This window comes from Balaenoptera ricei, chromosome 2 (genome assembly GCF_028023285.1).
Source record: "Balaenoptera ricei isolate mBalRic1 chromosome 2, mBalRic1.hap2, whole genome shotgun sequence".
NCBI classification, from domain to species: domain Eukaryota; kingdom Metazoa; phylum Chordata; class Mammalia; order Artiodactyla; family Balaenopteridae; genus Balaenoptera; species Balaenoptera ricei.
This window is the reverse complement of record NC_082640.1, coordinates 27,697,063-27,985,420: the sequence shown is the minus strand read 5'-3', so window position 1 is coordinate 27,985,420 and position 288,358 is coordinate 27,697,063. Positions and strand designations below refer to the sequence as shown.

At 47.6% G+C, this 288,358-nt stretch overlaps 3 protein-coding genes and 1 long non-coding RNA gene across 6 annotated transcripts; 2 read left to right on the top strand and 2 right to left on the bottom strand.

The window, feature by feature from the left end:
• The first annotated feature begins 67,942 nt into the window (after positions 1–67,942).
• LOC132360056 (uncharacterized) lies at positions 67,943–70,675 on the top strand. Its single transcript, XM_059915176.1, has 4 exons — positions 67,943–67,966; positions 68,099–68,608; positions 69,802–69,877; positions 70,478–70,675. Exons 1-4 carry the CDS (start codon positions 67,943–67,945, stop codon positions 70,615–70,617), a joined length of 750 nt encoding a protein of 249 aa, XP_059771159.1. The 3' UTR covers positions 70,618–70,675.
• A 206-nt stretch (positions 70,676–70,881) lies between these two features.
• On the bottom strand, positions 70,882–77,897 carry LOC132359034 (uncharacterized). The gene is made up of 2 exons (XR_009500700.1): positions 77,664–77,897; positions 70,882–74,833 (listed from the first exon to the last, which is right to left on the bottom strand). It is a non-coding gene; the product is annotated as an uncharacterized LOC132359034 (long non-coding RNA).
• Positions 76,208–144,294, top strand: PFKP (phosphofructokinase, platelet). The gene is made up of 22 exons (XM_059912236.1): positions 76,208–76,410; positions 89,566–89,639; positions 107,291–107,368; positions 110,178–110,367; positions 111,638–111,803; positions 112,687–112,731; positions 112,917–113,025; positions 116,382–116,477; positions 117,777–117,869; positions 118,486–118,611; positions 120,918–120,982; positions 121,481–121,550; positions 121,840–121,986; positions 124,224–124,294; positions 125,848–125,935; positions 126,547–126,699; positions 137,438–137,602; positions 138,744–138,805; positions 139,130–139,241; positions 140,241–140,340; positions 143,767–143,869; positions 143,953–144,294. Exons 1-22 carry the CDS (start codon positions 76,296–76,298, stop codon positions 144,098–144,100), a joined length of 2,376 nt encoding a protein of 791 aa, XP_059768219.1. The 5' UTR covers positions 76,208–76,295; the 3' UTR covers positions 144,101–144,294.
• Positions 144,295–144,909: 615 nt separating this feature from the next.
• PITRM1 (pitrilysin metallopeptidase 1) lies at positions 144,910–176,564 on the bottom strand. 3 transcript variants are annotated; one of them, XM_059912232.1, is made up of 27 exons: positions 176,476–176,564; positions 174,194–174,299; positions 172,131–172,237; positions 171,828–171,979; positions 171,166–171,280; positions 170,991–171,087; positions 170,170–170,330; positions 167,794–167,920; positions 167,534–167,622; positions 166,704–166,832; positions 166,006–166,119; positions 165,758–165,854; positions 165,106–165,240; positions 163,741–163,879; positions 153,612–153,728; positions 152,130–152,262; positions 151,282–151,402; positions 151,094–151,170; positions 150,699–150,864; positions 150,327–150,427; positions 148,827–148,947; positions 148,482–148,538; positions 147,883–147,995; positions 146,722–146,847; positions 145,764–145,909; positions 145,451–145,553; positions 144,910–145,368 (listed from the first exon to the last, which is right to left on the bottom strand). In XM_059912232.1, exons 1-27 carry the CDS (start codon positions 176,526–176,528, stop codon positions 145,275–145,277), a joined length of 3,096 nt encoding a protein of 1,031 aa, XP_059768215.1. In that variant the 5' UTR covers positions 176,529–176,564; the 3' UTR covers positions 144,910–145,274. The 3 variants fall into 3 exon arrangements, with proteins under 3 accessions (XP_059768215.1, XP_059768217.1, XP_059768216.1); XM_059912234.1 differs by lacking the exons at positions 172,131–172,237; positions 174,194–174,299; positions 176,476–176,564 and having other exon boundaries at positions 171,166–171,236; positions 171,828–171,839; XM_059912233.1 differs by lacking the exons at positions 144,910–145,368; positions 145,451–145,553; positions 145,764–145,909; ... (1 more) ...; positions 147,883–147,995; positions 148,482–148,538 and adding an exon at positions 148,606–148,734.
• Positions 176,565–288,358: the final 111,794 nt, after the last annotated feature.

The window sequence follows — 288,358 nt, the reverse complement described above, 5'->3', positions numbered from 1 at the left end:
CAGGACCATGGGAAGTAGGGTCCCCAAGAAGAGAGAATGCCTCTCCAAGGAGCTGGGCAAGCAAGACCGACAGCCGCTACCTCCCCAGGGGCATCTGCCCCAAGTACTGGACTCTTCTCTCCACCACACTCTGTCTTACACCTCGCCCAGCCCATTCTTGTTCGTATGGGCCGTTCAGTCTCTTCTGGTTCTTCCTCACGTGTGGATCTCCCTCGGGTGGTCTCTCAATGTGTTCAAATTCCATTCATCTGTCCAGTTTTCCCCCTTCCATCATTCATTCTTCTCTCACCACCTCAACACATTGACCTTGTTTTCTGATCATATTCTATAGTGCCAGTAAGGGTTTTTTTACTAAGGCAGACATGGACACTAGAAAGAAAAAATGGAGAAAAGGTGAAAAGCACAGCTATAGTAAAAAAAATTTCAGTGTAGCTTTGCACAGGACAAAGAACCCAAACAAACCGCATCCAGGCGTTAGAGTAGCATTTCTGCATCTGATGAGGAAAAGGCTGAGATCGGGGATTTTGGAAGAGCAGATTGGTGGAGTCGGGTCAGAGGTGCTGTTTTCATGGCAGAGCTAAAGCCATGCATCCTTATTTACCAAAGAAAACTCTGGAGAAATCTTCCTGGAGGCATATGGATTTTACCCACTTGTTATCCTGAGCACGGCAGCGCAGTAGCGGCTACCCAAAGTTATTCCTATTACGAACATCTCCTCTGCTTCTTTGGGACCAGGATTAATGTCACTCAAAAGTTTCATGAGCATCTACTGTGGGCAGGCAGTGGTCCACGTGCTGGGAATGCTCCTAGCTGGATCATAAAAAACAACTACAATGAACACTATAGGAATTTTACCCCCCAAAAGTTTTTAAATAATATTTCACACTCAGAAGAAAATACCACCTATACTACCCACCCCAATTTATTCTCCCAAGAGTTGTTTTTGAGGAAGCATCAACGTAGAACATCAATGCACTGCCCAAGCCAAGCCCAAGTCCCCCAAACCGTCTCCTACTTTGGTGCCACCCACCTGGAAGGACACCATGGCAGATGGATTTTTAGGCGCTCCTGTCTTTCCTTGACCTTTTCAGATGTAAATATTCCTGGGAGAAACAATAGATTAATGTGCACTTTCTGATGGACGTCTTGTCTGTGAAGTCCAGGCACGCGACCAGGCACGTGAGGAGCCCTGGTGACCTGAATGGGAGGGAGGGAGCCCTGAAGGGGAGCAGAGCTTAAAGCAGAAGAACTCTTGTCCTTCAAGGCCACCGTGGGCCTCACACCTGCACAAACCGACCTAGTTAGGGGTGCTGGACAACTTGCAAAAGAGGTCAGTGTAGCTTCAAGAGGTGGCCGTGCACAGCATTGACCCTCACGTCCACCCCCCCCACAAAAACCGAGGTCCTTCTGGCCTTCCCCACCCCACCCTCACACTCTGTCACCAAGGTTGTGGTCTAATTCTGCACCTAGAGGCCCCTGGGGACACTGGTCAGCAAAGCTGTGTCCCTCCCCCCATCAGAAACCTCACTACGCTGTTTTCTAGGTGAGCAAAGATGCACCTGCTACAAAGATGAGGCCACATCTATTAATCTCCAATACTGGCATTCCAGAATCAGATTCCTTAGGATCAGAAGTTTGAACTTGGGCCAGCCACTGCTGTCCTAGTTGAGTAAATCTTAGGGATTTATTGTTAATGGAAAATTACTTTACAAAAATAGAAACAGTCTGAAAGATTTCGAGAGAGGTGGACTCAGCTGCCGTCTTTCCTCCCAGGGCCATTGGTCAACAACGTGTGCAGTCGTGGGGAAAGAAAGACTCCATAAAGAAAATGTCAAACAAATATTCAAGATATTTGTACACTTCTCTCAGAAATCCTGAATGCTTTGCATGATTCAGTTAATAATTCATTAACATGAATTATGTTGAGCACTTCATAACCTATTTTACCACCCTCTTGTCTGCCTAAATCCATCCCTTTGTCACGAATGTTTTATACTCGGGTCACTTTTTTCGGTTGTGTTTGGTGTCTTACACCCTCTGTAAAAATAAAATTGCATATTCACATGGATTGATGGGCATAGCTGACATGGAATCTGTTTACTTTCAGTAATGGAATTTAAGTCTTTTACTTCTTTTTCACTTCAACAAAATATTCAGCATTACTTTGAACTGGTGCTACGGGGAAAACAAAAGTGGATAAAATGCGGTTCCTGCCTTCATACAGATGACAATCTGTAGATATTAGGATAACGTGTAAAGGGTCAGCCCAACATGCAGCTTCTAAGACAGTTGGAATCCTTGTTCGGTCGCTTACTGCCTCGGAGACCCAGGGCAAATTAGTTCCAGAAACATCAGGTCCTCCTTCAAGGAAATGGAAGTAAAAATATTAACCTTGGCAGATGGTGATGAGTAGACACAATATGTGCAAATGACCTTTTAATTACCAGACCCCCATGGAACACATTATAATTTATCCCACTGAGCTGGGGTCACCCCGTCCTGTGCAATTCAAATAACGTTAGCTGGAATCCCCCATCCCTCGTGAGGAATGAACACAATATATTGCCCCATTTATTTAATTCTTGTTTAATGTCTCTCAGCAATGTTTCATAGCTTTCAGTGTACAGCTCTTGCACATCTTTGGTCAGATTTATCCTCAAGTATTTCATTTTTTGATACTGTTGTAAATGTTTTTCATTTTTAAATTTTGATTTCCAGTTACCAGTTGCAAATATATAGAAATACAATTAACTTTTGTTTATTGATCTTATATCCTGCAACCTTGCTAAACTCCCTTATTAGTGAGTTGTTATTATTATTATTAGTTGTAGTAGTTTTTAGTAGATTCCCGATAACTTTCTACATAGATCATGTCATCTGCAAACGTGCTTAGAAAATATTTGTTGAATGAATGAACAGTTCTGTAGTTCCAACCAAAGCTAGAAACCTGAATTTGAAAAGTGAAAATAGGTAACATTTCAAAATGGATCATATAGTGTGAAAAAAGAAGGGAAAGAGAACGGAGAGGGAGCCGAAGGCTGAATGTTATTACAGTAGAAACATGAGAGGGGGTTCCAGAAACACAGGACTTTCCAAAGTTTTCATTTACTTCCCAGGATTTCTTTCTTTCCTTGAGTAAGTGAGACTCCCATGAGCCCTCTGTACAGCTGCACTTCTATATACACAGAAAACAAGGCAGTGCACTTTCACACGCTATTAACCAGCAGTATTTGTATGGACTTGCAAGGAAGTGCAGAAGAAGCTAGAAATGAGTATCTCAGTAGAAAAAAATGCCCAAAAATGAAAATATACGTGGGGAAAAAAATGATGTTTGAAGACCATTTTCCAACAAGTTTATGATTCTATGTGTACAAAAAGTATAGCTATGATCTAAAAATTCATCAAGACTCTCCATATGTCCTTGTCATATCACTGTGTGTGTGCGTGCGTGTGTGTGTGTGCACGTATATGTGTGTGTGTGTGTGTTAGTTCATCAGGCGCCCACAAAATGATGGAACTCTTCTCAGAACCATGCTTTTCTCACGGCAGGTATTTTTAAAGGCATCAGAAGCAGCAACAGTGTTTTGCAGGGAAACATTGAGCAGTAGAATCAAGGGCGTGATGCAGCCCTGTGGAGTCTCTGAGCCACAAGACAGAACGAACTGCCTGTGAGTCAACGCAGATGGCCAAGCAGCCGACACTCTGGGAGGCTCCCTTCAGCAGATCCGCCTAGAAACTCAAGTTCTTTCCATCGATTCGTGTATGTTTCTCTTGTGAAGGAAAATGACCCTTTAGCTGAAATGCAGACTTCACAGTGCAGGAAAAACAACATCTGGAGCCTTAGCCGCGAGCGAAGCAGGCCAGGCGATCGGGCGTGGTCCAGTGGGAACCAACCGTGGGATCCGTGAGTTGCCCCGCCTGCCACACCGACAGCATATGTTTCCATGCTAATGAACGCTGGGCTCATTTAGAATAAATTTGCATCCATCAAAGTCAAACAGCGAGCAAATGTTCTGTGATGTGTAAACAGCCCTTGGACGCCAAGGGAGTTTGAATCACATTCCTATCCAACTTCCGGGACATCGTAGAGGGGAGATGTGGACCACAGGAAAAGCTGGGAGCCTCGGGTTCATGGGCACTCGGAGTGACCTTGTGATTGACGCAGAGATGCACCCCTGGGAGTGGTTTTGAAGGGAGGGGGAGACCGGGGTGGTGGAGGAGCTGGAGAAATGAGGGTGGAACCCTCCTCCCAAGGAGGACCAAGGTGCCTTTGCAAACACCCGGGGCAGGTCTTGTTCTGTCACAGCTTCCATGGAGCGCATAGTAGGTCACTTCCCGCCTCCAGCTAGTCTCATCTTCCGTAAATGGAAGGTTCGATTAGGTGAGCTTTCAAGCCACTTGCGGCTACAAAGCCCTCTGGTTTGTGGACACAGTGTCATGAGAGTTAACCATCTCTTTTTAAAAAGTTACAGGTAACCAGGCTGACCCCCTGTGCCAGCCGGGGTCCCCCCAGAGTGTGTTGTCACGTTCAAAGGGATTCTTTAGAGACGGGTGGGCAGGAAGCGCAGATGGCCATCAGGTATCCCATCCCCAGCGCAGGCAAGAGAAGGTGTGATTTTATCTTTTCCCAAGACTCAGCACATTCTCTGGGCTCTGTCCCGTGTTGCCCGCGTGGGCCTGCTCTCAGGGGTTGCTATAGCGTGTGGACCTCCCTGCCCGGCCCCAGGCCTTCAGACCATGCAGCCTTTGGAGGTCTCTGTGTCCCCTCCCTGGCAGCTGGCGATTTTCTGCTGCCAACGCATCATCACCTCCTCTTGCCTTCCCTCCTCTCGCCTTAAAATAACAGAGCAGCATCACAAGCAGGGAAAGGACAGACCACGAGGGCCATGTGTGCACTCACAGACCGTCCGCAGGCTTTAAGGGCTGCAGGCTTTAAGGGCTGCAGGCTTTAAGGGCTCCCGAGGAAATGGCATGAGCTGACATGGCCTGGACTGTGTGATGCCATCTGCTATGGGCTGAGTCATGTCCCCAAATATCACATGTTGAGGCCCCAACGCCCAGTACCTCAGAATGTGACTGTATTCGGAGACGGGGCCTTTAAAGAGATGATTAAGGTGAAATAAGGTCATGTGGGTGAGACCCTAGTGCAACAGGACTGGTGCCCTTATGAGAAGAGGAGGTGAGGACACAGACACACACACAGGGACAACCTTGTGAGGACACAGGGAGAAGACGCCGTCTACACGCCCAGGAGAGAGGCCTCAGGAGGAACCAGCCCTGCCCACACCTTGACAGGGCTTCCAAGTCTTGAACCTCCAGCCTCCAGGACTGAGAGACAACAAATGTCTGTTGTTTATAAGCTCCCCCATCTGTGGTGCTCTGTTACAGTGGCCCGAATGGCCTAAGAGAACAATCCATACATTTTAACATATGTGTTGTTTAATTTGTTTGTTTACTACATGTCTCCGCACTGGAATCTGACCCCCTGGAAGCAGAAGGGGTGACTCACCAGCTCACCAGTAACACCCAGCACCTCAATCCATGCCCACCACGCAGTAGACATGCAATGATTATTTATCACATGAACACATGAATAAATGAAAGCCACATCAAAAAACGAGTGGCCTGATATTCCAAATTTCTAAGTTGCACCCATCTCTTGCTAGTGCTTCTCCCCAGTAGAGAAAGAAGCCCTAAGGTTTACACATTTCCTGAGCCCACCTGCCTTCAGCAAGTCCGTCCTCCTGGTGCAGCACCCCCATCCTGAAGACGGGCTTGCTTCTGGCTTCTGCCTCGGTTTCTGAGCACGTCTGCTTTCTCCTTCTTGCACCCAACGGCTCAGAGCTCAGGCTTAATTTCACACCCACAATTAGTAAGATTCATATTCCAGAAGAAAGCTAAATTGTTCATTTGTGTTAACTCTGCACTTGGGACCCATAAGCTCACTGAGAGGAAGCAAAGCCACATTTTGTCTTTTCAAAACGGGCCCGCGGCTCTGCTACAGGAGGACCTTCCACCCTCAGAACCAAGCCCTCCCCATCTTGCTTAGAAACAGCATTTCTACAAAAGTCATCTTTCCCGACTAGACATACAGAAATATGATGCCATTTTAACATTGAAATCTTGGGAGAAAAAGGAGAGGAAAAGTGTACGTATATTTATATAACTGAATTTTCATTTGATTTAAAGACTCAAACCTATTTTAACTGAAAATATCTCACTGAATCGAACTTCAGGACACACAAGACAGGGGCTTTCTGTTTCCACGCAACTGCCTTCATGTGTCCAATAATTTGGGTCTGCATAGACCCCTGTGCATTGTTTACTTTGGACAACATCCATCTTGAAGCCTTTGAAGTGCTACATACAACAAAGGTCAATAAAGTAAAAATTCACATCACTATCTGTCTTCTCTTCCCAAATTGCTTACGATTCCTTTTACTAAAAGTCTTCGTTATTCACCCATGGTGCTTTCTCTTGATGCATTTTCCACTTTTACTGTTCCTTTCCATCGGTAAAACTTAACACAGCCCCTTCTGGGTTACCTTTTGTCTATCCAGTAGGTGGGGATATTTTCTCTGATGAAAATAATTTTCTTTTCCATACTGTTAAGCAAAACTGCTCTTTCTGAAGCAGCCAAAACTATACTCTTCTCAGAGATGAAGTCTCTCAAAGTATAATTCAAATGAATAAAAGAAAGAAAAGAAGGAAGGAAGGGAGGAAGGAAGGAAAGAGAAAGAGAAAGAGAGATGGAAATAGAGAAAGAAAACATCCCCAAAGTTCTGAAGTGCAACTGCTGGGTTTATAGCAAAAGCAGTGACACATTCCAGTAGCTGAAATGAGAGTCTGGCTCTGCTGTTGGGAATCTATGCATGACCATTTGTCCTGTGTACATTTAACAGCAAGTTATAAAGCCATTTGTGCAGCTACCAGACCAGGACTTTTCTGCCTCATCAGCAGAGACTCAGCCCAGTGGGAGGGGACATGCAGGCCGAGGGTCTGAGGATGGAGAGGAAGACAGGGAGGGGGACAGAGCAGAGGAGTGAGTGCCTGTGATCCTTCTGGGATGAGCGGCTCCTTAAGACCACGGACTAATCTCACATGTCCCAGAGCTGTGGATTAAAACTGGCTAAAACTCTCAAATCAAATCAAGGGAGCAGGCAGATGGGTAATTCTACACAGGCATCAGTGCAGGAAGGAATTTAAACTCCCTCACAAACCCACATGTGCACATGCACACGTCTCATCAGATCGCCCGTAATGACACCACGGAAGGGCCTTCGCCTAAAAGTGATTGCAACCAAACCACTGATGCAGCAGGACGGCAATCACGGCCACGAGGCATGGCTGTTATTTTCTATCAATCGGCATATGATGAGTCTTTTACATAATGTGAATCACTGTCTAATTGTGAGTCTGATTGCACCTATCGCCAGCCATCAGAGAAGCAAGGGAGTGAAAAGGAAATTACAAAGGACCGACCTTTTGTACGTCGTGAAAGGAAAAGAAAACCACCCGCAGGAAACCACACCAGCTCCGAGGATTGAAGGAGCAGAAAGTCCCCAGGGCTCAGGACACGGAGTAAGTCACAACACGACAGAGCAGAGGAGCATCTCATGCACCCAAGGATACAGACTTTAGAAACTGCCACCTGCTGTGTGGCAGGGCATGATGGAAACCCCAGGTGCCCACACCCAGCAGACCTGGGTTCCAACCCCGCTCTGTCACCTCCTATCTTGTACACCTGGGCGGGTTTCTCTTATCTCGGCTTGATGTAGAGAGAGTCAGGATTAAATGAGGTCCCGCTAAGGATCTAAAAGCATGGATGGTTGATTCTCGGCAAATGTTAATTACGATCGTCTTCCTTGGTGAAAATTAAGTCCACTTATGAACATACTAATCAGAAGGTCAAAAATAAGTTCTCAACCCATCTGTAATTGAGCAAACTCCAGTCTCCCTGACCCTCATCCTCCCCACCTCCTCTGCTGTTTAGGACACTGAAATCGAGTCTTCCTTTTGGTCTGTTGCAGAGGCAGTAACTCTGGGGCACCACAGCGTTTGTGCCGATCAGTCATTACCTTCAGGAACCACCATCAGGCAAACAGGATGCCAGAAGGAGGAGCAATGTCACGAGCTACCCACCAGCACCTCTCATCACAAGCGTACGGCCAATGGGAGGTGAGTCCTGGGCTGGGAGGAAGGTCAGTGGCCATCCCTGTCAGTCCCAATTGTGTCCTGAACCCAAGGACCCACCCAGGTGGGGAGTTGCAGTGGGTGGAGGAGACACCAGGTGCCTAGGCAACGGCACCATGTTTCCCACGTGGTTGCCATGGAGACTTGCCCCCCCAGATCCCTTTCAGGGAGGGCTCCACAGCCCGCTGGGAAGAGTGGGATGGGCAGGCAGCCTTAACGATGACCTTTCCCCACATCATGGTGTCCTGGAGGGGGACAGGTGGCAGAGCACCCCAGCCACACCCAGGAAGCCCCGGGTGAGGCCTGGTAAGTGACGTGCACTTGCTGGCCAGGCACTGTTCAAGCACCGGCCACCCACAAGAGGCGTGCCTCACCTACTACTGATGATAACAATCACACAGGTGAGGTGTAAAGACACCTCTTAACCAAGTCCACACATTCAGCACATGGTGAGAGCATCACTCAACTGGAACCCAAAGTAAATCAAGACCATTGTACTTCACAATGTCTCCTTGAGTCATTGAAAGAGAAGCTAGATTACATACAAATATCTACCTGATTACCTGGATGACTCGGGTAGGATTCTGTAAATCTTGTGAGATCAAGTATACATTATCCTATGCTTATGTTTTTACAGAAACAGACTAAAAAACAGGATGGTGTACAGTGGTGTGTATGGGATTAGGAATTAGCATATTAGCTGCATTAGTAGGTGTCTTAGTCAGCTGGGGCTGCTGTAACAAGATGCCATAGCCTGGGGCTTCAAACAACAGAAATTTGTTTTCCCTCAGTCTGAGGCTGGTGTCAGTAGGGCTGGCTTCTGGTGAGACCTCTCTTTCTGGGTGTGCCTGGCCTCCTTCCTGCTGAGTCTCCACAAGGTGGAGAGAGAAAACGAGCTCTCTGGTGTCTCCTCTTATAAGGACGCTGATCCTATTGGACCAGAGCCCCACCCTGACAACTTCATTTAACCTTAATTACTTCTTAGAGGCCCCAACTCCAAATACAGCCACACTGGGGATTACAGCTGCAACGTATGAACTGGGGGGACACGAACCTTCAGTCCTGTGACCTGTGTGATCTCCTGCAGGTGATTTAACACCTCTGGGTGTTCCTCGAAGCTGCCACAAAGTCATTTGTCTGCCTTGCAGGGTTTCTGTGAGGATCAAATAAATATACATGAAGATGCATTGCAAACTATTAGAAACCATAAACAGCCACTAAATAAGAATGAAAGGAAACAGTCAGCTAGATACACAATGTAAGGCGGGTAAGTTGTGCTGGACCAGATCATTTATTAGTCTGGATCTTTCTGTCCTTCTAAGAAAAAAAGCAAATGGCTATAGAAGAGAAATCATCTTTTTTAAAAATCCAGGGTAACAGCATGAATCCTCCCCCATCAATTTCCCACATTTCCCTCCAGACAATGAGAAATGAGGCCAGACTCTTATTAAAATTCTAACAATGACAACAAAGTTCACTAGGGTAAGAACAGCTGGAGTCCTGTCAGAAGGAGCTTCACAACCTCTGTTGAGAGAAGAGGAGCCTCTGTCTAAGGAGGACACACAGCTAATCCCGTGGGTCCAACCTCGGATGTGCTGCTGAGATTTGGTTATATTTAACACATTTGTGATGTGCAAGGTGGCCCCCTAAGTGAAGGGCAAGATTAGCAGATGGTGCTTCTGAAGCCAGCTCTGTGAGCATAACTTTTTGTGGACAGTGGCTGTTTCTCAAATGCATCCCTATCTGTCCCAAGGATTCCTCCCATTGTCCCCTTATTTGTGCATTTAGACGAGGTCAGTCCTGTTTCTCATCCACGGGGCTCCATGTTCCCTTCTGCAGAAAATGACTGATAGATCCCAGGAGCAAAAGGAAACCATCGTCCTAAACCAGATTCCAGGAACTTCGGGTCAGAGTATCTTTCAACAAGCCCAATAAAGCAGAAAGCAGGGCAGAAAGTCAGGCACGAATGCCGTGCTCTGTGTACATCTGTCCCTTAAATCTGAGCTTCCTCTGCCTGTGCCGTGTTTGTCCCCCTCAAGAAAAACTCAGAGAAACTGTGTCCTTGCTGTTTTTTCACTAACACTGAACACCAGTTTACTTTAAGAGAATGTTATTGAACTAAGATCCTGAAAGTAGCTGGGTTTCCCACTCAAATTTGTATTTTTCAAACTTAGTACTTTTCTTGAGAAAGAATTTGTAAGTTATTTTTACTTTTTCTTCCTATTCATGGTAATTTAATTGTATTAAGAAGAAACCAGCTGAGTGCCCTGTGGAAGCTCGACAACCCACACAGAATAGATTGCACCCGGGGTTTTAAAGCAGAGAGTAAATTCCCATCATCCTGAACGCTCAGAAAGGGCATCGCCTTGGGGTTCAATTTTATTCCAGGTTTCAGCTCAGGGCAAGCGAGGAAAAGCAGGAGAGCCCCCCGCAGGAGCAGGTGTTTCCTGCCCAGATGGGCCAAAACCACATTGTGATAGGATCTCCTCACCCAGGTCTTGGGGGAGAAGATGGCATTCGAGGAACTAGGAAATGCCTTCTGTAGGGGTTTCATTCCCACCTCTCCGCCACCTGCCCAGCTTGACACAGTTTATGATAAATCTGTTAACCTTAAAAACCAAGAAAGGGGGGACCTTCAAGATGGCGGAGGAGTAAGATGTGGAGATCACTTTCCTCCCCACAAATACATCAAAAAATACATCTACATGTGAAACAACTCCTACAGAACACCTACTGAACATTGGCAGAAGACCTCAGACTTCCCAAAAGGCAAGAAACTCCCCACGTACCTGGGCAGGGCAAAAGAAAAAACAGAGACAAAAGAATAGGAACAGGACCTGCACCTCTGGGAGGGAGCTGTGAAGGAGGAAAGGTTTCCATACACTGGGAAGCCCCTTCACTGGCGGAGATGAGGGGTGGGTTGGGGGGAAGCTTCAGAGCCACGGAGGACAGCACAGCAACAGGGGTGCGGAGGGCAAAGTGGACAGAGTCCTACACAGAAGATCAGTGCAGACCAGCACTCACCAGCCCGAGAGGCTTGTCTGCTCACCCGCCAGGGCGGGTGGGGGCTGGGAGCTGAAGCTCGGGCTTCGGAGGTCGGATCCCAGGGAGAGGACTGGGGTTGGCTGAGTGAACACAGCCCGTAGGGGGCCAGTGTGCCACAGCTAGCCGGGAGGGAGTCCGGGAAAATGTCTGAACCTGCCTAAGAGGCAAGAGGCCATTGTATTGGGGTGCGCGAGGAGAGGGGACTCCTTCCCTGTCAGCCCACAGAAGGCAGAGCACTGCCTAAACGAGCTCCGGAGACCGGCGCGAGCCACAGCTATCAGCTCGGACACCAGAGACGGGCATGAAACTCTAACGCTGCTGCTGCAGCCACCAAGAATCCTGCGTGCAAGCACAGGTCAGTATCCACATGCCGCCCCCCTCCGAGGATCCTGTGCAGCCCGCCACTGATAGGGTCCCATGATCAAGGGACAATTTCCCAGGGAGAACACATGGCACACCTCAGGCTGTTGCAACATCACCCTGGCCTCTGCCGCTGCAGGCTCACCCTGCATTCCAATTATAACTACTGTACCCCTCCCTCCCCCTGGCCTGAATGAGCCAGAGCCCCTTAATCAGCCACTGCTTTAACCCCGTCCTGTCTGGGCAGGAACAGATCCCTGAGGGTGCAAATGAATTGCAAACGAATCAACAGACAAAGGATTAATCTCCAAAACATATAAACAGCTCATTCAGCTCAATATTAAAGAAACAAACAACCCAATCCAAAAATGGGCAGAAGACCTAAATAGACATTTCTCCAAAGAAGACATACAGATGGCCAAGAAGCACATGAAAAGATGCTCAACGTCACTAATTATTAGAGAAATGTAAATCAAAACTACAATGAGGTATCACCTCACACCAGTTAGAATGGGCATCATCAGAAAATCTACAAACAACAAATGCTGGAGAGGGTGTGGAGAAAAGGGAACCCTCTTGCACTGTTGGTGGGAATGTAAATTGATACAGCCACTATGGAGAACAGTATGGAGGTTCCTTAAAAAACTAAAAATAGAATTACCATATGATCCAGCAATCCCACTACTGGGCATATACCCTGAGAAAACCATAATTCAAAAAGAGTCATATACCACAGTGTTCACTGAAGCACTACTTACAATAGCCAGGACATGGAAGCAACCTAAGTATCCAACAAGAGATGAATGGATAAAGAAGATGTGGTACATATATACAATGGAATATTACTCAGCCATAAAAAGAAACAAAATTGAGTTATTTGTAGTGAGGTGGATGGACCTAGAGTCTGTCATACAGAGTGAAGTAAGTCAGAAAGAGAGAAACAAATACTATATGCTAAAGCATATATATGGAATCTAAAAAAAAAAAAAAATATTTATATATATATATATATATATATATATATATATATATATGTATGGTTTTGATGAACCTAGGGGCAGGACAGGAATAAAGATGCAGACATAGAGAATGGACCTGAGGACACGGGGAGGGAGAAGGGTAAGTTGGAACGAAGTGAGAGAGTAGCATTGACATATACACTCTACCAAATGTAAAATAGATAGCTAGTGGGAAGCAGCTGCTTCGCATGGGGAGATCACCTCGGTGCTTTGTGACCACCTAGAGGGGTGGGATAGGGAGGGTGGGAGGGAGGTGCAAGAGGGAGGGGATATGGGGATATTTGTATACATATAACTGATTCACTTTGTTATACAGCAGAAACTAACACACCATTGTAAAGCAATTATAGTCCAATAAAGATGTTAAAAAAAAAAAAAAAAGGAAAGAAAGGCCCATGACCTCGTCCTGCTCTCCCCCAGGAAGGCTGTGTGTCCTTGGAACAAGGTGGGCCTGCGCTCCCCTTGCCACTTGGCCTTCCCGCTGCTGGGGGCGTCAGCCGCCCGTGAGCCTGTCCTCCTGTCACCACCCAACACGCAGGCCTTGAAGGCAGCACCCCTGAAAGTCTTGGGAGAGGGAAGGATTCATGAAGGGGAGTCATTGGGCTCCCAACAATGTGACCCCCGGCGTCCAGCCCATCATCGCATGTGGCCAAAGCTATTTAAAAAAGGGGGCTGGAAAGGGAGGAGGGAGAGGTTTAACCCATTCACATCGTTCCTGATGGACAGCATCCTAATCCCTCAAATCCTAATCTCCAAATGTTCAAAGTGTTCAAAATGGGTGTATCAGTTGATGAAGCCAGGAATGTCCCCTTCTCAGGTGTGTTTCCATCTCAGATAAACTAGACGTCTGACAATCTCGCCACACAAGGGCGCTTCCCGGCGAACACGCTGGAGACACAGCCGCTGCCCCCAGCGCTGGTTCTGCAGGGGCCCTGACGGCAGAGGGCGGCCAAGCGACCTCTCCACGGCCTCCCCTGCAGCCCCGGTCCAATGGGGTGAGGCTCCACCTGGGGCCCCAAAAACCTCGGTCATCAAGGTAAGTCACATTTTCATGCAATATTTTTAAAAATCAAAATTTATGCAAAAATGTCCATGATGAACAAAAAGTCAAAACTGTACTTCAAGACAGGAACTGACAGTGCTGTTTTGAGCCAAACTGAAGCCAGAGGCAAAAAGAAAGACGTGTGTGTGCATGTGTGTGTGTGTGTACGTGCGTGCATGTGTGTGTGTACATGTGTGTGTTGTCAGGAATTTTTTCAACGGCTAATTTTTTTCCTGAACCTTAAGGTAGTTGAAAACTGTTGAAAAATTGAAAAGTGGGTATGTTAAATCTCACAGCATTATGTTAAGTTTACATGTTTTATTTACATTGGAAAAATAATTTATTAGGATTTTACTTTCCTGACATGAATGGAAGCAAACGCTTCAATCATATTTTCAAAATCTGCTTCTTTGCTTTCTCGTTTTCAATGGGGAGAATTGCCCATTGAAATTGTTGCCAATTTCTCTCGACCAAGTAACAGTCTTAACATTTCCTTAAATTTACCACTTCTTGAGTTACCACCGTGACTCATTTTGTTAAAAAAAAATTCTCAATACCGCTTCCAAATTTAGATCAGATTTCACTGGGCAGAATTCACAAATGACTTTTAGAAGATCCAGACATGATGCTTGTTTTATATTACAAATTATTGACAAGGCAGGCTGCCAAAAACCAATGATTTCTGGTGAAATTTGTCCAGGATTTAACTTGTCAAGATTTTCAGAGGCGAGACAGTGGCTGCTTTTTGAAAATCAGATGTATTCATGTAGAACAACTTATTTTTAGTTGAAAATTCAAAATCTGAAGATAGTGTATTTAATTTTGCATTTCTCCATTTCAAATATTAAATGAGGACATTTATAATCTCCCAAATTTCAATTTGATATCCAAGTTTCCTATAATAATTGATACCCTCATCTGATGAATCATACATTTCTAATTTTTTCCTTTTCATTTATTTTCAAATGCAGGAAGAATATTCATGTCTTTTAGTAAAGTTTTTCAATTCATCAAACACACTTTCAAAGTCACTCTCTCTCATTTGGTTTTATTCACAAGTCTTATTGAAAATGAGGTCCTCAAAGAAGTCAATTTTGGAAGTATTATTGATGACTTTGCTTCCATTAAAGCCAACAAGGGAAAACTATTATAAATTCTGGTTTGTGTATAAATAAAATATTTAAATTAAAATAATGTGAGTTTTAATACTCTTAATTTTCAATGTTTTTTTGCATACTTTTTATTTTGGGAAAAAAATCAATCATTAAAAAATGCATACCTCTCACATAATGTAAGGTTCTCTCATCGATGAATACAGCCTATTCTAGTTTAACTCTCCCTGCCATGTTTCAGACAATGTATTATCCCTCCTAGATATTCATTCCTAAGGAATGAATCTCTAATGGTATAATTTCATGTCCCATGCCCCCCTAGTGGAAGAGAGTGTTTCCTGGGATGTTCCTCGAATCCCATTCTTTATTCTAAATAATGAAGGGAAAAGGTGCTCAGGGATCTGGAGAGGCCTTGCTGTGGTGAGGACTGGAAAGAGCATTAGTTTACACTGCTGTATTAGTTTCCTAGGCCTGCTGTACCAAACTACTCCAGACTTACAGTGTATAACACCAGACCCTGATCCTTTCACAGTTCTGGACACCAGAAGCCCTAAATCCAGATGTCTACAATGTTGGCTCTTTCTGGAGGCTCTTAGGGATGATCTTTCCTGCCTCTTCCAGCTTCTGGTGGCTCCAGGCATCCCTAGGCTTGTAGACACACCACTCCATTTCTGCCTCCATCTTCACATGGCTCTTCCTCGGCTTTTCCTGTGTCTGTGTGTCTCCTTTTCTGTCTCTTTTAAGAGCACCTGTCACTAGATTTAGGGTCCACACTAACCCAGCATGATATCTCAAGATCCTAACATTAGTTACATCTGCAAAGGACCTTATTCCAAATAAGGCTGTACCGTCTGCTTCCAGACAGACACGTCTTTGGTGGAATGTCCTTCATCCCACTGCAGCTGACAACCACGTTTGGGAGCCTGTAGGAGGGGCACTGACACTGCCCTGACCGTTGAGTCAACCTCACTCCCCCATCCCTGACAGCGGGCTGTGGGGAGACTCCACAAACAGGAAACAAGAGGCTCAGCTGTGGATGGGACGCCCCTGCTGGCCAGCGGTCTAGGAGACCTGACCCAGCAGGGGAAACCCTCTGATACTAAACCACCAGCTGATAGACCATGCCGGCTCCCTTCTCTCAAATTTCTCCTGGGAACTGCCAGTTTCCAGGTCTCTGGGCAGATGGGCCATCACTCCTGGGGTTGCCCTCAGTGGCATCAGGGGGACAGGGTGTGTGGTCAGGCCGACCCCCATTCCAGACATAGCACAGGGTCAGTAGGCAACATTCTGTAAGGGGGTGACCCAGAATGATGCTCAGTTCATTTTCAGGGGCGAAGTCATTTATTTTCTTGCTGTTACTTTCCAAGTGGTCCCAGGGCAGCTGCTCTCCCCACCTGGTCCACCCTGCTGCCTACTTCTCGGGGCGCCCTGGGGAGACCCAGAGAAGGCAGTTAGCGATGTCCCCATTCATGGGTGGGGGGTTTTTCTCCTGCTAAGCACAGACAGTCTGCTGCAGCAAACCAGACAGCTGAGCACATCCCAAAGGCTATGGCTTTCTCGTCCTAAATCAGCCAGCAGCAAGGCACCCTGAGGTCCCAGTGTCCAGGGAGCAGCCAAGGACAGCCCCTGCCACGCAACCCCGTGGCTCCTTCAGTTCCTCTGCATCCGCAAGGTGCTGTCAATGCAAACATGTTCTCTGTCAATAGAAACACCTGGTTCTGAATCTCATGATCACTTACCCCACTGACGGACCGTGCCTGTGGTCCAGGGAGAAGAATCGCTAAACCGCTCATTAGTCAGTTGCTAACCAGTCCCGCACAAGACAGCGAACCCTTAGGAAAGATGGGGCTGGAAAGAGTTTTAAGTTATAGTTAAAAGCCTGACTGTGCAATGTTAGCATCTATGGTCTCCTGTCTGAATTGGGAAGTAAGTAGAAATGTCCGCTCTGGGCAAAATCAGTGTGTTACTTTGGAAAATGATGAGAAGGAGAGAGAGAAAATAAGAAGCATTAAAGGCCAATTCATGCACCGCCTATGAAATACTCTTGCTAAAATGTTGAGTATGAATGTGCCCAAGCTGCTACAAAGTACTGTCCAATCGAGCTTTCTGCAATGATGGAAACTGTCCACATCTGTTCCCTCCAGTGGAGCAGCCTCTAGAATCGTGTGGCTACAAAGCTCTTGAAATGTGGCTGGTGTGACTGAAGAATGGAATTCTTAACCATATCTACCTTTAGGTCGTTTAAATTCAGATAGCTACACGTGGCTAGTGCCTACTGCATTGGACCGTGCAGCCCTCGAGTGAGCGCCTACTGATGGGAAATGTGGGGGACAGAGGAGTCATTAAAGGGCATGGCAAGGAAGCAAAAAGATACATCCAGATTGTGGATTCATGAAGGCTCTCCAGACAAACAGAACCAAAAGGATGTGCGTTAATAGGAGAAAGGTGTGTGTTAAAGAGATTGGCCCATGCAATTATGGAGGCTGGGAATTCCAAAATCTGCAGGGTGAGTTGGCAGGCTGGAGACCCAGGGAAGAGCCCATGCTGCAGCTCGAATCTGAAGGCTGCCTGCTGGCAGACTTCCCTTTCCCTGGGGAAGGCCTGTCTTTTTGTTCTGTTCAGGCCTTCAACTGATTAGATGAGGCTCACCCAGTTTAGGGATGGCAACTGTTTTACTTAAGTCCATGGATTTAAATGTCAGTCTAATCCAAAAACCACCCTCACAGACACACCCAGAATAATGTTTGACCAACTATCTGGGTACTCCATGGCCAGCCAAGTGTACACATGGAATTAATCACCACTCGGGCCTTTTTCAAGCCAGTGGCAGGGAGGAAAAGGCAGAGATTCAGAGAACCCCCATACAGATGTGGACCAGGTCAGATCTTGATCAATGATGTCCACTGCAAAAGGATACTGCTGGGACAATTGAAGAAACCGGATTGGGCATTAAATAACACCAAGAAGCATCCTTAATTGTGTTTAAGTGTGTAATGGCATCGTCAGAGAATATTCATATGGTTTAGAGATGCAGAGTGAAGAAGGTAGTGTTGTAATGATCTTTCACGAGAATTGCATTAAAATAATTCCATAAGAAAAAAAACAAATAAATGAAGCAAATGTAGCAAAACCTGGAAATGTGTTGAGATTCGGTAATGGTCTGTGAGGCTGCATGATACTCCTCTCTGCTTTGGATATACTTGCAAATTTACATAACACGGTTTCAGAAGGTGATTTGAAGTGTTATTTGGACCCTGTGGTTAGAGGATCCACACTGAGCATAAATATATTTGCTAAGTTAGCATTTTTTTATCAATATCTTCATGGATCCTCTCACTGTTCTTTTTTTCCATCTGAAATTCATGACTGAAAATAGCAAGGCTGTTTTCTATCTCTCGCCACATAAAAGCAATCAGATTTGGAATTATGTTAATACAGTTTGCCCAAGTTGGAGGGAGAGCATTTGCAAATTCCCACTGTGAGAAGATCTCTAAATATTAGTAAAACATTAGGTGGCCACAGAATGCACATGGAGGATTTTGAAGTGTGTTAATGGCGGGCTTATGCACAACTAGCTAGTTTGGCTTAAAGATATTCCAGGGATATTTTTATCTTAATTTGTGTTCTATTCAGAACTCCAAGAAAAACAGCAATACCATGTAAATCATGGAACACTTCATCCTTTCCCTGAATGCACCATTGTTTTGGCGATCTTAAAGGGTAGCAGGAGTCCTAAAATGTCACGTGGAGCCGTGAGCATGAAATCTATTTCAATGTTTCTAAATAGCATGTGCACAAATGAGGTTTGCAGTTGGGGACCCTCGTATTTTCCCCAAACCCCTCATTTTTGTATGTGGGTTTTTAAATGTTTTCTAATGCTCTAAAAGAAAAAGAAAAAAAAGACAGATTTTCTTTCTTTAAAACTAAAGGCTCTTCTCAGTAATAAATTTTCACTTAGAACTCAGTAGGGTTTCTTGTGAAAAGAAATGAAACAGTTTTGTTTTTCTGTCTTACTGAAAGGAAGATTTCCCAAGCTGTCTGCAAGTCATAATTAAAGCAGTAAAAACTCCCATGGTGAAATATATATATATATCCCTGCGCTCCACTGAAAGCCAAATTTCACCAGTTAGGTGGTTACCTAGATGTTACTTCCATGGCCTTGCTGCATTTGGAAGAAAAATGAAGACCCTAACTAGAGCCTGTCCAAGCAAAGGCAACAGCAATGTCGTTATAACTGAGGAGGTAACACCAAGAGACCCTGGGAAACAAAGCCTTTGTCCCCCTCGCTTGGCTGAGGGCTATTCTTTTATCTGTTTCCACATCTGGACCTGAACCTGCCATGCCTTTCTTTGTTTGCATGCAGAGTAGTAAATACAAATATAAACACATTGCTTGTAATATCGCTGCAATTGGTAAAGATCTCAGAGCTGAGTTTTCTCATTCCCATGCAAATCCAGGCAAACATTTCACTCAAAATGTGCTTTCCTGCAAGTCTATGACGATGAGCTGGGAGAGTGCTGCCAGCGGCCAGGCCCCAACCTCCGCCCGTGCGGCCCCATCGTCCAGGCCGTGTACCAGACTCTGACCTCATGCAGCCAACTGTGGAAAGCAGTCGTGGAGGTCACTGACACCTCGGTGAAAGCCGTGCAGGTGGCGAAGCAGCAGCAGGGCAAGGAGATCTGTTGGGGCAGCAACAATTCTGTGATGAGTCTAGCCATCAGAATGGAAGGGGTAACCTGGAAACACAAGGTCTTCAACGATGGCCTGCCCAATGGCCTGCAGTAGCCCCATGTTCCCCAGGCTGCCCTCCACATGCTCCGTGCCTTCAGCGATTTTGGGGGTGGGGGGTGGGAGGGGCGTGAGGAGGGGCCGGAGGTGGGGCGGGGCGGTGTGAGCTGGGGACAAAAGAAAGCTCAGGTTCTAAGAAGTTGCCTCCAGCCTACTTTTTTTTTTTTTTTAACATCTTTCTTGAAGTATAATTGCTTTACAATGGAAAAAAAAAAAAAAAGGGCTTTGCCCCACCAGCCAGCCGGCTACCCCTAGCTGCAGGATACGGCCTGTCCTGAGGACAGGACTCTCTCTATGCTTTGGGGGTTTTCTTTGTTAATGGAAATGAATGCCAACCCATTGAAAGGAGGGCCCTGCAGTAAAACTTCTAGCAAATTCCTAACTGTTTAAAACAATCAGAAATCCCCTCTTTCAGCAGGTTATGCAGATGCCTCAACCAAGTAGATGTTAGTTCCACGGAGTCACGGAAGAAAGTTTAACCACCAGAGTTAGAAATTGAAATTGGGAAGAATCAAGTCTTTCTCTCTTGAACGTATTCCTCCTGCATGATGGATTTTCAAAAATTCGATCATTTTTTCATCAGGTCAATTTCCACAACAGGCAAAATATATTCAATGCCCAGTGCGAATGCTGTTGAATTATCACAGAATATTTGTACACAATTTGTAACTTCACTTCCTTTCCTGGTGCCTGAGGACGGACAGAGTGAAGCAGGCAGGCCATGCCTTGATCATCATTCTTAAGACATACATGGTGGAAAGCAGAACTCTCTTCCCCGAGTAAGAAGCAGTTATCTGATGAGAGGAAGCCCGTCCACCCAGCAGACGCAGAGGTGCCAGAACCATTAAACTAACAGCGAGATGGAAAGTAACGTGGTTTTGGAAGCAAACCCGTGACGGTGCTGATCCCTTTCCAAAAACAAGACTGTCTGTCAGGCCATGAGCTGTCCTTTTGAAAACTCCGCCGTGCCAGACACGGGTCATTCAAACCTGCCTGGGACATGAAATGAAGCATGAATCACCCGGCGTGCTCAGCAGACTGCCTCTCATCACCATACAACTAGCAGGGCGGCATTCCTGTAAGTGACCAGGTGGGTCACACAGAGCTAGTTATTAAAGGTAATGACAGGACACGTTAGAAAGAAGAGCATCAGAACACGTGCAGGTTTGCGGTCATCGGAGACGTGAGGACGAATCTCCCGCTCCCCCCGCGCCCCCCGCCGGCTCTGGTTCTTCCCGAACGAGGGCTGGTCCACCTGGGATGCAAGTGGTCCAGAGCCCAGGGCAGGATGGGAGGCAGAAACGAGATGTGGGCTGCAGATCACAGGTGTGCCTCAGCTCCCAGCCATACATTTCCAGTAAATAAAAATAAAATGTAAATCCTCCTCCCACTTTTATGTACTCTTAAAGGCTTTCTTTTTATGGTTTTGCTTCCATCAGTGCGTGTGTGTGTGTGTGTGTACGTGTGTGAGACTGGAGAGTGTGAAAGACAGAGATTAATGGCTCTCCCGAAGATCAAGGCCTCGCTATTAGCTCGCCAGCGCCCGCGTTCACCACATCACTCATCTAAAATACCTTATAATAGTCTGATTGAATGGGAAGGTGATTTTTATGATGTGAGTTAAATGGAAATTAGGGTGATTTTTGAAACTCTAACATATGGCCCTTACTGATTACTTTTCCCAACAAATTCTTCTTGTAGTCATAATCTAAATTTAAATAAGAGTCTACAGGGGGAAAAGCAGGGGTATGAACACCCTGTGCCCTCAGACCTCCTAGGAGGACAATAAAAACCAAATTTCCTGAAGTCAAAGGAAAATGTGAGGCAAGTGGAAAATTAATGGTCAGGAAAAAACACCTCCAGAAAAAAACTCCCTGCAAATATCTTTCCTAACAATAGTTTTCAGCTGGAAATGACAAGAGAGAATGGAGATTTTCTGATAAGCCTGTAGCCAGATCTGCTGCAGATTTCCTGAAAGGAGCTTTGCAAGGCAATCAGCCCAAATACCAACATAAAATGGCTTCAACTGAGGCCACGGTCCCTTCTAGATCATCCCTCACAATATAACGTATGTGGTGAAAACTTCCCTAAAGGATCTGTGGTCTTTCTCAGTCTAAAAACACCTCTTTTTAAATTATAAAAGAAACACATGTCCACTCTGGAAATTTTTGAAAATGGACAAAAGAAAAGATAATAATCATTCAAAATCCCAAGACCCAGAGGTACAAGCTGTTATCAGCTATTACCATTTCGGTACTCTCTAGTTCTTTTGCATCAGGAATGCAAAAAAATGCATTTTCCTAATCTAATATATTTGAGATTGCGCTGCTCATAAATGTAGGGTACTCCTCCTTACTTAATTTCATAGGCTCCACATTTTCCACTGCCTTTAAGACTCTTCATAAAATCCTTTGTACAACCGTAAAAACGTGTGACTATCCACGGTGTATGCCATCTGCATAGGTACCACGCTTTAATGATCATTTTTAATTTCCCTTCTCCTCCACCAAATCCCTAGGCCTAATGTTACACATTTGATAAATTAACAAAATATGGGAACACATATCGATGAAAGAATTTGTATTCTTTTTCTTAAGATCAGAGACAGTTTAGGAGCTGTTGCTTAGATGCCAAAATACTGGAACGTATGGAAATTTTCAGTGGCTTTGGAGGTATTTGGGGCCGAACACGAGAAATTAAGTCTTAGTTTCAGGTGTACAGCAAAGTGATTCAGTTATACATATATACATGTATTCTTCAGATTCTTTTCCATTATAGGTTATCACAAGATATTGAATATAGTTCCCTGTGCTATACAGTAGGTCCTTGTTGGTAAATCAGCTATACTTCAATTTTAAAGAAAAAAAAAAAAAAGAAATTAAGTCTTTTCAAACTATTTGGGAAGGTTTGATCACTTTAACACAGCCCATTCCCAGGGATTTTAATGTCACTTATGACACGTGGTGTCGTATCTGCAAAAAGAAAGATGCCTTCTGTGACAAAGGCAGGAAAAATCTCCATGTGTGTTAGGATTGTGGAGGTTGCTCTGGAATGGGGGAGGGGGGTGGGTAGGGGATGGGGGGAGGGTCCAGGCAAGGTGGCCCAGAGCCAGAGGGTGCAGGGCTGGTCCCCCACATCCTCATCTGTGACTGGGGGTTTCAAAGGGCTGCTGAGAGCCATGCAAAAGCTCAGTTATCTTGCCCATCACATAAGCTGTTCAGGACACTACTGCTGCTGTAGTTAGAGTTGCCAATAACAAGCCCTAGTACCCAACACACCACTGTAGTTATTATAATAACATTGTTATTGATGATACGGATGCTGCTAAAAATATAGTTATTATAATAGTACAGTAATTAGTGATACAATGTTAATAATAATATTAATATAGTATAGCTACTAATAATATTTGGTATACTATATTATTAGCAATATTTCTTGTGAGTGGTTTTGTGCAGGAAACAAAATGGCATTCACATTCTAAAGATTTGATTATACCTGTTCATTTTCAGATATGTGTAATATATATTTGTGTATGTACATGTATTAGATACGTGTGTGCATATGAAATAGATTCCTTAAGAAAAAAACTAGTTTTTAAAGAACACTGAAGAATTCTTTAACTCAAGAGAAGCAGATGATTTGGGAAAAGTAATAATGCGTTTTGTCTAAATGTTGATGCCAAAATTGGCTATAAGTCCATGTTGGGACAGCAAATGCAGGAAACATCTCAGAGTAGATGGGACGTTTTTGATCCTCAGTGGTCTGGGAATAAAAGATGGTAAAGATGGCTTGGGAGGAGGTATAAACTAGCCTGGAAGGGAATCCAAGGAAATTTATTTTGTTGGCAGGAAACAAAGAAGCGAGGTTACTCTGGAAGGAACACGGTCTTGGCCACAGGCCACCTGGCCTGGAGTCCAGGCCTCTCCCTGAAGCTCTTCCCTCACCTCCTCAGCCTCTCTCCCTCCAGAAGGGAGAGAATTCTACCGTGTCCAAGCGTTCTCATGAATCCTTACTCAGTGAGGCTCAAACCACTGCAACGCCAGCCCCAGCACTGGGATTCAGCATGTTAACTGTTATTTGAAATCAGCTTTATACCTGGAGGAAATTACAGGAGGAATAAATGAAGTCCAAGAGAGAAGTTTTAAAAAGTGATTTGGCTAAGAAAAAGAAAGCTGATGTAAGAAGGCGGGTAAGTCACATTGACACATCACAGGGGTGGGAATGTCACACGTTGGACACAAAACCGGTCTGTGGGAAAGAGCCAATCTCAGCCCATTACCTGCAAGTGAGTGTTTAAGATGCCTGCAAAAGAAAAATAAAACACTGCTTTCACTGGGGTTTATAATAAATCTAAATGCTTTACTAATTGCCTGTCACCACTACAAATAGCTTTTTTTTTAAGGCCCTGGAAATAAATCAGAACTTTTAACTCATTTGAAGACAGATGGAAAAAAAGAGGGGGGGGGGCGCCTCTAGGATAACAGGGTGATCTGGAGCTTTACCTGAAAGGTGTTACTGTGTGATGTGAAAATGAGAATATAATCGAAAGTCATCTAGAAACCGTTTCCCAGACAGTGTCATCCATTTATCCAAACCCGGAGAACGTACGACACCAAGAATGAGCCCTAATGCCAACTATAGACTCTGGGTGATAATGACATGTCCGTGTAGGTTCATCAGCTGTAACAGATGCACCATCTGGTGGGGATTTTGATAGTGGAGGAGGCTATGGGGAGGGTGGGCAGCGTATACAGGAAATCTCTCTTCCTTCTGCTTAATTTTGCTGTGAACCTAAAATGGCTCTTAAAAATGAAGTCTATTTAAAAATCTATAGCAAGTTATTGACCAAGGCTATTAAACTTCATTCAGAATCAAACTGGGACATTCTTTTTTTCCAATGTGACTATGAGTTGACTTAAATTAGGAAGATCTTGTGTGTTTTTACCTGAGAAGGAAAAAGAATGTGCAAATCCCTGCCATCGGGAGAGAGTTTGAGGGGGAGGCCAAGGAAGCATGAGCATCTTCCCCAGGCGGCATGTCTAACCCTTGCCAGAGCGATAGGCAAACTTCCCGCCTCCTCGCACCCCCAGGGCCCCAGGGATCCCCGTCCCAGTCCTCGCCTGACCTCTCCCACCCTCTCCTCCGTCAGGTCACCCATGACCAAATCTTGACGGTTGGAGGACCTCTGGGGTCGAGGACCGCACGCGGCCACGGGGCCATCTGGACGCCCACCAGCGCAGGTATCAGAGAGGGACTTCTTCGCTGGTCCTGGGGCTTTCAGATTGTATTTTTGAAATTTGTCAAAGCAATACCTTCCTGGGAGCAGGGGAGGGAAATATTCAGGTCTATTTACCGGTCCAGGCACTTGGGCCCATCCCCTCTCATTCATTCCTGGACTAACAGTGATGCTCCTCAGCAAGGCAGACGCCTAACCAGGCTTTGGGACCTTAATTATTTGTCAGTGAAAATAATTAAAGGACGTGACGTTGCATCCTGCTGTTTCATTTACAACGTGGTTTTTCCAGGATCACTGCATAAACCCCCACAGCCATCTTGCCCCATAAGCAGTGTCATTACCCTCTTTATATACGAGGAGACGGAGGCTCAGAAAAGCTGAGTAACACCCCAGGTCATGGGACGGGGTGGCAGGGGCCTTGGGTTCAACCCCCAGGTCTTCTTTTGGTACCAGGAGCACCCCTGGGCCACTCTCTTCAGCTCTAGGAGCTCCAACTCTTTGAAAACAAGAATCATCTTGTTTTTAGATCCAACCACATCCCACAACTGAAGAACCCACGAGGTAGCACGATCATTCCAGTATTTTGGTCCTCATTGGAGCAATTGTGGGTGTTAATTATATAATAGTTAATAGTTAATAATATAATATAATTATATATAATATAATTATATATATAATTATATATATTATATAATATAATATAATAGTTAATAATATAATAGTTAATAATATAATAGCCAGCACTTAACAGGCCCCCAGGGCTAACTGACCACATTAGAGCGAGTGTAACACAGGTCCAGTCTGAAAATGTATTTGTAGGTTTTGCCTACACCAACGGCCAAAAAAAAAATCAATTCTATCTTATTGTTCATTATGGAAACATGGCAGCCATGTAAAAAACAATAGAAAGACAGGCAGAGGCAGTGAATTTGTTTAAATAGAATTGAAGTTCCACTGCCTGCTTGGAAACAAAAGCCTTCCGAGCAAAATGATCTATAAATAAAAGAGGAATAACTACCATGTGTTATAAATGATGTCTTTCCTGCCCTGTGTATCATAAAATGCTTCCTGGAATCTTACAAAATCCAGCCTGGCAGGAATATAATGAAGAGGAGAATGGCCAGAATCAGAGGGACGTGTGGAGGCCTGTGTGGCCGCTGGAAAGCAGCCAGGCTCCTGGCCTCATGTTGGTTTGTGATCCTTAATAAACAGCGTGGCAATAAACCCAGTTAGAATGTAATCGTGTGGCAGGACCAAAATTAGTATCATACCATCTATCACCGCTGATTTCATCTCACTGAGAATGAGGGGGGAAAAGACTTTCTGACATGAGAATGAATTTTTATGAACCACGCACATTTCCTGACATTTTAAGGGGAGAAAAAGATGTGCCATGCAATGCAACATATTTATTTAAGGAGTAAATGCCTGAATTTTTCAGCAAGATGGATCTGAATGAGTGAAGGCTGGAAAAAGTGGGCCATAAATATGACGAGCAGCTGGGTGTCCATAATCAGAGCACCCATCACCCAGTAATCAGAGCACCAATCCCCGCCAGTGGTGAGATCAGAAAGAGGAACCTTGCACATAGAACCCGGGACTCGCCTTTGTCCACGTTTGATGGATTTCCTGATAATTCACATTAAGACTCAGCCTGTCCAAGAAAGCAGAGAAGAAAAGGAAAAAGGCTTTACTTGTCACATTTCAATAAAGCCAAATGATTCAGAGGTCACAAAACTGGCAGAAATGGGAAATGAGAAAGGTGCTCCATGAATTACTGGGGGGACCTCTTTTAAGTACCTCTTAACTGACTGTATTCTCAATATATTCCCCCATTCACTTGTTTTACTTTTTAAAATAATATAACAAATGCAGAATTACTTAGGAGAGTGCTGTCGACTTGAAATACAAGCAAGCACATTGGGAATTTTTAATTTTCTAAAGCACTTTGAAAAATAAAAGAAACCAATGAAAGTAATTTTAATAATACATTCTATGTGACCCGATGTATCTAAAGTTGTATTTCAATAAGTCATTGACACAAAAAAATATTGATGAGGTCATTATACTCTTTTCATCATACCAAGTCATCAGATCCGGTGTGTGTTTTCTACCACCCGCTCACCTCAGGTCGGATGGGCCACATTCCAAGTGTTCCGTGGTCACACGTGGCCAGGGGCTGCCATCCTGTACAGCAGAGAATTCAAATCTCTGTCTAACCGGGTTCTAGAAATCAGATGTTCTAAATAGAATTTTATTATAAAATGTATTCTATGCTACAAAATTATTTTCTTGGCAATTAAGATGAAAAGAGAGCAATTTTGTGGGATGGGGGCATTATTTTAAGTCAAATACAAGTATATTTGACATGTATATTTAAAGAGACATTTCTTATTCCTAAATGTTTTGATTGGATGATCTCCTATAGATCAAATAAGAGTCATAGTTCTCAACATTTAGGAGTTTGGGAAGAGTTAGAGGATTATTAGTGGAATAATTCCAATCTGCTTTTAACAAAACATAGAGTTTTTTAAAAAGCTGAAATTCATAATATTAATAATAACAACAACAATCTAGTGAATATAACAAACAGAAACACACTCACAGATATAGACAACAGACTAGTGGGTACCAGTGGAGAGGGGTAAGATAGGGGTAGGGGATTAAGAGGTACAAACTACTATGTATAAAATAAATAAGCTACAAAGATCTATTTTACAGCACAGGGAAATATAGCCAATATTTCATAATAACTTGAAATGGAGTATACTCTCTAAAAATTGTGAATCACTCTGTTGTACACCTGAAACATATAATATTGTACATCAGCTATAATTCAATAAAAAAAAATAAAGTCTAAAAAATAGAAATAACCACAACAACAACAAGCGGACCCTAGACGCCAGATCCCACGGTCATATAGTCCTCAGAACTCTATGAAATAAGTACTATATTAACTTCATTTTAAAATTAAAAAAAAAAAAAAACCCTGGGACTTAGAAATAAGTACCTTGCTTAAGGTCGCGGAGCAGTAAGAGTGCTGAGCCCGCCCACCGCCCCTCCCACTCCCTCAGGGGCCCTGGACATGGGGGACCAGGTCCACCTCTCAGGAGGTGCCCAGCCCCCCTGGTGGCCACGTGGAAGTCTCCTCCCTCCGACATCCCAGAGGCTGTGCACTTGGGACGGTGTGATTCCAGGTCACCCGTGTGTCCCAAGAACATCAGAGGGAAGCATTTTCCTGGCAGAACAAAGAGTACAAGAAAAGTGGAAAGGAAACGAACCCCTAAGAATCACTTTTGACCAACTTACTAAATGTTTAGAATGGTGTTCAGGAACCAAAACCAAATGCTGCGATTTGAACCTGTTATTTGGGACCATCGTGGTGAGAGTGGGTTTGTTCCCTGAATCTCTTTGTTCCCTGGATGCACAAAGCAGGAATTGGGAACGTTTAAGAAGGTTGCTAAGAAGAGGGAAGACGATGTAGGGGAGAGAGGAAAGGGAGGAAGGGAGAGGGAAAAACGGAGAGAAAAATGGAAGGAAACACCAAAAAAGGACAGTATCACAGAGAAGCTTTGGGGTTTGTGTTTGCTTTTTCCCTTCTCGCTGGAGAGTTAAGGAAGCTTAGCTTAGTCAGGTGCTTCCCTCTCGTGTCTGAAATGCAGAATGCAGATGTCATGCTCTGAAAAAAATTAACAAAGCCATAAATTCAGAGCCTTTAGCCTGATCTGCACAGAAGTGGGTTCTTTCTCCATCCTGTGCTGTGAGCTCGGCCCCTGGAGAGCCAGGCCAGGTTCTGCTCCTTCCCTGAACCAAGGACTCCCCACTGCTTCTAAAACTGATCAAAACAAATTAGCTTTAAAGATACTTGAATGCAGAATCCATCTAGACTTTCAAAATTTCTCAGTCGTTTGTAGTCATCTCCACACCTGTGATTCAACCATGTGTGTTAGTTACTCGTTTTTAAAATATATTCAAGTAAAACTTCCTGGAAATATATTCAAGTAAACCTTCCTGAAAACACATCTCACACATTCTTTCTGATCTCATGGTTCATGGGTTTACCTACTATTTAGTGAGATGATGACATTTTCTACTATTTAGTGAAATTAGGACTTATCTAATATTTAGTAAAATTGTGAAATTATGAATTACCTAATCTTTTTTTTTAATTAATTAATTTATTTATTTATTTATTTATTTTTGGCTGTGTTAGGTCTTCGTTTCTGTGAGAAGGCTTTCTCTAGTTGTGGCAAGCGGGGGCCACTCTTCATTGTGGTGCGCAGGCCTCTCACTATCTTGGCCTCTCTTGTTGCGGAGCACAGGCTCCAGACGCGCAGGCTCAGCACTTGTGGCTCACGGGCCTAGTTGCTCCGCGGCATGTGGGATCTTCCCAGACCAGGGCTCGAACCCGTGTCCCCTGCATTAGCAGGCAGATTCTCAACCACTGCGCCACCAGGGAAGCCCCTGAATTACCTAATCTTTAGCTAAATTTTGGAAGGATATCAATACAGATGGCACCAACTTGGCAACAGTAATAATAATCATTGGCCAAGGCACCACCTGTGGGTGCTGTGCGAGCCACGGGCATCGGTCAGCGGAGGGTGGGCTCTGACTGGTGCAGCCCATGGACAGGCAGAGTCTGGGAAGAGAAGGTCCCCTGGGATGTGTCTGCACTGCTCATTCCCCTCCCTAGTCATAAGGTCTAAAGGGAACGTGGCTATTACCAACGTGTTAACCTACCATTTCCCGTGACCTTACCCGATGTGAACGTTCAGGAAATAGTCATTTGAATAATAGTGTTAATAACCCTGAACCCTCTTACTGAGTAATGGGCTACACATCAGCTGGAGACTCTCTTTTCCAAGATAGAAATAGAGGCTGGAGACAGGATTGTTAATCACTGTGTCTCGTGTCCACTGAACTTGTCAGAGTGTCAGGAGGATCTGCGAAATATTACAGTTGAACCTCCTCTTAAAAAAAAAAAAGTGATAGATTTTCTGAATTCCAGTGAGCAGGAGCTACAAAATAACTGGCTTTTGCCAGTTCTCTGTATCAGTCATTCACAGGCTCATGATTCTACGAGCTCTTGGTTGCCGCAAGGTCGTAGCTGAGAACTGTTTTTACAAGGCCCTTAGCTTAAGTGTACACCCTATGTCTACACGTTTTTATGATGAAGATTGTTTTCAAATATTTGAGAATCCAGTTGAAAAAAAGACTCCGAGAGACATTTAATGAACTTTAAGTTTTGCCCCGTCATACATAAATAACAACTCCCATTATTTTTTAAATCAACTTGGGAATAAGGATGGGAAATTTTAATCCTAGGACTTTACTATTTATTGCTGTGTCATTTCACCGCATCTCCTGATGTTGGCTGGCCCGAAGCGATGCTTGTATTGTGGGACATAGATGTGGAATGAAGGAATTTCTTTTCACTTTTTCATCAGGAGGGAGGACCTGGGCATCTGTACAGTCCTTGCCCCCAGGGAGCAGGTCACAGGCTCTCTTTCATTGGGGGTGGCCTGGGAGGCCCCTGCGGGGCAAGGAGATTGGTCTCCTGGTGACTCCTCCTCGTGCTCTGGCTGCAGGCCTCCGAGCCACACCACCCACCGCCCTTCCTGGGCCCCCAGCAGGCCAGATCAGATCTGGTCTGATCAGGGGGCCTTCTCAGCCTCCAAAACTGCCTGTGGGCTCCTCACAGTAAATCTACATCCACCTCCTATTGGTCTGTTTCTCCTGCTCCCCACCCTACCCCCCCTCCCTCATCCTCCTCCCGGGCCCCTGCCCTCCCTGCCCCAGCCCCTTCTTGGAGTAAGAGGCTCACAGGAAGCCCTAATGTTGGAAAACTGAGCCACTCTCTAAATGCCCACATTCCCTTTTCTCTCCTCCAACTGGTTTCACAACTAATATTTAATTTGCCCTGTGTTCACCTCCCTGTAAAAAAGAGTCACGTCACAATAATAAAAAATAAAACCAGTAGTAACAATTAAAAATGAAATGGGGGGCTTCCCTGGTGGCGCAGTGGTTGAGAGTCTGCCTGCCAATGCAGGGGACACGGGTTCGAGCCCTGGTCTGGGAGGATCCCACATGCCGTGGAGCAGCTGGGCCCGTGAGCCACAACTACTGAGCCTGCACGTCTGGAGCCTGTGCTCCGCAACAGGAGAGGCCGCGATAGTGAGAGGCCCGCGCACCGCGATGAAGAGCTGCCCCCGCTCGCCGCAACTAGAGAAAGCCCTCGCACAGAAACGAAGACCCAACACAGCCATAAATTAATTAATTAATTAATTTTTAAAAAAAATGAAATCTCTGCATTATCACTCATTATTGCTAGGTCTTAATGGTACCTGAAGTTGGAAAACAGAAAACACATTATTACAGGTTTTTACATCTTTGCCAAGATGAAACTTTTTTAAAAAATATTGTCGAAGAACTGGTTTCCTGTGTTTAAATACTTTGAATATTCCTTGAAAGGGAACTGAAATAGGAAAAGGGTAACAGAAGAGGAGGAAGCTCATTTGACCTTGTAAGGTAATAAATCATCCCCCCAGACACCCTCATATTTGTATTCAGCCTTCAGTCTTGAAACGGATTTTTCCTCTCTGGCTCACCTGTGGGGAATGTAAGCCATTCCTGGAAACCTCATGTTTCTGTGACTTCCTGGTCTCAATATTGCTTTTCCTCCTATTTTCTCCACAGGTTCTCACTCTCCTGTGATTTTATTTTCTCCTTAGTTGTCTGGTGTCCTCTACCCCCTCCTGTGAAGTTCATCTGCACTTTCAAGGGTAAATCCCTTTGTATCAGAAAGACATACGGTTAGTTAAATGGAGTTCAGGTTTTCTATTTGCAGGGAGACCCTGAGCACGACTAACTTCAGTTTCTACCATGACTAACTGAATGCAAAACAGGGAGAAGCTAGCCCAGGCCCCATCATTCTGTGATGTGCACATGCCAAGGACAATTGTTTCCCTTCTGGATCACAACCTTTGCTATCCCCTATCTTTCCCACCAAGTGAAGGCCACCTACGTAAGGATGAAACAGAACTATGAGACTGAGGGGGCCCAGAGCTCTGACACACGTCAGCCCCAGATCAGCCGAGCTGCATCAGGACCGCCCTGGACTTCCTGGTCATGAGAGCCAAAAAAATAAACAAACAACCACTACTACACTTTTATCGACCCAGTTCATGTTGTGTTTCTGCGATGCTCAATAAAGAGCCTTTACTAATACAGTGGCAAAGCCTCCTCATCCCTTCTAGTTTCCTTCCCAGCGTGTTTCGGATGGGGACAGGATACCTGTGTTTTACACAACCAAGAAATCAATCAATTGCACACATAACTAAGATAGTACACAACAACACTTCTCATCGTGATGCTTTAAAATAAACTACTTATGAAGATTTCAAACTATATTACAGAGGACAGCAAATACTGTCTTAAGATATTTTAAATATCTTTACATATAGAATTAGCTTGCTTACTCTAAATGCTACGTACACAACCTAAGGAATAGGCTATGTGTAATGTTTTATTTAAAAAACTATAATATGTTATTTCAAGTCATTAAGAAAATGCCTAAATTTATCATTAACATCCGGGTTTTTTTAGATAGAGTATCATTTTTTCTAGAATTCCATTGCCAAATTGGCTAACCTTAATATGCCTTGATATATATCTGGGGGGGTGTGGAGGGAAATATTGCAAGGGAGACAGAGAGAGAATGTCACAGAGAAATGCATCTTTATAAAGAGGATAAGTGTTTTAATAGTGTTTATAACAATGAACACATGTAGGACATATTTACCATAAGGAAAACATAATGTATACTGAACAATAATATCAAACATAAAAATGAGGCTCTCAATATTTTTTTAATTAGCCCATCTGTACACAGGTCACCATAACAAATCTCTGTTTGGAAGAATATCCCTCCATCACTTTCCTATGGGCTAAAAGAACGTGGTCAGATGTTCTTTCCACTGGCCTTCTGATTTCCCAGAAGAAATCAGACACATTCTAGGGAGTGTAATCTCATTCTAGAAATTACATTTAAGAAAACACTAAGGTTTGCTTGGGGCCACCAGTCTTCCAGCTGGCAGGGCGAGCCACTTCCACATAACGTGTACTCACCGTGCCTTCTGAAACCTATGGGCCTCCGAGTCAAAAGCACTGCCTTGCAGGATCACAGAGGATTATTTCATACGTCCTGCAGGTGCATTTCAGAGAGCAGAGGGGACCACTCATGAATTTCCCACCTGCGTGTGAGGCTCTCCAGGGCTCCACTGCTGCCTGGCTTGCAGATATAGAAGGCACATTGCAGTTTTGTGATTCCAGCACAGAACAGAGCTGTTTCTGCCCTGAAACAGGTTTCCATTCCTGAAGTACCTCAAAAATCACAAGAAGCTCTTTAGAGTCTGTTCTGATAGACTTGTCGTTTTATCATTTGCCCAAGAGAAGCTCCTTTGTATGTTGTGAATTTTATTTGTTAAATCTCTTGAGTGGTTCTGTCCTATCTTCTCTGTTAAAATAAAAATAGTGGTATGGGACATTCTTCTGAAAGCTTACACTTTTATATACTTATATGTTAAATATTGCCTTATTTCCTGGTTCAGCTCAGAGCTAAGTAAGCAGTTAGAACAATGTATATACTGTACTTGTTGCTGACTTATCCAGTAAATTCAATGACAAAAAGAGCTGAATTATAAATATTATAGAAAAAATTAAAAGGTGAACATTTAAGGAAATGCCAGAAAGACACAGTATTGAACCAGAACATATTACTACACATACCTCAGTCCCACTGAGTTTTTCTTTATACACATTTTTAATACACTGGTTTTCCCTGTACAAAAGCTCTTTTATTTCTCAATAGCTGATTTTCTGAAAGTCTCTCCAATGGTCAGTATGTCCATCAACCTAAAGGGATTGCTCTGCTGTTCTGTCATTCACGAGGAATGTGCAATGGTGAGTCTAAATGATGGCCGAGACTAAATGTTTCATTTTTGTCAATTTATGTTATCAGGCCTTTTTCCCCCCAAAAAAGCACTAGTGTCACCTGTTTTGAATCTGATGAATCCACCACCATCTTCCCCCCTCCCCCTGCCCCCCACCCCCATTTTAAGGTGCCTTCTGAACCATCAGCAGGTAAGGAAGAGGTATGAATGGTGTTTCCATCCACTTCAGTACTCTGATTAAAATAGTTCTACAGTGTTCCTAAATTTTTTAATCAGTTGCTAACATTTGAGAACCTACAGATTTCACATTTTTTAAATCCTAATTTCTCATGAGAACTAGAAGTGGTCAAGCTGGTACCCTGGTCATCTAGACTTGGATCTGCCCCCATTTCTCTCCCTGTATTCACAGCAAGATCCCGATAGCTCCATTTTCCCAAGCTGTAGAATTAAGGAATCCGTGGTCTCTGAGGATCCTCCAGCTCTAACTATGATTCCGTAAACCCATGTTGCTGTATCCGAAAGCAGCTTTTACCATGTGTGGTTGGAAAAATAAATATTTCATTGACTTAATTTAAAATAAACCTTTTTTTAAATAAACAAGTGAAAGCATGAAAGTAATAAAAATTTCTTGGCTCCTGTCCCCAAATCAAGGATGTGTGTGTCAGACCACACACGACCTTTTGGGTCTGGCTTCTTTCCCTCACTTTCATGTTTTCAAGGTTCATCCACACTGTAGCCTCTGTCAGTGCTTCATTGCTTTTTATGGCTGAATCATTCTCTGCTGTATGGATGGACCCGTTGTGTTTATCCATTTGTCTGTTGATGGACATTTGGGTCATTCCCACCTTGGGGCTGTCGTGAATAAAGCTGTTATGAGCACTCGTGTACAAGTTTCTGTGTGGACCTGTATCTTCACTTCTCCTGGGTATATACCTAGGGATGGAATTGCTAGGTCATGTGGTGACTCTGTTTAGCCATTTAAAGAATTGCCAGAAACCTTCCCAAAATGACTGCACCACGTTAAATGTCCACCAGTAACATATGAGGTTCAATTTCATTTACCACATCCTCCCAACTCTTGATGTTACCTGATTTTTGATTCTAGCCATTTGAGAAGGTATAAAGTTGTGTGTCACTATGGTTTTCATTTGCCTTTCCCTGAGGACTAATAATGTTGAGAATTTTTTTCTTGTGCTTATTCGCCATTTGTGTATTTTTATGGCAAAATATCTGTTCAGATCCTGTTATTTGTCTTTTTTTTATTGAGTTCTAAGTGTTCTTTATAATATATTCTAGATACAAGCCCCTTATCAGATATATATTTGAAAATATTTTCTCCCATTCTGTGGGTTGTCTTTTCACTTTCTTGGTGTTCTTAGAACAAGAGTTTTTAGATTTGCTCAAGTGTAATTTATTTATTTATTTTTCTTTTGTTGCTTATGCTTTTGGTGTCATATCTAAGAATTCTTGACCAAATCTAAGATCATGAAGTTTTACCTCTTGAGAGTCATACAGTTTTGCTCTTAGATTTAGGTCCTTGATCAATTTTGAGTTAATTTTTGTGTATAGTGTAAGGCAAGGGTGCACCTTCATTCTTTAACATGTGACAATCCAGTTGCACCGGCACCATTTGATGAAAAGACTATTCTTTCCGCATTCAGCGGTCTCATTGTGTAAGTGAAAACCTACTTATAGACCCTCAATTCTATTCCATTGATGAATCCTTGTGTCAATACTACAGTATTTTGATTACCATTGCTTTTAAGTATATTTTAAAATTTGGAAATGTGAATACCTTAAATTTTTTTTTTTTTCAGGATTGCTTTGGCTATTCTGGGTCCTTTGCAATTCCATGTGAATTTTAGAATCATCTTGTCAGTTTCTACAGGTTAGACAGCTGGGAGTCTGATAGGGATTGCATTTAATCTGTAGATCATTTGGGGGAGTATTGCCATCTTAACAACGTTAAATATTTCAATCCATGAACATGGGATCTTTTTTCCATTTACAGGCAGACCTCAGGGATATTTCGGGTTTGGTTCCAGGCCAGTGTAATAAAGCGAATATTGCAATAAAGCAAGTCATGCAAAATCTTTGGTTTCCTAGTGCATATAAAAGTCTAGTTTACACTAGATTATAGTCTATTAACAGTGCAATAGCATTATATCCAAAAAATGTATATACCTTAATTAAATAATATTTTATTGCTAAAAAATGTTAACCATCATCTGAGCCTTCAGCGAGTCGTGGTAGTAGCACTAAAGACCACTGATCACAGATACCATAACAAATATAATTATAATGAAAATGTTTGAAACATTGTGAGATTGAGCAAAATGTGACACAGAGACATGAAGTGAGCAAAAACTGCTAGACTTGCTGGATGCAGAGTGGACACAAACCTTCAAGGTGTAAAAAACACAATAAAGCAAAGCCCAATAAAATAAAATATGCCTGTATTTAGACTTTCTTTCAACAATGTTTTGTAGTTTTCAAAGCATACATTTTGCACTTCTTTTGTTAAATTTATTCCTAATATTTTATTCTTTTTGATACTATTGTGAGTGGAATTGTTTCCTTAATTTCATTTTCAGATTGTTCATTGCAAATGCATAGACACACAATTGATTTTAAATATTGACCTTCTATCCTGCAAACTAGTTGAATTCAATTATTACTTCTAACAATTTTTTAGTGAATTCTTTGGGATTTTCAATATACAGATCATTGATTTTCATTATTTTCTGTATTGAACAAACCTTTCTATTGTGTATACTGCTTGCCAGGCACTGTTTTAAGCCCTCTGTAAATATGAACTCACTTAATCCTCGGAATCAGCCTCTGACTGTTTCCATCCCCCGTGGCAGATGGGGACGCGACCTCCTATCAACCTGAGATCAGGGCACAGGACCGTGAAGGTAATTTCAGCGCACCCTGTCCTTTGTCCTGTGCTCACGGGGCAGCACAACACGCTTCATCCGCTGCAGTCACTCTGTCTGGGCTTGTCCCCCTTTGCTCCCACTCCTGTCCTCTCAGGGTTGAAATGTCGGCTCTCTGGCACTGCAATGTTCATCCTCCTCCAGGGAAACAGGCCACTCACAGCCAGAGCCGTTTTCTGGGAGTTACCTCAATGCTACATCATTTCCCTCGGGGGTCAGAAATGGGCAGCTCCTCCCGGCCAGTGCCACCAAGCACGTGGGTTTGAGTCCCCAACGTGCCATGAAGTCCCTGTGTGACTTCAGGAAAGGGTCATAGGCTTTCCAAGGGCTGGAGGGTGGGGGGGTTGGGAACCTCGGGGTCTAATTACAGCGTGGTGACTATAGTTAACAATAGTGTATTGTATACTTGAAATTTCCTGAGAAAGTAGATCTTAAGTGTTCTCACCACAAAAAGAAAAAAAAAAAAACGTAATTATGGGAGGTGATGAACATTAATGTGTGTTAATTAGCTTGATTGTGGTGATCATTTCACAACACACATGTGTATCAAACCATCACATCGTACACCTTAAATAGGCACAATTTTTATCTGACAAAAATAAATAAGTAAATTTAAAAGACAGACAGTCAAACTCAGACACAGAGAGCCCGATGGTGGTTGCAGGTGAGGGGCCGTTGGATCGATGCTGTTCAACGTAAAGTTTCTATTATAAAGACAGGTCAGGTCCAGAGCCGTGTGGCTCAGTATCCTGCCTGTGAAAAGGGGGTTTCTTTTCAACAAATAGCTAAACTGAGTCTCAGACTAAGTACAGTCAGTCCCCTACATATGAACGAGTTCCGTTTCGAGAGTGCGTTCGTAAGTTTGATTTGTTCACAAATCCACCACAGTTAGCCTAGGTACCCAACTAACACAATCGGCTATATAGTACTGTACTGTAATAGGTTTATAATACTTTTCACACAAATAATACATAAACAACAAACACAAAAAATAAAGAAAACACTTTTAATCTTACAGTACAGTACCTTGAAAAGTACAGTAGTACAGTACAACAGCTGGCATCCAGGGGCTGGCATCGAGTGAACAGGCAAGAAGAGTTACTGACTGGGGGTGGGAGATGGTAGAGCTAAAGGATAGTCAGCAATAGGAGATGGAGGGCAAGCTGCAATTTCACTTACTCCTGATGTTGATGGCACGGTTTCTGGTTCCCTGCTGGATTCAATTCTACCTACCCTCTTTATAAAACGATCCACTGATGTCTGGGTAGTAGCTCTTTTTTCCTCATCATAGATGACACGGTAGCACTGGATTGCATTCTGAAGGGCTGCTGCAGCCTTTGTGTACCGTGCTATGTTCGGGTCCTGTGGCTCAAAAACTAACAGTGCCTCCTCAAATAAAGAAAATCCCCTTGCCATTTCCTGCATCGTGAATCTCTTCGGTTCTTCAGTTACTTCTTCTTCCTCTTGTCTCTCTTCCTCCTTTCTCAGGGCACGTTCTCATCTTTGAAATTTCACAACTTGAAGGTTCGTATGTAGGGGACTTACTGTAAGAAACTGGCAAAGATGACCCAGCCAGGACTTTGGTCCCCGTGGTCGCTCTCAGCCAAGCTCAGTGCCCTGCTCCCTTTGAGGCCCAGACAGGCTACTCAGTGTCCTGGTCTGTCTGGACCTCCCCACGCGGCTTTGTGAGGTCAGGTGGGTGAGTGTGTGCAGTGGGTGGGAGGAGATCGCCTTGCCCGGCCAGCACTCAGCATGACTCACTCCACACAGCACATGTGTCATGCGTGTCACCTGGCCAGCGAGAGGGGACCCTCAGAGCCCTGAAAGACCCAACCAGCTGAGACCCAGCCGGCCCCAGCTACCTGGGCTCAGGATGCAGGGGTGCTGCCAGTCACAGAAGAGCTATCATCGCCTTGGACCAGGTTGAGGGGGTGGTGACAGGTCAGAGGATGGCCTGGTGACTCAGGGGAACTGTGCAATTTCCGGCAGTGGGCACCAGTGTCAGCTGTTCTCCACCCCAGGCAGTGCCAACTACTGCTCACAGGTGGGAAAGGTTTGCACTTCCATGACAATTTGTGGTGTTGGTCACGTTTGCTTCCTTGGAAAAAAGAACAATCTGTTGCTGGTGCCCCTGGTTTGTGCCGACCCGAGGGATGCTGTCAGGTGGCCCAGCACCATGCTCCCTCTGGTGGTCTCCGTGCACGTCTGCACATCCAAGAGATGGTCAGGGTGACACAAGGAAAACCACCCCAAGGTGTATTATTTATCCAACAGCACCAAACACCAGAAGGAATCCACCACATCATGTGATTCCTTGTGCTCCTGGAGTGACTTGGAATAAAAGGATTGAGGGCTTCGTAGTTTTTCTCCAAAGTTGCCTGCCCTCGAGGGTTAAAGGGCAAGGCTTGCATTAGTGCAAGACTTTCAAAAGTTGGTGTGGATTGTATGAACCGGTTGTAACCACCGATGCTACATGCTAAGTTTCATCCACGTCGAGTCCATGCGCTCACGGTACACAGAGCCGGTGACCCAGAGGCAGCTCAGGCATGTCCATTGCTGCACGTGGCAGGCACTGCTGGAAATCACTTCATTTAATGTGCGGGAGGCTCCCGATGACTTGGGCACTTGTGTTCTTCCCCCTTACCCACAGATTGAGGGATGCCAGGGCTGTGGAGCCGGCAGGGGGCAGTGCCTGGGTACCGTTCAGGCTGCTATAACAGAACACAGAGACTGGGAGGCCTATAAACAACAGACATGAGTTTCTCACAGCTCTGGAGGCTGGACGTCCAAGATCAAAGTGCTGGCAGATTCAGTGTCTGGTGAGGACCCACTTCCTGGTTCCTAGACGGCATCTTCTCGCTGTGTCCTCACCTGGAGGAAGGGGTGAGGGGCTCTCTAGGGTCTCTTTATAAGGGCACTGATCCCATCACGGGGGCTCTACCCTCATGACCTCATGACCTCATGTCCTCCCAAAGGCCTCACCTCCTGACACCATCACCTTGGGGGTTAGGTTTCAGTACATGGATTTTGGGGGAACTCATTTAGTCCATTGCACCTGGGTTCTCAACATCCTTGTGTGTGCTTGCATATAAACCTGCTTTTAATCTAGAAACATTGTCGATGTGCTCACGGTCCTCTCCTCAGAGGTGATGAACTAAAACAGATCAGCACTCCTCCACTCAGCTGTGGCCTCCGGGCTGCCCCATCCTACCCACCTCCCTGTGTGTCCTTGTCACATTGTGGGCCATGTATTCAGGTGGCTGGGACAGAGGTAGAAAACTTGACTTTGTCATTAACTGCTGTACACTGAATGCTTGTGTCTCCCCAAAATTCATGTTGAAACCTAACCCCGAAGGTGATGGTGTTAGGAGGTGGGGCCTTTGGGAGGTGATGAGGTCATGAGGGTGGAGCCCCCATGAATGAGGTTAGTGTCCTTATAAAAGAGACCCCAGACAGCTCCCTCGCCCCTTCCAGCTTGTCTACCTTGGCTGGGGGCCCAAGATTTGAGTGTAGGACTGTAGACAAAGTAACCATATATTTTAAAAAATAAACAACGTGTAAGACAAAACAAAACAAAAATACCGTACTAGGGCAGTGGTTCTCAAAGTGGACCCAAGGACCATGGAACAGGTTAGAGATGCAGGTTCTGGGCTGACCCAAACCCAGGGAACAGGAGTGTTGGGTGTGAGCCAGCAGTCATGTTGGAACAAGCCCCCAGCTGATGCCAGGGCTGTGAGAGCTGAGGACCCCCACCCTGGAGACAGGAGCGTGAGAAAGCAGTCAGTCCAGATCAAACCAGCTGTGATCCCGGGGGCAAGAGGGAAAGGCCCTGGCGAGAAATGAGCAGGAATTCCAGGAGCGAGTACAGAGAAAAGGTCCATGGGGACATTTTCACAGCAGAGGTGGGGGCACCTGCTTAGCCCCTGCTGCAGCAACCACGTCGCCAGCCAGTCTCCCTGAAGCTCCATGCACTGACGTGTCCCCTCCCACTTTCCTCACCAGTCATGGTGGCCTCCTCTCACTTGGTACTGGAGCATCAAGCTCAGTTTACCCTTAATATGATTCTCTACAGTTCTCATCACCTCTGTGAGGAAGATAATGGCCTCTCCCTCCAGCCTCACTCACTGAAGGCTCATCCAACTTTCTTCCCCTGCTGACACTTCCACTGTCACTCAATAAATATTTTAAGCTTTGTGGCAGTGACTGCTAGTTATTCTTAAGTATCCATTTTTCCTATCTTCCCTATAAAAAGAAGCCACAATTCGTAGCTGGGCACCTGGTTCTCCAGAGCTGTACCTTCTCAGCCTTCCTTGCAGGTTGTGTGGTTCAGACTAGGTTCAGGTCAGTGGGATCTAAGCAGAGGTGGCAGCTCCCCAGAACCTTCCTTAAGAGGTAGCTTGTGCAAACCCTTTGCCCCGTTTTCTTCAGCCATTTCTGCTTCTTGTTGAGTGGAATGCAGGTGTGATAGCTAGATCTGCAGCAATCATTTTGAGGTCGTGAGGTAACCATGGGAATGGAGGCTGAATATAGTGGAGCAGGGAGAGAGAAGGAAGCTGGCCCACTCCAGCCCTGAACTAACTACTTCAACTCTCTCTCTCTTTTTTTTTTAACATCTTTATTGGAGTATAATTGTTTTACAATGGTGTGTTAGTTTCTGCTGTATAACAAAGTGAATCAGCTATACATATACATATATCTCCATAACTCCTCCCTCTTGTGTCTCCCTCCCACCATCCTTATCCCACGCCTCTAGGTGGACACAAAGCACTGAGCTGATCTCCCTGTGCTATGTGGCTGCTTCCCATTCGCTATCTATTTTACATTTGGTAGTGTATATATGTCCATGCCACTCTCTCACTTCGTCCCAGCTTACCCTTCCCCCTCCCCCATCCTCAAGTCCATTCTCTACAGCTACGTCTTTATTCCTGTCCTGCCCCTAGGTACTTCAGAAACATTTATTTTTTTAGATTCCATATATATGTGTTAGCATACAGTATTTGTTTTTCTCTTTCTGACTGACTTCACTCTGTATGACAGACTCTAGGTCCATCCACCTCATTACAAATAACTCAATTTCGTTTCTTTTTATGGCTGAGTAATATTCTGTTGTGTATGTATATAATATATATACACATCTTCTTTATCCATTCATCTGTCGATGGACACTTAGGTTGCTTCCATATTTTGCCACTTATAAATAATGCTGCTATGAACACTAGGGTGCATGTACCTTTTTGAATCAGCGTTTTTGGGTTTTTTGGATATATACACAAGATTGGAATTGCTGGGTCATATAGTAGTTCTATTTTTAGTTTTTAAGGAACCTCCATACTGTTCTCCATAGTGGCTGTATCAATTTACATTCCCACCAACAGTGCAAAAGGGTTCCCTTTTCTCCACACCCTCTCCAGCATTTATTGTTTGTAGATCTTTTGATGATGGCCATTCTGACCTGTGTGAGGTGATACCTCATTGTAGTTTTGATTTGCATTTCTCTAATCATTAGTGATGTTGACCATCCTTTCATGTGTTTGTTGGCAATCTGTATATCTTCTTTGGAGAAATGTCTATTTAGGTCTTCTGCCCATTTTTGGATTGGGTTGTTTGTTTTTTTGATATTGAGCTGCATGAGCTGCTTGTATATTTTGGAGATTAATCCTTTGTCAGTTGCTTCTCTGGCAAATATTTTCTCCATTCTGAGGGTTCTCTTTTCGTCTTGTTTATGGTTTCCTTTGCTGTGCAAAAGCTTTTAAGTTTCATTATGTCCCATTTGTTTATTTTTGTTTTTATTTCCATTTCTTTAGGAGGTGGGTCAAAAAGGATCGTGCTGTATCAAACAGTGTTCTGCCTATGTTTTCCTCTAATAGTTTTATAGTGTCTGGCCTTACATTTAGGTCTTTAATCCATTATGAGTTTATTTTTGTGTATCATGTTAGGGAGTGTTCTAATTTCATTCTTTTACATGTAGCTGTCCAGTTTTTCCAGCACCACTTATTGAAGAGGCTATCTTTTCTCCATTGTATTTTCTTGCCTCCTTTTTCAAAGATAAGGTGACCATATGTGCATGGGTTTATCTCTGGGTTTTCTATCCTGTTCCATTGATCTATATTTCTGTTTTTGTGCCAGTACCATACTGTCTTGATTACTGTAGCTTTGTAGTATAGTCTGAAGTCTGGGAGCCTGATTCCTCCAGCTCCATTTTTCTTTCTCAAGATTGCTTTGGCTATTCGTGGTCTTTTGTGTTTCCATACCAATTGTGAAATTTTTGTTCTAGTTCTGTGGAAAATGCCATTGGTAGTTTGATAGGGATTGCATTGAATCTCTACGTTGCTTTGGGTAGTAGAGTCATTTTCACAATGTTGGTTCTTCCAATCCAAGAGCATGGTATATCTCTCCATCTGTTTGTATCATCTTTAATTTCTTTCATCAGTGTCTTATAGTTTTTTGCATACAGGTCTTTTGTCTCCTTAGGTAGGTTTATTCCTAGGTATTTTATTCTTTTGTTGCAGTGGTAAATGGGAGTGTTTTCTTAATTTCTCTTTCAGATTTTTCATCATTAGTGTATAGGAATGCAAGAGATTTCTGTGCATTAATTTTTTATCCTGCTACTTTACCAAATTCATTGATTAGCTCTAGTAGTTTTCTGGTAGTATCTTTAGGATTCTTTATGTATAATATCATGTCAGCTGCAAATAGTGACAGTTTTACTTCTTCTTTTCTGATTTGGATTCCTTTTATTTCTTTTTCATCTCTGATTGCTGTGGCTAAAACTTCCAAAACTAAGTTGAATAATAGCAGTGAGAGTGGGCAACCTTGTCTTGTTCCTGATCTTATTGGAAATGGCTTCAGTTTTTCACCATTGATAACAATGTTGGCTGTGGGTTTGTCATATATGGTCTTTATTATGTTGAGGTAAGTTCCCTCTATACCCACTTTCTGGAGAGTTTTTATCATAAATTGATGTTGAATTTTGTCGAAAGCTTTTTCTGCATCTACTGAGATGATCATATGGTTTTTATTCTTCAGTTTGTTATTATGGTTTATCACATTGGTTGATTTGCGTATATTGAAGAATCCTTGAATTCCTGGGATAAACCCCACTTGACCATGATGTATGTTCCTTTTAATGTGCTGTTGGATTCTGTTTGCTAGTATTTTGTTGAGGATTTTTGCATCTGTGTTCATCAGTGATATTGGCCTGTAGTTTTCTTTTTTTGTGACATGTTTGTCTGGTTTTGGTATGAGGGTGATGGTGGCCTCGTAGAATGAGTTTGGGAGTATTCCTCCCTCTGCTATATTTTGGAATAGTTTGAGAAGGATAGATGTTAACTCTTCTCTAAATGTTTGATAGAATTCGCCTGTGAAGCCATCTGGTCCTGGACTTTTGTTTGTTGGAAGATTTTTAATCACAGTTTCAATTTCAGTGCTTGTGATTGGTCTGTTTATATTTTCTATTTCTTCCTGGTTCAGTCTCAGAAGGTTGTACTTTTCTAAGAATTTGTCCATTTCTTCTAGGTTGTCCATTTTATTGGCATATAGTTGCTTGTAGTAATCTCTCATGATCCTTTGTATTTCTGCGGTGTCTGTTGTGACTTCTCCTTTTTCATTTCTAATTCTGTTGATTTGAGTCTTCTCCCTTTTTTTCTTGATGAGTCTGGCTAATGGTTTATCAATTTTGTTTATCTTCTCAAAGAATCAGCTTTTAGTTTTATTGATCTTTGCTATTGTTTCCTTCATTTCTTTTTCATTTATTTCTGATCTGATCTTTATGATTTCTTTCTTTCTGCTAACTTTGGGGGTTTTTTGTTCTTCTTTACCTAATTGCTTTAGTTGTAAGGTTAGGTTGTTTATTTGAGATGTTTCTTGTTTCTTGAGGTAGGATTGTATTGCTGTAAACTTCCTTCTTAGAACTGCTTTTGCTGCATCCCATAGTTTTTGGGTTGTCGTGTTTTCATTGTCGTTTGTCTCTAGGTATTTTTTGATTTCCTCTTTGATTTCTTCAGTGATCTCTTGGTTATTTAGTAGTGTATTGTTTAGCCTCCATGTGTTTGTATTTTTTACAGTATTTTTCCTGTAATTGATATCTAGTCTCATAGCATTGTGGTTGGAAAAGATACTTGATACGATTTTAATTTTCTTAAATTTACCAAGGCTTGATTTGTGACCCAAGATATGATCTATCCTGGAGAATGTTCCATGAGCACTTGAGAAGAAAGTGTATTCTGTTGTTTTTGGATGGAATGTCCTATAAATATCAATTAAGTCCATCTTGTTTAATGTATCATTTAAAACCTGTGTTTCCTTATTTATTTTCATTTTGGATGATCTGTCCATTGGTGAATCAACTCTCTCTTATTGGAGTTTCCTGTTATCTTCAGCCAAAACTCAATGTGACAATGCAAGTTTCTGTTGTATGAAAGGCACTAGTACATCACAGGAGATACTAGATGAGCAGATAGACACAAATCCCTTCTTTGTTATTCAGAGACTGCTGTGCATGCAGTGTGGGGTGGAATAAGTGAGTACAAGTCAAATTCCATATCCTGTACCTGGATGTGGATGAAAGGAAATGCAGATGAGCCAGAGAATAGGTGACATGAAACAGTACTCCTACTGAGAAACTAGGGCTTTGGAGAAGCGTCCAGTGCCAGGCCTGGGGAAACTGTGGACGGCTGAACATCCCTGATGCTGAGGAAGCTATCAGTGATTGAGGGATGAATCAAAATTACTCAAGAGCCCATGTGAAGAGGCTCCCAGTGGATAAGGACAGGACAATTGTAGCTTCAGAAAGGATGATAATTCAAATGAGGAAACCCTCAAATATGGTGAAGTTCATGAGTTCAAATGATATTAAGTCACAACCAATTGCTCATCTGTGGAGGATGATAGAGAATCAATTCATTGTCCTGAGAACTAGGAAATGTAGGAAGGAATCAAGCATTGATCCTCCCAGGTGGACCCAGTGGGTCATCAAACAGTCGATAAAAGAAGACATCTCTTTACAATGTTGGCTACTTGTGGAGGAAGGAGGGAGCCGTCCTAAGATAATTGGGCCACAGCAAATGGGCGGGGCATCTCGGGTATAACGGCCAAGGTCTCTTTCTCTATGAAAGACCTGCCTTAGGGTAATTCATTAGTCCATATATTCATTTTGTGTGTTTGTTGTACCTATGTTCTATTTTATGATGGAACAATTTTTAGAAAATATGGCAGGCTTTTGCAAACCTATGCAGATAGGTTTCTGATTTTTTTGCATCCTCTGAAAAAAATGTATAATTCACCTGTGCCTACAGTTTCAGCTGGACGTTCCTTCTCCCGGCTGCGCTATGATAATACTTTCTGTTGTTTCATCAGTCAGCAAGGTCTATCTTTTCCTTCCTTCACCCGGGAACTTTCAAATTCTCCCACAGGGAGGAAGAACTCATGGGACCTTTATTTCTTCGGGTTGATGAGAGCAGAGTCATCCCTTGACAGGCCTGGGCTTAGGCGGGCTCGTTTTACAAGACCGCCCGCAGCAAATGGCCAGCTGCCCTGTTCCCAGTCTTCACCTTGATCATTTTGTCCCTTTGCCCCCAAGTCACCCAATACCAGTCTTCAGAGTATGTGTGTTCCAACTGAATCCTCACCCTTGAGTCGTGCTATGTCTCTTGGCTGGGTGTCATTACAAAGTCATATCCCCACCTCACACCCCCAGCACAATCACGCCTCACAAAGGATGAAGGTCAGCCCCACAGCCCGGACTCCGAGCATGAGGGCGTGATGATTAAAAAGAAGATATTCTTGGGCTTCCCTGGTGGCACAGTGGTTGAGAATCTGCCTGCCAATGCAGGGGACACGGGTTCGAGCCCTGGTCTGGGAAGATCCCACATGCCGCGGAGCAGCTGGGCCCGTGAGCCACAATTACTGAGCCTGCGCGTCTGGAGCCTGTGCTCCGCAACAAGAGAGGCCGCGATAGTGAGAGGCCCGCGCACCGCGATGAAGAGTGGCCCCCGCTTGCCGCAACTAGAGAAAGCCCTCGCACAGAAACGAAGACCCAACACAGCCAAAAATAAATAAATAAATAAATAAATAAATAAATAAATGTAAACATAAACAAAAATGACATGGAATCGGCAGAAAATTATAAAAAAAAAAAAAAAAGAAGATATTCTCGTTGGAAGATTTTAAAAGAGGGACCATTGTCTCTCTAACAGAATGGCACCAGAATGGTACCAGCCTCACGTTGGAGGATAATGCCATGGCACCTATTATCCATGAAGGAAAATTGAAAAGTGACCACTTGGCCAGTGTTTTTGACCATGAGATCATTCGAGGTCATACCTGAGAACCTTCTAAAACCTCGTGTGTCTAACCGCGGGGCCCAGAGTGATTATGAGCAGCAATAGAGTCAGACTAACTCCTTGCCAAGTTAGATCGCAACTGCGGACGCTGTGTTTACTGCACAAAAAGTATAGCCATCTGCTCGAGAGGCCTGAGAACCTGCTAACAGCGTTGAGGGAAATCGGAGGAAGCTGGCCTTGGGGGCGTTTAGGGCGAGGAGAGAAATGGAGGGACAGAGCGGCTCCAGCGACTTCCCGGAGGCCACGCAGCTCTCGCCTTACAAATAGAACCTCCGCGTGCGGGCGCGGAGCACATTAGGATAAAGTGAGGTTGTATTTGCCGGCCTCTCCTGATGCTGCCTGTTACTGCCACCTCCAAGGGACAGAAGGCATCCGCCAGTCAGGTTATGACCTGTGATGCTGAGATTTGTCTCCTTCCTTTGCTTCCAGGATTTCATTTCCAATCTCCTGGTTCTAGGAGAACGGAGTCGTTTGTTTTTCCTGACTTTCCCTCCTTAAGTATAATGTTTCGTTTCCTTAATGACAATTTGCAGCTTTCTTACACATTTTGCCCAAACAGTTTTGTCTTATAATCCACATTTTCCTCCCTTCCGGGCAGAACGTTTTTCATACCCATGAACACAAAACCTCACCTACGTGAGCACTCTCTGTAAGTACAAATCTGGGGTGCTGCCCTAACAAATCATAAACTTAGACTTAAGAGAATTCTGTATTAAGCCACTTCTTTTTAATTGAAGTATAGTTGCTATACAATATTATGTAAGTCACATGTGTACAATATAGTGATTCACAATTTTTAAAGATCATACTCCAATTAGAGTTATTATAAAATATTAGCTATATTCCCCATGCTGTACAATACATCCCTGTAGCCTATCTTACACCCAATAGTTTGTGCCTCCCACTCCCCCACCCCTATGTTATCCCTCCCCCTTTCCCTCTCCCCACTTGTAACCACTAGTTTGTTCTCTATATCTGTGAGGCTGCTTCTGTTTTGTTACATTCGCTAGTTTGTTGTATTTCTTATATTCCACATATAAGTGATATCATGCAATATTTGTCTTCCTCTGCCTGACTTATTTCACTTAGCATAATGCCCTCCAAGTTCATCCACATTATTGCAAATGGCAAAATTTCATTCTTGTTTATGGCTAATATTCCATTGTGTATGTATATAATATATATATTACATCTTCTTTATCCAGTCATCTGTTGATGGACACTTAGGCTGCTTCCATATCTTGGCAATTGTAAATAATGCTGCTATGAACACTAGGGTGCATGTATCTTTTTGAATTAGTGTTTTGGGGTTTTTTGGATATATACGCAAGATTGGAATTCCTGGGTCATATGGTAGTTCTATTTTTAGCTTTTTGAGGAACCTCCATCCTGTTTCCACAGTGGCTACACCAGTTTACATTCCCACCAACAGTGCACGAGTAAACTGTTACTTTAATGTGTGATCTAGAAGAAAAGGAAGAAACATGATCCAAGAATGCGTGACAAGGAAATCTGGGGAGAGGCGGGTGGGTGGACTTCACTGAAGGGGCAAAAATGTAAAGATGTTTGTGTCCCACGTGAACACCCACCAAAGGGTGACCTCAGCAGAGGAGGATTTTAATTCTCAAGTGGGTAGGATTCCTTGGTCTGTGGGTACCAGCCAGCCTCTTTCAAAGCCACCCTCGTCTTTGGCCAGTGGGCTCCTGAGCACAGTGGCTGAGGTGGCAGGGATGGACTTCCCTCCCCAAGGCTGGCCTGGCTACGGCCACTGCCGAGCACCCAATCAGCCAGCAGCGGAGACCAACACTGAGTCCCCGATATGGCACCACTGCCCGGGGGAGGCTGGTTACATTGGACCACTTCCCTCCTGGGAGAGACAGCCCTGTGTTCTTGCTGGAACAGACACTCAGCGGGGATATGGACTAAGCAAGCCTTCCCTGCATGCAAAGCTTCTGCCGAAACTACCGTCTTCGGGCTCCCAGGATGTGTCGTCCATATCGTGATGCTCCAGAGCGTTGCGTCTGATCAAGGAGCTCACAGCACATCCAGGGCAGTGTGGTGACAGGCCCTGCCCCGTGGACCTCACGAGTCTGACCGTGGGTCTCCCTGCCCTGGGCGTTCCAGGCAGCATCACACTGTCCACCTCACTGATGACAGCACGGCCAGCAGGGCCTGTAAGCGGCTGACGGCAGGGTCTCTGGACACCCTGATAAGTCGCAGGCCTGGCAGAGGATGGATGATAAGCCTCACAGACATCCCTGCACTTGCAACGTGATGAGGTTTCTGGAGCTCTAGAACCCGGGGTTTACCCAATTACAGCCTCCAGGACAAAGGACTGTAAAGGTGCATCGTGCAATTCCCACCAGTGGGACAGAGACAGGCCCTCGGAGGCCTCTTCCTGTTGTGAAGACAGCACACACAGCATTTGCTAAGTCGGGGGCGGGGACGGCGTCCAGCCCTGGGTGGCGTCCACAGCGAGTGCCTCGGGCATTTTCCCAGGGACCCAGGGGCGGGCGCTGTCAGAGCAAACACACGGACCCCTAGGTTCTCATACAGGTCACGTGGTGTCACATGGGACCGCTTGGTGTTTGAGAGCAGCCCCTGCAGGTGAGGGGGCCCTGGAGCCTGGAGGGCGGAGCTGCCAGAGGACCTGTCGCCAGGTCCCAATGTGCAGAACTTAGCTTCACGTGGATTCAGTATGAATCTGAAAGAATGACTTTAATGTGTCTTCAAGACTCATCCACCCAGAATTGACCTCCAAAGGACATTCAATAGTTTATTCACCAAGAACTGATTTTACACTACCAAGGGCCACATCCGGGGCACACAGGAGTGAATTACAGAGCCTCTGCCCTCAGGTCTAGGATCACATGAGCAACGTAGCACCTGAGGCTCATGGTTTGAATCCCTAAGGTCATGTAGGGCTAAATGCTCAATGGCTCCTCCTTGAAACTTTGACCAAGGCAATTATTTTTCAGTGACCATGAAAATGCAACTTCAATCTAGGATTTTTAGACTTCCTGGAAAGTGTACCCAACGATAGTTGTATTATTAGCAGAGATGATTATCTAACAAATTGGGAAATCATCTTGTGTAGTTAATTTATGAAGAAATTGCTTTCAGGAACTGAAAGTATGATGTTGGCATAGTCTAAAAAAAATACAACATCAGGACAAGAATGCTAACATTGAAAGAAATAATGGTAATCTCTGTTTATTATTTGGTAAAATATACATAACATAAAAGTTACCATTTTAATCATTTTTAAGTGTACATTCAGTGGCATTAAGTACATTCACACTGTTGTACAAACATCACCACCATCCATCTCCAGAACTTTCTCATCTTCCCAAATTGAAAATCTGTCTGCATTAATTATCAACTCCCTGTTCCCCCCTCCCCCAGACCCTGGCCCCCACCATCCTACTTTCTGTCTCTATTACTTGACTCCTCTAAAGACCTCATGTAAGTGGAATCATACAGTATTTGTCTTTGTGACTGGCTTATTTCTCTTAACATAATGTCTTTAAGGTTCATCTATGTTGTAACATGTGTCAGAATTTCCTTCTTTTTTAAGACTGAATAATATTCCATTGTGTGTTTATACCCAATTTTGCTGGTATATTCATCTATTAATGGACACTTGGGTTGCTTCCATGTTTTAGCTATTGTGAGTAATGTGGCTATGAACATGAGTGTGCAAATATCTGTTTGCATCTCTGCACTCCATTGTTTTGGGTAAATATCCAGAAGTGGGATTCCTGGATCATATAGTAATTCTATATTTAATTTTTTGAGAAGCTGTCGTTCTGTTTTTCACAGGGGCTGTACCATTTTACATTCCCACCAGCAGAGCATGATGGTTCCAATCTCCACAACCTCACAACACTTGTTATCTTCTGTTTTTTGTTTTTGTTTTTTGTAGTAGCCATTCTAATGTGTGTAAATGGTATCTTATTGTGGTTTTGATTTGCATTCCCCTAAGGATTAGTGATGTTGAGCATCTCTTCATGGCCTCATTGGCCATTTGTATATCTTCTTTGGAGAAATGTCTATTTAGGTGCTTTTCTCATTTTTTATTTGGTTTTACTTTTTGTGTTGAGTTAATAATGTTAATCTCTTAACATACATCAAGACCCTATGATGACTATCCAAATATTCACTCATGAAAGATTTTTATTTAAAAACTTCTCCCAGGGAATTCCCTGGCATTCCAGTGGTTAGGGATCCATGCTTCCACTGCAGGGAGCATGGGTTCAAACCCTGGTCAGGGAAATAAGATCCCTCATGCTGTGCAGTGCAGCCAAAAAATAAATAAATAAAATTTATAAAAACTTCTCCAGAGTCAGCTCTACCCACCACCAGAGCCTCCCATCAAGCCTCTTAGATAGCCTCAACCACCAGAGGGCAGACAGCAGAAGCAAGAAAAACTACAATCCTGCAGCCTGTGGACCAAAAACCACAGTTACAGAAAGATAGACAAGATGAAAAGGCAGAGGGCTATGTACCAGATGAAGGAACAAGAAAAAACCCCAGAAAAACAACTAAATGAAGTGGAGATAGGCAACCTTCCAGAAAAAGAATTCAGAATAATGATAGTGAAGATGATCCAGGACCTCGGAAAAACAATGGAGGCAAAGATTGAGAAGATGCAAGAAATGTTTAACAAAGACCTAGAAGAATTAAAGATCAAACAAACAGAGATGAACAATACAATAACTGAAATGAAAACTACACTAGAAGGAATCAATAGCAGAATAACTGAGGCAGAAGAATGGATAAGTGACCTGGAAGACAGAATGGTGGAATTCACTGCTGCGGAACAGACTAAAGAAAAAAGAATGAAAAGAAATGAAGACAGCCTAAGAGATCTCTGGGACAACATTAAACGCAACAACATTCGCATTATAGGGGTCCCAGAAGGAGAAGAGAGAGAGAAAGGACCAGAGAAAATATTTGAAGAGATTATAGTCGAAAACTTCCCTAACATGGGAAAGGAAATAGCCACCCAAGTCCAGGAAGCGCAGAGAGTCCCATACAGAATAAACCCAAGGAGAAACACGCCGAGACACATAGTAATCAAAGTGGCAAAAATTAAAGACAAAGAAAAATTATTGAAAGCAGCAAGGGAAAAACGACAAATAACATACAAGGGAACTCCCATAGGTTAACAGCTGATTTCTCAGCAGAAACTCTACAAGCCAGAAGGGAGTGGCATGATATACTTAAAGTGATGAAAGGGAAGAACCTACAACCAAGATTACTCTACCCGGCAAGGATCTCATTTAGATTTGATGGAGAAATCAAAAGCTTTACAGACAAGCAAAAGCTAAGAGAATTCAGCACCACCAAACCAGCTCTACAACAAATGCTAAAGGAACTTCTCTAAGTGGGAAACACAAGAGAAGAAAAGGACCTACAAAAACAAACCCAAAACAATTAAGAAAATGGTCATAGGAACATACATTTCGATAATGACCTTAAACGTGAATGGATTAAATGCTCCAACCAAAAGACACAGGCTTGCTGAATGGATACAAAAACAAGACCCATATATATGCTGTCTACAAGAGACCCACTTCAGACCTAGGGACACATAAAGACTGAAAGTGAGGGGATGGAAAAAGATATTCCATGCAAATGGAAATCAAAAGAAAGCTGGAGTAGCAATACTCATATCAGATAAAATAGACTTTAAAATAAAGAATGTTACAAGAGACAAGGAAGGACACTACATAATGATCAAGGGATCAATCCAAGAGGAAGATATAACAATTATAAATACATATGCACCCAACATAGGAGCACCGCAATACATAAGGCAAATGCTAACAGCTATAAAAGAGGAAATCGACAGTAACACAGTAATAGTGGGGGACTTTAACACCTCACTTACACCAATGGACAGATCATCCAAAATGAAAATAAATAAGGAAACAGAAGCTTTATATGACACAACAGACCAGATAGACTTGATATTTATAGGACATTCTATCCAAAAACAGCAGATTACACTTTCTTCTCAAGTGCGCATGGAACATTCTCCAGGATAGATCACATCTTGGGTCACAAATCAAGCCTCAGTAAATTTAAGAAAATTGAAATCATATCAAGCATCTTTTCTGACCACAAGGCTATGAGGTTAGAGATCAATTACAGGGAAAAAACCATAAAAAACACAAACACGTGGAGGCTAAACAATACGTTACTAAATAACCAAGAGATCACTGAAGAAATCACAGAGGAAATCAAAAAATACCTAGAGACAAATGACAATGAAAACACAATGAAAACACGATGCAGGGAAAACTGGACAGCTCCATGTAAAAGAATGAAAGTAGAACACTCCGTAACACCACACACAAAAATAAACTCAAAATGGATTAGAGACCTAAATGTAAGAATGGACACTATAAAACTCTTAGAGGAAAACATAGGAAGAACACTCTTTGACATAAATCACAGCAAGATCTTTTTTGATCCACCTCCTAGAGTAATGGAAATAAAAACGGAAATAAACTAACGGGACCTAATGAAACTTAAAAGCTTTTGCAAAGCAAGGGAAACTACAAACAAGATGAAAAGACAACCCTCAGATTGGGAGAAAATATTTGCAAACAAATCAACAGACAAAGGATTAATCTCCGAAATATGTAAACAGCTCTGCAGCTCAATGTTAAAAAAACACACAACCCAATCAAAAAATGGGCAGAAGACCTATATAGACATTTCTCCAAAGAAGACATACAGATGTCCAAGAAGCACATGAGAAGCTGCTCAACATCACTAATTATTAGAGAAATGCAAATCAAAACTACAATGAGGCATCACCTCACACCAGTTAGAATGGGCATCATCAGAAAATCTACAAACAACAAATGCTGGAGAGGGTGTGGAGAAAAGGGAACCCTCTTGCACTGTTGGTGGGAATGTAAATTGATACAGCCACTATGGAGAACAGTATGGAGGTTCCTTAAAAAACTAAAAATAGAATTACCATATGACCAGCAATCCCACTACTGGGTATATACTCAGAGAAAACCGTAATTCAAAAAGACACATGCACCCCAATGTTCATTGCAGCACTATTTACAATAGCCAGGTCATGGAAGCAACCTAAATGCCCATAGACAGACGAATGGATAAAGAAGATGTGGTACATATATAGTATGGAATATTACTCAGCCATTAAATGGAACGAAATTGGGTCATTTGTAGAGATGTGGATGGATGTAGAGACTGTCATACAGAGTGAAGTAAGTCAGAAAGAGAAAAATAAATATCGTATATTAATGCATATATGTGGAACCTAGAGAAATGGTACAGATGAACCGGTTTGCAGGGAAGAAATAGAGACACCGATGTAGAGAACAAACGTATGGACACCAAGGTAGGAAAGTGGCAGGGGGTGGGCTGTGGTGCTGTGATGAATTGGGAGATTGGGATTGACATATATACACTAATATGCATAAAATGGGTAACTAATAAGAACCAACTGTATAAATAAATAAATAAAATTCTAAAATTCAAAAAATAAAACAAAACAAAAAAAAACAAAGCCTGGCAGATTTTTTTCCTAATTATCCTCATAATTGTGTTTCTGTCCAGCCGTTTGTACTGTAGCACTTCAGAAGCTGGTTCATGCCATTTCACAGTCTGTTACTCAAGCCTCCCAAGCTCACCCAGGTGGTGAACAGGGGAGTGGACACTAAGCCTGGTCAGCTGGGATGAAGTCCTCTGCCCCTCCCATGACATCGCAGAGCTCCGAGCGCGACACTCATTCTGTGCTTGTCATTCCTGCCCCTCCCAGCCCATGAAGTACCACCCCTGTCCTGTCTTCATAAACATGTTAAATGTTTGTGAGAAGGCCAGCGTGCTCCAGAGAAAGAGAACCAACAGGATATACTGATATCTTTTTTTTAATATATATATAGAAAGAGATTTATTTTAAGAAATTGGCTCATGTTATTGTGGAGACTTGGTAAATCTCCCTCAGGATGGGGGAGGCCAGAGGGCTGGAGACAAGAGCAGAGTTGCAGCTGGAGCTCAAAGACCATCTGCTGGACAATTCCCTCTTGGTCCAGGGAGCTCAGTCATTGTTCTATCCAGGCCTTCAACTGATTGGACAAGGCCCACCACACAAGGCGGGGGGGCACCTGCACTACTCAAGGTCCACTGATTTAAATGTTAACTTCGCCCATAAACAGCTTCACAGAAACATCAAGAATGTTTGACCACATTTCTGGGCACCGTGGCCCTGCAAATGTGACACATGGAATCAATCATAGCCAGCTAAGAAAACAGTCCCGTCAGAGAAATCACCTACAACAAGGGGGAAAATGGAATGTAAAAGCAATGCCCACACAAACGTGGATACACTGAGTTGTCTTTATTTATTCACCTATTTCTGTGGCCTCTGATTTTCTTAGCTGGACTGAATGACCACAAGGAAACAAGCAGAAGGGCATTTGAAAGGAAAGGAAGGCTCAGAGTTAGGAATCACCCAAAACCCACATCCTTTAAAGTGTGATCCAAGATGTTTTTCCAGCTCAGAAATGAGTCTTGCCTCCCCTCCCCTCCCCATTTCTAATTTAATTTTCCACAGATTCAGGAAGGGGGAATTAGAAAGGGAAGAAGATAGTGCTGGCCCCTCATCCAGCTGCGTGGGACGAGACAGGAAAAAAAACTCAGTTCTGTTCCTGGCTGCAGTGAGAAGTTGTGCAAGGACAGGAGGAAGTGGGCAATCCAGGATTGGGATGGATACCCCCGCAGCGGCAGGCAGGGATGCTCGTCTGATTTAGTGCTCGCTCTCTGTGTAACGTCACTGCCTGAGCAGCCGGGGTGAGGGGAGACGGGGTCGGGAAGGGCAGGGAGAAGGGGACGGGCACTGCTCACCGTTACACGCACCTCAGCCAAGAAACCCACACAGTAAAGCCACATCTTGCCTTCGTTACATCTGGAAATGAGGGGAAGTCATTTTCAGCCCCTAACAGGGCTGGGGCTGCCCAGAGCCGGCCAGGCTGTTCCACCGCTTCAGTGAGACGCGCGTGTCTTGGGTGCAAAGATACCCAAGCTCAGCGTTGACATCTCACTTGAATATTTATTTTTTTAACCAACTAAACCTATTTCTTTCATTTTCTGTCAGCTGCTCTAGAAGGAGAGGAAAAATGAGAAGGACATCCACAACTGAAAGCAAAAAAAGACATGGAAATTGGGCATGGACCAACCTCCCAGAGTCTTGTAGATTTTGTGTGGACCTAAGCTGTCTACAAACCATACGATGATAGACTGATGCTGCCCCCCAAAGATGTCCATGCCCTAATCCCCGGAGCCTGTGAGCGCAGGACCTAACGGCAGAAAGGACTTTATAGGCGTGATTGTGCTAAGGGTCGTGAGATGGTGAGATTATCCCGGGGGATCAATGTGATCACAGGGGCCATCATGGGAGAGAAACCAGAGAGAAGCAGCTACACTCCCGGCTTTGGAGAGAGATGGGCCCTCAGCCACGGGAAGCAGGAGCCTCGATGCCGGGAAAGGGAAGGAACAGGCTCTCCCGGGGCCTCCAGAAGGAACCACCTGCCGACTCCTTGGTTTTAGCCCCGTGAGAACCACCCTGGACATCTGACCCCCAGAACCGCAGGATATGAAATGTATGCTGTTTTAAAACACTGAGTTTGTGGTCATGTGTTACAGCAGCAAATAGGAAACTGATCCACTCACCTGATACCAAGGAGGAGCTAAACAGCTTCCCACGATGATCTGGGCACAAACTAGACCAGAGCGAGGACTGCGAACACCTTGGAGTGAGCCTGGTGGTGACCTCCAGCCGCAGCAAGTGCTGGAAGTGACTTGGGCTGGGAGCAGACTGGACACAGTACCAGCTCCACCAGCTGCGATATCGCGGTACCCGTAATACCTGTCATGGTTCTGCGGCTGCTTACCTGCCTCCTGGAGACTCGCTCCTTCCTGAGAGGCAGTATTGTACTGTGGTTGATATCGCCAATCCAGGGCCAGATCTGAGTCCCAGACGCACCTCTTCCTAGCTGTGCAACCTTGGGGCTTACTACTTAACCTCTCTGTGCCATGATTTCATCTTCTGCAAAATGAGGAAATTAATGTGACCTGTTGTAGGGTCAAGTTTCATTTTCTATCGGGGAAAATTGCTCATTCCTCCAGAACTGGGGAAAGTGGCTAAAGGCATCCTGGAAGTTTCCACCTCCCAGGCACTGGTTCCAGAAACAAAATGCAGAATAAACGTGACACTCCTCAGAGGAGCAGCTTCTCTTGAGCAAGCATCACTGACCCTATTTACAAGCTCCCAGGGTCAAAATGACGCTTATCCCATCATCTCCCACAAGGGCCCCGGGAGGGAGCCAGGGTCAAAAATATTAATAATTGTAATAACGGAAACAGAGATTTTGTTCTTGCTGCCAGATTTTAGTTGGCTCTACATTGCCATTGTATTACATTTAAAATGTAAAAATGGTAAATTGTTATAGTCTATCCTAAAATAGCTCCATCCGTGTGTTTCCCATTAAGCCAGATGTGTAAGGTTTACTGGGCTTCACTCTCATTTAGAACATCAGATAATAGCAGTGAACAACAATGACCCAGAACACCAACATTTAAATAATTTAGAACCTAAGGGATTGCTTACAGAAAGATAATAGTATTGATTCTTTACAGACATGAAAGAAGTGCTTCGTGACTTGAAACATAACCTACTGCTTTGATTCCTTTACAGTCTTAACCACCAACATTAAGTTCTAGAAGAAACAAGAACACTTACCTTACTGGTTAATTGAACGCTTACCTTACTAGTCAAATTGCTGAACGCACATCCAAATGGAATGTGTTTCCTACCTGAAAACTAATGACACAACCGATAAACCATTAAACCTAAAACTCCGTGCTGGGTGACGGTAGAAAGTCAAGTTTGTGACGGCCCCGATCTTGGAAAGTAACTTACAAACTAGTATTGGATATGATATGTGCATATTACAAAGTAAAATATAATCACCAAAAAGCTGCATAAATGTTAATGTAGCTCCGGAAGAGGAAAACGGATCTTGGAGGATAAGGGGGAGGTAGACTTAAATCACCTTATAGAACCTAAGATGCAGTGATCTTTCCTTGGAACCTGTCAAGAGTGAAAATATAAATTGCTGCCATCGATAAATAGTGTGTTATTCCACAAATACTTTGGAAGATATTTTGAACGTGATCAGTGATGTGTCTGGGGAGGAGGAAGAGACCATCAATATGGTACCACTCCTGCTCATCCACACCCAAGAGTGTCTGTTGCCCAGAGACGCTGCCCCTGTCATTTACGGAGGCTGGTGGATTAGAAGAATGGATATCTCATGGCTCAATCATTTACGTGCAAGAAGGTAGTTTCCAAAATTCCTTGCTTTTAGCCATACTTTTTTCCTACTCTTTTTGCCTTATTAATACTTAATCAGTTGTTAATTAATAGCTACTTCCAAAGGGCTACAAAAGCCCAGGTGCCCTGCTGGATGGTTAGTGCACTTTCTCTCGTTATGTCAGTAGCCTGACAGGTTGGCTTATTCTTGCTTCACAGACAAGAAGACACAGGGGCAAAGGCAGCTATATCCGTTTCTGAAGTTCACCCTGCTAGTAAGTGGCTCAGCTAGACGCCAGCCAGAGTCTGACTCCAAAGTCCAAGCTCATTATCTCTAAATTATTATTATATTTAAAAATATGTTGGGCTTCCCTGGTGGTGCAGTGGTTAAGAATCCACCTGCCAATGCAGGGGGACATGGGTTCGAGCCCTGGTCCAGGCAGATCCCACATGCCGCGGAGCAACTGAGCCTGTGCGCCACAACTACTGAGCCTGCGCTCTAGAGCCCGTGCTCCGCAACAAGAGAAGCCACCGCAATGAGAAGCCCACGCACTGCAACGAAGAGTAACCCCCCGCTCGCCGCAACTAGAGAAAGTCCGCGGGCAGCAACAGAGACGCAACACAGCCAAAAATAAATAAAATTATTTTAAAAAATTAAAAATAAAAAATTATAAAAAATAAAAATATGTCATCTGTTGTATGGGGAGGTCCTTGAGAGCAGCCGCAGAGCGTGTAGCTGCTGCTCGGGCCACACTGCCCACACCTGTCCCTCCCAGCGGTGGTCGTGGGCAGAGTCACGGAGGTCAGTCACACAATGCCCTTGTTTAGTTAGCAGGGACTAACAGGACCTTCCTCACAAGGTTATGAGGATGATCATAGGCGTTAGATATGCTTAAAGGGCTTGGCATAGCGCCTGGCCTGGGGCATCACAGTCGTTGGGAAACTACTCAGCACGGCGCATCCCAAGACCACACTTAAGTTGACATCGTGTGACTGAGACCCAGGACTTGCTGTGCTGAGCTTCTTCAATAAAAGCTCCCCAAACGGGGCAATGTTATTCTGAATTGTATCATATTAGTATCTGCACAGTATTTGTTGGGTGTGACTTATAAACATAACCAACACAAGGGGAAAAAACGATTGCAAAAGAGCAAACTCATGAGTTTGCTTTCTACCCTTGATAATGGATACAGCCCGTGTCTCCTAGCACAATGTGGAGCCCTTGGGAAAAGACCCTTAAAGGATATAAATTCTTTCCTGGGTCAGTAAGTATGACAGATATTTAGGAAAGACTCTCAATTATCTCAAGGTCAAATATATGAGGCATCTTCGTTTAACAAAGTAGAAAAAAATGAAGATACAGTAAGAGTTTTAGTCAGAAGTTCCTCTTTGTCACAGTGTAATTTTAAAATAGCTTTGAATAAGAGAAATAAGAGAATTTGAGAAACTGGAGGCATCGAGTGAGTCAAAGTGACCCTTTTCCTCCAAGGATTAGGAAAAGTAGTGAAGCTATCATTCTCCTGTCCTTTCTGTGTAACTCTGAATTCCATTTCATCACTGTGACTAAAATAGTAAAGCTGAGAGTGTGAACCTTCAATGTTGACATTCTCAGCTTCCCCTTCGAAAAAAATTTAAAAACTTGAAATTAATAAATAGCAAAATTCCCAATGTTCTCAGTGATCACATCAGAACCCAACCACTCCTTTAAACATTAGACTGACTGTTCCTAAGATTTGGGGCATTCTGTGTGTGTGTAGTTTTTTTTTTTATAAATTTATTTATTTATTTATTTTTGGCTGTGTTGGGTCTTCGTTTCTGTGCGAGGGCTTTCTCCAGTTGCGGCGAGCGGGGGCCACTCTTCATCGCGGTGTGCGGGCCTCTCACTATCGCGGCCTCTCTTGTTGCGGAGTACAGGCTCCAGACGCGCAGGTTCAGTAGTTGTAGCTCACGGGCTTAGTAGCTCCGCGGCATGTGGGATCTTCCCAGACCAGGGCTCGAACCCGTGTCCCCTGCATTGGCAGGCAGATTCTCAACCACTGTGCCACCAGGGAAGCCCCTGTGTGTGTGTAGTTTTAAACCAAGTCATTCTTTTAGGACTTTTCCCCCTCCCCCCATTTTAATATTTAATAAATCAATTTTTCTATAAACATGGGAACTTCATGTCCAGAAGGAAAGCTCAGCTCCAAAAGGCATTCATCATGATTCAGCATCATCTTAAAAAGATTCCTCAGAGGACTCAGAGTGATAATTAATTCATGTCTCTCTAAGGCAAATATTGCCTTCATTAGACCCAGAGAAACACTTAGGGCTGAGTAATGATGGTTTGAAAAATAATGCAGTGTATTTATATAACACAACTTCCTCAGCCAGAAATTGTCTTCCTAAAGTCCAGATTCTTTAAGGGGGATGTTAACATGATGCTTTGCATTCCTTGGCACCAAATTCTTCACTGCCAACAGCCAATGTCAACCCAGGACATCTAGAGCAATTCATTTAAGTGGAACTTCATGAAAACAAAAAACAGCAAATTATTCACCATACTCAATAGAATACGAGCCATAGAGACATTAAAGGGACTTTGGTTCTATTTACTCAGAACTTCTCGATAATCAGGGATCACCTTTATCTACTGTTACTCAGGAACATTCTCTCCTGGTCGAGGCTCTGGGTCCCACTTAATTCTCAGACCCCATGAAACTGAGAAGTCTACTTCTCCTTTCAAGGTTTTTATTCCAAAATGTAGCCTGTGCCAATAAATTTGTTCCAAGTATAGTCTGTATATCCGGTTGATTTATGCTAAACTGTGCTCCTCTCATGATACGTTCTGGAAGATTTGGGACATGGCTTATAGGAGTAATGCATCTCTCATCTGAGTGTGTGCCCTCTGTTCCTCTTGGAGGATTTGCTTTCTTCTTTCTGCTCTGGCAACGAGTGTGGGGTTTCAACCTCATTTTTACTAGAAACCACTTTTTACCTAGAAGAGGAATTAAGAATGAGCCCTTTGTTTGAGTAACACTGTGACGTGTCCTATGTGATAACACCAGACTCTCTCTCTCTCTCTCACACACACACACACACACACACACACACCAGTACTATTCAAGAACACCGCTGTTTATTTCAAGCTCAATGTCATATGGGTTAAACACAATTATAAAGCATCTGAGACTTGATTATATTTACACTTTGGCTGACCAGATGTATAATGAGAACCATTCACTAGAGGACTCTACGTAACATTATTGCTTTAGCATTATAAAAGAGAGTTTCAACATAACCATGATGAATAACTACTTTTTTTAACAGGACAACACCATCTGTGCTGAGAAGCAGTCGACTTCTGAGTAAGGGAGATTTTTTAGCAAATTTGAAATTTAAGATTCTGAAATAAAATGCTGTTTGTCTACATTTACAAGTGACTGATGCTATGCATTTATTATAATAAATTCATGGCTGTGTAAGTTATTTCCTGCTAAGGGAAAATATTTTGTACAGATATATTATCTTATAAACGCTTAAGCAATAATGAGCCATTTCATTCTCAAAGCAAATCTGTTGGAGCATAAGATACAGAGTTCCATCGCCTCAGCCTTAAGCATTTCTGTTTGAATTTAACAGAGTATCCGTATTTTCACATCTTACAGAATGCATTGCACACATCTTTCTAGTCTCATTTGTACATATTTCCCTTGTGAAGAAAGAAATACTTTCTAGAGAAGTTTTAAAATGCAGGTTTTATTATTATTCAGGGATGGCAGGGCCAACAGGTCAGGAGACCCTGTCCTTGACAAGATGGTTTTCTCCTCACAGCTCCAAGAGGAGGGGGCAGGCCACACCAGCAGGGCCATGATGGGGGCACCAGGGTAGGTGGGGAGGCAGAGGGAGGGGGGGTACGTGTATGACAGCCAGACGTGGAAGGGCAAGTAGGCTTAGGATTGGCTACTTTGAATAATTTCGGTGGGTTCTGACCAGAAGGGGCCAGTTGTCAGATACCTGGCCCTGGGTGACTAGGGCAGGGGGAGAGAGGCTGGGCATCTAAGAGCTCAAGAAAGGGGAGGTTTGGGGGTTGGGCTCTGAGTTGGTTGGTTTGCAGACAAAAGGCACAGTCCCAAGGAAATCCTTTCATACGTCTAGGAATCAGCTACGCTGGGGGGTGCCTGGGGTGGTCATTTCTTCCAGATACCTAAAGCCCCATATGTCAAAGTATCGGGAAAAAACCATGCTTAACACAGTAAGGAAGAATGAGTATATGAATCAAAGCCGGTAAGGATCGCATCATTTCAGAGCCTTGGGGAATAAGGCTTCCAGAAGAAAGGAGGAAATGGAATTTTAGTGAATGGCAAATGGCAGTGATACACAAGCCCACAGCCATGGAGGTACTGGAGGGGGAAACAGAACAAATTAGCAATTCAGGATAGTGAAAGTATTTGTATAATGCAGTTTAGAATCTCAGACTCTAGAACATTCATGTAGATTCATAATGAAGGTCAGTACATCAGAAGCCAGAAATATCAAATAGTAAGGAATAAAAAATTTCCTTTTCTATCACTGTCTCATAAAAATAAAAGAAGTAAAGGTAGGTCATGAATACAAGATGGTAACAAAATACCATCTGTTCAAATATAGATAACTCTGAAATTATGGTTTATTTTTAAGGGTTTGTTTATCAGAAATTAAATGCTGGGGAAGGACTTTTCTAGAATTGCCAGCTAGATTCATGTGAACCAGTGTCCAGGGTCCAGGATGAAGGGCCTGGCTGGGATGGAGGGTGGACAAGGTCCCTGGTGGGTGAGGGCCCGGCTCTGCTGTCAGGCTGTGTGGGTTCTAGTCTTGGCTCCTTCATTACTGTTGTGTGGCCACCTGAAAGTTTGTAGCCTCTCTGAGACTCAGCTTCCAAAGTGATAAAATGTGGGTCCTGAGATCCCTGCTTTATAAGAGGGTGATGAGGGATAAATAAATTGTTCAAATTGTTCAAACCAGTGTCTTGCACACAGCATGTGCTAAATAAACTTCAGCTCCACTTATATGGCAATAACACAATTCTAAAACCCCTGGGAGATTGCCTGTGTGTTTTTAACTGTCCATCAGGTGATTCTATCCTGTGATGAGCAGATTAACTAATGAAGAAAGGGCCATGGTGAAGGTTTCAAGGTCAGAGTGAAGGATGCTGCAAGATCTGAAACCAGAAAGAGGAGAGAAACCAGCAAATTTGTGCCCATGAGCCCAGCATTGCACACGTGATCTCATCCAATGGCTTGGTTACTGCTGATAAAATCTAAAAATCTCCAAGGACCCAAAAGGAAAAAACAAACAAACAGTGAAAGGTGGTCCCAGGGGTCTTATGGATGTTTTTGCCTAGATGTAAAGGCGCATTTTCTAGTTTTTGTTTTTGTTTTAATTATTTTTTGACTGCATTGGGTCTTCATTGCTGCATGCAGGCTTTCTCTAGTTGCAGCGAGTGAGGGCTACTCTTCGTTGCGGTGCGCGGGCTTCTCATTGCGGAGGCTTCTCTTGTTGCGGAGCACGGACTCTAGGTGCGCGGGCTTCAGTAGTTGTGGGGTGTGGGCTCAGTAGTTGTGGCTCATGGGCTTAGTTGCTCCGCGGCATGTGGGATCTTCCCGGACCAGGGCTCGAACCCGTGTCCCCTGCATTGGCAGGTGGACTCTTAACCACTGCACCACCAGGGATGTCTCCATTTTCTAGTTTTTATGGAGAAGCAGAAGTGGTCACTTTCCAGGGAAGGAAATTCTGCTCATTTGTGAAGTCAAGACCACTTTCCGCTTTTCTGGGGACTGTGCAACCATGATGAATTGTCCCTCTTTGTTATCAATTTCTAACAATTACCTTTTTCCCTTTGTACCGTGAAGCACATTTTTTAACATTTTAATATCTCCAACTCAGGATCCATAGTACAACCAGAGGCCTTTTTATTTGCTTGTTTGCGGTCAGTACACAAAATAGTGCTTCATTGTAGAGCAGATGGAAGTTAAGATTCAGTGACATGCAATTTGACTGTTGTGACCCATAAATGAACAAAGCCAGTTTACAAAAATAAGAAACTGAAACTTCAGCCAAATTTCCTCAGAAAACTTGTATCGTGATGGGTTCAAAACATGCTATCATCCAGGGAAAAAGAGCAAAATAAGACTCACACTGCTTCCTTTCAAGTGTCTCTATCAATCCTAAGACACCCCAGGAATGTGGCACTGGGGAAAGGACAGACACACGGATCAATGGTAGAGCACAGAAATAGAGTTATATGGCCAATGGATTTTCAACAGAGGTGAAAAGGTGATTCAATGTAAATGGTGAGTCTTTTCAACAAACGGCTCTGAAACAGTGCAGCATATTCACTGCACATGAAAAGAAAAAAGGATAAAACTCAACCTTTACCTCACACCACATACAAAAATTTATTGTGAAATGGGGTTAGATAAAAAAATATCTTAGAGATGGCACCAAAAGCACAATCATAAAACTTCTTAAAAATTTATGAACTGAACCTCATCAAAAGTCAACAGCTTTGATCTTCAAGGTAAAGGCTGGAAGAAATTATATGTGAAACATATACCTGACACAGGACTTGTATCTACAGTTTATAAAGAGTTCTCACAATTCAATAATAAGAAAACAAACAACCCCATTGAAAAGTGGGCAAAAGATTTGAATAGACCCTTTGCTAAAGGTGATACACAGATGACAGATAAGCATACGAAAAGATGCTGAACACCATTGGTGGTTAGGGAGATGCAGTTTAAAACCAGTAGGAGGTACTTCTACACCCCCCCAGGAGGGCTAAAATGTCAAAGGCTGACTCTGCCAAGTGTTGGCGAGGGTGTGGAGCAACTGGAACTTCACACGCTACTGGCGGGGCTGTAAAATGGTAACATGGTGCGACCATTTCGACAACAATTTGGCAGTGTGTTTAAAAATTAAACATACACGTCCATATAACCCAATCATTCCCCTCCCAGGTAATGACCCAAAAGAAATGATAGCAGATTCCCACACAAAGCCTTGTACACCAGTGCTTACGGCGGCTTTATTTGTAACAACCAAAGCCTGGAAATAACCCCAACAGCCATCAACAAGTGATGTCCACACAATGGAAAACTGTTCAGTAAATAAAAAGGAAAGAGCTATGGATCCATGCTACAGCATGGTTGAATCTCAAAATCCTAATGCTCCGTAAGAACAGCCAACAAAAATCAAGTACGTAACACATTATTTCATTTGTATACAATTCTAAAAAATGTAAATAAGTCTACAGTGACAGAAGGCAGCTCTTTCTGTGAGGTTGGTGGGGGTGAAGGAGAGAGGGCTCAGGGAAACTCTTGGGGTGATGGACACCCCATCATGTTCTTGACACACACAGGTCCGAACTCATGAATTCATGTTATCAATAAGTGCAGTTTACTGTGCTTCAATGATGCCTCAGTGAAGCAGCAAGAAAGGAGAAAAGGACAAATGCTATCAGAACAGCAAAGAATCAAACACATTTTGTCCTTTTTAAGCCTCAAAAATATATGATAAGGCTTTACCTTCGAATTTGAAGGTAGACAGATTCATATAAAATACTGAGCTCAGAGGTACTTCTGTAAATCTTACTGTCCTAAAAAAAAAAAAAGAATAAATTCTGAGTTGGTTACTATTTATTTCAAATCCACACTACGTCTGAGGAAGTGCTTTGTATTGAAGGGAGAAACACCACGTTACCTAACGGGGACCCATTAATCCCTGACTGCGTGGGAAATAAATGGATTTCAAGTCTATTCGTTAGGGAAATTATTCATTCTCTTCTCCTTTTTTTATTGAGGTATAACTGATGCACAGCTATAAGAGGAGTACATTCTGGGGATCTAATGTATAGCATGGTGACTGTAGTTAAAACTGTATTGTGCACTTGAAATTTGTTAAGAGGAGCATTTAAGTGTTCCTCTAATTTTTTAATCAGGGAATCTATATGACTGTCGAAAGGGCTGACTAAGTCTCCACATCCATGGTTCTGGGGCCGTCAAGCGGAGAGGAAGAAGAGCCCAAACGTCAGAGGTTTGCATGTATCTCTGTTAGAGGAAGAACAGGGTAAAGATGGAAAAGGCTGTAGGGCATGGCAGTTGTCTAAAGCTTAGGGGTCTTCTATAAAAGCTTAGTGATGAAATTGCTTCTCACAATTTAATACGCATAAAATCACCTGGAGAATGAAGCCTTAGAATCCACATCTCTAACAGGCCCCGGGAGTGTAGATTCCCAGGGCACAGACCACGCTTTGAGAAGCAAGGCAGTGAAGAGAGATGGAAACAAATTCCAAAGGATTTTTTTAAATATCTTGAGATAAATCCAAAGAAGAATGTAGTATTATATCACACACACACACACACACACACACACACACACAGTTTCTCTGACTGCAGTGAAAAGCTTTGGCTAAGCTTAGATCTCAGTGTTCCCAGCCAGACCGAGCTGGGTGAGAAGACAGAATCTTGCCAACTCTCCAGAAACCAATGAAATCCTGTCTGCTTGGTCAGGATTTTACTTTCTCAATATTCAGTCATGGTACCACTTATATAAAGCTTATTTATTTGAAACTGATTTTCAGGTATGTATATATTCTCTAAATCCCAACTTGAACTAGGGAACAGGGTAAAGATGACGTGTCTAGATTCCTGTTATTCCCAACAATAGAGATGGAAATGCACACGCAACTCAGCTCCCATTCCAGAATGAAGGTTCAGGTCCAGCAGCACCTGGGGCACTGGGTCCCTGTGGGACGCTGAGCGAGTACAGCCCCGTCCTCAAAGAGCCTGGCCCTGAGCTGGACAAAGGCGCTTAGGATCAAGGGGCATTTTCTCCTGTGGACACGGATGCCACATCATCCTGCTCTGTGTCCTACTAAGTGGCCCTGTGGGGCCTGGTCCCAGCCTTCAAGGAGTAACAAGAAGACACCCAGCGGGAAAGAAGGGCGGGAGGGAGGAGGAGAGAGAAAGAGAACAGATGCACCATCTCCCACATCCATGCGGGATTTCCAAATGATATTTTTAACAGATTTACTGAAATATCATGCACTGAAACCATGTTTTACAAACCATGAATCCCACAAAGAAAGGAGTCTTATGTGACACACCTCTGGAGTGTTTCACAAAACAGCAGTTTTCTTGCTAAATGTGATGCATTCATATATTTTCTATCTTCCTTCTTTGCATTAAAGGAAACACCGTGGTCGCCACCCCCCGAAGCTGATTCCATCGCCCAGACGCAGGGGTCCTACCACCTGCAGCGGACTTGCCAGCCCTTCCCTGCTGCCTGAAAAGAGGCCCCGAGTGTCCTGGCCTTGTGACCACAGGGACTGCAACTCCGGCCTGTCTAAATGTTCTTCTTCCGCCCATCCCAGCCTCTGGAATCTGCCCAGCACTGCCCCAGACAGACTCCTCCGAAGGGGTCCAGGGCAGGCGCACAGCTCCAGGGTTTGGCCATACAAGGAAGTCCTGGGCAGGGAGGGCGGGGAGGGGGGGGCAGACAAGGCCTCCTTGGCAGTACACACCATCTTGCTCCGGTATGTTTTCTGGTGGAAAGTCAGAGGCCCTCACTGAGTGACACCTCTATCCCGCTTCTCCCCACCGAAAAGAGTAAAGGGAACCACAGGGTCTGGAGGGAGGAGAGGGTGCTGTATTAATTTCAGCACGTCACCGCCCAGTACTGCAGAGGTGACAGCCCGGGTCTGTCCTGGCCCCCAGGGTGAACAGCAGGGGTGTGGGGACAGCACTGACTCCACACCCCCAGTGCGAGGACCGGCTCTCCCGTCTCCAAGGTAACCCCAGGGGCAGCCCCCTGCCGTCTAGACGCTCAGGGTCCCTCCCCCAGCACCTGCCCAGCTGCCGGCCACTCTCCCCACCTGCGCTCTCCCCCCACCTGCCAGCTGCTTCTCCTCCAGCTCCCCCGATACCCTTCCTGGCCACCGCCCAGCAGAGCACCCACACAAAGCCTGGCTTTCTCCCCACTCACATCCTTCTTTCCCGTGGCCTCGGTCTAGAACATTCCCGGCCCTTACCTGTCCCTCTAGTCACAGGTCACATCACCACTCCTGGAAGCCGGTTTGAAGGCCCTAGGGACTCTGCTGAACGCTCCAACACGCTACCACACGTTGTGGTCGTCCTCCCTGAGCTGCGGACCCGGTGTTGGCTCGGCGACCGTGGCAGAGATGGGGCATCAAAGAGACAGCAGGTGAGTAGGAGGCGGAGGAGGCCAAGTCCCAGGAAAGGGGTGCAGGCCTGAGGCCGAGTCCTTGGGGAACGTCCCTGATCCTGGAAAACAGGCTAGCGCATGGCTGGGAACAGAACGCAGGGTGACAGCTCCCCCTGCTTCGCCTCCTGAAAGCTGGGGACGCAAGGGAAGCTTGTTTAATCTGCTGGTGTGCGTGCGTGTGTGTGTGTGTGCGCACGCGCACGTGTACCTTTGTCCACACACGCATATATAGCAATGCAGAGAACAAACATGCGTCAGGGAACAATTGACTTGAAGGAGCCTCAGGAATCCATAAACACAGTCTATTATCAGCCGCCTCCAGGGAAGACTTCCAGGAGCACGTTTCATGGGAAGAAATCTGAGGACTCATTTGCTAATAAAATTGGAGTCATTCCTGGACCATCACCAGGACATAGCTAATGAGATGTGAAAACAAGCTCCAGACACAGGGCCTCATTTTCAAAATGGAGAGTGAAGAGCAGAACAAGAACAGCCAGAGGATGGCATGTTCTAGAAGGAGAGCTGCAGCACCAGCTGTACCAGCCTCTCTCCAGAATGCTTGTGGTGCAGGGGAGGGTGGTCTGGATAATCGGCCCAGGGTCTTTGGGCAAGAGTGATGAATTGTTCTTCCCTCTCTCTCTCTCTCTCCCTCCCCACATTCTCCATTTCACATTTTGGTAGAAAATTCCCATCAGATAATCCATCATCCTTTGTACTCATTCCATTTATACAAACTGCCCCCTGGTCTGTACCCCAGCTCCTAATTCTTCTGCCCACCTGGGAAAGCCCACACTGCTCGTAAGAGGTCCTGTTGTATTATTTCTATGACTCCAAAACACTTGAATTTAAGAAAAAGTCTGTAAAACCCATTAACCAAAAAGTGGGACCTGACAGAGAATCTCAGCATTTCCTTATTTTTTATCTATTTTATTTGGTTCCAGGTGCCAGGAAGCTCACAGCCCAGCAAGCCCCCAGTATGGTAGCCACACTGAGTGATAATACACATGCATATTCCATTTCATCCCCTAAACTTTCCACTTGCATCTGACTCACCTTACTTTGGTTGTGTCCTTTATTTTTTTTGGTTGCTTGACTTAAAAAAAGAAAATCTGAGAATAAGTTTAAAAAGACAGTTTCTGAACCCTCCACTGAGGTCAAAATCTTGGAGACAGAGTGGAAGACCAGTAGTCAAGCAGCCTGAGACCAGCACCTCCTGCGCCAGAAGCGGACAGCCAGTTGGGGACAAAGGTTTCTGTGTGCGGCTCCAGTGGAGAGAGTCTGGGGAAGTATTAATAAATGTGTTCTAGCCAAAGAGGCCGAGGTCAGGTGAGGCAATGACAGAATGGGCTCATTCCTTGCCCACCTGGGGGCTGGGTGTGAGGCCCACAGGTTGGGGGAGTGAGAGCTGGGATCCATTCGATTCCCTCCGTAGGAGAATCTGAGACTCTGACCCACTGAGCAGGGCAGACCTTCATCCCCACATCCGCCCTGTGAGTGCTGGCATATTGAAGATGCTATTTTGAATATTGGTACTTAACCGAATCATCAGTAACCCCCAGAGCTAGAGAACTATCTTCATGCTTCTAGTGACCAGTTACATTGTCTCCAGAATAATTTTGTCTTCCTTGCTAATAGCAGTCCTCCTTCAGGCTGTTTCCTACCCTACTTATTGGGTCTAAACTCCAAGCCCACAGGTATTCTGAGTGAATCAGAACATGTCAGGGCAAGGTGCATCCCAGAAGGGGCTTCAAGTCCCGTGAAACAGTAATTCTGAGTTAGAATATGTTAAACACCATGGAACAGATTGCATGGGACTAACCAGAGTTTCCCAAATGTTCTTTCTTCCAGAATCTCTGGGACACAGGACACAGGAGGCACCACCCAGCATAATGAAAATTAAAACAAAAAAATTTGGATGCAGGAGAAACCTTGAGATTCATGCTTATTATCTGGCATTTTATTCTCCACAGAGCAAGTCTAAATGCTAAGGTTCTCATTGTAACTGTGAGGGAAGGAGACCCAACGCTTTCTAAAGAGCATGAACCCACGAACAGAAATCATTCCTGAAATGCTTGACCTTCTCTTCATTTACATTCACCATCATTATTTGTGTTCTATTTTAATGTTAATTCATGTAAAATCACAACCAAAAAACAAACAAAAAAATCCAGCCCACAGAGAGTTTTAGGAGGAGGTATTAGGAAATAGCACCATAGAGTTTAGAAAGATATCAACAAGAAGCAACCGAGTAATTGGTTTCAAAAGCTGTTTTATTGACTGGTTGTTTGGACAGACAGTTGGTGACATTCAGAAGTTTCAGAGAAGCTGTAGTAGAGGAAAGAGGACTTCAGGGAGTCTGAGGGAGTGGGAAAGATGTGGAAGGGGGGGAGTGGCAATTTTAAACATTTTTGGTGGTTATCGTAGCACAGAAGCAGGACGGTAGCTTGAGTGAGGAGCAAACTTAAGGAATGTTGTGATTTCGCTTTCTCTCTCTGGCTCTGTCTGTCTGTCTCTGTGTCTCTCTGTCTCTGTCTGTCTGTCTCTGTCTCTCTCCCCCCATCTCTCATCTCTCTGTCTTCGCTGTGCAAACTCTCTCCACCTGATGATCCAGTGACCCCAGAAACGGTCCTTCTCATGGGCTCTGGCACTAAAGTCTGAGGTGGGAGTGCCTGGAGGGCCTTCATCCTATGGCCCTCGGTGACCTGGACAGAGGAAAGGAGAGAGCCCCCTAAGTGACCTGGAGAGCAGTTCCAGTGACCGGCTGCCCTCAGGGCCCTGGGGGATGAGGGAGGGGCAGGGCCATGGACTCCAGGGCAGAAGGGACTCAGATCACCTCACATGACAAAAAGATCAGCCCCGACTGCTGCAGAAATGCCTCATGATTGCTGAAATATGGCTCTAAGTGAATGGCCTATGCTGGTGAAAAGGTTTTATAGACGAAAGAATAGTCTGCTCCTAAAGAGGATCAAAGGACCACGTCATCAGTGGAGAGACAGCTGGAGCTCTTAAAGCGATGCTTTCCAAACAGCATCACAGGGGAGGGGAGGGGTGTTTCCCCCAGACTCAGGACTAAGACCCCAGTGCTTCCCCGGGAACGGGCCCCCGGTCCCCATCTGGCCTGAGCTCGGCTTGGGCTCTGAGATAAGACAAGGTCCCAATGGTGAACGGTGAGCAGCCAGAGGGAGGCCGCTTGGGAGGACTCAGCTTTCCGCCGCTTGGACCTGTGACCAAGCTCCATCCTCTGTCCTCGGCTGTGGCCTGGTCAGTCACCAGACTCATGAGTTCCCTACACTGTATGCAACACGCCGGGGCTTGTGTGTGTGTATATATGCACATTCGGGTAGAGGAAGACATCTGTGGCTTACATGGGAATCTTAGAAGTTTTACACCCAAAAACGTTCAAAACTTCTGCTACATGCTGGCATTGCCAATCACACACGCATGGTCCACGTGTGCCCGTCTGCGAACTGAAAAAGCGCTATTGTTTATAGCTTTGGTTTCGGATATTTCAGCATGTTTGCCCTTGAATGCTGGCCATGAAGCGCTTCGATTCTGATACAGAAGTAAGGGAGCTTTGAGAACTTGTCACTACAAATTCAAACGTGTAAATGCCATCAGGGACACAGGACTCTGTATAGACCATATGCAAATTGGTATTCAGATTTAGCATCTCACAACTAAAACATAGAATGAACATATTTAACCAGAGTGTATGTACTAGTCAGGCTCCTCCAAAGAAGCAGAACCAGTTTGATATATATATATATATATATGTATATATATATATATATACATATATATATATATATACATATACACACATGGGGAGAGAGAAGGAGGACAAATTCACCCTTCCTCAGGCCCTCAGGGGGTTGGCTGGGCCTCACACCTCCACATCAGGGAGGGCATCTGCTTCACTCAGTTCACTGATTCAAATGTTAATCTCATTGGAAACATCCTCACCATCCCCTCCAGAGACAATGTTTTGCCAGCTATGTGGGCACCCGTGATCCAGCCAAGATGACACGTAAAATTAACCATCACGTGGCACACTGCTAAAATCATCATAATTTCCTTTCCTAACTGGGAAATTCCTGTATAACTCATTTTTCAACAGACAGCCATCTCTCCTATCCTCTGTTTTCTGAAATAACCGCAATTACGGAAGTTCCTCTGAAAGAACAGGTCAGTTTCTTCTGCCTTATCAGCACCTGTGCTCTCCTGTTACGAGAGAAGTGTTGGAATTTTGAGGAAGTCTCCATTAATCAACTTTCACCAACACAGGAGAAGGAAATAGTTGTGCTGTGAGAGGGTCCAGTTCACATCATCAATGACATTTCCTGGAGGGGTTAAAACTTTTAATGGCCACGTACTTTGCAGAAATAATGAGACGGGCTTTCTTTCCATTTTCTTTGGAAAGTGTTTAAATATTGACTTTCATTGGTTCAGGACGACATGATTCTGCGTCAAGGTCTTGGAGGGCATCCAACTCTTTTATATATAATTTAAAGTGTAGCTGCTAGATATATAGCAGAATTATTTCTCAGTTTGGACAAAGACACTGAAAGACAACTGGCGGACGGGGGGAGTTGAAGGCAGCGTTTCCTTGTTTAGCAAGTGGTTGCATTTGTTCTTGGGCTTTGTAAAGTCTAGGGAAGAAGGCCAGGGAAGATGAGGCACCAGGAAAAGGGAAGATGGTTATGGAGCTGTGGTTGTAGATTAGCTCAAAGTCAGCTCAGGGCTTGGGACGGAAGGAAACTGCCAAGATGAGGGATCAGATGAGACTTCGGACCCCGGCCGATACCTTGTTGCAGCTTCTGAGACAAGGAGCAGAGAGTCCAGCAAAGCCCTGGGATGATATTCCTGTGATGTAAATGGGTGCTCATATAAGCCACAAAAGCTTGGGGTAATTTTTTAGGCGGCAATGGAGAACTAAGGCACGTGGCATGTCCTGCTGGAGGTAAGCTGTACCCTCCACATGCCCTGCAATTCTCCCTCTTGTATCAGAGAAGCCTCTTCTAAGGCCAAAGTTAAAACAAACAAACAAACAACCCCACCACCAGCTGAAGAACTACTAAAATGCATGTACTGCAAAAGAAAAAGAAGGGAGAGATGGCCATGTCTTTCCGTAGTTGCTGCAGCCGTCTGTATTTTACACCCTGATAGACTGAGCGATGGGTCAGAGCTCATGGGCCTAACTGGAAAGAATAAGGAATTACCTGTCTGAACCACAATGCTGCCTAAAGAGACCTCAGCTTTTGCAAAACAGACATAACCTTGGCGGTCTGACAACTCTAAATTTTATTGTTTTTAATGAAGTATAATATTTTATTCCAAAAACAATACTTGTTCATTGGAGAAAAAGACAATACCTATAATAATAAGAAGAAAGGAAATTAAAATATCTAAATTTATTTACATCTAAATTTACGCTCGTGCATGTGCGCGCGTGTACATACACACACACACAACACACACACACACACACACACACAGAGGTTCATGGTATTTCTGACACTGCTTCTTCATTTATCAATATATCCTGAATATACTTCCATGTAAATGGATATTTATCTTCATAACCATACCAGCAATAGAAAACTACTTATATATTTGTATCAAAATTTACTTAACCCATTGTTTGGACTCTTAGTTTGTATCTATTGTTTCCTATATGACAGACAACTCGATGACAAATGGCCAATCCTCTAAATTACAAAAATATCAATTTTATAAGAAGATAAAGGCCTTTTGGCTAAAATAAAATTCAGTGTGTACCAACTTTGGAAAGTGTAGAATGCCCTACAAAGGGATGGATGATTCTACAGCACAAATCCTGGGCCGGGGACACCTCTGGGTGGAGCTGCACAGCCTGGCTCCGCCCTCCTGCACCGGAAGAGTGAAGGGCACCCCGGGGACACCTTTAAGATGCCCAGTATCTTCTCAGCATCACTCGCTCAGGCTCAACCCGTTAGAACAGGTGCTCTCGGGTTCTGCAGTCATCAGAATGCGTTGGAACTTGTTAAAAATACACCTTTTCTGGCAGCACTCCCAGAAACTGGACTTCCGTGGTTCTGGTGGAGAGGGAAAAACCAGGCCAGGCGACTCAGATGACCACGGGTGTTTAGAAGTTGCTCCATTACCTCCGGCCCGGGGCAGAGATCAGATCTCTGGCCTTGTCCACAGCAGGTATTTGTTTATTTACTGCAATAAATTTTTGATGCTCAGAGGGATGAACAGGAGGATGAGGCAAGAAAGAGCCCGGTTTAAGCGCGCACCCCCTCCCCCTCCTCCGTCCAGTGTGGCCCGGAGTAAACAGCTGGCAGCCGACCACAGGCTGCTCCGGGTGGATGGGACAGACTTGACTTAACCTGTTTTCCCTCTGTATCCACCTGACGCACATCCGTTGCGCATGTAGTAGGGGATACTGTGCCGTCCCCACCAGGAACTGCTGATGCGGCCGCTTGTGAAACTCTTTCCTGGGGATGACCCTACCCCAAGCTCAGCGCTGTGTGCGCCGCAAGACCGCGCCCGGAGAAGCATCCGTCCGCACATCCGCGGCTGGAAACCAGCCTAGATTAAGCTCCCGGAAGAGCCGGCTCCTTGTTCATCCATCACCCAACGGACTGGACGTGAGCGCCTCAGTCCCGGAGCTCCCAGCGGAGCTGCGAGCATCTGGCTGGCGACACAGGACACCGCGGTTTCCTTCGCAAGCACTCGGGTCTTATCGCCCCACCAGGACTTTCCTGCCCTTCTCCCGCCCCTTCCATTCTCAGCGCCCGGCCTGGCGCCAGGTGTCGCCAGGGTGCCCGCGCGTCCTCTACGGCCACGTTCCTTCTCCTCGTGCGGCCAGAGCCTCTCTGGGGACGGAACCGGCGCTTCGTCGTCGCCAGCCAGCGACGCCCACGTTCGCCCACCGACTGGAGGATACGCTGGTGTGTCCTTCCTCCCTCACCTCAGGCCTGAGGAAAAGCTGGGGTGCCCCCGGCTCCGAACGCCGCCCCCAGAAGGAATCTTGCGGGAACGGGCGTGCGCCTGCGACGGTTCGGTCCCCGCAACTGCCGCGGGCCCGGCGCTCCCACCTGCGGCGCTCCGCACCCCCGCCCCAGTTTACTGCGCTCCCCGCGCGTGATGCTGCCACGCTCCCACAACTACGGTGATCCAGCCCACCTGTAGCGCCCCGCCTTCCCCCTACTCCCCCCACCTGCGGCGCTCCCCAGAGATGCTCCCACCCAGCTGCTGTGCTTTCCCCCTACCTGTCGCGCTTTCCCCCTCGATGCTCCTCCCACCTTCGTTGCACACCCTCCTAGGGTGCTTTCCCCTCCCCCACCAGGGATGCTCCGCCCACCTGCGGTGATTTCCCCACCCACCTGCGGTGCTTCTCCTTCCCTCTGAGGTGCTTCCGGCTCGTAACGCTCCTCCCACCTGCGATGCAACCCCCCCAAGTGGTGCTCCCTGCGGGCCAACCTCCCTCGCCCGCGCGGCTCCCTGAAAGCTGGCGCCCCCGGTCCCGCCTGCCCCGCCGCGCCCGCGCCCCTGAGCCCGCCCTTGGCCGCCCATTGGCGCGCGCCGCGCGGGCGGGGCCGGCGGTTCCAGTGGCGGCGGCGCGGGAGGGGCGCAGTGCCTGCCGAGCACCCTCCCGAGCGCGATCTCCGGCCTGCTCGCCATGGGCGACCACGACGTCTCCCCGAACCCCAAGGGCTCCTTCCGAAAGTTCCTGGAGCAACTCTCCGGGGCCGGCAAAGCCATAGGCGTGCTGACCAGCGGCGGGGATGCCCAAGGTGCGCCACCGCCTCCTCGGGTCTCGGGCCGGAGGCGAAGGGTGGGGACTAGGGAGAAGGGATGTGGGGGTAACCGGGAGAAAGGATGGGTGTACCGGGGAGAAAGGATGGGGGTGCCTGGGAGAAAGGATGGGGGTAGCGGGAAAAAGGGATGGGGAGCAGGGACCAGAGAGAAAGGATGAGGCTCCAGGGAGAAGAGATGGGGGAAGCAGAGAGAAGAGAGGAGGAGAGCGGGTACCGGGGATAAGAGAAGGGTGGGGGAGAAGCCCCGCGCCCAGGAACCTCGGGGGTACCTTCCTGTGGCGGGAGCGGGTGCGGGCCGTGCAGCCTCAGGAGTCACTGCGGAGTCGGGGCGGGGGAGGGTGGGAGGGAGGGATATGGCAGTAGGATCCCTTGCCAGGAAGGTCAGTTTTCCGCCTCCACGTTTATTTTTTAAATTGCGACTGGCTACGGGGTCGCCTGGACCGCGCTCGGAGGTCATTTGTCTTCCGAGTCGTAGGATGAAGCCAGACGCCCCTCCAAAGCTTGGCTACAGCGCGGCCACTTCCGATGCCGCGGCTGCCTCCCCAGCTCCGTCACCCACTCCCCACCCCCAATGTCGTGGGAAAAACCGCTGGGTCCCTGCGACGCGTCAGCAGCCTCGCGACCCCCGCGCGGCGCGGGCGGCGTCCCCGCTGCTGTCCGGCGGGACGCGGCGGGGGACGCACGGGGGTCCCTGCCCGCGGTTGCCCGGCGGCCCGGCACCACCTCGCGTTTCCGCTGGGAGATTTTAAAAACGGTTCTCCTCCGCTCTCATCTCCTGTCCCCTTCCGGCTCGTCACCAAACTGAAAGCTGAAATGGGTCACTGGGCCCTCCCCGCCAGCCTCCCCTGGATGGGAAGGAACAGGAAGCGGGGACTCCGGGGCGTCACCAGCCCCGCGAGTGCGGACTCCAGCAGCCGCCCCCCACCCCCCAAGCGTGGAAGCTGATTTCGGGGAGAAGGGGACCCAGGCTCGGTGCCCGCGGACGCACGAAGAGAATATTTCAATGTAAAGCGATGGTGACACAGAAGTGCCCCGGGCCCCTAGCGCTGGGCGCACATGGGGGCGCAGGGGTTCCCAGACGCTGGGGTTTCCTGATCCCGGTGAATCCCTGGGTGGGGTGAGCCAACCGCTAGAAAGTAGCAGGGCTGTGCTCAGGCGGCTGCGTCCTTGGAGCCTGAGGATCGCAGGCCGGAGACGCCTCTCGAGCTAGGTTTTGGTTTTTATTTTACCTTCTTCCTCCTGTCCCGGATGAGTTGAAAGGCCCTGATGCCTCATTTTCACCACACACGGTGCAGGGATGCTTAAGTGTTGGGTCCGGCGCCCTCGCCTGCCACCCGCCCTGCCCGTGACCTTCCCTTCGCCCTTGAGCCGGGCGGGGCCTGGGGGGGGTGCGGCAGGTGGGGCGCTGAGGCTGCAGCCCCGCCCGCCGCGGGCGCGTACGTGATGCCTGGCCAGTCACCGCCCGTGCGCCCCGCGCCCTCGACCCTGGGCACCCCGCCTGCGGCGGGCAGGAGGCGTGGGGGTCCCCGGCGCGTGGGTCCCTTGGAGGCCCCTCCCTGTCCTATTGAAGGTGGCGCTCGCGACATCAGTCACTGTCGCAGCCCCACAAGCCTGCCTTTGCGTCAGCGCGAGGCAGGGCTGGTCTAATTTGGTATTCTAGTAAAGTGGCCCCTGGTATAAACATTGAAGAGAGAAAATGTTGTGATATAAACAAGGCTGGGGTTGGGGAAGTGGCAGAGTGAAATAGATGACGTCGTCCAAGTTACTTAAATGATGTGCCGGATGGGGTCTGGCGGCGTCGCGGTGGGGCTGAGAGAGGCTTCCCCGTCAAAGGGCTTCAAAAGCACGTGCCTCTGGAGACGTGGGCTAGCCGAAATTAGGAAGCATCTTGAGTGACTCTTACCCCGGGCTTGGAAAGAGAATAAATTGTTGGCACAGGAAAAGGAACTGGTCTCTTTTTAACCCTCCAGGCTTCAAGGTCAGAGTTTCAAGGTCATTTTAGAATTAAGGTGCTCTGTCTGTTGAAAAAAATATAGGTCATTCTTTTGAGTTCTTGTCCAAAAGTCTGCTCAACTACCTGGTAGCTGGTGCAAAGGCAATTGAGGTAATGATGCAATAGACAGAACCAGCATTTTTTCTGCTACTGATACTTACCTGCTACTTATCTCTGCAGCTTGTGAGCAGTTATGAATAATAGAGGTCAGTAAGTCCACACCTCTTCTTGTCAGTGGAAAAGATACTTTTAGAATCAAAATTATATGAGAACGTGGCTTGGTCAGTGTATTGTCAGGTTAATGGGAGATCGCCTGATGCTCTGAACTGGCACATCTGGGTGGTCCCTGGAGAGCCCACCACGGCCAGGCGTCTGGGCATTTTCCCTCAGGCAGAGCTGAGGCTGTAGTCTCCATTTCTTCTTGGACTTCATGCCAAGAGACACCTCTTTTGATCCTACCTGAGACCTGACTGAACAGTTGAATGCATTTCTTTCCAAGAAAGTTCACCTTAAGATGTGCACCCAGGGGCTGGTCTCGGCAGGCAGCAGCAGACTTACAGCCCCTTGGAAGAGGTTATTCCTAGAGATGCTGTCTGTTATACCCCTATCCTTTTACCATCTTATCTTGACTCTAAATGGTATCAGTGCTTGATTTTCCCTGAGAGAAGAGAGTTTTGCTCACAGCTAAAGACCAAGGAGAATAATCACAAGTCTTAATTTCAGGATAGTTTTCTAATCAGATGTGAAATTATGGTAAAATTCCATGTTGAGATGACTATAGCTTCTAATTATTGAGCTCACTTGATGTTCTAGGAGCTTTATGGTTCTTATCTCCAGGCCTGATTACCTGGTTCCAAGACACACACATCTTCATTTCAGTGGGGAGAGAGGCTCAAGGGGAGAGAAGTAACCTCATTAAGGTGGCAGGCTCATAGGTGGCCCATGGTAGGATTTAAATGAAGTTCTGTGAGGTCTCAACCCCAAACACTTTTCAGTAAGCCCTGCTTTTACGGTTGCAACAACTAATTAATACTCAGAGGAGCAAAGCCTGGTTTGCTCAAAATTATGCAGATGATTTTTTTTCATAACACCAGAATTTTATTTGGTAAGGCGGGTGGCATTTTCTTTCCATTTTGCAGATTAAAAAATCAAGAAGTATTTAAATAATTTGCCCCAAATCAAATATTTTTTTCTCAAATTAGAGACAGAAAAACTTAAAATTTTTTAAAAACTCAAGTGGAATTTAAGATTGTGCTTTACAAATTACATTGGAAAACAGGACCACTGTGTGAAATTCCTCATACTAAAAATACATAAACTATTTAATTGGTATAAAATGCCTTAATGATTTCTTCACTAAGTTAATGAAGAGGTAAATTATAATCATCTAAAACAAATAGTGAACCTAAAATTTCAGATAGATATTTAAACATGAGACAATAGCCACCCTACTTATTAGTCAAAAGAAATGGAAGGTATTACATAGATTATACAGATGATTTTTTTTTTTTTTTATACAGATGATTTTTACACAGCTTTGATAACAGAAAATGCGTTTGTACAGTAAGAGCATTGGGGTGGCTAAACTGATGTAACACCTGTTACCAAAGTGATGAAATGCTTGTTTTCCAGTGGAATTTGTATAATATGATTATTGAACAAAATGAAAATCCCCCAGCTATATTCCTGAATCCCCCAGCCCTGGCCATTAAGGAAGACTATTTCTAAGACTAATTATTGTTTTTTTTCATTCTTTGGGTTGCTTCCATTGTCACAAGGAATGTCTGCAAGTTTAAACTGATTTTCACTTTAACTAAAAATAAGTTCCAGGTCAGTGGACAGACTTACCACGACTAGGTACTCACCCCCAAGCAACATTATGTCACACGCCAAAAATGACTCATTGTCTTAGACACAAATTGAGGGCTTCTGGAGGGCCATGTGCAGCTGAGAATGCAGAGAAATGCACCCAGAGGGTAGACTGAACAGGAAAGCTGAGTCCTTTTTGGCCTGTGGCAAAGTAAGCATGAAGACATTGTTCGCAGAAAGCTCACATAGATGGAGTCTGTATAAGCCTTTCCACTAATAGGAAGAATTAGCCATAAAAAAGAATGAAATAATGCCATTTGCAGCAACATGGATGGACCTAGAGAGTATCATACTAAGTACAGTAAGTCAGACAGAGAAAGACAAATATCATATGATATCACTCATATGTGGAATCTAATTTTTTTAAAAAAAATGACATAAATGAACTTATTTGCAAAACAGAAACAGACTCAGATTTCGAAAACAAACGTATGGTGACCAAAAGGGAAACGTGGAGGCGGGGGGAGGGATAAATTAGGAGTTTGGGATTAACACACTACTATATATAAAATAGACAACCAACAGGAACCTGCTGTATAGCACAGGGAACTCTACTCAATACTCTGTAATAACCTATACGGGAAAAAGAATCTGAAAAAGAATGGATATATGTATATGTATAACTGATACACTTTCTGTACACCTGAAACTAACACAACATTGTAAATCAACTATACTCCAATAAATTAAAAAAAAAAAAAAAGAGTGACTAACATCGAGTGACCATTTGCTTAGCAGTAGGCACTAATGCTTCCACGCAGTGGCTCATCTGTTTCACGCACGAGCAAGTGAGCTTTGAGATGAACTGGCCAGGCCATGTGGCTGCAGTGAGAAGGGGTGGCCCAGGACATATGTCCATTCACCAGGGTGTGCCCCAGCACAGTACGGGGCACTCGGCAGGTACCCAGATGTTTGCTGAATGTCTCCCTCCTGGGATCTCACCGAGTGTGGACCACTTCCTTCTGCAAAATGGTGGGCGACTAGATGTTCTGGCTGTCTTTTCTCATGAAGTCTTTTTTTTTAATATGCTTTTTTAAAATTAATTAATTTATTTATTATTTATTTTTGGTTGCATTGGGTCTTTGTTGCTGTGCGTGGGCTTTCTCTAGTTGCAGCAAGCAGGGGCTACTCTTCGTTACGGTGCGTGGGCTTCTCATTGTGGTGGCTTCTCTTGTTGTGGAGCACAGGCTCTGAGTGCGTGGGCTTCAATGGTTGTGACGCTCGGGCTTTGTTGCTCTGTGGCATGTGGGATCTTCCCGGACCAGGGCTCGAACCCGTGTCCCCTGCATTGGCAGGTGGGTTTTTAACCACTGCGCCACCAGGGAAGCCCTCTCATGAAGTCATTTTGACGAATTAAACCTTCACTCATCAAAAGCACTCTTTTTTTTTTTTGGCCCCGCTGAGTGGCTTGCGGGATCTCAGTTCCCTGACCAGGGATTGAACCCGGGCCAGGCCAGTGAAAGCCTGGAATCCTAACCACTAGGCCACCAGGGAACTCCCACACAAAAGCACTCTTTTATCTGCAGAGCTGTATCTGGGAACAACTAATGTCTCAAGATTAGAACTTAAAAACCGTCCTCAGAAATGTGCAGTACTAGTCAACCAAAGCTGGGTGCTGGTTGGTTCTCCCCTGAACACGTGTTTCTTGAACACAGCATCTGGGCCCTGCTTGGGTGGGTTCCTTCCATGCCCACCCAAAACTCTGAGGACCTGAGAGCCCAGTAAGATGAGAACAGTGGGCATCTCACCTCACACAGCTCTGGGGCCCTTCCTGCCCTGGCTCTGAGCACTTATATTCTGTAATGAGATCTTTCCCACTGAGAGTGTAATCATTAATTTAGCAAAACTTATTGGGTCCAGGAGGCCGTGCGCTAGAATGCTAGTGTTCACCCCATGGGTACCGTGGAAAATCCATGCAATTGCACCCTTTTCTAGGAGTGCAAATACTGTTGTGTGACACACTCAGATGACCTTTAGAAACTAGACATTTTGTCATCTTTCCAAAAAAGCATGTTTTCCCCCTTGGTTCCAGAAAACTGAAAGCTTTGATACAGGACTCAAACCTTTTATCCGGGAGAATTGGGGCTGTTTGAACACGGATCTGATGGGGTGCCAGAAGCAGTTACAGTAGAAATATGGGGATAGGGTAGTGACATGTTACAGGCAGACATAAGGGCACAGATGTATACCTGCCATGATTGCAATCATGTTGGAAGGTGTCTTTGCGTAAAGAACAGATGGCTTTATGTTAAGAAAATAGCTGAGTCACCTTTTCGAGTTATTCTTTGCAGCGAGCTCTGTATGGTGGTGTATTTTATTTGTGAGAAAGCATCTTCCGGGGCCCCAGTTTCCTCCCACCCTCTCTTCCGCATGTCTTCACCACCACACGCTTAGGGTGTTGGGAATCACAGCCGTTGTGCTGTCAGGGCAAGAGACAGCATAGTGTGTGGCCAAGCGGCGTCCTGAGCATGAAGGGATTTCCTTACAGGGTCCGGCTCTGGTCTCCATTCCTAGTGGGACAGGGCCTGCGATTGTTGGTTTGCAACACGAAGTGGAATCACGCAATCCCTGTCTTCTCCCCCCTCTTTTTTTCTCCCCTTCCCCTTCTCCCCCTTCCCCTCCCCCTAAGACAACCTTGAGTCTCAAGCAGGACCTGCTGGAGAGAAAAGGCAGCACTACTCAGGCCCAGGGAGGCCCTGCTGCCCCCGAGGGCCCTCAGCCTCCTTCTTTATCCTGGATGCAGACAGCTGCCCGAGGGTCTGGCTGAGATGCAGATTCTGATTCTGTGGGTCCAGGGAAGGCCTGACAATCACACCCGCAGCGACGGGTCCCTGTGGTCGGCCGAGGACCTCGCTGGAGTCCTGGGTCCAGGAGGCGGTTCAGACCATCTGATGTTTCCTGTGATGGTTTTCTGGTGAGGATTCTGATGGGGAGATCAGTGAATGGAGGCCCCTTTTGTAAAGGTGTGAGCAAGTGGTCGGGCAGGGTTCTTTTGATTACAAGTGTTGAAGGGTGGCCAGGGGGACCTCGAGCTGCCATCCCTCCTTATTTTTTCAGCTCTGGTCGATATTCTCAGGTTTTGTTTTCTTTCTCGTTAAATCGTCCCCCAGATGAGTGACAGCCTCCTCGGCCAGCCTTAGGCTGATGGTGGAGCCCCTTCTCCCAGGGACGGCCCCCCCCACCCCGCCACGGGAGGGGGAAGGGGTGACCAGCAGGAAGTAGCCAGGAGCAGGCAGGGCTGGGAGAGAGCGGCTGGGCCAGTGTGGGGGGCGGGGACGAGGCCAGGAGGGGCCACGGGGAGGACTTTGGATTTACCTCGTGTGACCTGAAAGCCACCTGGGTGCCAGCTGCCTCTGATGAGGGCGGCTTTGTGGAGAGAGGAGGGGAGGGGTGGGGAGGGGCCCCAGTGTCCTGAGGAGCAGGGCTGGGCCGTGGAGGGTGGGTTGGGGGTGGGCTGTGTCAGTGGAGCCTCAGGCTGGAGCTGGTCCACGCAGCAGGAAGAAAGGCCGAGCGAGGAGCCCAGGTGGGGACAGGCAGGTTGGCAGAAGGACATTCTTGACACAATGTTCATACCAGTGAATAGTGGGAAAACCAGCGGAAAATCGTCACAGGGAATGAGCTGCATTAGGATCCCGAGTGGGATATGCATCGCTTCACGCTGGTAGGTGTGGCAAGATAGACACACGTTGTTGGGGGTTAAAAGCAGGTTCAAGATCGAGGGAAATGGCAGAGACGAGGCTTACGTGTGATTGTGTAATTTTAAACTGGTCACCACGTTTGGAAATGTAACAGAAACAGGTGAAATTAATTTAAGCCTCTGTTTTATTCAGTCCAATGTTTCAACCCATTGTCAATACAAAGGTTGTTAATAAGCTGTTTCACATTCTTTTTTCCATCTTGAGCCTTTCAAATCCAGCGTGCGACTGACCCAGTGCGTGTTGGTGTAGTCGGTGGGGAACCCAGTGGACGGGGGTCTAGAGGGAGGGGTGTGTGAGGCGCTCAGGTTCAGACGGTCCCTCCTGCGTGTTCATGTCACAGTCAGGGGCCACGCAGGGGACCTCTGGCAGCGGTCTGGTGCCCGCAGTGGCCCTGGGCCTGCCGTAGTCCTCCTTCCCAGACGTCCAGATGGCCACTTGGCCAGCCTCCGTCACCGTCTTCCATTCTCTCCCAAAGGGCGCGTCTCAAGGCAGCTGCTCCAGCTCCCCACCGACGGCTGCTGCCCCTCTGCACACCCCCATGGCAGCCCCCAGCCCTGCTCTGCTTTCCTTCTTTCTCCTCCGCCTCTGGGTGAAATGTGTGTGTTTGTTGTGTGTTGTTTACCGGCTGCAACAAGCCCCACCAGGCCCACGACCTTCCCCTCTTTTGTCACTGCATCTCCCGGCAGTACCGGCAGAGAGAAGACACCCCATCCGTGTGTCCTGGATGGACGGACGGATGAATAAATGAATGATTGGACCCGCTCAGAGATTTATGTCACTGACATCTAAGACAAGACTTGGTGATTTGGACCCTGCAGGATGATGAGAAACCCCCGGTTGGTAACTGATTCACAGGGGATCCAGCATCCCGACACTTTCTCCTGAGGACGTTTTTCCCCTCCCACACCTGAGTTATTAAACAAGGAAGCTTTATGGAGAACGTCAGTAGCAAGAGCAAGATAAGGTGCGCTTTAAGTTTGTTTTCTGACCTATGCTAACATCCTCGCTTTGGTACAAAGGTGAAAACTCCATATAGTCAGGGAGAAACCAGTAAGAGGATTAAGCACCAGATCTTATTTTTCAAAAGGGAATTTAAATATTGAAATTAGTCAGAGAGTGGTTATGAGCACTGAGAAATATGCAGGGGAAGCAGCTCAACACGGTCCTAAAGGGCTAAGTAAGGAGGTTTATTAGACTCTTCAGACCACATAAGAAGTAAAACAAAGCCCCAGTTATTTCATTGGAATCAACACAGTCCTTGTTTCTTACAAATTACTTGAAGTTTAAGTTTTATCGGAGGGACTTCCCTGGTGGCGCAGTGATTAAGAATCCGCCTGCGAGGACAGGAATAAAGACACAGACATAGAGAATGGACTTGAGGACACGGGGAGGGGGAAGGGTAAGCTGGGATGAAGTGAGAGAGTGGCATGGACATATATACACTACCAAATGTAAAATAGATAGCTAGTGGGAAGCAGCCGCATGGCACAGGGAGATCAGCTCAGTACTTTGCGACCACCTGGAGGGGTGGGATAAGGAGGGTGGGAGGGAGACGCAAGAGGGAGGGGATATGGGGATATACATATGCGTATAGCTGATTCACTTTGTTATACAGCAGAAACTAACACAACACTGTAAAGCAATTATACTACAGTAAAGATGTTAAAAAAAAAAAAAAAAAGAATCCGCCTGCCAGTGCAGGGGACACAGGTTCGAGCCCTGGTCGGGGAAGATCCCACATGCCGCAGAGCAACTAAGCCCGTGTGCCGCAACTACTAAGCCTGCACTCTAGAGCCTGTGAGCCACAACTACTGAGCCCGCCTGCCACAACTACTGAAGCCCAAGTGCCTGAAGCCCGTGCTCCACAACAAGAGAAGCCACCGCAATGAGAAGCCCGTGCATCGCAACGAAGAGTAGCCCCCGCTCACCGCAACTAGGGAAAGCCCGCATGCAGCAATGAAGACCCAACACAACCAAAAATAAATAAATAACTAAATGTTACCAGAACAGAATCTCAGGAAACCTTTGGGTCCACGGCCTCCCTGATCTCAAGGAAGAAGTTATCTTTTTTTTTTTTTTTTTTAACATCTTTATTGGAGTATAATTGCTTTACAATGGTGTGTTAGTTTCTGCTTTATAACAAAGTGAATCAGTTATACATATACATATGTTCCCATATCTCTTCCCTCTTGCATCTCCCTCCCTCCCACCCTCCCTACTCCACCCCTCTAGGTGGTCACAAAGCACAGGAAGAAGTTATCTTAATGACTATCTTACATGCATGATGCTTTAGTAAGAACCTATTTGAGAATATGTCACATCAAGAAAACAATATAACTTTCTTCTTTCTAGCGCACCTAAAGTAATTTTCTCACATTTTCCACTTAGCTGCTCCCTGGTTCTTTCAAGATTTGTTTATTTTTGGTTCCCGTAGCAAGTCTGCACATTCCCTGAGGACGAGGGTTTTAATTTTTGCAAGTGATGAAGAGGTTACTTTCCAAATACTAAGATTCTCTCTTGGTGGCAGGATGATGGTTTCCCATGGAAACAATTATGGAAGTTGTTTGAACTCCCGAGCCTGGCTGCCAAAACAAAACCAAAAGCAAAAGGAAGGAACCCAACTATGTCTGAACGTTTACTGAAAACAGCAGCTGGAGTGCCCTGTGCTCTTTGTGGACAGTCCAGGACAGGACAGCCTCCAACAGAACCGGAAAACCGGCACTGCTCACCCAGGAGGCCCTCAGACCCCAAATCATATGTCTGAATCCCAGTCTCGTGTGTCAAAGAGGCTGTCGGTGAAAATTGGCCTTTCCTGTGTCCTTGGTTTCTGTCTTCTGGGCCCTTCCTTGAAGGCACCCACCTGTGGGCCCAGCACCAGATAGCAGCTCTGTCCTGTTCTTCCCAAATTCAAGTGGAGAGCCGGGCCCTCCCCAAACAATTAAACAAGAACTGGGGCCCCATGGGCATTTTTTTCTCCAAGTTTCCTTCCTCCTAGAGGGAATTACAACGGCTTTTAAGTTAAAATAAAAGGAAGAGGAGGGTTTACACTCCAGCTTTGCCTTTTACAAGTTTTGTTCCCTCGGCTCTTAATTTATCCACTTAGAGCCTGACTTCCTCATCTCCCAGGAGGACCCAAGCCCCGCATGCTTTCTGGGAGCATCAGCTCAGGTGTTCAGAGCACTCAGCCCTGGTTACCACTGAGAATAGCTCCTCTCAGGCCCCAATCAGAAGGCGGCCAGCTCCGGGCTGCCGGGAAAGGCAGCAGGTGTAGCCCAGTTACCTTAATGACCCTTGAATAAAAGCCTTGGGGGGGTGGCGTTGAGGCTCAGACGCGCGGAGCCTCCTCTCCTGGGAACTTGGGAGAAATACGGTGCTCAGGACCCTCCCTGACCTGGAACCCCACCCCCACCCCCACCCCCAGGCCTGCTGCAGGCTGAGGGGGGACCAGCCCCGAGGGGACAGGCCGCTTTCCCAGGTGAGTACAGGTCAACCCCATGGGGCAGGGGGGGAGTTCAGGCCCCAGGCCTGCTGGGAAGGTGGTCAGAACTTTCAGGCAGGGGTCACCCTGGGCATGTTTTTCTTCCACACGGGGCCCCCTGGGGTCACCTCTGGATTGTGTCCCACTTGTCATTCCTTCTGCCATTCCTTCTCCACTTGCACTTTCTAAAAGCCCCCAACTCCTCTTTATTCATGCCTTTATGAAAGCCTCCCCCCACCTCAACCCGCCAGAAATGAGGTTTTCAGAAGCACGTGGGGGGAGGGCGGGGGCCAGGGAGTCGGCGTTAACCGTGCGCTTGCGTCCTGGTGATGGAGGGGTGGTAGGGCTCCAGCGTTTGGTGGTCAGTCTCTTGATTCCAGGGCCACAGAATAAAGTCCTAGAATCGCGGGGTGTGTGGGAAGGGGCCGAGAGGAGCTCGTTTATCCCTTCGGTTAAGGCCTGAGAGCTGAGGCTGCCTGCATGAGATGCAGGTGTGTCGCCCAGGTGGGAGCAGTGAAGGCCGGTGAGGAAAGGCCGGTGGGGAAGCCTTCCTGGAGGTGCAGGAGCCTCGTCCCTCCCTCCTGGAGGTTGAGAGAGGGCGGTTCCGGGACGTAGTGGCAGTTCTGGGGGAGCTGCAGTCCTGACGTGTAGAGGGGCATCCAGGTGGGACTGAGCAGGTAGGAAGAGCCCGGGGGGGCTGGAGAGCTCACCTGAAGAGCTTGGTTTTACGAGCACAGGCCCTGGGGAATCCAGGGAGGAACCTGGGCGTTTTTGAGTTTGAGAAAGAGAATGTTGATGCTAACATAGAAAACATCTCAAAAAACTGTGTGAGATTACAGCTGGCACAAGGAGAGTGCGTCTACAGGGTGTATGCACTGGGTTCCAAAGGGGCGGGCATGGGAAAGCAAGACACGGCCTCATCTGTGTTTGTTTTTTTAACCGTGTTTTTCAGAGTTTTAGATTTTAGAGCAAAACTGAGGGGAAGGTCCAGAGATTCCCCTCTATCTTCTGCCTCCACCCATGCAGACCCGCCCCCCCCCATCAACATCCCCACCAGGTGGTGGATTTGTTATAACTGATGACCCTGCATGGACACGTCATCCTCACCCAGAGTCCATAGTTGATATTTTAGGGTTCACTCTTGGTGTTGCCCATTCTATGGGTTTGGACGAATGTATAATAACGTGTATCCATTATTATAATGTCGTACAGAGTAGTTTCACTGCACTAAAAATCTGTGCTCCACCTGTTCATCCCCCTCCCCCAACCCCCGACAACCATTGATTTTTTTTTTAATAATTTTAATTTATTTATTTATATATTTTTTGGCTGTGTTGGGTCTTCGTTTCTGTGCGAGGGCTTTCTCTAGTTGCGGCAAGCGGGGGCCACTCTTCATCGCGTTGCGCGGGCCTCTCACTATCGCGGCCTCTCTTGTTGCGGAGCACAGGCTCCAGACGCGCAGGCTCAGTAGCTGTGGCTCACGGGCCCAGTTGCTCCGCGGCATGTGGGATCTTCCCAGACCAGGGCTCGAACCCGTGTCCCCTGCGTTGGCAGGCAGACTCTCAACCACTGTGCCACCAGGGAAGCCCCTGTAATTTTTTTTAATAAGAAGAATATATTTATAAATTACTTGTATAATAACAAAAGAGGAAAAGCTGCTTTACTCATTCTGGCCATAACGTGAATAATGTTAGAGGGAGATGGTGGATTTTTTTCAGGCCTATTTTCTTTGAATTTGGCTACCTAAAAACAAACATCTCTCCTCTCTGTTGTTTTGCAATTGGATGGAATCAACCTACGAATTCACACCAAATTGAGGTCGCTCATATTCCGAGTGTGTTTACATCGATGTTCTAAACAAACGGTGCTCCAGGCTCTGTTCATCTGTGGACGAGGCCACAACATGCTGGTCCCTGCCTTGTACTTTTTTCTCTTCCTCCCTGTACTAACCCTGGAGGTTTGTGTTGTGACCCCTTTTCATAGGAGGGGCCGTCCGAGAGGTTACACGGTTTCCCCACCATCACAGCTAATTAAATGGCAGCACTAGATTCTCCCCAGCCTCCTCAATGACTACTGTCCCTGTTCCTTTGCAGGTATGAACGCTGCTGTCCGAGCTGTCGTGCGCATGGGAATATACGTGGGGGCCAAAGTGTACTTTATCTACGAGGTCAGTGTCACGTCCCCTTCCCGCTTTCTCTCTCAGGAATCGCTGCCTCGTACTCACTGGGGGCCTCATGCCTGCCTGGGGCTGCTGACTGCAGGCGAGAGGCAGCAGATGACGGGCACACTTGGGTACCAATAGGGGAGCCCAGGTACCAGGAGAAGTTACACCCCCGGTCTAGATGCATGTCTGTGAGATTTGCATTAGGGAGCAAGGGGAGAAAGGTGATGAAACAGGGCTCAAAAGGCCATTTTGATATCCACCTAGTGTTCTTGTAGGATTAATGATATCCAAATGGTTGTATTTATTTATAGTTCTCATTCCTTATAGAAGTGATATAGTCACTAAAAATGGGGGCTGAATTTGAATAAACATTAAGCTGAATGGGGGGAAGAGCGGCCACTTTGGGCTTTTCATCATTAATGTAAAACCCAGACCACCTCCCTAGTATCTCTTTATGCCTTAACTTCAAAATGAAGCATCTGAAAGCAAACAGATGGCCCATTATCTCCTGCTTTTGAGGTCCTGGCAGCTTAGAAGTAAGTTGTGTTTGGAGGGAAGCCACCCATACAGCTTGGACCACATGATTTATTTCAAAAACTATTAGAAAAAATAACATATTTAGTTTTTAAATTTATAAAACAGAATAAAGCTTTAAAAATGGAAATAAGAGAATGGTTTTTTTAAATTGCTTAATTCTTCCAAAATCACTGTTAGTGTTTTATTCTGATTCTTCCCAGTGTAATACGTGTGAAATACTGGAAGGAAATATATACATTATTAGCACCATGGCAAATGTATTTTGTATACTATGTTTTTTACCTGCCAGTATGTTATGACAGTTTTGTATGTGTTAACGTACATTCCACAACTATCGCGTAAATGTCTGTGTAAAATTCCATCAACCTGATGTCTCATCATTTACCTGAGCCCTCAGCAACTTGATCCTTGCATTCCTATGCCACCAGAAATATTTAGGTCACTGCCCATTTTTCAACTATCCTAACACAGCAAGCTCTAGATTAATATTTGAAGCTGTTCTATGCTTTGTATCGTTGCTGTGATCCCAGGATACGGCGTCCGCCGAGTTAAAAGGGGTGGTCATCCTAACAGGTCTCAGTGTGTCTCGCCAAAGTGATTTCTTTGTTCCATCCCAGGCCCACGCCGGGCACACAGGTGGCACCAACCCTGCCAGTTCTGTGTGTGCGGCCCACCTTGCTGAGAGCTGGCCAGGGCTCCAGAGTCTGTTTACTGAGTCATTTTCTCTACTTGAGAAGTAGCTGCTCACAGATTTTGCTCGTTGGTCCTAATGACCATGTGTTTATCGTTTGCGGGAAAGATGGTTTTTCCTGGGCTTAGGTTTGCTTTTTATTTTTTTATTATTATTTTTTTATTATTATTTTTACTTAAACAGAAAGTCACAAAAATTATAATCATCCTCATCAGTTCACTCAGTCCCATGTAATTTTTTTTCATCTTGATCTTTTATTAGCACTTTTATGAATTTGTCAGTTTTCCATTAGAGTTCTGAAAATGCTTATTCATTCAGTTCAGCAGTATAGTCAGTTACCAGAAACCTGTACTTGTCAGAGACTTTTCCATGAATTCCTTGAAGATGAAACCCTTTTGTAGGAACATTTTTGCGAAAGCATCAGAGTACACCCAGAACTGTCTGTAAATGACAAAAGACTTAAAAATGACCACGGTTAAAGATTTGATAAAAGTTCGTAATAATGCAATTGACAAGGAATTTAGTTATTTCTGAGATATACATTTTAAAGTAATAACTAGAATTATGACTTATAGCATTATACCAGAACGTACAAGATTTTTAGAAATTTCATGTAATGTCTGAAACATTTATATTAACATATTTCCATACAAATAACCCAAAGAAAGTTTAGTATTAGTTTTTTGTTTGTTTGTTTTTTTATACTGCAGATTCCTATTAGTCATCAATTTTATACACATCAGTGTATACATGTCAATCCCAATCGCCCAATTCAGCACACCACCATCTCCACCCCACCATGGTTTTCCCCCCTTGGTGTCCATACGTTTGTTCTCTACATCTGTGTCTCAACTTCTGCCCTGCAAACCGGTTCATCTGTACCATTTTTCTAGGTTCCACATACATGCGTTAATATACGGTATTTGTTTTTCTCTTTCTGACTTACTTCACTCTGTATGACAGTCTCTAGATCCATCCACATCTCAACAAATGACCCAATTTCGTTCCTTTTTATGGCTGAGTAATATTCCATTGTATATATGTACCACATCTTCTTTATCCATTCGTCTGTTGATGGGCATTTAGGTTGCTTCCATGACCTGGCTATTGTAAACAGTGCTGCAATGAACATTGTGGTGCATGTGTCTTTTTGAATTATGGTTTTCTCTGGGTATATGCCCAGTAGTGGGATTGCTGGATCATATGGTAATTCTATTTTTAGTTTTTTAAGGAACCTCCATACTGTTCTCCATAGTGGCTGTATCAATTTACATTCCCACCAACAGTGCAAGAGGGTTCCCTTTTCTCCACACCCTCTCCAGCATTTGTTGTTTGTAGATTTTCTGATGATGCCCATTCTAACTGGTGTGAGGTGATACCTCATTGTAGTTTTGATTTGCATTTCTCTAATAATTAGTGATGTTGAGCAGCTGTTCATGTGCCTCTTGGCCATCTGTATGTCTTCTTTGGAGAAATGTCTATTTAGGTCTTCTGCCCATTTTTGGATTGGGTTGTTTGTTTCTTTAATATTGAGCTGAATGAGCTGTTTATATATTTTGGAGATTAATCCTTTGTCCGTTGATTCATTTGCGAATATTTTCTCCCATTCTGAGGGTTGTCTTTTCGTCTTGTTTATGGTTTCCTTTGCTGTGCAACAGCTTTGAAGTTTCATTAGGTCCCATTTGTTTATTTTTCTTTTTATTTCCATTACTCTAGGAGGTGGATCAAAAAAGATCTTGCTGTGATTTATGTCAAAGAGTGTTCTTCCTATGTTTTCCTCTAAGAGTTTTATAGTGTCCGGTCTTACATTTAGGTCTCGAATCCATTTTGAGTTCATTTTTGTGTATGGTGTTGGGAGTGTTCTAATTTCATTCTTTTACATGTAGCTGTCCAGTTTTCCCAGCACCACTTATTGAAGAGACTGTCTTTTCTCCATTGTATATCTTTGCCTCCTTTGTCATAGATTAGTTGACCATAGGTGCGTGGGTTTATCTCTGGGCTTTCTATCTTGTCCCATTGATCTATATTTCTGTTTTTGTGCCAGTACCATATTGTCTTGATTACTGTACCTTTGTAGTATAGTCTGAAGTCAAGGAGTCTGATTCCTCCAGCTCTGTTTTTTTCCCTCAAGACTGCTTTGGCTATTCGTGGTCTTTTGTGTTTCCATACAAATTTTAAGATGATTTGTTCTAGTTCTGTAAAAAATGCCAATGGTAATTTGATAGGGATTGCATTGAATCTGTAGATTGCTTTCGGTAGTATAGTTATTTTCACAGTACTGATTCTTCCAATCCAAGAACATGGTATATCTCTCCATCTGTTTGTATCATCTTTAATTTCTTTCATCAGTGTCTTATAGTTTTCTGCATACAGGTCTTTTGTTTCCCTAGGTAGGTTTATTCCTAGGTATTTTATTCTTTTTGTTGCAATGGTAAATGGGAGTGTTTCCATAATTTTTCTTTCAGATTTTTCATCATTAGTGTATAGGAATGCAAGAGATTTCTGTGCATTAATTTTGTATCCTGCAACTTTACCAAATTCATTGATTAGCTCTAGTATTTTTCTGGTGGCATCTTTAGGATTCTCTATGTATAGTATCATGTCATCTGCAAACAGTGACAGTTTTATTTCTTCTTTTCCAATTTGTACTCCTTTTATTTCTTCTTCTTCTCTGATTGCCGTTGCTAGGACTTCCAAAACTATGTTGAATAAGAGTGGTGAGAGTGGACATCCTTGTCTCGTTCCTGATTGTAGAGGAAATGCTTTCCGTTTTTCCCCATTGAGAATGTTTACTGTGGGTTTGTCGTATATGGCCTTTATTATGTTGAGGTAGGTTCCCTCTATGCCCACTTTCTGGAGAGTTTTTTTTATCATAAATGGATGTTGAATTTTGTCAAAAGCGCTTTCTGCATGTATTGAGATGATCATATGGTTTTTATTCTTTAATTTGTTAATATGGTGTTTCACATTGATTGGTTTGCATATATTGAGGAATCCTTGCATCCCTGGGATAAATCCCACTTGATCATGGTGTATGATCCTTTTAATGTGCTGTTGGATTCTGTTTGCTAGTGTTTTGTTGAGGATTTTTGCATCTATATTCATCAATGATATTGGTCTGTAATTTTCTTTTTTTGTAGTATCTTTGTCTGGTTTTGGTATCAGGGTGGATGGTGGCCTCATAGAATGAGTTTGGGAGTTTTCCTTCCTCTGCAATTTTTTGCAAGAGTTTGAAAAGGATGGGTGTTAGCTCTTCTCTAAATGTTTGATAGAATTCACCTGTGACACCATCTGGTCCTGGACTTTTGTTTGTTGGAAGATTTTTAATCACAGTTTCAATTTCATTACTTGTGATTGGTCTGTTCGTATTTTCTGTTTCTTCCTGGTTCAGTCTTGGAAGGTTATACCTTTCTAAGAATTTGTCCATTTCTTCCAGGTTGTCCATTTTATTGGCATAGAGTTGCTTGTAGTAGTCTCTTAGGATGCTTTGTATTTCTTCAGTGTCTGTTGTAACTTCTCCTTTTTCATTTCTAATTTTATTGATTTGAGTCCTCTCCCTCTTTTTCTTGATGAGTCTGGCTAATGGTTTATCAATTTTGTTTATCTTCTCAAAGAACCAGCTTTTAGTTTTATTGATCTTTGCTCTTGTTTTCTTTGTTTCTATTTCATTTATTTCTGCTCTGATCTTTACGATTTCTTTCCTTCTGCTAACTTTGGGTTTTGTTTATTCTTCTTTCTCTAGTTCCTTTAGGTGTAATGTTAGATGGTTTATTTGAGATTTTTCTTGTTTCTTGAGGTAGGCTTGTATAGCTATAACCTTCCGTCTTAGAACTGCTTTTGCTGCATCCCATAGGTTTTGGATCGTCGTGTTTTCATTGTCATTTGTCTCTAGGTATTTTTTGATTTCCTCTGTGATTTCTTCAGTGATCTCTTGGTTATTTAGTAACATATTGTTTAGCCTCCATGTGTTTGTTTTTTATGGTTTTTTTCCCTGTAATTGATCTCTAACCTCAGAGCGTGTGGTCAGAAAAGATGCTGGATATGATTTCAATTTTCTTAAATTTACTGAGGCTTGATTTGTGACCCAAGATGTGTTCTATCCTGGAGAATGTTCCATGTGCACTTGAGAAGAAAGTATAATCTGCTGTTTTTGGATGGAATGTCCTATAAATATCAAGTCTATCTGGTCTATTGTGTCATACAAAGCTTCTGTTTCCTTATTTATTTTCATTTTGAATGATCTGTCCATTGGTGTAAGTGAGGTGTTAAAGTCCCCCACTATTACTGTGTTACTGTCGATTTCCTCTTTTATAGCTGTTAGCAGTTGCCTTATGTATTGAGGTGCTCCTATGTTGGGTGCATATATATTTATAATTGTTATATCTTCTTCTTGGATTGATCCCTTGATCATTATGTAGTGTCCTTCCTTGTCTCTTGTAACATTCTTTATTTTAAAGTCTATTTTATCTGATACGAGTATTGCTACTCCAGGTTTCTTTTGATTTCCATTTGCATGGAATATCTTTTTCCATCCCCTCACTTTCAGTCTTTATGTGTCCCTAGGTCTAAGTGGGTCTCTTGTAGACAGCATATATATGTGTCTTGTTTTTGTATCCATTCATCAAGCCTGTGTCTTTTGGTTGGAGCATTTAATCCATTCACGTTTAAGGTCATTATCGATATGTATGTTCCTATGACCATTTTCTTAATTGTTTTGGGTTTGTTTTTGTAGATCCTTTTCTTCTCTTGTGTTTCCCACTTAGAGAAGTTTCTTTAGCATTTGTTGTAGAGCTGGTTTGGTGGTGCTGAATTCTCTTAGCTTTTGCTTGTCTGTAAAGCTTTTGATTTCTCTGTCGAACCTGAATAAGATCCTTGCTGGGTAGAGTAATCTTGGTTGTAGGTTCTTCCCTTTCATCACTTTAAGTATATCATGCCACTCCCTTCTGGCTTGTAGAGTTTCTGCTGAGATATCAGCTGTTAACCTTATGGGAGTTCCCTTGTATGTTATTTGTCATTTGTCCCTTGTTGCTTTCGATAATTTTTCTTTGTCTTTAATTTTTGCCAGTTTGATTACTATGTGTCTCAGCATGTTTCTCCTTGGGTATATCCTGCCTGGGAGTCTCTGCACTTCCTGGACTTGGGTGGCTATTTCCTTTACCATGTTAGTGAAGTTTTCGACTATAATCTCTTCAGATATTTTCTCTGGTCCTTTCTCTCTCTCTTCTCCTTCTGGGACCCCTATAATGCAAACGTTGTTGAGTTTAATGTTGTCTCAGAGGTCTCTTAGGCTGTCTTCATTTCTTTTCATTCTTTTTTCTTTATTCCCTTCTGCAGCAGTGAATTCCACCATTCTGTCTTCCAGGTCACTTGTCTGTTCTTCTGCCTCAGTTTTTCTGCTGTTGATTCCTTCTAGTGTAGTTTTCATTTCAGTTATTGTATTGTTCATCTCTGTTTGTTTGATCTTTAATTCTTCTAGGTCTTTGTTAAACATTTCTTGCATCTTCTCAATCTTTGCCTCCATTGTTTTTCCGAGGTCCTGGATCATCTTCATTATCATTATTCTGAATTCTTTTTCTGGAAGGTTGCCTCTCTCCATTTCATTTAGTTGTTTTTCTGGGGTTTTATCTTGTTCCTTCATCTGGTACATAGCCCTCTGCCTTTTCATCTTGTCTGTCTTTCTGTGAATGTGGTTTTTGTTCCAAGGCTGCAGGATTGTAGTTCTTCTTGCTTCTGCTGTCTACCCTCTGGTGGATGAGGCTATCTAAGAGGCTTGGGGAGGGACTGGTGGTGGGTATAGCTGACTGTTGCTCTGGAGGGCAGAGCTCAGTAAAAGTTTAATCCACTTGACTGTTGATTGGTGGGATTGGGTTCCCTCCCTGTTGGTTGTTTGGCCTCAGGCAATCCAACACTGGAGTCTACCTGGGCTCTTTGGTGGTGCTAATGGTGGACTCTGGGAGGGCTCACACCAAGGAGTACTTCCCAGAACTTCTGCTGCCAATGTCCTTGTCCCCATGGTGAGCCACAGCCCCCCCCCCCCGCCTCTGCAGGAGACCCTCCAACACCAGCAGGTAGGTCTGGTTCAGTCTCCCCTGGGGTCACTGCTCCTGCCCCTGGGTCCCGACGTGCACACTACTTTGCGTGTGCCCTCCAAGAGTGGAGTCTCTGTTTCCCCCAGTCCTGTTGAAGTCCTGCAATCAATTCCCACTAGGCTTCAAAGTCTGATTCTCTAGGAATTCCTCCTCCTGTTGCCGGACCCCCAGGTTGGGAAGCCTGACGTGGGGCTCAGAACCTTCACTCCAGTGGGTGGACTTCTGTGGTATAAGTGTTCTCCAGTCTGTGAGTCACCCACCCAGCAGTTATGGGATTTGATTTTACTGTGATTGTGCCCCTCTTACCATCTCATTGTGGCTCCTCCTTTGTCTTTGGATGTGGGGTATCTTTTTTGGTGAGTTCCAGTGTCTTCCTGTCAATGATTTTCCAGCAGCTAGTTGTGATTCTAGTGTTCTCACAAGAGGGAGTGAGAGCACGTCCTTCTACTCCGCCATCTTGGTTCCTCCTCCCGGTTTGCTTTTTAAAACTGTGTTTCTGTGGGCTTGGGGTTTGTATTCATCTGATTTGGGCAATGTTGAAACAGTGGGTCTTATCAAAACCTTTCCAGAACTATAGTTTTGTCGTTTTCTATTCGGATGTGTTTAGGGTCAAATTGCCCTCGTACCCATCTGTCCTTGGCCTCGCCTGGCACCCATGGCCCCACCACTAACATGGAGGGAGCACGTTAGCCGCTGTGATGAGCTCGCATACCTTGCTTCTTCCCCTTCCTCTGACCTTGAAGCTGATTCTTTTCCTGCTGCTGCTGGAGAGTGTGCCTGACATACAGTTTCCTCTGCCTTTTTTTTGTTTCATTTTACTTTGGGGAGGGGTTGCTCTGCCTTAGAAATTGAGAGAAGGCACCCCAGCCTGGCCTGATGAGTGAACGTGCTTTAAACATCTGAGGGTGGAGCACCCTTAGATTAGGCTTTCCTGTTCCGAGTAACAAAATGCTTTCAGACTCGCAGTAGACGAATGTCCTTAGGCTTCCGGTTTGCAGCCTGTTCCTCAGGAAACCTTTGATCACCTGGCCCACTGCCCTTCTTGTTGCCTTCCTGGCGGGGGTGCAGTTCCATCCCTACAGTGACTCACTTGATCTTCAAGACCACCTTGCAGATCCGGGAGGGAAGGGAAGGAAGTCGGTTGAGTTACTTCACTGAAGAACCGGACTGGTTGTGGGTGGTTCACTTTCTCTGCGTCACTTCTTGGCACTGGTGGGGCTGAGATGGGAGCTTACACCCCCATCAAACCAGTGATGGGGGCATGTCTCACCCCCAGACATTGGTGCCTTGGAGACAGTTTTTGATCGCCCCGTTATTAGCGGGCTGGTGGTGCCACTGGCATCTCGTGGGCCAGGGATGCTGCTCAACATCCCACATCGCGCAGGATGCGTCAGGGGTGCCGAGAGCCGGTGATGCCCTGCCTTAAACCAAGGGCTGCATCTGTGTTTGGCATGAAAGTCGGTGGGGGGGGTGGGGCATCTGTGGGTACTGGAACCAACGTAGTGCCTGGTCAACTTTACATCATCTTTCTCAGATCAAAGAGTTTTGTTGTTTTTGTCTTGTTTTGGTTTTAGTTTTTTATTGGCACTGTGTCCTGCGGCTGTGTCTGTATTCTGGGGACATTTTGGTGTATTTTGACTCATACCTACCAGACTTTGCACATTTCAGAATGAAGGAATTGGTGGGGGTTGCATCAGGTGGGCCTGAGCCTACCAACACTTGGACTCCCTTTTAAGAACATTTGGGCTCACTTTGGAGAAATCTCGACACAGAGGAGCCAGATTTATTCCCACGTTGCCAACCAGAAAGGACTCCTGGGCCCACTTTGCTCATGGGTAACGGGGATCTTTTTCCTGATGTCCTGGGGCCGTACTCTTCACGTCCTCTCAGGATGAGGGTGAGTGGGCGTGAGGGGACGGTCGGCCGGTGGGAGCCCCGCTTCCTGCCCTCCCTCAGGTGGGCCGCAAGGCGTCCTGAGTCTGAACAGGTACACCCCTTTTAAGGGAGCAGGGAATTCTGTGGTTCCTTCATCAGGAAGATGCCAGAGAGAACCCTTGTGTGGAGTAACATCGGAGTGATTCTGATTCTCATGAAAACCGCTTTATGGGCATCTCAGGGCATCCAGCTGAGCACAGCCTTTGTGGGTCGGTCCTAGGAATGGTCAGAACGTTGAGGTTCGTATGTTCTGGAGGGAAATAGAAACAGCCTAGAGGTGGACACAGTTGAACCGAAATCACCTGTTAGGAGGTGATGCCGTGCTTCTCGTGACGCCCCTCCCCCACCCCAGAAAGAGAGTGATTCTAGTGAACGGGGCCTGTTGTTTACGTCCCCATGGAAGGGGGTCCTCAGTGTCAGCCTTGCCTCAGGGATCACTCAACCCAGGGCCTGGGCACTGACAGTATCCACATTATCTCCCTAAATCCAATCATCCCTTCACTACAGGTGTAACGACTCAGCATCTGTAATTCTGGAATCCAAAAATCTCTAAAATCTGCCAGTTTTTCCAGAACTCATTTGGGCAGCAATCCTTGGTGGAGCTGCATGTAACCCGGACTCATCCTCTAGTGTGACTGTCCCCGGGGCGGCGGGTGGGGGGGGGGGGGCGTGAGGAGGGGAATGGGGAGGCTTGTTCACGCTGCTGACGGTGCCAGGTGACACGTAATGTCCGTACTGCTTCTTAAAATCCCAGCCTTCCAAATTCTGGCACACCTTCCGCCCCTAGGGTTTGGGGGAATGATTGTGGACCCACCTATGTAGCCGATGGCTGGGAATCAACACGTTAACCTTCTGGCCCTGCTTCCTCGTCTGTCTGGTGAAAATCATATTTGCCCTTCCTGCACTTGGAAAAAGTCTGTGCACAAACCGGGCAAGGGGGCCATGATGCTACAGGTGCCTTCGACTTCTCTGGTTTTTGCCAGGCGCAGAACGGGGGACTCGGGTGTATCACTTCCCTGTGGACCGTCTCAGGACTGTGGACGTCCACATGTCTGCGGTCTGGGTCACGTCCCGTCAGGCACGGCTTCCTTCCTGGCCACGGCAGTGTTGGCATCTGCAGCTGGAGGATCTGGGGGGTGGAAGTGCTGGCCTGTGCACCCTGGTTAGAGCCTCTGCCCACCGGAAGCCAGGACCCCCCCCCCCGAGCCCACAGCAGTGACAGCCAGAAATGTCTCCAGACGTCAGCAGATGTCTTCTACTTGGAGACCACCATCCTATACCCACTGGGGCTCAAATTTAGAAGACGTTTGGTTTTGTGTGTGTGTTTTTTTTAAAGCATCATTTGGTGATTTATCCAACACATTTGTCCATCCCTAGTCTAGTTTCCAAGTTCAGCTAGAGCTTTCCAGGTTACCAACATCAAAACAGTTAAACAGGTCAGCATCAATTATTTAAGTGGAGGTTTTTTGGCTTTTTCTTGAGTAGAAAGCGTGTGGGAAGCATATTGATCGGAAAACACTGGTATTTCTGCTAAAGGTCTGGCACGGGATTTGTTCTGTCTGGCTGCCACCAGGCCTGCTGTAAATCTGGGACAAGTCTACGTGTGATACATGCCAGCCCTTGGGCGCCATTCTGGGGAGGGATGGGGCGGGGTGTGGATTAACCCATTCTTTCCACCTACCAAGCCAGTTGTAGATTTATTTCTGTTTTTTTCCTTTTAAGATAGGGGTTTTCCTTAGAAACTTACAGGTGCTTCCGCTTCTTGGAGACAGTGAGGGCGAGTACATTACATACCTTTTGCGAAAGACTGTGCTCAGGGGGGACTGTCCCAGGTTTAGGTGGATGAGAAGCAGGGTGGGAAGAGTCCTTAACTTACCTGCTGCTCTGATCTCGGCTACAGAAATAGTCTAGATGTGTTTCACTTAATATGCAGGTTCAACATCCTATTAGGTGCAGATTTTCCTGCAGATTAAAAGAAGTCATCATTCTTATTATAGCTCTTTAACTATGACTAACTTAAAAGTCTTTCCTCTTTAAAAGAACTCTTAACGGCTTGGCCCTCCTCAGGCCCAGCAGTTGTGAATATCAGGCCCACCCATCATCACCCATTGAAGAAAGGCTAGGAGTAAAGCATCATTTTCAGCAGCTAATCTTCTTATTACAAACAACACATTCTAAATGGGTGAGGGGAGTCAGGACTTCCTACTGTGAAAGAACAGGGACATCAGAACAAGACCGGGAGCTAACGTTCTGGTCTCCTCGACCATCACAGGAGGTCCAGTGAGCGGCTTTCTCACGGGAGCCCTGGGTCCCTCTCGGACCAGCCTGGAATCTGAGCTGCCCTCGGTCAGGGCCCTGAGCATCCTGGCCTGGCATCCTACGATGATGAACAAGCTTTAGTTGTCAGTTAATAGACTGGTACCCTGTCTCCCTTCCTTGCCTCTGTTTGCCACAAAGGCACGTTATTTTTCTTCTTGTATATGGTGAACTGCCCGCTTTCACAATTTTCCAAGTGAGAAATGTCACATTGTGACCAAACGACAACAAAAACCCACTTTCCCAGCGAGGGCAGCATGGGCCATCCTGCCCAGAAGCCGAGGTTCCGCTCTTCTTTTTTTTTGAATTTTATTTTATTTATTTTTTTATCCAGCAGGTTCTTATTAGTTATCTATTTTATACATATTAGTGTATATATCTCAATCCCAATCTCCCAGTTCATCCCACCACCACCTCCGCTCTTCTGTCTGCAGCCCGGGCTCGTCCCTGCAGGGGATTCGAGCAGGAGGGAGGGAGGGAGACGCAGGTGACTTTGCTGGGTGTCCTGTGATCCTGGGATGTGTGGGCAGGACAGACGGTAAAGTCACCCACCCGCACAGAGAGCAGGTTAGAAGGTCAACTTTGGGGACGTGTCTGGCTTTGTCACCCCTTTGCTCTCGCCTGCGGTCACCACCCTCACCTGCCCCCCCAATAGTTCCATGAAGGCCAAGAGAGGTGACCAGAATCATGTTGTCTCATTTCCTTGAGGTTTTACACGTACCATTTCTGCATTTTAACTTCTTTAAAGACAGAACTCCTTAACCACTAACTGCCCATCTAAAAATAATAACAGTGATGCCGGAAGGTATAGGTAGAAGCTTTGCTGTGCAGCTGGGAGAGAGGCGGTGCCGCCTGGCCCTTTGGCTGACGTGCCCCTTGCTGGATTGGTTCAGTTCTTTAAATTAATTCACAAAAGGTGGTTGACCTGGGGAATGCAGGGCAAGACCTACTTTCTTGGCGGCAGGCTGGCTTGTGCACCCTGGAAGAGTGAACTGTTACGGCCCTGAACACCCTTTTAACTGCATGCCTGCTCTCTGCCAGGTCCAGCTGAATCCTTCCCGTGTGATCAGCCTTGATCCTCACACCGTCAACATCTGCCTTGGGCTTAGACCATCTAGTTCTAGGTACCATTTTAGTGCCCAAGTTGCAAAAAAGATCATCTCCCTCCCTGCCTCTGCCCTTCCAGCTGATACCACTAATTAAGTACATAATTCACTGTGAGATAAGAGGGCTGGCTTCTGCGACTGGCTTTGTCCTGCTGTGACTTTCAGTTTATAACATACCAGGAACTGTGTATTGTGAGCTTTGGCTTAAAGAAATCTAATAGCACCAGAAGGCTCAATAAATCATTGGGTTTCCAAAAGCACAAAGTTCAGGGCTGTATCATGACTCGTAGTGTTGTAACCCCGTTCAGAAGTTTGGAGTTGACCAAATCTCACCAGGGACAAACCCAAAGGCATTTTCCCCAAAGCTGTGAAATCAGCGAGCAGGGGTGACTTGGTTCCCTGGACCAGAGCGTCTGTGCATTTAGAACCTAGTGGGGGCCGAGCAGGCTCTGGGTGAGGGAGGAAGTATGTGATCTGAGGTTCTGCGCGTGAGTCTCCTATGCGCTGAATAAACCCATGATTCCCAAACCTTGAAAACCATCAACATGGAGAGCCGTCACCACCTGTCTCTCCTGCACCCACACCTGGCTCTGCACAATGTACTTACTAACCCTTGAGCAGTTCAGAGCCAACCTCTCTATGTGCTGGCTCTTAAATCCTATAAGCGAAAAGTTTATTTATTAAGGAATTAACTTGGAAAAGCTTCATTCTGTAGGAAACAAACACAGGTATTTACTTGAAACCCCTGGAGAAGTCTCTGAATGTCAGTGATAACACACTTCAAAAGTGTTTTCTAGATACTGTTATCTTTTTAGCGATTGTTTCCTCTGGTCCTTGGAATGCTTGACATTCAAACAGAGTTTCTGACTGAAGAATCCAGGATTCGGGAAAAGCATCACTAAGTTGAGAAGACATGGGGACCCATCCGACGCTTTTCTGAAACAAAAAGCCAAGACTGAACGGAGCAGAAGCATCTTAACCTGGCTTCAGTGCGAGAACTGGCCTTAAAGCTTCTGTATTTAATTCAACTAATCAGTGGGCTGTAAGTAGAAAGGACTAGAGGCGGGCTATTAGACCTCGTCTCTTTGAAAGTAATCAGAAAAATGAAGGCAAAGTTGCCATCAGGCAGAGTTAAAATACCAGTAATTTTCTTTCACCTTCACCTTTGTCTTCAATTGGTATATATTCCGAATATCTTTTTTAAGTTTTATTAAGGTATAATCGATATACAAAGGACTGTACATAGTAAATATGTACGGTTTGAGTCTGGACAAATGCAAACACTAGTGATACCATAATTATATATAGATATATACCTCCCAGAAAAAATGAAAATAAGATAAAAATTTTTTTAAAGCCAACTTTGTTATAGCATAAAACTGTAATTTCTCGCTCAGAAAAAAATAAAAATGAGATAAAAATAAATTTTTTTAAAAAGCCAACTTTGCCATAGCACAAGATCGTAATTTCCCTCTGGGTCTTTAATTTTAAACAATGCACCTGAGATTTCTTATAAGAGCAAGTCACCCACAGGTGGACTAGCTCTTACCCTATTTAGAACAGATTTAACAAATGCCTATAAATACCCCTACATGTGGAACCGTCTCCTACATAATCATTTGGGAGACTGTGCCTGTTTTGCTCAAAACCATCCCAGACAAGAAGTCAAGATGTTTTCAGAGCCTCTGGCATGTTCTTAGACGGATCAGCGCTGGATTTGGTACAACCAGCCGAGGGTCTCCTGGGGTAACCTTATGAACCAGGACCAACGAGACAGTGTTACTTTGGGTCCAAAACTAAGTGTGGCTTCCAAGGTTTTATGGTTTGCCTTTCTTGTGTGAATCATAGAACTGGCTCGGAAGGCAGATCCTGAAATAGAATTTGAGAAAGCATTTTGGGCTCTGGCTGCGTCAGAATGAGTGTTCAACCTTCTAAGGAGACTTGAAAAATCTCCTCTGAATTTATAAATCATGGTACATTTGTGTAAAACTAGTCTCCCTCACTTAGTAACATCTTCTGTGTTAGCAAAAGACAACTTAAAACTGTAGTTGGTAGTTATTCTTCACATGTTCCATGGGTCTAACAACTTCACAAATTACAGAGTAAGTGAGTCATTTCCTATGACCCAGCCCATGGGCGCAATAGAGAGCTGCTTTGAGTGCAACCCTCGCAAAATCATCCACTTTCTTAGTCACCTTCTTTATTGTATGTATTTAGGCTACACAAAATAAGCAGATTGTTTCTGGAGAACATTTTACTTCTCAGGATAAGCATTATGGTTTGTAGAACGGTTTGCCATGTTCTCACTGTAGGAGCAAAGGGATTTGCAAATGTTTTTATTAAATCCGTATTGAAATTCTCAGAAATAATCAAGGGAAAGGAAATGTTTCCATTCCCCACAGGGCAGGTATTAAGCAGCTAACCGTCCGTGGTGTTTGGCTGAGGAGCGGGTGCTGCAGGAATCATCTAGAAGTTGGTGCTGTCACCTGCACGGCTGACACAGCCCCACGGCAGTCCCTGACCCTGTAGCTATGTCGACATCATCCTTGCAAGCATCCTTGTGAGAGACTAGGGGACTGGTTCCCTAGTCTCTTTGTTTACCTAGTGGCTGAGTGTGCAGAAATCTCCCCGGCGGCTCTCAGCGTGAGGCCATGAGAAGATTTTCACTTTCTGTTTTGTCAAGGCCTTTGGGTCAGCCCAGTTCCCCATCCTGCTCTGCCAGAGTCGGTCTGGCTTCGTGGTGCCGGCTGTTCGGACTGAATTACCGTCAAGTTTCCTCTCATTCTCAGAAGCACTTGGGTTTGGATGATTAAACGTCACCCCTCCCCGCAGGGTGCATGTCAGCACAGCGGTCGAGGGTCTGAAACTTGGCCCCAGGCCCCGGGGCTGCTCGCCTGCTCCTTGCCTGCCTCCCAGGCATCTTAGAAACGAAAGTCCGCTGACTGGTTTGTGCAGTTGCCCTGTGCACGCGGGGTGAGCGTCATTCCCACCAGGGGCCTGGGAGTCTGGAGGAGGGAGAGGTCGCTGAAAGGGCAGCCCTAAGGCCACATTCTCCCTCTCTCTCCCGTCTATCCTCTGCCAGTATCTCTGATCCGCGTCACCTGTCACCTACCGTCGGTTATCTGTCCGCCACTGTCTAGCTGCCTATCATCTGTCTGTCTACCTATTTTTAATATTCTGTGGAAGGAAGCTCCCTGGGGGCCACTTAGGAGAGGACCTGCTTTTGTGGCCACTCCTGGCGCGGCAGGGTGGTCTGCGGGCCAGCCCGTCCCAGGTAGCTTACATGCCGGGATGCGACTTCAACAACACCTCTGATAAGCGCTCCCTCTCGGGGGATGGGGGTGCTGGATCACATCACACTCGCGCTTGTCACCCTTGCCCTCCACGGTAACAGCCACGCCAGGCCCGGTACTTTAAATGGAACAGGCTAAAAATGTACACCGTCTACGGTTTCCAGAAAGAAGGGAGATAGGGACAGAAAGATAAAAGTGATCTTAGAGTTGGACCGAGGTGTGTCTGGAGGAAGTTCCACTGCTTCTTCGTGAAGGCCAGGCCGTGGGAGTCCCTGTCCCAGCCCGTCGTGAGGCCGAGGGAGCATCTGTCACGTGCGTAGCACTAGACTGTACACACACACATGGGTATAGATGTATTTCTATACAATATTGATATTATATGTATTATAATTATATATAATGTGTGTAATATAATTATACTGTGTATAATGTATGATAGTTATTATATATAATGTATCAATATATAAATACATATGTGCATGTGTGTATAGTCTTGTGTTAATATGTGTGACAGCTAGGAAAGGGAAAGAGCATGGAATCAAATAGAAAAGGGAGAAGCTGAGAGCAGGTTCATTTATAGAATGTACAAAAGTTTATGATATATAATATGTGTATATTATATGTGAACTATATAAATAATAAATATGTCTATAATCTAGTGTTAGGTTATATAACATAGTGTTATACATAAGAATTATAATGTTATATATCATATATAATGTGTATTATATTTTGTTGGAAATTTTACACTTATAAATATGCAAATTGATCACCCATAAAAGTGGCTGCACTGTTGATTAATTTTTGCTCCATACTCCATGGGCTGTTTCATTTTTAAAAATCTATATTCCTTTTTTTCCTTCCCTCTTGACTTTCAGTAGGCGGGAGATAGGAATCCACAACAATAATCTATTATGATAAACTTTCCTAAATGGCTAATGCCTATTCCTTTTCAGGGGTAAATGCCCTGGAAGTTGAGTCACATAGATAGAGATGCAAATGAACATTTCTGTCATTCCTTTTTTTAAAAAAAAAAGTATTTATTTATTTATTTGGCCGTGCCAAGTCTTAGCTGTGGCGCAGGATCATTCTTGATCTTGTACATTCTGTGGGGAGAATGATATGCATTTAGAGTTGAAATGTAATTGTCTTTGGTCAAATGTGCATCGCCGTCCAGGTTCACTCAGGGTTTCCCCTCAGTGTAGTAAACTGGCACTAGTTGGAAGGTAAGGCAGATGAGGATGGGTGACATCCAGCTGTGCTTTTAGACCCTATTTCATGTGTGTGGAGAGTCACGGATTACCCGGCAGATGCTTTCCTGTACGCGGTGTGATTGACACCACTGCTCTCCGTGAGTTTGTGTTGAGTCACCAACAGTGTTAGGGTAAATACGTCCCTTTTCAATCTCTCAGGAGCCAGTAGACACCAGGCAAACTATCTGACTCCCCGTGCTACTCTGGATGAGTCTGGGTGGAAATTCCCAGTGTTGGAGTTGAAACTTAAGAGGCTTTCCCACAATGTACCACTTGGAAGGAGCACTAGTATTACGCTGTGTCTTCTCACCATGGGGCTCTTAGGAGTTTGGATTCATTGTCATCGGAGTTTCCATTTTACGTAACTCATGGATCAATTAATGTCTCAACACAGTTGAACCCAGTCTTAAAAAGATGTTCCTTCCCTCCCCCAGGGTTACCAGGGCATGGTGGACGGTGGCAGCAACATTGTGGAAGCCGACTGGGAAAGTGTCTCCAGCATCCTGCAAGTGGTACGTGCTGAGCTGCCATCCTGCTTCTTTCTCTGAGTAACTCTTTGGTTTGAAACCTCTTGTGCTTATGCTCCCGTAATACCTACAACAGGTTAAAGTGCCGCCTGGCATCACTCGTTTCTACTCGCATGGAAAGAAAACATTCTTAATTTGCCATTTAATTAAAATTTTTAAGAAGCTCTACACCATGCACACTGAGGAATTATCCTTGCAAGAAAAAGTTACATGTGATGGCTAGTGGCACTTGAAGGGGATCTGGTATCTTTTTTTAGAGCAGATTAACGTTGAGGCAGTTTTGGTTTGTTGGTGCTGTGTGTTTAGTGGCAAATCTCCTTGCCTGTTGGGTTTTGGGAGTCATTTGGCATCAGTGTAACAAAGCATGGGAAAGATCCCGACTGGCAGCCTCCAGGGGCTGTGGATTTAGTGGGAACACAGCATCCCTTTTCTGCCCTGACCCAGAGAGGGCTGATTTCCTTGGTGTGCACAAGGATGAAGTAATCACCACTTCAGGCGAAACAGTTGCTCACGTGGAGCTCAAAGGAACCTCTTGCCTGAATATTTCATGCCTAATAAATTCCTGGAACAGTGTAGCTTAGTGAAGACTCCAAGTCAGTTGAGAAATAAAGAGATTACATGGAAGGAATGGACTTCATGAAAAGCTCTTTACTTGCGATTTGATCTTTTGAAATGTATGTATTCATGTGTGACTCATGTTGAGTATTTTTTTAATTGAAAGAAAAGAGATCGGTCCCATTCCCTCTGAAGGTGCTAGTGCAACAGAAGAAGGGATGAAAAAATATGTTATATAGATATAAATGGAATATTATTTGGCCATAAAAGAGGAAGTCCGGCAATGTAGGACAACATTGAGGACATTATGTTACATGAAACAAGCCAGACACAGAAAGACAAACCCCGCATGATCTCACTGATACATGGATCTAAAAAAGGCAAACTCAAGAGAAACAGAGTAGAATGGTGGTTGCCAGGGACTGGGGAGGGGTTGCAGAAGTGCTGGTCAAAGGACACAAGCTTCCAGTTATAAGATGAATAAGTTCTGGATCTAATGTACAGCGTGGTGACTGTAGTTAGCACTACCGTATTATATACTTGCAAGTTGCTAAGAGAGTAATGTTCTCACCACACACACACACACACACACACACACGTAACCAGGTGAGGTGATGGAGGTGTTAATTAGTTTGATCATGGTGATCATTTCACAGTGTGCACCAATATTGAGTTATCATGTTCTATACCTTTAAAAATATTAACCATGCTGTATTATATATTTGAAAGTTCTTACCACAAAAAGGTAGCTATGTGAATTGATAGATGTATTAACTAACCTTATGGTGGTCATCATTTCACAATATATACATGTATCAAATCATCACAGTGTGCACCTTAAACTTACAAATGTTGTGTGTCAATTGTATCTCAATAAAGCTGGGGGGGGGGGCGGGGGCGGGGGCGGATGCTAGTGGGGTGTGAGTTGAAATGCCGGTCACAGACTCATAAGTCTGCACTTGAGGCTGTTTGCTCTACTACTCCTGGGAAGAGGCTGAAGGAAAGTTGGACAACCATGGATACTTGGGTAGAGTAATATTTGCAAAAAATCAGGACATTGTCATCTGAATTCCAGACAGGAAACCCACGTGTGAGGAGAGCATTTCCACTCTGCTATGGTGATTGTGAAGAAAGATAGGAAATACAAGTATGGTTGGGGTGTGTGTGTGTGTGTGTGTGTGTGTGTGTGAGAGAGAGAGAGAGACTGGTGTCCACTTCTTTGCAACCCACTCGGTCCTGGGTTTCATTCCTGGGGCCCTATCCATGTTATCTCCTCAATGTTTATGGGTTGCTGACTTCCCGTTGATAGAAATTATGTGACCCTCTAATCGCTCTTGGTCAAATCAAAGTTCAGAGGACTGGCTTATCTTTGCTCTGCACGCTGCACCTTCAACCCAGACTTCCCGGTGCTGTGCCAGGTCCTGACGTCGCCCCTGTCACACTGACCGTTATCATTAACCCAGGATCACTTCTGCTGATGGGCACCTTGCTTTATGAAGCGGGCGTGCACTTGGAAGGTCATGCACAAACTGAAGTTTTATCAGTGTGTGCAGGGCTTGTGTAAAGCCATCCTGCATTTTTCTAAATACAACTAGGGATCCTTTGCTTTTGAAAAACAAAGTGTGAAAAATCATGATTTCTCTCTCCCAGAAGTTTGGATCATCCAACTAAGATTTAACCTTGAAAAAGGGGTGTGGTCAGGGAGGGGTGGGGCAGATCTCGTGCAAAAATAGATCCCTTTGGCTCACAGATTTCTATTTTGCTGGCACTTGTGGGGAACCCTGACTAACAGAAGGGGAGTCTTATTACCTGGGGCCGCTGGGCACGGTGCTTCTCTGGCTGTGGCTGTTGACCGGCCGTGGGCCCGTCTTAGGCTCAGAGAGTGCGCGGGGCCCCGCCCTCCCTGTGCTGCACAGCTTCCCCACGGGGCGGCTGTTGTTACCTTGCAGACTCTTCTGCTCCGCGCATTTAGCTGATGGCTGCCGTTCATGCTTGTTTCCGTCCCCTACTCTGTTCCCCTTGGGAATGATGCAGCGTCTTTAGCCATTGAATTCTGGGATAGAGCTAAAAATGAGAAAACTCTAAACTTTCACAGTTGATCGATTCAAAAGATGACAAGGAGGGAAACCTAGGCTTTGAAAGTCCTGTGTTTTTACATCAGCACTCACATGCGCCAATCTGTCCAGCTTTCTGTCCAAATGGGAGGAAATAGATAAACACGGTTTTATTTCTTTTCCAGGGAGGGACCATTATTGGCAGCGCCCGTTGCAAGGACTTCCGTTCTCGGGAAGGCCGCTTGAAGGCTGCTCATAACTTGGTTCAGCTGGGCATCACCAACCTGTGTGTGATCGGCGGGGACGGGAGTCTCACCGGGGCCAATATCTTCCGGAAGGAGTGGAGTGGGCTGCTGGAGGAGCTGGCCCGGGAGGGTGTGTCTCTGTCTCCGCACACATTACTCTCGTGGGGTTCTGCCTCCCCCATTCGTCTCCCCATCCCCTCAGAGAGCTTTGAGTGCCTACATTCTGCCTGCTTAACTGTCCCAGAGGTATTTGCTGCTGGTGACGATGCAGATCTTACAGTCGCCACCTCAGCACTTATATTCGTGCCTCAAATAATAACAATAACGATAATAAGAATAACATTCATTCCGCCATCCTACGTGCCAGGCACGGCTCCACTTTTGACATAGGTGGTTTTGTGCACTGCTCGTGACAACCATCTGCGAGGGTTTGTATCGATCCCCACTTTACAGAGGAGGGTCAGGGGCTCGAGGCGAAGCCAAACAGCTGTGAGGGTAGCTCCGGCTCACACCTGTTCTCAGACGCCCGTGGCTGCCCCCCACCAGCTCCCCTGGGGTCTTTCTATCAGTTGTTGCAAGACTTGAATTTAGATGGTAACGACCTGCTGCTGGATGGTCCTTTATCGTAGGAAAGGATTTTCGAGAAACTTATATATTCTGTGGTTTTTGTCTTTTAAACATGTTGTTACAAAATTCCACTTTAATATAAAATATGGCCAGTGGAAGCAAATTGAACTAATAGCAACCTTATGAAAAGCGTAAACTTGAACTAAAGCGATGACCCCAAGTTCTGTGACGTCTGTTTGGGGAATGGAGAGGGGCTGTCAGACGCCAGCAGCAAAGGACTTAACGATGGCTCTGCACCGTGCTCTGGTGTAAGGCAGGCGCGTGGGGTGGTAACTCAGGAGAGGGATAGCTGCCTCCCCCTTGACCTTGACCTTTCTGGTCCCATTTAAGCAGCTCTACCATCCCCGGTGGTCTTTCCTGAGAGCACTAAGTAGATCTCTACCAACTAATTAGCCCCCATGGGCCTGTAAGGAGTCAGTATACCAGTTGTACAATATTCTTTGAGACTTAGATCTGGGGTGGTGACGTGTCTTATTCGGAGCCAGGCCGTTTTCCAAGGCCGTTGTCAGACAGAAGTCAGATTGTATCCACCGATTGCAGCGTGCGATCCTTCCTTCCTTTAATTTTTACATCTGGGTTGGTGTTCTTGTCTGGGTGTCAAATGACTGCTCCTATCTTGTCCCCAGCTCCACCTTTGTGTGGCTTTTCTCTCCGTCAGTATGCAGGATCAGGTCGTGTACAGATCTGATACAGTGGGTAGGAAACCCGTGTCGAAGCGTGCATTCCACCCCCCTCCCCACGTCATCCTGGGCGTGCGGCTTGTCCCCCCACAGGCAAGATCAACACGGAGGAGGTGGAGAAGCACGGGTACCTCAACGTGGTGGGGATGGTGGGCTCCATTGACAACGACTTCTGCGGCACCGACATGACCATCGGCACGGACTCTGCCCTGCACCGCATCATCGAGGTGGTGGACGCCATCATGACGACCGCCCAGAGGTGGTGACCGTGGGGACCCGGCGGGCGGGCGGGCGGCCCTGGGCTTGAGACATGGGCTGCGGAGACCTCAGTGCCCGCTCTGGAAGGTTCCACAAGCCTTGTCACTTGATATTAGAAACAATTTTGTATTGGTTTACTTTTTATTTTCAATTTTCAAAAGTCACTGCTTCCCAATTGTAAAAGAAAAACGTGTTCATTGGAGAGAATTTAGAAGAAAGAAAGAGACAAAGTCAGCATTACGTAAAGTCCTACCCAAAGCTCTCCTGCAGGAATCGCAGGAAGTAAAGCCCCGAGTTTGCACAGCTGTCGTCAGAGCTGGGCGAGCCCCCCCCCGTTCCGCTTCTCACCTGTGGATTTCCCAGCATGCAGATGAGGCAGAGACCTTCTGTCCCGGTGCTGTAGACTCGCGGCAGAACCGTTACCGTAATGCCTTCTGTGGAGCCCTTGGGTTTCCGAAGCACTTTCACGAAAGCCACGTGAGAGAGAAAATGGAACACGTGCCGGGTGTGGACCCGACTCTGTGACTGTCGTGTCCTGCCTTGCTGCGGGCGGTCTCCAACCCACGGTTGTGGCCCGAGAAGCAGCTGACGCTGCCCAGCAGAGCCGTTGTCTTGGGAAGAGCACACACACACGTGTCCTGGTAGCGTGAGCGTGTCTGGCACAAGCACACCTGCTATAAAACACAACCGGGAGGTGCTGCTCGCTGCCACAGCCCCTTTGCTCGAAAGAGCTTGAAACACACAACAGCATTTGCTTGTGTAGAAAGTGGGTCACTTGCAGGGCAGCTCAGGTACCTGCTGTAAATACAAAGCAGGCTTTTCTGTCTGCTTTTCCTGCTCTTCCCGGTGGTGCTAAGTGGATGTTTCCTTTATCTCTTTTCCAGCCACCAGAGGACCTTCGTCCTGGAAGTTATGGGGAGGCACTGCGGGTACGTACGTGCGGATGCGACTGGGATGGAGAAGACCCCTAGCACAGTCCCTGCGGGCCCCGCACCCTAGCACGAAGGTGCCAGGAAGGGTTCCCGAGGAGCCAGCGGAGTCCTGTCTGCCGGGGCCGGCCCTGAGCTCGGGGTGCCCGGCGCAGCCCCACGAGGTCATTGCTGTCTCCGTGCAGGTACCTGGCCCTGGTGAGTGCGTTGGCCTGTGGGGCCGACTGGGTGTTCCTTCCGGAATCTCCACCAGAAGAAGGTTGGCAGGAAAACATGTGCATCAAACTCTCAGAGGTAAACCCACATTTTGCCTCTTCTAACTGCCAGCGATTCTGGTTGCGCTGCCCCGGCCGTGATTTGCGGTGGCCGTTAGCATGTTCGGTTTGGACGGAGTTTTAGACAGGTGACAGCTTTCTGCTCAAAGTGGCTTCAGGCTGGTTGCTGGGGGCTTCGACCCCTCATGCGTCCATCCACCTCCCACTGTTGCAAAGAGTGATTCGAGGGAAAACAGCTGAAGCTTTTGTGTTTCTCGCGCAAAGCAGCAGCTACAGCTGTAAACAGAGGAGGTGATGTGAGAGCCCAGGGTCTGGGGAACACGGTGCCTCCCTGATCCCACGTAACAGGGACGGGAGACCTGTGTGTTGACTCCATCCGAATCCCCCATCTTGCCGTGTGGCACACGTGGTGACAGCTCCTTCCGCTGCGGGGTCCCCACTGTGCTGGCCTTGCTGTGGGTTGGGCTGCTGTCTCCTCTGAGCCAGGCTTTTCCTTCCTTCTGTCTGTGGGTTGGGCTTGTGTTTCACCCCGTGGATTATCAGTGTCGGGCAGATTTCCTCCAGTTAAGCCTTCTAACTAAGGCATGCGAGGCCTCGTAGAAAACAACGGTTAGCTTTCGGGACAGAAATCCCAATGCGTATGGAATTTCCCTTCTCTTATTTTCATAACCATCTTATCGCTGTTCCATAGGCAAAAAACTAAACATATGGCAGAGGCTAATTATCGTTGTATTCAGCAAACACGTAAGCATTGCATACAACCAGGACCCACGTTTCATAAGACATGGCCATTGCCTTCAAGGGGATGGGTTCCAAGAAAGGAATTCCAGCAACAAATCAAATAAGCTTTGCTGACCCAGAACCTCTGTAAGAAACTGTTGGTAAAGCTGTCCTTTTACTATGGAGAATCATGCACCCTTTTGAGGCTGGAGCTGCAGCAGGCCAGGGGCACGTCCCAGGGATGACTGTGACCACTGAAGTAACAAATGAGTTCATCATCTCTTGGTTCTGACCTGGGGACCTGGGCGGCGTACTGTGCCGGCCAGCTGGTGTGGGAAGGTACGTGGCTGGTTGCAGGAGTCTAGCACTGGCCCTCCTGTTAGGCAGGTCCTTCATCGTGGCGCTGAGGACATCCACTTAATTGCCATTCCACGGGGCATTACTTGAGGGACGTGCCTGTCCCTGCATCTGTCCCTTCTCCCGAGTCCCTGCCCTCGTTGACGATGACACTGCACAGGCCAAGGTCCAACGCCCTTAGAGAGCCGGAAGCACCCTGGACGTGAGGAAGCGCCTGGCTGGTCAGAAGATCAGCAGTGAGGCCGTGGGGCTGATTTTTAGGTTTCTCCATTATTTCTGTAACTGTATGGTCTTATCTGCAAACCTCCTTGAGTTTCAGACATTGTAAAGTGCCCTGTCAGCTAGGAAGTGTTTGGATCCCCCCTTAAGCGCTGGCAGAGTTAAGACTAATGGCTTAAGCTCACTTGGGTGGAAACACTCGATATTGTAGTGCCTGTCATTAATTTCTATCGGTTATCAGTGTAGCACTGTGAGAGCTTCTCTAAACACCTTACCGGATAATTGGCCCAGGAAGCAAGCCCCAGAGCATCCCCCAATCATGGGCATTTCGGTATAAAGTTGGAAACGACTCAGGGGCATCAGAAGTCCCAGGGCTGGATCCTGGCTCTGCCACCCACGGGGCAAACGATATTTGGACAGACGACCTCCCCTTCATGTCCTAAGTTCCTCAGCTGTAACTCGGGGTCATGCTGCTGCTCCTTAGAGGTTTTGTGAGGATTCAGTGAATGAGTGACTCCATCCGGGTGTGGGACCAGGAGGCAGTCAATGAACTACACAAACAAGCTGGCTGTCTTCCCACCTGAGTGGATAGGTGACCCCATTCTTTTTTTATTTTTTATTTTTTTATAAATTTATTTATTTATTTTTGGCTGCGTTGGGTCTTCTTTGCTGCTCACGGGCTTTCTCTAGTTGCAGCGAGAGGGGGCTACTCTTGGTTGCGGTGCTCGGGCTTCTCATTGCGGTGGCTTCTCTTGTTGAGGAGCACGGGCTCTAGGTGTGCGGGTTTCAGTAGTTGTGGCTCATGGGCTTCAGTAGTTGTGGCTCGCGGGCTCTAGAGTGCAGTCTCAGTAGTTGTGGCTCACGGGCCTAGTTGCTCCGTGGCATGTGGGATCTTCCCGGACCAGGGCTTGAACCCATGTCCCCTGCATTGGCAGGTGGATTCTTAACCACTGCGCCACCAGGGATGACCCCGACCCCATTATTTTTTTTAGCCACTTTGGAATATTGTATTATTTGGCCAATTCCATATTTGTGGACCAGTCATTACTTCCATTTTTGCTCTTTCAAGTGATGCTAAAATAATCATTCTTGTTGTTGTATCTTTATACCTTTTAGAAAGTACTCTGATTAATAAGTTCTTCAAAGTGTAGCACATTTTGGGACTTCCCTGGTGGTCTAGTGGTTAAGACTCTGACCTTCCACTGCAGGGCACTGGTTTGATCCCTGGTTGGGGAACTAAGATCCCGCATGCCACGTGGTGTAGCCAATAAAAAAAAAAGTGTAGCACATTTAATATCTATCAGAAACCAACAAGACAGCATGTGTGTTTGTGATGCAGGACGGGCCGAGCCCCCTTGGCTGACATCCTCAGGTGCTGCCCACTCTGGGCTCACCGCCCCACACAGCTCACACCCCCCCACAGGAGGGTCCTTGATTGGGGACTTAATGGAGAACAGACTCACTGAGAGTGATTTGGGGCATCGCAGGATGCTGGCCGTGAGCCCGGGGGCACCGTGGCCCCCAGTGTTGGACGCTGCCAGCCTGGCTTTTCCTGCAGGGCGGCTCCGACCCCGCCTGGGCCCCGCATTCCCCTCTGTGCCCCTCCTGCCCGGGCCCGGGGCTGGCGCTGCCCATCACAAAGGCGAGAATCGGTTTTTAAGCACTGATTTTTATTCTCCATTATTTCTATAACTGTATGGTCTTACGTGCAAACCCCCTTGAGGTGAGGTGGCAGGAAGCTCTGCCTTCTGGGGGAGTTCTCGGGCCTGGTTTGCAGTAGAGACCCCCCTCCCCGGAGAGCCCAGCCTCGGAGCTCATCCCCGTCCGGGGGTCCGGGTCAAAGGCGCCGGGGGCCGGCCTCCGCCTGTGGTGATGGTCACAGCAGCTTCTGCGTCTGCAGGCCTGTCCCACCTGCTCACCTAGGGCACCTTGACCTGCCCGTGTCCTTAGGAAACACCACGTGTGAAATCAGGTGACCGTTTCTCCCTGGAGAGAGGCCGGTTCAGGTGGGGCAGAGGCCCTTGTTGTGTCATTAAGAAAGGTTTAGGCATTTGAGGATTTCATCTTCTGTTTCCTTAGAACCGTGCCCGGAAAAAAAGACTGAACATCATCATTGTGGCCGAAGGAGCCATCGACACCCAAAACAAACCCATCACCTCGGAGCAAATCAAGGAGGTGAGTGTCTCAGGCTTCTCACCCCCTGAGCCTGTCTAGAAACGGGAGATTTAGACACCCCGGGCAGGGCGGGAGTCTGGAACCATGCGCTATTATTTAAATACTTTTTGTTCTTCTTGCTCGTTAAAAATATGTTCATAATGACTCATAACTTTATTGGCATCAGAATCATACAGCTCCTGGCTTCTGGAAAGCCCCTGCCTCTGGAATACTGTTGGGAATATTCCCAAAGGCCCCGGGCTCCCCTGACAGAGACGGAGGAAATGCGATCGGGTGGGGTTAGAAGGTTCCAGCTCTGGGTGCCGGCTGCCCAGGAGCTAGGAGGTCAGCAGAGTTCCCTCTCCCACTGGAGCATCAGCTGAGCATGGCCTTACTCACAGAGAAAGCCACTCGGCTGGCCTTAGTCACGGCTCCTCCGCCCTGCATGGAGGCCGACCCCGCAGTCCTGTTGCCCGAGTCCTGTTGGGCTTGGTCGGCGGGTGCTGGCTTGTCTGGCCCAGGAGGGATCTGCTGTGCTTCCCGGTTGCCCAGGTAACTGGGCAGGTTCTGGACACAGTGCTGGGGAGACAGACTCAGGCTCTGGTGGAAGCCACCCGTCTGGGCAAAGCACATCATCACCTTGGCTTTGCAAGTTGGTTTCTCTGATGCCTTTTACGTATTCCCTGACCAGCTTTTCACCTGATTATCAAAATATCTGTGAAAGTCATCTGCCAGTATTTATAGAAGTAATCGATACAGTCAGGGCAAAGATATTCCTTCCCACTTAACTGAAGTTGAGATTGGATTGTGGAATATTAGAGCCAAAAGGGACCATGGAATTCCTATGACCCAGCCCCATCATTTTTATAAAGTAAATGAGGGCCAGTCAAGATAGGTAGCCTGTCCCGGCCACCTGGCTGGGTTCACCTGGGCCCTGGACTGAGGGGACGCTTTGATTTTACTGTATCATGCTTTTCAAACACAACCTTACAAATTCAAGGTGGTTGCAGGGAAATGTTTATATTTTTACAAAGTATATGCTTGAAATACAAGCTATAGAAACAGTGTTTTTTAAAAATCGTGTTACTTATGTTCACTTGCGAGGTAGGAGCACAAAGGTTTTATTTGATGTTAAAAGTATTCTTTAAAAAAATATTAATTTCAGCAAGCCGTTAAACATTCTTTCAGGAAGTGAAATTTAGAAACTAGAACGTTCTTCAACATAGATGTGTAGAAAGGGGAGAGAGACCTTCCCCTGCTCCCAGCCCCCGTCCCTAGAACAAGCTGATGTGCTCGGCCATGTCCTGTGTTTCCCCTCAGCTCGTGGTCACACAGCTGGCTTATGACACTCGGGTGACTATCCTTGGACACGTGCAGAGAGGTGGGACGCCTTCAGCCTTTGACAGGATTTTGGTAAGTGAGGCTGGAAATGGTCAGGCATCGTCACAAGGAAAGGAACACTTCTGGGATCGCAAAGGGACCAGTCTGCTACGAAGACTGGGTGATCTTGAGTAGAGCCATCGGTAAAGGGCATCTCTGCCCACAGAGCCGGGTGGCTTGTCCCTAGGGTGCTACGGCCCGTAGTCTCATAGGGAGACCTGCTAGCCGAGGGGGGGTCCTAGGCCCCTGGTGACCCAGACACTGAGGGACCCTGCCAAATGTGGGGGACAAACCCAAAAGGTGGAAAGGGGGTGTCCACAGGCAGGTTTCTAGAAATAGACCCAGGGACCACAGAGACCCAGAGTCCAGTTCTCGGTTTCCTGCTCCACATGCCTGTGACCCCCCGCCCCCCAGCGCGCTGGTTCTTAGCAGAGTTGATCTCTTTGTTGGAGGCGGGTTAGAAGTAAGCAGGAAGGGCTCTGACTGACTAACAGGGACTCGGTGCAGGAAGAGCGAGGGGGCCTTGAGGACGGAGGAGCTGAGAACGCGGCTGGTCCTGTCTGAACGAGGGGGGCCTCTGTCTGTGGGCGCCGGGCTGGTCTCCGGGCGGGCACAGGGCCAGCTCTGACCATCGTGATGTCATTACCAGGCCAGCCGCATGGGGGTGGAGGCCGTGGTCGCCCTCCTCCAGGCCACCCCCGAGACCCCGGCCTGCGTGGTATCGCTGAGCGGGAACCAGGCGGTGCGGCTGCCGCTGATGGAATGCGTGCAGATGGTGAGCGCGGGGCCGGGCCCCACCCAGCACGGGAGGGGGACCTCCCCCAGCACGGGGGGTGACCTTCCCCAGCACGGGTGGATGACCTTCCCCAGGTCCCAGGGCCCCCTCCCCGGGCCCGTGACACCGAGCACGTGGGCCCCCTCAGCGAGTCTAGTCTTTCGGGAGGGGGTGTCCTCGGGGTGCCCGGGCGCTTCCTGTGAGCCGGTCAGAGAGGCCGGAGACGGCTCTGCAGGGATCGGGGGGATTCTCGGGGTGGGGAGGGCACCATCCAGCTTCTCCAGGGTCAGCTGCTCCTGCCCTCCCGTCCCCGAGGCCCTCACACCTGTCATGTGACACGGGGATGGCCGACTCGGGGGACCCCAACATGTGCCGCCTCCTCCAGGTGTGGAGCGCAAGCAGGTTGCCACGGGGAAGCGGGGGATGGTTTTCCAGTTGACCGTCCAGTAGCTGCGGTGGCCGTGGAGTTGCGTTAGGAATTGTTACTATTTTTTATTTTTCAAAGTCTATTCACGACTCTCATTTTATTTGGTCTTCCCAGTGGCTCTGAGGTGTATGAATTTTATAACATGTACAGAGAGGTAATTAAGTAAGTAAGTCACAGGACTTGTTGAAAGTAACCCCTTAGAAACATACCTTCCAAAAGCCAGTGGCAGTAAAGGAAGTCTGTGTGTGTGTGTGCATGTGTGTCTGTATGAGGGTGTGTGTGTGTGTGTGCATGTGTCTGTATGAGGGTGTGTGCATGTGTGTGCATGTGTGTCTGTATGAGGGTGTGTGCATTGTGTGCGTGTGTGTGCATGTGTGTCTGTATGTGTGTGCATGTGTGTGCATGTGTGTCTTTATGAGGGTGTGTGCATGTGTGTCTGTATGTGTGTGCATGTGTGTGCATGTGTGTCTGTATGAGGGTGTGTGCATGTGTGTGCATGTGTGTCTGTATGAGTGTGTGTGCATGTGTGTGCATGTGTGTATGAGGATGTGCACGTGTGTGTACATGTGTGTCTGTATGAGTGTGTGTGCATGCGTGTGCGTGCATGTGTGTATGAGGGTGCGTGTGTGTGCATGTGTGTCTGAGGGTGTGTGCATGTGTGTCTGTATGAGTGTGTGCATGCGTGTGCATGCATGTGCATGTGTGTCTATGAGGGTGCGTGTGTGTGCGTGTGTGTCTGAGTGTGTGCATGTGTGTGCATGTGTGCATGTGTGTCTGAGGGTGTGTGCGTGTGCATGTGTGTCTGTATGAGTGTGTGTGCATGTGTGTATGGGGGTGTGTGCATGTGTGTGCATGTGTGTCTGTATGAGGGTGTGTGCGTGTGTGTGCATGTGTGTCTGTATGAGGGTGTGTGCGTGTGTGTGCATTTGTGTCTGTATGAGTGTGTGCATGCATGTGCATGTGTGTATGAGGGTGTGTGCGTGTGTGTGCATGCATGTGCATGTCTGTATGAGGGTATGTGCGTGTGTGTGCATGTCTGTATGAGGGTGTGTGCGTGTGTGTGCATGCGTGTGGACTGTGAGGCTGTGGCTCAAAAGAACAGAACGTGGAAAGATGAGCAGCAGTTTATTGTGAGCACATTTCTTCTGTCCAGTGTCTCTCTGTCCGTTTTGAGACAGACAGCCAGTAGGTACCACTAGCTTGTCCTTGAATGACCGTACGTCGTGGTGCCTCAGCCAGACTGTTCACAAGGCCACAGCCAGCCCCTCGCTGACCACTGCTTGCCAGGTATCTTCCTCAGGGCCTGCAGCGTTGGCCGCCACAGTGACAGTGGAAGTAGGGGCATTTTCCTCAGCACACAGAGGAGGAAGCAGAAGCTCAGAGCGACGGATGACTTGCCCGGGACCCTGAGGTTGAAGGGGGGCCGGTGCTGGTCCTGAAGCGCTCCGCCCCCCAGGACAGTCTGCCCCCCGCCCCTGCCACAGCGTCACCTACGTCCTCCGCTCCCCAGGGACAGGGGTGGTTCTGTTTGTTCTTTCCTCACCAGCGTCAAATGGGGATTTTTCAGAGCCTGGCCTGGGAGATCCGCTTCCTTCTGGCCTCGCTCTCATGGGCCGGAATCCCTAAGATTTCAGGACCCGCTTACTCTGGCAAGGCCGGTGGTCCCACCTCATCCTTTTCTACGAAGCAGCCTGGGTGGGCAGCCTAGGCTTCCCCCCGTAGCCAGGCAGTGCAGGCTCGCTGACCCCAGGCTGCCGGCTACAAGGTTGGACGTGAAGGGACCCGGATGGAAGGACCAAACTGGTTCCAGGTCCCTAGCCTGGATCTGAGGATGCACCGTCTTGACATGTTCTTTCTTCCTTTCGTTATTTCCTTAAAGACCCAGGAAGTACAAAAGGCAATGGATGAGAGGAGATTTAAGGACGCTGTGCGACTCCGAGGAAGGTGACTCTTCTGAAAAAAACTGTTTTACTGGGAGCCTTTGTTCGTCAGCCCTGGTGTTAGAATGTGCCTCCAGGCGGTGCTTGTTCTGTATCAACATAAGAAGTCAGAAATTAAGACAGTATGCAGTCCAGGCACTGTTCCTAAAGGTCAATGGTCTGGGTGACTAATTACAGAGAAATTTGTTTATTTTTGGCAGGGTCAGGGGGTCGTTTAGAAGCTGATGAAATTAGGATAGAGAGTGGCATGTGGCTGCTAGCATTTGGGGAAAGAAACTTGCTGCATCCTAAACGCCCCTGCCCCTCAGCCCCTTAGAGGACATCCATTCCAGTCACTGGGAACACCCGAGGCTGCCTTTCCTGAGAGCCCGGACACAAAGCTGGCACCTGCGGGCCATCTGCGTCCGGCACAAGCGTCCTCTTGGGCCCCTTCTCCCCAGATGAGCCCATACTGCTCCGTCCACATTCTAACCTTTGGTCTGACACCGTCCTTTTCTTCTAGGAGCTTCGAGAACAACCTGAACACCTACAAGCGGCTCGCCATCAAGCTGCCGGACTCCCAGATCCCTAAGGTAGAAGACGTTGTGGTGCGCCACGTCCCTGCCTCCAGCATTGCCTGGGTCCGGCTCTATCCTGGGTGCCCTTCTGCCCTGGCCAGTTCGGGTCTTGGCTCCCAGGAGACCACCCCGCGCCCCGCCGACCCTTTCCTGCTGCCCCCTCCCACCTGGGCGACTCGGCTTTTCAGTTCCGGCGCCCGGGCCCCACGCTCAGCCCTTACGCTCCGGCTCCAGGGTGCAGCGGGGTGAGCCTTATCCGCCGCGGCCCGCACACACCCACACGCCCCCCCCTCCCGACTTACAGAGCAACTGCAACGTGGGCGTCGTGAACGTGGGTGCGCCCGCCGCCGGCATGAACGCGGCCGTGCGCGCGGCCGTGCGCGTGGGCATCGCCGACGGACACAAGGTGTTTGCTGTGTACGACGGCTTTGAGGGCTTCGCCAAAGGCCAGGTGAGTCCCGGGGGCGCCTGGCGAGGGAGGTCCTTGCTGAGAAGGCAGATTACGGATTTCTCAAAGGTGGTAGGTAGGGCCTCTCTGGGGTCCGAGGACCCGGGCGTTAGGTGGGAAGGGGAGCACGTGCACACGAGGCTGCAGTGAGGTGTGCACGGGATGACGTGGGTGATGCGCAAGGCCGGCGCGCTGGGCACCCACTCCGATAAAAACTTAGGGAAAAGATGAACTGCTTGAGCGCTAACTGAATACACTTACCGCTCCTCCGCGATTTACTTATTATGTTAACCCATTTGAATCTCTCAATAATCTAAGATACTATCCCCATTTTCCTAATGAGAAAGCTGGGGCACTGAGACTTAATTCACAAGACCAAGGTCGTAGGATGCAGGGTGCTAAACACGTGGTGAGGCTACAGACACTATGCTCTCAGCCGGGTGTTTCCTGGTCCCCTCTCATCCGGGGTTTCAGTTCTGCGGTTTGTTACCTGTGGTCCAGGAATATTACATGGAAAATTCCAGAATAGACAACCTGTAAGTTTTAAATTACATGTCGTTATGAGTAGCGTGATGAAATCTCCAACTGTCAGCTCTGTCCTCCCGGGACATGAATCATCCTCTCGTCCAGGGTATCTGCCCGTTAGTCACTTGGTGATCAGATCGACCCTCATGGTATGGCAGTGCTTAAGTTCAGGTGATCCTTACTTTACTTAATAATGTCCCCAAAGTGCAAGACGGGTGATGCTGGCAATTTGGATATTCTCTTACTGCGCCTATTTATAAATTAAATTTGATCCTAGGCATGTACGTATAGGGAAAGATGGATATGTAGGGTTCCAGCATCGCTGGGGGTCTTGGAACACACTCCCTGCAGATAAGGGGGCGACTGTGTTTATTCACCCAGTGACTCAGCAGCTACTTACTGAGTTCTTAGGCTGTGGAACCAAATTAGTGAAGAACGCAGACAAGACTCCCTGCATCTCAGGGAGGGAGATGACAGAGGTAAAAATCGATGGAGTGAACTCTCCAGCATATCAGAACGTGACGGGGGCTAAAAAGACGCAGGGGAGGAGGTTGGAGTGCCATGGGTGTCTTCACTGACGCCCCCCAGCCAGTGCTGCTGGGAGGTGACCCCTGACCAACATGTGAAGGGCTGAGCGAGTGCCCTCGGGGACACCGGACCTTGGTCCCAGGCAGGGCGGACGGTGCAAAGGCCCTGAGCTGTTGGGGGGTGGGGTGGGAGGGGCTCACGTGACTGCAGCAGAGGGGCGAGGGGAAAGGAGGGAAGCGGATGAGGGAAAAGGAGGCAAGGGCCGGATGGTTTGTAGGTGATCCTAAGGGGTCTGGCCTTTGTTTTGAAAAGACAAGAGGGTTTGGAGCAGGGGTGTGGTGCATTCTGACAGATTTCCATAAGAGGCAGGAGTAGGGGAGCAGGAGAGTAGTTGGGGGACTTCTGCAATAGCCCAGGCAGGATGAGGGGGGCTTGGTCCAATCTGGCGACGGTGGAGTCCGTGAGAAGTCTTCCATGGTCTGGGTGCATTTTGAAGGCCTGGCCCATAGGATTTGCTGTAGTACTAAGTATGCACAGGTGTGAAGAAAGGAGGCAGGAATGAGTTGCAACTGAGGGACATGGGAGATCTGAGAGGCGCTGGGACTTGGATGGAGTGGGAGGTGCCCATGAGCAGGTGACACCCCGTGCGGGGCCTTCAGGAGACCTGGGCGAAGGTGCGTGTCTGGAGGCTGGTGATATTCCAAACTGTGGCCGCCCTGAGTGTGTGAGTGAGGGGGAAGGGAAAGCGTTTTGCTGTTATGGCTGTGGGGTGTTGTGCAAACACCTAGTGGGCATTTATCGGTGCTCGTAGGTGGTTCTCAATTTTTAAGAAGTGCTTTTTTAATCTCAGTTTAATTATGAAAACTGTAATATTAATTTTTCTTTTACTTCGCAATGGTGGGATTTGGCTAACTAAAGCGTGCCTCTGATAGGCATGGCGGGGAACAAGATGCAGGGTCCTTCCTACATGCGGGGGGCTTTGCCTGTCCGTGTTCCTAATTGTTGAGCCTTAGAATCCGGTTCAGGCCGCAGCTCATTCAGCCTTGAAATGAAAGCCGTTTCCTAACATTTCTCAAATCCTTACAGACACGAAGCCTGTCAGAGGTGCGGACATCTGAGCTGTTTTTAAAGCTCTCTAATTCCTTTTTCTTTTTCACTACAGCTGTTTCTTTCTGTTTGCACATTAGATAAAGGAAATTGGCTGGGCAGATGTTGGCGGCTGGACCGGCCAAGGCGGCTCCATTCTTGGGACAAAACGGTAATTCTCCTGTGTTGATTCTGACCTGAATGTTCTTGCGGAGAGCAGCTGGTGCAGATGTTGCTGCTTTAAGTTCCCGTAAAGGAACCCAGGGGGAATTGGTTCACGTCCTGGCTCCGGTCCGGGAGGGACCCGGGTTGTGTTTTGGGGAGTTGATGAGATGTGGCCTTAAAAAGAGACAAAGCAGGGGACCTGGGAATGGCTTCCTCTGATAATTCCTTGTTTCCATTGATTTGAAGAACCCAGTGGTGGCAGAAACCCCTCATCTCGCTTGAGGTGATGCAGACAGGGATGTCTGAGCTGCGGTGACCTTGCTGTGTAGACAGGATTGATGGCGGCTCAGTGTCGTGGGGACTGCAGGCCTGAGCCGCCAGGTCCCCACAGCCGGAGGGAGGACCTGGGGGGCTCCACACAAAACCACACGTTTCTGAAGTGCAGCCGCTTCTGTTCTCGGGCACAGCCGGGGATGGGGTGTGTTCCCGAGGCGCTGATTTAATACGAAGCTGTTTCTTCTCTGACCTCAGGGTGCAGCCGTCACTATGTGGCACGTTTTAACGTGGAAAGAAAGTACTTGGTACTTAAGCCTAACGAGTGTTGCACTCCGTATGAGAGTTAGCCTGTTTGATGCCCAGGGGAATCGTCCCAGCCTCTGTCCTGCTGTGAAGCTGGGTGCCCGCGTCGCCCAGCAATCTGTGGAGCTGGCCTAGTTCTCCACAGCTCTTTTGGTCCCGTCACCCCCCAGCGCCCTCGGGGGATGGTGTTCTGACAGCGGAGCTCCAGTTAGGAGCCAGGGCCCTATCGGCTGCCTCCTACGCCTCTTCCCACCGACTGTAATGCCTCAGCATGGTCTGCTTCACGAGCCCCACCCCGGGGCCGCTCTGGGGTGGCTGGAGGGGCCAGCTGGCAGCGTGTTCTCACGACGCTTAGACGCTGGCAGGGACCCTGTAGTCGACATCATGACCACTCATGTGCCCTGGCCACCCAGGCCCTATGACTTCTCTACGTCCACCCCAAGTATAAACCCCCTGATTCCCCAGACAGCACAAGGGAAAGATCGGGGTGGGTGCTGGTCTCCGGATGGGGCCCGGCTGACTATCGTTTGTCTCTTCCACTTGCCGGCCGCGTTTGAACCAGGTGGTAAAACGGGACAACATGAGCAAGTGTGCGTGGAGGTGACTTTAAATGAGCTTAGATGGGGTAAGGTACATGTACTCTGTACGTGACTCAAAAACTGGAGGTTTCCATCCAATTATCGTTGTGAACACTTGAAAGCTTTTGTGGTTCATTTTTTTTCCTAACCAGGCAGCAGGGTTCTTTGAGATCCAGGTGTTGGACAGCTGCAAAGTTTCTTCCCCTTTTCTTTTGAAAAGACCCTCTTTTGAGACCTGACTGCTGGCCACTCTGCCGCGTGTGGTTCCCCAGCCCCTCTGTCCGCCAGCAGCGTGGACGAGGGAGCGGACATGCCCCTGTCCCTCGGTGCCGTGCAGCTCAGCCTCGGAGGGTGGGGCACCAAGGGGTCCTGCCTGACCGCCCCTCCCTTGAACCGTCCCCAGCACCCTCCCTGGGAAGTACCTGGAGGACATCGCCGCTCAGATGCACATCCATGGCATCAACGCGCTCTTGATGATCGGTGGATTCGAGGTACGTTCTGCTCCCCTGCTGGCTGGCTAGCGCTGTCAGTTTGGGTGGGGACCCCGTGCCGGCTCCCGTAAGCATCGTGCCGTCTGTCCCTCGGTGTGACCGGGGGTCATGCAGCCTCGGGCCCAGCGGCCACTGAGTAATGGTGATGCAGAGAATGAGAGGTGGCAGCACTCGGGGACAGACACTGGCCCAGCTGTGTAAAGGGACTCGATCGGGAAGCGAAAGCTCGACTCCGTGTCTGGGGTCCGTCCGCTCAGGGAGTTCTCACTTCTGTCGAGTCTGTAGAGAAGACCCTCTCTCTTGAACTGGAAGCCCATTGGCTATTCGGAGAGGAGGGCAGTGGTGGGGCCAGATCATTATCTTTTAACTACATGTTGGACTGTCCACCTTCATTTTTGATATTCAGCCGAGATCAGTCCCATGATGACCTGTTTCCTTTAAAGAAAATGTGAGAACCTCAAACAGTCAGACTCTCGCCCGTGAGCGGCTTAGTCTCACCCCGACGGGACGATGCCTGCAGCCTCACCTTGGGCGCAGCGCTGCCCGTGATGGCGATGTGTTTCCCTCCCCACCCCCGTGCCATCCCCACAACCGCACACACTCATCTGCAGGCCTACCTGGGGCTGCTGGAGCTGTCGGCCGCCCGGGAGAAGCACCAGGAGTTCTGCGTCCCCATGGTCATGGTTCCCGCCACCGTCTCCAACAACGTGCCCGGCTCCGATTTCAGCATCGGGGCAGACACCGCCCTCAACACCATCACCGACGTGAGTGTTGGCAGCAGAGCAGGTGCCGCGGATCCTAACCCAGGGCGCCTGGCCCGCTTTTATCTACCTGTGCACTTGAGACAGAACCAGGGCGCTAGGGTGGTTTGCTGAAAAGTTAAAAAAAAAAAAAAGAAAAAAAAAAGGTCCAGTGGTTAAGACTCTGCGCTTCCAATGCAGGGAACGCGGATTCGATCCCTGGTGGGGAACTAAGACCCCACATGCTGACGCAGCCAAAAAAAAAAAAAGAAAGTCTGACAATCACCGACTTCGGCTTCCAAAGATCTTTTGCCACTGTTTTCCTGTGCCGCGGCCAGGGTGACGTCATCTGTAGCGCGGGTAGTTTTGGGTCACAGTGACGTGGATACTCATTTAAATGCCTTTTATTTTTTTTTTGGCTGAGCTAAATTTACCAAAAGCCTAAAACACATTATTGTGATAAATCCTGGGTCCACTGGCCCGTGCTTTGATATTTGAGGGTAAAAGCTGGACTAAAGATTTTATAATTTTATTCATTGACCTGAATCCTCTTTTAAACCATCGTATTACTTTTGGTTTCAGCCGATAGCCTCACCTCATCTTCCCCTTTGTGGACGGGGACAGTAAAGCACATCGAAAATAATATTGATGTTATTTGAATGTGTTTTTGGTTTGTTTTTTTTTTAGCCAAAAGGCCATAACAAAACACAGAAATACCTCTTAATCATTGTATTTGTAAATCACGCTTGGGAAATCACACTGGAGTTTGAAGATCAGTATCTAACACAGAATGCATCACTCCCTTTTTAAAAAAATTCGGCATCTAAAATTTTTCAGTGAATTCTAACATTTTATTTTCCTTGCAAGACGTAGATCTTGTGACTGTTTTTCTAAGCTTTTTTCCTTAAACCCATGGCATCAAATCTGTCTCTATAGTGCTGGTAGATAAAAGAAAAGCTTTTAAAATAGAATTTACGTGGTAAGCAATGCTTGTTTCTTGCTTTCCTGAGCCTCTTAAACTTTCCGCAGTTTCTTTACTAAAAAGCCCTCCGGTGTCGCCTGTGTCCCCACGCTGGACCTCCTCACCCGCGTCCCTGCCCTCTTGCCTGCCGCTGCTTGTGCCTCCCCGGTGACACCGTCTGTGCTTTCGCTGCTGTGGGACTAATTCAGCTCCTGATCGATGCTCAAGCTCTGAGTTGAAAGGTCATGTCTGTGGCAAAATGAATGTCGTCACTGTCTTACTGCTCCTCCTGCATAGCTGGATCTGAATCTGCTCACTCCACGCTTGCAGTAGAAGCAGCGGAAGTTCACTTCCTAGTTGTCACCTAACTAGACCCCCTTGGGGTGGTGGGGACCCGGGTAGCGGTCGTCGGTGGGTCCTGACCAAGGTCGGTGCTCCCGCCCTGTGATGTTTCATGCGCCCTCAGGCAGGAGGGGATTCTCCCACTTTATAATTCCAGGCTCCTCTGCTACAAAGCATGATTTTTCCAGGTGATAAAGATTTCTTACGTGTGTTGTTGAAAATTTGAAAACCAGAATAAGTCCAGGGAAAATTCCAAATGATCCATCCTGCTTCCCTTCAAGGGATTTTGAGATTATTACGTGACCCTTTACATTTAGGTTTTTATTCATACGAGTTTCTCGGAGCCGGGCTCACAGTTGTAAAGTGGGCAATGCCTGTCTGTGACTGGGCCAGGGCCGTCCTTACAAGGTGGGTGGAAGTGATGCTCTGAGGGCCTAAGTAGGGTGTCTTGTTCTGGCTCATGAAGGATGGTCAGGCGGTGGTCAGGATGAGCCTCCCCAGGCCTGCTCAGTGGGATCCTGGAGCTGGGGGGACAGAAGGCCGGGCTGGCGTGTTGAAGTCTCTGGGTTTCTCCCAGGGTTGTGTGTGTTAAGCCACAGTGAGGTTGAGGCTCTTAGGAGGCCTGGGTTCGGGCTGGACCTCGGCTGGGCCGGACACTTACAAGAAGTGGGGCAGCAGGCAGGACCGTGCTGGGGGAGGGGCCTGAGGTGGCCATAATGTCCCCAGGGCCTAGGGTGAGGACCCCGAGGTGGCCTCATGTGGTCAGCTGTCACATCCTCTGGACACTTAACCGCTGTCCTCTTGTCACCTACTCCTTGTCAGCCTCTGTGCTGAGCTTACAGACATGTCACCCGAAACAGATGCCGGGGGATTTAATGCCTCGTAAGGTCCCGGCATCTCTGGGGCAGAGTTAACGCCTCAGGGCAGGTTTTTAGGGACTCCACAGGGTGAGGCTGTGCATTGCATCTACTCCTCAGAACCAGCACGCTCGTCCCCTTCAGAACCACAGCTGAAGCGACCTCGGTGCTGCCCGGGCCCCGGGAGGTGGCCGTGGCTGCAGCTCTGCTGGCGGCCCTGAATTACGTCGGTGTGGGTGGCTCAGCGTCGCTCCCAGGACCTCGGGCTTGCGTCGTGGACAGGGTTTTCCCCGGGCCCCCAGTGTCCCTCCCGTTTTCTTGGAGATCAGAGGAAAAGCAGGGGAGTGATGGTGTCCAGAGGGTGGAGAGCACCTGCAGGTGTAGAACCGCCATCAGATTTCAAGGTGCCGGCGCCCCTGTCCGCCCCGTACGCCATGCGCCCCCGACCCAGAGTGTCCTGGGGGCGGGGGTTCAGACAGCCCAGGAGTCCGTCTAACTGTGGGGCTCACGTCTGGATCCGGGCGGCCCTGCAGTGGTCCTGAGCTGCACTGGGGCGGAGGAGGGTCCGTGTGGGGACTGGGAGCCAGGCCGGGTGGAGGGAGCGAGAGGCAGGTGAGCAACCCCCTGGAGCCCCTCACCTTCCTCCCGGCCACTCCCTGGACTAACCCCCCGCGGGTCCTCCATCCACACGTGCTTGGGCTGCAGCCCCCCGAAACCCGGCCTGTTTGGGACTCTAGGGAATGGATGGGGAGAGGAGTAGGGGGTGGGCAGGGCGCACAGCCCTCTGGGAGGCCTGGGTCCATCCTGCCTGTGAATTTTCCTGCAGAAGGCACCCCGAGGTGGTTTTAGGCGGGAGGAACAAAGACGGACGGGGCGGAGGCCCATCGCGCACACGTTCTGCTGAGCATCTGGCCGTGTTTGGAGCTGTGGCTTCAGGGACCCGGGTCAGTAATGAGCCACTTTGACTAACACTGAGGCGGGGGATCAGGACCCAGACCTGTGCTTGAGAAGGCCCGCTTCTCTGACATCTGAGCCAACAGTTTCACTGGGATCCCAACCAACTCGGGGATCAGGGCACCCAGCGCTGCTCTGTGTGAGATTCACAGGGCCCCGAGGGGAGGGGGCTCCCCAAGCTCTGCCTTCAGGGCTGTGGCAGCTGGCACTGTGTCTCCTCTGTGTGTCCCAGCAGACTGGCCCAGCCCCTAAGCTCTCCCCCAGCGCCCACCCCCAGTGGCTGCCCTCACCTCCTCCCAGATGCCAAGAAGGGACAGGCTGTTTTCTCCAGCCCTAACCCAGCGCCGCCCCGGCCCCGCTCTGCTGCCCGCCTGCCTGGCCCCGTGGTGTGCCGGGTCCAGAACCCTCACCTGAGCCTGCACCCCGAGGCCCCCAATTCTGAGTCTCCCCCCTGCACCCCATGTCTCCCCACTGCTGGGTCCCCTCTCCTGCAGCCCAGGCCCTCCACTTCTGAGTCTCTCCTCCTGCACCCCATGTCTCCCTAATTCTGAGTCTCCCCTCCTGCACTCCATGTCCCCCCACTTCTGAGTCTCCCCTTCGGCACTCGAGGCCCCCCTCTTCTCAGTCTCCCCTCCTCCACTCCATGTACCCCCACTGCTGGGTCCCTCCTCCTGCACCCCATGTCCCCCCACTGCTCTGTACCCCCTCCTGCACCCAAGGCCCCCCACTTCTGAGTCTCCTCTTCTGCACTCCATGTCCCCCCACTGCTGGATCACCTCTCCTGCACTTCATGTCCCCCCACTGCTGGGCCCCCCTCCTGCACCCCAGGTCCTCCACTTCTGAGTCTCCGCTCCTGCACCGCATGTCTCCCTACTGCTATGTCCCCCCTCCTGCACCCTGGTCCCCCACTTCCGCGTCTCCCCTCCTGTACTTCATGTCCCCCCACTGCTGGGTCCCCCCTCCTGCACCCCAGACACCCCACTTCTGAGTTTCCCGTCCTGTACCCCATGTCCCCCCACTGCTGGGTCCCCCCTCTTGCACCCCATGTCCCCCCACTGCTAGGTCCCCCCTCCTACACCCCGGGCCCCCCACTGCTAGGTCCCCCCCTCCAGCACTCTTTGCCCCCCAATTCTGTGTCTCCCCTCCTTCATTCCATGTCCCCCGACTGCTGCGTCCCCCCTCCTGCACCCCAGGCCCCCCACTTCCGAGTCTCTCCTCCTGCACTTCATGTCCCCCCACTTTTGTGTCTCCCCTCCTGCACTCCATGTCCCCCATGCTGGGCCCCCCTCCTGCGCCCCAGGTCCCCCCACTGCTGGGTTCCCCTTGCTGCACCCCAGGCGCCCCAGTTTTGTGTTTCCCCTCCTGCAATCCATGTCCCCGCATTTCTGAGTCTCCGCTCTTGCACCGCATGTCTCCCCACTGCTCTGTCCCCCCCCTGCACCCCCGGCCCTCCACTTCTGAGTCTCCCCTCCTGCAACCCATGTCGCCACACTTCTGACTCTCCCCTCCTGCACCCCATGTGCCCCTACTGCTAGGTACCCCCTCCTGCACTCCATGTCCCCCCACTTCTGAGTCTCCCCTTCTGCACTCGAGGCCCCCCCTCTTCTCAGTCTCCCCTCCTCCACTCCATGTACCCCCACTGCTGGGTCCCTCCTGCACCCCATGTCCCCCCACTGCTCTGTACCCCCTCCTGCACCCCAGGGCCCCCACTTCTGACTCTCCCCTCCTGCACTCCATGTTCCCCCACTGCTGGATCACCTCTCCTCCACCCCATGTCCCCCCACTGCTATGTCCCCCCTCCTGCACCCTGGGCTCCCCACTTCCGAGTCTCCCCTCCTGCACTTCATGTCCCCCCACTGCTGGGTCCCTCCTCCTGCACCCCAGGTGCCCCACTTTTGTGTCACCCCTCCTGCACCCCATGTCTCCCCACTGCTGGGTCCCCCCTCCTGCACTCTGGGCCCCCCACTTCTGAGTCTCCCCGCCTGCATTCCATGTCCCCCCACTGCTGGGTTCCCCCTCCTGCACCCCATGTCCCCCCACTGCTGGGCACCCCCTCCTGTCCTCCATGTACCCCCACTGCTGGGTCTCCCCTTCTGCACTCGATGACCCCCACTTCTGAGTCTCCCCTCCTGCACTCCCTGTCCCCCCACTGCTGGATCACCCCTCTTGCACCCCAGGCCCCCACTTCTGAGTCTCCCCTCCTGCACTCCATGTCCCCCACTGCTGGGCCCCCCTCCTGCACCCCAGGCCCTCCACTTCTGTGTCTCTCCTCCTGCACCCCATGTCTCCCCAATTCTGAGGCTCCCCGCCTGCTCCCATGTCCCCCCACTGCTGGGTCCCGTCTCCTGCACTCCATGTCTCCCCACTGCTGGGTCCCCCCTCCTGCACCCCATGCGTCCCACTTTTGTGTCTCCCCTCCACCCCATATCTCCCCACTGCTGGGTCCCCCCTCCTGCACCCCAGGCCCACCACTTCCGAGTCTCCTCCTGCACTTAATGTCCCCCCACGGCTGGGTCCCCCCTCCTGCACTCCATGTGTCCCCTTTCTGGGTACCCCCTTGCACCCCATGTTCCCCCAGTGCTAGGTCCCCCCTCCTGCACCCTGGGCCCCCCACATCCGTGTCTCCCCTCCTGCACCCCAGGCCTCCCACTTCTGAGTCTCCCCTCCACCCCCATGTGCCCCCACTGCTAGGTCCCCCCTCCTGCACCCCATGTCCCCCCACTGCTGGGTCCCCCCTCCTGCACCTCACGTGCCCCACTTTTGTGTCTCCCCTCCTGCACCCCATGTCTCCCCACGGCTGGGTCTTCCCTCCTGCACTCCATGTCCCCCACTGCTGGGCCCCCCTCCTGCACTCCATATCCCCCCACTGCTGGGTCCCCCCTCCTGCACCCCAGGCCCCCACTTCTGAGTCTCCTCTCCTGCACCCCATGTACCCCCCCTTTTGAGTCTCCCCTCCTGCACTCCATGTCCCCCCACTGCTGGGTCCCCCGTCCTGCACCCCAGTTGCCCCACTTTTGTGTCTCCCCTCCTGTGCTCCATGTCCCCCACTGCTGTGCCCCCCTCCTGCACCCCAGGCCCTCAACTTCTGTGTCTCTCCTCCTGCACCCCATGTCTCCCCAATTCTGTGGCTCCCCGCCTGGTCCCCATGTCCCCCCACTGTTGGGTCTCCCCTCCAGCACCCCAGGCCCTCCACTTCTGAGTCTCCCCGCCTGCACTCCATGTCCCCCCACTTCTGAGTCTCCGCTCCTGCACCACATGTCTCCCCACTGCTGGGTCCCCCCTCCTGCACCCTGGGCCTCCCACTTCCGAGGCTCTCCTCCTGCACTTCATGTCCCCCCACTGCTAGGTTCCCCCTCCTGCACCCCAGGACCCCCGCTTCTGAGTCTCCCCTCCTGCACCCCATGTCCCTCCGCTGCTGGGTCCCCCATCCTGCACCTCAGGTGCCCCCCTTTTGTGTCTCCCCTCCTGCACCCCATGTCTCCCCACGGCTGGGTCGCCCCTCCTGCACTTCATGTCCCCCCATTGCTGGGTCCCCCCTCCTGTACCTCTGGCCCCCCCACTGCTGGTTCCCCCTGCTGCACCCCATGTCCCCCCACTTCTGAGTCTCCCCTCCTGCACCCCATGTCTCCCCATTTCTGAGTCTCTGCTCCTGCACCGCATGTTTCCCCACTGCTGGGTCCCCCCTCCTGCACCCCAGGACCTCACTTCTGACTCTCCCCTCCTGCACCCCATGTCTCCCCACGGCTGGGTCGCCCCTCCTGCACTTCATGTCCCCCCACTGCTGGGTCCCCCCTCCTGTACCTCTGGTCCGCCACTGCTGGTTCCCCCCTACTGCACCCCATGTCACCCCACTGCTGGGTTCCCCCTCCTGCACCCCAGGCGCCCCACTTTTGTGTCTCCCCTCCTGCACTCCATGTCCCCCACTGCTGGCCCCCCTCCTGCACCCCAGACCCCCCAGTTCTGAGTCTCCCCTCCTGCACTCCATGTCCCCCCACTGCTGGATCACCCCTCCTGCACCCCATGTCCCCCCACTGCTGGGCCCCCCCTCCTGCATCCCAGGCCCCCAACTTCTTAGTCTCCCCTCCTGCACTCCATGTCTCCCCTCGGCTCGGACCCCCTCCTGCACCCCACATCCCCCCACTGCTGGGTCTGCCCTCCTGCACTCCATGTCCCCCCTCTGCTCTGTCCCCCTCTGCACCCCTGGGCCCCCACTTCTGAGTCTCCCCTCCTGCACCCCAGGTCCCCCACTTCTGTGTCCCCTTTGACCGCATGGATGCACGTTCCCTCTGACCCCGTACCCATCCTGCTTCAGGCTCTCCACAGCTCGCTGGGCTGTTGAAGGAGTGCGATAGCTACCCGGAGTTTTGTGTCCTCGTTTGCGTGGTGCCCGCCACTGTTAGCAACAACGTCCCAGGCACAGACCTGAGCGTGGGCTGTGACAGCGGACTGAATGTGGTCATGGAAGTAAGAGCTTCTGTGTTTGCCGTCGTGGTTTGTTTCTTTGCCACAAGAAGACAGCCCATCAGGTGGAACCCGTAGGGTCTGTCTTTCCCCCTCAAGGAGAAACGGAAGGGGGACCCCATCCGATCTTCCAGGACAAATGAGCCCAGTTTATCGTCAGCTCAAGTTTGCGTCACTTCCCACCCAGCTTCTCTTTCTCTGGGAGGGGGGGGTGAGCCCGGGGGGTGAGCCCACCTGTGCCGACTAGAAATAGGCTGTTCCATGGGTGCTCTGGGTGATCCCTGTTCCTGCACCCCCTAGACCAGAGGCCTGAGGTGCCTTCCAGTGTGGTGAGGCTGCTGCCAGGTCCCAGGTGACGAGCTGGCCGCGTGGTCCGCTGGAGGAGACGGGACATGGAGCAGGTTGGGGCGGGGGAGTGTAGACGGTCCTGAGGGGCATGAGAGTCCAGCCGCCTACGGGCCACGGGGAGGAGACGCCCTTCCTTGTAGTGTGAGGGCGCTGCCCTCGGGGGCTTCACCCGCAGCCCCTCCCCTCCGCATCCGAGCGGGGGTCCAGCAGCTCAGGTGTCACCCGCGCTCTGTCTGCGGGGCCAGCGCCTCCGAGCCCCGCCCACCCGGCTTCTGCTCTGGGGCGTGTCCTGCCCCATCAAGCCCCCCCCTCCCCCCCACAGAGGTTCAGAGCCCTCTGTGCTGGAGGGTTCTGGCGCTCAGCTGGGCACAGACCGCTGGGAAAGAGCGGTTCAGTGCAGGCTCTGACTGCAAGGCGGGGAGGCCGTCACCAGGACCTCCGCCATCCAGGCCGACGGGCACGTCTGGGCATTCTGCTCCCCAGGGTGGGGGCTCCGCGGGCCCAGCACTTAGCCTCCCCGCTTCCATCAGGTAGCCCCGGCCATAGATGCTGGTGGGGGCGGGCATCCCCCCCACTCCTCCGCAGGGCGTTGTCTGCACCTCCAGACGCCCGCCCTCACTGTCACCCTCCCGCCCCTACCTGGCACGTGTCACCCGCCACCCGGCCTCACCAGCCGCCTGCGCCTTGTGGATGGGAACCCCCAAGGGGGTGCGTAACTGGACGCCGAGGTGTCCTCGTGCCCGAGCCCATGCGCTCTTTCCCATCTTAACGCCCTTCCAAGCGCCGCCTCATCTTTTCACATTGGGCTTTACGTTTACAACACCCACGTGGCAAAATGTGAGCAGTTCTGGGACTTTGAATAACTTGAGGATTTTCCTCCAGTGGAGAATTCCCGGGGATTTTTCTTGGGGAATCCTCTGTCCCCGCCAGAGGGCGCCAGCGCTGGGCGACAGGGGATGTTCCCGCAGCGGCCGTGGCGGCAGGGCTGGGCCGGGCCGGGCAGGGGCGTCGGCCCTCCTGGATGCCCTCCTCTCATCCTAGAAGTCAGAGCCAGCCGGCCCTGTACCAGCCACCAGGGACTGGGGCGCGCGGTCCTGCGGCCTCTTCCGTGCCAGCCCTGCTCTCGGTAATTGGATGAGACGCTGCCGGGAGGACTTGCTATTTTTAGATCAAGTGAACTCAAGCCTCAGACACAGCCTGGGTGAATGAGAGAGTTGACAGGCGTTCAAGCGCCTGGCTTCCCGGGGCTCCCAGCCGCCCAGGCCGTGTCAGCTGTCAGGTGCCCGCAGTGGCTCCCTCGTCACCGTCTGAGTCGGGCCGAGACGCAGGTACTCGCCTCGCAGGAGAGGGGCTTTGCCCTTAGGTGGTTACAGAGCTGCTCTCTGCGTTAGTGACGGTGACTGTCCGCCTTCAGTGTCAGGCTGGGTCAGGAAAGGAACCCACGTGACCTGCAGCCCTGGGAGGGGCCTGTGCACCCCCCAGCCCTGAATTCCTCTGAGACAAAGACCAGGCAGGGAGGTTTAAGTGCTTGAAGGCCACGTAAAGGAGCCCGTGGAAACCCTCCCGCCCCCTGTGACCCCCGCACTGCCGGGCACCCGCATCCCCGCCTAAGTACCGGGAAGACAAGATGGGTCGCCTTGATGCGATTTCTTCTTCCCATCTTGGCTCCTGGAGAACGCGGAGCTGCCCACCGGCTGAAGCACGCACTGAATTTTGATTAAATCAATCTAACTCTTTGGGGAGGGTGATGACGCATCAAACACATTGAAAGTGTAGTCAGGAATGATGGAAGGGAGCCTGTGTTTGTTCATCAAAGCGCTCCTTCACGTTTAACCCGAGGCACCTCCCATTGGCGGTGTTATACTTTGGTGCACAAACCTCTTTTCCCCGCAGCGTGACCCCTGGTCTCCCAAGCCCCCACCCCCACCCCCCCATTTAAGATTTCACTCTGGACGCAGAGCTGTTCGGACGGATTTAGGGAACCCTGTACGGTTACCCGTGACTGGCTGATGGATGGGGCAGGATGCTGCCTGCTTTTCTTTCTTTCGTTGTCGGACACTTACTGAGCGCTGACTGTGCGATTCCCGTCTTCATGGGATTTGCAGTCTAGCGAGGAAGGCACCCCACCTCCGAATCAGAGAATTACTCAGTTGCAGAAACCTGTACTGTGGAGAGAGGCCTCGAGGTGTCACCAGAGCCCCTGGCAGAGGGGACCTGCAGTCCTGGCGACCACGCATACTGGATTTCATTCCCACATAAGGGCTCGGTCTCAGGTTCCAGGCATGAGGCCCTGGGTGTTTTTGGGGGCCGCAGTCCAGCCCCCACGAGCAGGCCGTGAGAGGCCCCTGGGGCGGGCGGCGGGGACTGGTGTGATGCTTCTGAAGGGCTGAGTGAGGCCAGATGCGGACACGAGCGTGTGTGGTGGACAGACCAGGGCAGTGGCCTTGCAGGCTCCCCTGAGAGAGGACGGCGGCTGGACGGGTTTCTGTGTCCCCGAGGGCCCGGTGCAGGCATTTCCTGGTGGGGGGCGGCAGACGGCCATCTGTGTATCGGCGAGTCTTCCGGGGGCAGGTCTGGAACCATCGTCCGGCTCTGGGGAGAGGTGCCCCACGGGAGGTAGTCCAGGGATAGACTGAGGACAGCCAGATCCAAGTGTCCTCGGGGCTTTCCAGGAGAAAATAAAGCAAGGGATTTGCCCGCTGCCCGAGCCCGACAAGCCCGGCAGCGCAGCCCCGCGAGCCCACGGGCAGAGGGCGCAGGGGCCCCAGTGCACCGACCGAGGTCAGGGCCGGGCTGTGGGGTGGTGTCGCACGTGGCCTGACCGTGTCCTTCTGTGCAGACGTGTGACCGCATCAAGCAGTCGGCCAGCGGGACCAAGCGCCGCGTCTTCATCATCGAGACCATGGGGGGCTACTGCGGCTACCTGGCCAACATGGGGGCGCTGGCTGCTGGCGCCGATGCCGCCTACATCTTCGAGGAGCCTTTCGACATCCGGGACCTGCAGGTACGTGGACACAGGGCCGGGGATGCTGCCGCCTGATGGGTCGACAGAGGCGCTGGTGATGTGCCAAGTTCGGGCACCCGCCCCCCACCTCCTTGTTCCCTGACTGCACTCACGCCAGCGACGCGTTAGGGCTCTGTCCGCAGTGACAGGGTAACAGCAGGAACAGACACATTTCAGGGCACCTGCTGCTCTTTAACCCAAGCTTGTAAGTTTCTGTCTCTTACACTCTTGTCTATGAAGCAGTTATCGCCCTTCCTGGGAATGCCCCACACCCACAGGGACGCGGACGTGTTCAGGGGGCCCGGTGCTTTGCCGGCTGTTGGCTACGGATGTCCAGGCTGTGGGGTACACACAATGGCCAGAGCTCGGGTGTCCCTGGGGGGCTGAGTGGGGCGAAATGTGCAGCACCTGGAGGACAGCACCCCTGCCTGGAGGAGCCCCTGGTCCCCTGGGACCGCAGGACGTAATGAGGGTTGCCCGGCGCCCACTGGGGAGGCTTGACCAGGCAGGGACGCAGCAAAGTAGGTGTTTTCAGCTAAAGCCAGGACAGGAAATACACTCACTACCTGCAGCGTGCTTCTTTCTAAACATGTTTGCTTTTGTGTCACTCTCTCCCTTTCTTGCACATTTTCTTTCTCAAGACACAGTAGTCCTTCCTTAGAAAATTTGTGCACCGATTTGAGTCTCTAGGTTTCTCCTGGCCTGAAAATGCTTGGTAGGCAGTTTTGCGAGTTTCTGTATAGTCAGGTAACAGGTATTTTCCTCTGAGATAGAAAACACTGTCATGGAAATGGATAAGGAGCAGTGGAGGAAAGTATCAGCTCTAGGCGAGTACATGGAATACACACACTGATGTGTTCAAGGGAAACCGTTCATCTGGGCGTCTCCCACGGACGCTATGCGTGGCACTGCCTCAGTGACACCCCCCTCCCCCTGCCGTGGCCGTGGGCTGCTGGGTTACAGGTTCCCTGGCGTTTGTCACTAGCTGATACGTCACTCGTCTGCTGTCCTCTCCGCTACGAGGTGAACTCGGAGCAGCTGCCCCGACTTCCCCGCTGCCACTGTCACAGGGCTGGACAGTACCCGGCACACAGTAGGCACTTAATAAAAGTGTCCTGTCTAAGGGAACACTCTTTCCTAGTCCAACGTGGAGCACCTGACGGAGAAGATGAAGACCACCATCCAGAGGGGACTCGTGCTCAGGTAAGGGGCCTCTGGCTGCCCCCAGCTGAGCCCCGGCTGCTCAGAAAGAACCCGCTTCGCCTAACCCCCCCGCGAGCGGCCACTTCTCTGCACGATCTCGCTCTGAATCCTGCAGAAATGAGCGGAGTCACTGTGCTGCTTTGTGTTCAGACTTGCAGGCATTTAAATAATTGGACGGTAATTTTTAAAAATTCATTTTTGCTGTGTAGTCAGTTTTCTTGTTTAAGATTCTGCAAGTCATTTCTTTAACTAAGCCGCTGACCTTGATAGAGAAGGCCGTGTGCAGCGGTGGGCAGGATGGGAGCAAGCTGCCGTGTGTTTCAGGAACGAGAGCTGCAGTGAGAACTACACCACCGACTTCATCTACCAGCTCTACTCAGAGGAGGGCAAGGGGGTGTTCGACTGCAGGAAGAACGTGCTGGGTCACATGCAGCAGGTGGGCTGCGGGCTAGGGAGGCGGCCAGATGCCTGTGACTTTTCTCAGATGGGTGTCCTATTTTAGCCATTTTGGAAAAAAATGTGTATTCATGGGTAAATTCCAAGATGATTAAAATCAACATCTGAACTGTGTTATTGTTACACCAGATATCACCAGCCTCAGGAATCCTTTCCACTGTTTGTGATATTTGGGCAGATGGGCTTTTTAAGGAAAGCCATCTACTTTCATATAAATAGTGACACCAGTTGAGTGGATAGACATTCAAATTAAGTACTTGATTCAGTATCAGGCCTTATTACCCATTTCAATTGGAATCTCAGACAGATGATACTTCTTTGAGGTTTGCATCAAATTGGAGCGATTTGGGAAGAATCTTGGGGTACACATGTAAATGCACCCAGACGACAAGGCAGGCGGCAGGCGTGGAGGGACCCGGTCCCCTGACGGCAGGCCTGTCCATCACCACCACTCAGTCCTGTGTCTTAGGAACTTGTAGCCCAGGGCCCATTAATGCACTGAATCCTCTGAAACTACATGATGGACTGACTGGTGGGCGTGTGTGCGCCTTTGTGAAAGCAAGCCCACAGAGTTGATCAGATTCTTAAAGGAACTGTGACCACCCCTCCCCACCCCCGTAACCTACACCAAAACAAGGTTAAGGAATCCTGCTGAAGATTCTAAACAAAGATGCTTGTTGACCAGTTGGTTGATTAAAAGCCTCCTCCTTCGGGGAAGCACTGAGATGCCTGATGGGCTGGGCTTTGACTGCAGGAGTTATGGGGTTTGTTTTGGTTTGTTTGGTCCCAGCCATATACAAGGAGATAGAAATATGCAACAAAAACCCCCCAAAACCCATATTTACAAATTTGAGTCTCTCAGAAATGTGATGTGAATTTTGTTAAATAGTCATTTTAATTTCTATTCCATTTAAAAAAACTAACAGTCAGAAAGGTGTCGCTGTGTAACTAACATTCAGGTACTTCTAACCACCAACAGGGTGGGGCGCCTTCTCCATTTGATAGAAACTTTGGAACCAAAATTTCCGCCCGAGCCATGCAGTGGATCAGCACGAAGCTGAAGGAGTCTGCGGGGAGAGGTACCAAGTGGGCAGCGGGGCGGCCGCAGTGCTGGGGGGGCCGTGCTCCGGGCCCCGGTTTCTCCCTGGCTTCCACCCGGCCTGGGACTGCACGGGACAGAACCAGCTCTCACTCAACTCTGCGGCTGCTGCTTAAGGCTCAGGTTATAATTAGGAATAAAAGTAATTAATGAAACAAAATGCTCATTACTGAGGGAGGCATTCCAGTCATGTGGCAACATCTGTCTTCCTTTAATGGAAGACTGCCAGCTCGTGAGGGCTCCGCCAGCAAGGCCCCAGATGGGAGCTTTCCTGGCTGTGTTTCTTTGCCTCGTGGACGCTCTGAACTGGCTTTTACTTAAGATACTTGGCTTCTTCATTGACTCCTTACGGCCTCTCTTTTTGGAGAAAATGATGGAGGATGGGGAGGTGCCTGGACTATGTCCTCCTTGGCAGGTCCTCCCCTCCACGTTTGACTCCGTCCCACTGGCAGCAACGTTGGGATTTGGTGATGTCATTCCCCGGCTCTCCTTCAGGGTTTCTCTTTGTAGGATTAAACCTTCAAAGGCTCTGGTTTTGTGGTTTAGGTGAGAGAAGCAGAGTGCGTTTCCCTGACCTACCTCTGATGCGGCTGTAGGGCCGGCTTCTGAGACCATCGCTGGGGCCCACCTTTGCCCTCCTGCCACCCGGCTGGACCAGGGCCTCTGGGTCCCGCCCTGACCCGGGAGTGGGCCGGTTCTCCAGACCAGTCTCACCCACCACAGGCTTGCCTGTGGGGCGCGATCCCCTCCCTCCCTGGGCCACGCCCGATGGACCCGTCACCTTTGAAGTATTGCTGTGACGCTGGGTGGGACTGAGACGGCCCCCCCACCCCCGTGGCTGTAAGTGGCTAAACCTCTAGGTTATGAGGGAAGCGCCAGGCCCTTCCTGCCTATGGATCATTCTTGTTTATTCTGTTACTGCTTCATGTTATCTGATGATTTCTTGTTTTGTCTATATCATTTCTTAGGATTTAAAAATATTTTGATTATTTTAGAGGAATTTTTAATATTTTATAAGGAAGTTCATATTTTATATTCTGTCGAAGTCACATGTTGCAGACGTGTCTCTCCCATTTGTGCCAAACCCTGTCATTTTTTGCAAGGTTATCTTTTAATGAGGTGCTCTTTCTTTAACATTCATTTTACTTTTTACATTTTTTTTTTGGCTGCACTGGGTCTCAGCTGCGGCACGTGGGATCTTTCGTTGTGGCACGCGGGCTTCTCTCTAGTTGTGGCGTGCGGGTTCTCTCTCTAGTTGTGACGCGTGGGTTCCAGGGTGCGTGGGCTCTGTGGTTTGCAGCGCGCGGCACAAGCTCGGAAGTTGTGGTGCCTGGGCTTAGCTGCCACGTGGCATGTGGGAACCTAGTTCCCCAACCAGGGATCGAACCCGTGTCCCCTGCATTGGAAGGCGGATTCTCTACCACTGGACCACCAGGGAAATCCCAAGTGCTCTTAATTTTAATGTACCCAATTTTTTTAACTTTGTCCTTGAAAATTTGAGCTTTTTGTGTTACTAAAATATTCACCTCTTACATTTAGTTCTTTAATCCACTTGAACTGATATGCAGTTTAAGGTGTAATATTTTCCATGTGTACAGTTGAGTGCCAGTCATTGAAAAATCCATTTTTTTTTCCCCACCCTGCAGTATAAACTTCATCATAGATCAGGTATCCAAAAACATAAGGGACTATTTCTGGATTGTTAGGTTGATGTTTTGGCATTCAGTTACCGATCCGTGCCAGTGTTCCAGTTTTGTGAACAATTACTAATACCTAGTAGGGCAAGTCCTACCTGGGCCTTCTTCCAGTTTTGGCTATTCCTGGCCCTTTGTGTCAAGGTCCATCAATTATGTTGGATTTTTTTTGGGGGGGGGGAGTGGTTACATTTAAATATAAATCATTTGGAGGAAGAATTGACATTTTTAAAGTATTGAACTTCTAGCTCATGAACATTTAATCTCCATATATTTAGGCCTTTTGTTATCTTATTAAAGCATTGTTTTACATAAAGATCTTGCATATCTTTTGATAAGTTTATTCCTGACTTAGTGATTTTAAAAATAAATTATTGTATGGGACTTCCCTGGTGGTGCAGTGGTTAAGAATCCCCCCTACCAATGCAGGGGACACAGGTTCAATCCCTGGTCTGGGAAGTTCCCACATGCCGTGGAGCAACTAAGCCCGTGCGCCACGAGCCTGCACTCTAGATAGAGCCCGTGAGCCACAACTACTGAGCCCAAGCGCCTACAGCCCGTGCTTTGCAACAAGAGAAGCCACCACAATGAGAAGCCCACGTGCCACAACAAAGAGTAGCCCCTGCTCACTGCAACTAGGGAAAGCCTGCGAGCAGCAATGAAGACCCAATGTAACCAAAAATAAATAAATGTATTAAAAATATATATTATTGCAAATGGTATTCGTTTCTTATAGCTGGTGTACAGAAATACAACTCTTTTTTTTTTTTTTACAACTCATTTTTGTACTCTGATTTTTGCAATCAGTAACTTTCTACACACTCTCTTAATTCTAGTAATTATTTGTAGATACATTTTTTTTCTTTTGGTTTTTATTATCCACACATATGGCATCTGTATACGACCTTTTGGTTTTTTCCTTGATACTTTTTGTGGGTGTTTGTGTTCCCTCCAGAGAAACCCTGACATAGTGACAGCAGAACTCCTGCCTTGTTCTCGACCCTAATGGCACAAGGAATGCCTTCAATGTTTCATGACTGAGAATTCTTACTAATATTTAACTGAAGTCTTTCTTTCTGCAACTTATTTGCTAATGGTCTTTGATAGTTACTGGATACCTCTGATGTTCATTAAGTAGTTTTCCAGTCGTGAAGGCTATAACACTTTTGAGTCGAATGGGACACAGTCACTTGAATTTCCTTCAGCCGACTTGCTAGTGCTAAGCCCACCTTGCTTTCCTGGGGTGCGTCCCCAACACCCCCAGCTGTGCATGCTCTTCTCACTGCAGGCTGGCCCCATCCGCTCTGTCCCTGTCCATTGCGGGGGGTGGGCAGCCTTGTTCTAGCTTTTAAGAGGCTGGGGGGTTCCCCGGGGAGAGCATTTCTAAGGCAAGTTTTGTTTTGATTTTTGGATGTTTGCTAAACCTCTACCTGCATCCCAGCTCTGCTTTCTGTGCAGGGAAAGCTGACGGCTGAATTTCTTCAGTGTTTATAGACCTGCTGGTGTTTGTTCCTTGAATCTTTTATTTTCCACGAAATTCTCAATTCATCTAAATTTTCAGAAAATTTACCGTGAAAATCTTCGTAATACCCTCTTTTCTTTTCAGTGCCTGCAGCACTTCGCCCTCCCTTCACTCCAGACCTTGGTTATTTGTGCCGTTACCTTGACTTCACCCCCTCATTTTCTTACATCATCATTTTTCTGTCTTATAGGAAAAAGATTTGTAAGTGACGATTCCGTCTGTGTGCTGGGAATAAGCAAAAGAAACCTGCTCTTCCAGCCTGTGGCCGAGCTGAAGAAGGAGACAGACTTCGAGTAAGTGCACGGGGCCCTGGGGGAGGGAGGCCCGCTGGGTGGGGGGACCAGGCCCTGCTCAGCCACCCCTCCCCCTCCCGCAGGCACAGGATCCCCAAGGAGCAGTGGTGGCTGAAGCTGCGGCCCCTCATGAAGATCCTGGCCAAGTACAAGGCCAGCTTCGAGGTGTCGGACGCGGGCCAGCTGGAGCCCGTGCAGCCCCGTGGCCCTGAAGAGCCTGCCACCATCTAGATGCCCCACCTGCCCGTTTTGTAACGTTTAAGTTATTCATGAGCACTTTACGCGAGCATCGTCCAAGTGAACCCTGAGCGCGGCCCGCCTTCCCCGTCCCCTGGCCCCCGGCACGGGGTGTCAGCAGTGCTGTCTTCTGTGTCCTGCTTCACAAACTGTGGATCCTGCAGAATTAAACGTTTGCTAAAAGCCAACCACAGTGCCTGGTTTCTTTGTTTTCTAAGTGGGAGTTGAAAACCTCAGGGTGTGTGAGTGGCTCTCAGGGTTTTGTGTCGGCAGATACAGGCACATGTTTTCTGGGGAGCCGGGAGACAGGCAAGGACAGAGGCACCCGGAGGAAAGAGGTGGCACTCTGACTGGCTGGCAGGCACGTGGGTGACTCGCCAAGTGCACCAGGACGGCCCTGGACCAGGGCACCAGGTAAGGTGATACCCCCCGGGGGGGCGGGGGTGGATGTGCACCTGAGTCTTTAGACATGAGCTCCTCTGCCCCTGCTGTGCGCCTGGAGGAGGAGGGGATTCAGTTCCTTTCGAGGCAGGGCCGGCAGTTTCCTTTCTGTCTGACAGCCTGACGGGGTGGAGGAGTCAGATCCCGGAGTCAAAGTTGATGCCGTTCCCCAGCCCTGCGTCCTCCAGGCCCGACCACCGCACCCGCTGCTCCGCTGCCTTGGTACGGCCCCACCACTGGGGTGAGTGGAGAGCAGACGTCGGGACACCTCTGTCCCCTTTGCTCGTGCATTTCTCCATAAAGGCCCTAAAAACTGCTTTAACAAAAAGTGATTTAAAATAATGATGACTATAAAGCATAGGTAGGTCAGAGTCACCTTTTATTTTTAAAGTATGTGTTCTAGGATTAATAGGTAAAATAAGCATTCATAGCATTAGACAGTCTTAAAAACTATAATCTGTGCATCTCTGGCACTTAGTGCATGATTATTTCAGTTAATTTCTTCACGATCACTCTATTTCCTTCTTCAAGACAGAAACGTTTTCGTCTGACTTGCCAGGCAATACCTCAGGCAAAATCATAAGAATGCTGTATACATATATATGATCACATATACATATGATCAAGAGTTTTGCAAAAAAATAATAACTTAAAGGTCAGAAAAGCACAGAGCTCAGTGTCAGGAGGCCTAAGGCTGGGCCAAGTCCCATGGAGTCAGGGTCATCTGCTATCTAATCACCCACGACGGGTCCTTGGCGATGCTCTCATTGTCTGGTCCGAGCAGAGCCACGCCGTGTGTGCTCCTCCCGGCGCCCAGGTACCTGCAGGTGGACGGGTGGGGGTCACTCAGGCACCAGCGAGGGTCGCAGGGTCTGGGCACTAAACCACCTGGCTCCTACTCACCTGTTGCTCACGTCGACCAGATCTTCGTGGCGGACAGCGAAGAGCTGCTCGCGGTGCGCCTGCTTCACCTCATCCGAGAGGCCATACAGGAAGCAGTCCAGGCCTGAGTGAGCACAAGTGACAGGATGGAGGGGCATGTGGCCACCTTGGCCCTTTACAGCCTGTTTCCACCAAAGGTCACACTGCTGCCCGTCACGCGCCCACAGCGCGCTCTCCTCCCGACTCAGCTGAGACGGCGCGAGCCCGGGGAGCCGCGTGGGGGGGTCCTGGCTGTTGACACCGCGGCTCGAGGTGCATCACCTACGCCAGATACCTTTGTCTGAAGGAGCCACCGGAGCGTCCACGGCGGCGAAGACAGAGAGCTTTGCCTCGTTGATGTCCTGCTGCGTGAACCTCCCAGACTTGGCCCAGTCGATGGCCTTCAGGAAGGACTGCAGCGTCTCCGTGGAATGCGGGTCCCTGGAGACCCAAGGAGTCAGACTCACATGTTTGGCAGAAAAAGTATAGGGGACACCCAGGCACGACTTCAGTTCTTCCACGCTTCGGGGTTGTTAATGGCTGTTTTAACAGTCCAGACAACCCAGTACTCTGGAAATTGACATGTGGCCACACAAGCCACCGACACACTCTCTGCAGACCTCGCTTGTCACCCCCACTTCGCCACCTGATCCCTGACTACACCGCTGTGACCCTGGAGAGCTGGGGGGACCAGCCGGAAGGAACAGAAGACGCTCGTAAGATGCACCCAGAGGGCACAATGATCACCCCTCAGAGGCCAATTTCCAGGGTCCTCCCCTGAACAGAAAGAGCTCCAAGGCCCCTCGTTCACACGTGCATGTGGTCCTGAGGACGTCTTGTGGGAAACGCCTCGTCTTTCATGTCCCTCGAGACCCGTGGCCCCCGCATGACCACATCAGCCCATGGCACGGGACATGAAGCGGTCGGGGGTAGAGAGAAACCCTCCGTCCCTGAGGTGCCAGAGAAGCAGCAGGGTCACAGAACAGAGACGTAAAAGGGCAGAACAGTCTGGCCCTGAAGACCCAGCCCAGCCCCGGAGAGCTTCCAGGTCATCTCCTTACACACACCCTGGTTACCAAACCCCAGAGCTATTTAAGGCCAGGGTTTTCTGTCCCCTCCCGCTGTCCCTAAGGCCTGCAGCCAAAAGGACCTTGCTGGGTGGGGCTACACGCCGGCCCAGGGACAACAGGGGAAGCGTTTTTCTGAAGTTCGCTCCGCGTGTGAGGACACTGGGGCCAGACGGCCCGACTCACCTGTACGAGTAGAGCGTGAAGATCCCGCCATAGCTGAGTCTGGCGCCTCCACCATAAGCACCGCCTTTTTCTCGAATTTCCGTGTGCAAGAATTTAGCTGTCATCAAGCGTGCCAGGATCTTGAGACTGAAAAGATGAAAAAAACGTGAGTTAAAAACAACGCGGCTGGCAGGGCAGTACTGAATATATAAACGCAGAGTAACCCAAGACAATGGCAAGTGTGTCTGAGTAAGAACAAAATTAGAACCAAGTAAAGCGATACATACATCATGACCTTTTTTAAATTTTAAAATAGAAGCTAGGAGAAAAATGTGAGGAAGATGAACTTTCAGAGGCTTGGGTGAGGGGGTGGGACAGGAACGTCCCTCCTGCTTGACCTGCCGCGGCACGCGGAACGTTTAGCAGTGAGTGGGCTCTGCGGTGCAGGCGAATGTGTGGCCCGTCACTTAAAACCCCTGCATCGCCTGTGCGCTCACGCGTGTACACACAAGGCGTCCTCCCTCAGAAAACACCAACAGCGTGAGTTTCTAGCAGGGGTCCCACGTCCGCATGGCTTCCATCGTGAGCAGTGACAGCTGCTGCCCCAGCGCAGCCGAGGTGGTTCCGCAAGGACGGCAGCCAGGCCGACCCAACGGGGGCCTCGCCCGCTCACACCCCGCCCCGCCCCCCGACTGGTCTTTCTACAACAGAGCAGGTGACACAGGCAGAGGGGACGCGAGTGGAGGAGCGAACCTGAGGCTCTGGGAGAGGGTGGGGACCCCGTGCAGATAGGCCCTGATCCCCCACAGGGATGGGGCTCCACCCCCCACGCATCTTTTTTTAGAAACTTCTGTTATTTGTTACATAAAGGAAATTATAAAATACAAAAGAATGGAAAAAACACCTATGATCCCAGCACCCAGGAGTAGGTACCTCTTGTTTTTGTTTCTGAACCTACATCTTTCTATTCAATATAGAAACACACGTTCCTACTCCTGATGGCCTGGCAGAGCGTGTTTGATTCCTGTAAACACGGAAACAAGCTGACGGAGAAGCTGAGCTGTGCTGACACTTCCCACACAGACACCCTGTCCCTTGAGCCCGGCGGCAGCGCCGTCCGTGCTCCAGAGCTGCTCCGCACCCACCATCAAGCGTCCCCAGCGGCGCCCCTCCCCCTCGCACCTGGCGTGGGCCGGGGCCGCGTACGGGGCAGTCCTGATGCACTCGGCTACGCAGTTCACCGGGAACGGGAACAGGAAGTGCGTCTTCATCGGGCAGGGCTTGAAGCTGGGGTCCTGGGGGCAGAGGCCGTCACCACCGTGTGGCCCAGGGGCCAGCTGGGCAGGTGCCCCCGAGTACCCAGACCCCCGCAATGCGACGCCCTGGGCGGCACCGGCCACGTCACCACACGTAACGGCCAGGCGCTGATGACCTCGTCCCGCACAACCTCACCTCAGAGCTGAGATGAGGTATCCTACCCCCAACCCAGACTCCCCTGGGACCATATCATGGCACGCCATTCCCAGGGCAGTGTGTGTGACCTTGCTTGGTCACTCCCCCAGGACAAGCCAGGCCAGCTGCCAGAGCCACCAGAGCTCAGGGGCAGCGGGGCGCACGGGAGGGGAGGTGACCCCCACGTGGCAGTGACGTTTAACCAGAGGTGGACTGAACACGAGGCGTCCACACAGACAGCACCTGGCCGTCCTACCCAACAGACACCCAGCTGGTGACGGAAGGGCCCACGGATGCAGTGGGCAGGGCATTAAGCGGAAGGGACTCACCGTCACCAGCTTCCTCGTGACCAGGGAGTGCCTGCCAGGTCCCTTAGGTGCAGGTTTCTGAAAGTAAAATGTTTCCCAGAGAAATGAGAAAATGCCCAAGCTCAGGTGAGCAGGTAAGGTACGTTCCAGGAAGTGCACAGAGCTCACGACAAGCGTCAGGGAACATCTTCTCGAGGCTTCAAGCTCTGAGGCTGCTGCATCCCCAGCCCAAGTGGCCCTCCAATCAGGAGACTTCACTGCAAGGCTCAAGTGGCTACAGGGAAGCACAGGATCGAAGGCCAAACTACAGGGTTTAGATTCACTGGGTTTCCTGGCCCGGCGGGCAGGCAGGGGGCACAACCTCACCTCCACCACGTGCGGGGGCACAGGCTTCCGCTCCTTCTTACTCCGGCTGAGGGTCCTGAGGAAGCTGTCCACCGAATTCTCCACCTGAGACATCTGCTGGGGAGTAGCATTCACGGAACATCTGTTTAAAAAAGTCTATGTGCAGAAAACCATTACTATGAAAAATAAAATGTTACATTTTGCATAATTAAAACAAAGATAAATCACATACAAAATAATGCTCAAAAGTGTAAAAACGTTTACATGTAAACGTAAAAACAAAAACCGAATAAAACAGCAGCCAAACAAGGCAACACTACAGCCGTCTTCCTTCACCACATGTTTTCCAGGTACAAAAAAGCCTGTCCCTTATCTCAGTGTCTTACAGACAATAAACAGCCAGTTCTGCTAAACTCTGTGCTCTCCTGAGAACACGGAGGATGCAGAGACTAGATCTCCAACAGTGCCTTCAGGGCTACAGTATCAGAGGACTGAAAACGTAATTATTGTCTGGAAGAGAATGAATCGGTCATTAAAGTAGAAAAGCGTAAGTAGGCAAAGAACTGCCACGCTCCCAAAAAACATTTCTCTGTGGCTCTTCTGAACTCTACAGAATCACAGATACCATCATACGTACAGCACACTGACAAACTGTATCCTTTCTGGTTTTGGCCATAAATCCTAAGTCTATTTTGGTTGAAATAACAGGTACCATGACAACAACACTGTGTTCTAGGCTCTAGACCAACTGCTTCGCAAACATGCTCTCCCTCCTTGCCTTAAATCTGCAAAGGACTATTTCATGGAGGAAACAGAAGGTCCCCGTGGTTAAGTTCCCCGAGACGCCAGCCATGAGTGCACGGGCGGCCCAGGAACTAACTGGGTGCCAGCTCTGCTGGCCAGAGGCCCCCAACCTCCTGCTGCCCAGATGGTCCGGGAGAGCCTGCTAGTGACTCCCAAGAACTGCTGGGCAAAGGTCCTGGGGCGTGTTCCACGGAGGGAGCTGCAAGCTCATCTAAGGCGGCGGCGCTGGCGGCGAGGCGGGCGCTGGCGGCGAGGCGGGCGCTGGCGGCGAGGCGGGTGCTGCCAGCTCAACAGCCGTCGTCCTCTTTGTCTCTTTCGTGTCACAACCTGAGCTGAAGGCCAACCACGTGCAGAGGCTGGTGTTCACCCCAAACTGGTGCACAATTATTCTTACGAGAACCTCTGCGCTTTCACCGTGGCCTCGGGCAAGAGGACCTCGGCGGGGTCTCACTGAGGCTCATTTACGGAACATCCGCTGTTGACTCGTGCAGCAGGGAGTCCACCTGTGGCTCCAGGTTAAAGCAGCCTGCCCTCCTCCCCACCTCCCAGGACACTTGTTCAACTTCTGTATAAAACAGCTCTTTCACTGTTAGAACATCTCGAGTCTAAAACGATTCTGTAGCCTCCACCAAGCGTTTTCTAAAAAGCATCTAAAACTACACTTGGTGACACAGGATGAGGATGGAGTCTTTGCTTAGAAACAAACTGCAGCCCCACCTGAAGTTATCACAGTTCAACAGATGCTTCTTGATGCGCGGGAGCTTCCTCAGGATGGGCTTGATGTCCGTCATCTCTGCGATGCTCTTCATGAGCCTCACCTAAGCCAGAGAACCGACAGGTAGAGATAGACGCGCCTTGGCCTGGACCAGACTTCCCTCACACGGGGTCCCGCGGGGACACGGTGGGGCCTGGTTCTGTGCTCGCAGGGGACGCGCACTTGCTCGGGGTGGGGGAGGGGCCACAAGCTGGGAGGAGGAGGGTGAGCGAAAAAATTTTCCCCATGAAACTAGGCCAGTTTGAGTTAGCCTTCCTGAGACACGAACAATCTATTACGAACCCTGGAGACCCAGCTGCCCCTGAGCGCATCACCTGGTCCATCCCCCCAAAGGTCTCCTGCAAGTCCCCCGCGGGCGCCAGCGTCCTGCCCGCCCTGATGGACGCGTAGAGGTGGCCTGCGTCGGGGACCCCGTTGGACAGCTCCTGAGCTGTCATCTTCACCAGCACTCGGAAGTGCTCCTCCTCCTCAAAGCAGGGGCTGCAGAGAAAGAAAAGGTAGTAAGTAAGACCCAGTCACGCCCCTTCAACAGCAGGGAAATTTGCTAAGTGTAGGTTCTTAGATGATGTAAACCGTCCCTAGAGATGTCATGAGTCCATAGGAGTCACAGGGGAAAAGAAACCAACAACCAACAAAGGCATGCAGCTTCCGCTCTCAGGACTCGGGTCTCTGGTAACGTCTGGGGATTTACGTCCTTGCAAATACTTACTTGTTAAAGATTTCACTCCACAGATGCATCATGTCTGGTAGGTTTCTATCAAGGCAGAAAGATGAAAAGAGCACACCCTAAATCATGACAGAAGAAAAAGAATAAGGAATTAATCATGATGTAATTTAAAAGAAAAAAAGACGCCGGAGAAGACAACCATCACCACCCTGTGCTGAGGAAACAGCCACCTGCTCGTAGGTGTCGAGATGCGAGTCGTCGGGGAGCACGTGGGGGGCGGCAGCCAGGCCCCCCGTCTTCAGGTCCACCTGCTGGGCCAGCTCCCTGTAGTCGAGGCCACCGCAGCCCAGCCTGTGCAGGGAGAGCGCGGAGTCACCGGGGCGGGCCGGGTTCCCACGTGGCGCATCCCCCCAACACCGCCTGCCAGCCCTGCAGCTGCTCCCGCCCCCACCCACCCAAACTCTGCAGGCTGCAGCCACTCTGCTCAGGTAGTCTTGGGGGTGAAACCTGAAGAACGAGCCTTAAGAAAAAAGTCACTTCAACTTCCTTTGTAGGAAACATTCTAATCACTGTTCCTAATGTAAGAACTAATTCGAGCCAAGGCGATGACTGAGTTTTTCCTGACTCCACGCTGCCGTGGAAGGGCAGGCGGTGGGAGCCATACTGATAAAAGAGCAGAGAACTCGGGAAAGGTTCACCTCCTCCGGGGGTGACCCCAGGCCTACGCGTCATATTTAAAGGCTTACATTTTCTGATGAAAATAATCAACTCTTCATAATCTTAAAAAGAACTCAATTGTTGAGATATAGCTATATCTGTATTACCTTGCACTCTACATTTATAAATATTTTAATGTACTGTATTTTAGTAAGAAAGTATGATTACTATAAGGAAAATTCTCAACAAATACACCATCCACCTTTCTGTAACACTACGGGATTTGAAAATTAAAATGACTCACTGAAAATTGATTACTGATACATTGAAACAACACACACAGAAAACATCCACTACTAAACATGCGAAGATGTGCCGAGTTCTATAAATGCGTGTCTTCGCCCCAGAAGGAGCCCCTTACTTGGTGAGGACGTTGCAGAAGAGGGGCACATAGGGCCGGAGCTCCTCGGGCAGGGTGTTCAGACTCGAGAAGGCTCTGAAGTAGATCACGCCATTGGTGGGCTGCGTGCAGTACTGGACGGGCGTGTCCCCAGCTGCAGGAGCAAAGGCACTTCTTTATAATTTTTACCAGTAAAGTTTTAACCATGTAACCGTCATTTAATATTTTTAAAATGCTAAAGCTTTTCAAGGATGGAGGTTTACATTTTATATTAGCAAAAAACCACTATTCATTTGCCATAATTCAGACAAATTTCCCTCTTGTACTTTCATTACAATAAAAGCTAAAAGTCTTCAACGCTAAGTAACCCTTGCGCTTCGTGAAAAACGAGAGCAGGGTAAGAACGTTCTTGGGGTTTTCTAACCACCCCACAGTCCAGCTGCAGTCCGGCCGCCCTCCCCGCCTGCACCCAGACCCTCCTGGGTACTGGCAGGGACTCTGGCAGGCCACTCCCACAACAGGTGACCTCACTTTCACCCACCCCAGACGCAACTCACCCCCTAACAAGTCCTGTCCCCAAACCCGAGGACCCTCATGACCCACAGCACACTGGAACCCACCCCGCTCGACACCCCAGGCCTCTGTGGCCCCAGGTCCCTCACAACTGTGTGTTCTACTTTTTACATCCCGAGCGCAGTGCCCTGAACCAGCGGAAGAACTAAGGCATCTACTGATGACGAATTACTTCACTGATTCCTTACTTGAACACAATGAACTTCACTGATAAACCAAACCTGAGGGGGTTAAACGATCAGTGGGACGTGAACCCCGCTTCCCAGAAGCCTGGGCGAGAGAGGAGGCTTCATTTACATGCGCAAATGAATCCATCAGGTGTGGTAAATGGGACGGGCCCCGGGACAACAACACGCATGTCACACAAGTCAAAGGGATGCTCGCATACAGCCTGAATCCTAAGCTAGACGCAGGAACCAGTGAGGGTGTAAGGCTGTTGTCAGACCTGCTCAGGAAGGAGCAGCAAAGTCGCATCACAGCCATGTAGAGAAGCGTCAGCACCACAGGGCATGTCTCCTGTGTCCAGCAGAAGCGAGTGACGGGCGCAGACGTGGGGGGATGACGGCAAGGAGCGGCTGCCACCCGCTCCGTGCCCCACAATGCGACACCTAGTGCTGTGGGCCTCTGGACCCCGGCTGGGCTAAGGAGCGGGCGTGGGCAAGGGGCCCAGAGGACGCCCGTGCCCTTGAGAACTGCATGAACACACACACAGTGGAACCTGAGGCCTCCCCGCCCCCAGAGGCAGCTCGGCCCTGTCGGACCCACCCGGGGAAAAACACACGCAGGCCCTCGAGTCCACATCTGCTGTCGCTGAGCTGGACTAGGAACGGGGCTGGAACGTCCTATGAAGACACCCACTGGTGACTCTCCCCCTGTGGACGCTGAGACGCAGCCTAACCCCCAGCCGGGGCACCAAGATCCGCCACTGACCTGCCACAGCCACCTCCACCTCCGTGAACGGGATGCGGGGCTCGATGTCCGACACCTTCAACGCGGGCAGACACGACACGTCCTGAGGTTGACTTTGCTGAGCCTGTAATTCCAAACCTAAGAGGAGAATGAACATCCAGGACGATACTTAGAAAGTCTTACTCGGTTCAGCTCCTATTTATTAACTTATATTAAGACTCAGCATCTCCCATGCCAAGCGTGGGGAGCCCGTCAGCACTGGGGTTCAGAGGTTTCCCAGGAAACCAGATTTAGAAGCATAATAACCGGCTCGGCAGGCAGCTCTCTTCCTAATTCTCATTCTCAGCGATTTAAGAGAATGATTTTGCTGGGGGCAGGGGGGGAGCAGTTTGCTCAAGCAGTTTCCCCTCTGCCCCCAACCAAAATTTTCTACTAGACACTGAACTAATGGATTGAAACTTACTAACTTTTGTGCTTATTTATTCTTATGTCATTTCCACAAACCTCAGCAATATGCCTGTGTAATCACATAAAGTTCACAAATTACAAAAATGGGTAAAATACATTTTCTGGGCCTGATCAGAGGGTAGATGCCCCTTTTGTACAGACTGGGCAGCCCGTGGGGAGGGGCCCCAGGTTGCAGCTGGGGGACGTCACGGGGTAAAGTCAGCGCTCCCGCTGTCACCTCGCCCCCCACGCCCGCCTCCCCGAGTCCCCAGCACCAGGTCCCCAGGCCCGCGGAGGGGTTTTGGCGCAGCTGCTCCCGGGCACCCACCTGTGCCCCATGGAGGCCCGAGGACCTGGCTCCCCATGCCCTGAGGAACCCCCTGCACTTTCAGGGCCCCCCTCACCTGGCCCTCTCCCCGCAGTCAAGCAGAGCACCCCAACGCCACCCCTCAGACGCTTCCCATTCTCTGCGTCTGGCCTCCTGCCCTTGTCCTGGCGAACACGCCCGCCGGCCCCGGCTCAGCTGCTCCTGTCAGGATGCTGCTCTTCTCTCGGGGGGGATGCATCAGGGCAGCAGAGGCTGCGAGCACCCTCTCCTCCACCAGACACAGGCTCCCAACGGCCCAGCCACGCCCCTTCACACGATACACACAGACCCCCAAACTGGAAGATTGTTCGACGTTTCCAATAAATTAATCTCCCATTCCCACTTCTCATTGGTGTTCATCTCCAGATTGGAACCTGACTCACTGATTCTCTGCACTGAAGTCCACACTCAAGACTTACTGACCTGACATAACAGTAAATGCTCTAGCACTGTGTCCTACTTAAGGGACTGTGCAGTGATCTGGAAGACAGAAACACACTCTTTAACCAGGCCCTCCAACCCTTCACACACACCTCCACGGCCAGGCCAGACGCCTGACAACTCAGGGAATGCACGGTCTGTGCTTAGGCATGGAATTACCTTCTGTGCCACAAATGGCTATAAGCACAGACGGAAGATGGGTGGGACCACATCAAACTAAAAAGCTTCTGACAGCAAAGGAAACTGTCAACATGAAAAGGCCATGTACACAGCGGGAGAGAAAACTTGCAAATCAAATATTATCTGGTAAGGGGCTAATATCCAAAATATTTAACGAACTCAATAGCAAAATACAATCAATCCAATTAAAAAATGGGCTGAGGACCTAAATAGGCATTTCTCCAAAGAAGCACACAGATGGCGAACAGCTATAGGAAAAGGTGCTCAACATCACTCACCAGGGACATGCAAATCAAAACACATGAGACATCACCTCACACTTGTCAGAATGGCTATAATAAAAAAGACAAGAGATAACAACTGTTGGTGAGGATGTGGAGAAAAGGGAACCCTTGTGCACTGCTCGTGGGAATGTAAATTGGTGCAGCTACTATGGAAAACAGTATGGTGGTTCCTCAAAATATTAAAACCAGAACTACCATATGACCCAGCAGTCCTACTCCTGGTTATTTATCTGAAGAAAATAAAAACACTAATTTGAAAAGATACATGCACACCAATGTTCACAGCAGTACTATTTACAATAGCCAAGATATGGAAACAACCTAAATGTCCACTGACGGATGAATGGGTAAAATAAGATGTGATACACACACACACACACAATGGAACACTACTCAGTCACAAAGGAGATAACGCTGTAATTTGCAACAATGTGGATGAACCTTGAGAGTATTATGCTTAGTGAAATAAGTCAGATAGAGAAAAATAAATACCTATGATCTCACTTATAGGTGCAATCTGCAAAATAAAAACAAAAAAAGGAAGCTCATATATACAGAGAACAGACTGGTGGTTGTCCGGGGCAAGGGAGGAGAAATGGATGAAGGGGTCAAAGCTACAAGTTTGCAGTTCTAAGTAAGTCCTGAGGGTATAATGTAAGCACTGTTACTAAAGTCAGTAATACTGTACTGAGATTTGAAAATTGCTAAGACAATAAAATTTAAAAGTTCTCATCACAAGACAAAAAACTACATGTGGTGACAGATGTTAACTAGACTAATTGTGGTGACCATCTCACAATTTACAAATATATCACATCAGTATGTCGTACATCTGAAACTAATACATTATGTCAGTTATTCCTCAATTAAAAAAAAAAAAGGAAGATGGAACTTGTCAATTGGCACTCACAAAACGGAAGTTTATCATATTAATCACAATTAGCATGTTAAATTTATGGAAGACATTTGTAGCAACATGGATGGACCTAGAGATTATCATACTAAGTGAAGTCAGACAAAGAGAAGTATCATATGATATTACTTATATGTGGAATCTAAAATATGATACAAATGAACTTATTTACAAAACAGAAACAGACACACAGACATAGAAAACAAACTTCTGGTTACCAAAGGGAAAGGGAAGAGGGATAAATTAGGAGTTTGTGATTAGCATACACACTACCATGCATAAAATAGATAAACAAGGTCCTACTGTATAGCACAGGGAACTATATTCACTAGTTTATAATAGATTGGTTCAAGATGGTGGAGTACAAGGATGTGCGCTCACTCCCTCTTGCGAGAGCACCGGAATCACAACTAACTGCTGAACAATCATCGACAGGAAGACACTGCAACTCAACAAAAAAGATACCCCACATCTAAAGACAAAAGAGAAGCCACAATGAGACGGTAGGAGGGGCGCAATCACAGTAAAATCAAATCCCGTAACTGCTAGGTGGGTGACTCACAGACTGGAGAACACTTATACCACAGAAGTCCACCCACTGGAGTGAAGGTTCTGAGCCCCACGTCAGGCTTCCCAACCTGGGGGTCTGGCAACGGGAGGAGGAATTCCTAGAGAATCAGACTTTGAAAGCTAGTGGGATCTCACTGCAGGACTTCAACAGGACTGGGGGAAACAGAGACTCCACTCTTGGAGGGCACACACGAAGTAGCGTGCGCATCGGGACCCAGGGGAAGGAGCAGTGACCCCACAGGAGACTGAACCAGACCTACCTGCTAGTGTTGGAGGGTCTCCTGGAGAGGCGGGGGATGGCTGTGTCTCACCATGAAGACAAGGACACTGGCAGCAGAATTTCGGGGAAGTACTCCTTGGCGTGAGCCCTCCCAGAGTCCGCCATCAGCCCCACCAAAGAGCTTGGTAGGCTCCAGTGTTGGGTCGCCTCAGGCCAAACAACCAACAGGGAGGGAACCCAGTCCCACCCATCAACAGGCAAGCAGATTAAAGTTTTACTGAGCTCTGCCCACCAGAGCAACACCCACCTCTACCCACCACCAGTCCCTCCCATGAGGAAACTTGCACAAGCCTCTTAGATAGCCTTATCCACCACAGGGCAGACAGGAGAAGCAAGAAGAACTACAATCCTGCAGCCTGTGGAACAAAAACCACATTGACAGAAAGACAGACAAGATGAAAAGGTAGAGGACTTTGTACCAGATGAACGAACAAGATAAAACCCCAGAAAAACTAAATGAAGTGGAGATAGGCAACCTTCCAGAAAAAGAATTCAGAATAATGACAGTGAAGATGATCCAGGACCTCGGGAAAAAGAATGGAGACAAAGATGGAGAAGATGCAAGAAATGTTTAACAAAGACCTAGAAGAATTAAAGATCAAACAAACAGAGATGAACAATACAATAACTGAAATGAAAAATACACTAGAAGGAATCAATAGCAGAATAACTGAGGCAGAAGAATGGATAAGTGACCTGGAAGACAGAATGGTGGAGTTCACTGCTGCGGAACAGAATAAAGAAAAAAGAATGAAAAGAAATGAACATAGCCTAAGAGACCTCTGGGACAACATTAAACACACCAATATTTGCATTATAGGGGCCCCAGAAGGAGAAGAGAGAGAGAAAGGACCAGAGAAAATATCTGAAGAGATTATAGTTGAAACTTCCCTAACATGGGAAAGGAAACAGCCACCCAAGTCCAGGAAGTGGAGAGAGTCCCAGGCAGGATAAACCCAAGGAGAAACATGCTGAGACACCTAGTAATCAAACTGACAAAAATTAAAGACAAAGAAAAATTACTGAAACCAACAGGGGAAAAATGACAAATAACATACAAGGGAACTCCCATAAGGTTAACAGCTGATTTCTCAGCAGAAACTCTACAAGCCAGAAGGGAGTGGCATGATATATTTAAAGTGATGAAAGGGAAGAACTTACAACCAAGGTTACTCTACCCGGCAAGGATCTCATTCAGATTCAATGGAGAAATCAAAAGCTTTACAGAGAAGCAAAAGCTAAGAGAATTCAGCACCACCAAACCAGCTCTACAACAAATGCTAAAGGAACTTCTCTAAGTGGGAAACACAAGAGAAGAAAAGCATCTACAAAAACAAACCCAAAACAATTAAGAAAATGGTCACAGGAGGATACATATCGATAATTACCTTAAACATGAACGGATTAAATGCTCCAAACAAAAGACATAGGCTTGCTGAATGGATACAAAAACAAGACCCATATATATGCTGTCTACAAGAGACCCACTTCAGACCTAGGGACACATAAAGACTGAAAGTGAGGGGATGGAAAAAGATATTCCATGCAAATGGAAATCAAAAGAAAGCTGGAGTAGCAATACTCATGTCAGATAAAATAGACTTTGAAATAAAGAATGTTACAAGAGACAAAGAAAGACACTACATAATGATCAAGGGATCAATCCAAGAAGACATAATAATTAGAAATATATATGCACCCAACATAGGAGCACCTCAATACATAAGGCAACTGCTAACAGCTATAATAGAGGAAATTGACAATAACACAATAGTGGGGGACTTTAACACCTCACTTACACCAATGGACAGATCATCCAAACAGAAAATTAATAAGGAAGACAAGCTTTAAATGACACAACAGACCACATAGATTTAATTGATATTTATAGGACAGGCCATCCAACAGCAGATTACACGTTCTTCTCAAGTGCACACGGAACATTCTCCAGGATAGATCACATCTTGGGTCACAAATCAAGCGTCAGTAAATTTAAGAAAATTGAAATCATATCAAGCATCTTTTCTGACCGCAACACTATGAGGTTAGAGATCAATTACAGGAGAAAAAAATGTAAAAAACACAAACACATGGAGGTTAAACAATATGTTACTAAATAACCAAGAGATCACTGAAGAAATCAAAGAGGAAATCAAAAAATACCTAGAGACAAATGACAACGAAAACACAACGATCCAAAACCTATGAAATGCAGCAAAAGCAGTTCTAAGAGGGAAGTTTATAGCAATATAAGCTTACCTCAAGAAACAAGAAAAATCTCAAATAAACAATCTAACGTTACACCTAAAGGAACTGGAGAAAGAACAAACAAAACCCAAAGTTAGTAGAAGGAAAGAAATCATAAAGATCAGAGCAGAAATAAATGAAATAGAAACAAAGAAAACAAGAGCAAAGATCAATAAAACTAAAAGCTGGTTCTTTGAGAAGATAAAGAAAATTGATAAACCATTAGCCAGACTCATCAAGAAAAAGAGAGGACTCAAATCAATAAAATTAGAAATGAAAAAGGAGAAGTCACAACAGACACCGCAGAAATACAAAGCATCCTCAGAGACTACTACAAGCAACTCTATGCCAATAAAATGGACAGCCTAGAAGAAACAGACAAATTCTTAGAAAGATATAACCTTCCAAGACTGAAGCAGGAAGAAACAGAAAATATGAACAGACCAATCAAAAGTAATGAAATTGAAACTGTGATTAAAAATCTTCCAACAAACAAAAGTCCAGGACCAGATGGCTTCACAGGTGAATTCTATCAAACATTTAGAGAAGAGCTAACACCCATCCTTCTCAAACTCTTCCAAAAAACTGCAGAGGAAGGAACACTCCCAAACTCATTCTATGAGGCCACCACCACCCTGATAGCAAAACCAGACAAAAATAGTACAAAAAAATAAAATTACAGACCAATATCACTGATGAATATAGATGCAAAATTCCTCAACAAAATACTAGCAAACAGAATCCAACAACACATTAAAAGGATCATATACCATGATCAAGTGGGATTTATCCCAGGGACGCAAGGATTCCTCAATACATGCAAATCAGTGTGATACACCGTATTAACAAATTGAAGAAGAAAATCCATATGATCATCTCAATAGATGCAGAAAAACCTTTTGACAAAAGTCAACACCCATTTATGATAAAAACTCTCCAGAAAGTGAGCATAGAGGGAACCTACCTCAACATAATAAAGGCCATATATGACAAACCCATAGCAAACATCATTCTCAATGGTGAACACCTGAAAGCATTTCCTCTAAGATCAGGAACAAGACAAGTATGTCCACTCTCGCCACTATCATTCAACATAGTTTTGGAAGTCCTAGCCACGGTAATCAGAGAAGAATAGGAAATAAAAGGAATACAAATTGGAAAAGAAGAAGTAAAACTGTCACTCTTTGTAGGTGACATGATACTCTACGTAGAGAATCCTAAAGATGCCACCAGAAAACTACTAGAAGTAATCAATAAATCTGGTAAAGTTGCAGGATACAAAATTAATGCACAGAAATCTCTTGCATTTGTATACACTAATGGTGAAAAATGGCAAAGAGAAATTAAGGAAACACTCCCATTTACCATTGCAACAAAAAGAATAAAATACCTAGGAATAAACCTACCTAGGGAGACAAAAGGCCTGTATGCAGAAAACTATAAGACACTGATGAAAGAAATTAAAAATGACACAAACAGATGGAGGAATATACCATGTTCTTGGATTGGAAGAATCAATACTGTGAAAATGACTGTACTACCCAAAGCAATCTACAGATTCAATGCAATCCCTATCAAACTACCAATGGCATTTTTTTACAGAACTCGAACACAAAATCTTAAGATTTGTACAGAGATACAAAAGACCCTGTATAGCCAAAGCAGTCTTGAGGGAAAAAAACAAGAGCTGGAGGAATCAGACTCCCTGACTTCAGACTATACTACAAAGCTACAGTAATCAAAACAATATGGTACTGGCACAAAAACAGAAATACAGATCAATGGAACAGGATACAAAGCCCAGAGACAAACCCACGCACCTATGGTCAACTAATCTATGACAAAGGAGGCAGAGATATACAATAGAGAAAAGACAATCTCTTCAATAAGTGGTGCTGGGAAAACTGGACAGCTACATATAAAAGAATGAAATTAGAACACTCTCTAACACCATACACAAATATAAACTCAAAATGGATTCGAGACCTAAATGTAAGACCAGACACTATAAAACTCTTAGAGGAAAACATAGGAAGAACACTCTTTGACATAAATCACAGCAACATCTTTTTTGATCCACCTCCTAGAGTAATGGAAATAAAAACAAACTAATGGGACCTAATGAAACTTCAAACCTTTTGCACAGCAAAGGAAACCATAAAGAAGACGAAAAGACAACCCTCAGAATAGAAGAAAATATTTGCAAACGAATCAACAGACAAAGGATTAATCTCCAAAATATATAAACAGCCCATGCAGCTCAATATTAAAGAAACAAACAATCCAATCCAAAAATGGGCAGAAGACCTAAATAGACATTTCTCCAAAGAAGACATACAGATGGCCAAGAGGCACATGAAAAGCTGCTCAACATCACTAATTATTAGAGAAATGCAAGTCAAAACTACAATGAGGTATCACCTGACACCAGTTGGAATGGGCATCATCAGAAAATCTACAAACAACAAATGCTGGAGAGGGTGTGGAGAAAAGGGAACCCTCTTGCACTGTTGGTGGGAATGTAAATTGATACAGCCACTATGGAGAACAGTATGGAGGTTCCTTAAAAAACTAGAAACAGAATTACCATATGACCCAGCAATCCCACTACTGGGCATATACCCAGAGAAAACCATAATTCAAAAACACACATGCACCCCAATGTTCACTGCAACACTATTTACAATAGCCAGGTCAAGGAAACAACCTAAATGCCCATCGACAGACGAATGGATAAAGAAGATGTGGTATATACATACAATGGAGTATTACTCAGCCATAAAAAGGAACAAAATTTGTAGAGACGTGGATGGATCTACAGACTGTCATACAGAGTGAAGTAAGTCAAAAAGAGAGAAACAAATATCATATATTAACGCATATACGTGGAGCCTAGAAAAATGGTACAGATGAACCGGTTTGCAGGGAAGAAAGAGAGACACAGTTGTGGAGAACAAACGTATGGACACCAAGGGGAAAAAGTGGCAGGGCGGTGTGGTGTGACGAACTGGGAGATCAGGATTGACATATATACACTAATACGTATAAAATGGATAATAAGAACCTACTGTATAAAAAAATTCAAAAAATAATATTTTATAATAAACTATAATGGAAAAAAATCTGAAAAAGAATCTATAGCTATATCTGAATCATTTTGCTGTATACCAGATACACAACATTGTAAATCAACTATACTTCAATTAAAAAAAAATTTATGCAAGAGCTTAAAGTAACTAACTCTTTGTATGTCTAAAGAAGAATTCAGAGATTATAAATAGGTTACAAGTTGACATTAATTGTGTCTTTATAAAATTATACCACCTCCAACTTAGCATGATCAAATGGAATTACCTACTTTTCACTTAAAGTCAAATCCACCTCCTGACAAGCCTGATAAATTCTTCATGTAATCCCAGCCAACTTTTGGGGGGGGGGTTGGGGGGTGTATATGTAGTTGTGTATACTGTGTGTATGTATATATATATATTAATAAACTTCATTAACATATAAGTCCCATACGATAAAATTCACAACTTTCAAGATACAACCCAATGGATTCTGACAAAGGTATCATGATGCAGAAGGTGCCGCCACCCCAGAAGGTTCCCCGCAAGTGATCCCTGCTGTGCTCCCAGACTCACCGGCCTCAGTCACTAGAGCATCACCATTTCTAGGGCTTCAGGTAAGTGAACCTGTTCCACAGGTGTTCCTTTGTGCCCCTAACTTCACTTAGCACAATGCTTTGAGACTCACGGATATTGAGTGTATCAGTATTTTGGTCCCCTTTATGGCTGAGCGGCATTTCACTGTGTGGGTATTTCACGGTATTTCCCTGTGTGGACACCACGCGGGAGAAATGAGGCTGGCTCAAGTTCTGTGTGGACCGATGCTTTCACTTCTCTTGGGTAAACGCTCAGGAGTAGGACCACCGGGCTTTACAGGCAGTGCAAGTTAGCACTGGAAGATACCACAGACCCGTTTCTGTGCTCACAGCGCCTGCACCACAGGGACCGGGGTGGGGGGTTCCATGAGGAACTCAAGGCCTGTGTCGCCCCGAGACCTGCCTCTCTCCTGAACCCACAGCTCACACTGTCCACAGGGCCCATTTGCAGTTAACTATGTACTGCAACGCAACACACGTTTAGTGGCCTATTACAGCCCCTAGTAGAGAGAAGGCATTTGTAAAATCTGTGAATGAATAAACCTTATAAAGCCACCTCTTTTCCAGTATGCCTGCCTTTCCTGCTGAATCACAGGGTGGATTTTTTAAAAACAGGGTCAATCCTACTGGGGTTGAAGCCACCGCACCAAACAGAGAACTCCACAGGCACCCAACAGAGGATTGTCGGCTGAAACGACACTTATTCCTAAACAGCTCAGTGGGGTTGGGTGAAGGCAAGGGAATTACCAGGCCTGACCTTTTTCATAGATCTGCTGCTTGTCTTCCGGGGAAAGAGAGTTGACCTTTTGCTTCAGTTTTTCTGTTTCCAGCTGCATTTGTTTCTCGGAATACTTGTCGTCTGGTTTCATTGATAAAGTCAACTTATGCTGATTATTCTGCAACAAAAAAGCCAAATTAAAACAAGATTTTAACATGTCCAGCACCGAGACAGCCTCGAGCACGGTGCTCTCGGCCCTGCAGTTCCGTTTTCCCATTTCACAGTCACGACGACAGAACTCGCCCCAAAGGGCTGTGTGCGGAGAGCCTGTGAGCCACACGCAATCCTTGAGGTCCACACACAGTCCTCGAGGTCCACGTGCTCTGCGGGGATGACGTGCTCCACACAGGCCGGTGCTGTTACACGACCACTGTGGTTACTACATCTTAACCACAAACGCGTTGACATTCAACGTTCCCTTTACACGTTGGTTGTACAAAGAAACTGCTTGCACTTTTTAATATTATAAACCTTTGGCTTTAGTCTAAATCGAAAATAACGTAGAATAAAGTAATTTAATTTTTATTTAGTCTTCATTATACTGTTAACTTCTCAAAGGCTGGGACTATATTCTGCACTCAGTATTTCATAAATTATGAGGACAAAACAGATGCTGCCCTAACGTGAAAATAAACGTTAGGTAACTTAATGTGCCCCTGATTTACGCAGCCTCTAGAAACACACGCACACAAAAGGCTCACCTGTGACACTACACAGAGTGGGAGAATTATAGCACGACAAGCACTTCATGCGAAATAACTCGTAACTCAAGAGAGACTGCTGGCCGAATGGCCCCAAATGTTGGTGCAGAGGAACGTGGCTCTCACTCATGGCAGGATGGTGTCGTCCACCCACCCCCCGACCCCCGGGGCAAGGGAGGTAGATGACATTCTGTCCTATCAGTGACCATCCACCAAGGAACACACATCAAGCACAAAAGCCCACAAATCTGTGGAGACAAACAAGCGAGCACCAGAAGACGCCTTGGTAAAAACCACCAGAATATTTACACATTTAGGCGACTCTTCTCATATTCCATGTATCCTATTACCAAAACACGACAAAAACACGGGCAGATGTTTTGTTATACACATACCTACACGCATTCATATGTAAAAAAACATGCACATATTCATATAAAAACCAACCTGCCTAAGAATCTGGAAAATTGAATTTTTAAAGCTAATATGACCACTTACAATTTTAATTAGTAAGTAAGAAATTATGTCACCTGTCTGTTAGCAGAAAGGGACTTACACAGTGTAGATTATATTCCTAATGTTCCCTTCATTGTTATAAAATTCAACTTCAAAACTACAGACATAAATCCTCCAAGTTTCTTACCTTAAAATACTGTTTTACTTTTTCTTGCAAAAACTTTGGATTTTCCTCCAGGCACTTCCGGAAACGAGCCACCTGACTCCCGAGCTTGAGGAGCTCCACAGGGTCCCCATCGTGATTCCAGCAGGAAGCTATGTACTGCAACGGGGGTCACGACATGCGGCACGTTACCTGTGAACTCGGCGTCGGCTCAGCCAACATCCAAGCCTGTCTTTTCATTAAGACTCAGTTTCCATATTTAAAAATACCACAGATGACTGTCCATGACAAAAATTAAGTCATTCTTTGGCTAGAAGAAGGAAAACTAAACTCATTTTATGTGAGTTTTTTCCCTAACAAATTAAAAAGCACAGGTTCAAAAATTACTTTTTGGAAAATATAATTACTAATAGTTATCATAAATCCCTATCCGTTTAAAGCACTCTGCATAAATCTATTAAAAAATAAGACATCGAAAAGCTAATGAAGTAAGCTAATAAAAAGACAAGGAATGTATTATTAAAATTAAATTAACAGTAATTTTATACCCGATCCAAAACACCATAACTTTCAAGGTTCAAATGAAAGGTGCTGTGAATAACAATCTATATTTTCGAGAACCACTAATTATAAAGGTAATAAAAAAAGAGAAATGAGGTGTTTGAGCAATACACACAGACGTCAGGGCGAGTCCAAAGCTGACAGACTGGTGCTTCATCTGTATCTCAATTTTATGAAGTAACGCTTCGATTCGATCATCTTCAAATCCTTTCCTATAGAAACACCAAGAACTCAGATGTTGAGAAGAAATCCATGTTTCTGAACAAGGCAGCTCCCATGAAGCAGCGTGTGTTCTGTGACGTAAAGTGCCCCCTGCACTAAGGAGGGGGGACTCCAGCCCAGCCCCAGAGACACCGCACATACTCGATGATGTCATCCAGCGTCCTATCCACGAGGTCCCGGACTGTCTGAATGTCCTTCTCTGCGATACCCTGCAGGCCCACGCTGAAGTAGGCCTCCCGTGTGCAGCCATTGTACCTGGGATACAAAAGCAGGTAATGCGTTAGAATTTGTACAGCCTCCATCACTCGTTTATAAGATGCTTTACTGAGATCAAACCCTCTACAGGACACAGGCAAGGACTCCCCCATGAGAAAGCCAGTAAAGCAGCGTCCTCGGGGATTTGCTGCTCAGATACAACTGGTCACATTTACATTCATGTCCTTTTAACATTTCTAAAAACCACCACAATTTAAATTTTAGATTTTAGGCAGAATAAGTCTAGAGAGTTTTACAAAATCTTAAGATTTCAAAGAATATTTAATGGCCTGATTTTTAAAACAGGCAGCAGTATGCCATTCTGAGATCTTAGAAGAGCCACCTTGTTGGGTTTTGTTTTTTTGGCCAAATGTCCCCTGCAGGGGACACAAACAGCCTGTCCTGGAACCATAGCTGGGGCGGGAAGAGGGCCGTCCTGTGACTATGGGATGTGGAGCATCTACACCCTTGACTCCCGCCCATGAGCTGCCAGTTGTGACAACCTAAAATGTGTCCAGACATTGTGAAATGTCAAAATTGCCCCTGATCGTGGACTAATGATCTGATCTGGTAATAAAACGTACCCAACGTCAGGGGAAAAGTCTGTGCCGAGTCCAGATTCAATGAGGGCTTTGTAGAAGGGGGAGTTGGGGCCACTGATCAAGAGTGAAGACAGAAGGTTCAGCGTGAAGGCTTCAAATGTGTCAGTGATGCTTCATTTATAAAAACAGGAGGGGGAGGAAAAAAGGGAAACGGTTGGCCCTTATAAATGTTTTCAAAATTATTAAAATCACTACTAAATTGACACTTATTTCCCCCCAAAACTGAAATTCTACTAGAAATTCTTGCATTTCAACCTCTATTTTAACAGTTACATGGGTAAAGAGAGTATTTTTTGATTTTCAAAGCTCTCGTATGCTGGGATTCTGGGGCTCCCAAACCCTGAGGCTAACAGAGCTGCACATCGCATGCTATCACACAACAGGGTGCCCAGCACCCTGACGCGCACTGTTTCAGTATAACCGCACCGCCCACACGCAGATGAGAGACACACAGGAAACGGGGCCATTCGGTCAGGCTGTGCAGCTGCAGAGGGCAGACACCGACAGCGCGGCAGGACCCCTTCCTGCCCACACGCCCTGCGGGCCCAGGCCTCTGGGATTACAGTCGTGTGAACAGTGTTCTTTCAAGGCCACAGTTCACAGTGCTCTTATCACGCACAGAGGCATCCCTGACCCCAACACTAAACCCAAACCATCCCAGACGTTGTTACAAACACCCCACACCTACCACTGCTGGACTCCCGAATTCTTACCGCCCACTCACTTACGCCCAAGTGGAGCGTCCTCCGCCCCCGACCTCCCAGGTACCCCGTCCCCACTGGCTCGGCAGCGTGCGCTCTACGCACACTCACTCTGGCAGGAGGAAGCTGACACTGATGGTCGTCTGCTCTGAGGAGCCCGTGGCCAGCGAGTCCGGGGCACACGTGACCTGGAACTCCCTCTGGAAGAGGACAGAGCGTGTGTGAAGGGGTTCAAACAAGCACAGGTTACCTGATGTATAAAAATTGGCACAGCCCACGGCATCTGAAAACCCTATTAACACATGCCCGCGCCTCCATGTCACGTATCTGACAGGCCTGGTGACACTGATGACTCTGGACCTGGCACTTACAGGCTTATCCCAAGGCTTCTGGGCTGGCACTGCGGTACGTGGCTTGATTCTCTGAAATTTACTCAGTGCTTCTTCATGAATTTGTTTCAGATGCTGTTCTAGCGGAAAATTACCGTAAGTGAAGAACCTGAAATTTTGAGAGAATACCTTAGTCTATTTTAGGTTAAAAGATTAGAAATCAACACAGACGGCTTAGCGTGAACTGGAGGGTGTGCAGGACATGACAGCCGATAACACGCCACTTTCCACGCTGAAGTGAACTTCACACAGGAACACCTTTTTTCACTTAATTTAACCACAAACACCAAAGAGGCTTTTGCTTTTTACAAGATGTGGTTCAAACAAAACACAAATTATACAAAAGGGATTAATTAAATGTAGTCTGGCAAAAATTGCTCTTCATTTTGAATCTACTATAAAGGTGTTTCAAAAACCAAATAAGTTGCACATTAAAATACTTAAGACCTTAGCTACAGTAACACAATAATCCACCTAAGACTACCAAACAAAATTTAATTCACAAACTTCAAACTTAGGCTACAAGTTTCAGGTCACACATGTTTTTAAGACAACATATTATTCATCGGGGATAAAGAAGACAATGACAGACTTCATCTTTGTAACAGAATGCTGTGTGAGCTACGATTAAGGGCTAGGGAAGTAGCATCCTCAAGATCCCGTCACATCTCCCACTCGGAATTTAGAATGTGATAATCCAGTGGCAACAAGCACCCCTGGTGCCGTCCAAACACAGTCTCTATATGCCCATCTGCATTTATCTCCAGAACTCCCTGGAGAAAAGGCCAGCTACGGATTGGGAGCAGACTGAGCCTGGATTTGGGGCTGGGGCAGAAACCAATGAAGTTACTGAAGACTAAAGACCTTCAGAAAGACAGGATGACTGTCAAGGAGCTTCCTTAGGCCGCAGTGGGGCAAATTTGAGCATTAAAAAAATTTATTTTAATTTCACTTGATCACACCTTAAATATACACATATAGGAAAACGTTTCCATGAGGTTGTAATGATATTTAAAAAAATGAAATAATTCAAACAAGACTAAAAAAAGTCCTTTCTGTCGTCATTGGAGGAGTGCCAGCCCCCAAAACTGGACAGCCAAGGGAAACCTCACTCCCACTGCCCACCCCCCGCCTTTCCTGGGAGAACCGTACTTCAGGGTAAGCTCTTCTTTATAGAAACCCAGCCAATAAATATAGAAGAAATTACAGAATCCTTTAGAAAATTTGCAAACCCTATCACAGGAAATGCTCCAGGCAACAATTATCACTTAACATAAGAGCCGCTCCCAGGCTGTGAGGAGCGTGACTACTCTCGGGGCCAGCACGCCAATCCAGCAGCCGGCCTGGGTCCGCAGGGGGAGCGGGGCTTTCAGTGGGGGGAGGTCGCCATCACCATCCTACCAGCCCTGGCATTCCCGCTGGGTGCAGCAGGCACGCAGGCATCACCTACGAGGGTGCAGGCAGTCTCTGGACCCACGTCCAGCTCTCTGGAAACACAGGAGCACGTCCGCCGATACCAGAGAAGCGGCGAGACGCCCCAAGAGGCGAGAAAGTCAAGAGGGGGCCTGGCCTAATGTCTTCAACTGGTCCATGAGAATGAGGAGGGGGCACTGTCCCACTAGAAAGGGTGCTTAGGAGACACGGCGGGGAAAGGCAGTTTGTGGGCCTCATCTGATCAAACATTTTGGAGACAACTGGAAAATCAATTTGGGCTGAGGGATAGGTGGTTCTAATCAATTATTTTTTATCTTGTTAAACGTGAAAATGGTATTATCTTACGTAAAAGAACATCCTCGAACATATCTACATGTATCTATGTGTACCTACGCACACGTCCAAAGGATGAAGCTACACGGTAAGCGTACGGAGATCATCGTTCTACTCTCTACACGCTCCTGGATGCTTTAGACTTTTCATAATTTAAATTTAAACATTTCACACTTAAAATAATCTTGCAAGTATGACTTTACATGAACGCTTAATGTATTTGCAAACACAGCTATTAGCGTTTTATTATTAACGATATCTAACACAAGCAATCTATCAGGAAGTAAATCTCTGAGGTTTAATGATGCAGCCGCCACTTCGGGGGCACCTCTCCAGGGACCGTGTCAGCCTGCGAGGAGGACCTGCCAGCCTCCCCTGTCACCCCCTCAGCACAAAGCTGGGCCGCAGAGGAGGTGGGCGGGCAGGCTGGACCCTCACTGTGCTGGGAGTGTGAGAGTTACTGCTGCAGACCCGAAGGAGTGTCTAAACGCACACAATTGTTACGCAAACCTTTCCAAGCCGAACTGGAGAGAAGCATGACAGTGCAAGGAAAGCAAACACCTGGCACTGAGCTTCACAAGGCAGAGTCACCTGGCGTTGCTGGGGTGGTAGTGTGTGGCGTGGAACTGTCTGAGCTGCTCCCACGTGAGGTCTGGGATGCACAAGGGGTCCCCTCCGGAGACCACTGAGTACGTGTGGTCGGGAAGCAGGCGGCTCTGAACGTGCTGTGAGAATATCCTCTCGTTATCTGTCTTAAGTAAAAGTACACGTGTACGTGAAGACCAACGCAGGCACTGTTCATGTAATTCAACAAATCAGCCACGTCCTGGGAGCACACCCACCAACATCCCGCAAGGACAACTGTTCTCGTGGTACATGAGGACACCCACTGATGCATCTTTCAGCCATGAAGTGATGTTAATTAAGGTGTGTGCGATGTTTTTTCAGGCGTGGTGCTACCGCACACTTTTAAACCCTACAGTAAAGTGTACACATAACTTTTACACGCACCGGAGCCAAAAAAATCCCTGTGACCCGCTTTACTGAGACATTCACTTTATGCACTAGTCTTTACTGAAAACTTGATTTGTAATTAGATCTGTAAACCCCACCGTATACTCGGGCAAGAGAGAGTGGAAAAGACAAGGTCTCGGGACCGTCAGGAACGCGGTCTTCACCTGGCTGAGCCCCTGCAGGTCACAGGGCACTGTGGCTCCCACACCACAGCTGGGAACTGCTGCCCAGCTCGCTGTCCTGCGGCCCTGCTCACGGCACTGCGCCCGCTAATTCCAGTTCTCACAGTGAGAAAACTGTGACATGGCAGGACGCCAACTAGCTACCAAGCCTATTTGTACTTCAACACTTTATACAGTAAGATAATTTAACCCAACATGAAAAAGGAAAACACTCACAAACGCTCCCTTCATTTCGTTAAAGACGACTCCTTTAAAGACCAAGGGCGTCTGGGGGTCACTGGGATCCTCATGTTCTAGTCGCCATCCTTCCTGACTAAAGAGTAACAAACAATTACACGGGGACGGTCACTCTATCATTAAGGTAAAGATCAATTAACCAATCACAACATACCAGAAATCCAGTTCCCGCAAGCAGGGAAAGAAGGCTGCGTCCAAATACACGGATAGGAGGTTCTGGAAGTCCTTGGGGTTTTGTGTGGAAAATGGGTACAGGGTGTAATCACTAGCTGGACACAATGAAGAGGGAGATTTTAAATACAGCAGTTCCCGCAGGACTCCTCCACCTCAGCCCCGTCTCAGCCTCACAGCAGACCTGACCTGGCAGGGGCAGAGAGCCAGCAGCGCCCACTCCGGGCGGCAGGTCTGGCGCCCGGGTCACCCGCGGGCCCAGAGGACGGCCTGGCCTGCAGAGCGCCCACTGCGTGTGCCCAGCCGCCCCCGTCGCCGGCCCGTCACTGCCCGGCTTCCTGCAGTCACCACCCAGACACCAGCACCATCACCGCTAACCTAGGCTCCAGAGGCCGAGCTTTATAACACTACTCCCCAAAGAAAATGGCTGTCACCTTTTCCAGAAAAAACTCAGACACATTTCTCCTAAAACTCCAGGTTTTATAATCAACCACAATTTGGCTTTCCCAAATGATTACGCTTCTAACGTCCTCCAGACAGGGAATGGGAAATCTACCCCAGTCTCCTGAGTGCCAACACCCCACCCCCTCCCGCCATCTCAGAAACCGCGGGAAGGCAGGGCTGTGTCCCCAGACCGCGCCTCACCCGTGAAGGCGTTCATGAACGTAGACAGCGACCTGTTCAGCATCTTGAAGAAGGGGTCCCGGCAGGGGTACCTCTGAGAGCCGCACAGGACCGTGTGCTCCAGGACGTGCGGGGCGCCGCGGCTGTCCGCGGGGGCGGTGCGGAACTGCACACTGCGGGGACAGGTCCACACCCGGTGAGCCACCGCCTGGCCGGGGGGAGCGGAGGAGGGAAGCTCCTCGACTCTCCCGGTTAAATTGTTGAAGGTGCGGTAGATGCTCCAAGCAGAGCATCCAGGCCGTGCCCTCAGGACGCAGCACACACCTGAACAGGTTGTTTCTGTCCTCTCTGGCCAGGTGCAAGTGCTGTGCCCCCGTGCTGTCATGGCTGAGTTTCACGGCGGTCAGCGACAGCTCAGGAACAGACGTTACCTGAACCAACGAGGAAAACAGGAACAATTCAACTCGGCTGGAAAGGCGTCCGGGACGGTGACAGTGCATCCACGGCTGCGGGACCAGCTCCTCTGCCGGAGGCCAAGGCAGTACTGGCAGGAACCACCATGTCCAGAGTCCACAGACCAGGCAGGCAGGACCCGGGGCTGAGGACAAGGCACACCCACACCTTCTCTCCTCAATGCTCACTGTTGCCTAGGAATTTCCTGACTGCGCCACAGGTAACGCTGGGAAGCAAGCGTTCCCACCCCATCAGGGTGATGAGGCAGTTTGCTAAGACCACAGAGCCTGGATTGAGACCCCTTCTGTCACACCAGGCTGCCCCAAAGGAGATCAGGCTTTCGTCTGGAATGTCTGTGGTGTCTCTCGCACACTTCATCTCCGGGGACACTCAGAACAGCCCCGCCGGGAGGTAAACACGGGGATGGACCTGAGCCTGGGGCACCTGAAGGATGTTCTTGGGACTAAATTTTGCTTCTACTGGTTTATGAGTTCCTGGCGGTGAGCTGGGGCTATCGCCAGTTACATGTTCCTAGTGGGAGGGTCCATGAGGGTACAGATCACTCCCCACAGAGGCAAACCCATTCTCACCCCTGGTGGAGGTTGTGTGTGCGTGCGTGCTTCTGTAACTTCCACTGTCCTTGGTACTAAAGCAACTGTGTCAAGGCCCCTCTCCTTCAACCGCAGTACCACGTCATCGTAACCACCACACAGCCGTGAGAGTGACCTGTCTTCGCTGACAACTTACTGGCAGGGCAGAGATTAGAACTCGGGTGTCCTGAGCCTGCTCTGGGGGCCCTGCCACAAAAGCTATCTGCTTCAAGTGTTCTACTGATGCCCACGTAAGTTATACCCATGAAATCATTTATGTCTCGAAATCACTTATACCTCAGAGCTCACAACTGTACTTTGTAAGATGTGATCAATGAATTTAAAACCAGAAGGCCTCTTAAACAGCTTTCACAGTAACTGTTTCTAAAAAGCATGATAGCCTATCATAAACTAAGTTTCTACAAAACTTGAAACATAAAGGAAAAGAATCAGCCTCTGAACAAGGTATTATTAACCACAACTGTATTAGAAATCCCAAGTCCCCTGAGAAGTCTTTAGGGGCCTCACAATGCTCTCGCCCACAGCCATGAACCCCTCTAAGTGGCTCAAAGCTCCTGGACCCTGCCTTGAACACTCCCTGCCCCTGCGCTGGGCCCGCTCCCGTTGCCTGGAGACAGATGGCGGCTCTCCTTTCCTGCTCCACGAACCCGTCCCCACCCAGCGCCCAGCAGCCCCCTCTCCTGCGTCTTCCTCTTGCTCTCCGCACCTCAGCATGCTCTTCCTTGTCCTGCAGCTGCACACGTGTCCTTCTGTGAGCTGCCTGCCTTTGTTTTCATTAGAGTGTCAAGCACAGTGTGAAACCAGCAACCAGTCAATTATGTGATGTGCCTTGTTTTCAATTATAGCATTAAAGAAAAAAACAATGTGAAAGTTTAAGCCAAACAAAGCAATAACCAAATAAAATCCATTTTTACATAAACTTAAGAACCTATAGGCCCACAATCTCTTTTCTATAATCCTGAAACCCAAATGGCTCAAAAACAGAAAGATTTTGCCTAAGTTTGGAGCAAACTCAGCCGATGGTGAAACTTGACCTGAATAGATGTGGGGCCTTCAGTCTTCATTACCAGTCATGACTGATGCAGAAACAAAAACGCGTTCATTTACTTTCTGAGCTCTGAAAAGATGTGAGGCGTCTAGGGGTTCAGGGAAGGGATTAGGGATCTGTACTCATTTAAGAGACAGAAAATCCCTTCATTTGCAAACTCCGCTCCGTTGAGCACCTGCTGTGAAACAGGAGGAAGCCAGGGCCTGGGGACACAGATGAAAACCCCTGCGGTCTCTGCTCTGGGACCTGACACAGGAAGAGCACACAGGGCCTACCTGGCTGACTGTGAAGCCGTGGATCTTCTCTCCGACCCGGTACCGCAGCAGCGCCCTCTCACAGGCCGTGGTGCTTGCCCACCTCCATGCTCCAAGGCTGGCGCTCCTATGTTTAAGGAAAATAATCAAAGTTACATGATTTGCAGGGAGACTGGCTAACATAATTCAGCAACATAATGAAAACAATGTCATGGGATAAAGAATTCAAAGAAAAATGAAAACCTGCATCTTCTAAACACATTCCAGGAAATTTCCATTAAAGTTCTTTCAGTTTTATCTCAACTCATGCAACGTCGATAAATAAATGTTGAAAACCTGTTATTTGTACGTGTCCATAAATAACTATAATACAATTATGACACCAATTTCCCTTGTGTAGAAAACAACTCATGTCAAAATCACAGTATCCCAATAAACTCAGTCTACAATAAAGTCCCATTATGTACCTTCCAAATGGGTGAAAACCAAGAAGTCTAGTATTACCAGGGACTCACACACAGCCACTGGGTGTGCACACTGAATGGAGACTGCGGAAGAGCACTGGCCTTATTCAGATTAGCACTTCATTCCCCTGGATGTACGTGCCCTGGAGACCTGTGCTCATGCCCCGGTGCGCGCGCCCGTACACACACACACACACACACACACACACACACACACGCATACACCATTCCCAAGAGCCCCAAACCCCAGTGGCCCAGATGTCCAGCAACAGAAAACACGTAAATTGTGGACTATTCGGTTGATAAACTTGGTCCTAAGAATGAACGGACTACAGCTACATGTATCCAAGAAGTGGGCACATGATGCTAAAGCCAAAAAAACTACAAAAGACAGACACAATATTAGTCTAAACAGGTACTGTTCCATCAGGCAACGCTGTATCGTGGGAGTATAGATGGATGGCAAAAACACAAAGAAAAATTAGGAGGTTATTTCTGTAAACCAGAAGGGAGATTTCATTTAAGAGGGAGGAGAATTATGACGTATGATGGGTAAGGGGTAATCTTAAACTGGGTAATGGTGACACAGCTTATTTTTAAATAATTTTTCTCTCAACTGCATTATACGTTTTATGGTGTTTTCTACATTAACGAGGTATCCCAAAAACACCTCTTTTATGTAAGATAAGCACAGAATACACTGACTCATTCAATATCAGGCAATAGTATGGGAATGTTTCTATAAACAACTAGCATTTCCCTCCCCGATTTAACCACTCTTAGAATTATGAGCTAGAGGATTTTAACCCAAAACACCAATAAGGGCAGCCCAACAACAGACACCCCCCTGCTCCCTCCCCTGGGCTAACAGCAGCTAAACTCCACCACAAACTCAACAAGATTCTCTGAATTAGCGTGAAACTAAACAACTCATCTTTCTTTAAAACGTAAAATGTTGCGATATTTTACAAACTCAACAAGATTCTGTGAATTAGCACGAAACTAAACAATTCATCTTTGTTTAAAAAGTTTAAAAAGTATTGTCCTATTTTACAAACTCAAAAGAAATGATACTCATTCAGGGTTTGCAGCTAAACACTCTTTTTCCATAAACCTTCTCATTAAACACAAAGCTCCTCCACTCCCAGAGGCGCCACTCTCATCAAGGCCGCAGATAAGTAAGCGCAGGTGCGGAGCCTGAGGCCTCCCTGCCCACAACTACACACAGGGAAATGGAGTTAACGCCTAATGAGACCCGTAACTACCGCCTAATTTTATTCTCGCATTAATATCCACACCAAGGACAGTCTTCACCTCAAAAGCCCCGACAACCTGCACGCAGGGCCACCTCTCTGGGAGGCCCGGGGTGAGCGGGGTCAGGCCAGGTCCTCGACGGCTATATCCCAGTCATTCCTGGCTGCAGCACCCCAACCCTGGTAACTGGACAGGAACTCCCTTCCTCTGGGGGAGAGGCCACTGGAGGGGCTGCTCTGCCATCCCGATGGGCTCTCGGAGCGGGAGGTCCCGGGCGAGGGGCCCCGGGGTGCACGAGCCACCAGACGAGAGGGCCGGGGGTGCGGGAGGCCCCAGCAGAGGAGCCCCGGGGTGCAGGAGCCCCGAGGCGGAGGGACCCCGGGAGCCCCAGAACAAGGAGTTGAGGTGCGGCACCCCAAACCAGAGAGAGAGACCCCAAGGCCTCCAGCACCCGCCCGCCCACCGGGCTCCCAGCGCCCTCGCCGCCCACCTTCCCTCCCCGCTTCACTTTCCCCTCCCCTTCCTCGCTCCCCACAAACTTCCCCCTTTCCTCCTCCCCGCCCCGCGACCCCCGCTGTCTCTCACCGGCCGCTCAGCCTCCGCAGCACGCCCCTGGTCCTCCACCCGCTGCGCCACATGGCTTAAGACCGACGCACCGCCGGCCGTGACCCCACTTAACCCGACGCACAGCGCGGGGCGGGACGAGCCGGCCGCCACCCTATTGGTCAGCGCGCAGGGCGACGGCCCCTCCAAAAGGCTGGCGAGGAAGGGGGAGGGACTCGAGGGCGGGGAGGGCGAGGCGAAGGAGGGGCGGGGCTGAGAGCCACGGGCAGGCGGAGGGAGGGGCGGGGCCTGCGCAGGGGAGGGGCGGGCGTGTGCAGGGGAGGGGCGGACTTAACGCTGAGCCAGGTGAATTGCGTGGTCCTCTGGCCACAGGTGGGCGCTGGTCTCCGGGATGGAGGTTGTGCGTACTCAGGCGTCCATTAGCAGGTCTCGGGCAGTGAAGTGAGAAGGGCGTCCAGCTTCAGGCTCCTGCCGGGTGCCCTAGCCCCGGGCTGTGTAGCTTCGTGGATAAGGTTCGAGCGCTGCATCACCTGCTTTCCAGGGCCACGATTCCATGATGTCATGCTCTTACTTACGAACGGTCCCAACCAGAATATCCCCAGCAAACCGCAGGGCAGCTCCCCACCGGCATTTCGTGCCTGGGGGGGAATACACACGTGGCCTTCTCGAACCTCAGGGATTGGCTCCAGGAGGGCAGAGCATGAGTGGGTGGGCCGGCAGGCGGCTGTGGGCTGTCGAGGGCATTTGGGATTAAACACACCTGGGCACGGTATGGGAGGGACTTGGAAGAATGCAGGACCCGAGTCTGACCTCAGTTTCTCAGAGCTTTTGTTTCCTCCATTCTCTAGACTCCCGCATCCCACCCATCCCCTCCCCCATCCCACGACTTCAAAGGGACTCATATCTCCCTGCCCCTTCCTCCAGGCTCTAAAGAAAGAACGCTAAGTAGACAGGTGCAATTGATTTTAACACGAAACGCTTTGACAGCAACGTAAAGGGTAATAAGGCAAGGAAAAGTAACCAAAGCCTACAAAAACCTCTCCACAATGCAGAGGATTCTGCAGTTAACCAGTTATTCAGAGGAGAATCCAGCTGAACCAGGACAAACAAGGGTAATGATGAGAAGGTAAGGACACAAACATACTCCGTGCAAATACCTTTCCTCTGATGAGAATTTGGGTGATAAATGTTAGACCCACAACATCTCTGTGATCTTGGGGGAGACAGTTGGGTGTTATTAACCCTGCTGTGATTGTGCAGGAAACTGAGGCACTGGAAGGTTCTAGAATTTTGATCTCTGAAGAATAAATGCTACATAAATCCAGCAATTGCCACTCAGTAGAATGTTTCCACAGCATAAACCTCACTGATGGCTGACCTACACATACACACTAAGAATTTATACATAATTATTTTGAGCAGCACCAACATAATATTAACATTCATATGTAATCTCAATTTACATTAACACAAATCTCTGCAAGGTAGAAAAACATCAAAAATTGTCTATGCAATATCCTGTGTTACAAAAACAGATCCTATGTTATAATGAAACGTGTTAGTAAGATTAGCAAGTGAGCATTCTCAGAATAGACTGTGCCTGGGACACAGAAAGGCAATCAAGTGAATATCGGAGTGTCACGCGTAGAACTGTGTCTCCCCAAAAAGATATGTTGAAGCCCTAACCCCCAGAACCTCAGAATGTGACCTCATTCAGAAATAGGGTTTGTACTGAGGTAAACAAGTTAAAATGATAATCCAATATGACTGGTGTCTTTTTAAAAGGAGATAGTTAGGCACCTTGACACACACAGGAAAAGACCACGTGAAGATGAAGGCAAAGATTGAAGTGATGCTTCTACAAGCCAAGGTACCCAAGGATTACCAGCAACACCAGAAGCTGGGGGAGAGCTATGAACAGATTCTCCCTCACAGCCTCAAAATGAACCAATCTGCCAATACCTTGATCTCCAAATTCTGGACTCCGGAATGATGAGACAGTAAATTTCTGCTGTGCTAAGCCACTCAGTTTGTGGTACTTTGTTACAAAGCCCTAGCAAACTAATACCAAGATGTCAAGGTTCTTTTACCTCCAGAAGAAAAATATGAAGTAGTTTAACTGAATATGTTGTTTTCCAGGATTGCATGTCATCGATAAAATGCATGCTTTTGCAAATCCCTTATTTCTGAATCCTTCATAAACAGCAATCAAGTGATGACTGCTGGAAATGCAAAGTAAGTGTCTCCAAAGTTGGCATGAAGGAAAGGTATAAAATGTCAACAAACTCAGTGCTGATAACATGAAATAAGGGGAAACAGCCTCAGACTAAAACCCAAACTGCAATCCTAGCACTCTTTTTTTTCACTCAATAAATGTTTATTCTGTCACCTGTTTGCAACCACTGAACATTACTACTGATAAGTTTTCATAAAGCATTTCATCTTTCTGTTGAGCTTGTAAAAACGGGATCGTCTGTAAAGAGAAAGAGGCCCCAATTTTCTCCCAGTTGACTTTCAACCCTAAGGTCCTATAGTTTTGTCATCTTAGGTCTTAATTTTGACGTTGGTCACACACTGACTTCAGCCTTCTGTTTTATTTTGTCTGTTTAAAATGACCCATTCAGAAAGTCACATAATTTGGCAGATTTTAATTTCATTTCTACTTCTAGGTACATTCCCTGATGTCCACCTCTGATGCACATCACCTCTTCCCCTGAAATTAGTTTAACTTTGGGTGTTTTAAGTAGTTGTTTTAGAAAACCTAAGATGTTGTTGAGATTCCTCTTGGCTAAAATCCTTAATAATAATACTTAAAAAAAAACACTTTACAAATTTACATATAACTATGAGACAAAAAGGCCAGGATTAATGGTTAAGAAAAGGTACATTAAAATAACAATGAGGGCTTCCGTGGTGGCGCAGCGGTTGAGAATCTGCCTTCCCATGCAGGGCACACGGGTTCGAGCCCTGGTCTGGGAAGATCCCACATGCCACGGAGCAACTAGGCCTGTGAGCCACAACTACTGAGCCTGCGCATCTGGAGCCTGTGCTCTGCAACTAGAGAGGCCGCGATAGTGAGAGGCCCGCGCACCGCGATGAAGAGTGGCCCCCGCTTGCCGCAACTAGAGAAAGCCCTCGCACAGAAACGAAGACCCAACACAGCCAAAAATAAAATAAATAAATAAAATAATAAGCTCATAAAAAAAAATAACAATGAGATATTATCTATCAAATGTAACAGTTTGATAAAACTCAAGGCTAGTGAGGTCTGTGAAGTTACAGGGATCAGGTATTTTTATGCTCTGGGAGCTATACTATATATATTTACCTTTTGGAAAGCACTTTGGCATCATTTATACGTATTTTAAATGCATGTACTCATTCACCAGAAATTTTACTTCATGAAAATTACCCTACAGCTATATTCTCACATGGGCACAATGATGTATAAATAAAGATGTTCCCTGCAGCACTTTCTGACTACAACAAATACTGAACAACATACAAGTCTACCAAGAGGAGTTTTCTTAAATAAAATGTAACACATTTATATAATTAAATACTACACAGATAGTAGAAATAGTGATATGCATTATCTTTCATATATCTATATCTACATCTATATCTATCTAGCACAAATTAGTAAAAAAAATCCGGATGCATGCTGAAGCTCTCACTTGAGTGGGGAAAATATACTTGCATTTGAGTGGAATGAGTCAAAAAGGAGATCTTAATTGTGAACCTAATATAACACTTTAACCAGAGGCATTTAACAAATACCTAAATAAAGGGCAAGAGGTTCTGTTTCCATAGACAGGAAGCTCGGTATGATAAGGATGTCATTCCTCTCCAAAAATGCAATGCAATTCTGATAAAAATCCCAACAGATTAGGAGCACAAGGTGATCCTAAGACAGAGATGAAGGAGAAAAGACTAAAGAACAGGCAAAGCGATTTTGAAGCACAGTGTGGGAAACTTATTTTAGCAGGAATTTTTAAAAGTCTTATTAAGGACTTTTAGACTTATTAAGTCTACAAAGCTATAGCAAATAAGATAGTGTGTATTAACACAGAGGGAGGGAGAGGCAAAGAGGCTGAAGGAATCTAGAAAAAGCCAGGAATAGACACCTAGAATAGGTCACTGGAGAACAGATTCAATAAGTCTTGTAAATTATATGGGAAAAAGTGGAACTGCTACTTCAAATCACTTTGTACATACCTCAAGGCCACAGTGATACTATACTTCTTCTAAGGGCTTAGAAGTTTTACTTTTCTCACTTATGCTTTTAATACATGTAGTTTGAATTTTGTTTCTGCTCCCTGTAATAGAAACATCCTGAAGATTAAAATGCCTGCAGAATGAGTCATTAGGTTGGCCCCCTGACTCATGGTGCAATTTTAAGTTGGAGTCGAGGCAGAGAAAGGACCTTCCCTCCCACCCCATCATCCTCAGCATGCACGCACTGATGCCTGAAATACCGCAGTGGGAGAAAAGTATGTTCCAAATTCAGCAAAATGCTTAAAATGCAATACCCATTTTCTTAAAATCACACTGAGAGTGAATGACTTTTCTTGACTATGTGTAAAGAACAAGACTGACGGGATACAGAAAGAATGTCAAAGGATATGGGAAAAGGGTTCATCGCCAGGTGGAAATGAGAAAATGAAGAGGGAAAAAAATATAACCTAGAAACTGCCAAAGACAACATTTATTCTCTTCAAATGTTTCTTTTCTAAGGGTAGCCATTACTCAAATTTTAATCGTTTTATATGTTTCAGATGTTTTAACAGCAACTCAAAAGCTACTGTTTCCCTGTGAACGATTTGGTAACTTGCGAAACTAAACCACGGTTTACTCAGTTGGTTACAACACAGAACCATCCAGTTCAAGGCTCCACGTCTGACCTTTTATCTGCTCCATGGTCATGAATTACTTGCTTTATGTGATAAAGCATTTTACAATACTTGTAACACTTTATAATAATTTTGTAATCGGTTTCCAAGGTAGGAGTGCAATGTGTTCATAATCACTCTCTTGTTGGATAATTTTTTTGAGCTCTTAGGACAGGCTACGTACTTTTCTGCTGCTAAATTTTGGGTAAATTTTTAGAAATTAGTTCTTCAGGCAGAGACTAAAGACATGGCCCCTACTTTTACGGGACCTTTGGTCTAGCTGGGCTAAAATCAAGGTGTCAGCAGGGGCGTGTTTCCTCTGGAGGCTTTGGGGAGAATCCTTTTTCTTGCCTGTTCCAGCTTCTAGAGGGTGCCCACATTCCTTGACTCATGGCACCTTCCTTTCAACTTCAAAGGCAGCAATGGCTGGTCCAAGTCTTTCTAACGATGCCATTTCTCTGGATCTGATGCTTCTGCCTCCCTTTTCCTTATCTAAAGACCCTTGTAATTACACTGGGCCCACCCAGACAATCCAAAATAATCTCCTTATTTTAAGGTCATCTGATTGGCAACCTTAATTCCCCCTTGCCACAAATCACAACAGACTCACAGTTTCCAGGGATTGGGAAGTGGCATGTTTTGGGGCCATTATGCTACCTACTACAATGTTAAAATAAATCACCTCCTATATTATGAAATGCCAGAAGTCTTTAGAAACAAAATATTTAGTTGTAAAAATTAACGTCTTACTAATCTGTTGATATTTGAGAACAAAATTGTCGGGTTTCTATTCCTAAAAAGAGGCAGTCTGTTGATATCCATTCACTCTTTTTTGTTTTTTCCTGGAGCTTCTTTCTTGACTTTATTTACTGGTTAAAATCATTATTTCATGAAACAAATGTGAAGTTTATTCCAAAATTGTTGTTTTTTTCAGCAAAACATTCTACAATATTCTAGCTTACTTGTATGAAGGGGGAATTTTAACACACCAGAAATAGAAAAAAATATATTGTAATTGAATTTTCACACATCACTTTTTGGAGCTTTGATATAAATATTTGTCAGAGAAAGAATACATGAGTACTATTGCAGGTTGGAGGACGGAAAAGAATACGCATGATAGCATTTATACAGCATTTTAATGTATTATTGTTTGTGGCAGTGAAATAAATATTCATTAGTGAGATGGCTTTTTACTGGAAACAAGCCAGAGGCAACAGCATACTTATACAATAAAAAGCTCAATGGGGAAAAGCTGTTTTTAATTAATTCTCAATTGGTCCTGTTTTAAACTCAGAGACCATATCATCATTCAAGTAGATTGATTTCAACATATCTCTTCACGTACTAATCATTAAAATTACTTTTCTATCAATAATATTGATAATATTATCTATATTATCAATTTGGGAACTGATAATTATTAAATATTAAATAATATCAAATTTGGGGAATACTGATAATATTCCCAAAGTGGGAAGAGCAGAACTGGTCTTATTTCTAATGTGAGGGTCTTTAGGGCACCTGAGTTTGAAAATACAAAGTTGGGAAGGACTACATTCCAATATGAAATCCAAGTCCAAGGAGAGAGAGAACTAAGGTTCAGCGGCTGGAGCAGAAAGAAGTTGCTCAGAGGCAAAGCACAGGCTACTGAGGGATTTCGGCACGTCCTTCTCCACTGTGCTGCTTCCCCGCAAGTGTATGGTGTGCAGGGGGGGAATCTGGTCCTAAGAGATAAGCGGGAAGCAGATTCTGTCCGCTGTGACTCATGGCCCTCTTTCTACCCTTGTGTTCTTGTCTAATGTATTTCTAGGGAAACTAAAAGTTGGACTATCCATTTGTGATCATTTAGTAGTGCTTTGAAAGTGAACAATGACCCTAGTCACCACGGATTAAACAGACAGGAGTTTATATTCTAACTGATTTTAGCTTCTGCTGGACCCATCTTTTGTCTATGGTTATGAGATGCTGTTAGAAGCTGAATTGTGTCCCCCCCAACCATGCATACTGTAAAGCCCTGACCCCCCAGGACCTCAGTATGTAACTGTGCTTAGAGATGGGGTCTTTAATGAGGTGATAAACATAAAATTGTTTAGGGTGGGTGGGACTAATCCAAGCTGACTGGTGTACTTAAAAGAAGAAATGAAGACACAGAGGGACGACCATGTGAGGACACAGGGAGAAAGCGTCTACAGGCCAAGAAGAGAGGCCTCCAGAGAAACCGGCCCTGCTGACAACTTGATCTCGAACTTCCAGCCTCCAGGACTGAGACACAATGAATGTCTGTTGTTTAAGACCCCAGGGTGTTGTATTTGTCCCCCTGCGACCCTAGAAAACCAGCATAGATGGCTACTGCTCAAGAGGGGAAAGACAGATTGATCTCAGGGACCCAGAATACTGTGTCCAGAAACAGACCCAGAACATATGAAATTTCATATATGATAAAGGAAGCATTTTCAATCATTGAGGAAAAGATTGTCTAAGAAACGAAGTTGAGATAAATCAGTTCAATACTGACCCATTCTTCACACCAAAAGAGATTCCAGATAGATCAATGCGTTTAATATAAAATGGGTTCATAAAAACATAAAAGATGAGTAAATGTAAAACATAATTTAGGAATTATTCAAAGTATGGTATAAAAATCCAGAATCCATAAAGAAAAAAACTGGTATATTTGTCAGTAAAAATTCTCAAATATGTGTGCAACAAAAGTATCATTACAAACAAAAGACTAACAAACCATAAAAAAAATTTGCAAATCTCATGACAGAAAAAGGCCTTAGTATACAAATAATTCTTACAAATCTCTTAGAAAAATGCCAATCAAAAAACTGGGGGAGTTGGTTCAAAAACAGAATTACAAATGACCAACAAAAAAGAAAGACCCTCAGACTCAGAACTAAGAAAATTAAAATGTGAAACCATTTATAGCCAATCCAGTTGGCAAAGATTTAAGGTTTGAAAACGGTCGCTGTCTCGAGTAACTAACTCCTCCCACATAATTTGGTGGGAATATCAATTGCTAAGAATATTTTAGAGCAGTACTTGGCATGTTACTCAAAAGGTAAAATAATACACATTCCTGAGAGTGGCAGTTTTACCTCTCACAGCTTACCAAGTGCATATATTCACGAAAGAGTGCGGAAAAATATACGTGCAGGGAAGCTGTAAATGCAGATACGCCTAAATGTCCTCCAACAGGTTATTTTATGTTCCTCTAATGGAACCTCCATCAGGCTCCTGCTGGGGGGGAGGGGGGCGTGTCATCTCCCTGACATGGGACAGACACGCTCCTACAGATTCTCAGGAGACAGGAAAACCCATTCAATATCCTCCTACGATAACAATGGGGCAGGGCTTCCTGTGCCCACACGACAAGATGGCCAATCCACTGTGTTATGTAAACATCGCAACTTGTGAAAAGTATCTTTACTTTTTTAAATTAGCTTTTAATTGTGACAAAATATACAAAACCTAAAATTGACCATTTTAACCACTTTTAAGTGTACATTATGTGGCATTAAGTACACGCACACTGTGTGTAACCATCACCACCATCCATCTCCAGGGCTTTTTCATCTTCCCCCAACTGAAACTCTGTCCCCATTAAATAGCGACTCCCGATTCTCCCTCCCCCAGCCTCTGGTACCCGCCATCTACTTCTGTCTCTATGATCTTGATGACTCTGAGTACCTCACATGAATGAAATCATACAATATTCATCCCTCTGCATCTGGCTTATTGTAATCAGCACTATGTCCTCAGGGTTCATCCATGTTGTAGAATGTCACGATTTCCTTCCTTTTTAAGGCTAATAATTGTCTGTATTTACTTTTGTTTATCCACTACTCTGTTCATGGATACTGGGGTTGCTTCCACCTTTGGTTATTGTGAATAACACTGCTGTGAACATGGGTATGCAAATATCTGTTTGAGTCTCTGCCTTCAATTCTTTGGGGTACATGCCCAGAAGTAGAATTGCTGGATTGTATGGTAATTCTATTTTTAATCTTCTGAGAAACCACCAGTATGATCCTTTTTTAAAAATAAAAATGTTTAAAATAAAAATATAGGAACAGACACAGACCTCATAGCAATCAAAAACGTCTGGAAGTATACAAATCCATGAATAATGGTTATCTAAAAGGAGTAGACGTGAAATGTGGGGATCGGAGAACATTTTCCTTTCACTTTACACCTTTCTGAACTGGTTATTTTTTTCAGAACTGTATATTACTTCAGTAATAACAATGAATAAGAATGTGTACAATTGCCATCGATATGCTTTCCTACAGATTAATAGAAAACATTAAACAGAAAAGCCTCAGGCTTCTACCCAGCTCCTTTCCTGGCTGAATTTAAGGTGTGCTGCTCACAGCTTCTGATTTTCTGCATTAATTTTCCCGGGAAAGAACGATATTCATTCATTTGTCTGGGGGCTCCTTGAAGGCAGGGGTGGTACATAATTTATATTCATGTCACCCGTGCCTAATGCGATTTCTAGAACGTGGACAGCGCTTAGTGTTTTCTGTTGTTAGTGGTTGTTTTGGCTAATCCCTGAGAACATCACCTGAGCTGTGAGTAATTCCTACCTCTACAGCCTCTGCTTTGCAGAGGAGATCATTTCTTCTCTGTCGCTCACTTTCTCTCTCCTGTTTCCCTTCAGACAGAAAAGAGGCATCTTTGTGCCTCAATTCTATCACGCGGCCTTTACTCCCATAAGAGTTCTTCATCTGACTTCAACCTGCATAAAATATAATTTCCATCAAATTGCTGAGGATTATCCTTTAAGTTGAGAGGAAGCTGTTGTACTGAATACAGTTTCGTAGTTAGAAACGTCTGGATTTAGATCTCTGCCCTACCACTTAGAGCCATTTGACCTTCAGCACATGACCTAAATTCTTTAAATTTCAATTTTCTGTAATAGACAGATAATATCACCTACCTCATAGAAAATATAAAATACTTAGCATAGTGTCTTTTTCATAGTAGGAACTGAATAAATGGTACCGTAAAACCTTTAAAGTTGACATTACCAACTACTGCCATTATAATGATAATCATCATTCTAATCATCTAACTCTAAACAGATTTCTTAAAGGGTCTACTCCTTAGTAAAGAAATGTCACTTTAAAATACATACAAACAGAACACAAGAGTTTATAATCTGTTGTTTCTTCACAAATGATAAACAGATTTCTTAGCTTGGAAATATTTAAATTGGAAATTGATATTTTAGAGACTGTTTCAATTAACCCAGAGGAATAGATTACCCTGGACTTGTCAGGATGTATGATTAGCCCTTTAACTCACATCACATAAAAACTACTCTCCTTTGTGAAATGAAACGGGGGCTGCTCATAATAGAATTCATCTCATGGGATTTAGCTAAAATTTAAGGATATAATGTATCTGAAGCGCTCATCAAAGTGTCCCACAAATAGTTCTCGTAATAATTTTATTTGTCTCTCTGATAAAAAGAGTAAAGCTGTTCACCGTTCATTGTTTTCACCCTTTCTTCCAGCACTTCCGTTTCTCAGGACATTATCCACTCAATAAGTACCTTTAAAAAAGCTTCTGAATTATTTTCTCACACTACAGTTATGCTGTTAATTGTGTGATACTACAGAAGGGCATATTTAGAAAACTATCCAGAATCAGTACATTTTTTCCCCACTAGGAATAAATATGTAATTTTCCCTACGAATTCCATCACATGAACCATCATGCCCATTGTTGTGTGTTTATTATTCATTTGTATCAGATAATCTAACCATTGAACTAAAGTATCTCATTTAGATTTTTCTCTTTTTCAACATAAATTATATATAAATGATTTAAACAGATTCTGGCATTTAGAAGACATTTTGAATATTCAAATTCTTAGAAATATTATAAGGGGAACATTAAACCTAATATTCAGAGAAAACAATGTATGTTAAGGGTGAACCAAGTGAGCCTGCTGTCTTGGTTGTCATTATAAATGATTCGGATCAGCTACTTGGTGATCTGATTAATTGCCTTACAATCTTCTAAGTGAATTCCAACAGAGTTCATGCACTGCTTTGCAAAGACTTAGCCTCCAAATCAATATGCAGTGGTTATAGATAAATTTACTTAATTGGAAAACCAGGTTAGGATTCAATGGCTTGTTCATGATCAATCATTATGTGAAATAAAACTGGGCTTAAAAATTTTAATTTATTCTTATTCAGTAGGCCTGGTCTCTAACGATATGAAATATAATTGTGTAACTTTCATGAAATTGACATGACAGAGTTAAACCGTGAACCTCCCCCATGCTCCGCCAAGTTCAAATCACTGCAAAGAGGTGTCCCGTTCTGGGCTACTCACTGTGCCCCATGAGCAGCTGCTTCTGGTCTGAAATAAGGTAAATTCAAAACCTGAGAGTTTAGAAGTTAACGTTCTGAAATTAAGAGATTAGAAACTGAAGAAATTAAGCGTAGAAATTGAGTTTCGGAAGTTTAGAAACTTTTATAACATTCTAACTGAGAAACATTTCTTTAAATCTAATATTAAAAATTCAAGATTCGTCTTCCGTATTTATTTTGCCCTTTTAAAATAATTCTTTTTTTTAATTTTAGAAAAGTATCAGCCCATCAGGTTTGGACACTTGAAAAAAACAGAACTTGTCCTTCATCACAGGCAGTTTGGGAAATAGTGATTTGGAGGAGTGATTTCACTGCAGCCAGAGACACATCTTCTGGGGTCCCTCAGCCACCTAGAAATGACTCTCATCCACGGAAAAGATGAAATAATTTCCTCGCCAACAGAGGTGTCTTCCCAAAGCCTTCAATTCGGTTTTCAGCGACAGTGTGAATAGAGGCAGCCACTAGGTGGTGACTTTTCCTTAAATTTCACCGTTTCTGGGGCAAGGATCTTGCTTTCGCATAAATACTCCTTTACCCGGTTTATTTATTTTCACTGAAATTGCTTTCATGGCAGTTATTCACACTTAGAACCACTTCAGCCTGCTTGGCTGCCACTGTTAAAAGGACAAGCCATGGTTCAGGCAGGGCTTCTTCCCGTCACCCTGGTGGCTTAACATTCCATGAAAAGAGGGGGATGTCGAGAGGTGAGGGTACAGAGGCTGAAATACATCCTCTACACGGGGGCGCTTGTCTTCTGGGTCTCGCGTCTTTATCTCATAAGCCCTTGACTGTCAGCTGAGTGACACCCGAAAGCCGCCCTCTGCACTCACACTTCCTGGTACCAGCCCAGGTCTTCAAAATAACATGACAGGTCCATCAGTATCCTGCTCTGAGCGCACCCTGCATCTGGGCCTATGCTTGCTGTTCCCTCACGCAGCATAGTCTTTTCCCAAACACCCGTGGCTCCTCCTTCACCCGTACAGGGCTCTCCCAGCCGTAGGGACTTCCTTTAATTATAACAACCCCTAAGCCTGACCCCTCTCTTCCTGCTACCCATATGCTTCAGTACTTCTCTATGTACATGTTTGTACAGATACAGTCATACTTAGTATTTCTACGCTCATATATTCTGCTATGTCATAATCTTTAATGGCTGTGCAGCATTCCATTCTACAGACTACTTATCCCTTCACACTCTGCCTGCCTCTCCTGCATCACCATTGTCAGAACTTCTGAATATCAGTTTGTCTCTTAGAATACCCTCATCCAGAGATTCACAATATAACTTTGAATATTAAAAAATAGCCTTAAATGACCCTAGGAAGCTCCCACTGGCTTTTCCAACATAAGACATTTTTTCCTACTAGTAAAGAACTCTTCAAATTGCAATTATTTTGAGGAGAAAATATGCTAACAGGGAGTCACGAAGGGATTGAACTTTGGCAACAAGTTGAAACACACCTGCAGACAGAACGATGCCCATGCACCCTCACCTGCAGATAGAATGGTGCCCGTGCACCCTCACCTGCAGACAGAAGCGGTGCCCACACATCCACCACCATAGGTAGCTTCTCCGTCCGGGGCAGGAGGCTGACAACAGCACCTGTGCTCTCTTCGGTCAGAGAACATCATTCATTTCTCCATTTGTCATGGGTAATTCATTTCAGGCACTTACATGAATTTGAGATTGGATTTTGTGTTGAATATCTTGGTGAATTGTGAACTGTTTTACAAAATCATACTTGGGAAACCTCTCCCGGGAGACTGGAGATTATAACGAGAATTGAATATTAGGTGAGTAAAATTAAATAGAGTTAATATTTTGGTACTTAAGGGTTCCCAATTAATGAAAATACTGTGGCGATTTCCATCTCCAGGTTTTCATCCTTATTACAGTAGAAAATGGAGTCTGACAACACTTCAATTTATGTTAGCCCATGACTATTGTCTCGTTTTTCCTCAATTATGTTTATTTTTAAAACTACAAATCCCCTTAGCCCAAGACAGCCCCTTCAATCCACATGGATGCACACTTACTTTCTAAACTGAATTTCTAAACTGAATTTTATTCCACATGCAGTTTAGAATGTGGATGCTCACAGATTTTAATTTTCCAAAGCAAGAATCAACTAGGCTTTTATTTTTTAAAAAAAAATAACGGCTATATTTCCTTGTGCTGCACAAGAGATGCTATTGTTTATCAATTTTTTTAAATAAATTTATTTATTTATTTTTTTGACTGTGTTGGGTCTTCGTTGCTGTGCGCGGGCTTTCTCTAGTTGCGGTGAGCGGGGGCTACTCTTCATTGTGCTGCGCAGGCTTCTCATTCTCGTGGCTTCTCTTGTTGCGGAGCATGGGCTCTAGGCACGCAGGCTTCAGAAGTTGTGGTAGGTGGGCTCAGTAGTTGTGGCGCACGGGCTTAGTTGCTCCGCGGCATGTGGGATCTTCCCGGACCAGGGCTCGAACCCATGTCCCTTGCATTGGCAGGCGGATTCTTAACCACTGCACCACCAGGGAAGCCCCAAGAATCAAGTAGTCTTCTAACTCTAATAAATTAGAGTTTATTAATTTGTTTGTCTAAAGTAACCACATAAGGACTTCCCTGGTGGCGCAGTGGTTAAGAGTCTGCCTGTCAGTGCAGGGGACACGGGTTCGAGCCCTGGTCCGGGAAGATCCCACATGCCACAGAGCAACTAAGCCCACATGCCACAGCTACTGAGCCTGCGCGCCTAGAGCCCATGCTCCGTAACAAGAGAAGCCACCACAAAATAGAAGGCCGTGCACCACAACGAAGAGTAGCTCCCGCTCGCCACAACTAGAGAAAGCCCGCACGCAGCAACGAAGACCCAATGCAGCCAAAAATAATAAATAAATTTATAAAGTAACCACATATTTCCTGTACAAAATGTAGGGACATGTGTTTGGCATTTGGTCATATGAACTTGACTGTCATTTTGTGAACTTCTGCTACATGAAGATCTTATCAAACATGCTGTGTAGGTCTATGCATATCGTCAGGTTTCCGTAAATATTTATTGATTGCTTTATGTTTGCCTATCAAAGCAATCACATAGAGGAGGATCAATATTGCATCCTTCCTATATATTTCATGCCTTCCTGAAAGAAGTGTTGGTTGACTCAGGAAAAGCTAGTGACTGGAGGGAAAACGGCTTGAGAGAACAGGTGGAGGAAATAGGAAGCTCTGGTAAATTCGCTTGAAGAGAGATTTTATTGCGATTTTGCGGAGACGTTTGTTAAAATAGTCCAAGACTGAGCTAGGACATTCAGACGGGGGTGGCAGGGGGTGGTCTGACAGAGGGCTCAAGAGGGTGGTCTCCCGGGATGCCCGCCCCCTGCCTGGGCTGGAACCCAGCGCTGCCACCGAGAGAGTTGGCCCCGGGGAGTCACGTACCCCGTGACTCAGTTTCCTCTTCTGCAAAACGGGGCAGGAATCGCAGTCCCTAACTCAAGGGTTGTTGTGAAGATCAGTCAGTACATTTATGCAAAGTGCCCAGCACAGAATAAGTGAGATGTAAATGTTTGCTCCTATTACTATTATCTCTACCCCCACAGTTGGCACAGAAACCGCCGTGTCCCCGCGTCCCGGGTGAATCCCCGATGGTGAGTGAGGATCCGTGAGTGGTTCCCGAGTGCGTTTCCTGTCTGTCACTTCCTGTGACGCGCCCTGCAGGCGCCCTGCCGGGACGCCCCGTCGCAAGGGTCCCTCTGCTGCTCCTGGAGGTCCTCCCTTTGACATAATAATTCTAGTGGAACTGAGAACAGGTTCTGCTCACCTGACCCCTGACACTGGTCATGAATCCAGAAACCGGCCAACCCACCAAAAATCAGTTCACGGTTGACCCATTTCTAGAATGTCCAGTTTGCCAAAACTCAATTTGCTCCATTTACTGATGCACTGTTTCTCTGAAACCAGTTTATCCCAACCAGGCCCAAAGTGGAATACTCTATTCAGGGGTACAGAGGCCGCCTGGCGTTGAAATTCCATCTTTTAAGGCCACATTTGCAAGGCACACAGACAAGGCCCCAGGCTGGGCCTGGGAGGTGGCCCGTGGGCTGTACCCATCTTGGTGATCTTCTGCTCACCCCAGCGCTGTGCCCTGAGGGCTCCCCGAGTTTGGGGAAGAAGGCAGCGTGGTCTCGTGGGTCTAACACCTGCCTGAGCTGCAGCCACGTCCTGGCCTGCCCGCCACGGCCCTCTCTCCCCTGGGAGATGCGCCTTGAGTTTCTTCAGAATCTGGGCGCTTTTCAGCTGGTCATCTTTCCAAAGAGGGTGTGGTTCCCATTCTTGTTTCAGTCATGTTTCCTCTGGTCAGTGAACTATAAGCACGTCATTCCAACCTCAGCGTGGTCTCTGTAACCTTCTTTGACTTTCTGGCGGTTTCCCGCGACCCACCCCCGCAAGCACAGGGGACACTTTCGTCCAGGGACAACAGCAGGCACCGTATCTGTGCTGATGGGGGACATCCTGCCCGCTGGGGCCCATGGGACTCGTTTTCATCCATGGAGGACAGGGTACTGCAGGTCGGTCTCAATCCCAGACACCCGGGGGCAGGTGTCCTTGGTGTTTTATACTAGAAGGTCCCACCCCCTGAGGGGCACGTGGAAGGAAAGAAGAAAGCCGAGAACAAAGGGTTAATCCTCACACTGTCTTCCAAGGCTTCTGTTTGGAGTCTCCCACCTTGAAGGCTGCCTTTGTGGGTTCACTTCACCTGGTTTTACCAAGAAAGAAAAGTGCTGGGAGAAGGGAGAACCAGAGTTCCAGGGCTCAGTGGTTCCTGTGAATCTTCCACATCCTGGGGGTGCCCGGCCCTCACCCCGGGAGAGAGCCCAGCAGCCCCGACCAGGTCCTGCAGCCCCACCTCCATCAACCTGGCAGCCGAGGGACACTGGGTGGCAGCAGAGGCCCAGCTGACGTGCCGACCAGGGTGATTGCAGGGAAACGCCTGGAAGCTCTCCGGTGGGACCTCTGCTGCTCTTTGGCCAGCTTGTGCGGTTCCTCCTACAGGCCCAGCGGGCAGCACAGGCCCTTCGGGAAGCGGCTGGAGCGGCTCAACACGTCCTCTGGGATCTTCTCGAAAGCACAGTAACGTAGGGACATGCCCCTGTTTGGGTATTTCTGTGACTAACAAGGCTTATCAGGGACAAAGGTCTGTGCTTGGTGTCACTGGAGAGAAGAAGCAAGGAGAAGGGCCTCGGGAAAGAGCTCACTGTCCCGTCCCTGTGACGGGGCCGGTCGCTCTTGGCGGGCTGGGGGAGCTCCGTGTTCAACCGAGCAAACAGACTCTAAAGCAGGTGCAGGTCACGAGACCCCACAAAACTGTCTCCTCAAGTGACACTTAGGAATACCGTTTCCCTTGTGCATCTGTGCAAATACATACTTAAGAAGGTGAAAACCCAGTCAATTGGATACATGTGGGTCACTGATATAACTCAAACCTTATTTTCTTTTTAAACACTGCATTTCCTTGTTTATTCTCTGGCATTTGAGCACAGTCTAAAGCAGAGTCAACTCTATTACCTGGGAATGGAATAACCAGGTTTTCAGAACCAGGCTCAGGGCTAAACTCTGCTCTAGGAAGCACTTGTTCTATCGTGTAAACCACTGTTTACGAGGTGGTCTTGCTGTCTCACTCAGCTCGAGCTGCTACAACAAAATACCCCTGACTGGGGGCTGGAAAAACAGGCACTTATTTCTCTCAGTTCTGGAGGCAGGAAGTCAGAGATCAGGGGGCCAGCGTGTCCAGTTCTTGGTGAGGACCCACTTCCTGGCCTGCAGACGGCCACCTTCTCACTGTGTCCTCACTGTGTCCTCACGTGATGGAGACAGAGCTCTGGTGTCTCTTATAAAGTCTGAGCACACCATGGGGGCTCCATCCTCATGACCTCATCACCTCCCAAAGGCCCCACCTCCCGACACCATCACACTGGGGGTTGGGGCATCAATATATGGATTTTCAGGGAGATACATTCAGTCCATGGCACTGGTGAACCCTGTGCCTGTGTTATGGGCTGATTTACACCCCACCCCCAAATTCATATGCTGAAGCCCTAAATCCATGTAACTGTATTCAGACATGGGGCTCTTAAAGGAGGTGATTAAGGTAAAATGAGGTCAAGTGGGTGAGCCCTGATCCAGTCTGACTGGTGTCCTTACAAGAAGAGGAGATTAGGGCACAGACACACACAGAGGGATGCCACATGAGGACACAGGGAGAAGACTGCGTCTACATGCCAAGGAGAGAGGCCTCAGAGGAACCAGCCCTGCTGACACCTTGATCTTGGACGTCCAGCCTCCAGGACTGAGAGAGATAAATGTCAGCCTTTTACAAGCTTCCGTACGTGGTACCTGTTAACGACCGCCCGAGCTCATGACACAGGTCACTCCCCCCACCCCCAACCCGGCAGGAGGAGATCGCTCAGCCTGTGCAGAAGCAGCAGAAAGGCTGTGAGGGGCAGGGGGTTGGGGGGACAGAGCCAAAGCCCCCAGCCCTTCTGCTTCCCCTCCACTCCTGCAGAGCCCCAGATATGCTCCCGCCTGCTGGAAAGTTGGCTGCATTTAGTTTTAACAGAAACCAGAGCGACTTTCCCAGAGGCAGGCAGGTAACACACCAACAGAACAGGTGGTCACCTGTGTGACCTTGAGGGCAAAGTGAGGCAGCGACAGGAACAACACCTGGTGATCCCAGCACGGCTGTGGCTCCCAGAAGTGGGAGCACCTGGCCGGGGCTCGGGCTGTACAGCCTAGCATGGACCCAGCATTGGGGAGGCTGGGGCAGGGGATGCGGGCAATCCCTGATGTCCCTGAGCACGGAAGCTAACTGGAACGAAAAGATCCAGACTCTTGCGGAGCCATCCCACGTGGAATCCTCACCTTCCCTGCAGCCGGCAGCTCCCTCCCATCGTCCACAGGAACCTTCTGAAGGGCTGGGGGAGAGTGAGTTGGGAAAGACTGACTTCAGAGGGAGGGCAGGGGGATCCACAGACAGATCTGGTCCCCCTCGGCAGCGGTCTGCTGGGCAGGTGACACGCGGAGACTCACAACCACGTGAAGCATGGTTGAATCGCTCTGCCGTGAAAATCAGGTCAGCAGTGACAGCTCAGAGTGAGTTGAATGGCTGGTGACTTCAGGTCAGAGTTGGTGCCAGGGGTAGTGGTACGGGGTGGGGGGGATGGAGAGGTGGGAAACGGGAGGACATGGTCTGAGGGAGATGTAGCATCACAACCTGTTCAACTAAACAAGGAAGGACACCAGACACAGTGGGGAGAAGGATACTGAGTGGAGGGAGGGTAGTTGTCAGACTGCAGCCTAACCTAGTGCACAGTTTACAGTAAAGGGTGGGAAAGTCACTGCCTCAGAGGTGCCTCTACTTCTAAATAATGCACACGTGGTAGAGGTACTTTTGAAACACAACGAATCACGTAGTTTTCATTCATACATTTGTTTATTCATTCACTCAATAAACACGTGTTTGGGGCATAGAAATTAGTGTGTCAGGCCATGCACGAAGCTCTGAAAATACAGACATACATAGGTTAGTTCCGGGCTGGGGTGATTTGTATTCCATCAGGAGAGGGAAGGTGGGGGATACGTGTTCCGTGCTTTGGGAGCTGAGAAGGTTGGGATTAACCTGGAGAAAGCGCCCGCGCTGAAATTCCTGCAAACCGCACCGAGGGACTTCCCTGGCAGTCCAGTGGTTAGGGCTCCACGCTTCTACTGCAGGGGGCACGGGCTCAATCCCTGGGGGAACTAAGATCCCGCATGCTGCTCAGTGCGGCCAAAAAAAAAAAAGCACCAGTGATAATGACCTTCCTATTTGTGCTGGTTACTATAACTCGGTGACAGCAACAGCCAGCTGCTGCTTCACAGACAGCCTGGTCCACACCATCCCACAAAAAGGACCCTAGGTGGCCTATTCAGAGAGCTTCAGAGCAATCGCCGTCCACTGCTCCCCTCTGCCAGGTATCCCGGATGTACTCCTGTCGTTCTTATCCAGCCATTACACAACAAGCTTTCAAGCCAACATGTGAATAAGATATCTGATATGTAAGCCCAGGGAGAACCTGCACAGTAATTTTGGAAATATTTGCCATGACATCTGAAATGCACTCATGCTTTGGTCTTCAAAGGATCCCAGGCAAACAGCCTGAGTGACTCTTGACACTTGCAGGTAATTTCTCATCACCTGATGGAAGACGGAGGATGCAGGGCCCTGGTGACACATCTTCATGGCTTCGCTTCAGCCAAGCTCTCCTGTATCCCACACACTCTCTTTACCTGCTTCTCAGAAAAGTTTTTTTTTTTCCCTTGAATTCCTGTCACCTGGGTAGACTCCATTTCCTGAAATGGCCACTAAGAAGTTTGTGAAATGAAAAGAAATCTCCCAGATTTCTTCCTCTTTGAAAAATGTTCATTGTTCTGTGTTCCAAGTTCGGCACAATAGTGAGACCGTTTCTTTGGGGCAATAACAATGGAATATCCGAAACCTTTGACCGCAGTAAAGACCCGGAGACGGTGCACCCACAGGAGCAAACAAAACTCAGGCATTATTAACGTGGCAGAAATTGAAGAAGATAAGCTCAAAATGAAGAGTGCCCTCCTCAAAGGTCAGGCCAGTCAAATGACTCAACCTCCAGGAATGCAGTTGATTATCTGTCCAATTTTCTCTCTGCTAATGAATGCTTTCCCCCATCCTTCCACACCACAAAAGAAAATTAAGAAACCAAACATAGCAAAATATAAAATAATGTCCTAGAGAGACGCTGAGATAGATACATTTTGCTGAGTTTTATTAAAAACAAATATATTACTAACTGAAGCTGCAGTCTTAAACACCTTTCTTAAAAACAAAGTCCTAACCTCTTATCAGGAACCAGGCAAGTAAGAACTGCCCTAGAATATTACTAAAGGCTTCTTTCTTAGGTTAGAAGAACTCTTCAAATCCCCCGAGAGTCAGGGATCCAATTTTCCCCCCGTGATCTTTTTGTCTCCCGATCTGAGAACATCTTAAGGTCATAAATAGAAGACCTAAAACTCTGTAGCCATGAAGAAGATCTGACAGCAGAAAACACAGAACAGGCTGCTTCCGGAATCCTTGTGTGATCAGACAGGTACTGGATAGTAGCTGGCAACCCGGTGGGCACTGCCCCGGGATGCCAACCTGATCTGACGTACAGTAAATGCTGTATCATAATGTAATAAAGAACACACACTCCAGCACCCACAGACAACATTTCAATAACTCTGCATTGAAACATTGCTCAGGGCTGTAATTCTGGACAGTGGGGTGGTTCTAAGACCTCCCAGGTAAATTGGGAATGGGGGTAAACCAGTGGGTGGAACAAGTGAACAGTTTACTGCAATCTACTCCTAGTCCCCAGAAAACTCCTTAGCCAAAATTTTCCTAATGGTTTTGTGGGGTTTGGAATTTATTTGCTCACCTTGGTTCAACCTGGAAATCTCAAGAATTATTCAAGCTTCTATGGACTTTGACCTTCTAAAGTCAGCTGCAACTTTTTTTGCATGTATCTATATCCACATCTTTTTCTAAGAAGAGGGTCAAATAGCTTTAATCACATTCTCTGTTGTAAAGAGCCCAGAGCTCTAAGGACTCACTAGGGTGTAGACAACAGACAGGAAATTAGAGTGTGAATTCCAGACAATAAAAGGAAAACGAAGTTTCTGACACAGCAGGCTGCAGTGCACGCCGGCCAAACCCCAGCAAGGGCTACACTAACAGCAGCGAAGAGGGGCACTGGCCGCCTGCCGCTGACCTCCCAGGAAGGCATCGCAGGGGTTGTCAGAACCCTGGAGCTTCCACTGCCCTGGGAACCTCGCTGTCTGGTTGGACAGGGCAGTGAAGAGCTGTTCCAAGGACCCAGGGCACGTCCACGGTTGAAGAGGGTAAGCATTTTCTCCTAGTGGCCCCCTTCACTGGAAATGCCAGCACAGGGAGGGCCCCAATCATCCCTCCCTAAGACAGATGGTGATTACCTCTTTATTTCTTTCAAATCTGGGGTCACGTCTACTGAAAGTATTACGAAAACGGAAGAGGGGATATAGAACCCCTTTGCAAGAAAACAAGCCAAAGATAAATGAGGACATTGACAGAACTTGCTGAAGAAGAAAAAAGTATATATGGAAGAAGAAATATTTAATGCATTCCAAATCAATCATGAACCCACGTCTACATGACTGCCGTGTGAATTGGACGGGTTAGAAGCTCATATGTCACGTGGGATCACGTAGTTCACGCACCATGTCTCACTGTGACAGTAGAGACACAGCTGCAGCTGAACCAGTTTGCTTTCAGCCGTGACTCTAAAGCAGCAGAGGATCGTCGTGGCAACGGCTCAGCGGATGGTCCAGCCCAGCATCAGCGGAATACCTATCCTACCTACATCCTACCTACCTTACCTACCTACATCAATCGGCCATGGAGCAATCTTTCATTGTCTTACACAAACACATCTTCAGGACATTTGTATGTTTACCTTGTGTTACACCTGGGATAATAAATTTCACCCTTTTTCTGTGGCACAGAAAGGTTTTCCTCCAACCGGCTGTGAAATCTAAAATCCCTCCTTCCTCACATTTACACTCTGCTCTGTTCAAAGCTTTCACTCAAATGCTTTCCCATCGGCTGTCCTTCCAGATGGGCGTGTGTAACGGCGGTCTCTGGTGGTCCGCAGCCCCGCTCCTCCCTATGGCCTGGCTCAGCGGGTCGGCGCTGCCTGTCCTTGGACAGGTGCGTAGGAACACCTGGGGCCCTTCAGCAACGACACCTGGTCTCACACGAGAGGAAGAACATGCTTTGCTTTGTCATGGTCACTCACAGTGGTGACCCTGTTTATTATGGACACACTGTCCGACCTCGGGGTTTTCCACGAGGTGCAGCCCCGAGGTTACCCCATAACAGAAAACACTGCCCAGGCTTATAGTCAAGGGCGGGTATAGCCTCCAAAGCCAAGGCTTCCCCCTCTATTATGATTTTGCCAAAACCTTGCTCTTTTCATGAGTTCTTTCAACGTGCACTGAAAAGCCCCAGTATCTTGAGGTCCCGAGGACTCTGTGTGCATGAGCTGACACGACTGGTGTCCTGTGATGGCATTCACGTGTGTCCAGGATTTTCAGTGCAGAACAGACCCTGGCTGGGCCAGCAGTCACCTCCTCAGTGTTCGCTGCCCCACTTAGCAGGACCCAGGTCTCAAGTTGAGGTCGGGTCTCTGTGTCCCACAAACCCTCTCACACTGTCCCATCAGGACAGGCACATCAGCAAAACACGGACGAGGACACTGCAACGGAGTCCTTGGGACCCCTGTCAGGGACTGAACTGTGTCCCCCCGAATTCACACGCTGAGCCCTGACCCCCAATGTGAAGGCATTTGCAGATGGGGTCTCTAGGGCGTTATTAAGGTTAAATGAGGTCATGATGGTGGGGCCCTGATCTGAAAGGACCCTTATAACAAGAGGAAGGGACCCGCGAGCTGGCTCCCCGCTGGTGACAGCTCAGCGAGGAGGCGCCGTCTGCAGGCCGGGAAGAGGGCGCTCACCAGGACCACCCCGAAGGCACTCTGATCGCACACAGCCGGGCCCGCCTGCACTTCCTGTGTGTTATCTCATTTATTTTAGCAACGGCCTTCTCTGCACCTGCTGCACCTGAAAAAGTGAGATTCAGCAAGGCCAGCAGCTCAGGGTCTATGAAAGGCAACAGTCTATGCAGGGGCCTCACGCAACGGATCTACCATGGGACGTGCAAAGTCCTAACCGCACTGGGGCTTGCAGTTCTTCAAAGCACACACACACATGCGCACACACAGAAACACACATGCACACACACAGACACAGACACACATGAGCATTGTAGGTGTGGGAGCTACGGCTTTTTCTTTTTATTCTCCCACAGATGGAAGGAAGGGAGGCACTGGGAACACAAGGGCAGCTGGGGGCAAGCTCTCTTCTCAATGAAGCTGTTCATAAAAAAGTAATTGCAGGTCTAGGTATAATTCTATTCATAAACATTAAGAAAATGTACAGCTTATATAGTTTCCCCTCTGAATTACCAACCATATAAACATTATAAAAGGAAACTCCCTGTTGTCCTATGATTTAAAAATCAGAATAAGTACTATAGAAAGTAAATAAAGCCAAGAATCAAATTACCGCAATCTAGAAACTCTTATGATGCATGTTTTTAAAAGATAATCAAACACAATCACCAGGAAGAATCTTTGATCTAAGATATGCCACTTTTTTGACCTCCAAAGTATATTATTTTCCTCTGATTATGTTAATTAAAGAAGATTACCTTTAATAACATAAAATAGAGATATTAACCTGTGGTTCGAGTTTGCTTCAAGCACTAAAGAGAAAAGATATCCTCCTCTTCGCTTGTGAGGAGGGATACACACCCCAACCCCACAGACCTGTGCAGTGTTTACATCATTATTAAAACATACATTGGACTGCCTGGGCTATGGGAAAGCAGATATACGGATTTAAGGAAATAGGAGTCTGGTGTATGAGAAGAAGATTGAAAACACTGCTTTTTCAATGGGGTGAAAAAAATTAATGAACATTGAAATGCTAATCTTTGTGGCACGACACCGTCAATGACTACTGTCTCTTAGCTGCACATATCTGCAGAACTGTTTAAGCAGCCCCCCAAATTGCCTTCTGTCATGTACTCATTCTCATTTGTGGCCTTTTTATACCTGTGTAACCTTGTGGTCCCAGTCCCTTTGGGCAGCTTATACACGACAGACATGCATTTCTCCCAGTTCTGGAGCCTGTAAGTCCAAGATCAAGGCACCAGCAAACGTGGTGCCTGGTGAAGACCTGCTGCTTCATGGTGCATAGCTGGCATCTTCTCGCTGTGTCCTCACCTGGAGGAAGGGGCGAGGGGGTTCCCTGGGGTCTCTTTATAAGGGCACTGATCCCATCACAGGGGCCCCACTCTCATGACCATATCACCTCCTAAAGCCCCACCTCCTGACACCATCACACTGGGGGTTACGTTTCACCATATGGGTTTGGGGGCTGCAGACATTACATCTGTAGCTTCTTCAGCTCAAACCAGTGATCTCGATTGGGACGGGAGGTGCCAAAGTGAGAGAGGGAATAGGAAAGACCTGGGCTCAGATCAGCTGATTGTTAGTTGCGGTCTTTGTGTTACCTTTTTTAAGTCTGTTGCCTCAAACAGGGATTGTGACATTAAATGAGAAAATATATTGAACATGTAGCTCAGTACAAGGCCCAGAGTGAGTGCTTAATAAATGATAGCTAAAAAGAACGAAATAATGCCATTTGCAGCAACATGGATGCAACCAGAGATTATCATACTAAGTGAAGTAAGTCAGAAAGAGAAAGATAAATACCACATGATATCACTTATATGTGGAATCTAAAATATGACACAAATGAACGTATCTACAAAACAGATTCACAGACATAGAGATCAAACTGGTGCTTGCTGAGGGGGAGGGGGCTGGGGGAGGGATGGATTGGAAGTTTGGGATTAGTAGATGCAAACTATTATATATAGGATGGATAACCAAGGTCCTACTGTATAGCACAGGGAACTGTATTCAATATCCTGTAATAAACCGTAATGGAGAAGAATATTTAAAAAGAATGTATATATGTGTATAACTGAGTCACTTTGCTGTATAGCAGAAAGTAACACAGCATTGTAAATCAGCTATACTTCAATAAAAATAAACAAATTAAAAAAATAAATGATAGCCACTGTGATGATTGTAGATTTCTCCAAAGTCACCCAGAAACATCTGGTCCACGTGGAGGTAAACGCCCCATGCAGGGCATCAGCCCTGAGCAGGAAGGGTAGACCATGGAATCCCTCCCATCAGTCAGGACACAGCACACCTGGCCAGGTGTCCAACCCACCTTCAGACACATTTCCGTTGGTGAAGTAAAGTCTCCCAAGAGTTCACACAGGTTCATTTTGGTAGTTGCACTGGATCTAGGGATTCAAGAACAGTTTTTTAGTCCTCTAATCTGTTTTCCTGGGTCTGGGCTCATCTTAACTTTCTATTTTGTGCATCTAAAAACAGAAGCAGATGTATTTATGGGCATCTCGTCCCCAGGGGAGGCTGTCATCTCCAGGCTTTGCTTCCCGTCTGTCACTAGTATCCACTGTCCTTAGGGTTTTCTGTACTTGGTACATGGGTTCTCACCACTCTTTTCACTGAAGGTACCTAATTATAATTGAGATACCTAATCAGCATCTTGAACTTCCCTATAAACTTTACAAGTCCAGAGTGCTTATTTCTAAAAAAAAAAAAAAAAAAAAAAAAACCTTTATAATTTATTGAGCATCTACTGTATGCCAGGCACTGTACAAGATCTAGTTATTCCAAAATAAAAATGAAAACTAAAAAAACCTCAGAGTCCTGTTTGCAAGAAATATAAAATATTCAATGAATGTTGACTAAAATAGAACATTTGCACTACCTGTGTTTTCACACATTGCAGTACCGTATCAGTCAGGGTTTTTCATGGAAACAGAGCCAATAAGATATACCTGTATCTCAGGAAATTCATCACAGAAACTGACTCAGATGATTATGGAGGCTGCCATCCAGGAACTGGTGCTGTAGTCCTGGTCTGAGTCTGAGGCCCGAGAACCTCACACTAATTCGTGAAAGCTATTCTGACCCCGTGCAGGGTTCAGAATCAAGGAGCGTGACCTGGCCGTGGTCCTATGGCCACACCTTGAAGGTCCCCTCTTGGCCTGAGCTGTTGGCGTGGTTCCAGATACTCCTTAATGTTCCACCAACCCAGTTCCTTCTGTGACCACAGCCAAGAGCCTCATCTCACTCCTGAGGCTAAGAGACAGCCGCAGGGAGCCCCGGCCTTCCTCTGGGCCCTCGGTCTGTCCCCCAAGCGGCTTGCTGACCCTGCCTCCTCTTCCACGCAGCAGTGAAGTTAGAGCATGAGGAGAGGCCACTCTAGCCCCACCCAACACTTGAGGAGCAGGGTCCCGGGGTCCCTGCTGGGCTGGGAGCTAACCTGTCCATTTTGGATTTGGGGGCGCTGAGAAGTCAGTGGGAGGAGTCGGGGTCATTTGGGCAGTAGGTCACTGCAGGGACTTTGGGGGCAGCTGCTGTTCCCCAACCAGTAAAGAAGCACTTCTGAATTCTAGGAAGCCCAGCCATTGTGGAGGGTGAAGGCTAGTGGGGCCCTGCTTGCCGGGCTCCCATCCCCCCGGACCCAGTCTCCTGCTCTCCACTCAGTGACTTTAAGCAGCTTGTAGTCCCCACACAGCACAGGGCCCACGTGTGTGTCTGTGGGTCTCCCCTCTTCGTCCCCTGCTCCACGGGGTCTCTGCTCGCTGCCCACCTGTGTGCATCAGACCCAGATGGCAGCGATTTGTCTGGAACATTGGCTTTGCTCCAAACACGGGGGGCAAGGGCTTCATAGATCTCTAAATATTCTTTATGCCCCAGACTGCTCTGAAGTTATAATATCCATCAGACCCGCTGCTGGGTTGTTTTACTTAATACTCAAAGCAGCACATATTTTAATCTCAAGTAGGTTTTTAAAATTTTTTACATATTTGACAAGTGGTTTTCAATAACAGTAACAATAGTTCCTTTATTTTCTTAGGTATTTTATTCTTTCTCGCTTTCTTAGGTGTTTTATTTTCTTACGTATTTTATTTGGAGAAGGGGTCATTACCAGACTGTCAAAGGGACCCATGGCATGAGAAGATAAAGAGTGTCTTTAGAAGACTGGGGAGAGACAGAAGCTGTTGTTAAAGATACACACAAGATGGAGAGTCCAGTGCGAGCACGACCGGGGCAAAGGGGTGCGGGGCCTGCCTTCACGGCGTGGCAGGGAAGGTGGGGCTGCCGGCCGGGCCCCCTGACCTCTGGCCGTTCCCAGCGAGGCCACGGTCAGCAGACCCAGGCCTTTGCCTCTGAGCACAGCTACTGCCCCAACAGCGCTCCCGCATCCGGTTGCTTCTGCAGAGCTGGGAGCGGCGCCCTGGCCGCTGCTGCTCCGGGCTCCTCCCTGGGTTGTCTGTGCAGTGATCGGCCGTCACGTGCAGGGCTGGCGCTCCTCTCTGGAGCAAAGAGCAGCAGTGCTTCCTGCTCGTCCTCAGGTCCAGGCTCCCTAAGCTCAGGGTTCTCGCTACATGTGCAGACATCACCCGGCCTCTCTGTGTGTCACTGTGTGGGAACTGGGGCTCAAGGGGTGACACCCCAAATGCAGACAGTCTGGCTCTGGCAGCTTCTGCGAGTGATGGGCTCGATAAGTCTCCGACCCAGGAGTCGTCCCCAGGCTGTGGCCGGTGCCCCACTTAGCCTGTGGGTGGAAGACGCCTCGGACCCGTTGCAGTTCATGACAGCTTGCGACAGCGAGCAGAGGGTCCACCCAGGGAGGTGCGGAGGGCATCAGGCCCCTGAGCCCAGCGCTACGGCGCATCTGCTTGGGCGAGGCCCACCACGCCGGAGGGCAATCTGCTTCACTCAGTGTCACACCCAAAACACCCTCAGAGAAACACTCAGAATGATGTTTGACCAGATACCAGGACAGAGGGGCCCAGCCAAGTTCACACACAGAATTAACCATCACGGCCCACAACCGATGTGCTCAGAGGGGGATTGTCCCAAAGCCTCCAGACAGGAGCCTGGCCGGGCCGACACTTATATTTTGGCCTTGTGAGAGTCTAAGCAGGGAGGTGGCTGGGCCCACCGGGACTCTGACCTGGAGAGCTAAGAGCTGATGTGGGGCCTTGTTTTAAGCCACTAGATCTGTGTGATTTGCTTTGCAGGGACAGATGACGAACACACAGGTCCTGAAATGTAAGAAGGAAAACAGAGGAGGTGGGTTCCAGGCAGGGGGCAGCATGGCAAAGTCTCAGGTCTCCCGGGGGGCAGTCAGAGAATACTCTGGGATGGCCAGAGTGCAGAAGAGGTCAAGAAGGTGAAGTGAGGCCAGATTCTGGGTCTTGGAGGCGAGCTGGGGACTCTGACACAGGAACTCTGCTACGTTGTGCCTCCCAGGTGACAGTGGTGCTTTAACGTAATAGAAAGGCTCTAACACCCTTCCTGTCTTTGGTCAAACATGGCATTTACGTTCCTTCTAGGTTCTTTCACGTGCTACTGCACTTAAATGCACAAAATCCCAATGCATTCTAGAGAAGTTGTGAAAGGTTCCCACTTTACAGCCAGGAAAACTGAGGCCGCGAGCGATCTTGGGAAACCTCACGTCCCTCAACCAGCCCAGGGCCAACGCGAGCAGCGGAGATTCTGACGCTGGAGGGCCTCGGAGATTCTGACGCTGGAGGGCCTCGGGCCTGGGCAGCTGGAGGGCCTCGGGCCTGGGCAGCGGGAGGGGCCGGACTGGGTCTTTACTGCCTTAACCTTGTAGTCCTGTAAACTGAAGCTCTTGAGTTTATGGAAAGCGCACCCACTGCAGCCCCAGCTGACAGCCAAGAGGTGCTGAGCCAGTGCTGTGTCTTTTATTTTCTTCACTTTCCAGATGGTTAACTATCTAAATTTCAGTGAGGAATGGCCACCTAAAGCAGAACCAAACTGACAAGGGCCACCTAACCTCTCTCCTGTCCTCCTTTTTCTTCTCAAAAAATGCTAGTAAAAATCTATTTGTGAACAGAGAAAGGAGCCTTTCAGGGAGGGGCGAGTGGAACAGAAATAAACCCTAATCGAAGAGCCAAGTGTGTAGGCCAAGAAGTGATGTAAATTAGTCCGAGTTTGGTCATTTTTGAAGCCGATTCCCAGACTCATCCTTCATTCCAGCTCCACGCCGAGAGTCCCAGCATAATAAAGCAGGGTTTTACGTCGTCTCTCTGACATGTTTATGGGCTCCTGGTGTACTATCCTTCTCGCTATTTTAAAGTCCTGGTCAGCTGTCTTCATAGTGAAGCCAAGGGCCGGATTCCTTTGAAAATTAAGCAACTCTAACTTGACCTTCACCACTTTGGACTAAGGCCTATTCAAAACTGGCTGCGTGATCGGGAACCCTGTGCATCGTGAAATGTGGGGCCCCCATTCAAGGCGGTGCCAGCGGGGCATGAGGTAGGCGGGGCCGGACGCCTGCTGAGGTCAAGGCCAGGAAGCTGGCTCCGGTCACCAGGCAGCAACGGCTGTGAAGCACAGCAGGCACCTCTGGCCTGCGCCCTGCACAGATCTCCAAAACCCTATCACTTTGCACCTCGGTTTGCCCCTGTGTGTACAGAGCTGTCCGTGCTTGCAGGGGAACCGTGTGTGCAAAAGCCTGGGTTGTGTGGTAACAACTCATACTTACGATCTGTTTGGGGCAATATTAAGCAAGGTCATAACAGCACAGAGTATCAGAGAACCCGGAGACTCTGCCCCATCCTCTGTGCTAGTGATGGAGACGCCAGGGCCAGACAGGGTACTGACATCTCCGAACCTCATGAACGCAGGGGAGCAGTATCTCTTCCCAACCAAAGTCGACCCTGGCCATTTTGTGGGTTTCCTGAAGGCAGGGACGGTGTCTTATTTACTTATCTTTAATTGTGATAAAATATACACAACATAAAACTTTCCATCTTAATCTTTAAGTGCACAGTTCAGTGGCATTAAGTACACTCATACTGTTGTGCGACCATCACCACCGTCCATCTTCAGAAATTTTTCATCATCTCATACTGAAACTCTGTATCCAGTAAATCATAATTCCTCACTCTCTCGACCCACTGGCAACCCCGATTCTACTTTATGAACTTGACTGCTCTGGGGATCTCATACAAGTGGAATCATACGTTTGTCCTTGTGCGTCTGGCTTACTTCACTGAGCATAATGTCCTCAAGGTTCATCCATGTTGTAGCCTGTGTCAGAATTTCCTTCCTTTTTAAGGCTGAATATTATTCCACTGTATGTTTACACGGCATTTTGTTTACCAAGTTATCTGTCAATGGACACTTGGGTTACATCCACACTTGGCTGCTGTGAGTCATGCTGTGAACATGGCTGTACAAACAGAGGTTCAGGTCTCTGCTTTCAATTCTTTTGGGTCTTGTTTATTTTTTAGTTATTTATTTTTTTTTAATTAATTAATTTATTTATGTTTGGCTGTGTTGGGTCTTCGTTGCTGTGCATGGGCTTTCTCTAGTTGCGGAGAGCGGGGGCTACTCTTCATTGCGGTGCGCGGGCTTCTCATTGCGGTGGCTTCTCTTTCAGAGCATGGGCTCTAGGTGCGCAGGCTTCAGCAGCTGTGGCACGAGGGCTCAGGAGTTGTGGTGCATGGGCTTAGCTGCTCCACGGCATGTGGGATCTTCCCGGACCAGGGCTCGAACCCGTGTCCCCTGCATTGGCAGGCGGATTCTTAACCACTGTGCCACCAGGGAAGTCCTGGGTCTTGTTTATTTTTGTATGCCTCACACCCACCAAAGTTAACAACATAAACACAAAATCAACTTCTGTTGGATGATAATGAGTGAAGAAATATCCTAGAGTAGATGGTCTTTTTATCTCTTAAAAACAAAAACAAAACAAGATGCTGTTTCCACTTTAAGGCAGCAAAGACATCTCGACCATCTTCTCCTCTCCAAAGTGAGCCCCGGAGAATACGAACAAATCCAGAATACAAACTCTCTTCCATGAAGCTTATAGCATAACCACAAACTACGTGCATGTGAAAGGGTGTCAAATGCAGGAAGATCACAGGGGGGAACGGAAGACCATGGAGAGGGGCCACCACCTGGGCCCCAGACACAGCCGGCAGCGCCTCAGGTTTCCCGAGTGACGTGGATTCTGGTTAGAAGATGCGAGCTGCAGACACTTCCCCAGTACCACAGAGGAGCAGAGATGGTGCACAAAGAAACAAAGAACAAGTGTACTTTTTGAGCATCCGGCGGCCTGTGTCAGGTGTTAGGCTAAACACTTAGACGTTACTTTAACCTCTGCAGCAGGCCAGGTAACAGTGATGTGAAGGGGACAGACTCCAGACTGAGCAGCCCACAGTTCTCACTCTCTACTAGCTGGGGAGAAATAACGGAACTAATGCACGCACACACACATGCGTGCACATGTGCAAACACACAGCCCTGAGTCACAAAGGGCCCCATTTGTATTGTGTGTAAGTAGCTGGTCCAGAAAAGACTCCCTTTGTTAAAAGATGAATTTAACAAGAAAGAAAAAAGCAGCGGTCTATTAAAGATACTATTTTTTAAAAAAAAGAGGGAAGGGAGAAGTCAAACAAATGGGAACCGATGGGCCATGGAACAAGTAGGGACGGGTCCAGTGTGTCCAGGGAGCTCGTAGAAACGCTCTCCCTCAGGAGGTGTTCAGACAGGCGGGGAGAGGCTCACGTGCTCCGCTGGCCCCTCAGCCAGAGCAGGAGGGAACAGCAGGTCACGGCAGAAGGGAAGCCACCACTGGAAGGGCCGGCAGCGAGCAGGAGGATGGAGGCTGAGAGCGGGACGAAACGATGTCAAGACCAACCAAGGGGAAGAGGTCAAAAAGGCACAGATTTAAATCAACCTGATACAGAAAGAAGCATGAATTGCCATCTGCAGACTGCAAGAGCATGCCAGACACTAAGAAAACACTGACAATGGATGAGTAACAGGGATCTATTAAAAGATGAAGAAAAGTTTCTTTAGGCATCCAGGCCAAGGAAACAAAACAAAGCACAAGATATCACAAGGGGAAAATCTGCTGTCCTCATGCTCGCCAGCGATACTTAATTCCAGAAGGGAGCAGAGCAGCCTGGAGCACGTAAGACCCAGCGGCTCTGTCCCGTGGACCCCTCCTGGGGGTTACTATGCAGTGTGCGGAGAAACTGAAGTGAAACGTGGGTAGCGAGCCCTGAAGCCATTTAAATGCAGGAATAAGACAAGAACTACGGTAAGGATTATGGTATCACAGCAGAATATTGTGACAGCAGAATGTTATAAATAAGATGCCACAGCCCTGACACCATCACGGGAATGGGCGGTGGTATAAATAGGCAGCATTCCTCTTCTTGTGTAGTCTGGAGTTTAAACATACGGCATAAAAATGACAAATGATGCATATTTGAAAGTATAAAGTATTAGAAGAACTAGGGACAATAAAATTAAATAAACTAAAATTGTTGAGGTAAGAAAAGAGGGAACAGAGAAGTTAGAAATACACTAATTTCATACTGAATAGGAAGTCTAGAGATACTGTCTAAAGAGGGTTAGAGGATTAAACATACTATACAGTTAGTTTTAAACTGTAAAACTAACTATATAAAACTACAAAAACTAAATAAAATGTAGTAAACACTACAAGCAAAATGAAAAACTTTTAAATTAGCATGAAAGAAAAGACACAAAAGCGCACATAAAGTAAACATTACACTCATAGACCACATAGTGAAAAATTTCAGGAAAAAAAAGGAAAAGAAGAAGCATTGAAAACAGAAAGCAAAATGAGAGATAGAACCTGCAATTCCACTTCTGGGTATGAACCCAAAGGAAGTGAAAGCAGACTCTCAAACAGATACCTGTACACCCGTGCTCTTAGCAGCATGATTCACGATAGCCAAGCGGTGGAAGCAACGCAGTGTCCATGGGCGGCTGCACGGATGAAGAACTGTGGTCTGTACACACAACAGAATATTGTTCAGCCTTAAAAAGGAAGGACATTCTGACACAGGCCACAACATGGATGAACCTTGAGGACACCATGCTAAGTGAAATAAGCCAGATGCAAAAGTACAGACGTGATTCCTGAGGTCCCTAAAGCAGTCAAAATCAGAGACAAAAGTAGAATGGTGGGTGCTGGGGGAGGGGGAATAGGGAGTGAGTGTTTAGTGGGGACAGAGTTACAGTTTGGGAAGATAAGAAAGTTCTGGAGATGGATGGTGGTGATGGTTGCACAACAATGTGAATGTACTTAACGCCACTGAGATGTACCCTTAAAAATGGTGAAGATGGTAAATTTTATGTTATGTATATTTTAGCACAATTAAACTTTAAAAAAATTAAACACACACACACACAGAAAGCATAACATATAATGGAGGCAAGACCCAGGACAGTGTAACACGTCTGAGTAAAAAATAAAAATTCCTAAATACAGATAATCTAGGCCAGCTGGAAGGATATAACAGAAACTGGTAACAGTGAGTGAGCTGGGGCCAGCGATGCCTGAAGCTGAGCGCCCCACGTGTGAGCTCGTGACGCGGAGATGATGTGAACTAGAGGACAGGCTGGGGTGAAGCGCAGAGGCCTCCTGGGCTCCGTGGGCCCTGCACGACTCTCTGCAAAGACAAAGGGCAAAAGCAGGGGAAGTCATGTTCTAATGTACAATCTGCATAAGATGGACGCCTAGATACACACGGGCTTTATGGGGAGTGACATCCAGGGCCTGACGTGTTCTCGGCCTGGAGCACGTGCCAAGGGGCCATGGGCTGAGCTTTGCTGTGGGAGCAGCAGGCAAGGGCTTTCTCCTGCAAGGGACAGCCCAGTGGGACGGCCGGGGGGTGCTGTCTTCGTGGTCACCCATCTATCGACCTCCCTCAACCCACGTGCCCACAAATCCAGGAGCAGGGAAGGAAAGGGGGGACCCCAGGTGGCTCCTGAAACTTCTGCCCTGGTGACCGCCATCTCTTCCACCCCCATTCAGCTGGCTGAGAGAACAGGTGCGGTGCCTGGAGTGACCGACAAGACGCTGCTGAGACTGACTGCCCCGGGTCTCTCTGGGAGCCTCCCTTTCCATGAGGAAAACTGCGGGCATGGAGACGGTCACAGTCTCACAGGCGCACTGGACCTCAGAGTCCCCACCCAGGAATGGGGCGGTCCTCCCAGTTGGGGTGGGGTGATGTCCCAGCTTCCGCATGCCTTTGTGGGATCCTTCAGGGGGTGATGGCTGAAGGGATTCAGTTGGGTGGGAATTTTATCAGCAGTTGTATTACAGAAAGTAGTGCTTAATCGCTTATTTGTTGAAGCATCTACTAAGACATAAACTCGAGATACCGAAGCCTCATGTGCATCTGCCACGGGCTGAGTGTCCCCAAATTCATGTGCGGAAGGAAACTTGATCCCCCAGGGCATGGTGTCAGGAGGTGGGGCCGTTGGGGGATGATGAGGTTATGAGGGTGGAGCCCCCGTTGGTGGGATCAGTGTCCTTATAAAAGAGACCCCAGGGCTTCCCTGGTGGCGCAGTGGTTGAGAATCTGCCTGCCAATGCAGGGGACACGGGTTCGAGCCCTGGTCTGGGAAGATCCCTCATGCCGCGGAGCAGCTAGGCCCATGAGCCACAACTACTGAGCCTGTGCGTCTGGAGCCTGTGCTCCGCAACAAGAGAGGCCACGACAGTGAGAGGCCCGCGCACCGCGATGAAGAGTGGCCCCCACTTGCCGCAACTAGAGAAAGCCCTCGCACAGAAACGAAGACCCAACACAGCCAAAATAAATAAATAAATAAATAAATAAGTCAGGAGCTCTTAAAAAAAAAAAAAAAAAAAAGAGACCCCGAGAGCCCCCTCGCCCCTTCCTCCAGGTGAGGACACAGGGAGAAGACGCGTCTGTGAACCAGGAAAGGTGCTCTCACCAGACAACAAATCTGTGGTCTCCTTGATCTTGGATGTCCAGCCTCCAAAATTGTGAGGAATTCATGTCTCTTATTTATAAGCCCCCAGTCTGTAGAATCTTGTTACAGCAGCCTGAGCTAAGACAGCATCTCTTCAGAGGCAAGAAAGGGAAGAATAGGGAGTATCTGGCATGTGGACCCCAGACCCCTGGGAGAACAGTAGAAATGCCTGAGAAGATTTCCCCAGGGGTCTGCGACCTTAGGAGAGCACAGCTCGTGGGTACATTCATGGAGGTACAGCCTCTGGAGCCTCTGTGGCAGGGCTGGCCTGTGCCCCTGCAGAGGCTGGAGGGGGAAGGGAGATAGGTGGGACACCTGTCAGGCCAGCCAGCCTCGCACAAGGCCCCCCAGGACTCACAGGGACGTTTTATTGGTGTGTTTTCTTAGGTGTTGGACATCCTTGTCAGGCGTGTGAGTGGATAAAGACAGGAATGGGGTGAATTTAAGGGTGATAACTGCAGCTTTAGCACCTAGGCCAGTGCTTGGCCCTTGGATATTCAGGAAGTTTTTGAGTGCTTAGGAGAGAGCAGAGGGTTCTCCATCCAATGGGACCAGAGGCAGAGGGAAGGAAAGCTGGGTCCTCGGGGTCCCCTGACTACAGCTCCATTTGGACAGTATGCTGCTAGGGGTGTCACCACCCCTCACCTGGATCTAAGGGACCAGGGTGAAGACCCCCCAGTGGGAGAAGCAGGAGCCGGGGTCCTCGCTCAGCGCTGCCCCCACCCCTGGCCCCGTGCATCCTCGGAGCTGAGCTGCACGTCCTCCCCCGGCACACGCCTGGTAAGATACCCTGCCCTTAAGTCAGGCTCTGCTTAGTCAACAAGAGAAGCTGCTCTTGACCTTGTAGTCACTGAGTGGGCTATCACTAAATGATCTGCAACTCTGAGGCCATCATGCATCTTACTGGAGAGCAAACTTCCCCCTTTATCATTTTCTGTGTGCTTTGGCAATCCGTGCTATTCCTCAGGTTTATTTTTGCCCTTGTTCTCAGCCCACAGATGTTGTCACCACTGAGGTAAACCCGCAGACTAGAAATTTGGGCCAAAATTGTGGTGTATTTTTCAGCTTTTTAACGTAGCTTCAGAACTGTTTATTATTTCTAAATTTCTTGCTAAGATACTAATAGTTTGGGGAAAAAATAGATCGCTCTTAAACCAAATCAGCTTTCAAATAGGTCAGTTCTGGTGCTACTGTAATTGCATTTGACATTTTTCCTTTAAACAAAGTCACACGTTACTAACAACTTAAACCTTACTCTTTGGAGACGAGATTGAAAAATGCACTGTGTGGGTGAGGCTTGCTATTCAAGCTGAACTTCGTAATAGAAAAAGGATGGAAAGGAGTTTATCAGAACAGAGTAAGACTGATCTCCACGGCTGGTCGAGTGGCTGTCTCTTCGCTCATCCGAGTGACAGTGGCTGGATCCTTGTAGACAGACTCCGTCCTTCCCTCCATCAGTCAGCGTGTGTCCCCAGCACCCCCTTTCAAAAAGTGTCTGGCCGGAGTATTTTCAGATGTCTCAAACTTGTGGGATTCTCACTTTACTATCTTCACAGATTGGTATAAAATCCTCAGATCAAAAACATTGCCTCACTTCTCCTTCACTGTGGAATTCAGTGTTTTGCATGTTTCTTTGTGTGGACTGGGCTGATATTCTGCCCTGGACTTCTATCCTCTCTACTCTATGCCAACCACCAGAGCGTTTGCAGAGTTCTTTTCCTTTAAGTATTATTGCTTGTTCGTTTTTATGTACCCAGATGATATTGCTTGGGATATTGTATGCACTGTAAATTGAATACCCTGAAATGTTTTCTTTTAGTTTTTTCTTTGCTTTTTGCTTTTTCTTTTCATCCTGGAGTCTCCTTTTGAAAGGCATTTATTTGTATACTGTTTCCCTGTCACTCACAGCCTGGCTCATTTTACCCATACTTGGTCTCTTCATCCTTTTTCTCTGCATTCTCTTATCCCTCTTATTCTCTTAAGCTCAATGACCACCTGACTGGCTCAATTATTCAGCAATTATATTATTTACAGCTACAGAGTTTAACTCTTCTATTTTTATTTTCTCTGTTTTGGCTCTAAATAAAATTCTTGGTCCAGTTGTGTAGTGGTTATTTTCAAATTCACATCTGCTGCTGTAAGAGGTGCTTTCAGTCCATTCTTGTCTATTACTTTACTCGTATTTTCCACTGCTTTTTCATTGTCCCCTTTTCCCCATCATCCTGTGCTCCTCTTCCCTGGGAGCCGCATCTGGGTGCCATCAACTCAGAGTGAATGCTGAAGGGCATCCAAGGGTCTGTGTCCCCAGGAAATAACTCTAGAGGCGGGACCTTCCTCTGCCTCCCACGTGTGTGCACACGCGTGGACACACAAATACACACACTTTTTTTTTAAGGTCTTGTGCCATTTGTTCTTTTTTTTTTTAAAAAAGGGATCACTTGCGGGCTTCCCTGGTGGCGTAGTGGTTGAGAATCTGCCTGCCAATGCAGGGGACACGGGTTCGAGCCCTGGTCTGGGAAGATCCCACATGCCGTGGAGCAACTGGGCCCGTGAGCCACAATTGATGAGCCTGCGCATCTGGAGCCTGTGCTCCGCAACAAGAGAGGCCACAATAGTGAGAGGCCCGCGCACCGCGATGAAGAGTGGCCCCCACCTGCCGCAACTAGAGAAAGCCCTTGCACAGAAACGAAGACCCAACACAGCCAAAAAAATAAATAAATAAAATAAAATAAAATTAAATTAAAAAAAATAAATTAAAAGGGATCACTTGGAGCCCTTTTTTTAAAAAAAATTATTTATTTATTTTTGGCTGCATTGGGTCTTTGTTGCTGCACACGGGCTTTCTCTAATTGCGGCGAGCAGGGGCTACTCTTCGTTGAGGTGCGCGGGCTTCTCATTGCAGTGGCTTCTCTTGTTGTGGAGCACGGGCTCTAGGCACGCAGGCTTCAGTAGTTGTGGCTTGTGGGCTCCAGAGCACAGGCTCAGTAGTTGCGACGCATGGGCTTAGTTGCTCTGCGGCATGTGGGATCTTCCAGGACCAGGGATCGAACCTGTGTCCCCTGCACTGGCAGGCAGATTCTCAACCATGGTGCCTCCAGGGAAGCCCCATTTGTTCTTTCCTTATTCACCTTCAAAGAGGCAAGATCTGGGCAGACCTGGCATTTGTCAACCCCAAGGTGCTTAGCTACCACCCCAGCAGCAGAAGGCAGGGTCCTGTCTGCCCATTAGTCCCACTCCTATTGGTCTTTACTGGGCTTTCTCTCTTCCCCCAAGGCAACATCTTCATCTTTATTCCCATTCCACTGCTTGGTTCAACAGATCTTTGAGAAAAGTTAAAACTTTACATCAAAACCCATAATTTTCAGTAAAATACTGTTACTTATGTTCTCCTAGTCTCCATGTATACTACTGTGCAGTTTTGTGTCACAGCATCACAAGCTCATGCCTGACTCCCTCGTGTGTTTAATTATTGAGATTTTTAGTCCCTGCCCAAGTGTGACATTGGTGATGCTGATGGTATTAGTGAAGGTGATGGTGTTGATGATGGTGATGGTGTTGGTGGTGGTGGTGGTGGTGATGGTTTTCAGTGATATTAGTGATGGTGTTGATGATGGTGATTGTGTTATTGTTGGTGGTGATGGTGTTATTGTTGGTGGTGATGGTGTTGTTGGTTGTGATGGTTTGGGTGATATTAGTGATGGTGTTGATGATGGTGATGGTGTTGTTGGTGGTGGTGGTGATGGTTTTGGTGATATTAGTGATGGTGATGGTGATGGTGCTGGGGATGGAGATGGTGTTGATGATGGTGATGGTGGTGTTGTTGGTGGTGATGGTTTTGGTTTTGGTGATAACAGTGATGGTGTTGATAATGGTGATGGTGAGGGTTGGTGCTAGGCTCTTTAGTCTCAGCCCATTTTATAAAACAACATCCAGGAGCAGAGAAGGCCAGTTGCCCATGTATATATCAAAAGAAGGAGTCGAATCTTAGTCTTTCCCAAGGAAGGTAGATTCAATGTTTAGCTACATGTGCTACTGTCTGCCAGTACCACTCTCCAAAAAAATAGCTATGACCACTTCAAGTTGCTTTGTGTTTGTGTCACTACCTCTGCCTTCTCATGTCCTCTCTTCCCACTGCAAAGCACATCCCTTGGAAGATAAGATGGACTAACGCTAACAACAGACTCTCAGGAGGAATTTCTCCCTGATCTTGTTCCAAGACTAGGCATGTATCTCCCAGGAAGCAAGTTTAGATGTACCTACGTGCACCCCGTGGCCTGCTGTGGTCTGTTTTCCTCTTTGGAGCATCTGTAGACAGTACAGAGCCCAATCCTCGGCTCATCTCCAAGGATATAATAGAGTCTTTGTGTGCATTTTGTGTGCTAAACCCACTGCTGCTGCTGCTTTCTTTTTCCCTTGCTCTGATTTCATCTTTCACATCGTTCTTTTAAAGTCCATGTATTTTTATAAGCCTCTACTTGCAAAGGACAAAGACTATGTGAATAATAACTGGATGGAACCTAAATTCAGTGCCAGAATAGATACAAAGGGACAAGTTAGGAGCAGCATGGCCCCTGCTCACAGCGTGGTGGCCCCCCACCCCATTCTGTCTGGAGATGCTGTTACACAGCACATCAATCCTCATCGCCCCCTGCCCCCCGCCCCCCCAGAGCCTCTCCATATCAAGGTATTGGCATTGACTGTGTGTCCGAATTTCTGTGTAAGTTCAGGGATCTGCTCAGTGGATCCACGTGATCCATTCGGCAGGAGGGCTCTGGAAGGAGTTGAGTTGGGCAGTCCTGGCAGGCCTTCCCGGGAGACCGTGGTGGGCTCTGCTCTGTCACTATTGGCACCTTCACAATGGCTGCCTGCGTCAGACTGACGGGGGCTCAGAAACCATCCCACCCACTGCTTCCCAGCCATCCTGACCCCTCTTTCTTCTCTTCATTGGGCTAAGAGAAGACAGTCTTCTGCTGGATATAAATATCATGAGTTTCAGAAAGTTCATACATAAAATAACATGGACTTGGGATAAACTACTAACAGTTAACTTTAATAAAAGGAAAGATTTTTTTCCTGCACTTTGGCTTCCTTCCTAAACTCCTTAATGATCTTGGACACATGAACACAGACTTCTTTTCCTAATTATCTCAGGTACAATGCTTGAAAGTTGCAGTGATCTATTTCTGGAATTTAGATGGAGTATGGTGGTCTGAAAATCTGTTTTGATAATCCTGAGGGGGATAGATGGGATCCGATTGGATGCGCTACCACAGGGGTGGGAGTTGCTGGCACTGCTCCAGAGACAGATGTGAATTTTAAAAACTTTTTATATGGAAAATTTCAGACATATGTAAAAGTAGAATTATAAGCCCCTGTGTACTTATCAGCCAGCTCTCTGAATGATCTGCTCACGGCTGATTTTGTGTCTTCTGTGCCCAAACTGTTCTGAGCAAATCCCAGAGATGTACCCTTTTGCTAGGAAGGCAAAGCAAATCGCCCACTGAACTAACCTGTGTTGCTCATTTCGAGCTCCCAGAGAGCAAAGGTCCAGCTTCCCTAAAACCACAGTGACCATCCTGGTGATGTTGACTCATTCCCTTCCATGGAGATGTTCAAGAATCTGAGATTTTTAGTGAGTTTTGTTTTGTTTTTGGTTTTTTTTTTTTTTTGGTTGTTTTGTTTTTTCCCAAAATAGCACACTGTTTCCAGAAAGTAAAGACCTGTCATTCTTTCTCCAAGTTTAAATACATCAGTTGTGAGACATTTGGGATTTGGCTTAGAGGTTTAGGGAGAGAGGGTGCCTGTTTCCTAAAGAGGGGGATTGACCTGCAGGATGTTTGCTACAAAAAGCTTCACGCCTGGGTACAAGTTTGCATGAGCTTCTAATTATGAAGCCTGCGGACCAGGGAGGGAAGCCTGTGGCGGGAAGATGGAGGTGGCAGCTCCGAGGGTGCATGTCACTGACACTGCAATTCAAGATAGGACAGCGGGTGTTCTGTGTACAGAGATGCTGTGCCCGACCCTTCGATCTGGAGCCGGAGCTGCACAGGTGCACCTGACCCGCAATAACCCTGCCCCCTCCCCACTGACAAGAACACTGTAAAGCAACCCTGCCCATGGCCTTTTGGAGAGAGCATGTGCTCTAGAGCGTGAGCTTGCACATCTCCATTCTTCGATCAAAGAATAAAACTTTCCTTTGCTTCTGAACTGAACTTGGTCTCATTCTATTGGCTTGAACGACACCAGGTAGGAGGACCCTCGTTGGGGTCCGGCTCCAGAGGGTTGGTAACAAAATTTTGGTGACCACGAAGGGACGGACTGTGGCCTCTTCACCTGCACCCACTCCCTAGGCTCCAGGCTTGCCCTGGCTCCAGTGGGAGGACGGTGGAGACTTTCAGAGGTTGGCGTGAGGATGACTCTGGTCTTTGAGAACGTGGACGGGGCAGAACCCATCAGGCTTTGGCCGAATTCACAGCAACTCTGCCCAGCAACCCCATACCCGGGTGTGGTGTACACACAGCGTAGCCCCCAGGGTAACCTGGACTGTGCCCCCTTCAGGAGATCGGAGATGGAAACTCACACACGTCTGCCTGCAGTGCCAGATGTCCAGGGACGATGGGGACTGGTGGATGAGAGGGCGCCACGGCAGTCTTGCCCACTGTTTTGTCCCTGAATCTACACTACACAGACCCTGAGTCAGTGGAAGAGAACGCCATCCTGAGGTCGTATTTCATTCTCCAAAGTGCCCCCAACATTAGGCACACACTTCAAACTGGAAATAGAACCAGAAACCCCTACCTCTTGCTTGGTCAGGGTCACCTACCGGGTATTTAATAACTGAGATATAGAGAAGAAAAAGGCCCCGAGGCAGCCCCACCTACTGGCTGTTGGCCTCCAATGTCAACTGGTCGGCACAGGAATCTGGACTAACTGCCCACAGAGACTCTTGACCCTGGTGAGTGACCCCTGGCCCCCAATGAGGGACAACAAGCCAAGGAAACAGGACCCAATCAGCACGCCATATGTAAACAAGGGAGACACTGGAAGAGAGAACGTCCTTGCCACCCCCAAAGGGGGATGGAAATGGCAGATCCTGGCCACTACCCTCAAAGGCAGAGGGTCCACACAGGTGAAGAATGACGGGGTCGGGGGCTCCTAAGATGGCACTCCACCTGACCCCCCGAGGAACCCCGGCCAACACTGGATGTAGGGGGAAAGCCTGTCGGATTCTTAGTCGACACCAGTGCCACTTAATCAGTTCTGAACACCAGATCAGGCACACTCAGTCACAAGAGTTGTAAAATTATGGGGCCAGCAGGGAAGGCGCAAGAACAGGCATTCGTAGAGCCACTACAATGTAAATTGGATGAACACACGCTCACCCATTCCCTCCTATGTCCCCAAATGCCCTGTACCCCTGCTAGGAAGAGATATCTCACATAAATTGGGGGCTACTATCCACCTAACAGGAGACAAACTGGAGATTGGTGTCCCTGTAGACAAAGGGGCACAAGATGATGATGTTAATGGCTGAGGACAAACCTCCCTGGAGTAAATCCTGAGGTCTGGGCCCAGGGACGGGTGGGATGAGCTGTAGGAGCCAGTCCTATGATCGTCCATCTAAAACCTGGACACACATGGCCCAGTAGAAAACAATACCCTCTCCATCGGGAGGCCTTGTTAGACCATCCAATCAGCCTGTAATAGCCCCACTCTCCCTGTAAGGAAACCCAGTGGGGAATACCGGATGATACACGACCTCGGGGCAGTAATGAAGCCACCAAGGATACACACCCAGCAGCCCCTAATCCCTACACCCTCCTGGCCACTTTACAATCCACCAGGACCTGGTATTCTGTATTAGGTTTCAAAGATGTCTTCTTCTGTATTCCATTAGACCCAGAGTCACACGAAATTTTTTGCTTTTGAGTGGCAGGACTCAAACACGCAACAAAAACAATAATACTGCTGGAGAGTCCTGCCCCGAGGGTTCAAAAATTCCCCTGCGTTCTTTGGGGAAAATTTAGCTAAAGACCTAAAAGATCTACATCTGGAGCAGGGAACCCTCCTCCAGTATGTACGTAACATTCTGATCACCAGCCCTACTAAGGAGGCCTCTGACGAAATACTGTAACCACCCTGAACCACGTGGCTGATAAAGGATATAAGGTGTCCAAGGAAAAGCCTCAAATGTCACAAATGAGGGTGACCTCCCTGGGCTACATTCTCACAGAAGGTCAGAGAAGCCCACCCCAGGAAAGCAAAGAAACCATTTGTAGCCTTGCCCACCCTAGAACTAGAAGACAGCTTAGGGTTTCCTGCGGAGGGCCAGGTTTTGCTGCATCTGGATCCCTAACTATGGTCTAACAGCTGGGCCTCTATATGAAACGTTGAAAGGAAAGGATGATGACCCTTTTGAATGGAATTCAGAATAGGAAGGGGCCTTTCAAGAACTAAAAAAGCAATTATGTCAGGCCCCTGGCTTGGCCCTCCTAGATTCAGCTAAACCCTCTGACCTGTACACTCATGAGAGAAGGGGAATCGCCCTTTGGCTATCAGCTCAAACACAGGGCCCCTTTCTCGGGTGGCTGCGTACTCCTCCAAACAATCAGGTCAAACCGCTAAGGGGTGGCCTCCTTGCCTACGGGCAGTGGCAGCTGTGATAACCCCGCTACGGAGGCTGCAAAGTGAACATCGGTCAGCCAATCACTACATGGGCTCCACACCAGGTAAGCCTTTGGTAAGTTCTAAGGGAACAGAACAGCTATCCCCCGAAGGGTGATTCAAGTTCAGGCTGTGCCTTTAGACAACTCAGTGTCTACCATAAGAAACTGTCACATGGTAAGTCCTGCCACCCTGCTACCCACGGAAACAGGGCCCCTGGAGCATGATTGTATGGAAACCACAGACACGATCTATGCCATTAGCCCAGCCTAGGAAGTGAGCCTCTCCCAGGTGCTGAAGAGGAATGGCCCACAGATGGGGTCAGTCTCAGGAGGGAGGGAAAAAGGCTGGTGGGATACGCAGTGACCTCCCAGACCCAAGGCAGAGGGGCACGAAGCCTCCCCAGGGACTTCAGCCCAAAGGTGGAGCTGTAGCCCTCACCCGAGCCTTAGGCCTCGGGACAGGGAAGATCTTAAATGTTTACAGAGACTCCTACATGCACACGGGGCAATCTGGAAGGAAAGAGGTAGGCTTACTGCGGAGAATAAACAGGGGAAACATGGCTGAAAGCACAGTGAAGCTCTTAGAAGCACTACGGCTTCCCAAAAAGGTGGTAGTGACTCACTGTAGGGGTCACCAAAAGGAGGGTGCAACAGGTAGACACAACTGCCAAAGGGCAACCCTAGAACCAGTAATTTGGCAACTACCCCTCACACCTCGAAGACCAGGTCCATCCAATTATCCCCAATCTACACAGAGGAAGAATTAGACAAAGCCTGAAAATGGGGTTTCAGTCGACATCTAGGAGGCCATGGATGGCTAGTTAATGAACACGGGCCGTACTTCTTTCCCCACGTGCAGCTTGTCAGCCATCAGGGAGGCTCATCAAGGAACTCACCCTGGGAGGGAAGGCCTATATAATTAGTTAGTTGAGATCATGGTAACTCCTGGCATGAAAGGTATTGATATAATCAGTCAGAAAGCTGAGACCTGCCCCATCTGCACAATAAACAATCTCAACACCAGACCCGCCAGAGGCCCCAGATAAGGCCCATTTAAGCCAGAGGATCATATCCTGGGAAGACTGACAGATTGAGTTCACCATCACGCCCAGAGTACCAGGCAACTTCAGGTACCTCTTGGTGCTTGTGCACGCGTCTTCTGGGTGGGTAGAAGCATTCCCAGCTAGAACTGAACCAGCAGCTGAAGCGGCTAAGGCGTTACTAGAAGAGATAATCCCCAGGTTTGGGCTCCCAGGAGCCCTGCAAAGCGATAATGGTCCAGCATTCGTGCCTCAAGAGACAAAGGGAATGACGAGTGTCCTGGACGTAAAATGGACCTCGCTCTCAGCCTGGAGACCCCGGTCTTCAGGAAAAGTAGAGAGACACCGTCAGACCTTGAAGCAGACCTTAGCGGAACTGTGTCAGAAGACTCAAGAGAACTGGGTTCAGCTGCTTCCCATCGCCCTGCTCTGCGTACGGTAGCCCCGAGGGATGTTAAGTGTGTCTGAACTCCTGATGGTAGACCCACCCGCAGCCGGAGAGAAGGGCCACCTCAGCCCCCTCGAAATGCAACAACTCAAGTGTGCCGGCCAGGTGGGAGGAAACAGGAAAGGTCTCACGGAATACGGTGACCAGGTGCTGCCTGCACCCACCACCCGACCACCACCCCTTCCGGCTGGGACCCTGGGGGAAACCGGAGGCTGCGAGCCCAGCTCCCTGCTAAGTGGACAGATCCCCCTTGGTGACCCATCTGCCCGGAATTCGCGCTCGAGGGAAAAGGCCTCGAGCCCCGACCTCGGCAGAGACGACCTGCGGCCACGGCCTCCTGCCGGCTCGGGGGACCCCCCTCCGACCTGAGGCCTCTCCGCCATGCGGGCAGGGAAATCCAGGCCGGCGGGAGCCTCGGCCTCAAGTCACACTTGCCCGCAGGCCAACTCCTGGACCTGCGTTGTCAGGACCATGACTCTAGCTGATATTTGGGCCACGGAGCTAAGTCGTCCGGGTTCCTTTTTCCCCAAAAGGTTAGACAAATGGGGGGGGGGGGTCCCTCAGGGCGACGAACAGTCGGGCCGAGGCCTGGGGGCCACCAAGCTCTGCTCCTCCAACGGGTCAGGACTCCACGCCCAGCAGGAGGCAAAGCCCACTGACAAAAACAGAATCTGGTAATAAAACAAAGTCTAACCTTTTTTCCTGTGCTTCCTCTAGCTTCACTTGCTCACAGGGGCGGTGCAGAGGCCTCGCACCTGGCGTCGCAGACCAGAGGTCCTGGGGTGGAGGGACGTGCCAACACCTCAGTGCAGAACGGCGACTGACGGCTGCGCGCACGGATATGGCTAGGGAGACGCTGCGAGCACGTGGGATAGGAGCGAGCACGTGAGCGGCGCAGCCCCACCCGCCCCGCCCCCTGAGGATGCCTGTAGCGCAGCCCCGCCCCCGAGAGCTCACCCCGCCCCCAGGATCCCTGTAGCGCAGCCCCCCCCACCTCCCCCGCCCGTCGGGAGAGCATGTGCCCTAGAGCCCTTGGCCCTGCTCCCTTCTTGGACTAAGGAGTCACGTTTTCCTTCGCTTCCGAACTGAACTCCAGCGACACCGGGCAGGAGGACCCTTGTTGGGGCCAGACTGGGACGGTCAGTAACAAGAGGAAATGGAGCCGGGGATACAGACAAGCCATTCAAGGAGTTTTGCTGCAAGAAGGAGCAGAGAGATCAGCAGTGGCTGGAGGCTGCGCGCCGTGTCCACCCTGATTAAGAAGAAACGATAAAGGGGCCTTTAGGATGGTGATGGCTGCAGTTTACTCCAAGTCCATGCAGTGAACCACAGACATGGATACCGAGATCCTGTATCTGTTAGCCCCGTTCATCTGAGTGCTAAGGTCCAAAGTGCAGTATTTTACCCACCAGAAGGCAGCCCCACGGTTTGTAGAGTTTCTACCAGGAGCAGCCTTCTCCCAAGTCACGCAGAGACTCCAACCCCTCACCACAGTCTGCATTCCTGGGGGTCCGCCTGCCAGACATGAGACCCCAACCAGAGAGGGGTTTCACCCACTTTGAAAACCATATTTCTCTAGGATTCAGGCAGGAAAACAGCCACATAGTTTATATACACATGCAGTATGTTCTGAGCTCCATCCGCTTAGTGGGGGAGCTACGTCCTGCCAATTCTCAGGTAACCCTGGGCCGCTGAACTTTCTGGGGACTGTGCTCTTTTCCCAGGGGTCTCGGCTTCAGGAAGGGCTGTGCCTGGGGCTCCCTTGTCACTTGCCACCTGGCCTCTGCTGGAAGCATCTTGTCTCTGGGGTCCTCCCTGGCCAGGCCGTGGGCTGACGCTGCTGTGCCCCCTTGTTCGTGTCCACAAGGTGTTCCCACGTCCATCTGTCTCAGCTTCGCCCCACTCTGACCTCTGCTCTTGGGGTGGAGGAGATGAACCCACTGCCCGCCCTCCACCCCAGGCACACAGGACTTCCGGGGCAAAGCTGGCCTGAGTGGCCAGGCTCTCGGCTGGGCGTTTCTGCAACACCCCAGTGGCTGTCAGCAGGGGGCTGTGTGTCTCCCCAGGACTGACTCTCAGACTGGGAGCCTTGGTCTGTGTTCACCAGTATCCCCCTGCCCATCTAAGAATCCTCCCCTCCCCTCCTCAGGGAACGGGCCGAGGTCCCTTCTCAGGAGTCCACTAGCGTTTCAATGTTTTTGTTTTTCTTTTCTCCCAACTGATCCTGGAAGCAGGGGGAGAGAAAAGCTGGCTCTTAGATAAAAATATCCTTCCACATCTATTGTTTTGTGCCTCTACCTCCACTTTTCAAAGTCCAGAGCTAGGAATTTGCCTCTATTGTTTCTCTCTGGGCTGCTCCCCTGTCCTCGTTTCCTGAGGCAGTTAAGACAAACCCCGGGCTGTGTGAACAGAGGGAAGGGTGTAAACAGAAAATGGTGGGAGAAATTGTTAATCTACCAAAATGTTATCCCACCGCAACGCTCCTGTGAGCCTCAGAGTTTCAGACGTACGACTTACGAAAAATTGTGGAATAGATAAGAGTATCATTAGTGCTTTCTAACAGGGCAAGGTGGTGGGCGAGGTTTTGTGGGAACTCCAAAGATGAATCAGAGACATTTCCTCTGCTCAAGAATATGGCCTGGGAGAGGGATTTATGTAGAACAGCATCAAGGTGATTCTCAGCTGGGGCCCTCTAAGGAAAGGCAGATTAAAAGGAGAAAATCATACGTACTTATTCCATATGAGTTTTATGTGACATGGGAGCCTTCATAAGGAAATGATGCCCTGGTTACACCTGGAAGTTTTTATACTGGGTGTGATAAGAGTGGAGAGTCATGGAAAGGTGTGAAAGGCAAAGAGTTTGCGCTCAGGGTGGTGAACTGGGGGGACCTGGCAAGGCCTGTTCATGGGGTTCCTTCTCCGCATCCCTCCTCCTGGAGACAATGATGCTCCCTTCCTCGGGGTAGAGGGAGGGCACCTCTCACGTGAGGGTCTCATGACATGCACCTGCCGTTCCTCAGATTCCTTCCCCTTGAAATACTCAACGTGCCAAGGTGCCATATTTGGGGTGGCGTGTCCTGAACCCCGTCATGGCCATGGACAAGTTTGCCTCACCGCTCTGAGCTTCAGCTCCCTCCTCTGCACCTGTAGACAGGGGACCTGGCTGGATGCTGGTAGGAACAATTGCATTAGCCACTCACAGCAGCATGGATGCAGGAGCTTGAGGAAGGACCCGAGGTGTTGCAGCTCAAACCTTCAGGTGACAGGAGAGGATCTGGGCCCCGTAACCCCACTCCTAGCTCCCGTTTTGGGGATGTCCTGACCCCTGTCAGCTCCTGCAGATGGAAGCCAAGGGAAGCCTTCACGGTTTCCCTGCTGTCAACTTCTCCCTTTTCTCCCATGAATCTGCTCCCAGGTTCCAAGAGTCCCTGGGTTTTCTAAGGGTTGTGTTGACAAGTGTCTCTTTTTCGCTATTTTAGTTTATAAATACGTGTGAATCGTCATCCATGCCTGGGCGTGAAGGCAGCCGCTTCCTGTCAACAACATTTAAATAAATTCGAGTAACTTCGATTCTTCTTCCACATGACAGAAATGCATTGCAAATCTTTGTTACGCTATTTTGCAATTCATATATTCTTCAGCCTAACAATTCTTTGCAAAGGCAGAAAGGGTTTCTATTTCTCTATCACAATTTTAGCACTTTGCTAGGAAGGACCTTAATAGCCATGATGATAAAACAACCTGTGGAAAACTCCTCCTGGAGGGAGTTTGTAAGCCTTTGTAATCAATAGTGGGGGAGGAGGGGCTCTTTTATTCTGTCTGGTAATAATAAGAATACTTTTTGTGAAATAGAATGTCAGCTTTATTTCACAGAGTTCAGATGTCCTGGGGTGCAGGCGTTGCTGTCTCCGTGGGGAAGACACATGGCGTTCTCACGGAGAGCTCACCGGGGTTGACTCTCGGATGCCCTACAACGTCTGTCACTCTGGGTCCAGGCTGCCCGCCCTCCTCCCAGGGCCTCTGCTCAAGCTGGTGGCACATTATCCGGCTGAGAACTTTGCCAGTGCACTCCGTCTCCGCATCCGTCCCGAGACCTCTGGGATGCTAATGGGGGAGGATGGAACAGGGCGGGGTGAGGGGCCCAGAACAGTGCCCGGCAAACAACTCAGACGAATCTGAACCAGAGACTCCTGGTGATTGGGTTTGGGGTGAACACGACTGCATGCACGTTCAGATCCTTCTATATTTAATATTTGTTCCAAGACTGTGTCACTTAAAACTTGCTTTATCATTCCAAGACTTCCATAGACGGGATACCACTTGACGACCTTATGTGACCCATTAAGAGCCCAGGAAGCGGGTTCTCATCGGACGCTGAGTAGCTGGTGCCTGATCCAGGACCCCCAGCCTCCAGGACTCTGAGCAGGAGCAAAGCACCCCTCTCTGCGGGTGGGGTGCAGCCAGCGAGGGGCCGAGCAGTGCACCTGGGTGTGACATTTAAGGAGGCACCAAACAAAGAAGAAAAACAAAACCACTCTCAGGAATAGAGATAAATACTATCTCAATACAACATGTCAAAACATCAAAACTAATGCAAAAAATCATGAACAAAGTATCAAAATCTGACATAAAGACAGTTTTGCGATGAGCCATATTGAAGCCTGAGGCAAGAAAAAAATCGGGAATAGTAATGCTGTCTTTATTTAAAATGTTGATTTTTTTTTTTGTCATGGGGTTTTGCATCAATTTTGATTTTTTATCATTCTGCATTAAAATGGCACTTATCAAGATGACTGAGATTCCGTGCCCAGGTGAGTCCCTCACTCACCTCACTCTCCTCTTCACTGAGCCTGCGAGAAAGCACCCAGGTGTCACCTCTAGGGAAGCCCTGCTGTCCCTAAGAGCCCTCCCCGCCCGCATCTCCTCAAGGGGGCCTGCGGGGCGCAGCACCAGGGGTCCTGAGTGGATGGAGCCAGGGGACGGGAGACAGGAAGTGAGTCAGAAGGGGTCACCCTTTCCTTCCTTCATTTGCTCATTTGTTCACTTGTGTGCTTACGTATTCATTTGTTCGTTTGTTTGTTCATTTATTAGATCAGTCGCTCATCCGCTCGTTTGCTCGCCCGCTCACTCGCTCACCTGTTCAGTCCCTCGCTTCTCTCGTTCATCCACTCACTCCTTCATTCGTTGATTTGTTCCCTCCACAGCTGTCTCCTGGCACAAGGTCAGGACCTGTTTCCGGGACTGAACAGGAGGTACCATCCCCTGTGCCTGGTGTGACCCCGCCCCTTCCCGACACGCCTCCTCGCGTGGCTGCGACCCCCTACCTCCCTTGCCCGTGGTGGGATGGCGGCTCTGCCGGTGAGGGCGGCGGCCTTCCCGCCGGCCAGCCTCGGGGCACGAACCACATCGGGCCGCCCTGCAGGGCCTGGGGGTGCGGGCTCCTGTGTGGCTTAGGTGGCCGGTTCACCAGGTCAGGGTGAAAAGGGCACCGGCCGGAGTGGGGGGAGATGCTGGGGGACCTCTCCCCTCCCAGGACGCCGTGCCTCAGGGGCCTCAGGAGCCGCATCACCGGGGGCCACCTCCCCTCTGACACCTGAGGGTAAACGTGGGGAGAGGGGCGAGCGCTGAGTTCAGGGGTGGGCGACCCGGAAGACACTGGGACGTTAAAGGGGGCGGGAAGGAGGCTCTTTCCTCTTGAGACGGGGACTCACATTCTCTGACCCCAGGGGCAGAGCTGAGCACAGCCCGTGCCCCGTCGCGAGCCGCCCCGTGTCCAGCCGCGGGCAGTTATTTACAGCACGACATCCTTTTTACAAAATGACGCCACCGAGGCTGCAGGCTGCGTCACACTCAAGGCAAGCGTTCTGCTCCCCACGGAAGCCCTGTTGATGTTTCCACACACATAACGTGTGGCTGAAAAGGACCACGTGTAACTGTGTTTCCGCCACACCTCCTCACAAGGGAACAGGTTTCCCAGAGCAAGCTCTGCAGTGAGCGCGGCTGGGAAGGGAACGCGTGACATGATTGACGGCCATTGATGTCTATTTTAAACCAGCAGGAAAAGAACTGCAGTCTTCACGCCAACGCCGTCGAGGGTCTGGTGATGGGAAGGGCCGTGCCGGCTCCCTCTGCTTCGAGGGAGACCACCTTGACTGTCTCCGGGCTTCCCGCATGCAGTCCAGGACACAGCAGGTGGGGTTGGGGGGGCCCGGTGCAGACGCCCCCCAGGACCCGGGGCCCCGCCCCACACATCAGCCAGCTGCGTGCCTGCAGGTACAGCTCTGTGTAAATCGTCACTACAGGCCGCCATTCCCAGGAGGCAGAGGCAGAGCCGATGGAGAGCTGGACTCGGCTGAGAGATGGCCCCGGGCCCAGGGTGAGGGGCCGAGGCATCGTCCAGGCCAGGGCGGCCGCGTCCCAGGAGGCAGCCATGAGGAGCGGCCCGGGGACCCTAGCTGCGGGGTGGCAAGGTGGATTCTGTGCAGAGAATTGTACAAAGCTTTTTTTTTTTTTTCTTTAGCTTTAGCATCAGTGAGGAACACCATTTCCCTGCAGACAGCCTCCCATCAGGCAGGGTGGTCAAAGCCCACTTTTGAAATGGAAAGTAGTGACTGTGGTGATCATTTTCATTGGAGAATTAAGGGGAAGTGGAGGCCTGCACTCGCCACCCCAGCTCACCACAGGCTGGTCTCAGGAAGATCTGAGATCTGGGCATGCCTCTGAGGCCTCCGCCCGGCCTGCTTGCTGGGAGCGGGTCTGCAGCAGACCAGCGTCTGGAGATGAAGTCAGCGACCCTTGCACACACAGAACCCCCGCTTTGGTCTGCAAGCGGACTCGGCCTTAGAGGAGAAAAGTGTCTACAAAATAAATTCCTGCTGCCCTACCCCCCTTTCCTCCAGCAGCAGGGTCTGCTGGAGCAGCATCTGTTCTTCCCGCCCCAGCCCAGCCCGCCCCGGGTGACGCCGTGTTCCCGCCCGTCATCCCTATCCCTGAGCGGGTTTGCACCCGAGTGTGGTCTCCTGACTGCAGGTGTGGCTTCCACCCCAAGCGGAGGATCCCTTGCAGTGGTGCCATGAACGGCACCCGCAGGACAGCCCCCAAAGGGCACGAGGCACGTGGTGCCGGGCACAGCGGTTCTGGGAGAGTCTGTCAGAGCCGGGGAGCTGAGGCCTGTCGGCCCGGTCCTACAGGGGAGGAGGGACCAGCAGGCAACCAGCGAGGAGCTCCTCCTAGAGCGCAGCTGGCCCCCCGCCCCCCGGAAGCACGGCGTTGGGGGGCACGTCTGTGCAGGGAGCCCTCTGCTCTCCTGTCACCTCCTGCGTCCCAGCACCTGCCTCCCGCCTGGGCGCCTCCAGCTCTGCGTCTTCACCTTCCCGCCTGGACTCTTTTAGCTCAACGTATCAATTTAGTTTTCCCTTTTGGGATGGAGGAAAAATGGAGTCACCATTTCCCTCTTGTTTAGGGAGATGTTGAAAACAAGATCAAAACTCATTCTGCCCTCTGCAGTGAGAATTCCAGAGCAGAAAGAAAAGTCTTGTCCACATCAGAACATGAGGAGGAACCATGGGTGTCCCCTCTGCCTTAGGAAGCCGGTGGCAGGGGGTCTAGGGGATGGAGGGGTGCCAGCTTCCGGGCCACTTTGTTCAGTGACCCGAGGATGCAGGCACCATCTCATCAAGGTTCATCCAGCGACTGGCCACTGGGGATCAGGTGCTTATGGGAGACCCAATCTTTCAGAGGCCCGGGGTCTGCTTTCCTCCGTGACGCGCACATTCGCATGGAGATGTTAACCTGCCGCCACTAAGCAATGATCGGGGGCTCCACACCTGCTCCCCAGGCCAGAGTTCAGACACGCAGCTGTGACGCTTCCCCGAAGGCCCAGGAGGTGTCGCCAGCGTCCTCAGAATGAAGCCACCACCTCCCAGGGACATGGCTAGAGTTAAGGCCACGCCTCTGAATAGCAGCGTGATGGTTATTAGTGGGGAAATGGCATAAAATTACTCCATCATTTAGTGAAACCATGATCCTCAAAAGCAGAAGAAGCCCCCTTAAAACTCCATCGGCGAGCGTGTGGAAGCTGGGGGCCCGTGACCTGCTGCGTTTGCGCCACCCTAACACTGCGCCTGTCGCCTGGCCTTCTTGGTCCCTCCTCACGCTGGAGGTCAGAGGTGAGCTGCTGCCCTTCCTGTGCAGCCCTGCCCTGCACCCCCACACAGCCGGCGGGCAGCTTGGGGGCTTCCGAGGCCGGAACAGGGCAGGACCCTGGCATAGTGATAGGCGCTTTGCAGGTGTGCTCAGGAGGCTGCCTGCTCTTCTCACGTCTCCCCGGGACCTCTCAGCCCACCCAGCGGAGGCTCTGAGCCAGTCTGTATTTTGCCAAGTTCAAGTTCAAGTCAGCGTGGGTTTCACACCTTGGCTCTCTTTGGCTGTAAGGACCCGAGCTCACTGTGCTGCCCGCGGGTACGACAGACGGGAGAGGAACCGCAGGCAAAAGCAGGTTCAGAAGATGCTCCTGCGCATGTCGGCCCCGCTGCCGGGGAGGAGAGGCCTGCGCTGATGATGGGGGCAGTGCTGGGGCGTCGCCACGGCGGATGCTCTCTGAACCTGTCGAGACAAGGGCAGACAGGATTGGCGAAAAGCGAACGTGTCCCTCCGCCGGCGCGAGTCCACGACGGCTGGGCTTCCGCTTACTGTTGTTTCCAAGCTTTGCCTCGTGAAGCGATCAGTTCCTGGGGCAGACTCGGCCTGGTCCTCGTACTCTACCAGGCGCAGATGGCACGAGGACCAGACTCAGGCTGGCTTTCAGTCAGCTCTCCAGCCCGAGGCACCTGACGCCGGGTTTGGAGAACGGCTACTTGAGGCTACAGATGCATCTGCTGAACAACTTAGGAGCGAAGGAGCGACGATAAATACCTGTCGGCTTCTGCGTGGTGGAAACCACAGCCACCCTGCAGGGTACAGGGAGATGTTTCCCGTGATTTTATTCTGCATCTTGGCGCTTGCTCCAGGGGGCCCCATATTTCTAGGAACCCCGGCCCAGCATCATTAAAGGAGGCATTATTTTGTGTTTAGTGGAGCACTAAATTGGTGCTACAGCGCTGTGATGCTGGTGGCGAGTACCCCTCTTACCATGGCAACGGTAGCACGTCAGGTCAGGCTGTTCCTGGGAGCGCGGTCTCCAGCCCTCATTTACACAGAGACCCTCACATTTTGTGCACGGAATGAGATTAGGCTTGTGAGGGCTCCAAACGAAGGCCTTGCTCTGTCAGTACATCAACTTACTGCACGTTCAGGAAGCATCAGCATTAAAATAAAACAGTTAGTGAACCGCAAGTGACAGACGCACCTGCATTGCACACACTTGTCCTTTAACGTTCACACTGCTTACCTGGGCTCCACGGACCTCAGGGTCAGCGGTGGGATTCCTGTGCGCATGCACACGCTCACACGGACACACACATACGGACACACACGTGATTACATGTGGATGGGCACACTCGCATACACACGCACGCACACACATTCACACACACACAGATTTGTGAGAAAAAGAGTCAGATTTACAGGGAACAGCCCCGCTCTACAAGGCATGTCTCACCGTGTGATGAGAACATCGGGCACGACGGTGTCATCTTGGCAGAGAGCGTGGGCGAGGGCCCGTGTGTGCAGGAAAGAGGCGGCTGCAGGGAGGCCAGGCGGCGCCCCACGCGGGACTCCTCTTCCGCCACCTCCCCGCTCCAGCCCAGCTCTCTGAGCACAGCGCCGCCTAGTTGGGAGAGAGCCTGGTGTGTGTGTTGTGTGTGCTGTGTGACTGTGTGTTGTGTGGGCTGTGTGGTGTGTTGTGTGTGCTTTGTGTGGGTTGTGTGTTGAGTGTGTGCTATGTGTGCTGAGTGTTGTGTGTGTGGGCTGTATGTGGTGTGTGTGTGTGTGTGGTGTGTGTGTGGGGGGCTGTGTGTGTGTGGGCTGTGTGTATGGTGTGTGTGTGGGGGGCTGTATGTGTGTGGGCTGTGTGTGTGGTGTGTGTGCAGGCTGTGTGTGTGTGTTGTGTGTGTGTGTGTTGTGTGGGCTGTGTTGTGTGTGTGTGGGCTGTGTGTGCGGGCTGTGTGTGTGTGTTGTGTGCTCTGGGTGAGGTGTGGAAGCAGGGAGACAAGGTGGAGGCCGGGGAAGAGACAGGAGACCTGGGGGAGGAGGGAGGGGTGGTCTGATGGCGGGTGGGTGGCCTCCATCCGTGGCCACGAGGAGAGCCCTTTGCCGCCCCGGTGCGTCCATCATGAGGTTGGAATGCCAGCTGTGACCCTACAGCCCGCGTTGCTCGCTGGCCGACCTCCCCGGGGCCAGGCTCCTGGAGCAGAAGGAGGCCCAAGAGGAGGCCCGAGTTCTGACGGAGCCGGGGTGACGCCTGGCCGACACCGAGTCCTCAGTGGCGGTGACCATCCTCAGCTCTGGAGGACTCGGGGCCCGTGCGTCTGCCCCCCCCCCCCACCGCCGCCACCTCCCAGGGACTTAGAACACACCTTCCCCTGCCGGGTGAGCTTTTCCTCATCACGAACTGTAGCCAGCAGGGAAGAATGACTGAGTCATGCACTTTGGGACGGCAAACCCACAGCGGATGGCTTCCCCTTGCTGTTCAGCCGTGGCTCCCCAGGCGTCCCCGCCCCCGCAGCCCCACTAAACGGTTCGGTCCCTGGTGGCTCCAAAGCATCAAGACGTCGATGACATAGCGAAGCTGCTTACAGGCTACACTGATTCATGGGAGACATGACATCTTAGAGAATTAATAAACTACATAAATAAGAGTTAAATAAGCTGGGACTTCCCTGGTGGGACAGTGGTTAAGAATCCACCTGCCAATGCAGGGGACACGGGTTCGAGCCCTGGTCCAGGAAGATCCCACATGCCGCGGAGCAACTAAGCCCGTGCGCCACAGCTACTGAGCCTGTGCTCTAGAGCCCGCGAGCCACAACTACTGAGCCTGTGTGCCACAACTACTGAAGCCCGTGTGCCTAGAGCCTGTGCTCTGAGACAAGAGAAGCCACTGCAATGAGAAGGCTGCACACCGCAACGAAGAGTAGCCCCCGCCCGCTGCAACTAGAGAATGCCTGCAACGAAGACCCAATGCAGCCAAAAATAAATAAATAAATAAATAATTTTTTTAAAAAAACAGTTAATAAGCTGAGAACGAATATGTGAAAGGGAAAGTTGAGGAAATTAAACAGTTTGCTTGGATGCTACAGTACAGCTGTGTCTACCAATAATATTTTGAATGAAAACAGAAAATGCACATTCCAAATATCGATACTTTGTCGACATCATGCCAAAATCTCAGTACTTAGAGTCATAAAACTTGAGCCAAGAAGCCGGCCTGAGTGGGAACAGCTACTGAGCATGTCCTTAACGCGACCCGAGCCTGGATCCGGCCCGTGGATCCCTCGGATCACGCCGCCTCTGCGGATGGACTGCACTACCCCCACTGCTGGCCGTGTGAGCGCCCACCTTTCCTCACGGGATGCTTTTCGGGGTGGGGTTAGAGGGAGCTCTAGTCCCTGTAGACGTCGGACATCCTTTCTCACGGACAGAAGATGCTCAAGGCACGAGGCCCCTGAGGGGCCCGCCCAGGCTCCCCGCGCCTTCCTGCCTGGCTGTCCTCAGGGGCCCCCAGGTGCCACAAAGACTTAGGAAAGGCCTTTTCAAATAGTACCCACAGACACCATTCCCGGGTCAGCCAGCTCTCTTTAAGTAGGTTTTATATTCTCACCTCCTCGTTACGACGACTTGCCTTACAGTCTGAGTGAAGGCCGTCTCTTCACCTAGGCTGGGCCGTTACCTTCAGGGCGCCTGCTGTAAGCGGGGTGATTGCGGGCTTCATCCTGTTCTCCAGTTGACTTGCTCATTGATTGTGGACAATCTCACCCTTCCTGTAGGGTGCAAGTTTGTTGTTTATTTTAGCAAATATTCTTAATAGTCTTAATCTTCTGTCAAGTCAGTACTGTGTTCCTCGACCTTCATGATAAATTAAATCTTTTCCTGCAAGAATCCAGATGATGTGCTGGTCTCTAAGGATGTACAGAGGACACCCTTTTTCTTAACCTTTTAATCTTGGGTGTTGGGATGCCTAGAATGAGGTCATTTTCAACCACTCCGTTCATAAGCTTTCCCATTAGCTGACCTAACTCTTACACTCTTTTAAAGAAGAGGGAGCTTAGCTGTAGAAGTGTCGGACTCTGCAGCTGACCTTGGACGTACCAAGAGCTGGCAGCTCCTGGGTGGCCAGCTTTGATGGGAGCTGAGACTCTATTTGCAAACATTTGCCAGGCACCCCCACTAGTTAAGCTGCTCCTTTGAACCCAAACATTAACCCTTTAGAAAGTACTGTCTCTGGCACAAATTGCTTTCTACGTAATAGCAGCCACTGGGTGATGGAATGAGGCCCTCCCTCCTCCCGTGGGGACCGGACGAGGGCCTGCATGCTGCGGCAGGGAGGCTGGAGCAACCACTGTGCACGTGAGGCCGGGCGGCCACACCATGGAGCGCCAAGCCCCGTGCAACTGGGAGGTCCAGCCTTCAAATGCACCGTGAGGTTACGTGGGGCTAGATTAGGTCACCAAGAAGCCAGGGATCCCGAGGCAGTTATCCAAGTGGAGGAGAAGTTGGAACTAAAATTCACAGCATGGTGACAGCTTGGAGGACCCCTGGCTTACGCAGGGGTCTGCCTGGCTTTGATTCGGGAGTGGATAAGGTGTGCCATGGACCCTGGGGAGGTCAGCGTGGGGAGTCAAGGCCGGGCTGAGAGCCTCGGAGCGGCTTCTGGGCATCACCAAGCCGCAGGGACGTGCTGGGTGGGGGAGGGGCTCGGGTGGGTGTCAAGGCCGACCCAGTGGGATTTGTCATTTCCTGGGGGCCCATCTTGCCACCACAGACAGGGTAAGTCTGACGTGCACAGGGGACCGCAGGGGTGGCTGCCCGCGACGAGTGGGTGATGACGAACCAGTAACGGCAGGGGAGAGCCAGGCGGCCACACACAGCACCCCTGCAGTTGCACGGGGCCAAGACCGGCCTGTGCGCAGCTGCTGGGCTGGCTGGTGCTCTGACACTGTCATCGCTAAACTACCATCCAGCTAATGTAGGTCAATACCCCAGCCTCAGCTGGCATTCCGGTCTTGAGCTCACAGAGGCTGTGATCTGTGCCTAGAAAGCAACAGCCAAGAGCAATTACTCCTCTGAATATCCACTTCTGGATATTCAGAAGTTATAGACATTTACCTGATATCAGATGAAGAGATTCAAAAAAGGTTTTGTGAGAGAGTTAGAAAAATGCAGCCTCTGGCTTTTCTAAAACAAGCATTTTAATTCTATGTACTGAACGCATGCTGGGCCCCAGCTACGTTGAAGCACTGCTGAGGGGGGTAGAGAGGCAAACAGACTGTCCTTCCTTCTCTAGGAGGAGGAGGGTTCAGGTGTGTCTCAGTCGGGGTTCTCCAGAGGAACAGAACCAGTGAGATGTAGGGAGATACAGAGGAGAGCTACTACAGGCGCTGACTCACGTGGTCCTGGAGGCCAGGCAGTCCTCCACCTGCCATCCGCCAGCTGGAGGCCCCGGGAGGCGGCGGGGTGGGGGGCGTCGTTCAGTCTGAGTCCGAAGCCTGAGAACCAGAAGCTCTGATGTCCGAGGGCAGGAGAAGATGGACCTCTTTGTTCTATTCAGATTGGATGGTGCCCACCACAATGGAGAGGGTGGCCTTCTTCACTTAGTCCACCGATTCAAATGCTCCTCTCTTCCAGAAACACCCTCACAGACACACCCAGAGATAACGTTTCACCAGCTGTCTGGGAGTCCATCGGCCCTGTCAAGTTGACACATTAAATTAACTGTCACGATATGTTAAACTCCTAATACAAGAGAAATAGGATAGGCATAATACAGACAGTACAATGAGAGTATGATGTAGACACATAGTAGTTGCATTATTTTTAATGAATTCATTAATTTAACAAACATATGGAGGCCCCTGTGTAAGCCATGGCTCAATTCACAAAGAGAAAAACAGCAAAACACCACGAGTAAATTATGAGCAGTTATGGGGACATTCCTACATGTTTCTCTAACTGGCTTGGTCTTGATTTGACCTCTCAAATGTAAAAGGGAATTTTATTGTTCATCTGTGTGTCCAGTAACTCAGTAAAGTTCAGCAGTCCCATGACTATGGCCAAGACGAGCCACAGAAGTCGGCCATCTCAAGCCTGTCCCGCAGCGAGGGTGACCACTCAGAACTGCTGGACTGGCTTTCCTCTGACTTCAGTTTTTTACCCAGAAGATGGAATAGACAGGACGTAGCTGAGTGGGGGACATAGGCAACTTCAGAAGGTGACCACGCCCAATCTCAGAGGCATAGCAGACAGCACTGTCTGTGCTGTGAAGGGCACCCTGGTTTACTTCCCAGGTCACTGTCACTCAGATTAACACTGAACTTCCCCTCCTGAGTGAGGGCTGTGGAAACCTGGTCTCATGCTCAGTGAACTCAATGTGAAGTGTTTTAAAGTGTCATCTCCATGTCATTTGCACAGAAACACAAAATGCAAAATATACCAAATTGTTTTCCTTCTGACCATTTGAGTCAAAAGAATGCAAAAATAAATGCTTTCCCCCCACCTTTATTGAGGTATAACTGAAAAATAAAACTGCATATATTTAAAGTGTAGAATGTGATGATTTGATATACGTACACACTGTGAAATGATCATCACAATTAAATTAATTAACACAACTGTCACCTCATGTAGTTACCAGTTTTTTTTTTATTGGTGAGAACATTCATGATCTACTCTCTTAGCAAATTTCAGGTACACAACACAGTATTGTTCACTGCAGTCACCATGCTGTACATTCGATCCCTGGACTTACTCATCCAATAAGGGAAGTGGGTGCCCTGTGCCCGGCACCTCCCCACTTTCCCACCCCCAGCCCCAGCTCTGAGCTCCACTGCTTCAGATCCCGCATATAAGTGACACCATGGGCTCTTTGTCTCTCTGTGTCTGGTTTATTTCACCCAGCATCCATTCTCCAGGTCCATCCATGCAGAAGTTAATGTTTCACAAAAGCACTCTCACATTCGGGGTTTTGTTCCACACAAAGTTCTGCGTTTGCGTGTGCTTTGTGTGTTGGCCAGTGGGTGAGCCCTCTCCTCACTGGGATTCCTGGTCCTCTAAGCTCAGGCACCTGGGGCTCCGGCACTGACTCATCCCTCAGGGTCTGGGGTCTTCGTGCGACTTTCCTGCAGGCTGGTGAGGCACCTGGCAGCCTCAGCGCAGAGGGGATGCACCTCCACCCTCTGATATAAAGCGCATCACTAACTTCTGAGGGTCCTGTAAACAAGACAAGGACATACCGAGTACAGTGGCCCTGAAGGTGCAGGGCTACTGATGTTACTACGGCAGAGATGCGGCCAGAGGAAGGCAGCAGGGATGCTGGCTGTCCTGGGATGCATCTTGCCTGAATTCCAAAGCCCGCTTTTCAGCCTGGTTTGCACTATTCCGTGCCTACCTTGAGACTTCCAGTTGTCTCGTGAGGCATGGACAGACTCGCGGCCATGCCCTCCATCCTCCTCTGCTTCCAGCCCTTTCCTCTCCCCTCCACACATGCCCTGCGCTTTCCTGGTCCTCTCAGGAGTCGCCCAGAGCCTTGGTACCAAGTCAGAGGAGGCCTGTGCTTTCTCCCTGGCACACATGCCACCACCAGCCATGACGGGGAACAGTCTCACATGCAGCCTCCTCCAGGTCAGTGTCCCATCTGGAGGCACGTTTCTTAAATTGTGGGTCCTGACCCACTAGGCTCATGAGATCGATTTAGAAAAAAGGAAGGAGGGATGGAGAGATGAAGGAAACAGAATAGAACAGATTTAAGTGCACTGCACATAATAAAGCATCATGTCATGAAGTGTTAAATGGTGTTTGTGTGTGTGTGTGCATGTGCAATGGATCGTGATATAAAATCTAATTAGAAGCTTTTGAGGCCACTGATATATGTGATATATTTCAAGCAACGTATACATAGGGCTCCTACATCTGAATTATTTTTCCTAAAAATAAGAAGGAATTGAGTCCTATATACTATAAAAAATTATGCAAGAATATGTGTTGACATATTTATTTGAGTTACGTTTAAAAATATCAAGCAGGATTTTTTCCATCAACTTCCTTTTCTATCTTTTTTTGTGACAATGTTTATCATCTAATATAAGCAGTGATTTTAATAAGCAGATACACAGCTAGCATGAGTCCCCGCCCGCTGAGCAGCTTCCTAGGGAGGACTCAGGCAGGAGTGTGCAGATTTCAGTCTGTGTAAGATGAACAGGACAACAGATGGGGGAGGGAGAAGAAGGCCAGGTACCCGGCGCGGGGTGGCGAGGTGTGAATCTTGGATCCATTTCCTCCGGGGTGTTTCATGGGTCTGAGCTGCGGGGGGTGGGTGAATGAATGACCTCTTTGCTCTATACTGTTTTCCCTTGACTTGGTTGAATTGCATTTTTTTTCATTATATTCATCCCAGTGATGTGCTGTAAATCTATTCGTACTTTAAGGAAGAACCCTTTCATGACACATTTGCTTGACACAAGCCTGTGATGAGAGCAGCTTGGGAAGATTCGTTCTCCCTGATTTTCTCTTTTCCTCCCGTGAGTGAGCAGCAGTCTGGAGCGGAAGGGAGGAATCAGTGACTCAGCCCATCTTCTGTGTGGCTCGTGTTCCGTAATCGGCTGGGGCATCTGCTGTTTTCACAGAAGCCGAGTGGAGCCCTGGAGAAAGTGACAGGGTGAGTGTGGAGCCCTAACCCCAGTTGTGGTTTAGGGTTATCATACCTTGATAGTTGCGTGAAAAACAGTTTTTGCTTCCCGAAGATTCAGTGTTTATTTCAAAAATTAAGATCCCGCTGGAGGAATAAACATTTTCTTATACAATTCTTTAATTCATGGTTTCTCATCTTTGCGTATGAGAGCCCCAGAGCAAAATACTTTACCAAAAAAGGGTAAAATCAAGATCGCAGTTGCAATTATAAGATCTGTAAAGGACACAGTTTCCTAGTGGATAATAAGGGAATGATGATGTCAATTATCATTTATTTGAGTGATTCGACGCAAGTTCCCTGAAATAGCAAACCTGGCTCAGTCGTGTAAAGCAGGATATTTTTGGCCTGAAACCTCTCAGAAATACAAATATTTTGTAAGGTGAGGTCCAGCCTAACAGACTTGTTTCTCATGACTTATATTCATGTGAAATAGAATGTCTTGTGACATATAAGAAATCAAGTACTTTAGGATTAAACCCAAGCAACATAAATTACAAAAACAGAGGCGGTTTCTAGGGGTATAAGTGATGTTAGCTTTGGTAAGTCACGTGCATTTACTGGCTGGATTTAATTTTCTAAAACGACATAGAGGTGCTTAATTCTTGGTCATGTTTCTTAAGAGAAATTTAGTTAAAAAGTGCAACTGCGTTCTTGCTCTTTGTTCCTACTTTCAGTTAACCTCTTCCAGGAGCCGATCTGTATCAGGTGTAAACATTAGGACATGTGCAGCGATCAACAGCAACTGGACGATGGGCTGAGATTCTGAAATGACCGAAGTAGCTATTTTAGCACTGCGAATCTAAAGGCATCCTCGCTGCAGATGTCTGGTCACAGGAGTCCATGGTCTCAGCGACTGGAGGCTAAGAACCTTGTTGGTACAGTAACCAACTTAACATCAGGTTTTTACGTTCTCCATACTGTTATGTATGCCGTGTCTCCGTATTTGAAAAGGAGTACTTGGTTCTCGAATTGAGGCAAAGGTCAGACTGTGCTCTGCGAGCTGGATGCTTCACAGTCACTGTATCACCTTTGCTGGGAGCCTGGTGTGCTACCAAGGTGACGAGCTCGTCAGCAAGGCTTCAGGTCCTAATTTTCTGCTCAACACCGGGTAAGGGCCGAAACCTCACACAGCTGTTGCTAGGGCAACAGACATAATGAGGACAGTGTCAACCAGACTCTGAAAATGTCTCTGCCCAGGAGACAGCGTCGTAAAGCTTTGTACTGTCAGTTCTTCACGCAGGAGCAACATGAACTGAGCGTTCTGTCCTCATCTGATCCTACGAAGGTCAGGTGCATGTCCTCCTTTTATTCACGAGGAAACTGATGCCCAGAGGTTTCGCGTCTTTGGCAAAAGCAGAGACGGAGGTAAGTCCACTCTGACAGGACCCCCAGTGTTCCCCAGTGGCGTGGGCAACGCACAGTCAGGCAGCAAGGCCCCCAGCACAGCCGAGCAGCTGGAGGGCGGACCAGCAAGGCGATGGCTCTTTCCACCAAGCTCTGCTGGTTCTGGTGCTTGTGACTGTGCATGTCACTAGGGGGAGCATGCAAAGGAAAGAAAGAAGCATCATTTACCGTATTTCTCCACCCAAACTACCTGCACCCCCATTCTTCTAGGCTCCTAAAGCTCCCACCACCTTGTGCTAATGTCCGCTCCCTCGTCTCCTCGTGGACCATGTCCTGGACCTGCTCTCTCCTCCCTCCAGACCATCTTGGGGCTGCCTAGGTCCCCACGCCACTCAGGCAGCCCCATGGCTTCCTCTGCTCTTGATTCCAACCCTCAAACCACAACGGGCGTGGAGACTCTTCAGTGGGGATGGTTCCACCGTTTGGAAGGTTTGGAAGCAACCGGCTGTTTCCCAGTCCTGCTAAACCTGATGCAGGAGTGGCTGGCAGGGCCAGGACGGACCTGTCTCTTCCTGCTGGAAACACAACCAACTGCGAGAAGATGCCACCAACTGCAATGGTTTCTAAAGCTCGGGATGCAAACCTTTTCCCCCTTCTTTTGAAGATTTTTATGTAATTCTGTCTCTTAGTCCGGTGGCCACCATCATCTGCCATTCAAATCTCACTTCCTGAAGCCCGCGCATCTGTTTACATGGCAACATGAATGTGGCCGACACGTCAGGAGCCCATGTACCCCGAAGGCGCTCAGGCCCTGTGCATTCCCCACCTCACACAAGTTGCCTCCAATACTGCCTGGTTTGCCCACTGTTTTGATTTTTCTTACTCATACTTGGGAATTTGATGACATCTTTAACAGCATGGTTTAATTCTTGCTTTGTTCAACTTTAAATTTTCATGAACGCTGAAGTTATATTTTTCATAGATATTTACAAAAGCCTACAAAATATATCAAATCAGATCCCTAAATATGAGGTCTCCTGAGTGTACAAACTAAGTTGATCTTAATGCACAACCAGAATTTAAATCTTGTATTTCTTCTAAATAATGAAAAATTCTTTGTCAATCCATATTTTTACCTTTTTATATATCTCTGTGCCACATACCCGAAAGAAAACATATGCAAAATAGAAAGTAAAATTTAGAATTCCAATTGTCATTGAAGGAAATGTAAAGAAGGACTCCACAGCTGCCCCGCTGCCCCCTTTCTCCTGCATTGGACACCTTAGTGTCTACGGCCAAGTGACGGCTCCTCGCAGGTTAGGTAGTCTTCACTGTTACAGTACAGTCGTTTGCAAAGTCACAACATTATCTTGATAGAAAATGCACACTTTTCTTTGTCCTTTCTTAGTGTTCACTTCAATTCTATTTATGCTAAACAAACTGAGACACTTCAAATTTGCAAATAGTATTGTTGGGATTCAGTCTTTAACTTCTCTCTCAGAAGCAGCTTTCTGTTACATTTCTGCTGAAAGTATCCTCCACCTTCTCAGGCTGAGCAGAGTCACGCCCCATGTGGGAATTTCAGCTGGCGGATCAGGAGAGACTCAACCAGAAGGTACACATGACAGAAGGAAAAATTCCCAGTCCATAAGAATGTTCATAGGGCTTCTCTGGTGGCGCAGTGGTTGAGAATCTGCCTGCCAATGCAGGGGACACGGGTTCGAGCCCTGGTCTGGGAAGATCCCACATGCCGCGGAGCAGCTGGACCCGTGAGCCACAGCTGCTGAGCCTGCGCGTCTGGAGCCTGTGCTCCGCAACAAGAGAGGCCGCGATAATGAGAGGCCCGCGCACCGCAATGAAGAGTGGCCCCTGCTTGCCACAACTGGAGAAAGCCCTCGCACAGAAACGAAGACCCAACACAGCCATAAATAAATAAATAAATAAAATTTAAAAAAAAAAAAAAGAATGTTCATAAGCCCTTCATTAAAAATAGCATATCTAAAACAGTGAGAGTGACGTGAGATGCCTTCATGTGCAGTGATCTTTCTGACAAAAAAAAATCTTCAGCCATCAATGACAACTTGCTTAAAAATATCTGTAGTGTTTTCTTTTTTTAAAAAAGTTATGTTACACTAGCAGAATGGCCATCGTTAAAAAGTCTACAAATAACAAATGCTGGAGAGGGTGTGGAGAAAAGGGAACTCTCTTGCACTGTTGGTGGGAATGTAAATTGATACAGCCACTATGGAGAACAGTAACCACTGTGGAGGTTCCTTAAAAAACTAAAAATGGAGTTGCCATATGATCCAGCAATCCCACTCCTGGGCATATACCTGGAGAAAACCATAATTTGAAAAGATACATGCACCCCAGTGTTCATAGCAGCACTGTTTACAATAGCCAAGACGTGGAAGCAACCTAAGTGTCTATCAACAGATGAAAAAGAAGATGTGGTATATATATATATATATATATATATATATATATATATATATATATATATATATATATATACATACATACACACACACACAAACATATACACACAATGGAATACTACTCAGCCCTAAAAAAGAATGAAATAATGCCATTTGCAGCAACATGGATGGACCTAGAAATGATCATACTAAGTAAAGTAAGTCAGTCATTTATATGAATAAATGATAAGGACTCTAAAATGATGATACAAATGAACTTATTTACAAAACAGAAACAGACTCACAGACAGAAAACAAACTTATGGTTGCCAAAGGGGAAAGGGGGTGGGGGAGGGATAAATCAGGAGTTTGGGATTAACACATACACACTACTATATATAAAATAGGTAAACAACAAGGATTTACTGTATAGCACAGGGAACTATATTCAATATCTTGTAATAACCTATAATGGAAAAGAATATGAAAAAGAATATATATGTATTTGTATAACTGAACCACTTTGCTGTACACCTGAAACTAACACAACATAGTAAATCAACTACACTTCAATAAAAAATAAAATAAAAAGTTATTTTAAAGAGAACTATTGGTCTGTTTTCTTTTTGTATCAGCTTATATTTGGGGATAACAGCTTTAACATCTGTGATTAGTATTGAGGACTTAAAACTTCTTATTTGAATTGTTGCTGACATCTTTCCTTATGAATACCTATGGTCACGCCACGGAGCAGGAATGAATGTTGTTGCTCAAGTAACACACCTGTCTATCTATCTATCTATCTATCTATCTATCATCTATCTATCTAATCATCTATTATCTGTTGATCAATGATCTCTCTGTTTTCTCTATCATCTATCATCTATGTGTCTATTATGTATCTATCTCTGTCATCTGTTGTCTGTTACATTGTGTCTATCATCTGTCTGTCACCTATTATCTATCATCTATTTATCATCTCTCTCTATATCTAATCTATCATCTATTATCCATGTGTCCATCATCTATCCCTATTAACTATCTATCGAATCTATCATCATTCTACCTACCATTTTTATCTAATCTACTGTTTTCTTATTTATTAATCTACCCATGCACCCAGCTCATCACTTTTTTGTGCTGCAGAGAATTTGGTTCCTTTACCTCTTCATTTACAGTGAGGAAGCAGAACGTGAAAGAAAGCTGGCAGGTAAGTGCTGAAGCTTGCACAGCTAGGATTGTAATCAAGGTCTCTGAGCTCAATCATGCCACTTTTCATCAAATCAAATAAAATGAGTACTTCTGTTTTTCGGAAACAAAAACCCAAAACTTTGATTTTCAGTAGGCTACATGTAGATAATGAAGGTCCGCAGTCCTCGTCCCATATTAAGGGATGTGATTTGGAATGGAGAAGCAATGGTCAACTCTTAGCTGAAAATTTTTTTAAAAAATGCTAAAAGAACGGTATCCTTTATTGTTCCAAGCATGTACTTTTATCATCAGATTGCCTGCCTACTCACTGCTGGTTACACAGAACAATCCCTTTTGCCTCTTTTATTATCTTCTATTATTTTTTAAAGGGGTCAAAAGTTATTTAGCAATTTATTCCTTAAGAGAAAGTTTCACTCTATTCTACTCTCACTGAGTTTTTAAAATGATTTTGCAACATTTCCTGTTGCTTATGGATTGACAGCAGGAGTCAACAAACATGCATGCCTCCTGCTCAGTGACAAAGATGGATACTTTATGCAATTAACCAAAGGACACAAATATTTACTCAGAAGGCATGATCTTGCAGGCAGGAACAGACGCTCCCTCCTTCTTGGCAGCTCCTGTGGCCTCAGAATCTGGGGCTGAGACGCTTCCTCTGTCCACGCGAGGTGAACAGGCCAAAGCTGAGCGCAGTTCTTGTGGCCAAAACGCCCTTGGAAGTGCAGCCTGGGCAAACGTTCAGGAAAGCAGCGCAGGGCGCGCTGGCTTCTGCTGGCGGCCTCGCTGGGGACGCTGTGTTTTCCACTTTCTCGAGTTCAACCGGGCTCTGGGCAGGGCCTCGGGGGTGGGGGGAAGCCTGTTCCTGCGCCCCAGAAAACCATCCCCGAGGCCAGTCCTGCCTCCCACCTCATGTCCTTTCCGGCACATCGTTCTGAGGAGCAAATCCATTCCCTGCCACCTGGAACGTCTTGCCTTCTTGGTAGATTGTACTTCCCGACATTTTGTAATTAAAAAAAAAAAAAATCCTGTTTATAAGGGGGGGCCCTTAGGAAGGGTGGTTTCTCAAGGCCTCTCCCCAGGGAGAGCCTTTCCTCCTGGCCCGGGAGAGGCAGGATGGCTCGGGCCGAGGTGCTCTCAGCAACCTGACGTTGTCCCCAGCACCACGGCTAGAGGTCTATTTCTGAAATGACCCCAATGGGCTGATTTTTATTTGATGTCACTGGAAACACTTGCAGTCAATACTGGGTTTTTTTAGCAAACTTTCACTCTATCTTTAAAACTGAGGTGACTCTCTCAGTCTGAGGGAATTTGTGTGTGTGTAAGGAATGGCTTCACTTCTGCATTTTCTCTCTGTATTCAGTATAGTCTATATTTGTAAGGTGGTTTTTCTGTCTATTTCTCTTCCTGGTAATTTTGGGAGAAAGAGGAAAACATCTTCCACCAAAATCCAGGTGAGAGAAGGGAGGTGAGACTTTCCTGAGGACACGGGGCCCCAGGGCCGAGGGGGGTCACTTTCCGGGTCTTCCTCACCCCCCTCCCACTGCTCCGTTCTCCAGGCATCTGTTACTATGGTTACTCCTTGTCTACCGGCGTCGGGAGATGGAAGATGTGAGAGAAAACTTTAATTTCTGTTTCACCGCATTTTCCATATTAATGAAGCACAGGTGAGCATCCTTCCCTGTTGCCAACTGGACCATGCCTTCTCGGGATGGGGCTCAGTCTCCAGAGGTGAATTCTGTGGAAGGAGGGGTCTGAAAGTGTCCTTTCAAACTACACGTTCTGGCAGGAGCAGTGGGAGGGTGGGAGCGTCTGCAGCACAGCGTTTGCCAGAACAGCGTTAACAGTAAATGTGCGTCACAGTGACGTTCACGACTCCACTTTCTCGCCCATCTGTAAAGCAGCCTTCGGGCGGGAGGCGCCTCCCTGGCCCAGCCATCCTGGCTCACCGCATGGATCCCTCCCTCACGTGCAGGCTGTTCCAGGAACACCCGTGGCCTCTGCACGCACAGCCCTCTCACTCACCGTCTAGCCCAGCGCACCCGGAGGAAGGACGGCGCCAGGATCCTGGGCCAGGAAGTGAAGCAGACCCATCTCCCACCTCCGGGCTTGAGGGTTAGCCCCTTCTGTTCCAGTGCACTTCTCCTGTCCTCGCATTGTGCTCTCAGCAGTCCCAGAGAGATTAGCATCCCAGAGAGAACAAGTAAAATCTCTCCTCTTAGAGTTCAGAGGATGTTTTGGAGGAAGTGAGGCAGCAGCTTATTTCATGGATAAGAACCAGTGAGCATGCGGCTTCGGGTCTGAGCTCGTCCCCTGGTCCACGGTCTCCTTCCTACCGTGGACGTCAAGGGGAGTCCCCGATAGACCATAGGTTCCAGGAGGAAGTGGCCCTGCTGAGGTTACTGGTCCTGCTACGAGTTATGCGTCCTGAGTGGACCAAAATTTGCACTAAAAAGACTCTCTTCTCCATGTAATCCATCCCTTAGCCCTACCTGCCTGTAGAATTAATTTACACCCACATCCTTTATCATTCAATTAAAATAACCAGCGACAGCACAGGACTCGGGGCTGCCAGGGAGACGTGTGCGCAGGTGGGCGGGGCTCACAGACGGGGTGCTCTTCTCCTATTAGAGCGGCTCTAGGGAAGGAACCGAAAAGAAACCAGCACGGTTGGCTGCGGCTGTGAGCATCTACCTCACACAGCAGCGGCCGTAGGGAGAAGGGGCAGGAGCTGGGTGGAGGGCGCCAGGCTCTGGACGTCAGTCAGAATAAAGCCTTCTTCCTGCTGCTCCACCTGGATTCTCAAGCTCTGCTTTCAGCGTAATTTCCGAGAGCTCTCTGCCCCGATTCAGTAGTTAAAGGAGATACACCCTAAACCTTGCACCACGGAGGTCGTCTAGAAAACTGACACGGTGTGGATTTGCTCTCCATCATGGCATGAGGTGCCCTGGGATCGTGGGGACGTTCTGGGAGTCCTACTTTATTGAGAGCATGCACAACGGCTGTGTTCCCAGCCAGGACAGATTGCACCTGCTCCTTCCCCAGCACACAGCTCCGTTAGCACGAGTCTCAGGCAGTGCCTGTCCTTCCTCAGCTGCCTGCATGATGCTCGCGATTGAGCAGGTGGGCGGAGGAGACCAGGCTCCCTCCCCTCGCCGACCCACATCCGTGGAGGCCTTGGCCTTGGCTTCTCTGCTCTGTATCATCCCAGGGGACGGAGAGAAGAGAAACCAATCGCTGGCTCACCATCCTCAATGCTTCACCTATGCTCCCGTTTGCCGCGCTCACCATGACTGCAGAGCTGGTTCTACAGACAACAGAGTAAGCCTCATGCCAACCAAGAAGGCCCTGGAAGACTGACCGCCCAGGACTGCAGTCCTGTCTCACTGGAAATCAGTTAACAGGTGGCACCAAGGCAGGACTTTCTCGGGGGGTGGGGCACTTTGTCATCTCCTTCGCAGTTCAGATAAAGTGCTGGCTTCAGAGCCTGCAGGCGGAGCTGCTTGCAGAGAACAGGCCCGCCTCCCGCACACACACCTTACCCTGGTGGTCCCAGGCCTCCTCTCTGCTTTTGGTTCCATCAGAGCCGAGCTCCTGGTGTGTGCTTGGCGCTCATGCAGGTCATTTCATTATGGCAGCCCAGAGATCTGCGGGCCTCCAGCAGGTCACGTGGACGGTGAGGCCGCAGCCTGGGACGGGCTGACCCAGGCTGCTGACGCAGGTGTCTCTCTCACGGTCACTGGGAACATCTAGAAAACACACAAAGTCATGAGGAAGGAAGCAAAGCTCACCCACCGCCCGCAACCCACAAGCAGCCTCTGTTCTGTGACACTGGGGCTTTTCTCTTCCAGACTGTGGTCATTCGTGTACGTTCATATTTAATATAATCTGGTTCACACAACACTGCATGGATTATCTTGTTTTTCACTTGATATTGTAGGGGAGGAAAAAACGGTTTTTCCTACTAGTCTCCTGGGTTCTCTGGCTGGAACCCTGTAAATTGGACTGACGAAAGACAGACTGACAGGAGAAAAACATAACATTTATTTCCTGTAAGTTTTATGTGACACGGGAGCCTCCAAAAGGAAATGAAGACTCAAAGAAATGGTTTAACCTGGGACTTTTTATACTGGGCTTAATGAAGAAAGGTGTGATAGGACAAAGAATCTGAGCTCAGGTGAACTGGTGGGACTTGGCAAGTCCTGTTCATTCAGCTTCCCCTCCGCAACCCTCCATCCTGGAGACAAGGACGCTCCTTTCCTCGGGGTAGAGGGAGGACACCTCTCACGTGAGGGTCTCACGACCTGCTTCAGGGGAAGGTCAGAGAGCCCTTCTTGCACCTGCAGTATCTCTCAAAAAGATTTCTTTTTTGATAAGTGAAAACACTCAAGTGTATATTATAACTGTATTGAAGGAAAAGCACAGGGAGCCCCCGGGTGCGTGACGGGGGTTCTGATCCTGACTGGGTGTGTCTGAGGAAGACGGAGGAGATGGCATTTAAACCGACTCCTGGTGGGAGGGGGTGGGTGCAACAGAGTGGCGTTCCAGGCATTCCAGTCTTGGGAATAGCATGGCCATGGCCTTGGGGAAGGGAATGCAGCAGAAAGCCCTGGCTTTGGGCAGAAACCCCTGGCTAGGCTGCTGACGGCCTCTCGTTTCTCCTACTAAACTCTGGCCCACAGGATGCCATGGAAGGGGTTGGATTTGGAGATGCAGTCAAGGGGCAGAGGTCGCTCACAAGTGCAGAGGCCCTGTGGCTAGAAGAACGCATGGTGTCGACAGAGATCCGCCTGGATCGGGAGACGGTTGTGGGAAGAGGGAGGCAGGTCTGCCCCGCTCTGCTCACCCCCGAGTCTCTGAGCTTCACTGTGGGAGGGAGGGAACCCTCCGTCTACCCTCTTAGGCTTCTTCCTGGGGACTTGTTAATTAAACTGACAGAAGACAAAGTAACAGGAGAAAATGCGTGCAGATTTTTATTGGTGTTAATACTTTTTACATGCACGGAGGACTTCACAGAAAAGAAGTGAAAACCCAAAGAAGTGGTTAGGCTCAGAGGCTTATATACTATTTTAACAAAAGGCAATAAATTGTGGAGTCATGACCAGACAAAGGAAGGGGGGGTGGGCCTCTAGGGGGAGTAAATTGTGGGAAGGTAAATACAGGGGGAAACTAGTGGAAGATAAGAGTTATTTTAGCAAGGTTTGTTTGTGAAGACTCATTTCAATGCCAACTTTCTGTCTTCTTCGCGGCCCAAACCTCTCCCCACCCAGAGAGGGAATTTATGGCAGTCTCATTTTCAGAAGTTTCTGCCTTTAGTCAGATGAGGGAAGCTCCTGGAAAGCTGCTTTCAGCAGCTGTTGACTCTCAGTCAATCGCCTTCAGCTCAAAATGATCCATGTGCCAAAGTGGTATATCCTGGGGTGCCACGTCCACATTCCCTTCACATCCCAGATGTTGGTCAGTCCATGCAAAGAACCTGGGACTGAAATGAACTACGTGTGCCACTGGGGTCAAGCACAACCTTTCTGGGTCTCAATTTGCTTGACTCTAAATAAACAAGGCAGAATCTAACACAGTTGACCCTTGAACAAAATGAGTTTGAACTGTGGGGTCCACTTACACACGGATTTTTTTCAATAAATACTAGGGCTACATGATCCAAGGTTGGTTGAGTCCACGGACATGGAACCAAGGATACAGAGGCCCAACTGTAAAGTGACAGGTGGATTTCTACTGCTCGGTGGGTGGGTACAGTATGGGGTCCGTGTTGTCCAAGTGTCACCTGGCACTGTTCCTGGCCTTCCTGGTACTGTGGCAACCACCTTACCTATTTTCACAGCCACCTTATGACGAGATAGTCACCATCCTTATTTTCCCAAGAAGGCAGCTGTGCCTTGAGAATCTGCATCCCAGCCGAGGCCCCTGGACAAGCAGCAGGGCTGACCTGGGAGCCAAGACTGCCCCCAGATCATGTGTTCTGGACCAGAGCGCTGATGAGATTCCCTTTGGGGACTTTGATTCAATCTCAAACTAGAGAGATTCTGGTGGGTTCTCTGTGTGCCAGGTGTCTCGATATGTGGGTGCTTTTCAGGCATCATGGCAACCTGGGACAGCAACCTATTTCTCTGTCTTGTTTTCCATCCAAACCTAAATAACAGGACATGAGTCACTCACGAAGATTGGCAGAGAATAAACTCCTCAGAGAGGCAAAACCATGAGTTCAAAACGCTTTTTTTTTTAAACAAAGGATAAACTCACAGAGCACACTGGAAAGGTCAAATCTTACAGAGCTAGGCCAATATTTGTTTAACTGCACTAAGTGAAAGATGATTTGGGCGAGGGACCAGGGAGAGAGACCTTTTATTTGATCTGATTTTACACAAACATTTCTGCGCTCAGAGAGGGAGGGAAGGTTCCAGAGCCTTATCACAACCATCACGCAATGTCTGCTCCAAATGTCATGTCTTAGATGCTGACTTACAGCCCACGGTGATAACCCAGGCTTAGTCCGTATCAGATGTGCACAGCTGTGGGCACATACCTGCAGCCCTGCTTAGGTGGCAGTTTTGACTGTTCAAACAAAAGTTTGCAAATAGAGAAGATGTCAATCAAGGCTCTGCAGTGAGGGTTATTTAAAGATTCTTTATAATTATCTGAAGAGAAAAGCTGTCTGTCTTGCATATCGTTCCTTTGGCATGAGCTGGATACAAAGCCACATAAAAAGTTGTCCTGCTCTGAGTGACAGACCTTCAGCGAGGGGCTGACTCTTACATGTTTAAGGGCTGAGATGAAACAAACATGTGTTCGAATGAACCAGATTCAACTGGTCAGAATCATCAATCAGCCCACATGCTCGCTTGTTTGTCACCTTCCACAGTTAGAAGCAAGAACAAAATCTCAAGAAAAATAGGTCATGTTTTGGGCTGATCTCAGAAACCACGTCGAGTGTGTATCCCTGGGTTGGTTCTTCCTAGAATAAACTCCTGCTCTATATTTAATTTAAACGTTGATGAGATTTATATTAGAAAGGATGGCCCAAGATATTGAATGGTCTGCAAACATTAAAGGAATGTTTGATTAGGCTCACTGCCTTCTGTTTATGGTGACAGAATGGAGAAATGAGCTCACATTTTACAAAGAACTTCGAAAGTAGAAGGAAATAATTCAGTAACCCTTATTTAACCAAGGCTATCACTATCTGGAATACCCCACTCTATCAATCTTGTGAGAAATCAGAGCCCACAAGAAAAGCCCTGGAGGCTCCCTAGGACGTTAGGAGGAGGAGGATTCAGAGAAGAAAGAAGAGGAGAGACACGTGAACCAGAGTGAGTGAGGAGTCCGACCCGTGGTGCCTGGTGGTGATCGACGCCTGCGACCCGTCTCGCTCCCGGGCAGGGCTCAGGCTGGGGAGGACGAGACGGCTTAGGGGCCCCTCTGTGCAGCTGCAGTCTGTCCTCAAACCCACGGCTAGACGAGGGCCCCAGCAGCAGCAGTGACTGCACAGCGTGGGAAGCCGTGGGTTTAATTCTTACCACTTGCTCATGTGTGGTCCTGGTGCCAGCAGCACAGGGGACGGAGTGGGGTGTGGGTCCAGTAGTTCTGGACAAGCCCTGTTCTCTCACTCTGAAGACCTCCTGTATCTCCCTCCTAACTAGTAATTCACATCTCTAGTGCACGTACACGAGCCTGGTGCTACGGTACATGCTTCACACCCAGAAGTGTATCTAAAACTCATCTTAACCCCAGGAGGAAAGTCAGCTTAGTTTAGGTAGCTCGCTGAGTTACCGGCAAGATGCTGGTGTAAAGAAGTCCTGAACTACCGTCTCACCCCAGTCCTCTCACCTGATTCTTGTGTGGGTTTAAGATCTACAGTGTGATCCCGGCCTGCAGAGTGATCCCGGCCTGCAGTGATCTGTGGTAGTTACACAGCAGACCACTCCCCCTGGTTAACTGACCAAGTGATGGAGTACATGTTCGCATGCGTTGCCCCTGACCTTCTATTGTTCTGGATACTTCCATAGTCTACTCTGGAAAAGAGAAGAGCTTCCCTAAAAACCATCAGGGCTTATGTCAGCAGCCCTGGGGACACCCCTGGCCTTAGGAGGGCAGACAGTTGTGTCTGTAAGTTCTGGAGGGCTGGGTCACCTGGGACACAGAGAGGGGGCAACTGGCTGACAGGGCAGGAGAAGCTTACAGCAGGCTCAGTTTTCACACATCAGTTCCAGTGAAATCAGGCCGCTGAGTGCACTGTGGCCGTGCTTCTGGTAAATACCACCCATTAACTGAACCCCTAACTCCCAACTTGCCCAAGCTTTTGTTTCTGTGTGTTTGTTTCCCAGATCGATCCCTACAAACCATGCAGACTATTAGGTCCCAGGGGCCATTTATCTTGCTGCCTTTTGGGGAGAAGAGTGTGGTTTTGCGTCCCCTCTGCCACTCGGTCATCTTTTTGTTCTTCCTATTTTGCAATGTGCGGCTGCTACGTAGAACCCAGAGATGACCTGTGACCCGTGGGGCTGCTGGTGTCACCTCCTCTGACCCACGGCTTTAACTGCTTCCTCTGGCTGCTGGGCTTCATGAACCCACACTCTGGGCCTTGCCAAGGCCCCTGCACCCAGTGCTGTTTGGGGGTCACAGAACAATAACAAAACATAGAGTCCTCACCTTTCTCAGAACCTTTCCTTTGCTGATCTTTCAACTCTTCCTCCCCTACAAAGCTTTTCCCAACACAACCGACCCAGAAAACCTAGTTGTCCTCAACGAGGCACAGTTTTCCAGATGGAGCGTAAAGGAAAACTGACCCACACTAATGACACTGGCACCTGGTCTTCACCCCAGGAAGGAAGGCTCCTTCACCTGCTGGCAGCTTCCTGGTAACTTCACGGTCACAGGGCCGTTAGCACCCACTTGTGGTCACACGCCCAGCAATGTCCTGAAAGCCTCAGGGGCCCAGGGTCAGTGGCTCCCAGGGTGGGAGTTTCAAAGGCTGAGTGGTCTTTGTGGACGCATCTGGAAGCACAGACCCGAATCCCTCCTGTGTGTAACTGTCTCTCCTTCTTGCATTGGAGGGAAGAGAAATTTTGAGATGGGCTTCAGGACTCCGTGTGCGTGGTTGTGTTTCTGAGGTGAGGAAGAGATTGGGGGTGCAGCCGAGAGCTCCTCAAACTGTCCCCTCTCCCCTTCTTTAGCCCGAGAGCCTTTCCAGAAAGGGTCACCTTTTGGATTAAGGGTTATTTACATCTAGGATTTGTCACTTTCAAAGCTTTAAAAATTGTAACATAATACTTGCTGAAGATTTTAAAAATCAAATTTCAAAAATTCAAAGTGAAAATTTCATTTCCTCCTTTTGTTTGTTTGTTCTCTCCTACTGTAATCAGTCAGTGTAAATATTCACACATTCATTCAACAGTAGTTACTGGACTCCTACTACACACCAAGAACCGCTGTAGTTGCTGGAGAGGCAGTGGACAAATACGCTGTCTCTGTGGGTCACGCCCAGGGGGTGGCGGTGACGTGCTCACCTGAATATGCCCACTGGGGGCAGCGGGGTTAGACCGGTGGTCTAGGGGAGCGGGGTGGGGGGAGACGGAGCTGCTCAGATGAGGTGGACAGATGGCCCCTCTGACAGGCTGACACTGGACAGTGTACCCATGGAAACACCCTTTGCATTCTGCACATATATCTGCAAACTGACTTTTCTTCCAGAGCAGGACCTGGACCAGAAAGCACCTACGTCTTGTGGTCTTGACTTCACAGACTTGAATCAGGGGTGCAGGAGGTGGGACCTGTCAATCCAGGACAGGAGGTGGACACTGGATGGGTTTCCCTGGGGCTCGTTTTCTGTGGTCCTTCGAGAAGTGAAAACACGGAGACACACGCTAGGCACAAAGCCCCCAGAGAACCTCCTGAAAAGCATCTTTAATCAGAAGTCTGTCCCGCTCGTGGGGGCCTTTCTTCTTCTCTGTGTTAAGTAGCATCCCCTGGATTCTGAATGCGACCAGGTGAAAACACAGGAGTGGAAATCAGGTTCCAAGCGGCCGTGCGGGGGCCATCGGTCACTCTGCTTCCGCGCCTGACGCGACTTAGCAGGAGTCAATGTGTGCCCTAACTTACTTTACCTATTTCTAAGTCAGCGTCCTTGGCGAGCCTCAGCACAGGCCGCAGGACGACTGACACACGGGATCTGGAGAAATCTCTCCCTTATTAGTGGGGTTCCCATTTCTGCTCGTTCTTCTCAAGCAGATGAACTGTGATTCTGGGGGACAGGGCTGTGGCACGTGGTGCTGGCCTCCCGGCTCCACTGCAGCTGCTGGTGGACAGCGGTCTGTGGCTGGAAGGCCCGTGTGTCCCCGAAGGGCCCAAAGCCGTTTTGTGCTTTAAGGGCCTGTAGCTGAGAACACCCGTGGCAAACAATGTTCACCCCGGACGCTGAATGAGGAGCCGTGGGCCATCAGGGCTGCAGCGAAGAGTACACTGCAAAGCCGCCTGCTACGGACTGAGTGTCTGGGTCCCCCAGATTCATATGTGGAAACCTAACCCCCAAGGTGACGGTGTCAAGGAGGTGATGAGGTCATGAGGGTGGACCCCCACGATGGGATCGGTGCCCTTATAAAGAGACCCCAGAGAGCCCCCTGCCCCTTCCTCCAGGTGAGAAGACACTTCTCTGCACCAGAAGAGAGCCGTCACCAGGACCCACATGCCGGCACCTTGATCTTGGACTCCTGGCCTCCAGAACCGTGAGAAGCACGTGTCTGTTGTTTAAGCCCCCGCCTGTGGGTTCTGGGAGGGCAGACTCGGACAGAGCATCAATAGCACCCGAAATGCCCAGACGACAGGCCTGGGGACCATGGAAGGAAGTTGGTAAATATAAATAATGTAAAATTTTAGAACTGGGAAAATCCATTCTGGGAATACCAAAGAGCTAACAGTAATGTATATGAAATAGAGATTTAGCCACTCTGTATTCATACATGAGGTGGTGGAGGGGGGCACAGAATAAGAATTAATGAAATCCTAAGAATTTCAAGGGAGAAGATTTTCTGCGCTTGCCTGGTGCAGAATATTTCCATCACGCAGTGTTTCTCTCTTCACTTCTGTTAAATCATTTTATTCAATCATACTTGTACCTGTGTGTCTCCTGTCTGACCTTGAGGGTAGGAATGGAAGATCTTCCTTCCCTTGTCTGAAGACAGGGCCTAGACTTCGCGTCCTGATGGTAATTAAAATATACTTGAAAGGCAATTTGGCCAGGTGGGGTGTTAATGTTTCTGGTCTAAATTACTGAGCTGTGTGTTATTTCTCAGGACAGTCAGATAACCTGAATTACAGATGGAGTTCAGGAATACACATCTGCTTTTAATCTCTGGTCCTGACCAGACCACTGGGCTTCAGACCCACCCACACGTCTTGTGAGGTGGGGACAGGACCACCCACGTGAACTCTCTTCCCCTCAATCCTCAGCAGGTGAGTGGGGCATAGTGCACACGAGTGGAAGTACGTAGTCAGCAATTCAGTTCAGTCCACACTTACCTTATGTCCGGAGCCCCGGGACCTTGAGGGATGTTTTGATGACCAAAGTGTCAAATTCGTATCCTGCATCTTGTTCCAGTGCCGGCCGTGTCGTAGGCAAATGTGTTGGTTGAATGAGTGGATTAATGTGGTCTGGCTCTGCAAAGCACCTAAAAGAAATGTGACATGTTTTGATATTAGACTATACATATACAGTCTAATTCCTTCCTGAAATCGAAGTTTCCTAGAGAAATGCAGAGGTGCACCTTGAAAAACGGCCCTGGGCATGACCTAATCGACACGCTGTGGTCATCTGTCACTGGTGAACCTGGCCACGTCACTATGTGGCGTCCAGGCTGCCCTGGGTCTGCTCTATTCAACGCCTATTTCTCGTGTGCCTTCCTGGGGCTGCTGTTCATTTGGACTAGGATTCGTCCAGTTCAGGAATCTTTAAGCACATCACTTTTTTTTTTTTTCTCATTAGCCTTTTATTTTTAACTTAGTTTTATAATAAACAAACAAAAAAGTAGATCATTAAAAAAACACCACAGCTGTCAATTTAAAATTTTAAGTGAGGTTCTTATTAAACAAAGCACTAACACTATATCCCATAATTACATCTTTATTTGCTTGCAAGGTGCTTTTCAAACTGTAAAATAAGGCTTGGGAATAGGGTACAAATGGTTATCCCCAGGAGTCACTTACCCCCAATGTAAGCACACTGCTTTTGCTATGAAATCATTTATTCCCAAGCAGACGGCAGTTCTGAATTATTCTTATGGCAATAGCCTGGCGTCACCACCAACCCATCTGGAGGGCTCGGGAGCGGTTCTGACTCAAACACAAGGATGTTGACCTCGGGGGTCAAGTAGCTATCAATTCACAAGCTGGACTAATAGACTCAGCTCAACGTCTAGATCAAACTCAGCTCATGAAGATTTTTCCAGCCTTCCTGTTGATTTGGGTCGCTCCATCGCTAATCTGATCTATTGTGGGACTGCCTGTCAATCAAGACAGTTTTAAAAAAATTGAACCAGTTGGGAAAGTCGGTGGTTTTAAATAGATGTCATCTTCAGAAGAAAGGGCGGCATGTTAGCAAACCAGACCATGTGTTGGCAGAGAACCTCAGATGTACAGAAAACCCTGAGAAAAAGTCTTGGCAGCCTGGCCTCCAGCTGAGCTGTCATCTATGACACAAATGTCCTTACATTTGTAGGTTTAGGGTCGGCATCTTGAGGTGGGCCTTGGTTCGTCCTCATCTACAAAGGAATGGGGCTCCCAGGCTCATCCAGGAATGGAAAAATGGGAGATGGAGATGGGCCGATGGGCCCGAAGCCTCACACCACCACAGCCGGATAAAATAATCTGCATTTCAACAGCAGGAAATGGAATATTGCATTCATCGTAGAATAATTTTCACTTATTTGGCATTTTAGGGACTTATTCATGAGGAGATTCTGGGAATGCTTTCAGCAATGAAAATTACGTAGGATATTGAAATAGCACGGAGGAATTCAGCAATGTTTTATCACAGGTGTGCCTACTTGCCAGTTATACAAACAATTTTGACTAGTTTAAAACAAGCCTTATTCTCAGAATCCCAGCTTTTTCTATTTGAAACAGTTAATACTCAACCTGGGTTCAAAATGAGGATTAATATTCATGACTTCATTATTTGGCAAAATGCTATTAAGCTGATATTGGCTTATTCAAAGGAGAGTATAATTTGATGGGCGGTTACTTTCTAGCTGAGTAGATACCTTCTTATTTCCTAATTAGAATGATGAAAATTCTAAACATCTTTCATCCAAAGACCATTTCCTCCCTGACATTTTAAGTCACTGGGATTTTCCTGTTAAGGTGTGGGCCACAGCCTGACAGAGGATTTGTTCTCAAAACCATTTCTTGTATGGCAACTCGGTACAGCCTGATCAAGAAATTTAAACATTGCTTACTGAGCTAGCCTCCGGAGGGAAACATCTCATTTTAATGAGGCCCTCGGGAGGCATGAGGATCACACTGCCTAACTTAGGTTTTGTGTTAGGCTTCCTGCTAAAAATAACACACAGAACACCAGCGACCATTATCTTTTAATGCAACCATGGCGATCACAGTGTGATCCTTTAAAAATAGCAAAGCTTCATTAGGTGAAAGCAAAATCCACATTTCTTTTTAAATACCCACCTTCTGTGAATACATGAGCAGGGACGTCCCTGCTGGCTGGGGGAAAATCAGCTCTCCTTCACTCCTGCTTGTACTGCAGCTGCTTCCGATTTTTCCTCGTTACCTTCTCCACTTTCTGTTTATTAAGCACAATCTGGGAAAGAAAGAGTGTGGCGAGTCTTCATTAGCTTGGAGGCAGCAAGCTAGCTTTCAGAGAAATCTGGCTAATTAAGTTGATAGTAGGGGTAAAACGAGGGTCTTTCTTTTGCATAAAAGCAGAGATTTTGCAAGGCATGCATTGCGAAATGTTGCCAGGCTCTGGAGCACCATTCCATCTATGTGGATTGAAATATTCAAAGCCCTCGTGGGCCACAGGGTATCAGGATAGAGGGTTCGGTGAGTAATAAGCAAACTGGTTTGTAAACCCATCAGATTTTTCATCCAGCCACGCAAGGCTCCCCATTCTGGCATGAGAGAACGATTCTATAATCTACTTGAAGAGTGAAGGAGTGGGAAGCACCTAGCTACACCCCAAGGTTTGAACTGGTCAAGTGGCCATCACATTACTCAAGTGGAGCAGATTTTTTTCCTGTGGTAATCCTTCCACGTGTGACACTTCATATCACTAATGATTTTGCAGCTTACAGAGAAATACAGAGCAGAGCTGATCAACAGAACTTCCTGGCATGTGACTTAACATGTAAATCAGATAATTCCTTGTCACTGTCGTTTGTTGTTACATATCACACAGATTTCACTGATGACCAAAGGATCTCAAGAACAGGAAACGAAAACGCTGTTGGCATCTGCTGATGGAGGCGGGGCCAGTTGCTGCGCCATGTGCGATGTTTTCGAGAAGGCTTCTTGGCTTACTTGCAGGCACAACTGTTTACAAGCATCTGGGGACAGGCTGCAGAAGGGAAGGGAGAAAGAAATGTACATGTGAGAAAGGACCATTCTGTGCAAAAGTGAACACTTGATAAGAGGCCAGAATCAACTGGAGGGATTATTCTAGTATGACTGACATGGCTCTCATTTCCTACTTGACTGCTCATGATTTTCGTAAAAGGGTTGAGAGCGCATATCCTTCCATTATTTTAATATTGTAACAGGAGAATGCTATTTGCACAATTTCTCTTCACATTAACATCTTAAGTATTAGACAATAGGATGAAAGGGAATGAAACTTTTGAATTATTAATGGGTGCTCTTAGCTTAATGTGTATATGATACCTGAAGAATAGTTATGAGTATAATATTTGCTTGTAATAAATTCCCAGTTAAAAGAATCATTGTTAAAATAGGCATGAGACACAACTCAAATAATATTTTAAAAAATTGTTATAAAATAAAACATTCCTTAAGCCTCATCTCATCTCTATTACATTTTCATCACCAGTCCCTCCCTCCCACCCTCTTCCTTCTCTCAAACACAAGAAAAATCCCAGGGTTGGAGGAGAATCCAATTGTTACTGCAAGTTAAATCGAAGCTATCTAAAAAGCTGATAAAAGCTTTTCTTTTTTTTTTTTTTTTTTTTTAAATTTTTATTATTTATTTATTATGTTTATTTCTGGCTGTGTTGGGTCTTCGTTTCTGTGTGAGGGCTTTCTCCAGTTGCGGCGAGTGGGGGCCACTCTTCATCGCGGTGCGCGGGCCTGTCACTATCGCAGCCTCTCTTGTTGCGGAGCAGAGGCTCCAGACGCTCAGGCTCAGTAGTTGTGGCTCATGGGCCCAGTTGCTCCGCGGCATGTGGGATCTTCCCAGACCAGGGCTCGAACCCGTGTCCCCTGCATTGGCAGGCAGATTCTCAACCACTGTGCCACCAGGGAAGCCCCAAAGCTTTTCTTTGATATAAATCTCCTATAAAGTCTTTTGCTTCAGGTTGGCCTTAGGGGGTGATCTCAGTGTGATAAGATTCTTTGGTGCTTCTCTGATTTAAATCTCTTTTGCTAGAGTCCTTCAACCTAAACAAAGTTTTGCCTCATACTGTCTTTCTACAGTGAGTTTACATTTATCCACAGTATTTCTCAGGCACACCTGTGTTATCTCCGTTTGAGGACACCTGAGGGCTCTTCATTTTTGCATAATGAAGATGCAACTCTCCCACAGATAAGTACACAAAGGAATACATTCTTTTGCATCCGTCACACTCTTATTTTTAAGAATGTATTTTCTCAGTTCTCTTTGGAATCGGCCTTTTATTAAATAAATTTAGGAGAATACTGTTGCATCAACTCTTCCATGAAAACATTTGATTTTCCAGCGGGTCTTTTATTTCCAACGAATACAAAGGACAAAATTGCCCAGAATGAATAAATTATATGGGTGAACCAATGATTGCCACAAAATCTGTCACATTATTTCGCTTACTCTATGAATCTCTAAACACAAAACTATACCAGGGATAAAAGTAATATGTACAATATCCTATCTTTGTATAGTGCATAAATCTTTGCAATTCTCTTTTTGTTGCTCTTATTCATTTTGGTGTTACAACCAGCTAACATAGTTTAGGGCTTTGTTAATCCTAATTCACAGGTGAAGAAATTGAAGTCCAGCGAGAAGCTGCCCAAGGTCACAGCCTGAGTCCACGGCGGGGCCAGGCTGGAAAGTGGCTGTCGGAGCATCCTCATTCTTTTCCTTCTTGGAATGATGCCGAAATTCAGCCTCTGTGCGCCGTGTGGAATCGAATCTCGGAGACAGAGTTTTGGGTGAAGTAGAAAAGAACAGCTTTATTGCTTTGCCAGGCAAAGGGGAACACAGCAGGCTCTTGCCCCGAAAAACTGTGTGTCTCAACCCAGGGAGATCTGATGAGGAGTTTTACAGCAATAGTTCAAGGGCGGGGTTGCTGATAAAATTAGGGTGTGTGCAGGGCCGCACCCCTCTAATCTGGTCTCAGGTAATCTTCCTCTTGAGCTTCTCCGGTTCCTTTAATCTTGCCTCAGGTGGTTTCTTAGCTGCTCCTCCCTTGATTAGCAACTGTTCCAATCTGCCCTTTGGAACTCAGGGAAGGTCACGGAGGCTGCAGTCTGTTCCCTACCAACAAGAAATGGGGAACAGAAAGGCTTCTGTGCCCAGGAGCCCCATAGGGTCCTGCTCAGTTTCAAGGAGACAGTTTTGTTCTTTCTTTCCCAACCCTCATGCTTATTTGTCTTACACCTTCCACTGCTGGCACCTCCGTGATGCTGAGGAGAGAGCAATCGCTCCTGTCCTGCTTCTGATCTGAAAGGGGCAGATTTCAACATTTAACGATAGGTAGGATTTTGCTGTAGGTTTTTGTTTTGTCTTTGTCTCACTTTGTTTTGTATCTGCCCCTTATCAGATTTAGGACATTCCCTTTTCTTCCAGGTGCAAGAGTTGATTCTGTGTGTCGGGTGGGGTTTATTTCGTAGCTACTCTTCTGAGAGTGTGGCCCCTTCTGATACCAGCACCTTGAGGGCATGGCTTCCTGTGAAGCCCCACTTTTGCATGGCTCCAAACTTTAAGAGCCCACGGAGTTTTATCTTTGCTTGGCTTAGCTGGTGGCGGCAGGACAAAAGCTGTTGGTGCCTGGCTAACCCCTCTGCTTACAGGCTTAGAGTCCATCCTGATAATTACTTATCCTGTCAGCTAGTCAGTAATTTAAAAATAAGCTTCTTTAGAGTTGAATCATCATTTTATCACTTTCAAAGGGGAAGATGATCTGAATACCCTGATGTGTCTTATTTCTGGAAATGGAAATGTCTCTGCTTAGCTTCCAAAATGTAGCTGCTTTTCTTTCTTACCCTCTTTAAAAGAAAATTTGTGAGTTTACATCTTTCAAAAAATCTTTTTCCATATTTTACAGTGAGAGTTCAAGGAAGGGCCAAAATAAATGTGTGTTATCCACTCCCTTTATATGAAAGTCCTGCCCGTAGTTTTTCACTGTACCACAATGTTCTTCTCCTGGCCAAGGAAAACCTATGAAGCTCCAAAAATAATATGGGGAGTGGGGGGATGTCCAGTTGAACTGAAATCTGGAAAGAAACACTTTGTTTTTAAAGATTTTTCTTTTTGATGTGGACCATTTTTAAAGTCTTTATTGAATTTGTTACAATACTGCTCCTGTTTTCTGTTTTTTGGTTTTTTGGCTGCAAGGCATGTGGGATCTTAGCTCCCCAACCAGGGATCGAACCCACACTCCCTGCATTGGAAGGTGAAGTCTTAACCACTGGACCACCAGGGAAGTCCCTGGAAAGAAACATTTTTTAATAAGAAAATTTAGTCAGGGAACTTTCCCCAAGTATGTTTAATTAAATATTACCACTTTTCAAGAAAAACAAAATAAAGCAATGTTTATGGATTTTAAAGAAACATACTCAAAGGTACACACTAAAAAGTGGTTGCCTCCTTCAGGATAATCCCTTTGGAAGGACGCATACTTCCCAAATGAGGCAGCCTGGACTTTCTTTCCCCCTTTCTTCCTCCCTCCCTCCCTTCCTTCCTTCCTCTCCTTTCCTTCCTTCTTCCTCTCTTTCTTTTCTTCTTCTCTCTCTCTCTGTCTCTCCCTCTCTCTTTCTCTTAATTAAAGCCCAATTAAAAAAAAAAAATTTACCCTAGCAGCGTATCCTATGAAAGTCACACTGATTTTTACAAAACGGCCAAAAGTCAGATTCAGTCAGGTATGGTGAATCAGGAATGTCCAACTAGCATGTCGGCATTTTTGATAACGGTGTGTATATGCCTGTGCGTGTGTGCACGCATGACTTTAAAGAATGATAATTATTAGTATTTTCTATGTGACTGAGGGCAATTCTGAAAGGATCTTCCCATAGATACTAGGAGGATGTCTGGTAACCCAGTGGAGACAAAGGGCTTCATCCTCAGAGGTGACTAAAGCTAACAACCTGGGCTGCACCGTGCTCCCTTGGGGAGAAAGCCCCTGGTGCACACAGCCCTTTTCCTTCCTTGCTGCTCTGATCATTCTCAACTGAGGTCTAACTGCTTCCTGGATGTCATATTAACTTCCTATCCTTTCAAAGGTTTTCTCCTTTCTTATATGTTGCTTTGTTTCACACACAGTTTCCTGATAATTTTAAAAAAAAACCTCTTATGACTGTCTGGATTTATAGACACCTGCTCTGGTAAGGGTACTAGCTTCCTAAGGTTGCATCAGGTCAACTCCTGGGAGACATGAACTTTGTTAGCGATTGCCAGATTGGTGTGTATTTCTAAAAGTACATTGGTCAGTCATTAAATAAAAGTTAAAAATAATCAAAATCTCCACACAGACATTTATTTCTTGGACACCAAATTTTCACTAGCCCTTATATATATATTTATTGTCATAGGAGATATTATACATCTCTCAAAATAAGGAAGAATGAGGAATAACTGGAAAAAAAAGATGTACTTTAATTGCAGAGTAAAAAGGATATAAGTAAACAAAGCCATGGAGAAATTACTTACAGACAAAAAAACGGAAGCTCAACCTCACACCTACACAAAAATTGAGTGAAAATGGATCATAGATTTAAATGTAAAACATAAAACCATACAATGTTTAGAAAATAACATAGGAACAAATCTTCAGGACCTAGGATTTGGTGAAGAGTTCTTAGATATGACACCAATAACACAACCCATAAAAGAAAAACCCGGTAAGCTGGACATCAAATTAAAAACTTTTGTTCTGTGAAAGGCTCTGTTAAGAGCCTTAAGACCCTGTTAAGAGAAAGACCCAGTTAAGACAAGCTACAGACTGGGAGAAAAGATTTGTAAACCACATATCTGACAAAGGACTAGTATCTACATTATATGAAGAACTCTTAAACTCAACATTTAAAAAAAAAACCAATTAGAAAATGGGCAAAAGACATTAAGAGACATTTCACTGAAAAGGGTATGTAGATGGCAAAAAAGCACACGGGAAAATGTTCAACATCACTAGCTGTTAGGGAAATGCAGGTTTAAAAACCATATGGGTTATACTACACACCTATTAGATCAGCTAAATAACAGCATCAACATGAAATGCTGGTGAGGATGTGGAGAATCTGAATCTCATACGTTGCTGGTGGGTATATAACAAGGTACACCGTCAACTCTGGAAAACAGTGTGGCCATTTCTTTGAAAAACTAAACATACACTTATCATGTGGCCCAAAATTGCTGTCCTGGGCACTTACTCCAGAGAAATGAAAACTCATGTTTGCACAAATAAAGGTACATAACTGCTTGCAGCAGCTTGATTTGTAATAACCAAAACTTGGAAACCACCAAATGTGCCGCAGTAGGTGAATGGTAAAACAGACTGTGGTACATCCACACCATGGACTATTTCTCAGCTAAAAAGTCAGTTACAGGTACCTGCAATGTGAATGGATTTCAAGGTCATTATGTAGAGCAAAGAGCCAATCTTAACAGATCACTTATGTGTGATCCCACCAATATAACGTTACCAAAATGACAAAATTAGAGAAGTGGAAAACAGATGATGGCTGCCTGGGGTTAGGGATGGTGGGGTGGACAGGGGAGTGACAGGTGTGACTATAAAGAGGCATGCATTAGTTTTCTAGGGATTCCATAACAAATGATCACAAACTAAGTGGCTTAAAAAAATAGGAATTTATTCTCTAGCAGTTCTGGAGTCTAGGAATCCAAAATCATGGGAGAACTGGGATGCCTCCCTGCCTCTTCCAGTTTCCGGTAGCTGCTGGCGATCCCTGACATTCCCTGGCTTGTGATGCATCACTCCATATCCATCTCCGTCTTCGTACGGTCTTCCTGCTTGTGTGTGTGTGTGTGTGTCTCTTCTCTTCTTATGAGGATGCCAGGCATGGGATTTAGGGTTTACTCTAATCCAGAATGACCCCACCTCATCTTGATTACATCTGGAAAGATCCTATTTCCAAATAAGGTCACATTCACAGGTACTGGGGGTGAGGACTTGAACACATCTTTTTGGGGGACAAAAATCAACAGGTAGCACTGCTGGTAGGAGGTAGCACCACTCAGTGGTGGTGAAGTATCGTGTGTACCCATTATAGTGGTGGTTACACAAATCTGCACAAATGATTAAGTGACACAGAACTAGGCACGTGCATTGTACCCATGCCAATTTCTTGGTTTTGACATTGTATATAATTACGTAAGATGCAACCATCGGGAGGAAACTAGGTGGAAGATACAAAGGAACTTCCTGCATTTTCTTTGCAACTTCCTGTGAATCTACAACTATTTCAAAATAAGACTTTAAACAAGTCAACACAGCAAACTACACATGTATGTTTATAGCAGCTTTATTCATAATTGCCCAAAACTTGGAGGCAACCAAGATGTCTTTCAGTAGGTGAATGGATAAATACTGTGGTATATACAGATAGTGGAATATTATTCATCCAGCACTAAAAAGAAATGAGCTAGCAGCCATGAAAAGATATGGAGGAAACATAAATGCTTATTCCTAAGTGAAAGAAGCCAATCTGAAAATGATACATCCTGTATAATTCCAACTCTATGACATTCTGGAAAAGGCAAAAACTATGGAGACAGTAAAAAGATCAAGGTTTGCCAGGGGTTTGGGGAGATGTAGGGATGAATAGGCAGAGAATTTTTAGGGTGGTGAAAATACTGTGTGATACTATAATGATGGATACATGTCATATATTTGTCCAAACCCACAGAATGTACAACACCAAGAGAGAACCCTACTGTGAACTATAGACTTTGGATGATGATGACGTGCCAATCAATGTAGGTTCATCAATTGTAACAAGCGCACCATCTGATCGGGGATGTTGCTAGTGGGGAAGCTGTGGGTATGTGGGTTCAGGGTGTACATGGGAAATCTCAGTACATTCCCTTCAGTTTTGCTGTGAATATAAAACTGCTCTAAAAAAATAAAGTATTTAATTTTAAAAAAAGTAAACAAAAACATCTCTTGTCTCCCTCTCCCCTCCTCTTGCACCCTTTGGTTGAATTAGGTTATATAGCCTTTGTTGTGTGGGAGACACACTCACATATACACACACCCCACACACACAAACAAAACACCCCATATACATGTTATTTGAGGGTTGACTTTAGTTTTGGGTATCTGGGTATCTCTGTAGAAGAAAACACAGTTCTTTCAGTTGGAAAACCCACATGTCTGGTGAGGAAATGGTGAACGTCAACTGGAGAACAGTTCCAAGCTACTTCACAAAATTGGAGCATTTTTCACTTGCCTATTATATACCTTATTTCTTTCAACACCTGGTCAGTGGGTCGGAGTCCATCTACCTGACCAACCAAGAACTGGTTACCGAGCTGTGTCCCTGATTGAGAAACATTAGGATCCTTCTGACTCTGTCAGAGAGAAAATCTAAGGTTCTTGGTATTTTCGGTGATCCCAAAAGTCATTCTTAAAGTAAAATCTGATTTTCCTCCAAAGCCACCCATTATTTAGATCTGAAAAAAAGGCACATCTATGTGTTCACAATAGTTTATGGTGTCAGTTTATTTCTGACAGTTACGTTCTTTTAGAGTGAACTGGAGCTGCTCGTTCAATTTGGAAGGAAAATGACAACCAACAGACTTAAATTCCAATTTTTTTCCTCATATGACAAGGCAGTCACTTTAATGTGAACCTAATGAAGAGTCTTTTTAAGCCTCATCACGTGGAAATTGAAGACATGCTTTTAGCGATAAATATGTAGCAGCTTCACTGGGAGATATCGCTGAAACTTCTGGCTGCCTCTTTCTTTGGTTTTGGATGGCATAGAAGGTGATGTGTTTATTTCCTGTCTCATTATTGATCAATAAGCAATATGGAAAATACCTTATTCTTTATTAATATCATACAAATAAAGGGTTGGAGCCTCAATGGGTGGTTTTCCTGAGCTTTGATGATCTGATTGTGCAGCCAAACCCACAATGTGGAAAATGGAACATTTTATGAAGTTCATACATTTCCAAAATTGCTCCCACAATGATGCTTTCATTTTGTGTTAGAAATGGAATGATGGCTTCTATCTATTCCAGAAAACTTCAACATTGCCTCAAGTGAAAAGGAAAAGCTTATATTTCAAGGCCACTGACCGTAGCTCATTTACATGTCGCAAGGGAACATATGCCAGTTCCTTTTATGGTAAAGAAAACAATGATGGAGTGGAGTCTCTTCACTGTGTCTCTCCATCAGCCTTCTTGTTTTGCAGATCAGCCAGCCTGGCTCCTGCAGCAGGATGAAAATGTAATGTCTCCCAGTGAGCTAGTGAATATCAACACTCTTTCACTTTCTGTATGTAAACCCCCTTTTTAGTGGATAGAGCTATTAGTCGATAAAAGTATTGACATTTTTATGGGATTATTTTTGGAAAAGACTAACATGTAATTCTAAATTCAACATATGGTAGTGGTCAAATTGTGTTCCTACTGTGTAAAACGCTTGAAGAGTAACCCATGCATTCTCTTGGCCAGCATACAGAGAGAAACTTGATTAATTTCACCAGTACCCCTTAATCTCCTTCCTTGGCTCTCAGCCCATCCTGCAAGGGTTGATAAATCTTACATCCCCTGAAGATTATTACAGTTCCTAATAGTCTTATGACATTAGAAAGGCTCAATGGCACAAAATGCATCCAACAAATGAAATCACATAAAAAATTTAGGTTTCACAATTTAATTTTTATGGGGCGTTTTTTTGTTGTTGCTGTTGTTTATGGGGCATAATAAGTACAGTTGGCTTAGCCTGCAGTAAATGAAAAGAGAACATTCTACACCAAAAATTTCATTGTGTTGCTGTCTTTCACTCTTGGCAATACTCAACCATCCAATTCCAGCCTAAGGTCACTCACATGTTCATAAATAACCATCAGAGAGGTAAATACTCACACACACACACACACACACACACACACACACATCTGCCCTCCATTTTTTTATAAAAGGAGCAAATCTGCTCCTTTTCTTGTTAGAAATTATTTTCCTTTCATGAGCCTAGAGCAAATCTTTGTCTGATTTGAAATAACTTGTGCTAACTTGTGATCATCAGGAAATATTTTTAAGAATCCTCTGGCTCTTAACACGCTGACTGAGCTCCTTCTATGTGCCAAGGACTCTGCTAAGTATTACAATGGGTGTCAAGAAATTATGATGCATGCCCTGGTTCTCAAGGAGTCAGTCCTTAGTAAACACGTGAGCATGTAAGTGGAAAAATAGAAAAGTTTCCAAATAATGCAAGAGCTGATGCAAGACAGCACATAAACGACAAAGGGATATAGGAGAGTCTGTTTGACACCACAGATGTAGAGATTGGTCTAGGATTTTGCTTTAGAATAGCTTTCAATTAGTCCAAATATGGTAAGCAACATATAAAATTTTACATTGCATTTACAATGTAATTAGTGGACACATGATACTTAAAGTTGTTTATACAAGTCTGCTGTGTGGCCATCATTTCTCAAACTCAAGTTGATTGAAGGCCAGTCGGAAAATTTAAACAGATCTTGAGGCTTAGTCCTTTATACAGAGTCGAGTTGTTTTTCTTCAAACATCTTCTGATGCCATGTGCAGCACAAACACTGGGAACAGAACAGGGGAAAACACACTTTTCCTGCCCTCCTGTTGAGTGTGGTCTAGTCTCTCCCAAGGATGGGAGGGAAGGGACAGGAATGACATTTCCATTTGCTGGACATCCACTCTTGGCCACCAGACAAAACATGTACAGACCTGCGTCACACAAACAAACTTAAGGACTTTGAGCAAGAGTGTATCCATCTTCACTGGGGGTCCTTCTGCAGGTCCCGCGGGTGTCACTCATGAGTCTGCGTTCAGCTGGCAGTTGCGGGGCTGGGCTGGAAGGTCTGAGAAGGCCTCCTTCCCAGGCTGGGGCCCCACCTGGGTCCTCAGTTCCCATCCACATGGCTGCTGGCTCTGGTAGACCAGGTGGCTTCTTTCCACGGTGCTCAGGGCTCCAAGAGAGTGAACCTGGATCTCCTGGGAGCTTGCCCCAAATGTCACAGCGTCACTTCTACTGCATCGTGTTGTCAAACCAAGTGACAAGGTGATTCAAGGGGAGGGGAAACAGGCCCCACCCTGGAGGGAGGCAGGAGGACGTACCCACCTCCATATACAATCCCCTCCGGTGCTCACAGGAATCTTTCAGAGGAAGGGGTTTCATTACTATTTTTTGTGCTTTTTTTTTTTAGGTGAGAAAACTGAAGCTTAGAGATATGAAGAGATTATTTAACTTCTTGGAGTTCTCTAAACATTTTTGAGAGTTTTTGTTAAGAGTGAGGGGCTTAAAATGAGACACACTGGCGATTAAATGCTTCTTCTGCAATTTACCATCTGTGAAACGAAGGGCAATTTATTTACGGTTCCTGCAAAATAGCAATAATAATACCTATCTCACACGGTTATTTTCCGAGTTGAATTAAGTGGCGTTTAGCATAATTGCCTCGCATGGTGCCTTGCAAGTTATCAGCACTCTCAGGGTATATTACCAAGGATATTATTTATGGATTAAAAGAGGAGATTTGAATCATGTGGTCTGAGAGGAGGAAAAAAATGTTACATTGAGAATTGCCAGCAGAGGTCTTTAGAGAGAGAAATGATTATTGATTAGGAAAACTTGAAACAGTTTGGCTACCGCGATTGTGGGAAATCGCCTTTAGGTCATTAACAGGAAGGTCCAAATGGGCCGAGAGAGTGCCTCTCCTTCGTGGGTAAGGGGGTGGTTAGTGAGGGTGTGCAGGCAGGAGGGGAAGGTGACAGGAGGGGGTGGAGGGGGAGGGCCTGAGGGGGGGAGGGGCCAGGAGGAGGGTCTGAGTCCCTGGAGACCTAGAAACTGACATTTAACATTAAGCCTCCCTTATGCTCCACCCAACCCTCAACATTATCCCATGACCTCTCGTAAGAATTCTACCTCGATGTGAGCAACTCAACACATTAGTTAAATAAAAGGTAGTTTTCTCAAAGCACTAGTTTTTTTGTTTTTTTTTTTTGCACCACCAAACGGGAGCTGCTTTTCTTCCTGAATTGGCCCCTGTGTCTTGGGAGTGCCCAGCGCACCGTGGGTTCTCAGTGAACAGTGTGGGACACTTGGAAGGAGATCACTGCTTCATGTTGATTGCTTTTCCAGTTTTTAGGTAAGGGCCCAGGACGCACAAGCAACTACATCGTGTGGGTGATTTTAAATGGAAACAACACAAAGTCGGTGTATTCAATATTTCAGGGAACGTGGGGCAGAAAAAGGAAACAGCAACATTGCCCCAGCTGTTACAGGTAGTAGTGGTGGTGGCTGGGTGGATTTTTTGGTTAGTTTATTTGTCTTTTTGAGCCATATTTGGGATGAGGGTATTGAATCATCCTAATTTCAATATCAGGAAGCAGGGACTTCCCCACACTTGGGAAGCTTGGACTTCCTGGCTGTCACCTAGGTCACAGTGCATGAAAATCATCTGCTTTACCTGAAGCCAAGCAACGTAACTTAGTGAAAAGAACACGGGTTTGGTGCCTAGAGCTCTGAGTTCTAGTCCCATTTTGTCATTACTTGGCTCTCAGATTTTGAAGAAATTATGTGAAGTCTCTAAAATAAAATAACTTATATAATGAAGAGATTAGGTGTCCTGTAAGATTCCTCCCTCAGACCCGTGTCCTTCCTGGCTTTATTTGCAAATTCACAGACAGCCCAGATACCACGGCAGTTAAGTCAGAGTGGGGAAAAAGGGCAAAATTAACACAGCGTGTGAAGAGCTAATGCCAAGCCAAGAGGAAAAAAAACCCATTTCAATAGGTATTGGGAAAAACTGTCAACAATTACCATAACAGGAAATTAGTGAAAGAACTGCAATGGCCAATCAACCAATGGAAACATGTTTAATCCCAATAATAATTGAAGATATCAAAACATAAAGGAAGATGAGATATCAAAGTTCACTTATTAAGTGGGGAAATATGTTTTAAATGCCTAACATTAAGTGTTCTATCACATTGTTGGTTATATAACATCAACATCTATAGCTGATGAGGTAGGTTTGGCAATATTTATCAAGAGCATTAAGAATTTATCTTTAACCTAATAATCTTACCCTTTAGAAGCTGTCTGCATTTATTGAAGGATAATTCATAATAATTCCAACCTGAAAGCTACTTTGACACCCATAAAAAGGGAAGAGTTAAATACATTATGATACATGTGGTGACCACCAATACAGCCATCAAAATCTGTAATTTTAGGAATATTTTACACTATGGGGAAAAGCATGGTGTAGTGGTGAATGCAAAGAAAGAAAACATCCAAACTGCAAATTCAGTGTCATCTTAACTGGGAAAAACGTAAACAGGTACTCATACGAAAATACTGAGAAAAATAGACACCCCAATCTTGATAATACATATTTCAAAAGTGATTGGATAGCTGACAGTTATTTCGTTTTTCCTTTTGTTCTGCGTTTTCAAAACTTTAATGAACTCGAAAACACTGTGATTTTTAAAAAAGCAGAAAAATGCAATAACAAATATAATTTCCCCTTCAGATATGCTCCAAATCCCTTGAGCACAGACACTCGGATGAGTGTCCTTTGGTGTGTCACTCAGCAAGGCTCTGGCCCCTGTGGGCCCTCGGCTGGTCAAAGGTCACACTTGGAACCAAGCGGACACAGATCCCGTCCCTGGTAAACAGCATGTTCATGAAATAAAGGTATAACCAGGCTTCCTTGGAGGTAGAACGGCTGGTGGCTTTAATTCTTCTGTTCCCAAACACCATCCAACTCCCCCACCCCTTTTAAATCCAAAAATTTTCTTTTATTAGAGCAGTTTTAGGTTTACAGAAAAACCGAGCAGGAAGTGCAGTGTTCCCACATACCTCTCCTCGCCCTGCACGCTGCTTTGCTGTGGGTCGTCCAGGTGTGAGTGAGTGCGGGGCACACCCGATACACTGGAAATGCTGTTTTTATTTCCACGCGCCAACACAGCACCTACGCAAGGGCAGCCGGCAGAGATCTTGTTTGTAGACGCTGCACCCTGAGCTCCCCCCCAGCAGCGAGGGACAGCACGTCCTAGCCTGTCCACCGAGACGTGCCAGGGCCTGCTGCCGCGGCAGACTGGAAAGGCAGACAGGGGCCTGCCTGTCACTTCCCCTAGTGCTTTGTCACATGGAGAAAGGGGCTGCTTTCAGGGGCACCAAATGTCACCATAAATATTTATGAGAGATCCAGCATTGCTGTGCTGGAGAGCAGTTTATTATCAGAAAAGTCACAAATAGAACTGAAAAAACAGTGGCAAATGCATTCCAGCCATGCGTGTGTATATATGTTTACATGTGTGTGTGTACATGCACATACATGGTGTTAAATCCGTGGCTACCATACACACGTGTGCTTCTATACCTGCTTTTTTTAAGCTCTCCATATACATCTATGTGTTTCTGAAATTCACCATTTACAGGTGCTCGTGGCATCCGACGCAGGAACCCCAGGGCTGTGTAGTCGCCTTCTCGTTGCCCCGCAGACGGTTTTGCAACGTGCAGAAAGAAAGACAACCGCTGAGGATGCAGCGCCAGCTATCAAGCCCCAAGTCTGTGCTGGGTTAGAAACGAGAATCCTCCTTACGCCTCCCCCTCCCCCAGGCAGCAAGGCCACGTGGCAACATGCACTTTGTAGAAAGTCTGCACCAGCCAACAGCTGTTTTCAGCTCGCAGCTTGCAGCTCAGACCCACTGTCATAACAAGTGTGCAGTTAGGTATGACGACTACCAAGGAAAATACCACAGTTTACCAACAGGTGACTTAAAAAATAACTGAAGTAGATGCAACTCTCTCTAAAATGATGTCACTCTCCCCTGTATTTGGAGTGATTGTCTGAGTGGTTGAGAAGGAGTGGTTTTAAACTCGGGCCTGCAGGATGTGCCCAGGGCAGCCGAGCGGCCACCTCCACCCCCTCCCCTCTTTCTCCTCCCACTGAGCCCCCCAGGCCTCTCTCCTGGACCACAAGGCTCCACCAGGGCCCAGGCCACTGGGATTTCCCCGTCCTCTCTCCTCCCCCTCATGACCCCTCCACAAAGACCCCGCCCCTTCCTCACCCCCCCCCCCCCTCGGCATGGGGGACACCAGTCCCTGGATTCAGCACAGGCTCTTTATCCACACTCCGGGCTGGTCTGTCCAATTTTCTGCTCTTATATTCGGGCTGGCCCCTGGCCTGTCATCTGGGGGACGCCACCTAAAACCTCTGTACACAGTCATTTCCACGTTTATCCCCAGCTCACCTCCTGCCCTGAACAGCACACCGTGCATAACTTCACTTTTCTGTTTCAGACTCAGCAAGTCCAACCCCCCGATCTCCCCTCCTTGCAAGAAAGCTGGCCTCTCGCTCTCCCAAGTTCATAACCGTCCTCTCATTCTGCCAGCTGCTGAAGCCAGAAACACTGGGGCAGAGTGAAAATGGAGTTTTGGGTCAAATTATGTCCCCCTTAAATCCATGTGTTGAAGCCCCAAACCCTGGGAACTGAGAATGTGACTGTATCTAGAGACAGATAATTACAGAGGTAAAGTAAAATGAAGTCACTAGGGTGGGACCCTAATCCCATAGGACTGGTGTCCTTATAAGAGGAGATCAGGACACAGACACATGCAGAGGAATGACCACGTGAGGACGCAGGGAGAAGACGGCGTCTACACACCCAGGAGAGAGGCCTTGATCACAGGCTTCCAGCCCCCCAGAGTTGGGAGACAACGAATGTCTGCCGTTTAAGGTCCCAGTCTGGGGTACTTTGTCACAGCAGCCTGAGCTGACTAATACAGTCCCTTGTTTAAAAATAATCAAAGATTTCAAGACGACACAGCGGAGCATTAAGCGAAGCGCAGGCCCTTCTGATCGCGTGGCTGCTGGTCCCTGCCCAGGAGGCCAGGCTGCCTGGTGGGTCAGCTTCAACTGCTCGCTTTCACACCCATGTCCAGCCCATCCCCAACTCGTCCCCCACAGCCCTCAGAAGTCACCAAGGTTAGGGCGTCCCCCGCTGGGGTCCAGCCATCATTTCCGCCCCCCTGACAGCCTCCCCGCCCTCCTGTTGCGCTGGGTCCGCTGATGCCTTCACATGACCCGTCAGGTTCCCTCACTTCTCTGCTCAAATCCCTTCCATGCCTGCCCTCAGTCAGAGCAAAACCCTCCACCCAGCTGTGCCCACCTGCCTCTGTCCCTCTGCCCTGCCCTGGCCTCCAGCCAGTCTTGTTTCCTCTGGCTCCTCACGTGCTGGTGACGGAGACCCCAGGGGGTGACAATCTCCCTCCTGCGATGTGATGTTTCTGCCATCAGCTTCCCAGCCTGAGGCCCAGAGTCCCCTTTGCACTCTTTGCACACCTCCATCCATCGTGTCGGCTACCGCTTGTTAACACTGACGCCGCGTCGCCCCACCCTGTACACTCCTGCCCAAAGGCAAAGACAAGAACTGGAGTCCTCCTTCCCAAGACCCCTCGCCAACCACCGTGTTCCCTCTGGGCTGGAGAAAGGGCGGCTGGGCAGGTACGAGCTCCAGCAGGGGGAGCTCAAGGCCACAGCGTGTCCCTGAGCGTGAACAAGCGTCCCTATGGGCTTTGGATTCTCAGAGTCCTGAAGGGCCTTCCTGGACCCCCAGGACGGTCTTTTCAACAGCTATGCAAGCCTTCATCTCCTATTTTCATCCTCTCCTTCCTCCAAAGGCCAGACTTCCCGACTAGGAGCCGACTGAGGCAGTCCCACAGCTGGGAGTCACCGTCTGAGCAGAAAACAGGGCAGCTGGTGCCCCCCAGGGGCCCCGCATCTGAAGTCCTCATTCGCTGTCTGGCCTTAGAATAAAATGGCCTGTAATCGACCAGGTCAGTGGCCATTGAAACAGTCAACAAACAAAGCACCAGAGACCACAACTTTTAATCCCAGAGTTATTATTGTGGACAAATGACTTTATTTTTTAAAATGTTTTTTTTCCTTTTCTAAAAGAGAGTATATTATCTGCTTTTCTTTTGATGAAGTGTCATAAGGGATGAATGAATTCAGGTTATTACAAGGCAATTTGGAAATTTCCGTACCCAACAATACAAACTTGACTTTCCTTGAAAATATAGAAAACAGTGGGTCTGTGTGGCATCTGGTGAAGAATGCAGATTCGAGAATTTGACTGCCTGGACATTTACGTCCTGGCCTTGTCACTACCAGCTGTGCAACCATGAATAAGCTGGTTAAATTCCCCGTGCCCCAGTATCCCCAGCTGTAAGACAGGAGAATGGTACCCATCTCATAAGGCTATTGGGAGGATTAAGAGAGAGTGTGTGTCATGCTTAGAACAGTGTCGAACAAGTAGAAAGCCCTCACACATGTAAGCTGTGACCACCACTGCCCATTAGTGTAAGTATACTGTTACTGCTTCTAAGTGTAATAACAAAGTATAAGTTGTAATTATTATCGCTAAGTTAAGAGAAATAAGTTGCACATTTTAATCTCACATTAACTGGCAAAGAAACCACCACTATTTAGATGGGAAATAAAAGCAACCAGATCAATTCTTTCTTTCTTATTTACTTACTTACTTACTTACTTACTTACTTATTTATTTATTTATTTATTTATTTATTTATTTATGGCTGTGTTGGGTCTTCGTTTCTGTGCGAGGGCTTTCTCTAGTTGTGGCAAGCGGGGGCCACTCTTCATCACGGTGCGCGGGCCTCTCACTGTTGCGGCCTCTCTTGTTGCGGAGCACAGGTTCCAGACGCGCAGGCTCAGTAGTTGTGGCTCACGGGCCTAGCTCCTCCGCGGCATGTGGGATCTTCCCAGACCAGGGCTCGAACCCGTGTCCCCTGCATTAGCAGGCAGATTCTCAACCACTGCGCCACCAGGGAAGCCCAAGATCAATTCTTTTAATGTAAGTTATTTTAATGCCCTCGTACATGGAGTGTCAAATACATAAGATACTCCTGTTTCATTTGATGCAAAATAAAGTAAACCTTACAATATTTGAATACTATTTATAAGTTACCTCAGAAATTTTGAAACCATTATTTCATTGAATCTCCAAGAGAACTTTTGCAGGTAAGCGGTGCCGGTCTTACAAAGTCCCAATTTGTAGACGAGGAAGCCGAGATCCCAGGAGGATGTTTTGCCCAAAGATGAACAGAGCTATCCCCAGGCTGACGTCTCTCCACTGTTGCGAGAAACTTCCAAGATCAACACTGTGCATGGATTGAGAGCACCCACTGAGAAAACTTGAGCACCTCAAGTTACAGCGTGACATCGGAGTAAGGAGGACCCCAGCCCTGTCCATCCAAGGCTCTCTGTCACCTTCTGGATATGTGTGCGTCGGCGTGCCGCAGTGGGGGTGGGTGGATTATAATTATTTTCTTAACATCTTCATTGGAGTATAATTGCTTTACAGTGTTGTGTTAGTTTCTGCTTTATAACAAAGTGAATCAGCTATACGTATACATATATCCCCATATCCCCTCCCTCTTGTGTCTCCCTCCCACCCTCCTTATCCCACCCCTCTAGGTGGCAACCTAAGTGTCCATCGACAGATGAATGGATAAAGAAGATGTGGCACATATATACAATGGAATATTACTCAGCCATAAAAAGAAACGAAATTGAGTTATTTGTAGTGAGGTGGGTGGACTAGAGTCTGTCATACAGAGTGAAGTAAGTCAGAAAGGGTGGATTATTTTCAAGTAACTTTGCTACAGAGGAATGATTTTCATAAGCTTCCATGGGAAATGATGGGTCGTTTCTATGCAATCAACCACAAGCAGAGAGCAAGTGTGAACAATAGCAACATAAATAACAATCCGCTGCTTTTCTGCTCTGCCGTCTGGGGTGAGCCTTCTCATGCGCTCTCCCTGGTACACATCAGCCTCCTATTCACACTGGACAGGTGGGAGGAGGCTGCTGCCCGCAGCGCTCTCACGTCTGAGGACTCGAAGGGCAGAGGGTTTGGGTTCGAGGTGCCTTCACTGGAGCAGAGACCTTTGAAATGACGGTCGTTACAAAATCCTCCCGGGGAACACATGCTGTTGCTGTCAACCTTTCAACGCCCCCTTTTCCAGTTTAGAAACCTGTTTCTGGATCAAGCAAGTAGCCTGAATGGAAGTAATGAGAAAATTACTCAGCAAAATCTTCTGAAATTGGGTGTCTTCTACTTCTTAAAAAAATCCTCTCCCTTTGCTCCTAGGTGCTGGCAGGGAATAACCTCGATTTCACGTAAACAGCTGGCTCGGCAATCTGTTCTGCAGGCTGGGGAAAGAGAATTTAAGAAGGAATAGCCTTGGTCTGTCCTCAAAAGCTTCCTCATCAATGATGTCTGTGCTATATTTCTTTTAAAAGGAAAATATTGCAGAAGAAACTCACTTCTAGTCTTGATCTACTGAATGCATTCTACACGGTGTTTACACTTTGCACAAGAGTGAAAAGAAATACACAAGTTCTGGGTGCTGTGAACACTCGTCACAGAGGTGCACTGGACTGCACGGCCAGTGTGTCAGCTCCAAGGAACAGGGGTCCGGGGGCTGGCGAGCCTCCAGCCACCATGTGAGGTCGTGGCCGGTGAGATTTCTTTCTCATCTACTCCCCACCTTCTCCCCAGTGAGGGGGATGACTAGTTTATAGGAATCAGGAGAAAGGAAAGCCGCCGAGCAGGCAGGGAGGCTGGGGCGCAGAGACACCAGTGCTGTAATCGCGCCCTCCCGGGCCCTGGGCTCCAGGGTGCCTCCTGCCGTCCCCACCAGGAGGGACACAGAAACCGGCCTCCCCAGGTCAGGCATCTGGCTGCCGGGGAGACACCAAGAGCCAGGAGGGCAAACGCACACCAGTGACAGTCCTGCTACAGCAGCATGCCCAGAGTGAAGGTGGGTGACAGCAAACAGAGAGATTGCTTTTGGATACTGTTTTGCTCTGCTTAGTTTTCCTCTGGAACATTGCCGATGAGAATAAGGAAAAGCAATTCTCTTACCTACGATACAAAAAAAATCAGAAAACAATTTTTTCATGGTAACATCTTTCTTGCTGCTTTGGATCATAGTAGACAGAAAGTTAAAAGCAGGCCTGAAGAGCCAATGGCAGCAATTAAGAAACAAAACTTGGGTTCTGCTTACAAAACAGACAAGCCACGATGGATTTCAGAGGACATGGATTTATGTGTTGTCCTTTTAAGTCCTTACCAGATAATCCTTCTGAATCCCTAACTGGTTCTGAGTTGTTGTCTTAAGTCCGTTTGGGCTGCTATAACAGAACACTGCAGACTGGGGGCTCAAGAATAACAGACATTCATTTCTTACTGGAAGCTGGACGTCCAGGATGAGCCACCGACAGATTCAGTGTCTGGTGAGAGCACACTTCCTGGTCCACAGACAGTGTCTTCACACACTGTCCTCACCTGGAGGGAGGGCTGGAGGCTCTCTGGGGTCTCTTTTATAAGGGCACTGATCCCATCATGGGGGCTCCACCCTCATGACCTCATCACCTCCCAGAGGCCCCACTTCCTGACACAGTCACATTGGGGGTTAGGTTTCACCATATGAATTTTGGGAAGACACAAGTATTCAGTGTACAGCAGTTAATGACAAAGTCAAGTTTTCTACCCCCAAAAATGGTCAAGAAGGAAAGAGCAGCCACAACCCACACAAATGTCCCCACATTATAGCAGTGACCGTGTAGGTCTCTGAAAACACAGAACAGCAGCCCCACTATTTCCAGGGTCCCATGGACGCCAGGGGATGGAGGACTCCGCACGCGGGACCTTGCAGGAACGGGTGTCTGATAGCCTGGCCTTTTTTTTATGGTCCAACCAAAGAGACACGTTCGTTCCAATTTTCATATAAAAGAACATGTAGATGGAGGGGACCTGTCAGATGAAGAAACAATTCTCAGAAATAACATCATTCCAAGCCTTTGGGACGGTCCCCTATGAACTCCAGGAAGCGAAATGTGATGTCGAGGGGATTGGACTCAACACTAGTGTCCTTCTGTCCTTTTCACGAGGAAAGGGTGGAGCTGGGGCTGTTAAAAGACATCCAAGGCGGTAAGACCCTCGCTCAGGCAGCCAGGGACACACAGTCTCACTTATTCCCCAGAAACATCAGCGGAACTGAACACTTTCAAACAGCGTTTTCCAAAGTTCATTAAGAAAAAGGAAGGAGTCTTTGAGCCCCTTTGCATTTTATTTGTCCAGCTCATGAAGTATCTGAGTGTCCAATGGCAGCAAGGTCATTCGATTCCAAATGTGCCCGTCTGTGGGAAAGGTGGCTGTTAGTGGTCACCAGAGAGCTGCTCTCCGCAGCCCCTGCACAGTGACGACCAGGGGATGGGAACGCTCCCCGAGGCAGCTGTGAGGGGCACTGTTCTGCCTTTAACGAGAGACAAGACACTCCTCCTCTTCAGAACTGCACCCCAACATTCTTAAAAACCTGGGTGCCTGTCTTCCACCCTCCCTGGTGTGGGCATCTTTTACAGAATGCGGCATCCATCCTCAAATGCCTTGTCCGAACAAGGGAGATGTATGAGCCTCCCTTCCACTCATGATGAGCTAATTTGAAAGATAAGGATCCCTTAAATCACACTGGAGCCTCCATCAGGATGCAGTTAATGAGGAGAACAGGACTTCAATCACTAGCCCTAGTCCCACGAACAAAACACAGATGAGTGTTTTTGCAATATCAGAAGCCTCATGGAAGTCTGTTCTTTTTATGTTGAGTCCCTCACTAAAGAATCTGAAAGAACCAGCCATGCGATGTACACTTAACAAGAATTCCTTTTTCTTCAACTAAGAAGAAACTAAAAAGATCCCACATGCTGCAACTAAAAAGATCCCGCATGCTGCAACTAAGACCTGGTGCGGACAAAATTAATTAATTAATTAATTAATTTAAAAAAAAAGAATTCCTTTTTCATCCTAAGACACCTCAGGGACATGACTTGTGACATCTCCCTGGTGGGGCATGCAATAAAGGGTCCAGGTGAGAAAAGCACAGAGCAAGAAAGGAAGCAAATTTCCCCTAGTCCCTGTATAAACTTTAAAATCAGAAAGAGAGGCCAGGGGTTGAGGTGCTTTTGAGACCCAAGTGCCATCTGTGATGTGGTCCTTTATATCCAAGGGGAATGCCGGCTAACGGAAACAAGAACGTCCAAGGAACAGACCGCCTTGGGGTCCCCACTCCCGCCTCTACAGCCCACAGCTGCCCTGGGGCCTGCAGCGTGGAGGAGGGATATCACTAAACTGCTGCGCTCAGCGGCAATCCTCCCAAGGTCCATCCTGCCCTGCCCATGCCCCCTCCATGGCGCAGACGCAGCCCACAGTCTCCCAGCACGGAGCCAGGGAAACCCCAACATTCTCCTTTGTTTTAAATAAATCAGCTTCATGAAAACATAACTCAAATACCATGAAATGCACTCATTTAAAGTACACAATTCAATGGCTGTTGGTGTATTCACAGATATGTGTTACCATCACAACTTTAGAACATTTCATCACTTCAAAAAGAAACACAGGACTCTTTAGCTACCAGCCCCCATTCCCCCACTTTCCTCCAAACCACAGCCCCAAACAACCAGTACAGATTGATCTTCTCTACAGAGTTCTCTACTCCGGATTTTCATGTGAATGGAATCATATTGCATGTGGTCTTTTGTGGCTGGTTTCTTTCACTGGGCATGTTTTCAAGGTTCATCCACACTGTAGCACGTGTCAGAACAGTGCTGCATTCCTTTCAACGGATGAATAATATTCACCATCTTTTGCTTATCCGTTCATCCACTGATGGACACTTGGGTTGTTTCCGCTTTTGTCTATTAGGAATAATGCTGCTGTGAGCACTCACATGCAAGTTCTGTGTGGATATGTGTTTTCATTTGTCTTGGGTATATGACAGGAAGTAGAATCTCTGGGTCATAGGATAACTGGTTAATCATTTGAGGAACTGCCAGACCAATTTCCAAAGAGCGTCACCATTTTGCATTGCTGTAAGCAGCATATAAGGGCTCCGATTCCTCCACATCCTGGCCCAGGGGTGCACAGCTTCAGCTACGCAGGACGAGTAAGCTCTGGGATCTAATACACAACTCGGTGACCACAGCTCACAATGTTGCAGTGTGTACTTGAAATTTGTTAAGGGGTAGATCTGAAGTGTTCTCACCACACACACACACAAAAGGTAATTACGTGAGGTGGTAGGTGTGTTATATAAAACATCAAGAGGTCCCCCTTAAATATATACAATTCCTATTTGTCAATTCTATCCCAGTAAAGTTGATAAAAAAGGACAGATGCTAACGTTCTTCAACCCCAGCTTCCTCCAGCACAGAGGCAGCTCTGAGGCCGACTAACAGGCCAGATCCCAAGTTCTGGACGTTAGGGTACACAACTTGGACTTATGAAGAAAAACGCTTACACAGTTACAATAGCATCCATTTCTGTTATGAGCTTGTCTTACATGGATGCAAACGCCGTCCATGTGACTAAACGAGAGAGTTGGTAGGATTTAAGAGGGCGGCTTCCTCATCCAGCAGAACAGGAGCACAACCTAAAGTGAATCTGAAACTAATAAGCCGAGATGCAGGGACGTAAGCCTGCTGTTTATAATTTATAAGGAGATGGATTCCAGCAGGAGCACCTAGCAGAGTGGATAAGACATTGGCTCTGGAAAAGAGGGTTGGAGGGAGGAGTGTAACAGTGGTGGTTTAAAACTTAGAGCCTTTCCGTAATTGATTTTTAAATTATGTGCATTTCCCGTTTATGGAAGGAAGGAAGGGAAGAGAGAACAAGAACGTGCTTGGATCCTAGGCATTTCTTCAGCCTGGCCAAGTGAGGATGGGCACTGGGTGTTCAGTTCACCTTCCTGTGCAGGATTGGACTGGGGGAGACAGGAAGCCCTTAAGGTAGGAAAGAAGGAAAAACCACATTTCCGGGGCACCAACTGCACAAAGGCTCACAAGTCTGTGCGCATGTGGATACCTCTGTCCTCACGCTAACTTGCTGAGTTAGCAGGTGGTCCCCATTCTGCAGGGGAGAAGACTGAAGACCGGAGGGGCTGACCAAGCGATAAGAAGTAGTAAAACTACTATTGGACTCTGGACGGGACGGGGCGCCTCTCAGCCATCAGTCTCAGTGGGTTGCCACTGAAATGGACGTTTCCAACAACAGTGTAATTTTTGCACATTTTCTCTAGGAAGTCCCTATTCAAATGCAACTGCATTCCCAGATAAAGCACTAAACGATTATCTAAAAAAGAAAAGCAGAACCTGAGGTTGGTAAGTGGCTTTTAAAACTTACCCAACCATATTAGCTATCCCCCTCCTTTCTTCAGTATTTGAGTTCAGTATTTAGGATTCACTATGTCTCCCTATTTAGGAGGAAGAGGGTCAAATGTTGGCTCTACCTGGTGGGGGTGGGCTGTGTACTGGGGAGGACTGGAGCCTCACACTGGTTGAGTTTAATCCTCCAGAAGGCAGGGGACGATCTAGATGTCACACCCTCTGTATGGCACCTCGTAGGAGGCCGTGTACGGTTACAGAATTATATAGTCATCATCAAACCACAATAAAGATTACTGATTACTGTGATGATGATATATGTTGCCAGAAATGCTTTCCATCTTTTTTCCCCTCAGTGGGTGGGAAAGAATTGGGAAGAATTTTCATTTTGTAGAAGCAAACAGAAAATACAGCATTTTGAAGCAGAAACAGACTCTATAATATGCCCACAACATAGTACAGCAATAATTAAAAGTTACCAGACTGATTAAAGTGCCAACTGTCTGACAGGAAACAGTAATTACACAGCCTCCAGGGTGAGGAGCCATCGCTGAGCCGGCGGAGGGCGGGGGGTGGGGGGGGGGCGATCATTCGTGAGGCTGGTAGGGCAGCCCCCTCCCGTGCAGGCGCTGCCCTGGGGGCGCAGCTGGAGAGAGGCAGCTCTGGGGCTCTTGACATGGTGATGCTTAGAGGGAGGAGGGGGAGATAACACAGCTGGAGGCAGGAGGAATGCACGTAGGAGGTCATCAGGTGTCTCCTCCCTGTTTTCAGAAATCTCCTTTTCACTTCGTTTCTGTTCTTTGCACCAAAACTATGATCACGAACTAAGCTTGCAGGACCACTTGGCTCCTCTTCACCCTGACTCTCTGTTTTGTATTCTTTTATGAGATGGTCAGGCAGGTGCTGCCACAAGAGGACGCAGAGGAGAGGCTCAGGAGAAAACAGATTGCATTACCCTCATGGGTCCTGCAGACAGGAGGCAGGAGGCATGGACGCCACGCAGGGCCAAGTGGGGAAGCAACAGGCTGGTCTGGAGGGAGGGGAGAGCCACAGCCTTGGGCTTTGCTGGGGTGTCTGCAGGAAGCGGAAGGCAGGCAGGTGAACAGTTTAGGGCTGGCTAGTTTGAAGAATTAAGGGGTTTTGGGCTATAGGCGTGGGCCTGGTCACCTGGCTCCTGGTCCTGGATGATGCAGGCAGAGGAGAAGTGCCACCCCGGGGCGCAAGGGCTGGGAGAGGGGGTCTGGCTCTGGGTTGGCTGGTCTGCGTTTCACAGGCTCCTCCCACTGGGCCCTTTGCCATCTCTAAGAACTGGTTCATCCCAGGAGGGCAGTCTCCCCAGCCAGGAAGGTTCTCCAGGATTGCAAAACATCATAGTACACAGAACATTAAAAATATATTCAATACACCCCCTCCCCCAATCAAAATGCCATTCCTCCAGATGGCAGAAGTGAGAACAGGAAATATGACTGTTTAGAAATTCGAGAGACAATTTTTATTCTGCCTCCCTCTAAAGAAGATCTGAGGGTCTCATAATGCTGTAACGTAGTAGATGAGGACGATCAGATGTCAAGTGTAAAAAGGATTTTCATGTTTCCGGGGCTCTGAGCAAGCACAGCTTCTCATCCAGCCGGGAGCCAAGGGCAGTGTGGTGGATTTAGGGAACGTGACGGGCAGAGTGTAAGGGCATCTGTGAAGCACTAAATTCTAGGAGGAATTTACCAAGTGGGTCAATGTTTCCACCTGACCGGCAGGAAGACAGGAGGTTCCCGTCCTTCCTCCGAGGGAAGAAAGCAGGGCGCTCACTCTGTTCTGCTCCACCCGCTCCCGGCATCACACCTCTGGGTTTGGGGATGGCTTTGCTTCTTGGCGTTGCCACGTGAGATGCAGTGGAGACGGTGCAAACTCCGGAGAGCAGGAGCACAGAGGGCCCTCTGCACATTGAACGGCTGCTTACGTGCCACCAGCCTGGCTTGCAGAGGAGGAAACCGAGACTTGGAAGCCAGTGTGGCTCACGCACAATGCTTGTTCCATCCACAGTGAAGAGGGGGCCGGACCACAGGTGGGCTTCCTGCGGGAACTGCTAGATTCGTCACACCCGACATCCTTCCCCACAATCCACAGTGGCCCCCAGAGCTGGCCTCACCACGTGCCGGGCGCCGTGTGGGTGCCTCATCATTGGATCTTACGGCATGTCCTTGGAGTGTGTGTTCTCACCATCCTCACTTTACAGGTGAGGAAGCTGGGCCGGGGGGTTCCAGACCCCGCTCCATGCGGCACAGGTAGTGGTGGATGTGGGGGTCCCACCTGTGTGGCCAGTGGGCACATGCCGGTCTGTCACGGAGCTCCAAGCTGACCGTCAGGAGTCTGCACCCCGCTGGCTGCCTCTTCTTCTCCCCCCGAGTGTCTCCCACCTTTCCCGGTGCCTCCCACTTGCAATTTCTGTGATTTCTTGGCCCTGGGAGTTCAGGGATGGTGAGGCAGGTCCCTCTGGGCTACCCTCGAGAGCATGAGTGCTCTTATAAAGACACCCAGAAGTGTTTTTACAACAAGACTAGGATCATTTAATTTGGATGCTATTAAATTAATAAAACTCTAAGAGCTGGCCAGTGACAATCTAATTAAACCTACAGAATGCAATTCAATTATGTAACAAGGTAGGCTGACTTTAGGCAGATTAGTTTTGGATGCACATCAGCTGGTTAATCACCTGCTTGCCAGATCACGTGACCGGGAATTAAACGTTTCATCACAGGAGACCCTAAACCCGTCCCAGCTCCACGTCAGGGTCTCTTGTGGGTGCAGGTCAGCTCTCTCTGCTGCAGAGATTATTGGTTAAGTTACGATTGCCACCTGCCCAGTTATGATCTGGAGGCGCCTGCTTGTCCTGGACACATCTAGTCAGGTGTCACTGAGAGCGTCCTGTGAGGTCAGATCGCTGCTCCAGGAAGCAATTTGGTGACACTTAATAGGCTGGAAGGTGCACACCTGTGCGCCAACCAACCGCGGGGCTTCTAGGAACACTCCCCAGAGCGGCACTCACCCGCGCACACTGGGACGTGCCCGAGAGCACTGGCTGCAGCTTTCCCTGTGCTGGATAGAAACTGGGAATGACTTTAAGTGACCGTGGGCAGGAGAATGGGTACTTACAGTTTGGTACATTCACACAATGGAATTTTTTCAATTGTTAAAACGAGTGAATTAGAGCTTAAGTATCCAAATGGATAAATCATAGAAAATATTGAATGAAAAATATACGATGTAGACTGATACAGTATCAGGCCATATACATAAATTGTAACATACTATTCATGAATATGTACCCTCACATAATGCAAAAACATCAAAGCAGTATTGGGGCTAATTAAGCACGAAAACCATGATAAGAGTTATCTTTCAGAAGGGATCAAACGGAAAGAATTGGAGAAGCATATAAGGGAGATTTAAACTGTAATTATAGTGATCTATCTCTTTAAATTAATAAGAACTGAGGTAATGATGCAAAATACTGTTTTTAATGATGTGAGGTTATGAGTCTTCATTCTATTTTTCTCTATGTTTTTTGTGAGCATTGAAATAGTTCGTAATATAGAAAGAGCTTCCTGTGAGCTAAGCATTAGTAAGACCAACACCTGCAAGGAAGGTATAGGCGCCCCAAAAAAGGGCATCACATAAAACACCCATCCAGGCGGTAACACGAGCAGCAAAGGCGAACAATGATTTAATCCTGTCTTTGATACGAGCAGACTTTATATGACAACCTTTCTCTTGAGCAAAATCTATTCCCTAAATAACTCACTTTCCTGAAGTTTTCTCTTTATAAATATGACATACATATGAACTAGCATTCCAAAGAAAGGTCTGGAGAACGGGGTAGAAGTACAGAATGATAGTGGGCTTGGAGAGACGTCCTCCCTGGGGGGTGCCTGGCTGCAAGCCTTTTGATTTTACTGCTCATTTAGAATTAATTTGGCTGGTTATATAAGAAAGAAGAAATCACAGGTGGCTCTGGGATCCTGCCAGGTTTTTGATGGACTGAAATCTTGGCTTGAGGATGTCACTTTCCACAGCAGGTCGCAACGGCTGGTTCAGCTGATGGCACCTGATTCAATGTTTCCTGCTCAGGTTTTTTTCCCCCAGCTATTTAAAAAATGCTTGAAACTCGACTTTTTCAATTCACTTCACGTTTAGATAAATTTGGCAAAAGTCAGAGAAACAGTCGGTAGCCAAACAAATGGGAATAGTGTAAGCCACCAATCCTAAGCACCCAGTGAGTAAGAACGAAGCTGTCATCTGTTCCCCAAAATGTTCAGGAAACATTGTTTGATGCTGATTAGCATGACTCCCAGGGTCCTCTCAGCTCCTGCAGTGACAGGTTTGCCCATGCTGAACAGAATCATTCAAACTTTCTTGATGTTCCCTGGTTCTGTCTAGAATGTTTTGATACTCGTCCAATATAGCATTCTCATACGTGGGCGATGTATGTTATTATTGATTATTAGAGACCTGTTCTCCAAAACAAATGAAGGCCATGACTTTGTGAAGAGGTTAACTGTACACAGAGGTCTAAGATGATATTAGCAGTTTTTTTGTTTTTAGATAACACTTTTTAACGAGTTACGTAGCAAACACGTCTGGTTCCTCGCGTCACATCTCCGTAGCCCATGTGTGATTTTGACTCAGCTGTGGTACACAGGTCACATGAGCTCACCTGCGGTGACAGCATCCCACCTGGAGCACGGGCTGCAAATCTTTCCTCTTTGCTTCAGCATCTTCTCCAGCGTCCTGGGGGCTCGCTGGTCCCAGACTAGTGCAGACCAGATGTCAGAGGGATTCACTTCCTCAACCAATGGTGGATAAACGCTAAGGCCCCACCGTGCATCAGGAAGATGATTCTGGGGGCCATTCTGCACTTAGGTGTGGTTTTGTTTTGATTTTACCTGGTTGGATTCTGTATGACTCTCACACTGTGGCTTGATGTTTTTTCTCAGTTTTGAAAGTTTTTCAGAAAGTTTTCTCTCCCTTTCTCTCTTCTTTCTTACTGGAACTTGACTTACACCCTTGTCTCTTTGTGCTGCAGTTAGCATACTTTTTTCTTGACCTATCTTCCAGCTCACTTCCAGCTTTCTTTCACCTCTCCTCAGCTGCTGTTAAACTCACCAATTCAATTCTTAATTGTGGCTATTGTGTCTTTTTGTTCTAGAATCTCCCTTTGGTTCCTTCTTGATAGTTTCTCCTTTCTTTAACTCTTCTTATGGTTCCTTAAACATGTTGATCATAACTGATAACACCTTCACCTGAATCCCCTGTTTCTATTGTTCATTGTTTCACATTATTTTTCTGTTATGTGCCCTATAATTTTTGACTGAGTGCTAGACATTGTATATGAAAAAATTAAATCCAATCTGATGTCCAGGATATTTTATTTCTCTAAAAAGAATGCACACTGCTGTTTCTCCTGAGGTCTCTCTCCTCAGCTTGCAGACGGCGACCTTCTCACTGTGTCTTCACATGGCCTTTCCTCTGTGTGTATGTATTCCTGGGGTCTCTCTGTGTCCAAATTTCCTGTACTTATAAGATACCATATTGGATTAGGGCCACCCTAATGGCCTCATTTTAACTTAATCTCTTTAAAGACCCTATCTCCAAATACAGTCACATTCTGAGGTACAGGGGGTTAGGGTTTCAACACATAAGTTTGGTGGGGGGGGTCACAATTCAGTCCATAACACTAGTCTGCCATTACTGGAGGGAGAAGTTTATACTTGAAATGCAAAGGAACTATTCATCTTATCACCCTAAGTGATTTAATTCCATTTTAATAAAACAACTTGTGTTTGTATATGTGTGTGTGTATGCAAAAGCTAAAAATAGTGTTTAAAGAAAAAATTATTGTAATCTCTGTGTATATAAACTCAGATTTTCTGTATTCATATACATTCCATCTATGTAAAAACATATTTCAATTAAATTTTTGGCAAGATTGACAACTTTGCATAGAGAAAATGAATTCCATTAAGGCAATCTAATTCATTTCTAAACATTGTATAGCATTTAAATAAAAAATATTTATTTTTCATGAAATTATTCTATTTGCTATTATCTTTTTTCCATGTAAATGTTTATTAAAAGTTGATTCATTGAGCGATGTTTTGTCCATATCAAGTTTTATTGGTTAGAGCCTCTGCATTTTCAATGTCTATGTAAGCATGATTTCTGAGGAATTGAAATAGACTGCTGCAGTGCGTAGTCCTTAGCACTCGGCCATTGCTGCAAGCCATTACCACCCCCCAACCCCCCACCCCATTACCAGGCAACGGTTACCCGGAGACCATTAATGCCGGCTGGTTAGAGCAACGTAGAGGTCCAGCTCAGGCACTGGCCGGTGCCACAGTGGGCCCCATTCAGCCATTGGTCGGTGCTGCAGTGGGCCCTGCCCACAAGCAAGCAACTATCAATGAGCGACCGTAGGAGGGGCATTGAGCCAACATCTGCGGAGTGGTGGTCCTCAGGTGGGGAGTGAGGTAAGAGGCAGATCCTGGCCTTCTCCCCAGGGCCCTCCAGCTCACCCAGCCTAGGGCTGGCAGGTGAGCTGGGGGGCCCAGGGAACAGGCTGGGAGTGCGTCCTGCAGGGCTCCAGAGCCCTCACCAAGACTGCCCACTGGCCGGGCCCAGGCCCTGAGGTGGCAGTGAACCTCTCCCCCATCCCTGCCTCTGTGACCTAACGGCAGCAGCAGTCTGCATAAGACACAGTCTGGGGGACCTGGCTCCCACCGTTTGGGTGGCCTGAGGAGCCTGAAGGCCAGTTGGGTCCTGGGCGCCTGGCTCCCTCAGCGATGACAGCTGGGCAGGGTCTGGGGACCTGGCTCTGAGGGAGCGACCAAATGAGATCTGCCTCTTCAGCCAGGCCTGGTTACTGGCAGGAGGACCCAGACTGGGTGCTGGATGAACGCTCCGGGGCAGGGTAACAGCCCCTCGCCCCACCACAGGGACCCCCTTCTCTTAGCCAGGCCTGGACCTCGAAGGGTGAAAGTTGTGCCTTGGGACCTTCCCCTTTTTTCTCAGAACAGAGAGTAACATTTGTTTGGTGGAGATTTACAAGGACATCATCACCTTTGACCTGACCTCAAGAACAAAGGATCTGACACTAAGAAGTCTGCAACAACTAACCACGCCCCTCCCTCACCTTTCCTAT

Excerpts from the sequence above, each read along its gene's own strand:
- LOC132360056 (XM_059915176.1), top strand. The coding sequence starts at position 67,943 with ATGTTTTCTGGTGGAAAGTCAGAG. Across the intron at positions 68,609-69,801 it reads GGGCATCAAAGAGACAGCAG|AGTGGAAGACCAGTAGTCAA; the intron begins GTGAGTAGGAGG and ends TCTTGGAGACAG. Across the intron at positions 69,878-70,477 it reads ACAGCCAGTTGGGGACAAAG|AATCTCTGGGACACAGGACA; the intron begins GTTTCTGTGTGC and ends TCTTTCTTCCAG.
- PFKP (XM_059912236.1), top strand. The coding sequence starts at position 76,296 with ATGGGCGACCACGACGTCTCCCCGAACCCCAAGGGCTCCTTCCGAAAG. Across the intron at positions 121,987-124,223 it reads AGGGCTTCGCCAAAGGCCAG|ATAAAGGAAATTGGCTGGGC; the intron begins GTGAGTCCCGGG and ends TTTGCACATTAG. Across the intron at positions 125,936-126,546 it reads TGATGATCGGTGGATTCGAG|GCCTACCTGGGGCTGCTGGA; the intron begins GTACGTTCTGCT and ends ACTCATCTGCAG.
- PITRM1 (XM_059912232.1), bottom strand. The coding sequence starts at position 176,528 with ATGTGGCGCAGCGGGTGGAGGACCAGGGGCGTGCTGCGGAGGCTGAGC. Across the intron at positions 174,300-176,475 it reads CTGCGGAGGCTGAGCGGCCG|GAGCGCCAGCCTTGGAGCAT; the intron begins GTGAGAGACAGC and ends CCTTAAACATAG. Across the intron at positions 165,241-165,757 it reads TTGGACTCGCCCTGACGTCT|TACATAGCTTCCTGCTGGAA; the intron begins GTGTGTATTGCT and ends CCCCCGTTGCAG.